Consider the following 245,259-nt stretch of genomic DNA (forward strand, 5'->3'; position numbering starts at 1 on the left):
GAGAGGGACCAATGTGCCTTTACATGGGAAAGGAGACAATGGACTTTTACTGTCTTGCCTCATGGTTAACCGCACAGTCCTACTATATGGGATGGTGGCCCAGGACTTTCTCCCTTTTTTGTTCTCTTATTACACTGATGATATCTTGATAACCTGTGGTGACTTGATGTCTTTCCCAAGCCACTGCATCTTTTTTTTTTTTTTTTTCAAGCCACTGCATCTTTTCAGGAACATTTAAAATCTTGAAGATGAGAGGTAAATGCTGACAAGTAAACGCAAAGCCCGGGACAGTTGGTCAAGTTCTTGGTTGTCCTCTGGTTTGGTGAGACCAAAGGGATGCCTGAGACTGTCTTTGATAAAAACACAGGCGTATCCACATCCTGCAGTGTAAGAGTTACCAGCCTTTATAGGGCTGAGAGGGTACTGGTGGCCTTTTATTCTCCTTCCCCACTTGCTCAGATATTAAGACACTGTATGCTTTAGTAAAAAAGTGACAATCTGGGACTGGAATATCCCACAACAAGAGTCTTTTGGAAAGACCAAATGGATTGTCAAACATGTCCAAGGACAGAGTGTGTTAATGTTGAACGCAAGGAGTGAATTGGATATAAGTGTACATCTGGAATGGTTTGAATGGGAACTGTTTGACAGCAACAAAATGGGAAAAGAGCCCTGCTGGGATTCTGGTCTCAGTTACAGAAAGGGGCAGAGAACTGCTCTCAGTTCAGCTCAGTTTAGTCGCTCAGTCATGTCCAACTCTTTGCGACCCCATGAACTGCAGCACGCCAGGCTTCCCTATCCACCAAGCCCGGAGCTTGATCAAACTTTTGTCCATCGAGTCAGTGATGCCTCAGTGGTGCCCAGAGAACTGGTTTAGTCCTATAAAAAAAACAATCCATAGCAGCGTTAACTAAAAGATATTGTCACAACCTGAAAGTAGAGAGTCATTTTATTTGGTGGGAATGTTTAGGACTCTGAACCCAGGAGACAGCATTTCAGTAGCTCTGAGAAAACTGCTCCAAGGAGGTGGGGGGCTGAGGGGTGGGGAGGCAGGCTATATACAAGTTTGCAACAAAGGGAGCAGGCAGTTTGAACAACAAAGATCAGGCATCAAGTTAAAGAATTTGGCATTCTACCTATGGGAAGATGCAAGTCTCTGGGCTCACTGAATTCATTCCTCATTCCTTTCATATGCACCTCAACTATCTGGGGCCAATCCTGTTTCCTTGTTCACCTAAAGGAATGGCAAATGGCTGTTTCTTGCATTCCCTCAGCTACCCAGCCATCACCGTAGAGGGTGGCAGCATCTGCTGGATGGCAGAAATCGCTGATGGCTGTGTCATTTCTTACTGATATGGCAACCCCATGGATTGTAGCCTGCCAGCCTCCTCTTGTCCATGGAATTCTCCAGGTCAGAATGCTGGAGTGGGTAGCTGTCCCCTTCTCCAGGGGATCTTCCCAATCCAGGAATTGAACCCAGGTCTCCTGCATTGTAGGAGGATTCTTTACCAACTGAGCCACCAGGGAAACCCAGATAAAGCAGGAGGTATTTTCAATTCATAGCAGCTTCCCTAGTTTACAACAAACCAAGGATCTGACCTCCAACTTACCCTTCAGCTTACTGACTCCTCTGCCTGTGGGCCGATGGCTTAAGGATCTGCTTTCGAAACCTAAGTGTGCCTGTGCACGGATGAGCACTTTACACAAGTGCATTCATACCTTCAACAGAGAAGCACCTTTTACACCGATCCCCTTTCTCAGGTGTTCAGGTTTCATTGGGCCCAGTGACCACCAGAACCGCTCTGCCGCTCATCTGTGGCACCCTCAGTAAAGCACAGGTATGAGAAGGTTTGGAACGCCCCCTGCTCATGCACGGAACATGGAAGGCAGCTGTAGGGCAACCCACCTCTGGACAACTCGTTTGGATTCTGATGTCATCTGGTTCAGGAAGGGACTAGACAAAGCAGTCAGGCAGAACTCAAGGTGGTGACTACTCACCAGTCCAACGCCCCTCAACCTTGCCACTGGCAATTGGGTAGCGTGGAAAGGCTTGGCAATATGGATGTCTCAGTGGCATCAAGATAACTGGAAAACATTCAATAAACCTCTGCGGGGATTGAATTACGGGCTGATATTTGGACTGCCTGCAGGCAACCAGGTGCCCATGTGCCTGTGTGGCTCATCTCAGCCCATTCACCCTTCACTCTACCTGGCAGTCATGCAGTTAGTGCATTAGCCAGATCAAGAGTCCTATTACTGGAGGAATTACAGACCCCCTCTGATGTGGCAGAATGGCTCCACTGAAAGAAAAAAGGCTCCGTTTACCCTCAAATAAATGGATTCCCGAGCTGTAGATCATTTGAAGTGCTGAACCTTGAGACACCGCTGCAGGTAACATCAGACGCTCTGGCCATCTGGTTCCCAGATGGCGAGCGGACTACTTAGGGTTTTGGTGGGTGTCAGAAGGGTATCCGAGTGCTTTAAACCCGTACCCACACAGCCACTGGATCAGCGGAGGCCTTTGCCAGTAAGAGCCAAACGGGCCATTACAGTCAAAGGCCTGTCAAATTTGGAAGTTAAGATAAGGAACACTGGCCCAAATTGATGGTGATCAAGGACCTCATTTCAGTGGGCTTGAAATACAAGAGTGGGCAGAAGCCTGGGGAAGTTTTTGGACTTTTCATTTTCTTTACAACCCCACTGCAACTGGACTAGTTAATTGGATTTTTTTTTTAAGTATTTACTTATTTGGCTGAACTGAGTCTTAGCTGTGGTATATGGGATCTAGCTGCTGCATGTGGGATCTAGTTCCCTGACCAGAGATGGAACCCAGGCCCCTGCATCACGAGTGCAGAGTCTTAGCCACTGGAACAGCAGGAAGTCCCTATCTTGCTCGTGCTCAGTCGTGTCCGATTCTTTGTGACCCCCCGGGACTGTAGCCTGCCAGGCTCCTCTGTCCACGGGATTTCCCAGGCAAGAATGCTGGAGTGGGTTGCCAAGCCTGCTAGGCTCTTCTGTTCTGAGTAATTTCATAGGCTAATAAGTAGGAGGGTTATTCCAAGTATTTTGGGGAAGGGGTAGAAATTTCCAGGAATTGGGCCTCCTCCCATTTTTTTATCTTTGATGGTTGGTCTTGGAACTGTCATGGAACCTCTGGGTGTGTGTGGCCAGTCGCTCAGTCATGTTTGTTTCTTTGTGACCCCATGGACTATAGGCTGCCAGGCTTTTCTGTCCATGGAGTTTTTCAGGCAAGAATACTGGAGTAGGTTGCCATTTCCTTTTGCAGAGGATCTTGGACTGCAAGGAGATCAAACACATCAATCTAAAGGAATTCAATCGTGAATATTCATTGAAAGGACTGATCCTGAAGCTGAAGCTCCAATACTTTGGCCACCTGATGTGAAGAACTGAGTCATTGGAAAAGACCCTGATGCTGGGAAAGATTAAAGGCGAAGGGGATAACAGAGGACGAGATGGTTGGATGGCATCACTGACTCAATCGACATGACTTTGAGCAATCTCTGGGAGATGGTGATGGACAGGAAAGTAAATCCACTTCTTGCCTATTGCTTTTTCTTTCACTGAATTCTTTCTGCAATGAGACACCAGGAACCTGAGCTTCATTAGGTCCTGAAAGCAGGTCTATGATCTCAGCTGGGAGACTGTGGGTTTTGGCAGGGTTTGAATCCTGGCACATGGGCTCAAGTCTCAGTGAGAAGGGAATGGTTTCACATATGCGTACAAAGGACCAACCATGTCCAAACAAATCACAGACGTATCATAGGTGGTTTCCTAATGACGTCTGCCAGGTGACCCACAGACATGAAATACTGAATAGGCAGGAAAAGAAGCAGCTTCCTACAGGGGGCCCCTTTATGACTCCCACACAGGGGATCTGGATATGTGGAGCCTATCTGTGCCTTATCTGCCCTGTGGGAGGACGAGGTGATGCTCCGTGGGGTTTCCTTCTCTCTCGGGCCATGTGTATATCCGCATATTCTTTACTGGAAGTTCCCCATAATTTCCTACTATGAAGTCCAGGTGGCACGTCCATCATAGTATGTCATGCTGGGAATGGCCAAATCTATATTCCTTCCCCAGTTCACAGATGTAAATGCCATTCTGGTAATCCAGGCATAAGCACAGTTCACCACATCAGCTTTGAATGACCCCTTCCAAAGTATCTCTTTATTAAACCAGGAAACTGCTCGAAAGAGAAAAGGGGTGATGCAGACTATACAGTTTTAGACATGTTTGAAAGCTGATCAGGGAGGAGCTTGTGCCTTTACTGGGCAGGAATGCTGTCCATTTATATAATTTCATCTGAATCCAACATAACTGATTCACTTTCTCATATGAAAACAGTCATTAATCAAAGTTTTCCTTTGCTGATGCTTTTACTCACTGGCTTACTTCTCTCCTGAGTAAATGGGGAACCATATGTCCTTAGTAAGTTTTTATGTTTAGTAGGAATCCTTTGTTCTTGCTGCCAATGAAAAATGAAAGCCACCTTCCAAGATCTGTCCCTAGTGTGGCTGCTGCGGAACAATGATGGATAAGGCTGGATGGCCATCAAGACATTGTCAAGATGTCAGGATTGGAGTGTATGGCTGCTGGCATAACTGACACCATCTTGTGCCCATTCAGCTCCTGCTGACCCTACACAGGACTGGACGGTGTAGTAAATAACTTCTCTGTCATCAAGGGCTTTGTAGTAATAGATACTGTTTAACAATCCTTAGCCTCATTAGAGCTAGATCCTGTTTGATGACCAGGTAGCCTCTATGGTCTATTAGTCTCCAAACAACAATGAGGACCTTTGATGATATGTTCCCAGTGCCCACCAGACCAGCTGCCCATTCATAATCTTGATTTGGGAAGGCACTTCCTGTTTCCAAGCACCTACCCCTACCCCTTGGGTTAACTATTAAATTGTCCAGTGTCCCCTCAGTGGTGCAGAGTGTAGCTTCCAGTGCTTCTGGATCACTGTCCACCAGATCCCACCCTGTGAGTAAGTTCCTCTCTAATAAACTGATATATTTATGGAGCTGCCTGCCTCAATTTTCAGTCTCCAGAAACTTCCTCAGTTGGTGGGCACTTTTCATTTCCTCCATCCTCCAACAGTCACCTCTTAATTACTTCTAAGGTTTTTTCTCTGGAAGAGTGAGTCAAAGCAGAAGACAATTGTTTGACAACTCCTTCTCTTCCTCGTGATATGTAATATCCATGAAATAAGAACAGGATGAATTGAAAGCAGAATTTTAAAGAAGTGTTACCAAACCAAACTTGGGTTCACACGCTGTGCGCAGTGAAGCCAATCTACTAATACTGGGTTATGGGGAAGGAAAGCGCAACGTTTATTGCAGGGCAGTGAGCAAGGAGTCCAAGGGGTTAGGGGTCAAAAAGCCCAAACTTCCTGATGACTTTCAGGGAAAGTATTTTAAAGACATGGGAGGGGAGTTGTGGGGTGCACAATCAGCATGTAGACTTTCTCTTAATTGGTCAGTGGTGAGAAAATCAGGAGTCTACATCAACTTCTGGTTCCAGCCTTTTGGGGATCTGTGTGCTTGTGGACATCATACTATTAACTTTTTTTTTTTTTTTTAATTTATTTTTTTATTTTTCAGTGGGTATTAACTTTTTCTAATAATGAATGTTTCAGTATTTGAAAAGTAGCTCAAAGAATATGGCTCAGCTTATTATCCCCAGCCCTTGAGGAACAACTAAATGTCCTTGAGTTTGCTTAATGGTTAAACTATTACTATTTTGTCTTGCTTGACTATTCTCCTTTGTTTCTGCGTTTTCTCACTTCTCTGATTAAATTTATCCTTTGGAACTCAAGGAAGGCCTGGGAGTCTGCAAACAAGTGGTAGGTGGAGGACTTGGATGGGGTGTTGTCTATCTCAAGAAGGCACCATAAGGTCCTTCCTGGAAATTAAAAATATATAAAAGCAGAAAATTTAAAAAGTGGTGGAGTGGCTAGAAGATGAAGTCTATGAAATCTGGAAAGTAGCACAGAAGCTCAAAGAGATGAGAACTGGTCCAGAAGCTACAATATATGACTAAAAGTCACTCCCAAAAGGGAGAAAAACAAAAAAACAGACAACAACAAAAAAACAAAATAAGAAAGTTTCTAGAACTGAGAATGAGAGTCTCCATATTAATGAGATTCACAAGTGCCCAGGAGCAAGAAGGAAAGCCCTGAAGAGGGTTGAACATGTGAAAAATCAGAGCACCAGGGACAGAGAGAAGGCTCTCAACCCTTAGACGCAAGGGGTCTGGGATGAGAGTGGCACTGGACTCCCAACAGCAAACATGTTACTCCAAGACTGGGAGCCATATTCCAAGATTGAGGGAATAGTGTTTACAACCTGAACCTCAAAACTTGTTTCTGAAGAATAAACAACGTTATACATTAGATTTAGGCTTAGAAACAGTCTGAGATAACTTTTTGTTTTTTATGAAGTAAGTTTTTTTAAAAGATCATAATAAAACACATATAACAAAATTTACCATTAAGGGCATAGTTCAGGAATGTTAAGTATATTCACATTGAACTTCCCTGGTGGTTCAGTGGTTAGGAATTTGCCTGCCAATGCAGGGGACATGGGTTCGATCCTGGGGTTGTGAAGATTCCACATGCCACAAGGCAACTAAGCCCACGGGCCACAACTACTGATCCCATGCGCTGCAACTACTGAAGCCCGCATGCCCTAGAGCCTGTGCTCTGCAACAGACGCCACCGTAGTGAGAAACCCGCAAGCCCCCCGCTCTCTGCAACTAGAGAAAGCCCGTGCGCAGCAATGCAGTCCCAGTGCAGCTAAAGAGACATATTTAATTTTTTAAAAATGTATGTTCATATTGTTGTAATACCAATCTTCAGAAATTTTTCATCTTACAAAACTGAAACTTGACCCCTACTAAGTAATAACTCCTCATGTTCCCTCTCTCCAGGCCCTGGCAACCACCCCTCTACTCTGCATCTCTCTGGTTTTGACTACTCTAGATACCTTGGTTTGGTTTTAGCTGCTGTGTCCGACTCTTGTGACTCCATGGACTGTGGCCCGCCAGGCTCCTCTGTCCATGGAATTCTTCAGGCAGGAATACTGGAATGGGTTACCATTCCCCTCTCCAGGGAATTTTCCCGACCCAGGAATTGAACCCAGGTCACCTGCATTGCAGGCAGATGATTTACTGACTGATCTATGAGGGAAGCCTCTAGAGAGCTTACATAAATGGAATCACAAGGTATTTGTCCTTTTGTCACTGGCTTATTTCACTGAGTATAATATCCTCAAGGTTCATCCATGTTGTAGCACGTGTCAGGATATCCTTCCTTTTTGACTGGATAATATTCCATTTTACATACATACCACGCTTTGTTTATTCATCGGTTGCTGGACACTTGGGTTCTTCGATGTTCTGGATATGGTGAACAACACTGCTATGAACACGTGGGTGTATGAATCTCTGTCTGAGTCTCTGCTTTCTGTTCTTTTGGGTTATACCTAGAAGTAGTATTGCTGGATTACATGATAACTGTATTTTTAGTATTTTGAGACAGAGAACTTCGTTTTATCTTTGCTGAGAGGAGACTGCAGACCCAGCTGTTTCCCCCAAACCCAGAAACTACATAGAGGTTTTCGTGGTGTTTGGAGCCCAAAGCCTGACCCCTGCTCCCAGAACTGAGCCCATTTCCTTCCCTCTGTTCGCCAGTCACGAAGGCGCTGCAGCCCCTTCTGGAACAGAAGTAAATGCCACAGAGAGCAGGGAGTTTCGGCTTCTATCCCCTCCCAGCTAGGACGTGTGGGGTAAACACTCTTGGGCTCACACCCACTTCCCCAGGCCCGAGGCCCCTGCTTCTACTTTCTCTGTTCCCGCTCTGCTCCACCCCAGCTTCCCCTTTTGGAACCTAACCTGTTCTGAGGCCTGAGAGCCTCCTACCCAGGCCTTCTCAGCTGCCACCCCTACTGATCTGGGTCCTGCCAGATGTCTTGGGACCCTCACTACCCCCACCTCCTGGGCCAGTATCCCCCATGCCTTCCCTGAGGTCCTGGGACTTGAAGAGGGCTTGCAGCTAACTTTCAGAGCTGCACAAAAGACGGAGCAGAATCAGGCCTTCGAAGCTTCACCACCAGACATGGCTCCTCCTCGACGCACACCTCTCACGACCATCAGGGCTGGTGCTCGAGGAAGAAGTCCCTAGGAGCCCGGGGAAGGCTTCAGGCTGCAGGACAGAAGCCTTCTAACCCAGCAGCCAGTGTGCAGAGGGCTTCCACCTCCGCCGGCTGGCTCACCCCTGAGAAGAGGTGTCCTCCTGCTCTCTCCACACCGGCCTGGACCCTCCTGACGGCCGGCGTGTTTTCCGTCCCCTTGGGCAAACTCGCCATGCTGGCGGCCACTGAAGCAGACAGCGAGACCCTGGACCCACCATGTCCAGCGCTGCCTCGGCATGCCCTTCCCTTCCTGGAACCACCCCGCCCCCCTTGAATGTGGCCCGATAACCCCAGGCCATGTGACATCACGTGTCAGAGCAGATGGTGCAAACGCAGCAGCAAGGGCCCCGGTCACCCCGAATCACCCTGACCATTGGCGGCCCACAGCAGGCCGTCACCTTCGGACTCCACAAACCTGACAGGGTGACCGTGGAGAAAACTCCAGCCCTGGTCCTGGGTGCCTGGCTGGCACCCTCCGTGAGGGCTCCTTCCCACAGAACCACCCCCGCCTCTCTGCGGGCCTGGGCTTCCCCCTCCACAACCCACTCAGCTCTTGAGGGACCAGGGGAGGTCCAGACGGGTGTTCCCTCTGGAAAGGGCTCGGGTGACGGCAACCACAGGCCTGGCTTCAAATTCCAGATCCTCCACTTGCATATTGTGTAACACCAAAGACCAGTTTTCCAGTCAGAATCTCGTTCTCAAAAATAGAAAGCAGGAGGCTGGGAGAAGGAAATAAGAGCTGAGGGCTCTGAGAAACGTCTCAGACACAAGACGCCCTTGGGAAGCAAGAGCGATAAGAGCGAGCACTTGGCGCGCGCCCAGAGGCTTGTGTTCCTCTATCATTTTCACCAGGACGCCCCTGGCCAGTCCCCACCGTACAGAAGGGACCGACTCCGAGAGGTTAGGAACTTGCCCAAGATCACACAGCTAAGTGATGGAGCTAGGATCCAAGCCCGCTCTATCTCCAAAGCCCATCTTTTTATTCACCGACCTCTACTGTAATCCTAGGCAAGACTGGGCTGTGCAGAAATCTGTCATACTTACATTACATCGTCTCCTGAACCAACGGCAGAGAGATGAATTGCCATTTTCGGGACTTCTCTGGTGGTTTAGTAGCTGAGATTCTGTGCTTCGAATGCAGGGGACCCAGGTTCAATCCCTGGTCAGGGAACTAGATCCCACATGCTGCAACTAAGACCCAGTGCTGTCAATTAGAAAAATAAATAATAAAATAAGCAAAAATATATATTAAAAAAAGAATTGCCATTTTCTCTGGCCTGCTGAAGGAGCAGCAGAGCTGGGCTAAAATCCAAGCAACTCCCCTTTTTCATTGCCCGATCTTAGGCCAGTCCTTTCACTTTTCTGAACCTCAGCTTGCTCATCTGTAAAGTGGGATCGTGTTTTGTCTTGCTTACTCTTGCTTACTAGTTCTGTCTTGTTTATGAAGAGGGAGGATTAACTGAGTGAACCGTTGTATAGGGCCTGCTTGGAATAGGTGCTCAGAGAACACCCTTGATGGTGTTTCTGGAAACACGTGGAAATGTCCCCTCCATCCCATCTCCTCTGCTTAGCAGACCTTCCTCCTGGGTCTGGAGCCCTCTTGGGTGCTTCAGCTCTTGAAAGTGTCTCTCTCCTTCATTGTCTTACTGCATCCAGCAGAGGTACGGCAGCCTGTCACCAGGACTAAAATACACCTTTGGAGGCTGTAAAAACAAGCACATCATTTGACCCAGAAATTCCACCTCAGGAATCTATCCTAAGAAAGCAGTTTCCACCCATCACTAATAATGCTGATCTTTGAGCACCTACTGTGTGCAGGCCCTGTTCAATATGCTGGAAGTACAATGGGAGAGGATAAAGCAGACTGGTACCCTGGTCTCTGCCCCCTCCGAAGCTACCTAATTGCTTAAGAGCAATTAAGCAAATAATGGGTTGGCCAAAAATTTCCTTCAGTTTCTAAGTAAAAACAAAAGACACAGTTTTCATTTTCATTAAGAACTTTATTCAACAAAATATTCACCATTTTGTTCCACTACATTCTGCCATTTCTTGGGCAACTTCATAATTCCATCTTCCCCAAATTTTGAATCTTTTTGAGCAACAAACTGTTCCAGGTACATTTCACAGTCTTTCAGAGACACAGTTTGGATCCCTGGGTTGGGAAAATCCCCTGGAGGAGGAATTGGGAACCCGCTCCAGTATTCTTGCCTGGAAATTTCCATGAACAGAGGAGCCTGGGGGGCTACAGTCCCTGAAGTCACAAAGAGTTGGACACGACTGAACGACTGAGCACACACATAGGGAACTGAAATTCTTTTCATTACGAGAATCTTGCAAAGACTGAAATAAATGGAAATCTGAAGGTGCAACGATGAATGAATTAGAACTTCCCAGCCATACTGTTAACAGTTTTTGCCTGGTCTTCAAGGAGATATGTGGTCTTGCATTACCCTGATGGAAGATTATGCATTTTCTGTTGACTAATTCTGGATGTGTTTCGTTGAGCACTGCTTTCAGATGTTCTAATCTGGAGCAGTACTTGTTGAAACTAATTGTTTGTTTTTCTGGAAGGAGCTCTGAATACAGGACTCCCTTCCAATCTCACCATATACGTAACATCACCATCTTTGGATGAAGACTGGCCTTTGGTGTGGTTGGCGGTGGTTCACTTCAGTTGCCCCATGATCTCCTCATTCCACATTATTTCAAATGAATAATACTGGAATTCAACATGAGGGTAGTGGGACGTACGTCCTTTTTATGCAAAAACTATCAGTATGTAAACATGTTGGGCTTCCCAGGTGGTGCTAATGGTAAAGAACCTGCCTTCCAATGCAGGAGACACAAGAGATGATGGTTCAAACTCTGGGTCAGGGAGATCCCCTGGAGGAGGGAATGGCAACCCACTCCAGTATTCTTGCCTGAAGAATCCCATGGACAGAGGAGACTCGAGGGCTACAGTCCATAGGGTCGCAGAGTCAGACACGACTGAAGTGAATTAGCACATCCACTTTTCATCACTTGTCACAATTTGTTTTAAAAAGGAAATGTTTTCGTTACACTTAAGTAGAGATGGCATACACAAATATGGTCAAGGGTTTTTTTTTCACTTAACTTCTGAGGAACCCAAACCTCAACATGATTAACGTAACCAAGATGGTGTAAATGATTTTCAATGCTTGATTGGAATATTTTGCGTATGTCAGCTATCTCCTGCATGGTATAACACTGATTGTTCTCAATTTCTGTCTTGATTTGATCACTATAACTTCAACCAGTCTACCTGACCTTGGAGCCTGGTCCAGCAAGAAAGCTCCAGCATGAAACTTTGCAAACCACTTTAGACACATTTGATTAGTCACAGCACCTTCTCCATACACTGCACAAATCTTTGTTTGCTTGTTTTTTTGCATTTTCACCTTTCTTGAAATAATAAAACATAATAGGCCAAAAATCGTTTTTTTTCTTCCATCTTTAATATTTAAACTGCACAAAAATTCACCAATTTTTAGGTTAAAAAAAACGCACGCTGATACGACAGCTATCACAATACAAACTAATGACAGTGCTTCAAATGAAGTTAAAGATAACTAAGCGCTACTAGAGCTGTCTTACAGAGAAAAACTAGACAAATTTTTTGGCCAACTCAACAATTACACAGATAGATACACAACTGCAAGTTGTACTGGCAAGGAGATGGTTTCTATATGTCAATACTAGTATGTTTTGCCTACTCAGTTTTGGTAATCCCACTTCTGTGCCCAGGAATCCAGGAAAATGCTCACAAGGTAAATACCAAATGAAAAGGCAGGATTTGCAAATTTCTGTTGAAAATGATTACTCAGGAACAACTTCTTCCCCTCCTCCTTTTTCCCCTTCAGCAGCTGTATTTATTTATCTACTTATTTATCTGTCTTCTAGTTTTATGGACATATATTAATAACTGATGTACAGTACTGTGTACATTTAAGGTGTCAGCATAATGGCTTGACTTACACACATCATGAAGACTAGTGAATATCCATCAGCTTATATAGATACAAAAGTAAAGGAACAGAAAAAATGTTTTACCTTGTGATGAGAACTCTACAATTTGTTCTTAACCACTTTCATATGTAACACATAGAATTGTTAATAGCATTTATCATGTTCTACATTATATCTCTAATACTTACTTATATTATAAGGAATTTGTACCTTTAGCCTGTCTTCATCCAATTTCCCCTCCCCCTACCCCTACTTCTGATAGCATAAATCTGATATCTTTTTCTATGAGTTTGTTTGCCTTTTGAGATATGGCACTGTGTTAGTTCCTGACCACAACACAGTGATTCAATATCTCTGTACACTTCAAGATGATCCCCTTGAAGATTCTAGTTATGATCGGTCACCATACTAAGATGTTACATAATTATTGACTATTCCCCACACTGTATACTTCTTTCCTATGACTCATTTATTTTGGAAGTGGAAGTTCGTACCAGAGGAGCTTCTTCTTGGAACTTAGGGCTGGACCTGACACCAGCTGGGTCATGGGGCAGGAGGTGGAGTCTGTAAATGTCTATGCAATAGAAAAGAAAGACAAAAAGAACAGGCAATGCAGTAGCAAGGAGACTGTCAGCAACCAGAGTGTGGTTTCTAAACACCATTCTCCGATAGAAGGAAATCCTGGCTTCTGGGAGAAATGGCTGATTGTATGGTGGGGGCAGGGAGAAGACAAGATGACCCGGGAGCGTCTGAGGACCAGGCAGAAAGGAAGGGCTCAGAGAAAGGAACAGTGAGGCCATGGCAAAGGGGCCCAGGAGCCAGATGAGGAGCTCTCAAAGCTGGAAGAATTTGAGCAACCAAATAATGTAGTATTAGATTATAATCAAAGTATAAAATAAGTATACATGAGTCCACACTGACATGCTGCTGCTGCTGCTGCTAAGTTGCTTCAGTCGTGTCCAACTCTGTGCGACCCCACAGACGGCAGCCCACCAGGCTCCCCTGTCCCTGGGATTCTCCAGGCAAGAACACTGGAGTGGGTTGCCACTGACTTCTCCAATACATGAAAGTGAAAAGTGAAAGTGAAGTCACTGTCATGTCCGACTCTTCACGACCCCATGGACTGCAGCCCACCAGGCTCCTCCATCCATGGGGTTTTCCAGGCAAGAGTACTGGAGTGGGGTGCCATTGCCTTCTCCACCATACTGACATAAATAATTGAATAAATAAATGGGGGAGGGACTTCCCTGGTGGTCCAGTGGTTAAGAATCTGCCCGCCAATGTAGATGACACAAGTTTGATCCCTGATCTGGGAAGACTCCACATGCTGGGGAGCAACTAAACCCAAGCGCCACACCTGCTGAGCCCACAGCCTACAGCCCGTGCTCCGCAACGAGAGAAGCCACTGCAATGAGGAGTCCACACACAACAAAGAGTCGCCACCACCCACTGCAACTAGAGAACGCCCTGGTGCAGCAACAAAGACTCAGTGCAACCAAAATAAATCAAGTCAAATAAATAAATGGGGGGGAGGAGAGATAAATTAAAAAAAACAACAACAACTTCATTTATTTATTGTTGGCTGCCCTGGGTCTCTCTTGCTGAGTCAGGGCTTTCTCTAGTTGCGGTGCACAGGCTTTTCACTGCAGTGGCTTCTCTGGTTGCAGATCAGGGGCTCTAGAGCTCAGGCTCAGTAGTTGTGGCATGTGGGCTCAATTGCTCTGCATCATGTGGAATCTTCCCGTACCAGGGACCGAACCCGTGTCCTCTGCATTGGCACAGGCAGATCCTTAACCACTGGACCACCAGGGAAGTCCAAGACAAATTTTTCTTATAGAAGAATTCCAAATAATTTATTTGGATGCTGCCTCCCAGTGGTTAAGGTTACCATCACACTGAGAAGTCATGTGGATATGTCATGTACGCCCCAGAGGATGTGATGAGAAGGGCACCTCACCTGGGAAGTAACCGCCCCTAAATTTCATAACCCAAGTCTAGCCATAGGAAGACATCAGAAAACAGCAACAGCAATAACAACAAATTGAGGGACAATATCTGACGAATACTCTTCAAGACAATCAAGGTTATAAAAACAAGGTCAGAGAAACGTTGAGAAAATGTCACAGACAGGACTCATTATGACTAAATGCAACATGGAATCTTTGTTGGGATCCTGGACCAGAAAAAGGACATTAGTGAGAAAACAGATAAAATTCAAATAATGTCTGTAGTTCAGTTTACAGCAATGCAGCAGTGTTGGTTTCTTAGTTTTGACAAATGCACCCTGGTAATGAGAGATGATACCAACAGGGGAATTTTAAATTAGCTGAGGGATATATGGGAAATCTCTACTATTTTTGCAACTTTACTGTAAATCAAAAATGAAAAACAAATAAACAAACCACCACGCACACTCCCAAGTAGGATAAAGAGTAGAAAGAACACTGCAAAATGTTAGTTATATTTGGGTGGTGAGAAAAGAATGTCCTCTTTTTATTTGTCAAATGTCTTTATTTTTATTTTAAACGTTGGTTGTGATTTCTGATTAGAAGTCTTCTGTTACTCTCATAGTGACAAAAACGGAAATAAAGCATTTTGCACAGTGTCTATATTATCTCACTTAATTCTCGCAACCAGCTCAGAAAGGTTCTTTCTTCCATTTTACATGTGAGGAAATGAAAACTCAAAATCAAAGTGATTTGCCTAAAATTATATAACAAGCAAGAGAGGGAGCTGGGATTTGAACCTTAGTTGGTCTAACTGCTGAGGGACAGGGACATGGAAAATCCTTATCCATCTCTCTGCAGTCATCGGAAATAGTTGGTCTCTGTCCTAAGCAGATTTCTCTTTAGCCCAAGGAAGAATTTTTCAGGAGAATTGTCCAGAGGGAAGGAGCATCCTGGAAAGTAAATGAGTTCCCTGTCGGTCGAGGACCATGAAGTGTCCCTGAGAGGGATTCAGGAGACCTGATGCTCTATCTTCCTCTTCAAACCCAAAGGGCAGGGCTGTGTCCCTCCTGTGAGACTCAGAACTGGACCAGGAGTTCTAATTGACCAGGGCAGGGGATGTGAGTGGGTGTGGTGGAATAACGAGGGCATGGGGGGCAGGGGGGAGTAGGGGATTTCTCCTTCATCTTCATCCTCTTCCCCCCTCCACGATGGAGTACATCACTGATGCCTAGGCATGTGGGGACCAGTTTTTATTTACTCAGCCTCCAGGGACAGAGGTTCATGACATTGTACAGGAGACAGTGATCAAGACCATCCCCAAGGAAAAGAAAGGCAAAAAGGCAAAATGGTTGTCTGACAAGGCCTTACAAATACCTGAGAAAAGAAGAGAAGTTAAAGGCAAAAGAGAAAAGGAAAGATATACCCATTTGAATGCAGAGTTCCAAAGAATAGCAAGGAGAAATAAGAAAGCTTTCCTCAGTGATCAATGCAAAGAAATAGAGGAAAATAATAGAATGGGAGAAACTAGAGATCTCTTCAAGAAAATCAGAGATACCAAGGGAGCATTTCATGCAAAGATGAGCACAATAAAGGACAGAAATGGTATGGACCTAACAGAAGCAGAAGATATTAAGAAGTGGTAAGAATACACAGAAAAACTATATAAAAAAGATCTTTGTGACCCAGATAACCATGATGGTGTGATCACTCACCTAGAGCCAGACATCCTGGAATGTGAAGTCAAGTGGGCCTTAGGAAGCATCATTGCGAATGAAGCTAGTGGAGGTGATGGAATTTCAGTTGAGCTATTTCAAATCCTAAAAGATGATGCTGTGAAAGTGCTCCACTTAATATGCCAGCAAATCTGGAAAACTCAGCAGTGGCCACAGAACTGGAAAAGGTCAGTTTCCATCCAGTCCCAAAGAAAGGCAATGCCAAAGAATGTTTAAACTACTGCACAATTGCACTCATCTCACACCCTAGCAAAGTAACGCTCAAAATTCTCCAAGCCAGGCTTCGACAAAGCATGAACCATAAACTTCCAGATGTTCAAGCTGGATTTAGAAAAGGCAGAGGAACCAGAGATCAAATTGCCAACATCTGCTGAATCATCGAAAAAGCAAGAGAGTTCCAGCAAAATATCTACTTCTGCTTTATTGACTATGCCAAAGCCTTTGTGTGGACCACAACAAACTCTGAAAAATTTTTAAAGAGATGGGAATACTAGACTACCTGCCCTGCCTCCTGAGAAATCTGTATGCAGGTCAAGAAGCAACAGTTAGAATTGGACATGGAACAAAAGACTAGTTCCAAATCGGGAAAGGAGTACATCAAGGCTGTATATTGTCACCCTACTTATTTAACTTATATGCAGAGTACATCATGAGAAATGCTGGACTGGATGAAGCAAAAACTGGAATCAAGATTGTCAGGAGAAATATCAATAACCTCGGATATGCAGATGACACCACCCTTATGGCAGAAAGTGACGAGCCTCTTGATGAAAGTGAAAGAGGAGAGTGAAAAAGTTGGCTTAAAGCTCCACATTCAGAAAACTAAGATCATGGCATCCAGTCCCATCACTTCATGGCAAATAGATGGGGAAACAATGGATACATGATAGACTTTATTTTTGGGTGCTCCAAAATCACTGCAGATGGTGACTGAAGCCATGAAACTAAAAGACTCTCCTTGGGAGAAAAGCTATGACCAACCTAGACAGCATATTAAAAAGCAGAGACATTACTTTACTGGCAAAAGCCCCTCTAGTCAAAGCTATCGTTTTTCCAGTAGTCATGTATGGATGTGAGAGTTGGACTATAAAGAAAGTTGAGCACGGAAGATTGATACTTTTGAACTGTGGCGTTGGAGAAGACTCTTGAGAGTCCCTTGGACTGCAAGGAGATCCAACCAGTGCATCCTAAAGCAAATCAGTCCTGAATATTCATCGGAAGGACTGATGTTGAAGCTGAAACTCCAATACTTTGGCCGCCTGATGGGAAGAACTGACTCATTTGCAAAGACCCTGATGCTGGGAAAGATTGAAGGTGGGAGGAGAAGGGGACGACAGAGGATGAGATGGTTGGATGGCATCACGGACGCGATGGACATGAGTTTGAGTAAGCTCGGGGGGTAGGTGATGGACAGGGAAGCCTGGCGTGCTGCAGTCCACGGGGTCGCAAAGAGACAAGACTGAGCTTCTGAACTGAAACTGAACTCCCCGGTGTCAGGTCCTGGTCTTGACTTTCTACAATAGCGCCACGAGTGTGAGAGGTGGGTACTGCAACCCCCGGGTAGAGACGCGGGAACTGGGGCTGGCAGGGGAGAGTGGGTGTCCTGGAACGCCCCTGGGCGGGGCCTCAGACCAACCCCGCCCCGCTGGGCCGGGCCGGGCTGGACCGCGCGCAGGCAGTTCAGTCCGCTTCCAGCGAGCCGAACGGGCCATGGAGCCGGTGTCGCTGCAGGACTTCGTGTGCGCCCTGGACCCCGCCTCCCTCCCGCGTGTGCTGCGGGTCTGCTCGGGGGTCTACTTCCAGGGTGAGTGAAGGGCCGAGACCCCTCCGACCCCACAGCCTCGCCGCGGACCGGCATCCCCCGACCCGGACGTTGGAAACCTGGGGTCTGCGCCCCGGGGTTCGAATCCGACGCTGCCGCTACCCAAGCTGTGTGATTGGGGCCACTCTCCAACTTCTCCGGGCCACGGCTTTGGCCTCCGTGGAATTGGCGGGGGTGGGGGGTGGGGTGGGGGGTCGCTGACTGCCCGGCAGGGTGGCGATGGGAAGTCACTGAGCTCGGATACTCAGGTGGGTGGAACCGAGCCAAGCTGGGCTGGAACCGTCGGGCGCATTGCAGGAGGTCCGACCGTGCGCGGTATCGGCACTCAGGCGCTCGCGGCGGGGAGCTGTTGCTTGATGATTCTGAAGGGCCAGGTCAACCCTCCCCTCCGTGTACCCTCCGCTGCCCCACCTTGACACCTGTCTACGTGTCCTATTCTTCGGTCCCTCCAATCCCGCCTTTGCCCCTCTGCTCGGCATTGGGCAGTACTTGATTCGACCAGCTCTTCGGTTCGCAGCGGAAATGACTCCTCCTCCGGGAAGCCCTCCTGGCTCCTTGCACGCCCGCACATCTGCCCACCTGCCCGCAGCCCGCCTGGTTCACAGGGGTGGCGCACAGCTGGGGCTTCGTCAGTAGTCATTGCCTGAAAGATCTAGAGGGGAGGAATTGACAGGCCGTGAAGGTGAAGGGAGAGGCGGCAGCTCTGAGCGGGGGCGGGCGGGAGGAACTGTGGGCGGCTGGGTGGGGAAGGAGGAGGCGGAGGAGAGAGGGAAGCGAGAGTCTGGGTGGGGTGGAGAAGGTTCCTTCCTTCGAGAGCAAACTCCGCCTGAGTGCCCTGACCCATCCTGTTCCCTCCACCTGCTCCCTTGCTCCGCACAGGAAAGCGTTCTGAGGCTCCAAGTGGGGTCACAGATCAAGGCTGAGACACCTGAAGGGCCACCGGAGGCGGGACCACCACCAGGCCATGGGGCCCTGCCAGGCCCGCTTGGGAATCCCATTTGAGGGATCTGGGTTCAAATCTCACTCTTCCTGTCGCTGGCAGCTTCCTGCAGGCATCTGTGCTGCTTGCTCTCCTCCTGATCCCCCCGCCCCCCCCTCCCCCCCCCCCCCCCCCCCGCACTGTGTCACAATATTTGTTTCCTCATTCTGCTCCCCACCCCCACCCCGGGAGAAGGGAAGTGGAGGAAGTAAGGAGAAGAGAACCTGACAAGGTGACCGCGTGGGGGTGGGGGTGAGCTGGAGAAGGGCCGATGGTGATCCCGGTGGGACAGGTGGCTCTGGTCGCTGCGTGGTTCGGAGCCCCAGGTTGGAGGCAGACATCCGGGCCGAGTCCTGGTAATGCCTTTTATTACCTGATCATCTTGGGCTGCCCGCCCATTCATCCTTGCCAAGTCCTTACATAGGAACAAAAAGTCCTTCCCTCCAAGGAGAGAACTGGGCACAGCGGTGGGCATCGAGTCCGTCCCCAGCACCAGGGCTGCTGTTCTTACCAGCCCCGAGGGTCTGGAGCCTAAACTGTGTGTTGGAGCCTGAGTGTATTTTCCTGGGGGTAAGGGATGGGGTTTTCATCAGTTTTTCGGGCCCTGCTGGGGCTGCCCTCGGTGTGAGGTAGAGTCAGGTGGCCTCGAGTTTTGCCCACCTGCAGTGTCTGTCCTTCGTTCCGCAGGATGGCGGGGTGGGGGCCTATGCACTGCCCGAGTGGAGAGATCTTTATCAAGCACCTTCCATGTTCTGGATGCTGCTTTAAGCTCTTGAAACCAGGAAACATGGGGCTACTGTGCTTGAAAGTGGGGGCCCGGAACCCTGCCTACAGGGCCCACCCGCTCAGTGGCCTGCCATTCTCTCCGGTGCTTCCTTTAAAAACAAGTCATTTGAAGAAGAAAGTGCCAGTGTGGGTGCTGGCTCTGTGTGATCTCAGAGCCTCTCTGGGCTTGACTTTGCAGCTGTCTAATAAGGGAATTGGGCATCTCTAGTGGCTCAGAGAGTAAAAATCCACCTGCAGTGCAGGAGACCTGAGCTCGATCCCTGGGTGGGGAAGATTCCCTGGAGGAGGGCATGGCAACCCACTCCTGGTTTCTTGCCTGGAGAATCTCATGGACAGAGGAGCCCGGCAGGCTGTAACAGTCCACAGGGTCCCAAAGGGTTGGACACAACTGAAGTGACTTAGCAATAAGGCAATTGGAATTTACTGGGTGGTTTATTCATTTGTGACTTAAAACACCCTCTTTGAGGCTGAGCCTGTGCTGGGTGAAATGGATCAGTCCTGTTGTGTGAGTTAAGTTCCGGAGGCAGGGGGTTGTGACCACAGATGGGTACAGTCAGTGCTAAAAGCAGGCAAAGTGGCATCGATGCTGCCTGAGGACAGATGAGCCAGTGGGTGCTGGGCAGGGAATACAGGGAAGGGCATTCCAGGTGGTGGGAACAGTGCGGGCAAAGGTGTGGTGAGCGGCGCCTTGGGGGAACAGAGCCCTGGCCCCTGGCATTCGCTGAATGGGCGAAACTGAGTCTGTGTCTCTGCAGGCTCCATCTACGAGATCTCTGGGAACGAGTGCTGCCTCTCCACCGGAGACTTGATCAAGGTCACCCACGTTCGCCTCCAAAAGGTGGTCTGTGAGAACCCGGGGACAGGCCAGACCACCGAGCTCACTCCCAACTTCCAGGGTAAGGCGGGCACTTCTGCCTCCCTGAGTGCCCCAGAACCCTCCAGGCACACTCTCAGACCCACTGGACCCCCCGCACAAACCCCCAGCCCTCTGGGTTGGCCCCCATGGCCCTGTCACATCCACCGCCACCCATCCCCGAGGTGCAGATGACCCCTGAGCGCTCTGACGGTGCCCCGAGCTGGCATGGCTGTGTGCTCTCCTTGTCCATCTCTGATGACGTCTGCCTCTTGGCAGAGACTTTTCCTGTTTTGTGTCTTTGTCCACGTGCCTGTTTTTGTCTTCATCCCCACATTCACTCACCAAACATTTATTGAGCCTTGCTGCGCACCAGGCCTTGTGCTGGGGGCTGGGGATGCGCTCAGGATGAATCAGATACAGCTTCCTCCGGTGGGGAGCTTCCAGGATGGCAGGAGGGCAGCAGAGGTAGGCACCCGTTTAGCGAGGGCTCTGGGCGCAAGGGGCCTGCCTCAGAGGTCTGTTTGGGCTTCCTGGGGGAGGTAGCACCTGAGTTGGAGGAAGGATCCCAGCTAGAGGGAGTGGCATGTGTACAAAGCATAGTCACTGCAGGAGGTGTGAGGCAGTCTGCAGGCCCAGACGCTAAAACCAGCAGCCTGGATGGGAATTCCCAGGTCTGCCGGCTATGAGCTGTGGCCGTGGTGAGTTCCCGTGGTCTCTTTGCCTCAGCGCCGTTTTCTGTAATGAGGCAGTCAGGCTTGATGGCATCACCTACTCAATGGACATGAGTTTGAGCAAACTCCGGGAGATAGTGAAGGACAGGGAAGCCTGGAGTGCTGCAGTCCCCGGGGCCGCAAAGGGTCAGACCCGGCGGAGCAATGAACAGCAGCAAGGTTTGATGTGAGCATTGAATGAGTTGCCACGTATGATGCGCTCAGAACAGGGCTGGACTCAGAGCAGGGGCCCTTGGAGGGCTTGTTTTCAGTATGGTTTCCTGACTTTAGTCACTTAAGTACAGTTTTGTGAGTGAATGTTTTTGTTTTTTAGGACATGCACCAAATATTAGGAGTAATATTTAGATATAACGGGGCATCAGGTCTGTAAGGGGCCTGCTGAGGGCATGGGTTCCAGGTGAGGAGCAAGAGGTGGGGAGGTGAGTGGAAGCCAGACCACCGAGGGGGGCTTGTGTGGGCACTGATCCATTTCAGTCTTTATTTTGAAGCTATTAAATAGCCAAAGAGGGTTTTAAAAAAGGGAAGTGATGTGTTTTGTTTTCTATTTTGAGGATTTTTAAAAAACTTGAAATAATTTCAGACTTACAGAAGACTTCTAGAATTCCTATATACTGTTTATCCAGATTCACCAATTATTAAGCATTTTGTTACATTTGTTTTCTCTCTCTGTATATTATATATACATACCTTTGAACATATATTACTATTATATGTGTGTATATTTGTAATCTTTTTATCTATCTGTGTGTGTGTATATCTTTTTCTGAACCATTTGAGAGTAAGTTACAGACATGATGTCCCATTACATCTAAATATTACTCCTAATATTGAGTGTATCTCTTAGAAAACAAAGGCGTTCACTCACAGAGCTATAGTTCAGTGATTAAATTCAGAAAATCTAGTATTGATACAATACTACTGTTTAACCCACAGTCTGTATTCAGATTTCACCAGCTGCCCTATAATATCCTTGATAGTCTGGTGTTTGTCTTGATTCAGAATCCAGCCCCAGATCACACATGACATTCAGTTTGGCCTTCTTTAGTCTCCTTCAGGCTGAAATATTTCCTCCGCCTGCCTTTGCCTTGATATCAGTGTTTTTTGAAGAGTCCAGATCAGTACTTTTGCAGAATATCCTTCAAACCAAGTTTGTGTGCTGTTTCCTTGAATAGATTTGTGTGGAGGGTTTGGGGCAGGAAAACGCAAGAAATGATATTACCTCCGGACATGGGGTATCTTGGGCCAGTCTGGTAGCAGAAGAATGGACAGGGCAGGGGGCGGGGGTGGAAGGGGAAAGGGGAGGTCAGGGGTCATTTGGCCAGTAGCTCTTGGGTTCCTAGTTTGGGAAGGACAGTTGTGCTCACCCACCCAGGACAGGGTGATGGGAGCTAGGGTATGGAAACAGAGCAGTGCCGAGGTATCTGGGGGCAAAGATGGAAAACGTCAGGGGCAGGAGGGGCTGGGAGGCGGGAGAATGTGGCAGTCAGCGTGTCTGTCCTGTTCTGTCTCTGGTGACAATCCCTCTGTGTCTGTGTGGGAAGGAGCCATCCCCAGTCCTGCCCCTCGCTGTCCGCTCGATATGGTCACTTGCTGCCTCTAGTCCCTCAGCCCTGCAGCCCGGATATGTCAACGCTGGCCCACCTTTGACCCCTGTCCTCGGGATTCTGCCTGGTTCTCTGCAGCCAGACCCGGGTGTGGGGTTCAAGACCCTAGGCTGAGCAAAAGCCTGCCCCACCCTGACACCCTCTGCTGTGCCCCCACAGGCCACTTCAGCTCCCTCACTGGCCCCCAGAGCTATGGAACCCTGGAGGAGCTGGTCTATGCTGCAACCCAGAGCTCCAAGCTACTGCCCATCCGCTTCATGTCGACCCACAGAATCACCACCAAGGCCAGGGTGGTGCCTGAAGAGCAGCCCCTCAAGCTGGAGGCTGTGGAGATGCACGACGGGACCTGCTGTGCCCGCTGCGTGCTGGACTCCGGGGCCCAGCAGGTCCTTCTGCACCTGCCCTTGTCCCAGCAGGGGCCCTTCTGGAAACTGGAGCCCGGGCCCCCGCGGACCCTGCTCCAGGTGCTGCAGGACCCCGCCCTGAGGGCCGCCCTCCTCACCTGCTCCGCCTTCCCCTGGCGCTCCCTGACCTTGATGCCCCAGTATGAGGTCGAAGCCATCATGCACTGTGAGTTCCCGGGGCAGGAGGATGGGGGTGGGAGGCGGGAGGGACAGAGAGGTCCCAGGGGAGCTGCTCCGATGGACGATGCCCCTCTCCCTGTGGATAGACCAGGGATTCTGGGTGGTTTACCTGGTATATACAATGTAATGGAGTAAAGATTCCCCAGCAGTGAAAGTTGGGTGCAAAAGGAGATAGGAAAACAGGGTAACTTAAGTAAGATCCCATATAGTTTATAAAATTGGGCAGAAGTTGGGTTGTGTGCTTGTCCACTGCTAGGACAAAGAAACGGAGTGTTACAAAGTGAAACCTTGAGCCTTTGCTCTGGAGAAATGTATTTTCCTGTTCCTGGAGAGGGCAGGATTGTTGGTGAAGGGTCTGCTGTCTGGGAAAAGGCACTGTCTGGCTGAGTCCCCCGGCTGTTTCTTAGGTCACTTCTCAGGTGGGCTGGTGGCCGCACACAGAGGATTGGTGAAGCAGAGGCAGAACCTGCCAGGTCTGGCCGGTCGGCGGTCACGCTGGAGCAGAGGTAGAAGGATTGGTGTAGATGTCGAGGTTCCCAGGATACCCCCACCCCATTCTTCTCCCTCCACTCAAGCTTGGCCTCCGACTGGCCAGACCTCTGCCTCATCAACCCTGCTTTGGATGCTACCAGAAGCCTCACTGAGGACTGTCTTAAAAAACCTATGCTTTGTTTACTAGTTTTTTTTTTTTTTTTTTTTTTAATAACAAGTTGGCTACCTTGGAGAATGAGGCAGCTCAGGTAATCTAGAAAACATTCTAAAGGAAAAACAAAACAAAACCAAAAACAATATAATGAGCCTGCATGTGCCCATCTCCCAGCTTCAACCAGTTATCAGCTCTTCTGGCACAGAGCAAAATTCCCAACCCTGTGACCTGAGGGAAGTCATCACCACTCCTCGGAGTCTCAGTGTTCTCATCTGCAAAATGGGAACGTTCCCTGTTCCAACTTCCATGTGGTGCGACTCACCCAGCACAGTGGGTAGGCCAGTTTTCCTCGTTCTCTTAGAGTTTAATGCACTTGGCACTTTCAACACCAGGGCAGGATGTTGCCCAAAGTCATGTAGTCAGTGTTTTTCTTGATTTGACTTTATCTGTTCAAATCCAGAAAGGATTTGGAAAGACAGTTTATACAATTATATTCAAAATTCAATTAAAATTTTGAAAGTAAACTGGATATTCAGTGATATTAAGGAATTACCAAATGATTATTTCAATGTGATCATTACCTAGTTGTTATTAAAATTTTAATTATTCCTTCTTTTAGCAATACACACTGAAATGATCACAGATGGCAAGATATGATTATTCTGATTCAAAGTAACCCAGTGGAGGGGGAATGGATAGATGGGGGTATAAATGAAAGAAGATGGTTTAAATGTTGAAGCTGGATGACAGGTGCATAAGGGTTCACAATACTTATTCTACTTTTGTAAACATTTAAAACTTTCTATAATAATTTTTATTAATTTTTAAAGAGATTTTTTAAAAATGTAGATCATTTTTAAAGTCTTTATTGAATTGGTTACAATATTGCTTCTGCTTTATGTTTTGTTTTTTTTGGCCACTAGGCACGCATGTAGGGGTCTTAGTTCCCCAACCAGGGGTTAAACAAACACCCCCCTGTATTGGAAGGCGAAGTCTTAACCACTGGACCACCAGGGAAGTCCCTATAATAACTTTTTAAAAAGAGGTAGAAGGAAAGGAGTGGGTGAGGAAGTTGGCACAATAGGAAAATGCTGGTAGGAAAGAAAAGATGGAGACAGGCAGGAGGTCAGCAGGCCCAGACCTCTGAGGGGAGGAGGGCGCGGGCCCGGGCTGACCTCTCCGCTCCACAGTGCGCAGGACCGTCGTCAAGATCCCCTCCACCCTGGAGGTCGACGTGGAGGACGTCACCGCCTCCTCGCAGCACATCCACTTCATACAGCCGCTGCTGCTGAGCGAGGCCCTGGCCCGGGGAGGCCCCTTCCCCCTGGCCACAGAGATCCTGGAAGTTCCGGAGGGGTCCCCCAGCTTCCTCAGCCCGTGGCTGAGCTCCTTACAGAAGGGCCAGAGGCTCTGCCTCCATGGCGTGGCTTCGCCGCCCTGGCGGTTCTTGGCCTCGACCAGGGGCCGGAAAGTGCCCCGACACTTCATGATCTCCAGCGCCTACCGGGGCAAGCTGCGGCGGCGGCCAAGGGAGTTCCCCACGGCCTATGACCTCCTGGGAGCTTTCCAGCCGGGCCAGCCACTCCGGGTCGTGACCACAAAGGACTGTGAGGGAGATGAGCTGGAGAACCTGGGGTTTGCGTCCCTGGCTGTGGGTGACAGGCTGGAGGTGCTGGGGTCTGGCCAGGCCCTTGGGCAACATGAGAAGGACACAGATGTCTTAGTGTGTCAGCGGCTAGGTGAGCAGACTGGGGAGGAAGAGGCTGGGGAGGATGAAGAGGTGGAGGACCAAGAACAGATTCTGCTGCCCCTCTACTTCTCTGGCGGCTTTGTGGAGGAGCTGAGCGATGCCCGGCGCTACAGCCTACAGGACCTGACTGCCCAGTTCTCACTGCCCTGTGAGGTCAAGGTGGTGGCCAAGGACCCCAGGCACCCCGCCGACCCTCTGCCCTCCTTCCCGGGCCTGCAGCTGGAAGAGAAGATCCTGGAACCCTTCTTGGTGGTCAGCCTGGACTCCGACCCCGAGATGTGCTTCGAGATCCCTCCTCGGTGGCTGGATCTGACTGTTGCAGAGGTTGAGGAGCTGCCGGGCCAGCCGTCTGGGCCTCTCCCCACGGCCACAGTGGAGGAGCTGACGGAGGCCTTCTACTATCGCCTGCGGAAGCTACCGGCCTTTGAGAGTCAAGCTCCCCCGCCCAGGCCTCCGAAGAGTAAGGGCCTCAGTGAGCAGAAGAAGCAGATGAGCAAGGAGAAAGGAGTCAAGGTACCAAGAGAACCCAGCGGGCAGGGAGGGGCCCTCTGTTGGGATCATTCAAGTCCTGCTGTTCTTTCTTTGTCTGGCATGGCACTTCTCTTCCAGTTGTAGGGAACCTGCGGTTTATAAACGTGCACACCTGGTCCCTACTATTCCATCCTGACCATCCTGATATCAGTGTGATTATCTGTATTTTACGGTTGAGAAAATGAGGTCTCAGAGACTCTGAGATGCGCCCCAAGTTACACAGTTCAGGGGCCCTGAACTGGAGCATAGCATTGTGACTCCAAGTTCACGGGGCTCTTCCTGTCTCTGCTAACCCTGCTGTCACTCCCCAGCTCACGCTACAGCATTTTTCACCCAAACCGCTTTAGCAGCCTTTTCAACCCCTCCCTACCGATATCAGAATGGCCTCCCACATCTCTCCTGGTCGCTGAGGGGCCTCAGCCCCATCTTTTGAACCTTTCAGTGGCTCCCGGTTGCTGGGGGTGATGGACTCCCTTAACATGGTATCCAGGGTCCTTTAGAGCTGACTTCAGCCCCGCCTTCCCAGGCCGGTTTTCCATGTCAGCAGCCCACGCTCCAACTCCTGACGCGCCCTCAATATGCCAAGATTCCCGCCTCAGCACTTCACGCAAGCCAGTCTTTTTGCCAGGAACGTTCTTCCTCCTTTCAGACTCCTGGGCAAGGCTCAGCTTAGATTTCTTCCAAGGCAGTGACAGTCCTTCCTCCTCTGTATGCACACTGCATGCTGTATGTAGCCTGGTGTTGGGGGGCCGTGTCGATTTTTCTTTTTCTGGTTGCGCTGGGTCTTCACTGCTATGCGCACTCACTCTAGTTGCAGTGAGCGGGGGCTACTTGAGTTGTGGTTTGTGGGTTTCTCTTGTTGCTGAGCATGGGCTCCAGGCGTGTGGGCTTAGCTGTCTCACAGTTTGTGGAATCTTCCTGGACCAGGGATTGAAGCCATGTCCCCTGCGTTGGAGGCTGATTCTTAACCATTGGACCATCAGGGACGTCCAGTCATGAAGTTTTAATCAGTTGTATTTGGTCTCTCGGGCTAGAACAAGAGTTCTGTGGGGCAGGCTCCACTGACTCCAAGGCAGGCGGAGAAGGTGAGAAAAACTCACTGCCAGTGAATCTGAACAGAACCAGATTGAATCACAAGGGGGAAAGAACCGCAGAGTCAGAAACACTAAGTTCACGTCCCAGCTTCCTCACTCTGTGGCCTGTACCCCTTCTCTGGGCACGTTTCCTCACCAGTGAGCCTGAGATAACATTGATAAATCTTAGTGCAGTTTTGTTAGCCTCAGTTGGTAAAGAACCCGCCTGCAATGCAGAAGACCCTGGTTCAATTTCTGGATCGGGAAGATCTGCTGGAGAAGGAATAGGCTACTCACTCCAGTATTCTGGCCTGGAGAATTCCATGGACTGTATAGTCCATGGGGTCACAAAGAGTCAGACACCATTGAGCAACTTTCACTTTCACTCGTTGGGTGCTTACTCTGGGGCAGGCACCTTATATGGAGCACCCCCAGCCCTCACGACCTCCCTCTGAGGTGGGCATTGGCAGTTCTTTTTACGGTTGAGAAAACAAGAGGCACAGAGTTTACCTGAGATCACAGTTAGAGCTTCTCCAATGACTCAGCAGGTAAGGAACCCACCTGCAATGCAGGAGACAGGACACTCTGGTTTGATCCCTGGGTTGGGGAGGTCCCCTGGAGGAGGGTATGGCAACTCACTTCAGCGCGTGCGTGCGTGCACACACACACACAGCTGGCGCGCGTGCACACACACACACACACACACACACACACACACAGCTGGTGCGCGCACACACACACAGAGCTGGTGCACACACACCCCCACACACACACAGCTGGCACACACCCACACCCACACACACACATCTGGCAAGTGGCAGGCTGGGGGTTGAAATTGGTTCTGACCACATATGGCAACTCACTTCAGCGCGCGCGTGCGCACGCACACACACACCCACACACACACACACAGCTGGCAAGTGGCAGGCTGGGGATTGAAATTGGATCTGACCACATATGGCAACTCACTTCAGCGCACGTGTGTGCACGCACACACACACACACACACACACACACACATAAACACACACACACCACCGCCCCACCCCAGCTGGCAAGTGGCAGGCTGGGGGTTGAAATTGGGTCTGACCACATGGTCTGAGCACCTTCCTGCCATGCTTAAGGCGTGTTGGGGCATAGGGGAGAATGATATATATAAAACACACTTTGTAAACTGTTAACAAGCCTATTGTTTTGGGATGTGGCGAGACTTGTATTTTGTACTATGTAGGGAGGTAGTGGGATGGTGGTGGAAGTTAAAAGGTGACCCCGATAACTCCATGGCTGATTCATGTCAATGTATGACAAAACCCACTGCAATGTTGTGAAGTAATTAGCCTCCAACTAATAAAAATAAATGAAAAAAATAAATAAAGACTTTGGGCAAAAAAAAAAAAAGTGACCCCGAGCCATCTCAGCCCCAGAAGGGGCTCATATCTGTGGGGCAGTGGGTAGGGTAGTTGTTTTCTGACAAGAGGCAAGAAGAGACTAGGACCTCTGAAACACAGGCCCGTGACAGTGTTGGAAAGAATGCGGTCCAGAGCTGAGACCTCCGCCCCAGCCTTGGTTTCTTTGGGCCCGTTTCCTGCTTGTTGTCCTAGAACCAGCAACTCTCCCTCCCTGGGCACGAGTGTTCTCTGCTGCTCACCAGGGAACTGTACTGTTTGCTCCTGAAAGCATGGCGGGAAAAGCAGTGGCTTTCGTTTTGTTCTATTTATTTCTGGCTGCGCTGGGTCTTCGTTGCCGGGCGCGGGCTTTCTCGAGTCGCGGTGTACTTGCTTCTCATTGTGGTTGCAGTGGCATCTCTTGTTGCGGCACGTGGGCTCTAGAGCAGACTCATTAGTTGTGGTACACAAGCACAGTTGCCCCGTGGCATGTGGGATCCTCCCAGGCCAGGGATCGAACCTGTGTCCCCTGCAGTAGCAGGCGGATTATTAACCACTGGACCACCAGGGATGTCCCGAGCAGCAGCTTTTTAGAGGTCACAGACCTGTTCTGGGTCCCAAGCTTGACCTGGCCAGGGATCCCGTGAGGAGTGAAGTGGCACATTTTTCACTGAGCCTGGTTCCTTACCTACAAACTGGGAACTCAAACAGCTCCTCAGAGGATGAAATGAGCCGACATGCATACAGTGTTTGGCACATTGTGTGTTTGGCACATGGTAGGAGTTCAGTAAAAGTCTTCTTCCTCTGGGACGCTTCTCAGCCCTGCACTCTTAATTCTGAGGCTTTGTGACTACATTTTATTCCTTTGGTGACAGATCTGAAGGACAATGACTAAATCCCTGAGGAAAAATGCAGGGACATTTTCCTGTCTGGCCCCCAGTCCCATTATCCCTCATCCTGATCCCCTTTTCCCCTGCCAAAGAACATTTCAAATGCTTGTAGCAAAAACTCCTGGTGTTCTGAGATGTGCTACTCTGAAAGGGAAGTTCAGAGGGGAGCAGAGGAAGTGACATTTGGAGGAAATTGTATTTCGTGGACTCTGCCACCCTGTTTTTTGAGACCCCACTGACTTCTGCTTTTTCTCCCACATAGTCCTCTCAAGTCTCCAAATTGCAGGAACCACCTCTGCTGCCTAAACTCAGGACAAAGTCCTTGCCAAAGGTCACCCAGGACAGCTCCAATTTATATAGTGAGATTCCTGGCCGCAAGAAGGGCCACAGGCCCGCTGTGCCCATCACTGAAGATTCAGGTGAGTTCCCTCAGCCCCTCTCCAATCCTCGCTTCTCCCCGCCCCCACACCATTCTGCTGCTGCTGTGCCTCTGATGGCACCAGCCAGACCCTTCTGCAGTCCTAGTTGGATGCACAGGCCTATATGGGGTGAGCTTAGGCTGAAGGATCCTTACTGTCCTTCTTCTAGGGGCTCCAGGGTCTTGGCAAGCAAAATGACTTCATCCCCCAACCACCCTCCCCGAGGCACACGGGAATGTTGGCAAAGTGTACAGACACAACCAATTGTGGCTTCTGGGCTAGCAAGGGCCTTAGAGCGTCCTGACCAAACCCTCCCCTGTCCAGGGGGTGGAGGTGTCCTAAAGAGGGGAAGCAATCTAAGGCTGAAGTCCTTACTTACGGGATTCTTTTGCAGATGATGAACATGATTACGAAGAAATACTTGAGCAGTTTTCGAAAACCCTCTAGGCGCTGAAGGAACCTTACGTCCCAACTGCTGCTTCTCAGGGAATCTGAGATACCAGCTGACAGTTAGAGGCTTGTAGAGGACCTTGGACAAGACCTCTCAGAAATCAGACTGTGGATGAGGAATGGCCGTCTGGGGACTGACTGGAAACCTGCACCTGCTCCCCTCAGGTCCAGGTTCCTGCCACCAGGGCTGGCTTCTCTGGGCCCAGCATCCTGCATTCGGCTGTCAGCCTCAGAGCTTTGGTATCAAGTAGCCAACTGGGTTCTACTTAATCCTGCATCTGCAATACCAGCTGTCCCACTAGTTAGTGCAGAAAGGAATCCAAGAGACTGCCCACCTTGATGCTGGCAGGACAGTGCCTCCTGCCTCTTGGTAAAGGGGACTCAATCCTGATCACACGCTGCAGTGGGACTTTTTTTAAAACATGTACCACCCCTTCTCCACTCTTGTCTCCCACTCCCCATCCCCAGCTCTGAGCCCGAGGGACTGGGACTGTCTTCCTCATCTTTGCAGCACCCAGCACATAAACAGCTAGAGGTGACTATCCAATATTATTTTATTTTAAAACCAGAGAATAAAAATTACATGAGCTTCCGGAAAAATGATAATCATGATCACGTATTAAGTTGCATCTGTGTGCCAGACTCTACAAGCCCTATCTAAATTCTCAACTCTCTGAGGTAGACAATGGCAGGATTGTCAGCAGAGGACAGGATAGACAAATAGATGGTAGGAGTCTCCAGCTGAGGTGGGAGCGGAATAGAGGGTCCAGTTTCCACTCCTGGATTCTAGCATTACACCCGAGTGCCCTTCCTTTGCCTACTGCCATCCCTTCGGCTCTCTGGACCCATGCCACACCCCAGCACGGAGCTCTCCAGGTGACCCCTGCGCGGTGACTATTGCTGCTGGGCCAGTCCCCAGGACCTAGCACTCACTCTTGTCTTCACAGCAGTTCCCACGCCCTCCTCCGCAGACACAGTCTTACTGCACAGCGGACGCTGAGGAACAGAGCGCTCTGGGAGAGCAGTAGGCAAAGAAGAGTTCCTCCCGGGCACAGGACCCCTAAGGGTCAGGACCACATGCAAAACGGCAGCAGCTTTTACCGTCAAGTCCGCACTGGGTTTTGGTACCAAACTGAGTGAGGTCACAGAAGGGAGGCAGAGAGGACCACCAGTTTCCTCAAAAGGGCATTTCTGAGTGGCCAAATGCTACCATGAGGAGAAGGCAGTGATTTCCCAGCAGGGAAAGCTGGGCTTAAATGGAAAACATGGTTGAAAACCACATTGTGAATGTCTTACCTGAGCAACGGGGGCAGGCAGGGCGTGGACCAAAGGCAGACACCGCCCTCGGTGCTCGTCTCCTCTCCCTCTGCGATAAACCACTGGGCGGGGGGAGGCTATTATAATGAGGTTCGAGTCCCCCCAGCCCCCAGCAGTGGTCTCCAAAGTGAGCACACATGGTGACTGACGGGGAAACAGAAGAATTACAGCTGGTCCTGGAACAAGGCGGTCAGCGCACTGATCCCCACACAGTCAAAAATCCACATGTAACTTTACAGTTGGCCCTCTGTATATGCAGATTCAGCCAACTGCAGATTGTGTAGTGGGTACTTATTGAAAAAATCTGTGTAAGTGGACCTGCGCGGTTCACACTGTGATGTTCAAGGGTTAACTGTATTAGTATCCCTTCATATTTATTTTTAATATCCTTTTTCATTTCTAATTTTTGAATGTTTTGTAATATACATAACAAACTAACATAGTAACAGATGTAAATAACTGTTAAATAAAGGAATGTAACTTGGGGATGCATGCTCAAAAATGTATCAAGAGTTTTGAGTTTCTCTCAACATTTCCTACCTGTACACCTAGAAAGATCTTCCTGAGAGGAGGCTGGACACACGGCTTGGCCGTGACATTGGGGATTTCTGAGAACTTGGGTCACAGTGCTGTTCTGCTGTCTCAACAGCATGCCAAGAGAACACTGCATACCCGACATCCCATGTAACCACAAACATCCAAAAGTGTACGCTCCCCCGGCCTGAGCAGGTAGAAGCTCTACAGAGGCTGGAGTTTCATTCTGCTGAGGAGTGGCCTGCCTCTGCTCCGTCCCAAGGGCCTCTGTAGTGCTCGGGAACCACAGAACTCCTGTAAGATCATGTCAGTGCCAAGATGGCAGGGAACTCTATCACCGGGCAGCTACTCTGTGTTACTGGGAATGTGAAGTCAGCAACACCTGGGACACCAGTCTCTTCTCTTGCTTTATACTCCTAGAAGTTGGCAAATGGGCTGACACAGTAGGTACTGAACTCGCTGAGTTAATGAGCAAAAAGTTCTTGACTGCGAAGTCAAATTCAAAGTCAAAAGAAGAAAAAAAAACCCGAACCACTGCTCTTGTCCCCTTGCCCATTTGAGGGTGTCAACATGGTAACTAGAAAGAGAAGTCGACTACCCATGAAAGTATCCTATCATGCATTCCATATTCAAATGAATACATTTTTTTAAACCTGTTTTTAACCATTGTTTTAGGAAACAAGAATGGACACGCTTGCAGATAAACACACTGCTTGACTGACTTGTAAGCATCTGCACAGTCCCCAGGTGGGAAGTATCCTGTAAGCGCAGACAGCGACCACATTGTTGTTCTCTGTCAGAAACCAAGGGGGGTGGGGCCTCCTTCACACAGCTGCTGGTGGACGTCATTTAGAAACACAGTTAAAGCAGTTATAGAACTTTTATTTGCATGTTACACCTCATTAACTTATCTAAGAATTAGTTGAGATGATAAAGTATTAATTATTGCAGCATAAAGAAATAACATTTTTACAAGTTACTTCAACAATAGAACTATTTTATTAAACATATGAACGTACTTATTGTGTACAACACGCATTTCTTTCTCTCCTCTGCCCCAGGAAGCCAGTACTCTAGAACCCCAGGTTTATAAAAACACACTTGGCAGCTACTATGACAAGGTGAAAAAAGTGCAATTCTGAAAGTAACACCACATAACCAAAGTGGGGAACCAAAAAGGCAGAGGTGAGTGGGCCCAGTGCTGCTCATCTTCTCTCTCAAGAGGAAACAATTTAAGAATAGAAACTCTTGAGCATTATTTAAGCAGTACTGCCCAACTCTTTTGGTAGCATCTCTCTTTCAATTCCATTTAGCTTGATGTTGTAACTAACTAATCTGTTACTTCTCTAAGAAATTCTGCCCTAGTTTATATCCTTTCCAGAGGCCCATATCCCTTTGAGCTTCAAAAACACAGAAGAGTAGTAGTAAGTTTCAAAAGGATGTCAGTTGAGATCTTTTACAGATGAAATCTACTTCCTAGAAGTCAACCTGCCAATTATATGCACAGCTGGTGACAAGAGGCTGCAAAAAAAAAGGTCCAACTGGAAAGTATCTCAGGTACCCAGTTAGATCCAGTTATTCTGCGTCTGTGGATTTAAAATGATCATCATCCACGGTGGAATAGATGTGTCCCTCGTTGCTTAGAAAATCCACAGCTAGCCTAGAAAGAAAGAAAACACCCTAATGCAGAAGATAGGAAACTGCCTTTTAGATATGGCTGAATATGTAAACTTCATTTCCCAACTTTCTATCTTGTTACTTTAGTCAGTAGGTCGTGTCCGACTCTCTCGTGACCCAATGGACTGGAGCCCACCAGGCTCCTCTGTTCATGGGATTTCCCAGGCAAGAATACAGGAGTGGGTTGCCATGCCCTTCTCCAGGGGATGTTCTTGACCCAGGGATCAAACGTGTGTCTCCTGCATTGGCAGGCAGATACCTTACCAATTCACAGCCATTTTGCTCATAGAAGGCTCTTGCAGAGAGAAACATCAGGTTCAATTGCAAAACTGAGGTAATCCATGGAGACAATGGTTTTAGGGCTGCCTTGGATCCCTCTCCCAGATTGTAGAAAGCAAAGAAAGTAGGACCTCACTTAAATACCAGTCTAAATGAGCATCTGAAACTAGGATCTAGTCGTTCAGCTTCCACATAATGTTTCCTAGTAGAAATAGCTATTAAAAACAAACAAAAAAAAGCTCCTCATCCATCCATGGGCCCTCCAATTTCCCTCTGGGAAATAAAGTTGCAGGAAGGAAAGAAAAGGTCTTCTAGAAATGGTTTTAAGGCCTTCAGAGTTAGTGTCAGTATCATATTTAATAATAGTAACAACTTAGAAAGCACTTGTAACCGCCTTTCTGCGCCTCATCATCACAGTAACTCTTAGGACAGGAATTATTACCCTCATCTTACAGGACAGGAAATGGAATGAGACATGAGCATTTTTCTCTACTGAGATCTAGAATTTCAACTGATTTATAGTAACAGCTATCACAAACACAATACTCTTTGACGAGTTCATTAGAATCAGGAAGCTGCTCATCTAACAGGTTATCAGGACAATGATGCTGGAAGGACTGTCTGAGGCATACTCTCCACATCTGGAACAGTAACACCAATGAGACTGTACACCAGAGGACCAAGAGCCAGGATCTCATTCCTTTAGACTAAATTCTATAAGAGCTATCAGGTCAATTTTTGCTCAAAATTACATGCTTCACACATAACTGGACTTACGATTTGTTGAATGAAAAAATGAATAACGGAAGTGACAGGCAGCACCATCTATATGAGTCCTTTTTCTATTTTTCCATGACTGAACAACTTCCCTCTTATTTCTTTTTTTTAACTCACTTCTCATTAAAGGAAACCTTGGTGAGGTGAAATGGGTACATTCTGGAACCGTAGCTAACAGAAACCAAATACTCACTTGACTGAGGCTACGGACATGTGTTGGAGTTGGTTCTTGAGATCCTGAAAGTTCAATCCTTCAGGTCTTGGACAAGCTTTGATCAAATTCAGCACCTGAAGATTCAAATCAGAAAGATTTCAATAACTACTATGAATCAGCTCCCTCCTATCAAGCGAGAATCTCTTTATAAGAAAGAAATGAGTCAGATACTTAGCACCATTAAGAAAGTAACAATTTACAGCTCTGCATCTTGCAAAGTCTGGAGCCACTCCATTGTTTACCTGGTTCTGGGCCACAGTGAGGCCATTTGCTGGTATGAAGTTATTCCCACCGAAGTTCCCAGCTTCACTCATTCCTGGATTGCTGATAGGTGCTCTCCCTGCTGGGGGCTGAATTAAGGAAGTTCACAACATTAGTAAGTTTACCAATTTAAACATAGTTCTTGCTCTTTTAAATAGCTTAATAAGTAGTTTACAAAAAACAATTTAAGCAAATTTTTTTTTGTTTTTCTGACCACAACGTATGGCTTATGAGATCTTAAGTTTTCCAACCAGAGACTGAATCCAGGCCACGGCAGTGAAAGTACTGAATCCTACCCACTGGATCGCCACAGAATGTTCTAAGCAGAATTTTCCAAGTAACAATTGCTTAGACTGGAAAGGACAGCTATTATCCAATGAGTATTTCATAAGATAAAGTCATCTCTGAAGTATATATATCATATCAAACAGAGAGAAAGGTACTTTCTGGCGTCCCCTTTTCTTTGCAATGTGAGAGGAACCAGAGGAAAAAGGGCACAAAGAAAATTAATGAGTTCTGCTGGAGTGGTATCTATCTTTGGTGCTCAATCATGCAAACACTTAGCAAGCGTCAGCTAGGCATTAAGCATTACAAGGAGAGAAAAGGAGACACAATTCTCATCACCCTCTTCTTTTTTTTAATCAAACTTTTAAAAAATAATAGACTATAGTCACTGTTTTCACTTCTCTACCCTATTTGGATTCTCCCTAAATATACCCCCTGAAACTGTTCCCACCAAAGTCACCAATGCTTTTCAACCAATACAGCCACTAATCCCTTTCAGTCCCTCATAACACTTGACCTCTCAGGAGACACTGCTGACCACACTCCTCTTGAAATGGACCCGTCCCTGGGCTTCCTAGCACCATATTTTTCTAGCTGTCCACTTAACTCTTGAACTCTGCCTTCTTAGTATCTCCTCTCAGTCTCCTCGTCTACCTATCTTTCAAAAGGCTGATAGTTCCCCCAGGATTTCATCCCAGACTTCCTCTGAGACCACAAATCCTTGTCCCCAACCATCAACTGAAGACCACCACTTAGATGTCCCATGTACTTCAAAATAAAGTTCACTACTTTCCTCTCCAAAATGGCCTGCCCTGCTATGTATTCCATCTCAGTTAGTAAGCTCAAGCCCAGTCCTGCAGAAGTCAGCCATCTGTATCTCCAGTCACTCATCTCCCATAGTCTGTCCCCACAGCCTATTAATACAATCTCAACAGCTCCAGTCCATCCTCATTACCCCTAGTCTCCTGACCAGTGTCTCAGCTGTAAGTCTCTCCTATGTCAATCAACCTTCCTTATTGCTCCAAGTAATAATTTCTGATCACGTCTCTCCTCCACCTAAAAGCTTTCAGCTGGCTCCCCCGCCTGTGAAAATAATATGAAACTCCTGGACATTCAAGACCTACCATAACTAGACATCAGAGTCTTTTTAAAATTCTTGACCACTAGCTTTTAACACAGGGACTTCTGGTCATTCACACATGCCTCTGACACTTTATTCCATGTCTGGAATGCTCCTTTCATTGTCTGCCTGGGAAACACTCTTCTTATCCTTCAAAGCCCAACTTAATTGCCACTGCCTTCAAGAAGCCGTCCCTGACACCCTCCCAGGCCAGGCTAGTTGTGCTCTTTCGTTCAGATCCCACAGCACTTGCCCCATTCCCTCTCACACCAGCCATCACAGTTTTGTCACTTTCTCCAAGTCCCTTCAGCTTTGCAGTGCCTGGTGGGCAGCAGGTGCTCAGTCAATGCTTAATTTATTGAACTGAATAAAGATGACAAAAGATCAAATATATTAAGTACTCATTACAAGTAAAAGAGCATTGTGTAAGCTCATCAGGGGAACTCCCATCCAGGCAGGAGACTCATTCCTTCAACATTTATCCATTAAATGCCAATGCTTTGAGGTCATAAAAAAAATAAACAACAAAAATCAGTCATGATCCTCTTGTTTTCAAGCTAGATGCCTTCACACTGCTGGTAAAACAGAAATCTCATGTTATGATAATATTGACCTGAATGCTATTTCTTCCCTGGATACCTCTGCTGATATGATCTGCTTCAGGTATCCCCCCTACCTCCCATGTAAATTTTATGACTTGGTTTAGGCATCATATCCTCCAGCAGGCCTTTCTTGATGTCTGGGTCAGGAGAGGCAACTCCTCTCTGTGGTTCCATGGTATACTGCACTTGCCACTCATCGCTGCTTTCACTGCTTAAGTGATCTGAACCACCCCCCCAATACTTGAGAAAAATCATTGAGGGAAAGGGTTATTTTATTTACTTCTCAATATAATTATCTATGCTCGCAACCTCCACCTATTCTCTTTAAAACCATTTTTATCATAGAACATTTGATACATATGTATATGTTATGAAGCACAGTCATAAGATAAACACCCTAAACTTTCTATTCAATCCCATTCTTTCTAACCCATGTTACTGAATCCACTCTTTTGGAGATCCACGTTTCCAAATTCGACAGACCCCTCTCATCATCTTACCTGACTTCTGGGCAGCATTCTCCAGGTGAACTCCATTCCGTCCTAAAAACACTCTTTTCAGAATATCCTATGGAATCACAGTCCCCAGTTTTCTTCCTGTCCAGCTGACAACTTCTTTGACTTTCCCTGGCTCCTGTGCCTCCACACTCCTAAAGGTTAGTGTTCCAGATCTCAGGTCTCTAAGAACTCACTAGTTATCTCATCTCATCTCATCTGAAGCTTTTATATACCATCCACACAATGACTCTCAAAGTGCTCTCTCTAGCCCTGACCCCTCCCTCGAGTTCCAGCCTTATTCAGTCAACCTTCCACTCCAGTCTCCATTTGGGTGTCTAACTGGCATGTCACATTTGTTAAGTCCAAAACAGAATTCTGGATTTTATCCTCAAAACCTGCTAGCTTCACCTAGTTACTCAAGCCCCAAACCTAGGAATTATATCTGAATCCTTTTTCTTTAGATCCTATTTCTAAACTATCAATAGGTCCTGCAGCTCTGCCTCCAAAACAGATTAGAATCCAACCTCTTCTCCCAGTTGCTGCTACCATTCCCCCAAATTATAGCTGTTGCTATTGCTGGAGTCTCAGTCTGCTCTCCATACAAGAGCTCAAAGGAGCTTTTGCAATGGTAAATCACACCACATCACTCCCTAGTCAAAATCTTCTAAAAGCTTACTATCAATGAGAAGAAAGTAATTCTTACTACAGCCTATGAAGCCCTACCTCATGTGGGTCCCGCTTCCTTGTCTACATCCCTCTACCATCTTCCTGTTATTTGCTTCACTGCAGACAGTGTGGCTTTCTTAATGGTCTCAGATATGCCAAGCTTGTTGCAATCTCATGGCTTCTGATTTTTTTATTTCCTCAGCTTGGAATGTTCTTTTCTCACCTAAAATTATACCATATGTTTTCCTCCATCACTGTCCTGTCCTACTCTGCCTTATTGCAGAGTATCTATAACAATATATAATTATATATTTATTTTCTTGTTTATGATCCATTTCTCTCAAGAATGTAAGTTTGAGTGCAGACACTTAATCCATCTTGTTCACTGCTGTATTCATAGGACCGTGACTAATGACAGGCATATGCTATGCTCAATAAATTGAATGAATTTCTCTTTGTATCCCCAATGCTTAGCAAAACGCTTGGCAAAGAACAGGATGCAAAAGCAAACCAGTTTTCCAGCCCCTCCTACTGTAACCAGTCCTCCACCTTGCTACCAGAATCATCTAAGGGCATTCTAATACTCGGATCAACAAACCTCTTGTGTGGTCCTACATGGACTTGTCAAACTAAATTCACACTACAGAAAAAAATGTTGAGAAATTTCAACATGAAACAAGAAATATAATTTCAGGGACAAAATAACGGTGAATAAATTTTCTCGTTTAGCCAATAGGTTGAAAGGGAAGCAGCAAAATGCTATCCTAGTTGGGGTTTTTCTCTGAATACGGACTGAAAATCCTTAAGCGAAGAGCTAAGCCTATCATGATGGGTCTACACTTGAAGTCTGTCTGGGCCTCAACCATTCAAGATAGTGGAGAGGTATTGTGAGAGGAATATGAGAGTTTCATCTGGAATAAAGTAACATGGCAAAGCTCACAGAGAAAATTTTTTAAGACTGAATGATGCATGTCTTCTGGCTCGATCTGAAAATGTTAAGGAAATCAAAGCCCAAACACAGAAGCAGTTCCTCCAGGGAAGAGAAAAACGATGAGCACGAAACTGCTCACCTGACTGTTCGGCTTGCTCAGCATCATGTGTGCGTTGACAACTTCCAGAATATGTGTGGTGAACTCATTCATATCCTCCAGGGGCATGATCTTAAAGGCTACCAGGCTTTTCTTGTTCTATTAAAATAAAGAGAAAAATGTGAACAAAGGCTAAGCACATTAGAGTCAATTTCAGGCCAAAAGATCATGGCTCTTTTCTTGGTTACAGTATTTTATTAAATGAGGAAAATGTGCTAGATATTGAAATTTTTCAGCTCAAAGTTAATTCAAATATAGTCAATGAAATATAGTGAAAAAAAACAAAACTAGCTCAGAGATATTCAATGATTTTCCCAAGGTTAAACAAAGAGTCCAGTCTCTAAATCCAGTGTCTACCCTTCCACACCTAATGAATGTCATAGCTGGCAACTGTAGGCTGAGATCTTGTTCTTTCTCTACCTTTCTGTTTTAAATTGAAAAAACTCATTATTTCCTTTTGAAGAAAATAATGAAATAATTTCAATATAATTCCCATTAAACAGAGAAACTTAGTTAAGTCTTAAGTATCCCAAACGTAGGCATGACTCCAGAAACTGCTTCATGCAAATACATTTTAACTGTTTTTGTTTTCTTCTGACTTTACCTGGAATGATCTCAGATGACCAGCCACTTTCACATATGTTTCTGGAGGGACCACAGTGTTTTCACTGCTGGCATCCTAACAGAAAAAATACAAACACACATTTAGGTTATAGTGATACTGGTGAAAGCCTCTTTAAAATTTATGAAGATAAAGTTACAATAAGAGCTAAAGGATTCTAATGTAGTACTAACTAGTTTTCCCTGCCTTTTAGAATTTAATATTTTAAAAAATAAAATCAGGAATTAGAATAATATTTCTAAAGGTAATTTCCAGTTCCAAGTTCTACATTAAAAAAAAAACAACAACAAAAAACCCAGCAAACAATTATGGCACTATTCATTCAGAGTTCTCAGGCACACAACTTTCCGGTAAGACATGCAACTCTACTTTTAGAAATTTAAGAAAATTACTAACAACATGTAATCAAGATTTAGCTTTAAGAGTAGTCATCTCAGCACAGCAACTCTACTTTTAGAAATTTAAGAAAATTACTAACAACATGTAATCAAGATTTAGCTTTAAGAGTAGTCATCTCAGCATAGTTATGAATACTACTAAAACATTTAAAGCAACCTATATATCCAACAAAAAGTACACATTCATATAATGGGATACTTTACACTGCTGCAAAGGATAATGGAGAATTCTATTTACTGTCTGTGAATATCAGTTGTGACTCATCAGTTGTGACTCAGCTTATTTCCCACGAGGTGAAACATACATGTCAAAACATTAACAAAAGTTAACTGGGATAACTACAAATGATTTTAATATTTCTTTATGGGTTTTCTAGGCTATGTACCTATTATTTATAAGAAAAATATATAAGCTGACTCAGTTCTTTTCTGGTTCTAGAATGCGTGTGTTTGCGTTAAATTGCTTCAACTGTGTCCAACTCCTTGTGACCCTATGGACTATAGCCCACCAGGCTTGTCTGTCTGCGGGATTCTCCAGGCAAGAATACTGGAATGGGTTGCCATGCCCTCCTGAGAGGATCTTCCCCACCCAGGGATCAAACCCTCTTATGTCTCCTGCATTGGTAGGCGAGTTCTTTACCACTAGCGCCATCTGGGAAGCCCACTTAGAGAATACATGAGTATAAAAAGTTAGAATAGAAAATTTGGATGTTTAAAAATAAAAAGCATTCCAATTCCCATCACCTGGAGGTTATCAACTATTTGCATTTCATTCTATTACTTTACATAGCTGAATCTATACCACAGATAAAACTCTGTATTCCCACAAAGAACATTTTAAAACCACTTGGAAAAAGTAAAGCTGGATCTATACTTCTTTCCTTCTACTAAAATATATCACTTAATTATAAAAAGGCTTAATCATATATAGAAATATGAAAAGAAACCATAGAAATTATAGAAGAAAATATGAACAATTAAAAAACAATAATTTGAAACAAGGAAAAGTTTTTCAAAGTCAAAAGACAAACTAGAGAAATAATATAATTATGATAAAAGATTACTACTTTTCAGGCTTTTGCAAACAAAAATAAACACTCCTAGGGAATCAAAGTACTCAGACAACTAAAAAATCTCCCCACAAATTTACATTTTGTTGTTGTTGTTCAGTCATGTCCGACTCTAGGCGATCCCATGGACTGCAGCACACCATGACTCCCTATTCTTCACTATCTCACAGTTTGCTCAAACTCATGTTCATTGAGTTGGTGATGCCATCCAACCATTTTGTCCTCTGTTGTCCCCTTCTCCTCCTGCTTTCAATCTTTCCCAGCATCAAGGTCTTTTCTAATGAGCTGGCTCTTCCCATCAGGTAGCCAAAGTACTGGAGTTTCAGTTTTAGCATCAGTCCTTTTAATGATTATTCAGGGTTGATATCCTTTAGGATTGACGGGTTTGATCTCCTTGCCATCCAAGGGACTCCCAAGAGCCTTCTCCAACACCACAGTTCAAAAGCATCAATTCTTTGGCACTTAGCTTTCTTTATGATCCAACTCTCACATCCATACATGACTACTGGAAAAACCATAGCCTTGACTAGATGGACCTTTGCTGGCAAAAGTAATGTCTCTGCTTTTTAATTCACTGTCTAGGTTTGTTATAGCTTTTCTTCCAAAGACCGAGTGTCTTTTAATTTCATGGCTGCAGTCACCATCTGCAGTGATTCTGGAGCCTAAGAAAACAAAGTCTCTCATGTGTCTATTGTTCCCCCATCTATTTGCCATGAAGTGATGGGACCAGATGCCATGGTCTTAAGTTCTTTGAATGTTGAGTTTTAAGCCAGCTTTTTCACTCTCCTCTTTCACCTTCATCAAGAGGCTCTTTAGTTCTTTGTTTTCTGCCATAGTTATGGTGTCATCTGCATATATAAGGTTATTGATATTTTTCCCATCAATCTTGATTCCACCTTGTGCTTCATCCCACCCAGCATTTCTCATGATGTACTTGGCATATAAATAAGCAGGGTGACAATATACAGCCTTAACATACTCCTTTCCCAATCTGGAACCAGTCCACTGTTCCAAGTCCTGTTGTAATTGTTGCTTCTTGACCTGCATACAGGTTGTGCAGGACACAGGTAAGGTGGTCTGGTATTCCCATCTCCCTAAGAATTTTCCAGTTTGTTGCGATCCATACAGTCAAAGACTTTAGCATAGTCAATGAAACATAAGTAGATGTTTTTCTGGAATTCTCTTGCTTTTTCTATGATCCAATGGATGTTGGCAATTTGATCTCTGGTTCCCCTGCCTTTTCTAAATCTAGCTTGAACATCTGGGAGTTCTCGGTTCACGTACTCTTGAAGCCTAGCTTGGAGAATTTTGAGCATTACTTTGCTAGCATGTGAGATGAATGCAACTATGCAGTAGTTTGAACATTATTTGGCATTGTCTTCTTTGGAACTGGTATGAAAACTGACCTTTTCCAGTTCTGTGGTCACTGCTGAGTTTTCCAAATTTGCTGGCATATTGAGTGCAGCACTTTCACAGCATCAACTTTTAGGATTTGAAATAGCTTAACTGGAATTCCATCACCTTCACTAGCTTTGTTTGTAGTGATGCTTCCTAAGGCCCACTTGACTTCACATTCTAGGATGTCTGGCTCTAGGTGGGTGATCATATCATCATGGTTATCTGGGTCATTAAGATCTTTTTTGTGCAGTTCTTCTGTGTATTCTTGCTGCCTCTGACTAATATCTTCTGCTTCTGTTATGCCCACACTGTTTCTGACCTTTACTGTGCCCATTTTTGCATCTCTAATTTTCTTGAAGAGATCTCTAGTCTTTCCCATTCTGATGTTTTCCTCTATTTCTTTGCATTGTTCACTTAGAAAGGCTTTCTTATCTCTCCTTGCTATCCTTTGGAACTCTGCATTTAGATGGGTATCTTTCCTTTTCCCCTTTGCCTTTTGCATCTCTTCTTTTCTCAGCTATTCTTACAAATAGCCTCCTCAGATAACCATTTTGCCTTTTTCATTTCTTCCTCTTGGGGATGGTTTTTATCATCACCTCCTGGACAATGTCATGAACCTCCGTCCAGAGATCTTCAGGCATTCTATCAGATCTAATCCCTTGAATCTATTTATCACTTCCACTGTATAATCATAAGGGATTTGCTTTAGATCATACCTGAATGGACTAATGGTTTTCCCTACTTTCTTCAAATTAAGTATCAATTTGGCAATAAGGAGTTCGTGTGTTCTGAGCCACAGTCAGCACCCAGTCTTATTTAAATATAGTTTAAAAAAATTCAATCTCACTAAAACTAAATTACGTATAAAAATACCATTGTCAATGACAAGATTGTATTTTTTAAACTATCATACAAAAATTTAAGACTCATAAAACCTACTATTAGGGTGTGGGGAACTAACTGGGCATTCTCATGCACTAATTAAATAAAAAAATGCAAAATTGTAAATGTAAGATTAACCAAAAAACAAAGTATTTTAAAATGTATATTTCCTCCAGAAAACCTAGTTTAATTCATCTTAAAGAGATTATCTCATAATCATGAAGAAATATACACACAGATACTCACTGGGGCCTATTCTATAATAACAAATGATGGAAATAAGTTAAATGTTCTAGAAGCAAGGGATGATGTAACCTTATGATGGAATAGGTGGTCCCCAGAAATGGGGGAGTTCTGAGTGAAAAGGGCAGATAATGAAGCAGCTGAATATCATATTATCCTTTATGTAAAACCGTAAGCATCCATCTCATAAATGTACAAATATGCAGAGAGAAATTTCTGAAAGGGTATTTATCAAAATGTACTGTAACAGGGCAACCCACTCCAGTACCCTTGCCTGGAAAATTCCATGAATGGAGGGGCCTAGTAGGCTATAGCCCATGGGGTCGCAAAGAGTCGGACACGACTGAGCGACTTCACTTTCACTGTAACAGTAATCATTTTGGGATGTGGGATTTCAGGTAATCTTTAAATGCTCACTTATTATAAAAGTGAGCAGCATAACTTCACATGAGTATGTAGTATTAGGCATCTCTAGTAATCACCACCCCACTTGATGGCAGGGACTGTGTGGTTACATTCTTCATCTACCTGGAATCAAGCAGTCTAGTTCAGAATCGGTATTCCAATTATAACTGTTCAATAAATTCTCCTATATTTTTCTGAGGTGCAAAAAATAAAGAACGCATAACTATCAAGTTAACTCTTCATAGATGATTGTGGTTTTTGAAGTGAAAATAGCATACAAAGTATCCAAATTTTCTAAAATGAATGCACTTTTAAAACAACATTAAAAAATGAAGAAGCTGGGAACTTCCTGGAGGTCCAATGGTTAGGACTCCATGCTTTCACTGCAGGGAGCATGGCTTGATTTCTGGTCAGGGAATGAAGATCCCAAAAGCTGCACAGTGCAGCAAAAACGAAAACCTAGAAGGCTTCTGCCCAATTAAAAAATAAAAGCGTAAGAAGCATATATTTTCCTTCGGTCTATTTTCTCCTTGTTTATACATACACTCAGATACATGTTGCTTTGCAAAAATGGGGCCACATCACACATACTATCTTTAACAAGCTCTTTTCCTCTCAACATTTATGGTAAACACTTCTTTGTGACAATACATACATTTCTACATCATTTGCAGTATTTTAAATATATGCCATGGTTTAATTAATAATATCCTATTGCTAACATCAAGATTCCTTTTAGTTTTCCATTATGATAAATAATGTGATGATCAACAATCTTACAACTGAAACTTCTCCTTAATGTAAATTTCCAGCAGTAGACTGCTAGGTCAAGTTTTCTGTGATGGGTGACCTTGATCATAGGCAGATTTTTGAGAAAGGTTATACTCATAACATCAAGGTAGGATGGTATCCTCTTTCCCAGACAAACACTGACAAACCATTCCCCAAATTAAGTGCCTCCTGCTCTCAACAGAAGTAGACATTGCCATTCTTTTTTCTTTGCCAATTTAATAAGTTAAAAGTGGTATCTTAATGTTCAGTAAACCTGCTTTTTTATTGTTGTTGCAATTTATATTTCACGTATTATGAATTACTTGTGCATTTCTTTCCCTGTTTCCTAAGGTGCAATTGCTTTTTCCTTTGCAAGAACTTTCATTAATTAAAAATTTTAAATGTTTGTAATATGTTGCAAAAAAATTTCCCACTCATTTGAATAATATTTACTCAGGGCCCACTATGTAACTGGCATTGTTCTAGGTGCTGGGATACAATGCCAACATAAAAAATCTTCGTACTCACAAAGTTTACATTCTAGTATGTCCTGTCACTTGCCCTTTAACTTTGTTTATAGTATTTGGGGAAGTTTCAAAGATTTTAAATTTTAAAGAAATAAAACGTATTGACCGTTCATGTTAGGGTTTCTGTGTTTGACGTCTTGCTAATGTTTTATTTTTATAACAAGACCCGCCTTTAAAAAGTAAAACTAAAAAAGTTCAACATCTCCAAAGTCCCAAAATAACCCCACCCTGATTCCAAAACAACTACTTACATCTGTGTCAACCCACTGGCGAACATCCATGGGCGCAGCTGTCATGTCATCTATCTTGTAAACAATGTTGGTTGCAGCCTTCTCTGCATTTCTGATTATCCCCACAATAGTGACCTAGACCAGAAGGAAAAAAAGTTTAGTTTTCTTGGAAACCAAGGTAACATTTATGTATTTTTAAATGATGCTAGTTTTATTTCATTCTTCATGTTAAGTGACTCTTGCACAAATTATTTTCCATACCTGTGAAATTTCAACATTTCCAATTCTGAATACTTCATCAACCAGAGTAGCAGAAAGCAGTTGAGATATGGTACAGGGTACAATGTGCTGAGCTCGAGCTCTCTGAAAAAGTATGCATAAATTCAATCAAGAAAATAATTAACTACTGTTCATTTAGCACCTGCTATGTGCCAAGCACTATACATATAACACTGAATCTTCAATATGATCCTATCTCTACTTCACACAGGTGAAAACCAAGGTTATATAGTTAACAAATGCCACACTTTAGATTTCAAACCCAGGTCTGTCAGACTCCAAAGTTCCTGATGAATGGATAAGTCTGTGCTGGACTAGGGATCACCAAAATGAGTAGACCATATTGTGGACAGCATAAGGACCTGCTTCTGGAACAGACTTTTAAGAAGAAACTTCACCTTTAGGATGAAGGCAAGCTGGAACTGGATATTCATCACTGATGAGAAGGGGTCTGAGAAATGGTCAGCACAGAGAGAACTTTGGAGTTGTTCTAAGTCTCATGATAAATGACAACAGAAATTGAGACGTATAGCTTTAGGACAGATGTTCTGACAATCAAACACGAGTATGGGGTAATTGGGATTAAGGCGTGGTCACACTGGACATCCTAAAGGAAAGGGACAGGAGGCAATGGGCAGAAGAGGACAGACACCCAACTCACATCCGGAAGCAACTAACAACAGCGTGAACTCTTATTTTGCCTACCACTGGTCAGAGGACATAAAGATGAGTATAATGGAATAGGATTTGCCCTCAACACACTCCTAGCTTAGAGGGGGTACAAATGTAAACAACTATCTTGATCTTTGTACACTACAGAATGAGAAACTCTATGTGGAATCTCAGGAAAGTTTACTGGAAATTTCAAGAAGAGGGAGCATTTAGGCTGGACCTTGAAGTGTAAAAATTTTGATGGTGAAAAAACAGTGGGTAAGGAACATGCATTACAGACTGAGAGCAAATATGTACTTTCATAGACTCTTTAGGAAGGACTCTATACAAAACAGAAAAAGCAAGGTGCATTAAAGATGAGGGTTCTTCCTGTTGGAAATCAGTAAAATGTAAACCCAGTAACTGTTCTATATGTAAAACTGATTTAGAAATCAAAGCTTATCTCTGAAGGTCCATGATACTAGCAACATTTCACTTTACTGAAGCATAATTTTGAATAGTGAGTACTGCCAGGATAGTAGAAAGTAAGCCCAGCCAACTACCAGCACATATGTCACAAAAGGTGGCAGCCAAGCTTGAGGGTAAAGATTATAGCTCCACCACTCAGGAGTAGTGTGCCCTTGACCACATTTCTCTATTCATCTGTTTACCTCTGTTTCCTCATCTATAAAACAAGGAATGATAAAATCACTAAAAATCATTATGAGAAGTAAATATATGGTGAAGTACCTAGACTATCTGGCACACTATAAACACTCAAGAAATATCAGCAATTATTAGGCCAGCTATTGTTCCGCTTTTAATAAGGATGTAAAGGAACCAACTATGTTTTCCAATTTTATGGTATTGGTAAATGAAGTTATACGCTATATTAGTATTTATACATTTAAAATCTGTGGAGGTTCTGTTTTCATCTATCACACTTGAGATTTTCACTGTATCTTTAGCATAAGAAAACTTAGGAGCCACTATGGTAAAAGCAGCAAGAACATGGCTTTGGAGCCAGACAGTCCTATAACCTGTGTTCAAACCCCCCTCCACAGCACTGGACACACTGCCACCTATTCTGTAAAATGAGGATATCAACCTGTGGAGCTGTAAACAAAACATATAACATATATAAAAGCACTAATATCAATCTCTATATATAGCCATATGTATTCAATAAAAATTATTATTCCTCAGGTAAAAATGTTATATATGGGTAATTACTGAGGTATTAGTAACACCTTCAAATTTGCCTCAAATCACAGAGGATTCTTGTGTTTTGTTAGTCAGTCAGTCGTGTCCGACTCTGTGACCCCAAGGACTGTAGCCCACCAGACTTCTCAGTCCATGGAATTCTCCAGGCAAGAATACTAGAGTGGGCAGTCATTCTTTCCTCCAGGGGATCTTCCCAACCCTGGTCCCCTGCATTGCAGGCAGATTCTTCACCATCTGAACCACTTGGGAAGCCCTCTTGTGTTTTAACGAGCACCTATTATGTGCCAGGAACTGATCACAAAGAGGTCCTGGTTTCTTCCAAAGCGTCTCAGAGAGAGTGCAAGCACAAGTATGTTTAATTTTGTAAAAAAATTATTTTTTAGTTGACTATGAACCACTGACTACTCTGACAATACTGTAAAAAATCCAAAAAACAAAAAACCCACCATTTTAAAAGGCAAAACATGATCAATTTTGGAAATTTCACATGAATTGATCAAATATAACAGGTTTATAGTCAACAGGAGACCTTTTAGATAGAGTGTTAACCTAATTTACTATGGAAAAGGCACTGGATTTAAACATAAAAGACCTGGGTTTGAGACTCCAGCTTACAATTATCACTTCTCTGAGAGGTGGTCTTAATATACAGCCCCAGTCAGGTGGAGATGCTGAGATAAAAATTCTAACAGCTGGAAATAAAGAAAAATATTAAGCTTAAGAAGAAAAGATGAGAACTAATGATCTATCTTTTATGTTTTCCTTTACAGCCTCAAAGAAGACAAATTTAGAGGACTTGGAGTTCCCTCTGGTCTTCCTGGGAAAAAGATACAACAGACAGAAGTTGCTCACCAGATTTTGGATTTGTGCAGCATCATATGTGCACTGTCTTACTAGCTATGCAAGTTCAGGTGTCCCTTAATCACCTTGAGCCTATGTTGTGCAATGGAGTAAATAATAACTCTTACAGGATTATATAAAATAATCATATGAAAAATATAAAGCAATGCCCAAATGTATGGGAATTATCAATGAATTCTTTCCTACTGATACACACCTGTGATTCAACAGCTCAGGTAAAAGCTTATCAACCTGGACAAAAAACACGGAACTGACTAATACTGAATCTTAACACCAAATTCTGTATTTTTAAAAAGATGAAATCAACAGCAGCTACTAAATGCAAACTTATTTCTGAAAGAGTGAATAACAAGCATTTGGGTAGCTTTTTACAGATCACTTTCCTATACATACTTTATTTATCAAGTCTCAGAATGACCCTGTGACATAAGTAGTACTAGTACTATTATCTGATGAGAAAAATCAAGGGCCACCAAAACTAAGGACATAAGTTGCTTCACTAAACTCACACCAACACTTAAAAGGCAAAGTTAATTCTGGACACCATGTATTCTGGCTCCAAAACTCAAGCTGTTTTCAATAATACTCTCTGGGACCACTTATTGAAATCAACTCTGGGATAGGCATAATTATATTACTATAATATTAAGTCTCACAACTTCGTAAAGTATGTATTATTAATCCCATTTAGCAGGTGCAAAACAGACTCCCAAAGTTAAGAAATTTGTCCGATGAGACTCTACAAGGAGTGGCAGAGCAACGGTTCAACATATAATGTACCCACTAGACTTCAAAGACCAAGCTCTTTCCACTGCGTTAGAATACCTCATTTGTCCGATTCTTTGCAACCCCATGGACTATACAGTCCATGGAATTCTCCAGGCCAGAATACTGGAGTAGGTAGCCTTTCCCTTCTCCAGGGGATCTTCCCAACCCAGGGATGGAACCCAGGTCTCCCACATGGCAGGCGAATTCTTTACCAGCTGACCTGCCAGGGAAGCCCAAGAACACTCGAGCAGGTAGCCTATCCCTTCTCCAGGGGATCTTCTGGACCCAGGAATCAAACAGGGTCCATTGCAGGTAGATTCTTTACCAACTGAGCCATCAGGGAAGCACCTCATTGCAGCTCCCCTAGAGGCTCAGCTGGTAAAGAATCTGCCTGCAATGTGGAGACCTGGGTTCAATCCCTGGGTTGGGAAGGTCCCCTGGAGAAGGAAAAGGCTACCCACTCCAATATTCTGGCCTGGAGAATTCCAAGCACTGTATAGTTCATGGGGTCACGAAGAGTCGGACACGACTGATAACTTCTCACTTTTCAGAGCACCTCATTACATTTCATTGAAAACTGACTTTCAATACATGAAGAATGCAAACTAGGCTATACAAGCAAGTTTTTTCCCACAAGACTGACTCATTACTTCTATTGGTAAATTTCAAAATAAAGTCAAGTTAACAGTGGATGCAAAATTAGGGAAAACATCACTTTTCAAAACTAACAGCATTCAATTATAAAATTCGATAATAACTGACAATTACAGCTCAGGTTTAACACCCTTCCTTCGTCTCATAGATTTTCTCTCACAGATGAGTTAAGAACTTCAGGAAAGGATAAAATAAAACGAAAACGCGTTCAACCTACGGATTTCTTTTCGGCCTGTGAAGCTGTCGGCGATCCAAAGCCCCCAGGGGACTGTGTGTAGCTGCTGGCTCCCCCGAAAGAGGAGGTGCTATAGCTTTCAAATCCACCTGGTTTTAAACAACAACAGTATAAACACCTGTGCTGCCCTCCAAGCCTCTGAAAAACCCACCGGACCCCCACCCCAGACTTCACCCTGGCCATCCCGTGCCTCCCTAACCGTCCCCCGCCCCATCCCACCACCCCCGGCCCACACGCCCCCTCAGCCGGCCCCCCGCTCCTCCCTGATCCTCGCCGCCACAGGCCTCTCCCACCCCGCGCCTTGCTAAATCTTTCCTGCGATTCTCATTACGCGCCCCGCCCATCATACTGTTCCACATCTTCGACACGATTCCCTCAGGAGAGAGTTCCAGAAGGTTCCCGTCTGGTGGGTTGGCCGACCCCCTCAACACCCCTGCAGCTCCCGCTGCGCTGTATCAACTTTTCGCTGGCGCCACAAACTCCTTCCCGCGAAGGACAGAGCCAATCAGCATCCAGAACGCTTAGGGCTTCAGCCAATCAGTGCCCACGAATCTACGCCTTTTCCTGTCTTCTCGGGCAAGGCTCCTGAAAACTCGCACTCTGCTCCGGTGAGGGCCAGAAGCTCCGGCGGCCATCATTACTAAGGGCAAAACAAACTGCGCAAGCGAAAGTAAGGCTGAGAACCACTGAGATAGGACGATGTCTCAAGAAAATAACCAATCAAGGCGATACTTCCGCATCTCAGCCCGTGTACTCTCACTCGCGTCAAGTGAGTGACACCTTACATCACTTCCTTTGTACAGCCTTCTCCTCTTCCCGCCAAACTCTCACTAATCAAACGAAGCCCTACTCTAAAGCGTTATGGTAGAATTCCTGCTTCTGCGTCTCCGGCTGGTGATCGCACTTCATTTGCGCCTCCGGGAAAGTCACAGTACTGGTTTCACGGTACCTAGTAGAGTTGGTTGCGTATTCTTTTCCGTAGCTCAGTCGTGTCCGACTCTTTGCGGCCCCATGGACTGTAGCCTGCCAGGCTCGTCTGTCCATGGAATTCTCAAGGCCAAATTACTGGAGTCGGCATCCTTTCCCTTCTCCAGGGGATCTTCCCAACCCAGGAATCGAACCGGGGTCTCCTGCATTGCAGGCGGATCCTTTACCAGAGCTGCTAGGGAAAACCTTTCCATAAAGAGCCAAGTTCATTTCTTATTGCTACCTCCTCGTCCTTACTTTCCCCAGTGAGACTGTGAGAAAATTACACTTTCCCAGAATGGCAAAAAATATGAGAATAACATCCCCCCAACCAGTCTTTCCTCACCCAGATCTAATTCAGCTCTGTGTCCTCGGTTGCTTCAAGTGCTCCGTATAACGTGGTTGTGTCCCTACCAAAGAGAGTGGACCCTGTCAGTCCTCTGCCTAAGTACTACTACATTGTTAGGACTCCTCCTCCCTCCTCCCCTGCCCCCAGTTACTTAAAAATATTTATTGACCTTCCATGCAGAAGGAAATGGCAACCCACTCCAGTATTCTTGCCTGGAGAATCCTAAGGACAGAGGAGCCTGGTGGGCTGCCATCTATGGGGTCGCACAGAATCAGACGCGACTGAATCAACTTAGCAGCAGCAGCAGCATTGACCTTCCAAGCTCTGTGCTGGCCACTGGTATTCAGTGGTAAATAAGATAGTCATAGTCCCTGGGCTTCTGGGCCATTGTATTTCCTTTTGATAAAACTGCTGGCACTGTCTTAAACATTTTACATTTATTAACTCAGTCCTGTGAGGTAGGTAAATATTGCTGCTGTCCTCACTTTACAGATGAAAACCTGAAACTCAATTGTGGGAGTCTACATTCAAGTCCAGGACGTCTGATTCCATCAACCAAAGTAGTTAGTGTACCTTCCTGGACATTCTAGAATTGGGGCACAAACTCAATTGGATAATAGGATCAGGCAGGAAAACTGTAAACATAATAGATTGGATAGTAGAGGAGAATTTGAAAAACTTTTCTTCACAGTAAGGAAAACAGCCACACAAGCATAATGATAAATATTGACTGACATAAAGAATATGGACTCAGTGGGACTTCCCTGGTGGTCGTGGTTGGGAATCCACCTGCCAAGGCAGGGGACACGGGTTGGATCCCTGGTCTGAGAAGATTCCATGTGCTGCAGAGCAGCTGCACCTGTGCACTACAACCACCGAGCGTATGCTCTAGAGCCGGGGAGCCACAACTACTGAGCCCGAACGCTTCAAATACTGAAGCTCGGGTGCTTAGAGCCCGTGCTCCACAAAAAGAGAAGCCCCCCCAAAAGCCCCTGCCCTGCAATTAGAGAAAGCCTTCAGGCAGCAACAAAGACTGAGGGCTCAGCGTTGCCAGGTCATTTAAGTTTTTTTTAGTAGGTGCCAGAAGCCTGTGATTTTATGTAAAAATTTGCAAATTTTGAGTGTTTGTAAGTAATTTAAAAATTGCAAAATGATACCCAGGTCAAAGAAAAGGTATCTGTGGGCCAGATGTTGCTTGTGTGCCATTCCTTTCCTATGTAAATTCCGTTAGCCTCAAAATCATTGGTGAGAAATAACACAAGATACAGCCAAGAACAAAAGTCAAGATAACATTATTATGTTAAGCTTCAGGTGACTGAAACTTATAGTGTAACAAGGAAGAATGTATTTATGATATGTAGGGTAAAATGTTTGCAGATAAGAGTATTTGGAAAAATTAAGATGTGGGTTCATTTGGGGTAGTCACCCTCATTTGGGGTGCAACTAGTTATGAATTCAGCTGAGAAGATCATACTTTTAAACAATCTTTTATTTATTTATATTTGGCTGTGCTGGGTCTTCACTGCTGCGAGGGCTTTTCTTTAGTTGCAGAGCACAGGTTTCTCATTGAGGTAGCTTCTCTTGTTGCAGAGTGCAGGCCGTAGCACGAGCAGGCTTCCGTAGTTGCAGCTCTTGGGCTCTACAGCACAGACTCAGTAGTTGTGGCTTATGAGTTTAGTTACTCCAAGGCATGTGGGATCTTCCTACACCAGGGATTGAACCTGGGTGCCCTGCATTGGCAGGAAGATTCTTTACCCCTGAACCACCAGGGAAGCCTAAGATCATATTTTTAAAATAAATAAAATGTTTTTAAATTCCATATATATGCTTTAGTATACTATATTGGTCTTTATCTTTCTGGCTTACTTCACTCTGTATAATGGGCTCCAGTTTCATCCATCTCATTAGAACTGATTCAAATGAATTCTTTTTAATGGCTGAGTAATATTCCATAGTGTATATGTACCACAACTTCCTTATCCATTCGTCTGCTGATGGGCATCTGGGCTGCTTCCATGTCCTGGTTATTAGCCTCCAACTAATAAAAATAAATGGAAAAAATAAATAAATAAAATGGTGGACTTCCCTGGTGGTACAGTGAATAAGAATCCACCTGCCAATGCTGGGGAATGTGTTTGATCACCGGCCCATGAAGATTCCACATGCTGCGGAGCAGCTGAATCGTGCACCACAACTCCCGAGCCTGTGTGCTGCAACTACTGAAGCCCAGGAGCCTAGAGCCTGTGCTCAGCAATGAGAAATCCCTGCAACAAGAAGCCCATTCAGCACAGCAAAGGGTCCTTTTTTGTGACAACTAGAGAAAGCCCATGCACAGCAACAAAAACCCAGAGCAGTCAAAATAATTAAATAAATAAAATGAAATATTACTGTTTTAAATATAAGAATGCAAAATGTCAAACTAAGATTTTTGCACCTCTTTTCAAGAGCTTGATGATCTGATAAATTGAGCAGAGGGCTCAGTTCTCAATTAATTGATAAAATGATTAGTATTTACTTTCTGTTTGTGCATGGGGGGCAGTGAATTCATCTGTCAAGGTTTTGTTTTATCAAGTTGAAGACTTCCTGTCACATAGAAGGGATTTCTGAGAAGTCTTTCATTTCCCTCTCCAGGTAGACTGCTATCAGGGAAATTTACAGCAAGGTTGAGAAAAGGAAAGCGAAGCGAACCGAAGTGAAGTCACTCAGTCGTGTCCGACTTTTTGCGATCCCATGGACTATATAGCCTACCAGGCTCCTCTGTCCATGGAATTCTCCAGGCAAGAATACTGGAGTGGGTTGCCATTTCCTTCTCCAGGGGATCTTTCCGACCCAGGAATCGAATCCAGGTCTCCTGCATTGCAGGCAAACGCTTTACCACCTGAACTACCAGGGAAGCCCTGAAAAGGAAAAGCTACACTTTAAAAACAATCCAGATTGTGCAGGGGTTAAGACTCCACCCTTCCAATGCAGAGGGCACAGGTTCAATCCCTGGTTGATCTGGCAGTTCCATTTCTGGATGTATACCCGAAAGAACTGAAATTAGGGACTCAAACAGATAATTCTACACCAATGTTCATAGTCAACAATTATTCACAAAAGTCAAAAGTGGAAGCAAACCAAGTCTCTATTGACAGATGAATTGATAAACAAAATGTGGTATGAATATACAATTGAATAGTATGAATATACAATTGAATATTATTTAGTATGAATATACAACTGAATATTATTTAGTATGAATATACAATTGAATATTATTTAGTCTTGAAGAAAATTCTGATACATGCATGCTACAGTATGAATGAATGTAGGAGACTATGCTAATGACAAAAATGGCATTATGTCTTTCATAAAAGACATGAAATAAGCCAGTCACAAAGGACAAGTATTGTATGATTCCACTTATATGAGGTACATAGAGTAATCAAATTCACAGGGACATGAACTGCTAAGTAAATAGTGGTTATCAGGGGCTGGAGAGAGAGAGAAATGGGAAGTTATCATTTAATGGGTATGGTTGCCATTTGGGAAGATTAAAAAGTTATGGAGATGGATAGTGGTGATGGTTGCACAATAACAGGAATATAACTAATGCCACTGAACTATACTTGAAAATGGTAAATTTTATGTTGTTTCCATTTTACCACAATTAAAAAAATTTAATCAACCCTACTATTTCTTGAGTATTTACCACATGCCAGATATGTGCATTATCTCTACTAAATGCTTCATATGCATTATCTCCCAAAGTTTTTGACCTGCCATTTTAACCTGCAAGTTCATTTTCCCTCCACATCATAAATAAACATGTTTTGATCAGAACTGTCTCAACATCAATGAACTTTCAGTTAGACCTGATTTCCTGTTCAATTTTTTATACAGTGAGTTTTAGCCATTTCTAATTTTTTTCCATTTTCAATTTCGCAGAAATCACTGTGAATCAGTTCTTTCCTGGGTAAACTTTACAATGAGGGTTAAATTCACCTTTCAAATTTGATCCATGCTAAATTTTAATTTTTTTTCACATCTGCCACTGTAGTTTCTTGGGTGCTCATTTCTATCGAATACAATTTGATTAAGGGGATTCCTGGTAGTTTTCAATGTTATATGCAAAATATGATTCTTTTTTTCTAAAATAATTTTACTGGATGGAGTAGTCATTTTCAGTTTTATATTGTATTGATCATTTCTACTAGTAATTGTCATTATGAATTGGTTGATACTGGTAGAATTCTTTTTGATAGGGATTGTTGTCATTCAGTCACTCAGTCATGTCTGACTCTTTGAGACCCCATGGATTGCAGCACACCAGGTTTACCTGTCCTTCAAGCATCTCCTGGAGTTTGCTCAAACTCATGTCCATTGAGTCAGTGATGCCATCAACCATCTTGTCCCCTGTTGTCCCCTTCTCCTCCTGCCTTCAGTTTTTCCCAGCATCAGGGTCTTTTCTAAAGAGTCAACTCTTCACATCAGGTGGCCAAAGTATTGGAGCTTCAGTTTCAGCATCAGTCCTTCTAATGAAAATTCAGAGTTGATTTCCTTTAGGATTGACTGGTTTTATCTCCTTGCAGTTCAAGGGATTCTCAAAAGTCTTCTCCAGCACCACAATTTGAAAGCATCAATTCTTTGGCACTCAGTGTTCTTTATGGTCCAACTCTCACATCCATACATGACTACTGGAAAAACCATAGCTTTGACTATATGGACCTTTTTGTTAGCAAAGCGATGTTTAGATTTTTAAAATGCTGTCTAGATTTGTTACAGCTTTCCTTCCAAGGAGCGAGTGTCTTTTAATTTCATGACTCCAGTCACCATCTGCCGTGATTTTGGAGCCCAAGGAAATAAAAAGTTTCCATTGTTTCCCCATCTATTTGCCATGAAGTGATGAGACTGGATGCCATGATCTTTGATTTTTGAATGTTGAGTTTTAAGCCAGCTTTTTCACTCTCCTCTTTCACCTTCATCAAGAGTCTCTTTAGTTACTCTTTGCTTTCTTCCATAAAGGTGGTGTCATCTGCATATCTGAGATTAATGATATTTCTCCTGGCAATCTTGATTCCAGCTAGTGCTTCATCCAGTCCAGCATTTTGCATGATGTACTCTGCATAAATAAGTGGGAATAGCATAGGATAATCAAATAGTTAGCCTAGAAACCCCATTAGGGAATTGTAGATAGACAGGGAACTTTGGGGGGTTGGGAGACCACAATAAGACTAACGATCACTCAAGAAAGTAATGAGAATATTCTGAAACAATGTGGGCTTGGTTGACTGATGAAACAAAACAAGTCATTTAGCATCAAAGCCAGATTGGCTGGCTTAACAATAAAATCAAACTAACTTTGCTTAGCGACAAAACCACGCAACAGAAGCATGGGACATGCCCCCAAACAATACAACAGTGGTAGCATGAGACCTACATCCTGCCCAGTAAGTTCAGTAAGTTAAGCTCCAAACATGCCCTTTGGCCCAAAGATGTGTTCTTTGCACAATGCCCCCCAAACAATAAAACTATAGTAGAGAATAAGGCGTACAACCTGCCCAGTGGTGTCGTCAAGTTAATGACTCCCAAAATATGCCCTGTGCCCACAAAAAACAAGCATTTATGGAAAGGTGAATTTTCAAAATGAAACACCTTCATTGTAATGAGACCTGAAAATATTTTTCCAAAATGTTATGACAGTCTTGGGCTGACCATATAGTGACAAGATAACTTCCTGGCCTTACTTGGGGGAGGAACTGATGAAGGAAACCTGATGTCTGCTTAAGAAAGACAAAGATTTTCTCCCCTTTCCCTCTCTTCCTTTGATTATAAAAATGTAACCCACTGAGTACTCTGGGCAGTGCAACACTTGTCTGCCTGCTCCTCTGTTCATGGGGATTCTCCAGGCAAGAATACTCGAGTGGGTAACCTTTCCCTTCTCCAGGGGATCTTCCCAACCCAGACATCGAACCCAGGTCCCCACATTGCAGGCAGATTCTTTACTGTCTAAGCCACCAGGGAAGCCCTTGTGAAACTTACAAGCATCCTAGTCTAACAAATCACTTCTTGTCTATCACTTTGCCTCTTGCAGAATTCCCTTCTGTGTTGAGACATAGAGGACTGTGGTACCAGAGCTCTTTGGAGCCCTGGAAATGACACTAACAGTTTCATTTTCATATTAAAGAGGCTTTTATAAGTGAAGCAGAACACTTGGAATCATTTGTTTAATGCTCAATTTATTAAACTCTTATAGGTCATAAACCTTGAAGTCAACTTTTTTGGTATTTAAACATTGTTTCAGTTCAGTTCAATCGTTCAGCCATGTCTGACTCTTTTCGACCCCATGGACTGCAGCATGCCAGGCCTCCCTGTCCATCACCAACTCTGGAGTTTGCTCAAACTCATGTCCATTGAGTCAGTAATGCCATCCAACCATCTCATCCTCCATTGTCTCCTCCTCCTGCCTTTAATCTTTCCCGGCATCAGGGTCTTTTCAAATGAGTCAGCTCTTCGAATCAGGTGGCCAAAGTATTGGAGTTTCAGCTTCAACATCAGTCCTTCCAATGAATATTCAGGGCTTATTTCCTCTAGGATGGACCGGTTGGATCTCCTTGCAGTCCAAGGTACTCTCAAGAGTCTTCTCCGACACCACAGTTCAAAAGCATCAATTCTTCTGCACTCAGCTTTCTTTATACTCCAACTCTCACATCCATACGTGACTACTGGAAAAACCATAGACTTGACTAGATGGACCTTTGTTGGCAAAGTAATGTCTCTGCTTTTTAATATGCTGTCTAGGTTGGTCATAACTTTCCTTCCAAGGAGTAAACGTCTTTTAATTTCATGGCTTCAGTCACCATCTGCAGTGATTTTTGGAGCCCCCCAAAATAAAGTCAGCCACTCTTTCCATTGTTTCCCCATCTATTTTCCATGAAGTGATGGGACCAGATGCCATGATCTTAGTTTTCTGAATGTTGAGCTTTAAGCCAACTTTTTCACTTTCTCTTTCACTTTCATCAAGAGGCTCTTTAGTTCTTCTTCACTTTCTGCCATAAGGGTGGTGTCATCTGCATATCTGAGGTTATTGATATTTCTCCTGGCAATCTCGGTTCCAGTTTGTGCTTCGTTCAACCTAGCATGGCTTACAGGGTAAAGCATCTGTCTGCAATATGGGAGACCCGGGTTTAATCCCTGGGTCGGGAAGATCCCCTGGAGAAGGAAATGGCAAACCACTCCAGTACTCTTGCCTGGAAAATCCCATGGACAGAGGAGCCTGGTAGGTTACGGTCCATGGGGTCACAAAGAGTCGGACACGACTGAGCGACTTCACTTTCTTTTCACCCTGCATATATGGAGAAGGGAATGGCAATCCACTCCAGTATTCTTGCCTAGAGAATTCTATGGACAGAGAAGCCTGGCAGGTTACAGTCCATGGGGTCGCAAAGAGTCAGACATGACTGAGCGACTAACACACACACACACCCTGCATATAAGTTAAATAAGCAGGGTGACAACATACAGCCTTGACGTACTCCTTTCCCTGTTTGGAACCAGTCTGTTGTTCCATGTCCAGTTCTAACTGTTGCTTCTTGACCTGCATACAGATTTCTCAAGAGGCAGGGCAGGTGGTCTGGTATTTCCATCTCTTTCAGAATTTTCCACAGTTTGTTGTGATCCACACAGTCAAAGGCTTTGGCATAGTCAATAAAGCAGAAATAGATATTTTCCTGGAACTCTCTTGCTTTTTCGATGATCTAGCGGATGTTGGCAATTTGATGTCTGGTTCCTCTGCCTTTCCTAAAACCAGCTTGAACATCTGGTAGTTCATGGTTCACGTATTGCTGAAGCCTGGCTTGGAGAATTTTGAGCATTACTTTACCAGTGTGTGAGATGAGTGCAATTGTGCGGTAGTTTGAGCATTCTTTGGCATTGCCTTTCTTTGGGATTGGAATGAAAACTGACCTTTTCCAGTTCTGTGGCCACTGCTGAGTTTTCCAAATTTGCTGGCATATTAAGTGTAGCACTTTCACAGCATCATCTTTTACAAACTTAGTTAACTATTCTTAAATTTTTAAGGTAGTTTTTTTGGTGGGCTGTGCCACTCAGCTTGCAGGATACTTTTTAAGAATTTATTTATTGATTTATTTTTGGTGGCACTGGGTCTTCATTGCTGCACATGGGCTTCCTCTAGCTGTGGTGAACCAGGGTCTACTGTTCATCAGGGTGCATGGGCTTCTGATTGCAATGGCTTCTCTTGTTAAGAGCACAGGCTCTAGGGCATGCAGGCTTCAGGAGTGTGGCTCTCGGGCTCTAGAGAGTGGGCTCAGTAGTCCAAGGCATGAGGAATCTTCCTGGACCAGGGATTGAACCTGTGTCACCTGCCTTGGCAGGCAAATTCCTGTCTACTCTGCCACCAGGGAAATACTCCTTAAAATTTTAAACTGCAATTAAAGTGCTGGTTTGGCTGATGCTTATGAATTCTTCAAGTATCTTCAAGAGTGGATCAGAAACAAAAATGATAACTGAAAGTAATGAAGTTTAAATTTCAGTGCTCTTTGCTTGCATGGCCTCTTCCAAGGCCATTCTTTTGCCTGTATGCCTTTTTAATAACTTATTATGCATTTTTTTTCTTAAGTAGGGCCACACAAATTGTTTCAGCTGCAGGCAATCTGGAGCTTCTTACCCCCTGCTTTCTTGGACCATTGCTTTCTTTTGTTATCATCCTATGGTTTCTGTAATATTATTTGTATTTCTTTCTGGGCTTTCAAAAATCCAGTCAGACTGGAAAGAAAAAGAAATGTCATCTTAGTCCAGTTGAGGTAATTAGATCTGGGTCTTCAATCAACTGATTCTTGGTCAGTCTTAAGATTTGCTTGTGTGGTCCAAGGGGATTGTCACAAGGCCACTGATGATCAAGCTGAGCTCCCTTTTTATAATGTCTATAAGAGTTTTAAAATCATAACTTTCTCTTAGGTTTTCATTATTTGTAATGTGATATTGTCCCTCAAAGTCATGAGTTTTCAGTCTCACTTGGGTGGCCTTATATAAACTGCTGTCCTGCCTCATGGGCTTCCCACGTGGCTCAGTGGTAAAGAATCTGCCTGCCAAAGCAGGAGATGCAGGGGACATGGGTTCAGTCCCTGGGTTGGGAAGATCCCCTGCAGGAGGAAATGGCAACCCACTCCAGTATTTTTGCCTGGAAAATCCCATGGATAGAGGAGTCTGGCAGGCTACAGTCCATAGGATTGCAAAGAGTTGGACACCGCTGAGCGAACATGCATGTACACATGTCCTGTTTGATACATTGATGGGTATTTTTGCAAGTCATGTATTCCTACTGATATATTATTTTGTGATATTAATAGGGCCACCTGAAGTCTTCACTTCCGAGAGGAGGAGGAATAGAGTCTTTGGGGTTAGCAGGACTCTTTAAGATGGTTGACTAATTAGCTCTTGGAGTCCCTTCTTTATTGTGTGTGAGCAATCCAGCCTGTCAGCCTATCTTGTTCTTCACACAATTCCCATTGTTTGGGGCTATTTGACTCTTCACAGGTCAGTGAATTTCTTCTGTACCCAAGTGGGAACGGTACTTATGTATATTTTATAAATAGGCATTTAGTTAATGCTTCTTTTAAGCAAAGTATCCATGTGTTAATTTTTCTTATGAAAGAAAAAAAATTAAACATATCCTGTACTAGTCACCATTCTTGTGTGTTTTAACTAATTTTTGAGCTCTTTTTCTCCTTGGAAAGAGGAACTAAAGAGCCTCTTGATGAGAATGAAAGACGAGAGTGAAAAAGCTTGCTTAAAAATTCAACATTCAAAAAACTAAGATTATGGCATCTAATTCCATCACATCACGGCAAATAGAAGGAGGGAACCTGGAAACAGTGATAGATTCTCTTTTCTTGGGCTCCAAAATCACTGCAGTGACTGCAGTCATGAAATTAAAAGACACTTACTCCTTGGAAGGAAAGCTGTAACAAATCTAGACAGCTATATTAAAAAGCAGAAACATCACTTTGCCTACAAAGATCCGTATAATCAAAGGTATGGTTTTTCCATTAGTCATGTATGGATGTGAGAGTTGGACCATAAAGAAGGCTGAACGCTGAAGAATTGATGCTTTCAAATTGTGGTGTTTGAGAAGACTTTTGAGAGTCCCTTTAACTGCAAGGAGATCAAACCAGTCAATCTTAAAGAAAATCAACCTTCTATTTTTTAGAAGGACTGATGCTGAAGCTGGAGCTCCAATACTTTGGCCACCTGATGGGAAGAGCTGACTCATTGGGAAAGACCCTGATGATGGGAAAGACAAAGGGCAGGAGGGGAAGGGGGCAACAGAGGATGAGATGGTTGGATGGCATCAGCGACTCAATGGACATGATTTTGAACAAACTCCGGAAGACAGTGAAGGGAAGCTTAGCGTGCAGCAGTCCATGGGGTTGTAAAGTTGTACAGGACTTAACGACTAAACAACAACAACGTGAACTCATGGCCTTTCACAGATGCAACTTGCTCTAATAATTGTGACAATAACAATAGGAAAATAATTGTCACGTTATTTTTTTTTCTTTCTTTTTTAAAAAATTTTATTTTATTAGTTGGAGGCTAATTATTTCACAACATTTCAGTGGGTTTTGTCATACATTGACATGAATCAGCCATAGAGTTACACGTATTCCCCATCCCAATCGCCCCTCCCACCTCCCTCTCCACCCAACTCCACTGGGTCCTCCCAGTGCACCAGGCCTGAGCACTTGTCTCATGCATCTCACCTGGGCTAGTGATCTGTTTCACCATAGATAATATACATGCTGTTCTTTCGAAACATCCCACCCTCACCTTCTCCCACAGAGTTCAAAAGTCTGTTCTGTACTTCTGTGTCTCTTTCTGTTTTGCATATAGGGTTATCGTTACCATCTTTCTAAATTCCATATATATGTGTTAGTATGCTGTAATGATCTTTATCTTTCTGGCTTACTTCACTCTGTATAATGGGCTCCAGTTTCATCCATCTCATTAGAACTGATTCAAATGAATTCTTTTTAACGGCTGAGTAATATTCCATGGTGTATATGTACTACAGCTTCCTTATCCATTCATCTGCTGATGGGCATCTAGGTTGCTTCCATGTCCTGGCTGTTATAAACAGTATCACGTTATTATTAACGCTGCAGTTGTCGCACCTTGGCCAGTTAGAGGTTGGTCCTGAGACAAACCAGTGCTGCTGATGCTCCTTAAAACCTTCTGGTGTTCTGGCAGCAGGAGGACATTCCACCTCATCCAGTCTGACTTTTCTCTTTTCCCAAGACACAGTTCTCCTCCTTTGCATGGAGAAGGATACAGAAGGACTCTACTGTTAGAGCCTTCTTAGTAGTCACTCATGAATGGAAACATTTCTCTCTTCAAATTAAGAGTTAACATTTATTTTTCCAGTTTAACAGAGCATGTTGCTGTACCTTACATTTATTATGCTGACAAATACATTGTGGATAGTTTTTTTAAATGCCTTGGCGCCCCAAAAGGCATTAGATTGGGAAAGGCATAAGACCTGGGTGTGCCTCTGGATTGGGAAGGCAGGATCAAATATTCTGCTTTAGTCACTTCATCTTCACAGCAACCAAGTGAGGTAAGTGCTGTTGTCATCCCCGTTTTACAGATGAGGAAACAGCTTCCCAACCTGCTTTTATGTTGTAGACATATGAAGAAAATAGGGCTTGTGTGGCATGCTGAGCTAAACACATGGGGCTGGCAGGCACCAGAGGTGCAGGAGCTAAAGGGGCACTCATCCCAGTTTGCCCGGGACTTTCTGTTTTTTTTGACTGCGCAGCATGTGGGATCTTAATTCCCCAACCAGGGATGAAACCCGTGTCCCCTACTTTGGGAGCATGGAGTCTTTTTTTTTCATTTATTTTTATTAGTTGGAGGCTAATTACTTTACAATATTGTAGTGGTTTTTGCCATACATTGACATGAATCAGTCATGGATTTATATGTGTTCCCCATCCCGATCCCCCCTCCCACCTCCCTCCCCATCCCATCCCTCTGGGTCATCCCGGTGCGCCAGCCCCGAGCACTTGTCTCATGCATCCAACCTGGACTGGCGATCTGTTTCACACTTGATAATACACATGTTTTGATGCTGTTCTCTCAGATCATCCCACCCTCGCCTTCTCCCATAGAATCCAAAAGTCTGTTCTATACATTTGTGTCTCTTTTTCTGTCTTGCATATAGGGTTATTGTTACCATCTTTCTAAATTCCATATATATGCGTTACTATACTGTATTGATGTTTATCTTTCTGGCTTACTTCACTCTGTATAATGGGCTCCATTTTCATCCATCTCATTAGAACTGATTCAAATGTATTATTTTTAATGGCTGAGTAATATTTCATTGTGTATATGTAGCACAGCAGGAGCATGGAGTCTTAACCACTGGACTGCCAGGGATGTCACAAGAATTTCCCATTTTTAAAACTAAAGGTCTCTTGTCTTGGAAAGCCCTCCGGTCTCAGTGAAACCAAGATGCTTAATCACGCTTCAGAGGTCTCTGATCAGCTTCTCTGTCTATACCAAACCCAGCCTGTCTGACTGACCTATGTGTGAATATCTCCTTGCTCCTGTGACCTGTTAGTGATGTACTGACGTACCTGGATATTCCATGTGAGGCTCAGTAATCAGCCTGAGGTTGCAGAGCTAGTAAAAAGAGAAACTGGATTGAACCCAGCTCTATGCAACTCCTGAGCCCAACTCTTAATCATGAAGCTTTGTCCTTATTGCCCAGTCCCTCACCCTTTCAGCTTTTCTTTACCCTAAGATGCTTAGTACTTTGATGGTCTATTCACATTGAACAAACAGTGGGGAAAGGAGCTTATTCTTATTTTTCTCAAACATAGTTGCAATTTTAAAGAGTACCCTGGGTTCATTGCAACGCTATTTACAATAGACAAGAAATGGAAGCAACCTACATATTCATAAACAGATAAATGGAGAAAGATGTCACACACACACACACACACACACACACACACACACACACACACAGTGGAATACTACTCAGCTGTAAAAAGAATGAAATAATGCCATTTGCAGCAACATGGATGGCCTAGAGGTTATCATACTAAGTGAAGTAAGTCAGACAGAGACAGACAAGTATCATGATATAGATTATATATGGACCCTTAAAAAAAAGATACAAATGAGCTAATTTATAAAACAGAAACAGACTCACATATCTAGAAAACTTATGGTTACCAAAGAGGAAAGGGCAGGGAAGGGCTAAATTAAGAGTTCCGATTAACATAAACACACTATTGTATATAAAATAGATAATCAACAAGGACCTCCTGCATAATGCAGGGAACTATGCTCAATATTTTGTGATAAGCTATAAGGGAAGAGAATCTGAAAAAGAATATATGTATGTATAACTTAATCACTGTGCTATATACCTAAAACTAACACAACATGGTAAACCAACACTACTTCAATTAAAAGAAGGAAAACATTGAAGAAGATCTAAATACATAAAGAAATAGATTACACTCATGGGCAGAAATATTCAATATAAAAATGTCAAGTTGAGAAGAATTGGCCTATAGATTTTATGCAGTTCTAATAAATATTCTCAATAAGGATAAAAAAAAAAGAGTTCCCTAAAAGAGGACACGTGGACAGATGGAAGGGAGAGATCTATAAAGGGCAAATAGTGCCCAGTCTGCATGCCTTGTAAGAACTTTGAATTTTTCTCCGCAGCCACGGGGAGCCACTGAAGGTTTTGGAACAGAGGAATTACAAGATCTTGCTGGCAGACTGGGGAAGTATGGATAGGCTGGGAACTACCCAGGACTAGAAAAAGGGTGATCAGTTAGGAGGCTGCAGAAAACAACCAAGGTAGAAGTGATGTGGGCCTGAATCATGGCAGAGGGAGTGAGAAAGAGAGACAGAGAAAACAGAAGTTAGAGGAAAGGTGAAGGTTTTAAATGTCTTTAATTTATTAAATTTTATTCATCCAATCAGTCTTATTTACTCCATGATTTATTCAACAAATATATATTTAGTGTCTATTAAGTGCCAAGAGGTATACTACTCCTGAACTGATGGTAGTTTTGAGGCTGGGTCACAAGGAGAAATAAATGAGGAACTCAACAGCCAGAGCAGGTTTCCTCAGTTCGTATTTGACTTTGTGAGTTTGTCAGTTGTGGCCAACTTCAGAATTTGCCTCTGGGATCTTTAAGCATCAACCATCATGCAAAACCCACTTTGAGAGGACACAAATCATAGTATAACTTGAGGCCTCTCAGGTTTCACCATTAGATATTCATTCTTTTGGATAATTCACTGCAGCTGCAAAGGGAAAAGTCAGTTAATTATTTTATGATCTTTTCACTCCCCTGCTCCAAAATCCTCAGTGGTCCCCCATGACCTATAGGACAAAGTTCAAGGTCCTTAGAATGGCATCCAAACTGGGCACCATCAGAGTTATAATTTTATGCTTATCTGTATGACTCTTGTTGTTATTGTTCATGTCTCTGCTTTAGAGTGACTGGGCTAGACATCTGCATTCATGGATTCTACTGGTTCCTTTCTTGAACTTCTTGGACTAAGCCTCTGTGGACTTGAACCCCAGGCCAACCACAGCTGCAGCCTGGGTTTCCAGGGGCCCGGAGGCCAAGAATGGACAAACATCCTGGTCACTGAAGGGCTGACCCCCTCATTCCTATCAGAGTATTTGTTTTATATGCATCACTGAAGTGATAGAACTAAAAGGCAATCACAAACACATGAAGGATGCCTGCCTTTTCAGTTTTCATAGCACACGGTTTTCTCTTAAGAGTGATAGGGATTTTCTGAAGATGACAGTTACCAAGAATCAAATAACCACTTTGGGCAGTTTGAAGTAGAGTGGCTGTTTTGTACTTAAGAAGGCAAGGTCCAAACGCTTCAAATTTCTCTGCCTCACTTACCTATTCCAGCAAACCCAAGTCCAGTGGGCCAGACTGAGCGCAAGGAGACACCATTATTATTTAGCCCTCTTGGCAGAGGGCTGAGAGGGGCCTGAAACCCTCTTGGCTTCGTTCTGAGCCCTATTGGGGTACCTTTTCCTTTTTTTCTCCCTGGCCATGCCACGTGGCTTGTGGGATCTCAGTTCCTCGACCAGGGATTGAGCCCAGGCCCCTGCAGTGGAAGCAAGGAGCCCTTATTACTGGACCACCGGGAAATTCCCAGGGTGCCTTTCTCTATTTGCAAAAAGAGACCTTATGGGTTTGTGGTGGTAATAGTGACCAAAAAGTTGAGATACTTAAAAGAAGCCCCTGTGGACTTCCCTGGTGGTCCACTGGTTGAGACTCCTCCTGCCAGTGCAGGGGACACGGGTTCGATCTCTGGTCCAGGAAGATCCACATGTTGCTGAGCATCTAAGCCTGTTTGCCACAACTACTGAGCCTGTGCTCTAGAGCCCGGGAGCCGCAACAACTCGAGTCCACAAGCAGCAACTACTGAAGCCTGAGTGCCTAGAGCCTGTGTTTGGAAACAAGAGAAGCCTGTGCTCTGAAACTAGAGAGTAGCCCCAGCTCGCTGCAACTAGAGAAAAGCCCGTGCACAGCAACGAATGCCCTCACAGCCAAAAGTAAATAAATAAACAGATAAACAACAAAAAAAGCCCCTGCCTCCAGCCAAAAGCTGAGTAAGGTTCTAGTAACCCTCAGAGGGATTTACAAGGAGCAGCTAGGCTCTCTCAGAGATCTCCCCATTTTTCCAATGTCAAGCCTGTGAAAGCAAAATTAAAAGTAATAGTCGCTCAGTTGTGTCCGACTCTGCGACCCCATGAACTGTAGCCTGCCAGGCTCCTCTCTCCATGGAATCCTCCAGGCAAGAATACTGGAGTGGGTAGCCATTCGCTTTTCCAGGGGACCTTCCTGACCCAGAGATCCAACCCAGGTCTCCAGCATCGCAGGCAGATTCTTTACTGTCTAAAGATTCTTTACTGTCTAAGCCACCAGCGACGCCCAATTTCAAGCCTAGTTGTTGCCAACTCCGTGCTCAGCCCGCAGTGAGCTGCCTGCCCTAGACTCCTCCTTCCATGACGTTCTTCCTCACTAGTCTCACGGGTTACCTTCCAAGCGTATCTGGATGTGCCCTAGATACTGTCCATGTGCGTGCGCTCAGCCACTCAGGCGTGTCCGACTCTGTGACCCTCTGGCCCGCAGTTCGCCAGGCTCCTCTGTCCGTGGGATTCTCCAGGCAAGAATACTGGAGTGAGTAACACTTCTCATTCCCTTCTCCAGAGGATTTTCTCAACCCAGGGATCAAACCCATGTCTCCTGGTCTCCTGAATTGGCAGACGGGTTCTGTACCACTGAGTCATCTGGGAAGCCCAGATACTGTTCAGTGGTTATGAATTAGGCCATAGGTTCAGGTGTAAGAAAAGTCATTCTGCCTTATTTGTGTTAAATCAAAAGTAGTTGGTCCCTGAGCCGCCTTCTCTCTGCACTGGCAGAAAATTCACCTTGGTGGTTATTTTGATACCCTTCTCTTCCCTGGGGCCACCCACAGCCTGAACACAAATGGGGCTTTAGTCTTTTTATTTTTTAATTAAACTACAGTTGATTTACAACATTGTGTTAGTTTCAGGAGTACAACACAATTATTTTATTTATTCATTTGCAGATTATATTCCATTATATGTTATTGTAAGATATTGGGTATAGTTCTCTGCACCAAACAGTAAATCCTTGCTGCTTATCTATTTTGTGCATAATAGTTTGCATCTGTTAATCCCATATTTCTAATTTGTCCTCCCCCTTCCCACTCCCCTTTGGTAACCATAAATTTGTTTTCTATGTCTGTGAGTCTGTTTCTGTTTTGCATATAGATTCATTTGTACTGTTTTTTAGACCCCACATATAAGTGATATCATAAAATATTTGTCTTTTTCTGTCTGACTACTTCACAGCGTAATATTTTCTAGGTCTACACATGTTGCTACAAATGGCAATGTTTCATTATTTTTATGGCTGAATAATACTCTATTGTAATATTCCATATATACACCATGTTTTCTTAAGCCAATCATCCATTTGATGGGCACTTGGCTAAAGTTTAGCAACGCTGAGCATCTTTTCATGTGCCTCCTGGCCATCTGTATGTCTTCTTTACAGAAATGCAACCAGACCTCATTTTATTGCACTTTACTTTATTGCACTTTGCAGATACTGAGTTTTTCACAAATTGGTCTTTGGCAGCTCTGTGTCAAGCAAGTCTACTGGTGCCATTTGTCCGACAGTATTTGTCACTTCGTGTCTCTGTTATATTTTGATAATTTTCACAATACTTCAAGCATTTTCATTATCATTATATTTGTTATAGTGATCTGTGATAATAAGTGATCTTTGATAATGTTACTACTGCAATTGTTTTGGGGTGGCATGAGCCATGCCGATGTAAGACAGAGAACTTACTCCATAAATGTTGTGTGTGTTCTGACTGCTCCACTGACCAGCTATTTCCCCAACTCTTTCCCTTTCCTCAGGCTTCCTCTTCCCTGAGACACAATATTGATATGGGGCCAATTAGTAACCCCACATAGCATCACTGACTCAATGGACCTGAGTTTGAGCAAACTCTGGGAGATAGTGAAGGACAGGGAAGTCTGGTGAGCTGTAGTCCATGGGGTTGCAAAGAGTTGGACACGAGAGCGACTGAACAACAATAATAACCCTACAATGGCCTCTAAGTGTTCAAGTGAAGAGTCAATTGATAAGGCAAAGTTCATTGTTATCTTATTTTAAGAAATTGCCACAGCCACCCCAAACTTCAGGAACCACTATCCTGATCAGTTAGCAGTCATCAACATGGAGGCAAGATCCTCTGCCAGCAAAAAAGATTACAACTCACTGAAGGCTCAAATGATGGTTAGTTTTTTATGTTTTTTAATTTTTAGCTATAATGTATTTTAAATTAAGATATGTACATTTTTAAGGGAGTTCCCTTGTGGTCCCGTGGTTAAGACTCTGAGCTCCCAGACTTCCCTGGCGGCACAGGGGATAAGAATCCGCCTTCCAGTGCAGGACACATGGGTTCAATCCCAGTCCAGGAAGATTCTTCACGCCTCAGAGCAACTAAGCCCATGTGCCATAACTACTGAGCCCATGCAACAAGAGAAGCCACCTCAGTGAGAAGCCGGAGCACCACAATGAAGGGTAGCCCCTGCTTGCCAAAACTCAAGAAAGCCCGAGCAAAGCAATAAAGACCCAGTGCAGTAAAAAAAAAAAAAGACTCTGAGCTCCCTATCCAGAGGGCATGGGTTCAACGGGAACTAAGATCCCAAGGCCAAAAAAAATTAAGGTCAGTACATTTTAAAAACATAATTCTATTGCACACTAGATAGACTACAGTATAGTGTAAATGTAACTTTTACATGCACTGGGAAACTAAAAATTTCATGTGACTGCCTTGTTTTGATATTCACTTTATTGTGGTGGTCTGAAACATAACCCTCAATATCCCTGGGGTATGCCTGTAGGTTGGCCTTCCTAGATGTCTCAGTGGTTAAAGAATCTGCCTGTCAATGCAGGAGCTGCAGAAGACCCGAGTCTGATCCATAGGTCAGGAATATCCCCTGGAGGGGTAAATGGCAACCCACTCCAATTTTCTTGCTGGATAATCCCATGAACAGAGGAGCCTGGCATGCCAAGATCCATGGCGTCTCAAAGAGTCAGATGTGCACGTGTACTTAGTTGCTTCAGTCATGTCCAACTCTTTGCGACCCTACGGACTGAGGCATGCCAGGTCCTCTGTCCATGGGATTAGCCCAGCAAGAATTCTGGAGAGGGTTGCAGTGCCCTCCTCCAGGGGATCTTCCTGGCAGGTGGGTTCTTTACCACTAGCGCCACCCGGGAAGCCCAGAGTCAGACTGTCTGAGCAACTGAGCATGCAGGCATGCCTGCACATTAAGATTAAGCTGATGGGACAACTATTCAGCTATGTGCCTTTTCTCTGCAGTGCAACGGGTAGGACACAAGACCACATGAGATGTCATCTTGCCAAAAAAATAAAATCTAAATGTCATCAAAACTTTAGATCTAACTACCAGTTTATAGGAAATATGGAGAATGGAAGAGCAACTTAAATGACACCACCAAGAAGCAATCAGCCAAATACTTCAGAATGTGGGAAATTTCACAAGACAAATGACCTAGTTCCTTAACAAGGAAAGACAAAAAGGCGAGGAGGAGGAAAAGTCTAAAATTAAGAGAGATTTAAAGACACATAAACTACATGCAACGTGTGGGCTTGGAGGAAAACCAATTGTATTTGGTTAGCCAAAAAGTTCGTTCCAGTTTACCATAAGATTAAAAAAAAATAAATTAAATTTAAAAAAAGTACTTTGAGAAGATCAGGAAAGTTTAAACACTGACCAAGTATCTCCCTGGGGGTATAGTTACTAGGAATTACTATTGAGATAGGCTGGGACCTGGGACCCTCTACTGGAGTACTTGCACTTTCACCTGGGTAAATGCCTCCTTGAGTAACAGAATACAAAGAAACTATAAGCGACTAAAAATAACTGCAAGCATGAGCAGTTGGGCCAGTTATGAACAATAAGATACAAACAGGCCACAAACTTCTGAGGCGCTGGGAGCAAAAGCTGGGTACTGTGCATGACCCCTGCACACAGCACCACTGAGGGGTGGGGAGACTGTCTAAGCTACCCCTCCCGTCCAACCATCTGCTTTATCCTCATCCCACTTAAAGAACCAGCCTGCCCTCCTAGGAGAGTGAGCCAGGGCACCGGTTTCTTGTTTTCATTCTGTCGTGATGCAGCACAAGTCCCATAAAGCCTTGCTTGAATCTCTCGTCAGGTCCCTTATAAATTTCTATTAAATTAAAAGACACTTGCTCCTTGGAGGAAAAGTTATGACAGACCTAGACAGTGTATTAAAAAGCAGAGACATCACTTTACTGACAAAGGTCCATATAGTCAAAGCTATAGTATTTCCAGTAGTCATGTAAGAATGTGAGAGTTGAACCATAAAGAAGGCTGAGTGCCGAAAGAATTGATGCTTTAAAATTGTGGTGCTGAAGAAGACCCTTGAGAGTCCCTTGGACTGCAGGGAGATCAAATCAGTCAATCCTAAAGGAAATCAACACTGAATATTCATTGGAAGGACTGATGCTAAAGCTGAAGCTCCAATGCTTTGGCCACCTGATGTGAAGAGCCGACTCAATGAAAAAGACCCTGATGCTGGGAAAGATTGAGGGTGGGAGGAGAAGGGGACGACAGAGGATAAGATGGTTGGATGGCGTCATCAACTCTATGGACGTGAGTCTGAGCAAACTCAGAGAGATAGTGAAGGACAGGGAAGCGTGGCGTGCTTTTACTCCATGGAGCTGCAAAGAGTCGGACACGGCTTAATGACTGAACAACGAACAACAAAGGGAAGAAGGTGGGAGCAGGATTCAGGAAGGAGGGGACACATGTTTGCCTATGGCCGATTCACACTGATGTATGGCAAAAACCATCACAATATTGTAAAGCAATTATCCTCCAAATAAAATAAGTAAATTTAAAAAAAAGAAAAATTAGTCCAAGGAGGAGGGTCAGTAACACTTTTGTTTTTAGATCCTCTATGCTGTTTTTAAAAAAATTCTTAAAAAAAAGTTCTTATCTTTTAGAGATATATACTAAAGTGTTTACGGGCAAAATGATATGCTCTCTGGAATTTAAGAAGAATCCTTTGGGGTTGGGGTGGGGGTACAGATGAAATAAGACTGGCTGTGAGTTCATAATTGCTCTTGTGGAAGGATGGGTACGGGGCTTCTTACATTGTTCTCTCTACTTCTGTTTCTGTTGGCAAATTTTCACAACCAAAGAGACGAAGCCGTGTCACCTCCTCCCAGAAGCCCTCTCACTTTCCTCAGAGGGTGAGCTCCCTCCTCTGGGCTTGTCAAGCCACCTGTCACGCAGAACCGCAGTCCAGTGGCTTGCTTCTTCCTCTTGAGGGCAGAGTGGTGGCCCTGCGTCCCTCTATCTCCCCAGGACAGGGTTTCCGGCATGAATGAGCAGCTGACTCTTGGTCTGGGTTCATTTGTGGTCAAGCAGCTCAATCTCCAACAAGCACTTAAGTTCCTTTGATGGCAAAGGCCGGACATTTTCTATGGTCTGTTTGTTCTCCTGGGGTGGGGCAGCGTGAAAACTCCGAAGTGGTTATTTGCCGGTCAGTGACCTCAGCTGAGTGAGTTTCGAGGGAACCCAGGTGCTGACTGGACCGCCCGACAGGCTCTGAGGAACTGGCAGGACTGGTGCTGCTTCTTACGTGAGAGTCCAAAGGCCTGGCAAGTTCAACTCCCGGGCAAACCCCGCTCACACCCCCCTGGGCACAGGAATAAAAGCCGGAGGAGCCAGACGCCCCCAGTGTCCGGGAATAGCCGGTGACTGGGCGGGAAGCGCTGCTCTGACACGCGGCCACCAGCGCCTCGCCGGGAAGTCTTTGCTCCCACAAAAGCTCGGGGAGACCCCGACGGCTCCATCAGGCGGAACCCCAGGATGAGGCTGCCGGAGGTGCTGATTTTCCTGGGCTCCTGGGGAGTCGCCAGGGCTCCACCAGGTAGGCAGTGAGGACACCAGGGATGGCTCTGTTCTGTACTGTGAACTCAGAGTTGAGGGCGGCTGGAAGCTGCTCCGGGAGAGCTGAAAATGTTGCTAAAGATAGCAAGACAGGGCGCTCAGCTGGGGAGGCCGGGTGAGAGAGTTAGTGGGTGGAGGGTGTGCTGTCTGAGCCTGGGATTGTTAAGTGGAGGTGACGGCTGGCCACGGGAGGAACATGCACATTGTTCAGAACTGTGGGTATCTAAGAGCCAGCCAGCTGGCAGAGGTAGAAGGTGACAGGCAGATTCATGAATTCATTCAACAAATACTGGTCGAGTAGCTCTCAAATCCAGTATTTTATTGGAACTCTGTTGAGGCATCATTCCTTTTTTGATCTGTAACACATTTTAGAATTTCTTAACAGAGTTTACTGTTGTTCAGAAATCTGCAACTGGAGAAGGGAATGGCAACCCACTCCAGTATTCTTGTCTGGAGAATCCCATAAACAGAGGAGCCTGATGGCTGTAGACCATGGGGTCACAAAGAGTTGGACACGACTTTGAGACTAAACCATAACCACAGAAATCTGCAAGGGTTTCTTTTCTGCAAATGCCACCAGCAGATTATATTTTTGTGAACAACAAGCACACATGCACTACTTGGAGCCGCATCACTCGTGGTATAAAATTTTACCCTGCTAGATTACTCCCATCTCTCTCTTAAAAGGACATTAGATAAGCAAATGATACAAAAGCTTTGTTGTTTTGTTTAAGACAGAGGCAAGCTTTCCTAAGCTTGAATTTGTAGTTCTTCAAAACAAAAACAAGACATAAGAGCTAAAATGTCCAGGGCAATAAAAAATTATTTTAAACCAAAAAATGTATCATGCACTATTCTAGGAACCAGGGATGTGGCAGAAAAGAAACAAAATCCCAGTGCTGGTGAAGCATCCCTTCACCTCAGGAGAAACAGACTAAAAGACACATGAACAAAGAAATAAACATTCCAGGAAATGAGAAGGGTTATGGAGAATAACAAAGCAGAATAAAGGAGTAGAGAGGATGGGGGAGGGAGATACTTAAGGGTGGCAGAGAAGAACTGTAGAGTGACATTTGACTAGAGACCCAAGGCAGCATGGGAGAGAGCTATGTGGATGTCCAGAACATTCCAGCAGCAGAGGACGGGAAGTTCACAGGCCCTGAGCTGGATACACAGGCCATGTGTGCCAGCAAAAGCATCAGGCCAGCATGGCTGGAGCCGAGAGGATGGGGGACGGCGGGGTAGAGGGATATGGATGTTGGGAGATCACGGGGGTGGGGTCAGGGGCTGGTGCCAGCGCATGTGTAAACTTGTAGACAATTTTAAGAATGCCAAGTGAGGGAATTCACGGGCTGTTTGGTGGTTAGAACTCCACGCTTTCACTGCACGGGTTCAATCTCTGGTCAGGGAACTAGGATCCCACAAGCTGTGAGGTGCAGCCAAAAAAAAAAAAAAAAGGTATATAAAAACGTGCAAACAAAGGAAAATAGTCAAGAAGAGCTAACGTTAGTTTTCTGAGTACTTACATTATACTGTGCTTATGCTCTGTGCTTGACATATGTTGTCCTTTTAAAACCTATTTGAAAAATGAAATGGAAACACCTCCTCTGATTTTAATAGTTCGTGTAGTGGTGGTTTAGTCGCTAAGTCGTGTCCGACTCTTGTGACCCCATGGACTGTAGCCTGCCAGGCTCCTCTGTCCATGGCATTCTCCAGGCAAGAATACTGGAGTGGGTTGCCACTTCCTTCTCCAGGGGATCTTCCCAACCCAGGAACTGAACCTGGGTCTGCTGCATTGCAGGCAGATTCTTTACCAACTGAGCTATGAGGGGAACCCATAGTCCCTGGTGGGTTATATCCATTTTGTGGATGAGGAAAATGAGACTCAGAGGGGATACAAAACCCCCCAAGATCTCATAGCTGGGAAGTGGCAAGACCAAGTTTGCACCCAGCCACCTTACCCACCACACTCTTTGATGGGTTCTCTTGGGATGGTGGGTACTACTTTTTCCCCCCTCTTTTCTTCAAACTTTTCTGGACTGTGAAGTGAAGTGAAGTCGCTCAGTCATGTCTGACTGTTTGTGACCCCATGGACTGTAGCCTACAAGGCTCCTCTGTCCATGGAGTTTTCCAGGCAAGAGTACTGGAGTGGGTTGCCATTTTCTTCTCCAGGGGATCTTCCCGCATTGCAGGCAGATGCTTTAAGGTCTGAGCCACCAGGGAAGCTCTGGACTGTATACATCTATAATCTAAAACTGGAGTTAAATTTAGGAAGAATTCCACAGCACCTGTCAGTTTTTTTTCAGAATCTGAGTCTTCCTGAAGTGTAAACCTTTGAGACACCCAGCCAGATAGCCATCACCCTTGCTTTGCATAAAGCTGTGGGATTTCTACCTGCACCATCCTTAGCCAAGAACTTGGGTGGGGTGCCAACTTGCTGGTTTCATCTCCTCCCACACAAACCGGAGGCTACACGGCATTTATCCCTCAGCTTCTAACTGCAGACAAGCCCACAGGTTCTATCCGTGGGAGGCAAACATTTCCCTGAAGAATGATGAGCCTGCCTCTTGGAGCTGCTGTGAGAAGACGGCAATCCACACAGCTAACACAAGTGAAGTGAAATGAAAGTCCCTCAGTCGTGTCTGACTCTTTGCAACCCCATGGACTGTATACTCCATGGAATTCTCCAGGCCAGAATACTGGAGTGGGTAGCCTTTCCCTTCTCCAGGGGATCTTCCCAACCCAGGGATCAAATCCAGGTCTCCCGCATTGCAGGCGGATTCTTTACCAGCTGAGCCACAAGGGAAGCCCAAGAATACGGGAGTGGGTAGCCTATCCTTTCTTCAGCGGATTTACCAGCTAACACAAGGGGTCGGTTTTAACAAGTTAACCCTTTGTGTTTTGGAGGCAGTGGTTTATAGAGGAGTTATAACTGAAGTGTTTGGGATCATTGCTTAGCATCAAAACTGATAGCTTATTATTTTTATTGTTATTTAGTCGCTCAGTCATGTCCAAGTCTTTATGACCCCCATGGACTGGGGCCTGCCAGGCTCCGCTGTCCATGGGATTCTCCAGGTGAGAATACTGGAGTGGGTTGCCATTTCCTTCTCCAACAGCTTATATGCAAATCTAAAAAAAAAAAAAAGTCCAAATGAACTTATTTACAAAACAAGAACAAACTCACAAACTTAGAGAATGGATTTATAGTTACCAGGGGAAAGGGTGGGGGATAGATTGGGAGGTTGGATTTGACATGTACACACTGCTGTTTTTAAAACAGATAACCAGGGAACTTCCTTGGCAGCCCAATGGTTTAGACTCTGTGCTTCCAATGCAGGGGTCATGAATTCGATTCGTGGTCAGAGAACAAATATCTTGCATGGTGTAGTCAAAAAAAAAAAAATATATATATATATATTTTATTTCTTATTTTTATTTTTTATATATATATATATATTATATATATAAAAAATAAAAATAAGAAATAAAATAGATAACCAGCAAGGACCTACTGTAAAATCAAAGCAGAAAAAAAAATCCCCACAAAGGACTGAAATTGGGACCAATATTGCTTTATGGTAGGTTGCACGCTTAACAGGCAAGTCATGGAATCACAGGCAGTTAAAACCGGCACGGCCCTCAGATAACCTTTGTGTAATACACAAATCTTATGCTTCAGAAGAAAGAGGCTCCAGAAGAGAAGAAAACCTGAGGCCCAAGGAGCAGAGCCCAGGGATTAGGCACGCAGCCTGGTTTGTCCACTGCGTGGCCATCCACCCCTTTTCTACTAGTATCGTTATCCCCATTTTACAGAAATGAGGACACTGAGGCTCAGCTGAGGAAACCTCTTGTTTAAGTTGCCATTGCCTGTGTAGCCAGGATTCAAAACAAGATTTCTCTGATTTCAAATTTCATGCATGTCCTTTCAAAAATAATCCACTGCCTTAAGCCAGAAAACCTAGGTACCACCTTTTAATATCTATGTGACCTTGAGCCTCTATTTCACTACCTGTAAAATAAGGATAATACTATAGGAGGAGAGATTAAATAAGGTGAGATCATGCACTTACACTGCAATGTGCTATAAAAGTTTGAGACCTTTTTTAAAAAAAAATATCTAAGGTCACATGGCTAGCTAGTGGCAAAGTGCACTGTGATCATTTCTTTTCAAGTACAGTATGAATCATAGGTCTGCCACTAACTAGTTCAGTTTCCTCATCTGTAAAATGGGTATAATAGAACGTATTTCATAATTTTGCTGTGAGGCTACATAAGCAGAGGGCTTGGCACAGCATCTGACCTTCAGTAGGTGCTAAATAAATGGCAGATGTTTTCCTGCCTTCCTCTTCTTGTCTCTGACCATAAACAAACTCATCTTTCAGACATTTTAAGACTATCTTAGACTCTAGGAATGATTTTTTCATCTCCTCCACCCCATCATGAATCAGTAAAAGGATCTCACATTATATATGATTTTAATGACTTTTAAAAATAATTTTTAAAAATATATTAAATATATTAATATTGTTTATTTATTTGGCTACCCAATGTCTTAGTTGCAGCACAAGGGATCTGCGATCTTTGTCATAGCATGCAGGATCTTTAGTTGTGGCAGGTGAACTCTTGGCTGTGGCACGTGGAGTCTCATTCCTTGACCAAGGATTGAACCTTGACCGCCTGCATTGGGAGCTCAGAGTCTTAGGAAATTTTTAATGACATTTTAAAATATTGCATTTGAAATAGATTGTTGGTTTTGATGGCACAGATTTTTTCCCCTGAATTTTGGAACCAATGCTTTTTTTTCCCCCAGTTCTCAGACATTTCCATGGGCCTTACAGAGGGATTAGGCTCTGGGTTCTGTATCTGTTGTTCCCAATGTACAAAGTTAGCCTGGTGACACCTTGGTGAAGAAGGAGGGCCAAGAGACTGTTTTGCCTGCTCAGGCACAGGGAGCAGAGTTGAACTCTCAGAATTAAAGCTAGAGGGTACGCTGTGTCCACCAGCCCTCTCCTCAGGTAGAACCAGCCAGGAGAGCACAGGATTTGTCTTCTCATTGTTCCTGGACCTGGACCTTTACCTGCAGAGGACAGCAGCTGAGGGGATGCTGGAGCAGGCAGGAGAAGGACACAGCCACCCCTCTCACCCCGTCTCCCTTCTGTGGTGAGAGCAGAACTGCAGGATCCCCAGTGATCAAATTCGGAGTAATTGCTGCTTTGCGCTGCTGAGGGCTTATGCATTCTCTCCTATTCTCTCGTTTTAAACCTTACAATAACTGTAAAAGGTAGGGGGCGCTGTTGCCCCCATTTTACAGACGAAGTCATTTTACAGATGGCAGTCAGTCCACCCAGCTTGTGAGCACTGGAGCTGGAATTCCAACCAGGTCTGTGCCCTCAATCACTCATTGTACTTGAGGCCAAATTTATTTATAATCTCAATGATTAATGAATAATAATGATAGCTAAGATTGGTGCCTTTTCTTAAAACTCAAGGATTTTGAGAATACTTTCTTACTGTAAAAGATTCAAGCAGTATAGATATAGAAAGTTTCTTAATTTTCATGCGATTTCCCCAGATGGGGTGTCTGAATGGTACGTAATGTTTGAAAATTTCTGGTCCAAAGGATAAAGTGTTAAAGTGCCCGCCTCCCCACGCCCTACCAGTCTTACTTCAGTTCATGGGGGTAATTGCTAGGGACAGTGGTGTGTGGAGAGTCTTCTGGACAAACCACCCCACCCCTTTTTTTTTTTTGGTGGAACACAGTGATTTATTTGAAAATATTATACATTTTTTTCAAATACAGTAATAGAGGGGGTTCAAGCAAGTCATATGGAGGGAGATGTTGAGGGGAGAGTGTAGGAGGAGAAGGAGGAAAAACATTATGGGAAGCCCACCAGAAATATCAGGAAAACATATTGTGTGTTGTCAGAATTGAAGGTGGATAGGGGCTTTCCCCAGGGGGCGCTAGTGGTAAAGAACCCACCTGCCTATGCAGGAGACATAAGAGACGGGCTGGATACCTGGGCTGGGAAGATGTGCTGGAGGAGGAAATGGCAACCCACACCAGTATTCTTGCCTGGAGAATCCCATGGTCAGAGGAACCTGGCAGGCTACAGTTCATAGAGGTGCAAAGAGTCGGACACGTTCTGAAGCAACTTAGCAGCACCCAGGGACTTCCCCAATTGTCCAGTGGTTAAAACTCTGCCTTCTAATGCAGAGGGTGTGGGTTCAATCCCTAGTCAGGGAACTAAGGTCTCACATGCAATGGAATGTGGCCGAAAATTAAAAAAAAAAACAACTGAAAGTAGATAAACAGGGCCTCTCCCTGGTGAATGGAGCACTTTGAGAAGTCCCCAGCTGCCTCTGAAAGTGTCTAGGCCTTGACTGACTCCACCTTTCTTTCTCACCACGCTATTCTTTTTTTGAGAGCTGACCAATAGTAATGTCAAGAAGCACTTTACTTTCTTCTTTTTAAAAAAATACTTAGTTTTTATCTATTTTGGCTGTGCTGGGTCTTTGTTGGCACACATGGGCTCAGTAGTTGCGCCACCTGGGCTTAATTATGGTATGTGGGATCTTAGTTCCCCGGCCAGGGATTGAACTCGGGCCCCCTCAGCATGGAGTCTCATCCACTGGACCACCAGGGGAGTCCCAAGGAGCACTTTTCTACCAGGGCCATAATCTGTTATTCAGGAGAGATGGCCCTTCCAGGCAAAGCCATACGCTAGTCTTCCGATGACTGGCTTTGCTGCCTAAAGCATGAAGGGCGCTGAACATCCAATAGCTCACTGTCCTCACTTGGAGCTTATCCTCAAAGAGCTTGACTTCTAACCCATTTTAATTTGAGGCAAAAACATTAGGAGAGTTGATCCTAATATGCTAGCAACTGTGAACCCCAACTTTATGAAATGAAATATCATTTCTCAGCTACTTTGCCATGTTACTCAACTGTTGCCTTTGCCCATTTGCGGGAAACTCAACTGAAACCATCCCTGACCACCCCCTGCAATAGCTCATTGTCTCCTCAGACAATGATGGGATGCTTTTGCTGCACTTGTACCAAGCCTAGGTACAAAACAATCCCAGAAATGCCCTTTTTACCCTGTATTGGAAACACCATGTAACAATGGGAAACCATGAGTGTGGTGTCAAGTGCCAATTTCTCCAGCTGCTGAGACCACAAATCTAAAGTCCTGTGTTTTTCCATCATTAGATCACTAGTGACTACAGGGATGTCTCTGAGACTGATTTTTTTTTTTTTTTTTTTTTGATTATTAAAAAGTAAAGAGACTTTCCTGGTAGTCCAGTGGTGAAGAATCCGCCTTGCTATGCAGAGAACATGGGTTTGATCCCTAGTCAGGGAACTAGGATCCCACATACCTCAGAGCAACTAAACCCATGTGCCACAACTAAGACCTGATGTGGTCAAATAAATATTTTTAAAAAGATCTCCTGGAAAAAAAATACGTAGAGAAGGAAGTTTTTATTTTAGTAGGATTTTTTCTAACAATGGGGTCTGAATGACACAATGACACAGGTGTACCTGTATCTGGCTGGTGTCAGTGGGTTTCTATATTTCATGAGCAAGACTCAGAGAGAGCTTGAGGGCCCAGGCAAGGAGGTTAACTGAAGATGTTAATTGACAGCTTCCAAGGTTGCTTCCTATAGCTATATATCCTGAGCACCACCCACTGCCTCTTCTAAAATTAGTCTCTTAAACAACTATTTAATTCCTCTGCTTCCCAGGGCAACCAACCAAGACCACAGTGAAAGTAACAAGAAAATACCTCTGAGAGTAAAGCTCTTACAGTCACATAAATAAAAAAGTTAATTCACCGTTGTATTTATTTGTCAGACAATTGTAAGTCACTGCAGGGGACAAGTGAAACATCTTTATCTCTGTCCCCTAGGAACTTAAAATATAACTGAGAGGAAAAGCACACACCAATTGTAATTTAAATATCTTCACTGATTTTTAAAAAAAGGAAAAATAGAAAAAAGTATAAAAAAGAAAATCATTAACTTTTTCATCGAGTTCCTTATAAATATTTCTCTTCATTTTTATGTGCTTTTAAAAATAAAATGACTGCCACACTACATATATAGTTTTGTATTCTGCTACTTTGACTTAATTTTACTTACCAGGAGAAGCAGAAAAGGAAGTCTTTATCCCCCCTTCCAACGTTACAGCATATATGATAGATAAAGGGTTAATATTATATAGACACAGGCTCTTACAAATGAAGAAAAATAATGGAACACCTCAATAGAAATAAAGAATCCACCGGCAATGCAGGAGACCCTGGGTTCACTCCCTGGGTTGGGAAGATCCCCTGGAGAAGGGAAAGGCTACCCACTCCAGTATTCTGGCCTGGAGAATTCCATGGATAGCCCAATGAGGTCGCAAAGAGTCAAACGTGACTGTCTGACATTCACTTTCTTTCTTTCAATAGAAATGGGCAAAGAACACACAAGTAGAGAAGTCACCAAAAAAGAAATACAAGTGGCCAATAAACAACAACAAAATACAAGTGGCCAATTTTAAATAAATATTTAAACTATTCAAATTCACTAGAAATTCAAGAAATGCAAAATAACTAATGAGGTCTCATTTTTCACCAACCAAATTGGCAAACATTTTATATAATATCCATTTCTTCAGTGGGATATCTAGTACATGAATAAAAGCCTTGAGATATTCACATCTTTCTCTACTGGAGTTTTTATCCTTAAGGAAAAAGGCATTATAACCTACAGGCTAGCACAGGGAACTCCCTTCAGCCCTCCGCAATGACCCACATGGGATAAGAATTCAAAAAAGTGGACACATGTATATGCACAACTGATTCACTTCGTTGTCTAGCAGAAACAAACACAACACTGTAAATCAACTTATACTCCAAAAAATGTTTTTAAAAAGTAAAGAAGTAAAAAAGCATTGTAATTTACAATAGGTAAAAAAAACAAAACTGAAAGCAATATAAATATTATGTAGCATTGATTCAGTTGAGTTCAGTCACTCGGTCGTGTCCGAATCTACGCAATCCCAAGGACTGCAGCACGCCAGGCTTCCCTATACATCACCAACACCTGGAACTTGCTCAAACTCATGTCCATCAAGTCGGTAATGCCATCCAACGATCTCATCCTCTGTTATCCCCTTCTCCTTCTGCCTTCAATCTTGCCCAGCATCAGGACCTTCCCCAATGAGTCAGTTCTTCAAATTAGGTGGCCAAAGTACTGGAGTTTCGGCTTCAGCATCAGTCCATCAGTAGCACTGATTAAATTACTGTATATTCATCAGTGGACTTCCCTGATAGCTCAGTTGGTAAAGAATCCACCTGCAATGTAGGAGACTCCAGTTAGAGTCCTGGTTTGGGAAGATTCGCTGGAGAAGGATAGGCTACCCAATCCAATATTCTTGAGATTACTTTGTGGTTCAGCTGGTAAAGAATCCTCCTGCAATGTGGGAGACCTGGGTTTGATTGCTGGGTTGGGAAGAACCCCTGGAGAAGGGAAAAGCTATCCACTGCAGTATTCTGGCGTGGAGAATTCCATGGACTGTATGATCCATGGGGTTACAAAGAGTGGACACCACTGACTTTCACATGAATAAAATATGTACAGAAATTAAACATCATATTTTCCTTTTTAAAAATTTTTATTGAAGTATGATCGATCTACAATGTTGTGCCAATCCCAGGTGTGAATCTGGGAAAAAGTGAAACTGCTATGCAAACACATAAATCCACTCCTTTTGAGATCTCCCTACCACACAGGCCATCACAGAGCGCTGAGTAGAGTTCCTTGTGCTACACAGTAGGTCCTTATTAGTATCTATTTTATATACGGTAGTGTGTGTGTCAATTCCCAATCTTCCAGTTTATCCCTCCCCCTCTCATTACCTCCCCCCAACCGTTAAGTTTATTTTCTACCTCTGTAAATCTATTTCTGTTTTGTAGATAAGTTCATTTGTACCCCCCCTTTTTTTTAGATTCCACATATAAGTGATATCATATGATATTTGTCTTTCTCTATCTGACTTCACTCAGTATGAGAATCTCTGTGTGTTAGTCCCTCGGTCGTGTCCCATTCTTAGCAGCCCCAAGGGGTTTAGCCAACCAGGTTCCTCCGTCCATAGGATTTTTCGGGCAAGAATACTGGAGTGGGTTGCCATTTCCTTCTCCAATGAGAATCTCTAGGTCCATCCATGTCGCTGCAAGTGGCATTGTTTTGTTCTTTTTAATGGCTGAGTAATATTCCATTGTATATATATACCACATCTTCTTTATCCAGTCCTCTGTCAGTGGACATTTAGGTTGTGTCTATGTCCTGGCCATTGTGAATAGTGCTGCAATAAACATGGGGTGCATGTATCTTTTCAAATTATCTTCTTTTCTGGGTATATGCCCAGGAGTGGGACTGCTGGATCATATAATAGTTCTATTTTCAGTTTTTTAAGGAACTTCCATACTCTGCTCCATAGTGGCTGTACCAGTTTGCATTCCCACCAACAGTGTATGAGCGTTTCATTTTCTCCACATCCTCTCCAGCATTTATTGTTTGTAGACTTTTTGATGATGGCCCTTCTGACTGGTGTGATGTTTTCATTTGCATTTCTCTAGTAATTAGTGATGCTGAGCATCTTTTTATGTGCTTCGGACAGGCCCTTTCTTGTTCACTGTCTTATTTGATGGTTACAGAGAAGTAGGCTGGATGTCAAACACCCTCAGTCCAACTGGCCTGCTCAGGGTCCTCAGCCTGGATTGTTGTTCAGTCACTCAGTCGTCTCCAACTCTTTGCAACCGCACGGGCTGCAGCACGCCAGGTTTGCCTGTCTTTCACCACACCTCGGAGCTTGCTCAGACTCATGTCCATTGAGTCAGTGATGCCATCCAACCATCTCATCCTTTGCCAACCCCTTCTCCTCCTGCCTTCTGTCTTTCCCAGAATCAGGGTCTTTCTAATGAGCCGGCTCTTTGCATCAAGTGGCCAAAGTATAGGAGCTTCAGCTTCAACATCAGTCCTTCTAATGAATATTCAGGATTGATTTCCTTTAGGATTGACTGGTTTGATCTACTTGCAGTTCAAGGGGCCCCGGATGAGAAACCCAGTAACCTGCCTCCCTCTTCAGGGGCCTTGTGCCCATCTTCTTTTCCATGACATGATAATTAGACCTCAATTCCTTATAGTCTGTGACTAATTCCATAGAAGCCTGTGGCTCCTGTCTCTTATGGGTAGCATAGATATATTGTGAAAGCATTCTGGGATCAAGCACTCTGACACTGTAGACAGGTTAGATGTCCAACAACCAAGTCAACAAGATAATTTCATGGTGAGAGTGCTCTGAAAAAATAAAATGTGAGAGTCATTTGGAGTCACCCAGCTAGAGACCAGATGGGTGCGAAGAAGTGGAACTTGAGCAAAGGCAGTCAGAGAAGTCTTATCTGAGGAGATGATTCTCCAGCTGAGACCTCAGTGAAGAAGAGAAGGCAGCGTGCGATGACCCGAGAGGACTGGGGAAAGCGGCAGAGGAGTCGGGAAAGGGGGCCCGTGAGGAGAGAAAGTGGGCTGGGTTGGCCAGGGAGAAGAGGAGGGGTCTATGGTTGGCCTCCACAGTGAGGAGACTGGAGCCTAAGGTGGAGCCCGTGTCTGAATCTCTGGCCCTCTCTGCCGTTCTTTCCACCCTCCTGACCTCTCCCAAAGTCAAGCCTTTGAGGCCGTGAGCATAAAGGCAAGCATCTACACACACACACACACACACACGCACATGCACACGCACACACACACGCACATGCACACGCACATTCACGTATGCATACAGCGGTCACAGGAAGCACAAAGGAGCCTGGAAGGAGTTCCAGTTCTACACTGACTAGTCCGGAGCTTGCCAAACCAACAGCTGACTCTTGAGCCACAGACAAGGAGTTTCTGAAGTGAAGAAACACTTGTTGAGAACTTTGAGGGCTGACATCAAAGGGGAAGAACTGCTCCGTGCTTGTGGTTAGCTGAGAAAGTGCCCACTTGAGGCAAAGGGATGACCTCTGTGTGGTCTGCAGAGGAAGCGAGGGGCCCGCGTGCCAGAGAGAAGGGAAAAGCTTCTCAAGCTTCTGGAGCCAGCCCGGCCAGCCTGACTGAAAGCAGGTGTGACCCACTTACTGCCGCCGGCAGGAAAGCCCCCCAACTCTGCCCACTTTCTTGATGAAATGAGGTGGTTGCTTTCTTTTCTCTGCCTTAGGATGTTGCCCCTGTAGGAGTAATTTCAAATATGTTAGTGATCACAATTCATGTGAAAAATTTTAATTTCCCCCGTTATAAACAAAGACTGTCAGTTAGAGTAAAATCTTAAAATGCAGGCATAGACGATCTACAAAAAGAGTTAAAATAAAAGACATTGGTTTTACGCCTTTAGCAATCACATTTTCCTGGGAGTGATTAGGGAGCCAGAGGACTTCCCCTGATCCCCAGCATTTACCTTGTGATCTCAAGTATGTTGACCTCTGAACCTTCTTTTGCTTACCACCAAAATGGAAAGGGGATAATGATCAATCCCTCCAGGGCTGTGAGGAGGATGATTATATAATGACTGTGGGAGGGACCATGGTGTGTTTAATCAGTCGTGTGCACTTTGGTATGAACAAGTTTCTGATTCTTTCCGGAGACCAGGTTTAGATCAGGAGGTGGGCCAAAGCTCAGAAGCATCCGGGAGTGAGATCAGGGTCCAGACTTTACCTTTGGCCTTAGAGTCACTGGGGGAGGGGGACGGGAGGGTGGAAAGAGTCGAGGACTGGCTAGCCAACCCTGAAAGCAATAGAAGGCAGACTCCCAGGCCCAGGCCCATTTTACCGGGATGGGTGGGTGTTGACTATTGGCGCTGAGTGACACAAGAAGTGGAGGAGGAAGTGAGAGCAACGGTGGAAAGTGAGGAAATTCTGGAAACAGGAATTAGGGGAGAGGCCAAACCTGTTCAACCTCTCCTTCAATAGGCATCATTGAAACCACTTACACCAAGCCCTGTGCTAGGTGCAGATGAGAAAGCCACTCCAAAGCCCATTTCTTTAGATTCCCTTCTTTGTGTTACACCTAGAGATTTTTGGCATTTCACCTCACATCCAGAGTCACTAACAAGTAGGCCTACAATGAGAAATTCAAGCCAGTCTGAAACGACATTCCACCTTTTCTGGTCTAGTACTCATAAACACCATTTCCACACATTTTTGTTGTTCAGTCGCTGAGTCGTGTCTGACTCTTTGTGACCCCATGGACTGCAGCACGCCAGGCTTCCCTGTCCATCACTATCTCTGGGAGCCTGCTCAAACTCATGTCCATTGAGTCGGTGATGCCATCCAACCATCTCATCCTCTGTTGTTCCCTTCTCCTCCTGCCTTCAATCTTTCCCAGCAGCAGGGTCTTTTCTAATAAGTCAGCTCTTTGTATCAGGTGGCCATAGTACTGAAGCTTCAGCTTCGGCATTAGTCCTTCCCATGAATATTCAGGGTTGATTTCCTTTAGGATTGACTGGTTTAATATCCTTGCAGTCCAAGAGTCTTCTCCAACACCACAGTTCAAACACATCAGTTCTTCGGTGCTCAGCCTTCTTTCTTTTTTTATTTCCACACATAGTCCCCAGCTTTTTGCTGGTATTAATTAGCAAGATCTTATGATACCTTTGGTATGTAAGCCTTCTCCCAGATTTTTGTATATATCTCCCTAGAGCATAACATTTAGCTCTAGTTATTGGCTCAGAGAGGTGAAGCATCTCACCCAGAGTCACACAGCTAGTATGTGGTTCCAGAGCCTGGATGCTTAACTCATCTTTGCTTTAAAACAAGCACTTTGCATATAACTCCTAAAGGATTCCTGAAGGTCACAGAGTCAAATCCCTGCTGCTGCTGCTGGGAACACTGAAGTGGGGAGATAGAAAGTGTCTTGTCAAAGGTCAGAGGTCAGGGACAGAACCAAGCCTATTTTCTGCTCTACTCAGCGCCAACCTGGGCAAAGCCTGGCCCTGGATTCGGAGAAAACTTCCTTTCACCTGCGTAAACTCCCCTCTCCTACCCCAGGGTTCCCCGATCCCTCCCCAGCCAGGCTCAGGGAGGAGCCCATGTTAGCGGGGTCTCCTTGCCCCTGCAGGGAAGTTCTGGCATATCTCTGACCTGCACCTGGACCCCGACTACAAGGTATCTGAAGACCCTCTCCAGGTGTGCCCTTCTGCGGGCTCCCAGCCGGTACCCAACGCAGGCCCCTGGGGAGACTACCTCTGCGATTCTCCCTGGATCCTCATCAACTCCTCCATCTACGCCATGAAGGAGATCGAGCCAGAGCCAGACTTCATCCTCTGGACCGGGTGAGAGCCATCACCACAGCTACCTTTCCCTGGCCACTGCGAGTGCCCCCTGCCCTCCTGGCACCTGCCCCAAACCATCTCCCTTAGTCCTCACACCAGCCCTGTTGCAGAGAGGATGAACCTGAAACTCAAAGCTTGTCCGTCGGAGCCTGGGCCTGGCTGATTTCAGGGTCTGTGCCCTTGACCTCGTGTCTCCCAGACTCAGCAGAACTTGGCACACACTGAGGCTGGGGACACGGTCATGGCATGTTTGGGCATGTGGGGAACCCTTGGATTTCAAGCCGGGGGATGAACCCTAGTACCACTCCCACCAGAGTTTAGGGGCTACAAGCCCCAGAGATCCAAATGCAGGGAGAAGAGACAGCTAGGAGGGGTGAAGGTGGGCCAGCACTGGGACCAAGTGTCCTGGCCAGCTGTGGGCCACCCCTGGCTGCCTGGCCTTGGGGGTCCTCCCTGGTCAGAGCTGGGCCTGCATAGAGAGAGCTTGAGGGGCAATTTCAGTTCAGCCATAGCGATGCCATTTCTGCTACTCCTCCAAGGATACTGCTGTAAGTCCTCCAACTTCCCTCAGCACTCGTGGTCCCCCCTTCACTCACTCGATCCTTCTCTCCCTCTCTTGGTAGATCAGCCTGCCCTGTGCTTACCCATGGGCAGATGTGGGGGAACAGAGATAATAGGGACCCCGACCCCCCTTCAGGGAGCTCAAGGTCTCCTGGGTGATACAGACGAGGTCACTGACTATGATATCCCAGCGAGGGGAGAGGAGCACTGAGCGGATGGGGGAGTTTCACAGGGCCCCTGACTTCCTCTGGTGAAACTGGGAGGACTTCCTGTAGGAAGTGGTGAGCCAGAGAGCGGGTAAGCAGGGTTGGCTGGAACTCTGGCTTCCTGGGCCCTCTTCTAGCCTCTATAGACACTTCCATAACGTGGAGCAAACCCACGACGGCCCTAGCTGTCTCTCACTGACATGGGAGTGACCGGAATGACCCTCACATGGACAGAAATTGGTGGAGTAAGGCTGGACCCTTAAGAAATGTGACTGTGTCTCAGAGAAGCCTGGGCAGCCCTGGTTTCCCGGGGCTCAGGAATCAATCCAAGGAGAAAGTGAATTTTAGGCCATGACTCTGGCCCCTGCTCCCTGAGAAGGGGCCCTTGGAGAAATGAGTAACATTCTAAAAGGCATGATCCCTCTGAGAAATTCACCATCCTTTAACAGAAAAGCATGATTTTTCTGGGAAATCTCTGGGACTTGCAGAGGTTATGACATTGGATGAGAGGACCTCTAGGGCCCCTTTTTAATTCTTCAGTTTCTAAGAAATTTGGCCTCTCCTGGGAGAATCGCAATCCCTTGGGGAATAACCTGTAGCAATTGGATATGTTTTCTGTCACACAGAATTAAATCTTCCAGACTAGGGGAAAATGGAATTTTGTTCCGATGTCTTTGGATTCCTGGCCTGTCCTCAGGGAGGACAGGGCTCCAAGGCCCCTCTTGCTGTCCTAATGAGGGTATCAGAGACACTGCAGGATGTAATGGATATGAGCATAGACTCTGGAGCCAGGCTGACTGGTTCAAACCCTGGCTCCACCACTGTCTGGCTGTATACTCTTAGGCAGGATTCTTCACTTTTCTGTGCCTTGGTTTCTTTATCTGTCAAATGGGGTAACAATAGAAGCTCCACTGTAGGGTTATTATGAAGAATAAATGAGTGGATACGGGTTCCACACACGGCAAGTACCCGGCACAAAGCGAGCCAGTGTGGACTGCCAGTAGTGGTCTCCGTGTGATTCAGCTAGTTAACTTCCCCAGGGAGTCTTGGGGCACAGCTATTTCACCCCGCAGTCCAACAGAGTCCTCAGGCTTTAGATTGTGGGGGCTCCTATCACCCCCCAAACCGCCCTTCCTCCTTCTTTCCCCAAGCGTCCCTTCCCTCTTCTTCTTCCTTCTTGCTGCACCTTTCTAAGATTGATCCAGGAATTTAGGCCTGTCAAATAGGGGGTGGGGTGGGGGCTAAATGGTCCTGGGGTAGGCCCTGGACCTGCCAGAGTACATCCGGATGCTTTATTATGAAGCCAGATCTAAACCTGCCAGAGTACATCCGGATGCTTTATTATGAAGGCAGATCCAAACTCCTTGGAACCCTTGGGTCAAGGAATGAACTCAGATCAGCTTTTCCACACCACCGAGTCGATGATGCCATCCAACCGTCTCATCCTCTGTTGCCTTCTTCTCCTTTGGCCTTCAATCTTTCCCAGCATGAGGATTTTTTCCAATGAGTCGGCTCTTCGCATCAGGTGGCCAAAGTACTGGAGCTTCAGCTGCAGCATCAGTCCTTCCAATGAATATTCAGGACTGATTTCCTTTAGGATGGACTGGTTTGATCTTGCTGTCCAAGGGACTCTCTCAAGAGTCTTCTCTAACACCATAGATCAAAAGTATCAATTCTTTGACACTCAGCCTTCTTTATGGTCCAACTCTTACATCAGTACATGACTAAACCATAGCTCTGAGTATATAGACCTTTGCCAGTAAAGTGAAGTCTCTGCTTTTTAATATTCCGTGTAGGTTTGTCATAGCTTTTCTTCATAGGAGCTGTCATCTTTTAACTTCGTGGCTGCAGCCAATCTGCGCAGTGATTTTGGAACCCTCTGCTGAAGTCCCACAGATACTCTGTTTGAAGTTCCATATTGTCCCTATTTTACAGATGAGCTCGTGGAAGCTCAGAGAGGTTAAACAACTAGCCCAGGGACCCACAGCAGGTTAATGGCAGAGCCAGGGCTTGAACTCGGGCCGGTGTGACTCCCAACACCAGCCCAGTGGCTCCCTCTCAGCAGCTGTCTGAGGCCCAGTCTGCAGCCGGGTCCGGGTAGAGCTGCTTTCTCATGGTGGAGCGGTCCCTTCTTTTCCTTGTGACCCTTCCCGAGCTGCTGGTGTTTTGCAGTGATGACACACCACACGTGCCCAACGAGAGGCTGAGTGAGGTGGCCGTGTTGCAAATTGTGAAGCAGCTGACTCAGCTCATCAGGGAGGCCTTTCCAGGTAAGACTGTGCCCTGGGTCCCCATAAAGCTCCCTGACACCCAGGCAGTGCCTGGCACAGTGGGAGGAAAACAGCACCCAAAGTGCAAAGGGATGACCTTCCCCCACGATGACGACGGCTGCCGGCCAGGTCCCGCAACAGGCACTGCACAGCAATCAGGTCTTACCTTCCAGGAACACTGTAAGGAACGTGAATGAGAGCTTGTCCGCTTGTGAATACACACAGAATCCTACTAATGGTGTTAAAGACCAAATTCAACTGAGTAAATCTGCAGATCTATTTGGCTTTATTCAAGGATTCATGACTCAGGCAGCATCCCACTTAGAAAATAGAAAGGCACTCCAGGGACTTCCCTGGCAGTCCAGTGGTTAAGACTCTGTGCTTCCAATGCAGGGGGTGCAGGTTCGATCCCTGGTTGGGGAAGTAAGATCCCACATGTCGTGTGGTACAGCCAAAAAGAGGAAAAAGATTTAAAAAAAAAAGGAAAGAGGCTCCAAGGAGCTGTACAAATGGAAGGTTTTACAGACAGAAGAGGGTGGAAAAAGGAAGATTCTAGCAAAAAGGGATTGTTTCGGGCAAGGTTACCTTCCTTTAGGGGAAAGGTGGGATCTGTCAAACAGATTTCCTCACTAATGCCCCCTATGTTAATTCCATATTGACTGTTTAAAGGTCACATTCTAGGGAGAGGCTGAAACTTCAGTTAGGTTAGGTATTAACTTGGTTAACACTTGGTTCATTGACCCAGGGTTTAGCACAAGTAACTCCATTTCGGACCTGTTTCTTTTTTATTAATGGAAATGCCTGACATTTCACTGGTTTCTGTCCTGCCTGTATAACACCAGACTTTTAACCCCTTCTCAAGGTGTCTACAGTTACTTTTAAGCATCGTCCCTGGGTAAGTCTCACATGGGCTTGCACACGGCCTTTGCGTCCTCCTATGGCCCTGGAATTGCCATCTACTCTTCTCAAACCATCTTGGCTGCTGGGACTTCTGGGAGATGCAGATTTCCAGCCAAAGTACTGTTTCGTGGTGCATCCAAGGCCTTCAGAGTCTGTGTGAGCAGCCAGGACTGTGAGTGATTATGGCTGCAGCCCCACAGGACATGATGGGGAGACGGTGGTGGGGGACCCCATCTAATGGTCCTTAAAAATGGCTTTAAGCAGGCTGTGCCAAACACAAGATCCTGGGATCTGAATCAGACTCTCAGCCTGCCAGCGGGAGACCTGTGAAAGCAGATCCCTAGGTCCCAACCCCCTCCCCTACCCCAATCGCCCTGGGGTTTTGGTACAGCTGTTTCCTCTGAAGGTCTTCATCGTGGGTCTCTCAGGACCCAGATACAGAATAGTGATAACAAAAATAGGTAATAGTAGCAAGAACGATTATATGTTTCTATGTGTGTGTGTGCTAAGTCGCTTTAGTCATGTCCGATTCTTTGCGACCCCATGGACTGTAGCCCCCCAGGCGCCTCTGTCCTCGGGATTCTCCAGCCAAGAGTACTGGAGTGGGTTGCCATGCTCTCCTCCAGGGGATCTTCCTGACGCAGGGATCAAGCCCACGTTTCTCAAAGCCGTGTTTCTCAAACCTGCGTTTCTCATAGTCTCCTGCATTGGCAGGCGGGTTCTTTACCACTAGCGCCACCTGGGAAGTCCTGTATCTATGTAGAAGTGAAGTGAAGTGAAGTCGCTCAGCCGTCAACTCTTTGCTACCCCATGGACTGTAGCCCACCAGGCTCCTCTGTCCATGGGATTCTCAGGCAAGAGTACTGAGTGGGTTGCCATTTCCTTCTCCTGTCTGACTCTAGGCGACCCCATGGGCTATACAGTCCATAGAATTCTCCAGGCCAGAATACTGGAGTGGGTAGCCTTTCCCTTCACCAGGGGATCTTCCCGACCCAGGGATCAAACCCAGATCTCCCGCATTGCAGGCGGATTCTTTACCAGCTGAGCCACCAGGGAAGCCCTGTATCTATGTATCAAGTGCTGAATGTCAGGCACTCCTCTGAGAATATTGTGTATATGCTTTAGCTTCTTCACTGTCAGGATAATCCTAGAGAGAGGCATTGTTAATGCCTCAGTTTTATTGAAGACAAATGTGATCCTTGTGGCCAAGGAAACAGGCAAGTTCTGGGATGCAAATCCTGGTTTGAGGACACCTCATACCTACCACTCCCACTGCCACTCCGGGGGGGACCCCCACCCCCACCCCAATTCCCACATCTGTCCTTGAGGCAACCTCCTTCCCTCAGTGTAAATCAATTTGTGCAGAGAAGCTGACTGGACACTTCCAGTCTACGTACCTCAACCCAACCAACTCAGACATGCTTGGGCTAGTTAATCTTCCAGCAGAAATCACTGGGGCTTCGGTGGCTCAGATGGTAAAAACAAAATCTGCATGCAATGCAGGAGACCCAGGTTCGATCCCTGGGTCAGGAAGATCCCCTGGAGAAGAGACCGGCAACCTACTGCAGTATTCTTGCCTGGAGAATTCCATGGACAGAGGATTCTGGTAGGCTGCAGTCCATGGGGTTGCAAAGAGTTGGACATGACTGAGCGACTAACACACGGCACACAGGCTCAAACCAGGGCACTCTCCACCATGGTAACTATAGGTATTATTCCCGGTGTATAGATAACAAATCTATGGGTCAAAGCTAGTCAGTTCCTAGGGAGGGGTTCAAATTCAGATCTTACTCTGAGTGCTCTTTTCTCTGCTCCACATGCGGCTTCAGGAATAAAAGTGAAATAATGGAGAAGAAAATGCTTTATTATTATGATTTAACATACAAGTGTAAATGATAAGATTTTATAGTTCATAACATGCTTGCACATGTATTGAATTTCCTAAATCCATTGACTGTAAGATGTTTCATGGTTTTATGTATCGCTAAGAAAAAAAAAAAAAAACGCTGTCCTAAAGTATGACACAGCGCTCTCTCTTGGCCTCAATGGTAAGACATGGCCCACTTGTAGAGATGTTAAAATGAGAACAAATTAGAAGAGGTGAAACAAGGCCTTATCTTATTTGAGAATGGTAGCAACATGGGTCAAGCAGAACACTCCCTGTTATAAAGATAAATAAGCTGAAGCAACCAGTAGGAGAGGAGGAAGAGGCTGAAATTTGAGATTTTGGTTCCATGTCGTGAGTTCTTCTTGTCACGTGCACCTGGGTTCCTCATCAGAGTTGCTGTGAACACTGGCCCCTGCCTCTCCACTGTGGCCGATGGTGAACATGGGTGTGCAAGGCAAGTGATTCGGGTCCCAATTCAGGCTCTGCCACGCTCCAGGTGGGCCAGCCCCTGGACAGTCAGTGTTCTCCCTGTGCAAAATGAGGAAGATAATGGTACCTGCCCTGAGGGCTGTTGTGAGGATTAAATAAGGTAACTCATTCATTCAGTCAGTCAACAAATGTGTCTACTATGGGTGAGACAGCATTCTAGGGATAGGGGACTTGGTCATGAACATGATGCCAGGTGGTGTCTGCATGGAGTTTATGCTTGTAAGGAGCTTCTAGAAGTGCCCAACACAGAGACACAGCAAAAAACCTATTACCCCAAAACTAGGTTTGACTCTTGGTAGGTGTCAAGCCTTCCCTGGTGGCTCAGAGGTTAAAGCATCTGCCTGCAATGCAGGAGACCTGGGTTCGATCCCTGAGTCGGGAAGATCCCCTGGAGAAGGAAATGGCAACCCACTCCAGTACTCTTGCCTGGAGAATTCCATGGAGGGAGGAGCCTGGTAGGCTACAGTCCATGGGGTCGCAAAGAGTCGGACACAACTGAGCGAATTCACTTCACTTCACTTCAGGTGTCAAGCCAAAAGACACAACCAAGCCAAGTATCAGGAGAAGGAAGGATTTAGTCCTTGCCGCAAATAGGGAGAACACCAGGCATCTTTCCCAAAGCAGTGGTTCCCTGAACAATAAACTGGGGCAGTTTTAAGCTAGGGAAGGATATATGCATATACTCATATATATGCATATATTCATGGAGCAACCTGAGCAGGAGAATTCAACATAGAATTAGGGCAAAGTTGACAGAGTCCATGCTTTGGTTGATTGAAGTCATGAGGGTCAGAAAAGGTCAACATCATCATCCCTTAGGTTTCAGTAGTTCTGGTGATCATTGCTGTGTTCAGTCACTAAGTCTGTCTTAGTGACAGGTAACTCTTTGTGACCTCATGACCTGGTGGTTGCAGGGGTTCAGTTTAGTACAGTTCAGTTGCTCAGTCATGTCTGACTCTTTGCGACCCCATGAACTGCAGCATGCCAGGCCTCCCTGTCCATCACCAACTCCCGGAGTCCACCCAAATCCATGTCCATTGTGTCAGTGATGCCATCCAACCCCTTCTCCTCCTGCCCTCCTCCTGCCCTCAATCTTTCCCAGCATTAGGGGCTTTTCAAATGAGTCAGCTCTTCCAATCAGGTGGCCAAAATACTGGAGTTTCAGCTTCAGCATCAGTCCTTCCAATGAACACCCAGGACTGATCTCCTTTAGGGTGGACTGGTTGGATCTCCTTGTAGTCCAAGGGACTCCCAAGAGCCTTCTCCAACACCACATTTTGAAAGCATCAATTCTTCTGCACTCAGCTTTCTTTATAGTCCAACTCTCACATCCATACATGACTACTGGAAAAACCATAGCCTTGACTAGATGGACCTTTGTTGAAAAAGTAATGTCTCTGCTTTTTAATATGATGTCTAGGTTGGTCATAACTTTCCTACCAAGGAGTAAGCCTCTTTTCATTTCATGGCTGTAATTATCATCGGCAGTGATTTTGGAGCCCAGAAAAATAGTCAGCCACTCTTTCCACTGTTTCCCTATCTATTTGCCATGAAGTGATGGGACTGGATGCTATGATCTTAGTTTTCTGAATGTTGAGCTTTAAGCCAAGTTTTTCACTCTCCTCTTTCACTTTCATCAAGAGGCTCTTTAGTTCTTAACTTTCCGCCATAAGGGTGGTGTCATTTGCATATCTGAGGTTATTGATATTTCTCCTGGCAATCTTGATTCCAGCTTGTGCTTCTTCCAGTCCAGCGTTTCTTATGATGTACTCTGCATATAAGTTAAATAAGCAGGGTGACAATATACAGCCTTGACATACTCCTTTTCCTATTTGGAACCAGTCTGTTGTTTCATGACCAGTTCTAACTGTTGCTTCCTGACCTGCATACAGGTTTCTCAAGAAGCAGGTCAGGTGGTCTGGAATTCCCATCTCTGGAAGAATTTTCCAGTTTGTGGCGATCCACACAGTCAAAGGCTTTGGCATAGTCAATAAAGCAGAATGTTTTTCTGAAACTCTTGCTTTTTCAATGATCCAGTGGATGTTGGCAATTTGATCTCTGGTTCCTCTGCCTTTTCCAAAACCAGCTTGAGCATCTGGAAGTTCACAGTTCACGTATTGCTGAAGCCTGACTTGAGAATTTTGAGCATTACTTTACTAGCCTGTGAGATGAGTGCAATTGTGCAGTAGTTTAAACATTCTTTGGCATTGCCTTTCTTTGGGATTGGAATGAAAACTGACCTTTTCCAGTCCTGTGGACACTGCTGAGTTTTCCAAATTTTTTGACATATTGAGTGCAGCACTTTCACAGCATCATCTTTTAGGATTTGAAATAGCTCAACTGGAATTCCATCACCTCCACTAGCTTTATTCGTAGTGATGCTTCCTAAGGCCCACTTGACTTCATATTCCAGGATGTCTGGCTCTAGGTGAGTGATCACACCATCTTGATTATCTGGATGAAGATCTTTTTTGTACAGTTCTTCTGTGTATTTTTGCCACCTCTTCTTAATCTCTTCTGCTTCTGTTAGGTCCATACCATTTCTGTCCTTTAGTGAGTCCATCTTTGCATGAAATGTTCCCTTGGTTCTCTAATTATCTTGAAGAGATCTCTAGTCTTTCCCATTCTATTGTCTTCCTCTATATCTTTGCATTGATCTCTTAGAAAGGCTTTCTTATCTCTCCTTTCTATCCTTTGGAATGCTGCATTCAAATAGGTATATCTTTCCTTTTCTCCTTTGCTTTTCACTTCTCTTCTTTTCACAGTCATTTGTAAGGCCTCCTCAGACAGCCATTTTGCTTTTTTGCATTTCTTTTTCTTGGGGATGCTCTTGATCCCTGTCTCCTATACAATGTCATGAACCTGAGTCCATAGTTCATCAGGCACTCTATCAGATCTAGTCCCTTAAATCTATTTCTCACTTCCACTATATAATCATAAAGGATTTGATTTAGGTCATACCTGTATGGTCTAGTGGTTTTCCCTACTTTCTTCAATTTAAATCTGAATTTGGCAATAAGGAGTTCATGATCTGAGCCACAGCCAGCTCCTGGTCTTGTTTTTGCTGACTGTATAGAGGTTCTCCATCTTTGGCTGCAAAGAATATAATCAATCTGATTTCAGTGTTGATCATCTGGTGATGTCCATGTGTAGAGTCTTCTCTTGTGGTGTTGGAAGAGGGTGTTTGCAATGACCGGTGCGTTCTCTTGGCAAAACTCTATTAGCCTTTGCCCTACTTCATTCTGTACTCCAAGGCCAAACTTGTCTGTTACTCCAGGTGTTTCTTGACTTCCTACTTTTGCATTCTAGTTCCCTGTAATGAAAAGGAGATCTTTTTTGGTGTTAGTTCTAAAAGGTCTTGTAGGTCTTCATAGAACTGTTCAACTTCAGCTTCTTCAGGGTTACTGGTCGGGGCATAGACTTGGATAACCGTGATATTGAATGGTTTGCCTTGGAAAGGAATAGAGATCATTCTGTGGTTTTTGAGATGGCAGGGGTTAAATTCTGTAAAACAGCTCAAGAAAGTGCTTCAGGCTAGTCTTTAACTTTGCAACAGAACTAAAAGTCTTTACAACTGATTCATTATCTTGCTCTTGTTTCTTCTCTTCTTGCTCTTGTTTCTTCTTCTCATTCTCTAGAATGAAAGGTTCTAGACCAGAATGTTCCTTTGTAGAAGATATCTTTAGGTATAACCACTGTTACATGTGTGTAGTTTATTCAACACTATTGTGTATATAGTGGACAAACTTAAGTCCTTATTTGAAACATCTAGTCTTTCTAGATGTTTAGAAGTGCACAAAGTATGTTAAAAGTAGAGGTAATGAAATAACATTTTGTAGATATATCCTTTTGTTAAGTTTCATATGAAATACTCATTTAGAAATAGAATGATCAGAATGATCAAACCACCTCTCAGAGCAGTACGTATTACTTTATTTGTGCTGGTTCAGGGAGAAAGAGCAAGGGGGGTTATACCAGTATGTTTATGTTAGGCAAGGTTAACCATTGTCCTGTATGTGTCTGCATTTGGTTTACTTATTTGTGTATATAGTGTACATAAGGGACAAATGTCCAAATTTACAACATCTAGTCTTCCTAGATGTTAAAGAGGTTGCCAGTGTATGACAAAAATAACCAATAAATACATTGTGTACACTTGATGTTAAAATTCATAGGCAAGACTTCTGAGAACAACTAGCAGAAGTGAAATTGTTAAAATCCCCTCTAAGCATTATAGATGCTTATTAGACTTGTCCACTGGGTTGATAGAGAAGAGGAAGAGTGTTCCTGTTTAGACAATACTTTGAGACTATAGCCATTGTACGCAGTGGGTTCAGTGCTACTATGTGTATGTATAGTCGACAAACTTAAATCCTTATTTGAAACATCTAGCCCTTTAGATGCGTAAAAGTATACAACCTATTTTGAAAGTAGAGAGTTAAACACCTTTTAAGTATTTTTTTTTTCTGTTAATAGGAATGGTTTTATTTGGAGAAGGAAATGGTAACCCACTCCAGTACTCTTGCCTGGAGAATCCCATGGACGGAGGAGCCTGGTGGGCTACAGTCCATGGGGTCGCAAAGAGTCGGACACGACTGAGCGACTTCACTTTCACTTTTTTCTTCTCTTCCCTGATAACAGTGTCCGTCCTTTTGTTCTCTTAAGATCTTTATTACTGAGATCTCTTCAAGGGCAAGTCTTGTGGCCAAACTTAGATCCCAAAATGGCTTAGGGCAAAAAGAGCTTCTCTTAGGTCAAGAAAACCAAGTTCGGTCCTGTTTCTCTGGAGACCCCCACCTAATCTGATTATAAACTGGGAGAGGGTCTCTCTCTTCTCATCTGTCTTTGGGATTCCAGGGATCTGTTTTCTCTTAAATGAATTCTCATATCTGCTTGCATCTATATTACAGAGGAGGTTTTCTCCCCAGGCAATTATAGTCATGACTTCTGGCTTTGTGCACAATTCCTCATGGGAATTTTATGACCTCCTCCTTTGGCAAAGCTCAGTGTTTCCAGATTTTATTTGTCTGTGTTAGGTCTTAGTTGCAGTATGTAGGATCTTTGATCTTCATCGCAGAATGTGGGAACTTAAGTTGCAGCATGAAGGATTTTTTTAGTTGCGGTATGTGAAATCTAGGTCCCTGACCAAAGATCGAACCTCAGCCTTCTGCATTGGGAGCGTGGAATCTTAACCACTGGACCACCAGGAAAGTCCCCCATATATTTTTATATTTCTTTTTTTCCTCCCAGATACTAAAGTCTACGCTGCTTTGGGAAATCATGACTTTCACCCCAAAAACCAATTACCCGCAGGGAGCAACAATATCTACAACCAGGTAGCAGAGCTGTGGCGACCCTGGCTCAGTAACGAATCCATCACTTTCTTCAAAGAAGGTACTAACATCATTTGCTACTATAAGGAGCCCTTTATACCAAAGTCTGGTCTAATTTCATTTTCACAACATCCCCATGAAATAGGAACTGATTTTATCTCCAGTTTATAGATTAGGAGACTGAGGCTTGAATATACCAAGAGTCTTGGCCAAGGTCACCTAGCTGAGAGGATGTAGTGGGAATTCCTAACAATGTGCTCTCTCAGCCTTGAGAAATTTCACAGAAATAGCACCTGGAAAAATAGCATACATTAAGAAACTATATTGATGATTATTTTTCATGTCTTTCTTAGAATTATAGCCTTGTTAAAAACCCTAGGGCCAGACCCAGAAGGGATTGTGACTGGGATCATAAAAGCATGGACCTTGGAACGCTGGGTCACCATCAGGCATGAACGCTGCCTATGCACTTGCTAATTGTTCCCAAGACTAGCCCAGAAGGGAATGAATGGCCCAGGGTAAACACAAGGAGATCTGGACTATGTCAGTGTAGTCCATGATATTTAGGAGTATGTAACTGATATTGGAGAAGGAAATGGCAACCCACTCCACTACTCTTGCCTGGAAAATCCCATGGACAGATGGAGAAGCCTGGTAGGCTACAGTTCATGGGGTCACAAAGAATTGGACACGACTGAGTGACTTCACTTTCTTTCACTTTCAACTGATATGGCATAAGTCTTGAGAAAGATAAGATCTGAGAAAATCTTGTAGTCTGCAGTTAGGAATAAAAGCTGGACTCAGAGTGGACTCTGCACCTCAGTCCAATAGAGGCTGCAGGTCCCCTGACCCATTGCCCCAGATTTCGTGTTCTGTCTTCATTCTTGTCGCTCCCGGACCATTAGGGCAACAAGAGGAGGCAACCTCAGGAGCAGGATCCAGGGCTGATCCCAATGCCCATCTTCTTAACCACAGAGCACTAATCAGAATCAGAAGTGAATATTCCTCGAGCATTTTCTGTGTGCCTGGCACTGCCCTCAGTCCACTGCTAGATTCCTCACAACAACCTTTGGAGGGGCAGTGACCTTCAGTTCAAGCCAGGCTTCTGAACCTTGCCACTGTTGACATATGGGGCAGGGTAATTCTTTGTGGTGGTGGTGGGGGGGGTGTCCTGTACATTGTAGGGTGTTCAGCAGCATTGCTGGCCTTTATCCACTAGTTGCAAGTAACATCTCCCATTGTGAAAACCAAAAATGTCTCCAGACATTGCCAAGTGTTCCCTTGGGGACAAAATCACCAGTTTGAGAATCACTGATATGGGGGACACAGCATCCCAAGGGGACCCGACCTCCTCTCATTCCTTCCTTAAGTAGCACAGAAGCCCATTGATTTAATCAACTGCTCCTGGGGCAGAGAGCTAAGTGCAGAAGGGCTGACAGTGAATCCAGAGGGGTAAACACACCTCCATGTTATTCCCATTCTATGGAGGATAAACTTGAGGCATCGAGACCTTAAGGAACTTTCCCCAAGTGGCACAGGTAGTAAGGGATAGAACCAGGACTTGAACCCAGGCAGCCTGGCTCCAGAGCCTTTGGTCCTACCCACGATGCTCATCCTGTGGGAAAGATGGGAAGGGGGGATGCCAAGGAAGGAGAAGATGAGCAAGTGAAGTAACAGGGGACAGAGGTGTGTCTGCTTGGAGGCAAGAGACCCCTTCAGATCCCCCATGGCTGTGATGTCCTAGGTGCCTTCTATTCTGAGAAACTGCCGGGGCCGAGCAGGGCTGGGCGAATCGTGGTCCTCAACACCAACCTGTACTATAGCAACAATGAGCAGACGGCCGGCATGGCTGACCCCAGCCAGCAGTTCCAGTGGCTGGACGACGTGCTGACCAGTGCATCCCAGGCTGGGGAAATGGTAAGGGCTCCCTGCTCCTTCTCCTCCCTCCCGGGGGTCTCTTCCTGAATGAGTCCCCCACTTCGGCACAGACTCACACCCACTCACTCAAGATGCTCATGTCACAGAGGGTCCTTCATCAGCTTGGCACCTGAGAGGGCTTCTTCCATCCTCACAACAGCCTGTGAGGCTGGGACCCACTGTGCGGTGAGGCTCCCGGTGGGGCAGTGACGGTCTCAAGTCTCACAGTGAGTGGTGGGGCTGAGATCCCCTGGAGTAGGAAATGGCTCCCCACTCCAGTATTCCTGCCTGGAGAATTCCATGGACAGAGGAGCCTGGCGGGCTACAGTCCATGGGGTGGCAAAGAGCTGGACACGCCTGAGAGACTGTAACTCACTGAGACTGGAACCCGAGGCTCCAGAAGCCAAGTCCAGCATAGCTGCCACCACAGTGCGGGCTAGACCTCAGAGATATGCCTTGCCTTTGAGGTGTGTCCATCTCATCCGCTGTGAGGTGTGTCCCTCTAGTCTGCTGGGCTGGCAGCCCCCGACGACTGGCCTTCTGTCTCATTTGCCTGAGTCCCTACTCTGGCCAGTGCATCCCGGCAGGATCTCATGGCTGGTGCTTCTGAGTCCTCACTGTACATCAGATAAGTTGCTAGGTGCTTTATATGGATATATGAACTCTCAAAACCGCACCAGTTAGGTAGCTCTCCTGGTGAGAAAACTGAAGCTCAGAGAGGTGATACACATCTGGTATCCAACGGTGGTTTGTCTCCAAAGCTCACACTCTTCACTGCCCTCCTTACCAGCCACCACTGCCCCACCCCACCATTCTGCCTCTCGCAGTGGGGCCAAGGGCCCAGGCACTGTCATTACAGCTGAGTGACTCAATGGATGTAAGATGTGAACACATATTACCACTACACAGCAGAGGTTATAAACCACGTAAGGAAGTTTTGGTTAGAGTGCCTGAGCTCTCCAACAGGAGAAGACTCAACTGAAGGATCAGGAAGATTTCATGAGAAGGGTTTTGAAGCATGGGTAGGATTTACAGAGGGCTTCCCAGACGGCTCCTGGAGAAGGAAATGGCAACCCACTCCAGTATTCTGCCCTGAAGAATTCCATGGACTGTATAGTTGATGGCATTGCAAAGAGTCAGACATGACTAAGCAACTTTCACTTTCACTTTCCCAGATGGCTTAATGGTAAAGAACCTGCCTGCCAATGCAGGAGATCCAGGTTGGATCCCTGGGTCGGGAAGGTCCCCTAGAGGAGGAAATAGCAATCCACTCCAGTATTCTTGCCTGGGCAATCCCACGGACAGAGAAGCCTGGCGGACTGCACAGTCTATGGGGTCACAAAGAGCCGGACACGACTGAGCGACTAAACAGTAACAACAGAATTTACAGAAGTGAGCAGGAGAAGGGTGGTCTGGGTGGCAGGCATAGTATGGACAAAGGCACAGAGGTGGGAAGCCTGCGGCACCTTCACTGCTGTGTGCAGAGAGATGCTGGGATCACCTGGGAGAGGGAAAGGGGAGGAGGTACCTTGGGGCCTGTTGTTTGCTTTTGGGGAGATGGGCAGACTGTGAGAGGTGGAGATGAGCTCGGGAAAGCAGCTCTGAGCCCCCACTGGGTTCCCCTTCTTCATAGGTGTACATCATCGGCCACGTGCCCCCGGGCTTCTTTGAGAAGACACGGAACAAAGCGTGGTTTCGGGAGGGCTTCAATGAGGAGTACCTGAAGGTGGTCCGGAGGCATCACCGAGTCATTGCGGGGCAGTTCTTCGGGCACCACCACACCGACAGCTTTCGGATGTTCTATGACAGTGCAGGTACCCACCGTGGGGGGCAATGGCCAGCCCACTTCCCTCCCTCTGTCACCAAACTCTCAGTCCCGCTGTCTCTCTCCTGGAAGGTGCCCCCATCAATGTCATGTTCCTTACACCTGGCGTCACCCCGTGGAAAACCACGTTACCTGGAGTGGTCAACGGCGCCAACAATCCAGGCATCCGGGTGTTTGAATATGACCGAGCTACGCTGAGCCTGCAGGTCAGGAGCCTTGGGTCTGCTTGGGCCACAGAAGGAGGGGGAGGGACCTGAATGAATCACCACCTTCCCCAGCTAATCCACCCGAGCCTCAGGAAGGTCAAGTTACTTCCACCTTTTGAGAGCTCAGCATTAGAACCCTGGAGCTACAGCCAAATCTTGCCACCAGCTGAGGTCAATTCTCCCCCAAATCTCCCTTTGCCCCAGTCATGGTCGGGGCCTCCTGCTTGGTCTCCCTGCCTCCCGTCAGCCCTGCTGGAGCGCATCTGGTACAGCTGAGCAGAAGGGATTCATCTTTCTTAAGCACTTCTTGTCTCTCTCCTGCTCAAAAACCTTCAGTGCTCCGCAGCGCCCCCCAGACAAGTTGGATCTCTTTGGCCTGGCAGTTGCAGTCGCACAGTGTGACCGCAGGCCCGCTGTCCATGTCTTCCCTACCCTGACTGGGCTGCAGCCAAGCAGGCCCCTACCCATCGAGCGATCACACACCTCCTGGGATGTGCTGGGGACTACAGAGACGACAAAGGAGCACGATTCCTTAATGTCGCCAGCAAAATGTGTTAGCACCTGCAACGTGCCAGGCCCTGTGCTAAGCTCAGGGGACGCAGAAGGGAACAAAAGGCACTGCTCTCCTGGAGCCGACATCCTTACCGGAGGGAGGCAGGCTATAAACAAACACAGTAAAGTTAAGTGCGGCGCGAAATCAGTGCTAAGGAGAAAAGAGAGGGGAGGCGGTAGGTGACAGTTCCGGGGCACGTGCATACATGTGGGGTGTCAGATAGACGGGGTGAGGAAGTGTCACTGATAGGGTGACATCTGAACTTTGAGTCAAATCAGGGAGTGAGCCACGTGAGTGTCTGCGGAATGAGGAGGAAGGAACATACTGGGTGTGTTGGGCGAGGAGGGGCAAGAAGGCCTGCGGGGTCACAGTGGAGGTCATGTCACAAAGGCTGTGAGTAAGACTCTGGAATTTTAAAAAAATCACTACTCAGGGTGAAGAACAGGCTGTAGGGGGCAAGGGTGGAAACAGGGGGATCAGTGAGGAGGTGACTACAACCACTGAGAGGTGACAGTGCTATAAGCCAGGGTGGCTGCAGCAGGTCATGAGGAGAGCTAGATCCTGGATGGATTTATTATTAAAAGTATTAATTTTATTATTTGGCTATGTCAGGTCTTAGTTGTGGCATGCAGGATCTCTAGTTGGGGCATGGAAGAAACTCTCAGCTGCAGCATGTAGGATCTAGTTCCCTGACCAGGGATCGAACCCAGGGACCCTTAATTGGGAGCACGGAGTCTTAGCCGCTGGACCACCAAGGAAGTCCTGAGTGTATTTTGAAGGCAGAGTGGACAGGATTTGCTGGTGGACTGGATGAGGGGTGGAAGAGAAAGTGAGGAGGCAACAAGGGCTCCAAGGCTTTGGCTGGAGCACCTAGAAGGATGAGGTTGCCACTTACTGAAACGGGATCACTGCGGGAGGAGCAGGTTTTGGAGGGAAGATCAGAAACTTGGTTTTTCTGTTAACTTTGGGATGTCTATACGGCATCCAAGTGAAAATGCCAAGGGAGGAGGCAGCTGAATGTTCAAATAGGAGTTCCAGAAAGAGGTGGGTGCAGAGATTTAACCTTGGTGTTGAGAAAGACCATTTAAAACCAGGGCTGCCTGAGATACTAGGTCCTTCACTCTAGAGGAGAAGCAGGCTGAGGATTTTTAAGAGTATGGTCTGTTGTCTACATGGGCACTAGGCCCGCAGGTGGGTGTGAAATGAAATAATGTAGATGCCTAGCAGAAAGCTGCCATCCATACATGGCAGCCCCTCTTACCCTACCTCTCCTGACCTGAAGCAGATCCTCAAACTTAGGTGGAAAGTATTGGACAGATAACCCTTCCACATTCTAGTCCAGAAAATGCACCTGAGTTCTAGATGTCTTGGGTGCATCCCAAGCCCCCATCAAAACACAATTCTACAACCTCTCTCAGCAGGCATTTCATTTCATTACTTTTAGATTGCATTTTATCTGTTCTTTCTGCAAATACTTACTGAGAATCTTCTGTGCACCCGGGAATTTGCTTGAACAGAAAATACACAGGCCATGAAGTAAACAACCTGGGTTCCAATCCTGCTCAGGGACCTGTGAGACCCTGGCCAAATGAATTAACCTCTTTAGGACTCAGTTTCCTCATCTGTGAAATGGGGATGATAATGCAGTTACCTCAGGAGTCTGGACCAGCTGATGTCAGCCAAGCTGACTAAGAGTGGTCCTGATTACGGCGGTTAGAATCCGGGATCAAATGCAAGATGGAGGGTTGGGGGCAGAAGCGGACAGCTGCTCACGGCCCGCCCGCCTCGCGCCCCCTCTGCAGGACATGGTGACCTACTTCTTGAACCTGAGCCAGGCGAACGCGCTGGGCGCGCCAAGCTGGGAGCTCGAGTACCGGGTGACCGAGGCCTACGGGGTGCCGGACGCAGGTGCCCGCTCCATGCACGAGGCGCTGGGCCGCATCGCCAGCGACCAGGGTGCGTTGCAGCGTTACTATGTCTACAACTCGGTCAGTTACGACACGCGGGCCTGCGACGAAGCGTGCCGCGCCGAGCACGTGTGCGCGCTGCGCGAGGTGGCCTTCGACGGGTACGCGGCCTGCCTGCGCGCCCCCGGCGTCGCGCCCGCGCCCTGCCTTGCGCTCCTGCCCGCGGCGCTGCTGGGCATGCGCGCGCTGCTCGTGTCCTGACCTTGGAACCAACGGCCGACGCGCTTGGTAAAATGGACGCAGCATCACCCCTGAGAGCTGGACTCTTCCAGCCTTTCCCCTCCCCGCGACAGCAGAATGAACTGGGACTGGGCAGCCGATCAGGAAATGAAGCCCCGAGGGTCCCACCAGCAGCACATTTCTTTCACGTTTCATGTTTTATCCAAAACACTCTGCTCGTCGTGCGTGTTATTAATTTATAAATCATGTTTATAAAAGTAACTCCCTTGCCCCGTTATTGAACATCCTCCCCTCCTCCTATTCGGATAATCCGAGTAAAATGAGATGCCAGGAAGGTGCGCCTGGTTGACCCTCGGTCTCCTCTGACACAGGGCCCGGCCTCGAGGTGTACAGTGAGGGATCGGATCGGGCTTTGGCGTTTGGTTTTGCAACAGTGCGGACGTGAGACAGCGCAGTTCTAACCCGGGCGCTCGTCTGCGGGCCATATTCTCCGCCTTGGGCCTCCAGGGTAAAACAAGCCTGCTACATTGCACCTCGGACGGTGCCTCTTCGGGCCTAGCGGTCCTTGGGGCCCTCTGGGTTCAGCGGGGCCTGGCGGGGCGGGGGGATCCCTAGGCAGGATGCCTGGCCAGAGAGCACTGAGCCGCGGGGTCTGCGGGCCTCGCTCCTCCCCGGACGGGGCGGGACGGGGAAGTCCCGCCCAGCGGTCCGGTCCTGGGAGGCCCCGAGGGCTGTGCACGCCTCCTTCCTGCCAGTGCGCCTCTGGGCCGGGAGCGACTCTGGGCCGGGAGCGACTCTGGGCCGGGAGGGCGGGCCTGAGCCCAGACGAATAGAGGAGGGGGAGGCTCGCGGGTCATGCCCTGGTCGCCCCGCGCCGTGCTCTTAAGGGACCTAGTCCTTGGAATATTGGGCACCCTCGCCTTCCTGATCGACCTGGGCGCCGATGTGTGGGCCGCGAGCCAGTATGTGCTCAGCGGTCGCTACCTGTGGGCCGCGCTGGTGCTGGCGCTGTTGGGCCTCGCCTCGGTCGCGCTGCAGCTCTTCAGCTGGGTCTGGCTGCGCTCCGACGTCTCCATCCCGCTCGCGCCGAAGCCCCCTGGCCGGTACCTGGCGCTGTTGCATCTCCTCCAGCTGGGCTACCTGTACAGGTGAGCGCCCCGCCCCTGGGGAGAGAGAGGGGGGAACGGAGGTCACGTCACCTCCTGCTGCTGGGCTGACTCTGGGACACGGGGGGAGGAGAGGAAAGGACTGCGACCCAGGAGAGGAAACTAAGCCCCTCCTAGTTTAGAGGGCGCCTCTCCCACCAGGTGAACTCCTGGCCCCTGATGAAGGATCAATCCGGCTGACGGCCCTCAGAGCTCATCACTCGAGCTTCCTGGCACAAGTGAAGAAACGGGGACCCAGAGAGGAAACTGAGGCACACGACCTGGAGTCAGGCCCTTTGGGGTCCACTCCTGGCTTTACCACCTGTGGCCTCCTTCCAGGCTTTTTCTGAGCCTCAGTTCCCTCCTATGTTAAAAGGAGGCTGTCATCCGGAGGTGGGTGTGGCGGGCAAGCCCCGCTGTGAAGGGCGCAGCGCCTGGTCGGGGCGGACTCTGTTCTATTGGCAACGGGTCCCCGCAGTTCTTTTTAGCTGTGGGCGGAGCCCCTAGTTTCCCCTCCAGATGTCAGTTTACTCAGTGTACCAGAGGCTCCCAGTGTAAGGACTAAGTGGAACGAGACCTGTGAATTGCGCCCGTGCAGGCTGAGCAGCAGCGTCAGCTCACCTCCTGATCAGCTAGCTGGGTCACCTTGCAGCCCGAGCAGCCCTGACCCCAGGGCAGCGCTTGGTCCCTCACGGCCAGTGTCCCTGCCTTATCTTCCCCAGCTGCCTTCTCCACGAGCACTTGCTCCCCACCCCACCCCCTCACCCCCAGGACCCAGCAAGAGGGCAGAGATGGGGTCTGACTCATGCATGTTCCTGGAGCCAGACAGGGCTGGATGCGGGGGTTGTGGGGGGGGTGCGGGGAAGCCTGCAAAATCTGTGTGGGCTGTGCTTCTTTTCAGAAGTGGCAGGACCATCCGGAGATGGGGAAAGTGAAACGAAGGGGTCAGAGTCATGCGACAAAGTCAGGACACCATGTGATCTGGGTTGGGATGGGCGGGACAGAGCCAGGACCCACTCTGGAATCCATGGTTACAGATTCTTTCCAGATCTTGCCTTGAGTCTCCAGGAGTGGGCGGGAGGAGCTTTGAATGTTGCAGTTTCGCCTGAGGGACTGGCCAGTCATCAATAACACCCCTGATGAACACGAAGGGGCACAGATATTATAGTCCTGGCAGCCTGCAATGAGCCCTGAATCGATAACTGCATCATGTATCTTCTGTTTTTGCTGAGTATGAGTTGGACAGACTGTATTGAGCTTTGCTTGAGAAAACAGGGTCTCTGTGCCAGCCTGTGACTAGGCCTCTGCCTCTGCCAGGGCACTGGGGAACAACCCCCAACCTGGGTGTGCCTGTCTGTTCTCTTAGCATGTTGTCAAGACCATCCAGGGGAAGCGAGGGTAAATGTCTAATGAATGAAGTCGAGATGAGTGAGTGGGTTCACCTCCCGAGAGCCAACTGAGATCGGTTCTGGGCAGGCGAGATCCTGGTGCATCCTCCACTCTTCCCTTAGGCCAACGGGTCACTCAGGTCTGTCTGTCCAACCTCTGGACCGTCTCTCTCATTTAAAAATTTTTTATTTATTTTTGGCTGTGCTGGGCCTTCCTTGCTGTGTGGGTTTTCTCTAGTTGCAGCGAGCAGGGACTGATCTTTGTTGTGGTGCAGTCTTCTCATTATAGTCTTCTCAAGGCTTCTCTTGTGAGGCATGGGCTCTAGGCAAACAGGCTTCAGTAACTGCAGGGCATGGGCTTAGTTGCCCCCAAGGCATGTGGCATCTTCCCTGGGACCAGGTATGGAACCTGTATCCCCTGCATTGGCAGGCAGATTCTTAGCCCCTGGACCACCAGGGAAGACCTCTCTGAACCCTCTTAACTCCGCCCCATCTCTGCTTCCATCACTCTGGGCAGGCCTCTCCCATGGATTCCTGGGTGCTCTTTCTATAGCACAGTAGGACCTGTCTTGTCTGTGCTCAGAAAGTCTCCATGGCTCCCCTTCCCCACAGAATCCTAAGAAATTCTTAGGCTTGCTGAAATTTGAGAAGGATCACTTTAGGCACTTTCATAGTACATCTTTCAAATTCAGACAGTTTGGAGTCCAAATCCTGTTTCCACTGTTCATTCGCTCTTTGGTCCTGTTTCCCCATCTGTAAAACGGGGATGTTGTAAAGGAGGAAGTGGGACAAGGTTAGTGATGAGCTTGGAATGGTGGCTACTGCAGGAGCAGGAGCAGTAATCTATCCCCATTTCACAGATGAAGAAACAAGTTCAGTGAGGTTGTCACTTGCCCAAGGTCCCATTGTGTGTACGTGACAAGCCAGGATTGGAGCCCATCCGCATCTGCTCAGTGGGGAGGGAAGGGAGAATGCCACTGGATGCTAACCGGGTGCCTTGGGGCATCACGTGTGCTGCCCAGATGCGTGCAGGGGCTGCAGCAGGGGCTGCTGGTGTGGCGGCAGGAGGTCCCCTCCGAGTTCGATCTGGCCTACGCTGACTTCCTGTCCCTGGACATCAGCATGCTGCGACTCTTCGAGACCTTCCTGGAGACGACGCCGCAGCTCACCCTGGTGCTGGCCATCATACTGCAGAGCGGCAGCGCCGAGTACTACCAGTGTGAGTGTCAGGCCCAAGGCCAGCCACCCCCGCGCCGCACCTTCATGACTTGGGAAAGTTGCCCACGAATGTCAGAAAGGTTTTCTCTTTTTCATAAATGCTGTTTAGAAAACAGAGGAATGTCCTTTAGCGAGGCAGGTCTGGGGTCCAATCCAAAGTCATGCTCCAGCCTTGAGTTTGGACAAAGAGGACTCTACCTCTCTGAGCTATTGTTCTCATCTGTAAAATGGACATAGTCGATGATCCTTCCTCATAAAGCGAATGAAAAGTTTTTAAGTGAAGTGATGCATATAGGGCCTAGTGCCTATTAAGTCTACAATATAAGTTTTACTAGTTTGAACATAACAGATAAAGTATGCTGGGTGCCTAATGTCTAATAGGGAATCTGTTAATCAACAGAGAAATTATTGAGCACCTTTGTACACTTAAGTCTCTATGGAGCACCTCTGTGCCTGTCCCTGTGATAGGGACACCACAGTGAATAAGCAGACAGACAAAGCCCCTGGCCTGCCAGGACCACAGACTGTGAAGCATGCAGTTACATTAAAGCCAGTGGAGTGATCTGAGAAGGAGGAAGGCAGGTGGCTTCATAAACCACAGGAGAGGTTTGTGCAATGAGCAACTTTGAGCGGGCTTTAGGGAAGTGAGTTGCCCAAGGTCACATGCCAGCTGGCAGCCAAGTTGGGACTCCAGCTCACATCTGATTCAGGATCTCCGCTTTCCTGTCTCCACCCTCACACACCTGCTGCTGTACCTGGCACAGCCTCCCGGGGAACCAGTCCCAGCTCTGCCACCCCTCGCTGCGGGACTGGAGAGTCTTTCCCTCTCTGGCCTCAGTTCCCACGGTCATACAAGTTGGGGAGTTGGACTCCATCTTCAAGGGTCCTTTCCGTTTGCTCATCTGGTTCTGCAGTATTAATTGGGGGAAAACAAAACAGTAGTAGCAGCTGTCACGATTGAGCCCCTGCTGCTAGTAGCACCGTGCAAAGTGCTATGTCATCATTGTTACAGTCCACGGCACCCTCTAGGTGGGTGCTGCATTTATCTCCATTTTACATGAGAGCAAAGAGGTGCCAAAAGGTGAAGTGATTCACCCTGGGACACACAGCATTCATTGGGCACATACCGTCAGCCCTCTCTGTGGGTTCTGCACCCTTAGATTCAGAGGGCCGACCCTATAACCCCATTTTATATTAGGGACTTGAGCACCCATGGATTTTGGGAACCAATCCCCTGTGGATTCTGAGGGGTGGCTGTGTTTTTGTCTATTTGAGGCCAGTGGGTATCCAGGACCAGGGCTAAGTGGAGACCATCTGCCCTGTGTGTATGGGCCAGTGGGGATGGGAAACTGAGGGAAGAAATGGATTTTCCCAACTTCTGTTTAGCAAACATTTCTTCAGCTGCTGCTATATGCCAGCTACTAGGCTGCTGAGGGATCCCGGGGGGAGGGGGGGGGCAGACTCTGTTTTCTACTCTGAAGGAGCTCAGAGATAAGGAAATAAGACTCCAGACAGAGTCTGGAGGGGGTATTATAGGACCTGCACGGTGGAGTAGGGTGGGATGGCGTCAGGATGGGTGACTCTAGGGGATATTCAAGCCGGAAGTTGCCGGGTAAGGAGGAGTAGGCCAGAGGAAACAGGGTGGGTCTACCTAATAACCAAGGGCACAGCTTGTCAGGTCAGAGAATGCAGCACGTGGGGCAGCTGGAGGAACATCAGGCCTGCAGAGACCTTGAGTGTGAGGTACTTAGGCCACAGAGCTCATTCCAGGCTGGGAGTGGGTTCCTGACCCACAGCAGGTTCCCAGAGAACATCTGTTGACCAAATGAGGTAGGAAGGGGGCAGGGAGGAAGCTGTCTAGAGATGCTTCCAGCCTTCCTTGGAGGGCCTGGTGCTTCTAGTCTAGGACGGGCAACCAGGAGGTGGGAGGTGGATGTCTTGGAAAATCAAAACCAGGGCCCAACCCGAGGGTGGAACGGAGGGGAGTAGGGGCTGTTCCAACCTCACAGCAGGGACATCCCTCCTGGCCCCCAGGAGGCGGCTTCAGCTAGAGGCTGGTCGTCACCCTGTGGGATTTCCCGCTTCCCTTTCTGAGGTTAAGGAAAGGGGAACTGGACTGCTGGGGTTCAAATTCAAGAAAGGCATGGACTCTTCAAGGAAAGGAAGGATTTCAAAATGTGCTCAGGGTGGGGCCAAGGCCCAGGGGGTACCCGATGCTGGGCGATGGGTGCTGATGAGAGTGTTAAGTCACACAGTCTCATCCTTGAAAAATGTAACAGGGGTAGCACTTGAAAGGTCTGTGGTGAAGGACAGCCTCCATATGGATGGAAGCTCTGGTAGGGTTGTGTGAACTAACTGTGCTCCAGCTGTACTTTTCAACAAACTGGGAGCTCTGATACCCACCGCAGCGTGGCTACAATGCCCCCGCAGTACCACTGCCTCGGGGGAGCGCCTGTGGGCTGCCCGCAGGGCTCACCTGTCTACTCTTCTTTACAGGGGTCAGCATCTGTACGTCCTTTGTGGGTATCTCATGGGCACTGCTCGACTACCACCAGGCCCTGCGCACCTGCCTCCCCTCCAAGCCTCTCCTGGGACTGGGCGCCTCCGTGATCTACTTCCTGTGGAACCTGCTGCTGCTGTGGCCCCGGGTGCTGGTCGTGGCCCTCTTCTCAGCCCTCTTCCCCCGCTACGTGGCCCTGCACTTCTTGGGTCTGTGGCTGGTGTTCCTCTTCTGGGTCTGGCTGCAGGGCACGGACTTCATGCCAGGTCCCCACTCTGAGTGGCTGTACCGGGCAACTGTGGCCACCATCCTGTATTTCTCCTGGTTCAACGTGGCGGAGGGCCACACCCGAGGCCGTGCCACCATCCACCTGGTGTTCCTGCTTCACGACAGCCTCCTCCTGGTGGTGGCCTGGGCGACTCAGAGCGCCTGGCTGCCCAGCGGGCACCTGCTGCAGAGCCTGCTGCCCGCAGCCGGGGTCTGCTTCCTTCTGGGGCTGGCTCTGCGGCTGGCCTACTACTGCTGGCTGCACCCTAGCCGCCGCTGGGAGCCCGACCAGGTGGACGGGACCAGGGGTCTCCGCTCCCTTGAGGAGCGTCAGCTCCCACAGAACAGACGCATGGCCCAGCTGGCTAAGAACTTTTTCCCCAAGGCGAGGGATGAAGCTGTTTTGCCATGGAAGGGAGAGGTGAATGGTGTCCTTTGAGGCAGGGTCAGACCCAGCCAGGGGGACTCGAGACCAGATGGAATTGGTAGGATGAAGATAAGCTACTAATGCTGCTATGGGCCTTGATTCACTCAATGAGCCCTGGATGCCTGATCTGTGCCAGGTACTGGAGACCAGAGTTGAGTTAAGACAGAGGCCCACCATCAAGGAGGAGAACTAGATGAGAAGGGCTGGGCCCTGCTGGGTCGAGGGCCCGTTATCTATGAAACACTTTGGGAGGAAAGAAGAGCCTCCACTGCACTCTTCCTCCACCCACATATGCCAAAGCATCCCAGTGCTGGCACTTTTACCTCCTCGGCTACCTCTGAAATAACTGGTGGAGGTGCTGTTTCACCCTTGGTTGCCCTGCCCGGGGCTGAAAGGCCCCAGAACCTCCAGGATGTATTCTTTGGAATTGTCCCCCTCCAGTCATTCAATTCATTCAGCAGATGCTTACCAAAGGCCTTCTATGTGCCAGGAGCATCATTCTGTTCTTGGCAGATCAGCTGCCATTCCAGTTTCAGCTCTTAGCCTCTCCAGCTGCCCCAGAGCAGGCTTTCATGCTAGAAGCCAGGGGTGCACAGTTGCCTGGGGTGCAGCTGGCCCAGCCTCTGCCCTGCTCTCAAGGGGCAACCTTTCAGCCAAGTGCCTTGTGAACCTGCGGTCTGGGCCATGGCTCAGCCTGTTGAGTATTTTTTTATACTTCAGGCAGTGTTCTTTTCTACCTCAGGGTCTGTGCGGGAGGAAGAGGTGTGTGTTTCTATGTCTCTGTGAGACACATGTATGGTGTTTTTGTTAAAACAGTGTTATTAGATTATTATTAAAACCTCATGGTATCTTCCAGCCTTATTGTGTCATTGAATCTACTGCCAAGTTCAAAGCTGCCTGGAAAAAAGGGGTCAGGGACACATAATCCACCTCTCAAAGTTGGCAAAGCCCCTGGGACCAGAGAAGTGGGCTGGCTGAGCTAAGACTTCTCCACCTTGTTTTCTGAGCATCAAGAGCTGGTAAGCCAGTGTGGGGATGACCGCTCAGGTGAGCGTCAGAACCCAGATCTGGGCTGACTCTAGTGTGCTCTTAACGAGCTCTGCTGCTGGGCCTGGGGGAGTAGCCACAATACTTGGTACTAGGAAGTGAATACAGGAGCACAGATGAAGAAAGGCCTTTTTGCTGGGAGCTCAGTGGGAGCGTGGTAGTGGTGACAGGGGATGTGGACATGGGCTATAGTGTTGGGGAGGTGGAACTTTTTGCTATTCTGGGAGGTCTGTGGTTTGGAGAAACAAGGAGCAGGAAAAGGGCGCTGGAGACAGAAGGAAAGGTTCATCACCACGGGGAGGGGACCCAGGAGAGTATTCATCAGAGTGGAGTCATTCATCTGGTGGAGACACACTAAACAGAGCAAGTGTGTATCAGATAGTGTAAAGTGCTGAAAGAAAAATATGGTCGGGGAAGTGTGTGTTAGGGGTGGGAGTTACTGATATAATTCTATATAGAATGGCTGGGAAGGCCTCCCTGAGAAATTGGTGAGCCCGAAAGGATGTGAGGGTGGGCGCCATGCACATGTGCTCCATCCTGGACGCCAAGTCAGCAGTGCCTGGATGAAGGAGGGCTTGTAGCAGTCATGCTGGCCTAGGGCCAAGGCTGACAGAGACGAGGGCTAGAAGCCGAGGGGCTCTGGGAAGATGCTGCTGGTGCTTTCCACATACACAGAATGGCAGAGGCAGAAAGCATCTCCAGGGTCACTTAGTTCAATGATTTCCAGACATTTGAATTTCATGAGCCAGTAAAATGGCCAACATGTTTGCCAAGTTAATTTGATAAAAAAGCGTAGTAAGGACTTCTCTGGTGGTCCTGTGGCTAAGACTCCGTGCTCCCAAAGCAGAGGGCCTGCCTGGGTTCCATCTGTGGTCAGGGATCTAGACCCCACATGCCGCCATGAAAATCAAAGATCCCTCACGCTGCAACTAAGACCTGGCACAGCCAAATAAATAAGAAATAATAAAATATTTTAAAAATACCATGTATTATGTATATATGAACATATATACACATATATAAAAGGGCAGTAAAAACTACCACCATCTATTATCTGTATCATCTTATGAAATGATACGTAACTTCAAAAAAAAGATCATTCTTTTAATTGAATATATTTAAACACACACACAAAAGCAAAATTACTTTTCTTCTCAATTCATAGGGAACATCAAGGGTTGAGACCTCAAGAGGGCAGACTTGACCTTTAGAAATCCCTGGTCTTAGTGGCCAGCCTAGCCACAAACATAAGAGGTTCTTAAGGAGTCCACTCAAATGAATACCTGCTATCAATTATACGTCAGTAAAATAGAAATACTTGCTACATTTATTTTCTCTGCTTCGTCCTGTGATATGTGGAAAAGACTAGGCTCGGGGAGATCGTCTCGGCTAAGCTCTCATCTACATAGACTCCCTTCAGATGAAACTGTCAAATGAAGGTAATAGGTCTGTAGCTTAAAAAGCTGTGGACTCAAGTAGTTTCATTTGTAACTAAGTTTACAGAATCAAGAATTTTTAAAAAATGACACTCATATTACTTGCAATTAAAAATTTCTTTTGAAGACTATTTTTTTTAATGTTAAGAAACTTATTTTTGAATAAAGAAGCTCTTGATTTGCTCATTTTAACTTGCCACAGGAAAGGTTCTTGAGAATGCAGATATTATACCTTTTGGAAGAGGAGGAGATGTGTTGCTCTTTGGGCTCAAAAGGTAATTGATACTCTGATGTACTTCTGACCAATGAACCAGTTTGCTTCAACTACACAATGTGGCTCAAATATGCACCTTCTCAGCAAAAGATGTAATGCCCCAGTATATGAGGCAACCTCCTCTTCTCTGGGGGAATTTATTTGGGGAAAAATATATCTTACAGTCTGACATAGATGGTATTTGGAAGCTAGAATCCAATTCTAATCTTATTTGGAATAAAAGGCAAAACGACTAGTTTTCCAGACCAATGAAAAGTCAGACTCAAATCTAAAAAAATGAAAAGAGAAAAAGTAGCTAATGTAACATGAAAACAAGCCAATCAAACAGTTTGATATCAATCTGTCAGCTTTATTGCTTTTGCATTTTAAGCTCAGCACAGCAAGGTATTGATTTCTTAGTAATTAAATTTCAGCACATTTGACAGCAAATGAAATCTCTTGGCATTCCAGTTCTAAACTTTGAAAAGCAGTATTTTTAGAAACAATTGAGAGAAACTTTCTCTTGAAAATTATTTTAAAATATTTATTTTCTCATTTATCTGTATTGAATGGCTAGTTTTGGTTTTTTTTTTGGTGAAAATAATGATGAAATTATTGAGAGGGTGCCATCTTTGCAGATTTTTTTTGAAGCCCAACTCGGGAGCCTACTCAGCTAGGCAACTGGGCTGATCCTACTCAGAAAAGACACGGGAGCAAACCATGTAGAAAATAAAAACTTTATTTTTTCAAGTTTATAAGATAGTTCCCATTACATATAACATTATGGTCAAGGACTCGACAGCCACAAATGCCCGCAGTCACATAAATATATCCAATCAACGCCTTTACCTGATAAATGAGGCACCTGAAGTCCAGAGGGTCATGTTTCGAGTAGAAGTCGTCCTTAATGGGATGGCTCCCATCAGTGCATTAGGAACTAGCCAAGTAACCTTGTGTGTTAGAGCTGTCTGACTCAGGAGAGGAAAGGACAGGGCCTGCTGATCAGAGGTGAGCCAGAATTAGACGTTCTCTCGTGGTTAAGATATTTCAAAATCTAAGAATTTCGATTTGGCTTCTACAGCTTGAATATTTGGGGAGTTTCAACTTTTGAATGAAAAAGGAAACTGATTTAGTGGTGAGAAATAGAAGCTTGGCTAAAGAGGGGTCCTAATGCCCCCTTCTGCAGGAGCAAGGAGAGGAAGGCCTGAAGCTCACCACCCCATGGCTTCAACCATCGCTCCCCTAGGAAGAGGGAGTGTGTGGCTCCACCTCTTAGCCCCTTCTCCTCGTTGGTTCAGTGGCACGGACACCCATTCAAGGTAGTCAACATTCAGAAGCTCCAGATGCTGCAGCTAGAGTTAGCCCATCAGATTCTGCTTGGAGCTTTAACACGAACAAGTCTGTGTAAACTGCGAACAAGCTGTGGCACGAAGTCTCCTGGGACACTAGCTTTGCTCCCCCCAGTTGCAGAGCAGAAGACAGAAATACCCCAAACCAAATAGAAGCCCCACTAGGCATCTAGATCTGGAGCAGGCATCCACTCTCCTGGCCACCACCTGCTGCCCCAGGGGCACCGGATTGGGTGATGCTAAGGCACATCAGTTTTACATTCGAAAGGAAAACCACCTCTTAGACCCGGGACACGGCTGACAATTCCAGATCCCTTACTAGAGATGGCCCAGCTCTCACCATGGAACGTGCAGACCTATCTTATAGAACCCCCAGTGCCCAGGTGGGAAAAGGACTCATCGGGTGGGTGGAGACTCTTTCTAGTAAAGAGGGCTTCCCCCTTGACGAAAAGGACCCATAGTATGCTTTGGACCTCAGCCTCCAAGAGTTTGCTGTGCTGCCCGCTTGTTCTCCTCCGGATCTCTGTGCCCTGGAGGAGGAAAGCAGACTCACTGAAGGGCACTGGATTCCCTGGACGATTCATTTTGGCAAAGAGGAGCCAGGAAGCTCCCGTTTTCTGTCTGCCCTCTGAACTACCAGAAAAGAGCAAAGACGGCACTGCCCAGGGAGCGTCCTCACCTCTCTGAGCCAACTTCAAGTTGCTTTTGCAACTTGAAAAAAAAAAACCTAAGCTGTGCAGTCAGAGCAGGAGGGAAAAGGCCATCGAAAAAGGAGTCCCAAGTCATACTCTAGGAATAAAGAGCTCCCAGCAGGCAAGGAGAGGAAAGTGTGTGAGTGTGTGAGTGTGTGTACTTGTGTGCATGATGTGTGGACCGCTCTGCAGTCTCACCAGCCTGAAGCGCAGCACCAACCAGGTGGCCTATGTGCAGGACAGGAAGTTGACAGCTCTCCTGCCAGGATGGGGTGGGCGTGGAGGGGCCTGGAAGTAAAGATCCACCATGCAGCCTAGAGCACGCTAAGATCAATTATCAAGCAAGACAGAACAGCATCTGGGCAACTATGGTGAACTCGGACCAAGAAGATCCACCTCAGACGATATATCCTCCCCCATCCAAAGGAAACAGGCTGAAAAGGCAGCTCTGTGACGAGCACTGATTTGAGCTCCTCTCCAAACACTTCTTCCCTGCAACTGAGTTATGAAACACTTTCTCAGTCTGTTCTGAAGGAATGTGTACACCAGCCTTTCTCTGAGTGATCTGGCATTAGAGGGAATCTGGCCCCTTTTGTGCTGGGAGCATCACCAAGTGGATACGCTGAACCTCTGCGTGTAAGCAGTGATGGCTGTGGTTGGTCAAGGACGCCGCCTGCTCAGGACCCAGAATGCATCTCTCTGAGGTGCTTATAAAATCACCTCTCTCCGTGCAACCCGGGAGAGGCTGAACTTCCTTGGCTCTAAGGAAGTTTATGCGGCCTGAGCACGTGCCCCGGCTGCTCGTGGAGGCTGGGGCATCCACACACATAGCCGGACTGAAGGTTGCGACTCCTGCCTGGGCACCCACCCAACTTCCCAGAGTTCAGGTTGGGAGATGTTCCTGCATTTGGCCCACGGTTGAGTCTTCAGGCATGGCATAGGGGATCTACAACCTCATTTAAATCAGGTGAGTCTTTCTGGCTTTCGAGTTTCCCATTTTAGAAAGGGACTTGAGAAGTGGGAAGCGGATCTCATGGGAAAATTGGCCTTTGATCACAGCCATCTCGTCTTCAGTTTCAGGCCGAGATCTGGGTAAATACACGCCCAGAACACCACTCATAGGGCTTAAAGGATTCAGAGCATGAAGTCAAATCCCTTGGTAGTTTTGGCCAAAATGTGGTCATGAGCCTTTTCTCAGACTTGATTTGGCTACTTGGGTCCAAAGCCTGGGGACTGACCAGAGCTGTGTGGGGGTGGACATGAGGTGCAGAGGGTGGAAGAGCCCGGCACTGATGACTAAGAAGGGGGAGGGGCGGTGGGGTGGCCTCTGTTGGGGAAGGGCACCTCTCTGCAGGAGGAAAAGGTGGAATCTTCCTGTTTCAAGGGCCAAAGAAGTGGGAATTCCTAAGAAGCCTTAGGTCTTCTCTCCAGTTTGAAGGTAAGCCCCTGTTAGCTTTGACTAAGAGTCAAGCTGAAGGCTTAAAATTTACTAAGAAGAGTTTCTAGGGTTGTGCCGTTTGGTCAAACAGGGAGAGGGACTGGGAAGGGGACTCAGGCTTCTAGGATGGGAAACAGCAAAGTCTAAAATTAATCAGCGTCCCAGGCCCCACAGTTCAGCCAACTAGGAAGTGGAAGAGTGAGAAGGAGCCCACCCTCGAGAGCAGACCACTGGAGCAGCTGAGGAGGTGCTACTGTCACAGAGAGGTATCTCAGATATCTCAGTTACGATTTTCCAAGGAAACTTTATACACCCCTTTCTTGCTAGAAAAAGAAAGGGGGAGGGGAATCTGCTTCAGAGAGACCAGACCCTTACCTATAAAAATAACATATACATTCACTGGGGGTACGTTCTACAGCTAAGGAGATTACAAAGACTGCAAGAGATGTTACTGTAAAAGTCTGCTGCGTTTATCCTATCACCACATGTTAGTAGCAGTTCTCAATCTGGTCACGGATGCAGAGTGCAACTCTGCCCCAAGGATTTCCTTTTCTTCATTTTTTTTTTGAATCAAAATAAAACAAAAACCAGAAGAATTAAAAGCACTGTAGCTGCGGTGAGTCTATTGTTCTCTCAATCCAACTATCTCCCGCTCCTGTGCGAGGATGAACACGGGGCTGCAGCTCACGCATAGCAAAAATCAGCTTCATCTCTTGCAGCTGTTGGTTTTGATTGTGTTCTCGCCAGCAATCCAAGGAGAAAGAGAGAGAGTTCCCAGTTGGTTCCGGTCTCCAGCTCCCTTCAAGGAGTGAAAAGGAGCTCAAGGGGAAGGCTCTTCATTCCAGTTTTTAGAGAAAATCAAGCTCCAAAGCCTGGTGGAGGGACACCAGGTCTCCGTGGTTTGTGATCCTCCAGAAGGGCATGTTGTGCTGGAAGAGGGAGTAGGGGTAACTGGTTAACCCAACTTCTTCTGGGAGCTCATACTCATCCACACCCCTTCCTCCACAGACCTCTCCCCAAAGTACCTGGAACCCTCTCTACTGCTACCCACATTGAAGATCATTATATTGATCAAATATGTATAGGGACTTTGTACTCCCCACATGGCAGAGTGGTCAAGAATCCACCTGCCAGTGTAGGAGACATAGGTCTGATCCCTGTGTTGGGAAGATCCTCTGGAGTAGGAAATGGCAACCCACTCCAGTATACTTACCTGGAAAATTCCATGGACAGAGGAGTCTGGTGGGCTGCAGTCCATGGGTTGCAAAGAGTTGGACATGAGTGAGTGACTGAGCATGCACATAGGGACTTTGTATACACTTACATATGTGAGAGATTTTGATTAGGTTTCAGTGGTAACTCTGTGCTTTGAGATATACTTGTTCTAGCTACTATGTAGGATACTCAGGATCAAATATGATGACCCCCGTAAGAAATCAGTATTAATATAATTTTTTTAACAAATAGTCTATTTTCTATTAGGTGCAGAGCTGCAGGCCCAAATCTTGCTCATGACCAAGACGCAGAACAGAGAGATCTAGGAAATAATCATCCCACTATCTCAGGTGATCAGTCGTGTCCAGAATACCGTGTGTCACTCTGGAAGCCATATTTGAAAGAAAGGCTTTGAAAAACTTGAGTGCTGGAAAACGTTCTATAAAGCTGATGGAGATAAGCTTTACTAATCATCTTGTTCAGACTGGTTGCAAGTTCCCTGGAAAGTTGAAAGTCGGAGAACACAGTTCTTTTGGCATGGAGCTCAGTGCTTTTTCAAGCCTGCTGCTCACATATAATATTTAAAAGGTCTTTAATACACAGAAGAGGAGGGCTTCCCTGGTGTCCAGTGGTTAAGAATCCACCTTCCAATGCGATCCCTGGTGAGGGAACTAAGATCCCAAATGCTGTAATTACTGAAGCCTGCGCCCTCTGGAGCCTGGGCTCAGCAATTAAGAGAAGCCTGAGTATCACAACTAGAGAGAAGCCCCTGCACACTTCAACAAAAATACCCACGGCAGCCAAAAAGAAGAAAAAAAAGATGAAAAAGACTTGTGCTCAGCAGTACGAGATTAACACCAGGATGCAAAGGAGAAATGTTAAGTTCAATGGAAGGAGGAACATTCTAAGAACATGAATGACTCCATAGTGGAACAGGATACCTGAGAAGCAGTTTCCTCATCCTTAGGTATACTCAAGTAAGGACTTGACAGAAAGTCTTCTGGCAAAGAGGCTGTAGAAAAGATCCCTCACAGGGAGGAGACTGACCTGGATGGAGCTCTAAGACATTTTCCAGTGGCTATAGTCTATGGCACCTACTTGGAGACATGAAGTCTGATAATACTTGAGTTGTTATCTCCCCCACTCCCTTCTTCAGATCAAGAAGCAGCAGCACCTACATCCACTAGTGACTTCTCCAGAGGGCAACAAGCATTTTAAAATGAAAGTTTTGGAGATAACATATGAAAAAAAAAAGAAGACCTTGAAGAAAGTCCTCAAATTGCTACCTAAAGTGGCAAATGAAAACATACTTAGGTCATAACACCACTTAGGTCATAACTATGAACTCATAGTTCATTAACAGCTGCTGAAAGTTTGTGTGTTAACTAGATGGAAAAAAACCAGGGTAGATGGTTCTAGCTGGCAACCCAGTGTCTCCATGTCTAAGAAACTGCTGGAAGAAAACTGAGGTGGAGAGGAAAAGAACTTCTGTAGGTCCATTTAGCAGATGAAGACTCTCAAAGAGAGTAAGTAAACTGTCCAAAGTCACATAGTTAATAAATAGATGCAACGAGACGTGAACTTGTCTTCATAGCCAAGACTTTTTCATCTGCTGTTTCCTGTATTAAAAAGGGATGACCTGGAGTTGGGACTGCTTAGCAAGGAGGTTAACATCGGGATAATTTTTCCAGGGCTCAGGAGCAGGCAGGACTTTCTCTAAACAATTCCCAGTTGACTGCACTGGTTTTTTGAGAATCCGAAGCCTAAAAAGTCTGAATGATCGGTTTTTTTGGTAGTGGAGTCTCACCCTCTTGAGAAAGCGCTGCCCTCTATGACGAAGATGAGGCCCACATCAGGTTTAATCATGTGGGCTCCTTGTAGGATTTTAAGATTTTTAGCATGGCAGGGAGGAGAGAGAAGGGGAGGATTTAATAACTCACAGGGAAAACTGCATGGGGGGAAAAAACGACCTTTTAGCTTTTTCTGATAAAAGAAAAATGGGGACTTCCCTGTGGTTCAGTGGCTAAAACTCCATGCTCCCAATGCAGGGGCCTGGGTTCAATCCCTGGTCGGGGAACTAAATCCCACAAGCCACAAGTAGGAGTCTGCATGCCACAACTAAAAAACCCTGTATGCTGCAACTAAGACCTGGCGCAGCCAAACAAATTTTTAAAAAAAGAAAGAAAAAATGGGAGAGGAAGGGAAAACACTGTAAATACACAACAGATTGCCACAATTTCTGAGTTTTATGATTCTTCTAATTGCTCAATGTATTCACATACAGACTATGCTTTTTGCCATGGTTACCTGTTTGGCTGCAATTTCTTCATCTCGTCCATCTCCAATCACTACGTATGTGACTTTTTTTCCAAACCTCGACACAATTCTCTCGAAGCAGCTCTCCTTACCTAATAAGAAAAAGACATTTCCTCTTAAGACATTCCTTCCTTCCTTTTGTTCAATGTCAAAGAAAAGGGGTGCTGCTCAGTTCACCTGCCTATGCAAAATCAGGGTGGCAGCCAGAGATCCAGCAGGCCCTCTGCCCAAAGAATGTGAAATCGTTCCATTCACACCACAGACTTTTTAGGCACTGGCTCTCTAGGTTCTTACTTTAGCAGCGAGGGTGAAGTCCAGAGGATCTTAGCGTGGGGGTTTCTATAGGCACAGTGTGAGAGCTGTACACACTTCCTCCCTCTTCCACAGCTCCTGGACTTCATGGCGTACAGAGCAGCTTTCAAGTAATTCCTCCATTTAAGATAATCTGGGTGAGATGAGATCCATCCTCTATTTTAATAGATGGAAATAGACCCAAACTTGCCCCAGATTACAAACAAGCTAGTAGCTAGACTCTGAGCCTCTGCCTCTAAATCTAGGCTCTGGTTACTGTGCCATGAAGAAAGGATGATTTTTGAGGGGAAACTATAAGTGAAAGAAAAAGATGAGGAAGTTCCTGATTCCTGGTGAGTAATTTGGAACAAACAGGCATTTCCTTCTAACTCTACATTTCCAAGAGAAATAGTTCTAGGCGTGGGCCTTATGTCTCTCAGGAGGGGAGGAGTCCCAGAGTACCGATGAATATGGCAGCAATATCTGTCAGAGCTGCAATTTCCTCCCTCATACTGTGTAACTATAACTAAGATCCTGTACCGCTTTCAGCGACCTGGGGAAACGGGTGATTTAAAACCACTGCCGACAGCCCTTGGAAACACAGTAATGAATCAGAGTTCAAATCCCACCTGGAACCAACATCTAAAAACTCACACATGACACTGCTGTGGCAAAGACACTATTTGCACAAGTAAATAAAATTATTTCTCTTGCTCTTCCTTCACCATCTCTTATGCTTTATTTCTGTTTCTGCCATATTCTTCAGTTAAGCAAGGCCCTAACTTGGCTTCCTTTTTTCATTCTGCTCCATTAACCTTCTCGTCCTTACTTCTTGTCAGATTCAAGTGCCTTAACACCAGGGCTCCTGTGTGAATAAGAAAAAGGTGCCTCTTCCTCAAGGCACTTGAATGCCATCTGCTGGAAAACTGTTGTAATAAAATATACAACTATAGGAAATACACAAATCTCAGATGACTACAACGCAAGTAACAAGAACCTCACACCCATACTCAGAAGTCCTGGGGGGTACAGCTGACCAACTGCAAGTCTGTGACGTGCCTAGCTCAGGGGGCACCTCAAACCTGGACCAGACTCCAGTGTACCCTTAGTACAAGGGGCTTCAATCTCCCACTCGTAATGCAAGGCTTGGTTTAGATGCACTCAGGTCCTTTTCAACGCTCCCACTTTACAACACCATTGTCACGCCTTACACTGACATCAAGCATTCAAACCATGTTTGCTGAGTAAATACATATTAATTTCACAATGATTCAGGGGATGACAACAGTCCAGACCTTCAGCCCCAATTTAAACATTAAATAATTCAATAATGAGTTAACAGATGTTCTTATTAAGTGTTAAAAGATTTGTGCATCTAATCCCACTCTAACCATTATGCCCTTACCACCTAATCTGCTAGAGCCACAGTCAAATTTATGATTCAGAGAAAAAACTTTTAGTAGGATCCCTAAATCAGTAGGATTTTAGGCATTTCTCCTAAGACCTAACAAAGGGAAAGTCTCATATTTAGAAGACAGAGACACTGAGATGTTTTCATTGTCCTGGCCTGCAATGGTCAAGGAAGAAATACAATTAGGAATGTCTCCCCTAAAAGGATTAAGAGTGTTGTATTAAGAGTGAGTTATTAACAGCTCAGAGTAAAGTAGTAGCCATTTGAAAAAATAATTCCAACATAGTTGGTAAATACACTTTAATTTTATACTTTCAAAACAATCCTAGAGATGAGCTTGCCTGTTCGGGAGGATGAGACCAATGAGTGGTGAGCTTACCAAATGTCAAGCAATAGAAGCTGTAACTGCAAGACGCCCAGGACTGTGGAGAAGATTAAGTTCCTGGGTTTCCTCTATTAGAAACACTGTTGACATTTTCAGAAATGATCTTGGGAATTCTCTTTAATGTCCAGATCACAGAGTGGCCATGCAGAGAACTGCAATTCTGAAATAATTTCAGAGGAACTGAACAAACATTTCCTCTGCCCACTCTCATCTTACAGCTCTGTGAAGGAAAGCGTCAAGCCTCTCACTGTGGTTACCATGGTGCCAGGTACCACTGGAGCTCAGCTAATGAGCTCTGGACGAAATGAGAAAATCACCAAATAAGCACACTTATTGTCAGAAGGAATAAAGTCACGTCCATTAGTCTGATGAGCCTCTGGGCGCCTGGACGCAGAATCAAGCACCACAGAAATCTGCCTTTCGGGTGTGGGAAACTAAGTGAACGAGCAGAGTTCTCACAAAATGCACAATAGAGCAGGGCAGGAGGAGCAAAATCTGAGGGAGGTTTCAGCTCCGTCTCCTCTGTCAGGGCCCTGGTAGATGGAATAATTCAACCACACACAAAAGGAACAATAAAAACAAACGCCTGTGTATCTACCACCAACCCAGCTGTGTCAAATCTTGACACTGTAGAGTTGCTTTAGATTAAAAAAATGTAAGAATGAGGGTTTCCCTGGTGGATCAGTGGGAAAGAATCTGCCTGCCAATAAATTTTTGATGTATGCCTACTTGATGCTTTTCTTCCTCCTCCTTTCTCCCCATGAGTCTATATATCTATAAACAATGTATGGTTATTGTTTTGAATATTTTTTTTTTACTTTTATGTAAATTTTGCATACTGTACATACTATTTGCAATGTGGTTTTATTGTGTTCAACACTTTTTAATACTAATTTTTAGGGATATATATATAGCTTTAGTTCACTTACTTATAAGTGCTTTATAGTATTCCATTGTTTCATGTCTATTTTCTGTTCACAGGTTTACCTGCTGTTTCTCATTATCTTTTAGTATGAATAAGAATGCATAAAAGAAAGTCCTTAAATGTACCTCCTTTTGCAAATGAGAATTACTCAAGGGAAGGAGGTGGCATATTTTAGGCTTTGCAGGTCATACGATCTCTGTTGCAACCATTCAAGTCCGCTGTCATGTGAAAGCAGCTGCAGAAATGATCAGGCATGGCTTCTGTTTCAATAAAACTATACAAAAAACAGGCAGTGGGCGGAATTCGGTATGTCGTTGTAGTCTGATTCCCTCAAAGTCGTTTTTGTCAACCTAATAAATGGGCTATGTATCACATTTTAATTTGCAGATCCTTAATCGATGAGGTCAAAAAACTTCTCATATGCGTTTACTAACAATTTGGGTTTCCCTTTCTGCAAATTGGCCATTCCAAGGTTTGTGCCTACTTTTTTTAATATTATGTTGCTTATCGATTTGCAGGAGCTCTGTACTAATGAACAAGTGCATGTATTACAAATACCTTCTCTCAGTCTGTGACTTGGCTTGTCACTTTATGTCATCTTTCACTGTATATAAAAGTTTCATGCAACCAAATGATTGGTTTTTTCTGTTGTTTTTTTAAAAAAACATTATTTTTGGGGTCTCTTAAATGAAATCCCTCCCTACCTCAAGGTCATACAGATACTTTTACATATTCTCTTCAAAATTTCAAGTTTTGCTTTTCATGTTACATTTTTTATCCACCTGGAATTTTAGTTTTGCAAACAGCATAAAGAAGAAATTCAATTCTGCCTCCCCCCCCACACACACAGAAAACTAATTATTCTAGCACCACTGACTGAGGGTAAGTCCCATGAGGACAGAGGATTCTGTCACGGCTATATTCCGAGTGCCCTGGCAATGCCTGACCCCTTTTAATCTAGTGGATACCTAGAGTTCACCTTCACACTAGAGCTGTCTCCTCTGCTGCGACAGGGAAGCAGGAAAGTAGATACAGACTCAAGTGTCTGGAGGGGGCAGGGGACAGTTGTCAGCGGACCTTGTACAGCACATGCGATTAGAGTGACACAGTCTGCTGCCTTCTCAGCGGAACAAGTTGGTTTTATACAAACCTGGTGCCAATTAGTTTATCAATTCAGCACACACTTATCAAGTACTATTTCACATACTTAGTACTGAATACAGTTTCGGCGGATAAAGAATATCTTTTCATACACAGTCTCATTTGATTTTCAAAACCTCTCTGGGTAGTTTCTCATCTTACACGAGAAAACTGAGGCTCAGGAGATACAGTAATTTCCTGAAGAGCTAATAAGCAGGGGAATTAGGACTTGGTCCTCAGTTGTGGTTTTTTTTTGTCCCCCTTTTCTCTAACCATTTAAAATTGTATTTTTCAGTAATAATAAGTGTAACTCACATTGTTGAGCAACAGTTCTCCAGAACTTTTCATTTTACAAAATTAAAATTCGATACCCACCAAGCAACAACTCCTTATTTCCCCTTTCCCCAAGCTTCTGTTAACCACCATTCTCCTTTCTGTTTCTACGAACTGAACTACTCTAGGAACCTTATATTTAAGTGGAAATATACAGTATTTATCTTTCTGTGATTGAACTTATTAGCATAATATCTTCAAGGTTCATACATGTAGTACCCATGTGACAAGATTTCCTTCCCTTTTGAGACTGGCTACTATCCCACTGTATGTATATACCACCTTTCATTTATCCATTCATTTGTTGGATATTTGGGGTTGCTTCCACCTTATGGCTTTTGAGAATAATGCCGCTATGAATGTAGGCTTGCAAATATTTCTTTGGGATCCACTTTGGATTCTTTGGCTATATACCCAGAAGTGGGACAGCTGGATCACCTGACAGTTCTATTTTCAATTTTTCTGTGCAACAGCCATGCTGTTTTCCACAGCAGATGCACCATTTTACAACCCCACCACAAGTGCACATGAGTTCCAAATTTTCCACATTCTTGCCAACACTTGTTATTTTCTGTTTGTTTTTTTGATAGCAACCATCCTAACAGGTGTGAGGGATTTAATCATTTTAAAGTACATAGCTTAGTCCTTGATTTTTAATCTAGTGTTTTTGATTATGCTATACTGCAGCACTCTATGAAGGAGAAATCTGAAATGAGGCAAAAGTAGATTTCTAAACTAGGTATTATGTTCTTTCAAATAGAAAAGAAAAGAGCACGATACACTTTAAGTCTGACAGACCTGGATTTGAATCCTGTGAAGCTGTGAAGTTCTGAGTCAGCCTGAACTGCCTCATCAGTAATGCCAGGAGAAGAATGGAGAGTGGATTGTAGATATACCTATATATAAAGTGTCTAACAGCAGGACTGGTAAATAATAAGAGCATCTTAAGCAGCAGTCACAAGAAACAGAACTGAAGCCGTACCAATTTTGGTAGCACTGTAGATGTTTTCAATAGGAAATATTTCTCCTAGCCCATATAGGAGAACCTTGGCCAGAGCTGGAACCAGTTGGGTTGTAGTGATCAGAACATTCACACAATTCTTTCTGGAAGGGAGAGAAAGACAATAAAAAAGTGAAATCAAACCAACCTGGGAACAAGAACGCAAACGAGTCTTCTCTGTAGGATCTACCTGTGAAATATTAACCTCAAAGCTCCTGGTACATTAGTTCAGTGCCAGCGTTCAGTTCCTGCTCCGTCTCAGGTTTACTTATTTTCCAAAGTAAAGGGCAGAGACTCTGTGGTGGACACAGAGCAGCACCCTGATCCTCCCTCATTTCCACTCTAGCTCACCGCACTGCTGGCAAACTCCATGAACCCACGGTACCGACACCACACTCCAGAAAACACGATGAGGCTTTCAGCTGCAGGGGCACGTCACCTCAGTGCAACTTAGCCCTTCCACGAGACACGATGTCAGTCCTCTGCTCGTCACACAGCTCAGAATATACACTATTTTCACAAGTCTCTTCCCTTCACAGACATTCACTCCTGGGTGTCAGTTTCTGTTTACAAGGCTCTAAGTCTGGAATTCTAGCTTTGAAGGAGGGACGAATAAGGCTATGTTTTCATTTCCCATTCTAAGCTTTGGGCTCAAATCTCCTTAATCTGCTTAATGTACCCTTTTTCTTTTGAATCCTGCCTTCCTGAGTAGGCTGTGCTACATTTCTTTGGAGCTTCCTGTATTCAGGGTATTTGTGAAGTCTCCTCCATGTATTCTTCGATGTTATCAGGCCCACCCACCTCCGGTGCTGGAGATTCTGGGTTACTGAGTATAATTTTGTGAACAAAAAGTAAGAGAAAAGAAAAAGATGTTCAAAACTCTAAGGTGTGCTGTTAGAGTAAAATGGCCTTGCCTCCCACTATGAATCCTTGCCTGCATCACTGAACTCCTCTCGCCCTTCCCCACAGCCTGTTTTTGGGAATGACCTATCCTGGACCAGGGTGGGAGAAAGAATCTTTCTGAGAGGATGAGACCTAGAAAAAGCACTTCCATACCTGGACTGGATAAGAAGTAAAGACTTCAAGGCAGTTCCTAACCAGGAATCTGTTAAAACTTCAATTTCTGCTCTTAGTCTCTGCAGTGCTTCCTTTCTCTGGGGACTGAGGAGCCCTTTGGGAATAAAAAAAGACACATTCATCATTTGACAAGATCCATGCTGGCATCAAGAAAGCAACTTCTCAATTCAATCTGGAAAAAGTGTGTTACTGAAATATCTACTAAGATAACACATCTCTCTCCTTGATAAGGCCCTGCAGTAGCCTACTCAGCAAGCCTTTTTGACTCTTTCCACCAGTGTCTTTTGCTAGGTGGGGCATAACCACAACAAGATCAGCTGAGAGAAACACTGTGATTAGGATCTGGCTCAAGCTCATTCTTTCATCAACCAGCCAGTACATCATTTGCAGACTGGTGGATCATACTTTGAGTAGCACCGCTATAGATGTGACATCAAGAATCAAACAAAGGGGAACAATTATAGATGGAAAAGCCCACAGCATTTCCCGTCTCTTTCTAGAGAAAACAACGCCTCAGGTAGGAAAGGAGGCTGCCTAAGAATACAGAGCAATTAGCGTCTTTTGGTCTCAGAAATCTCCCCACTGCCATACACTGCTCCCAAGGTGACGGTGCTTTCACCCCCTTCAGAACACGCCAACCTGAGATTTCAGGGTGAATCACCATGTTCTGAACATCATCTGTACTGTCCTTAGTTCTGAAACAACTCCAGCTGATGAGAGACTGAAGCACTGCCTTAAGATCAGATAACTAAGCACAAAACAAAAAAGAGTTCATCTGATGGGAGCATGTTATCAGATACTTGAATTAGAATATTCAAATAATAAATCTGGCTCTAATTTTTCTATAGTGAAGGTAAAGAAATTCTACTACCAGTACTCCATAAAAACAGAAATCATTTCAAGTATTACAATTTATAATTTATTTTCAGACTGATGGTTTCACAATGCAAGCCTACAATTATATGACTCTCAACTTTTCTGATAAAACAAAAACCAAACAAGTATTTATATGTCATGTATGACATACACAGGCATGCCTATATCATAGATTTAACTACTATGATGTAGCACTTTTGTTAATTCACTTAAAAAAAAGATACAGGTGGATATTACTTTTAATATGTTTCCCAGGATAGGCTCCAGGGATTCTCAAAGAGGGTTATAAAGCACTTTCTTCAGGAAACCAGGTCGAGACACTCACTGGGCAGAAAATGGACCAGACACATAAGTTGTATATGAAAACTAACAAAAGAAAGGCTAATATCTGTGAGAGAGAAAAAACAAAATGACCTGATTGCCAAAATAAAAAGTACTGGCTCTGAGGCCTCTCTTGACGCAGCAGGATACTTCTAGGCGGTCAATGGAATCCCTGAAACTTCACGCAACGTTCTGTGTCGATGTAGGCATTTGAGGGTGATGGGTCAGAGTTTTCAATATTTTCTCACAAGGGCACGTCACTGAAGAAAGGTCTATATGAATGTAAAGTGCACTGGACTAAGGATCCAGCTGTGGTATGGTCACTAACTTGCTATGTGACCTGTCCTTGTGATCCTCATGATGGACTATCAGTTTTCTCAAATCCAAAATGAAGGATTTAGATTAGCTGTCTAATGTCTCTTCTCATTTGAACAATCTATGGCTAATTAATTCCAAATATATGAATTTCAGGCACAATGGCACCTGACGTGTGAGACGTATCTGGGCAGAAAGAACGGCCAAGGTCCTTCAGGTTACAGGGCATGGATACTGCCAGCCTATCAAGCTGGACCTAGTTTTTCCATCCACTATAAACCCGGTCGCTAGTTCTACCTGACTTGGCCTGATGGCTAGATAAATCTGTCCAAAAATATGGGAACCTCTTAAATATTACTGACAGTAGTTGTGAGTCTGGAAAAAACACATGCCATCAAACATAATCTATGGAACACATTTCCTTTAAAAAGGAAAGCTGTCTAAAAAGAACAAGAGAACTTGGTGAAGTTATGCTAAGAAGAGTCCATGAGGAATGCAGAGGTTCCTCCCCACAGGGTTTCAATCAGACCCCGTTGTTTAAATACAGAGTTAAAATGTCACTGTGTCACAAATTCATAATCCGGGAGCTCTAAGGTAAACCCTGGAAAGGAAAACAGGGAAATCAGAACAAAAGAGAAAATTAGCTGGTTATATGCCACACTTACCACCCACGTTGCTTTTATGCTTATCATAGATTTCTCTCACTTTTCGGTAACGGAAAGCCAATTTCCTCATCCAGTCCACACCTCCCTGGACACCCACAGAGGAACCATGGCTGCCACTGCCTCCAGAGCCGCTGAAACCATCTGTGGAGAAACTGTAGTTGCTGCAGAGAAAGAGGGTGATGAAAATGAAAACCTATGCCGCACAGAGTTTTAGGCTGAAGGCCACCTGAGATTCTCTGTCCTATTCCATAGGTATCTGACATCAAAGCCGTGAGACTCTTCTTCCTTAATCTCTGTATGTCAGAGGCTATCCTCCATCGGTCTGCCATCTCACCCCTGTTACTTCTATCAAAGAAAGGATGGAGAGGGAGAGCAAGAGAGGTAGAACAATTCGAGCATCAGCATCCCCTAGAGGCTGGCTTCAGACAGACCATCCTTTCAGTAATGATACACAATATCTTACAGTGAAAAAAAGCCTTCAGAATATAAATTTTTTTGTACATACCCACAATATGATTGCAACTACATAAAAAGGAGAAACGTGAAAAAATAATGGGAGGAATGAACCCCAAGTTCTAACAGTAAGAAAATGGGAATGTTTTTCTTCAGAGATCTGTTAACTCATTTATTAAGTTCATGGGCCACTACTCCTCTCTTCTAACTCTGCTCCCTTCAAGTATGGACTGTATTTGAATGCAAACACAATGTGGTGGGAGTGATGGTGTCAGGCTTTAGAGACCAGACTTCTCTTACAGGGCTTGCTCTAAGTGTCAGCAGTCACGTGAGAACACTCAAGCTGCCGTGTTGAAGGGGCACAGTGAGGCCTGAGGCCTCCTGCTATCAGCCACACATGATAGGTTGGAAGCAGGTCCTTGGCTCCACACAAGCTTTCAGATGATTTTAGCTCCAGCTATCTTGATTTTAATCTCAAAGACCCTAATTCAGAACTACCCAGCTAAGTTACTTTTAAGCTCCTGACCTACAGAAACAATGAGATGATAAATGGTAATTGCTTTAAGCTACTAGGCTTTGGAGTAATTTGTTATATAGCAATAGACAACTGTTACAGTTAAACAGCTGGGAGGGAGGACTACTTCCTAAGTCAAGATTTAAAAATGACTGACGGAATTAGGGACAACTTGGTTCAAAAGTCAGAACAGAATTCCACAAGTGTGAGATTCTATATTTAAGAAAAAGTTGCCAATAAAAATATAGGCCATTACTAGTTAGCCGTATGTATGTGTTGGGCTTAGTTGCTCAGTCGTTATCTGACTCTTTGTGACCCCCATGGACTGTAGCCCACCAGGCTCCTCTGTCTATAGCATTCTCCAGGCAAGAATACGGGAGTGGGTTACCATTTCCTTCTCCAGGGGATCTTCCCCAACCAGGGATTGAACCAAGGTCTCTCACATTGCGGGTAGATTCTTTACCGTCTGAGCCACCAGGGAAGCCCAGCTACATGTATATGAGAAATAAAAGAGCACTAGAGCTCAGAGTGGATCGTAAACTGCTTCAGACCAAGCTTTGTCCTAAGGTGAGTAAAACCTCTTAAGAATGGTGCCCTCCACAGCTGTGCAAGACACAACATGCACGGCGGATGCTGCTCCTGAAGGGAACCCTCTCCCCCTCCTCGGCACCGCAGGGCTGTGTCCTTACTAACTCATGTGTCCAGATCTGCTCTAGAGTTGAGAATTCACAGAGGAAACAATTTTAGGGTAGACACATGGAAAAACTTTTTGCCTATGGAAAGGGATAAACATTAATAAAACAAATTAACATGAAAAGATGTGACAATTTTTTTTTCTAAAAGTCTTTAAATATAACAGAGACAAATTTTTTGGATTATTCTTGGCTAAGACTACTGGGCTAGAAGACCGTAGCCAAGAGAGACAGGAGGAGACTGAGCAAGCATTTTGCCACTGAGACCTCCCTGGTTTAGCATTCACTATGATATTAATGTTTAAGATTGTCTTCCATAGGGTCATTTGACACCACCAGACCCCCACCATTCAACTTCCTTGGTGAAATTACCTGATGCTTATCTGTATCTAAGACTAACCAATCTGGAAGCACACTTTTCTTGACTGAAAATCTGGCCAAGGAGAAACTAGTATATCTTTAACTTCGAAATGCCTTTGTCTCATTCCATCATGCTACCCAATCTCCAAGATTATACTCAAATTATACTGTGTTGAGAAGGTCACTCCAGTGTTGGCACCACTGGCTCCCCACAACCATCAGAATTACTTTCCTTTTTTTTTTTTTTTAGAATTACTTTCTACTCTATATCCCATCACATTTTCTACTGTCACGTGACTTCTCACACTGCATGCCATCATCACCTGTCTTTGTTTCTATCTTCTCTAACAGACTGGGGGCTCTTTTAGGGCCATGTCTTAATCATCTGTGTTTTCCTCTGAACCTAGTCAGTGTCTTGTGCCTAATAGGTGTACTGATATTTAAGATACCACTGTTTTTATTACCTCAAGTCTTGGCCATTATCATCAGAAGCCACATCTTCCACATGCACCTGGTCACACTCCTGTTAAAAGACAAAACCACCCATTATTCATCCCAGAGAGCAGTTCTATTATCACCATGACATATTGTAAAAATACCACAAACAATGGCAGGATGATGAAATACCTTATGGTTTCTCATGTGTGGGGGATCAATCTCACCCCCATTGCTGTCCAACTTCTTTAAAGGCCTAATTTACGTTCCTCAGTCTTCATGAAATCTTCCTTAACCATACTAACCCTCAGTTATGCTCTGATCTCAACAGTTCACTTTTGCCACAGCCCATGGGTATAAGGAGAAGCTCCCTTATGGTGTCAGGTGTGCCTATGTCCTACATTAGACTGCAAGTTCTATCACAGTGTAGGCCTCTTATGGCACAACCACATCTTACATCTTTAGAACCCTCTAGTCTAGTCCAGGGCCCTTACGTAGCATGCACTCAGTAAGTTTTTGCAGACAAAAACGATGCTGGTAGAGTGTGTGCAGTATCAAAACTGAGAATGACTGAAATGGAAATTTGTAAATTCAAACTTACGAATTAGAAGAGGTTACCTAAGTCAGTCTCCTCATATTCTAAAAGCGAGATAAAATGATTGGCCCAAGGTCATAAAACTAGTGAGTGGCAGAAAGAAACTAGAAGGAGCTTAGGTCTTTCAATTTAGATCCACGGGTTCTTTCCTCTAAGCCCACACTACTACTGAGGTAAAATGCCACCCACTGCCTAACAGATTTATTCCTTTGACACTACCTAGGGCAGTGCCATGGTGTCGACTTGCATCAGAATCCGCTGGGGAAGATGTTTTAAAATACATATTTTTGAATAGAATTTCTGTGAGTGAAGTCCTAGAGTCTTCATTTTTAACACGCTCCCCAGGTGATTCTTATGCCCCCTAAAGTTGAGAACCACTGACCTGGGGGGCAGGAACACATTCAGGTCAAATTCTTCACAGAACTTTCAGTCCTGAGTGAGGACTATGTCTAGAAAATCATTACAAATACAATTTGGCAATAATTACTGGCACATAGTAGGTTTTCAATAAATGTTTGCTGAATAAAAACTATAATGTTCCAATATATCAACATGTGAAGTTGATGGAAGATTAAAGCATTATGGAGCTTACATAAAAGTACTGGAGTGCAAAGCCCTACTAATTTAATTTGTTGGAGAATTGCCTGTTGAGTAGAACTAGACTGTGTTTGAAAAGAAAGAGGATTACTTTGTGATTATTTTGCTTTAAAATTTTCACTATTTAAAAAAGTAGGTAATATACGTTGTGCAGAGTTCAAAATTCAAAAGGACATTAAGTGACAAATCTGGTCCTTCCTACCTCAGTGTCTTGGGAACGCATTCCCATCTTCAGACAGAACAACTGTGACTAGTTACTTGTGTAGGATAACTGCTTAACTGAGGCTCAGAATGGGGAGATCACTTTTCTAACTTGGTACTCGAAGTTTGGTCCTGACTCCCAGCCCTGTGCTCTCTCCACTACACCGTTTACCTCAAAGATGAACTGGAATGTCAAAGCTAGAACAATTAACCAAGAAGCTCTCAGTGTTTTCAGGTTTCCCTCCACCTAAACAGAAAATGATCTGGACTTCATGGCTTACCTATACATGGACAATAAGCAGGTACAAAACACAACAAGTTAAGACTAGCCCTCTACAGATCTGACAAATCAAGAGGCTATCTTTTAAGAAGGTAAAACTGAAGAACAGTCGAAATATAATTAAGAGTACAACCAATGCCACCTTCTATATATTATTTAATGTAGGTGAATAAATCAGAATGTTGGTTTATGTATCAGTGCTTTACCTGGTGGGATGGTACTGCCCCTAGAGCTAGATTACTTCCAAATACGCTAACAAAATCAAATTTTTGAGCCAATAAAACTGAAGCCCAGAAACAAGACTGTGCTGACCTAACCAAGGAACTATTTCTTCAAGACTATGTACACCTAAGTGCCCAGCTGGCCTCCCTATACCAACCCTGTTTAACCACACTTCCTCTAAACACAAAAATCACAGTCTCAATAAACAAGTTATGGAACAAAGTGTTTCACTTAAGCACAGGAACAATTTAAAATGCATACCTCTAGGTCATTGAAAAATAGATGTGTGTCAGCCACTTCAAATATCATTTCTTCCATTGTTAAACCTGAGCCAATCACTACTGTTGGGTCCTGAAAGGCAATAAGAGAACTTGTTTGACTTGGCACTCACAGCATCAGTTCTTACCTCTAAATGTTTCAAAATTATTTGAGGTCAAGGCCAAAAAAACACTGGTCCACAATAGTGCTTCTCACTATTACTGATGCAATTTCATTCACAGTTATAAGAAGCTTAGATTGTGCAAAGTTAAAAATTTCAGGACTTTAACCCACTTTAAAAAAAAACAAAAAACAATTTTTTGAAAAATTCCCTGCTTCAGCAGAAATTCTAACTATTGCTAAAATATTGCTATTGTAACACTCATTATCTTATACACATACACAAATACATACACACACAGTATAACACCGGAAGTCAGTAATCTGACAATCTAAACAACCAGGAAATCAGTAAAGAAATATTTGTAGGAAAACCAATGCACATAGCTTTAAAAGGAATTATCAGACCTTCACTTAGAGGTGGTATGATCTTATTTTATATACTTTCATAACCAGTCCTGTTATAGAGTATATAAGTTTATGTCAGTTTACCAGCCTAGATACTAAAAGCCTATGGAAAATACTTCTAATAGAAACAAATAGTGACAATAAGAAAGAGTAGATAAAGTAGGATGGTAAATGAGGCAGACATTTTTATAAAATTTATTCACAGAAACTAAAAAAAAAAAAGGAACCTGGAGGTAATTTAGTATAGAATATACAGACAATACCTCAAAAACAGCTCATCCCTCTGTCAAAACTGATGACTAAACTTAAATTCTGCTTGGTACATTTTCATTTAAGAAGCTGTACAATCTATTTTAGAAAGTTATTTAATATTTTAAATGTACAGATCTCGCAGATTCTCAGCTAAATGAAATGCTCAGTTTGGACTGCCACATGTGATGTAAGGGATAACAGGTCAGTCTTTGGAGCAGGTAATCCTGAGACTCCACTCTGTTTTGAGTTCAGTCCCATACTTGTTACCACCCTCCACCAACTTCAGCTTTCAGTACTAGTCCGAGGTCTAGTTCCCGGCTTTATCAACTCTGCCTGACCATGTAGTCTGTCTGGTATATATAAGCCACCAGGTGAAGTTTTATGTGAAAAGTGAAAGGTCGATACATAAGATGGAGATAACAGAGACAGTGATCTTGATTACCTGCACACATAAAGAGGGACAGTTATAACAAAGGAAGAAAGACTCAAATTACCTTTCCATACTTCTGGGCATAGGATCCAGTAAGAAGGGAGTGGAAGATGATGATGGTTTCATCTAAGTCCCACAGAAATACCCGCTGAATGAGGGAAATATTTTAAAAAATGAGTGAGCATCTTTTTAAATCATAGTAGAATGAAACAAGTAATCAATAACAGAAGAAAAACTGGGAAATTCACACATATGTGAAAATTAATATAATCTTAAACAAACAATGGATATAAAAGAAATAACAAGTGAAATTAGGAAATACCTTGGAATGAAGACCAAAAAACAACATACCAAAATTTATGGGATGCTGTGGAAACAGTTAAGAAGGCATTTTTTTTTTTTCTTTTCTTTTTAAGGCCACACCGCACAGCACGTGGAATCTTAGTTCCCCAACGAACCAGGGATTGAACCTGTGCCCCCTGCATTGGAAGTAGGGAGTTTTAACCACTGGACCACCAGGGAAGTCCCAAAGGAAATTTATAGTTCCAAATGTGTACCTTAAAAAATATCTCAATCAATAACCAAAGTGCACAATTTACGCTACTAGACAAAGCCAGCAGAAGGAAGGAAAAAATAAAGGTTAGAAAAGGGTAGGAAAAAGCAGAAGGTAGGAAAAAATAGAGAAAATCAACAAAACCAAAAGTTGGTTCTTTGAAGAGATCTATATAATTGACAACTTCTAGTTAGACTAGCTAGGAAAAAAGAAGACATAAATTAATAAAATCAGAAATGAAAGTGGGGATATTAATACTAATTTTAAATAAATAAAAAGGATTTTATAATCCTTTATACTATGAAGAGTTATACACCAATAAATAATCTAGATAAAACAACAAATTCTTAGAAATACACAATGTGCCAAAACTGATTCAAAAAGAAGAAAATCTGAATAGACCTTTAACTGGTAGGAGGTTAAATCAATAATAAAAAACATCTCAAGAAAAAGGCCAGGATCAGATGGCTTCACTGGTGAACTCTACCAAACAAAATCCTTCAGACCTTCCAAACAACTGAAGAGGCAGGCATACTTCCTAACTCACTCTATGAAGCCAGTATTACCCTGACACTGAAGTCAGATAAAGACAAGACAAGAAAACTACAGACCAATCTCTCATCTGAACACTGATGCAAAAACCTCAACAAAACAGTGGCAAGCAAAGTTCGGCAGCATACTGAATTACACATCAAGGCCAAGTGGGGTTTGCTCCCAGAATGCAAGAATGGCTCAATGTAGGGAAAAAAATCAGTGTATTATACCGCATTAGCTGAACAGAGGAAAAAACCCACATGATCATCTCAACTGATGTAAAAAAAGCATTTGACAAAATTAAGCACACTTTCATGATAAGAACACTCAATATACTAGCACCTTCCTTATCATGATAAAGGTCATATTAAAAAACCTATAGCTAATGTCATACTCAATGGTGGAAAACTGAAAGTATTACCCCTGAGATTAGGAATAACAGAAATGTGTCTGTGTTCATCACTTCTATTCAAATATGGTACTGGAAATTCTAGCCAGAATAAGGGTAAAAAAAAGTATCCAAACTGGAAAGAAAGAAGTAAAACTACCTCTGTTCACAGATGATGTGTTCTCACACAGAGAAAACCTTTAAGAACCCACAAAAAATTACTGAGAGCTACTAAAATGAATTCAGAAATCAGCTGTTTCTATAAGCTTGAACTGAATAATCCTAAAAGGAATTAAACAAAAGCATAAAAAATAATAAAATACTTAGGAATAAATTTAACTGATAGTTCAGGACTTGTATACTAAATCCCTATCAAAATCCCAACACTGTTATTTTTGCTGTTGTTGTTGTTTTCCAACACTATTTTTTTAAAGAGATAGAAAAACTAACCTAAAGTTTGTACGAAATCTCAAGGGCCCCTGAAGAACCAAAATAGTCTTGAAAAAGAACAAAGTTGGATGACTCACGTTTCCTGATATTAAACTTACTACAAAGCAACAGTAATCAAAATAGTGTGGTACTAGCATAAAGATAGACACACAGAACAGAGGAGAGGGCCCAGAAATAAACCCATATATATATATATATACACACACACATATACATATACATACACACATATATATATAGGAAGAGACAGAGTCAGTTTATTATTATTATTTTCTGCAAGGATACCATGAACAAAGGGGAAAGGAAAGCGTTTCCAAAACAAGGTCCTAGGGGGACTGAATATCCATGTGCAAAAGAATAAAATTAGATCCTTACTTCACACTATGTACAAATTAACTCAATATGGATCAAAGACCTAAACTTAAGAGCTGAAATAATAAAATGCTTAGAAGAAACATAGGTGTTTTCATAATCTTAAATACTTAAGTATAATACCAAAAGCACAAGTAATAAAAACAGAACTTCAAAATTTAAAACTGTTAACCATCAAAGGATACCAAACAAGAGAGTGAAAAGACAATGCACAGAAAATATTTGTACATCATATATCTGCCAAGGGATTAAAATCTAGAATAAAGAATTCCTAAGATTCAAAAACAAACAAAGCCCCCTAATTTAAAGAATGGGCAAAGGATTTAGACCTTACTTCCAATAAAACAGACAAATGACCAATTCACACATGAAAAGATGCTCAATATTATTAGTCACTAAGGAAACGCAAATCAAAACCACGAGACACCATTTCATACCCATTAGGATGGAAAACGCAAAGAAGGGAAGCAACTGGAACCCTAGTATAGAGCTGGTAGGAAGGTAAAATGGGGTAGTCATTTGGAAAACATGTTGGTGGTTCCTCAAAAAGCTGAACACAGAACTACTATGTGGTCTAGCAATTCTACTCCTAGGTCTATACCCAAAATAATTGAAAAGGGGCTCAAAGTGATACTTTTGAGCATAGCAGTTTTCATAGCAGCTTTATTCACAATAGCTCAAAGGTGGAAAAACCCCAAGTGTCCATCACAGATGAATGGATAAACAAAATGTGCTATACATACACAAAGGAGTTATTCAGCCATAAAAAGGAATGAAGTTCTGAAACATGCTACAGAATAGATGAACCTTGAAAATATTATGCGAGGTGAAGTAATAAGCCTGACACAGAAGGAAAGATTTTGTATGATTCCACTTATGTGAAATACCTAGAACAGGTAAATTTATAGCGACAGAAAGTAGAACAAAGGTTACCAAGGACTAACAGAAGGGGAGAATAGGAAATTACTGCTTAATGAGTACACAGTTTGTAATCATGAAAAACTTCTGAACAACACTATGAATGTACTTAAAACTGCACACTTATAAAATGGTAAATTTTATATATACTTTACCACAATTAAAAAAAACGAGTGAATTCTCAGTTTTTCCATGAAATACATCAGGTCTTTAGATTTTCTTTCTTTCTCTCCCTGCCCATTCCCACCCTGCTCGTAACAACAGGGAAGAGAGGTTCCAAACATAGCCTCAATTTACCAATGTCTTATGAACAACTGTCAATGGACTCATTTTTAAATATGGCTTTTTCTTCTCATTAAACGATCACATTATAGAAAAATTAAAGAAAGAAAACAAAAAGATTAGTATCAAAACTCCATTATTATTAGAATTTTGTATGGCTTTCTAGTCTTTTTAATAATGAAGCCAAATGTACATCCATAATAAATGTCTATAGGGTTTAGAGAGTAAGTGAGAGTCAACCTCATTTACAACACCAGATCTGGTTGCAGGTTTCACAGAAACTTGGCCTAAAGTACTTTAGTTCTCTCATTTTACTTTAAGATTTTGAAATGGAGAACAGTATGACATTACTTGTGCTACCCTCTGCTTTTTGAATATGATGCATTATTATTCCTATTCTCCTCTGGAATATAGAACTGATTGTTCTTTCCCTTAAAAAGTTACCTGGCAAAAAAAAAAAAAAGTTACCTGGCTACCTAAATTTGAAAAAGCTTTTTCAATGCTGTTGGTAAAAAGGATCTGAAAGTGATATGGTAAAATGTGGGCACAGAGAAATGTGTTTTTACACTTCTCTTTTCACACTTGGCCAATTCATTTTCTACTGCTCAGGAATTAAACGGTACACAGCATAGAACCACATAATCTCCATGAGTTTCAGAAATATATTTGATAAACTTAAAGAAACGAGAAAAGAAAAAAGCAGGTGGTAACTCAAATGAGTTTCTTCCCATACTTCCAATTCACTGTCCTGGGAAGAGCTGGCGTCAGCTTTCCTCTTGCCCCGGTTCTTGCCGGTCATGTTTTTCCTGGACTGGTCATCAGCGTCTTTACTTGGTGTGGTCTGGGTCAAAGATGGGCTTGGAGAAGGGTCTCCTGAAAAGGAAAAGAAAGACATTGGTATTGCCAGTGTAGTCACAGGCTATAACAACCAGAGCGGGCTCTCTGCCTTTAAGAATCATGTTGCAGGTATAAAGGCTGCGAAATCAAACTTTACTTAAGCAATTTGGAAATTTAGACCTAACAGCATGAAGAGTCATAACTAGAATTTGTATGCCTGCCTCCACAATGAAAAAACTTACCTATAAAGTCATTTTGCCCCCACCCAAAAAATTAAGCCTGCAATCAGTTTCTCAACTTGGTACAACTGATGTTTTGGTCCAGACAATTTTTGTTGTGAGGGGACATCCTACATGTTTTAGGATGTTTGGTTAAGCAGCATCCGTGGCCTCTACCCATTAGATGCCAGGAGCACCCCGTTCCCAGTGTGACAACCAAAAATGCTTCCACACATTGCCAAATACCCCTGGGGGTGGGGGCCTTGGGATGGAAGCAGGAGGCACAAAATCATCTCCAGTTGAAAACCACCACCCTAGATCTATTTATCAATTTAAATAAAATACAGAAAGCAGTAGGTTGCAGCAAGCTACCCTCTAAGCTTATAACTGGTGAAATTTATACTGACTTTATTTTTATGGGCTCCAAAATCACTGCAGATGGTGATTGCAACCATGAAATTAAAAGATGCTTGCTCCTTGGAAGGAAAGTTATGACCAACACAGACAGCATATTAAAAAGCAGAGACATTACTTTGCCAACAAAGGTCCGTCTAGTCAAGGCTATGGTTTCTTCAGTAGTCATGTATGGATGTGAGAGTTGGACTATAAAGAAGCTGAGCACCGAAGCATTGATGCTTTTGAACTGTGGTGTTGGAGAAGACTCTTGAGAGTCCCTTGGACTGCAAGGAGATCCAACCAGTCCACCCTAAAGGAGATCAGTCCTGGGTGTTCATTGGAAGGACTGATGTTGAAGCTGAAACTCCAACACTTTGGCCACCTGATACACAGAGCTGACTCATTTGAAAAGACCCTGATGCTGGGAAAGATTGAGGGCAGGAGGAGAAGGGGACGATAGAGGATGAGATGGTTGGATGGCATCACCGACACAATGGACATGGGTTTGGGTGGACTCCAGGAGTTGGTGATGGACAGGGAGGCCTGGCGTGCTGTAGTTCATGGGGTCGCAAAGAGTTGGGATTGAGCGACTGAACTGAACTGAACTGATACTGAGAAAACAATCTACTTTCTTTAACAAATAAATTACACGGGAAAGAAAAAGAGATGGGGGAATTTATAGGTTAGAACAAAATATATATCCACCAATCAATGTATGGACCTTGAAAGTGAAAGTCACTCAGTCGTGTCTGACTCTTTGTGACCCCATGGACTGTACAGTCCATGGAATTCTCCAGGCCAGAATACTGGAGGAGGTAGGGAATCTTTCCAACCCAGGGATCGAACCCAGGTCTCCCGCATTGCAGGTGGATTCTTTACTAGCTGAGCCACAACGGAAGCCCTTATTTGGATTTAAACAAAAACAAGACTCTTAACGTTTATGAGAAAACTAGAAATATGAATACCCTTAGGCATTAAGGAATTATTGTTGAATGGGATATTGTTAATGGTATAATGGCACTGTGGTTATGTTATCAAGCATTTATCTTTTAGAGGCATGAGACCTGGAATTTGAGGAAGGAATTAGATGAAGTATAGTTGAAACATACTAGGTCACCAGGTAATGCTAGTGGTAAAGAACCCGCCTGCCAATGAAGGAAATATAAGAGATGCAGGTTCGATCCGTGGGTCGGGAAGACCTCTAGAGAAGGGAATGGCAACCTACTCCAGTATTCTTGCCTGGAGAGTCCCATGGACAGAGGAGCCTGGCGGGTTACAGTTCACAGGGTCACAAAGAGTCAGACACGACTGAAGCGACTTAGTACACACGCAGCTGAAACAAGATTGCCTATGAGTTGTTAACTGTTGAAGTTGAATGACAGATATATAAGGGTTCACTATACTATTCTGACAACTTCTGCCTATGTTTGACATTCTCCATTATTAAAAAGTTAAAACTGTTGTGAAGAACAAAGATATTTAGAGAAATGAATTAAAAACTAAGGTATTAACGCATGTAATGATTTCAATGTTATGCAGGCTTGAAGCAGTGACCATCTGTATGTCCATCTATTTAGAAGACTAGTAGAGGCAAGAGGCACAGAAAACTGCTTTAGTTGATGCAGACCACTGTTTTTTTCTTATTTTTATTATTATTATTTTTTCATTTATTTTTATTAGTTGGAGGCTAACTACTTTACAATATTGTAGTGGTTTTTGCCATACCCTGACATGAATCAGCCCTGGGATTTACATGTGTTCCCCATCCCGATCCCCCCACATGTGTTCTCCATCCTGATCCCCCCTCCTACCTCCCTCCCCATCCCATCCCTCTGGGTCTTCCCAGTGCACCAGCCCTGAGCACTTGTCTCATGCATCCAACCTGGGCTGGTGATCTGTTTCACACTTGATAATATACATGTTTCAATGCTGTTCTCTCAGATCATCCCACCCTTGCCTTCTCCCACAGAGTCCAAAAGTCTGTTTTATACATCTGTGTCTCTTTTTCTGTCATGCATATAGGGTTATCGTTACCATCTTTTAAAATTCCATATATATGCATTAGTATACTGTATTGGTGTTTATCTTTCTGGCTTACTTCACTCTGTATAGACCACTGTTTTTAAAAATGCATCAGTATTAACGATAAACAGTCCTCCTTCAAGTTATAGGATGTAACAGCAAACCACCAAATTCTTATGATAAATAGAGATGAATAAAAAGTATGTGCATATGTTTACTGGAAGTGTAAGTCTTTATGTCAGGATATTAAAATCTGGACATCATAATCCACTGATTCACTGCCAAGGTAGAGGTTTAAATCTGTAGGTGAAATTCTATGTATTTCTTTGGGGAAAAAGGACCATAGCTTTTCTCAAAATCTTAAAGGGATCTATGACACAGAAAAAATTAAGAACTACCACCCTGAGGTGTAACCAGAAGTCCAAATGATGCACAGACTAAAACTGGACTTTTTTAACTACTACAAAATGTGCTAAGATTCTGAAGTTCTCTGTGACAAGCTATTAGGGCAGGTAGAGTGGGAGTCAGAAATAAAGTCTTTTCATTCTTTGTCTTTTTTCGTTCACAACATCAAGTTTTACATTCAGTCTGCCAATGACTCATCACAGTCTGGATAGTGTTAAAAATACCCCTCACCTGAGAGGGAAAGCCAAGAGCACAGAAGAGTGACTTAGATGTCTAAGAACAAAATAGTCTTCAACATCACCGGCTGGATGAAATGCCCTTAAGCCAGATTTAGAGCTGCAGAGCTTACCAGAGGAAAGTCTGGGAGCTGCAGCTGCAGGTCCCATGACACTGGGCTTCTCCGTCTGGTATGTGGCTGCGGCTAAGGTGGTACTCTCAGGATCACTGTTAGTCTGGCCTGGGACTCCAAAGCTGGAGCTGGGGTAGCAAGTTTGGTACTGACTCTGACCAAGGATGGTATAGGTGGGATAGTCCTGTAGGTCAAAGGGAATAAGGGAGGAAAACAAGACTCAGAAAGAGCAAAACACGAATTTCAACACCAAAGACTTTCATGTCCCTTTCTCATAATTATTTCCTTAAAACATTAATTTGACTTTTCATTTACCTACCTATACAGTTTTCCACCTAAGCCAATGATTTCTGTGGAAACCCAAGAGTCAAGAGGAGATGCTGAGGGTAAGGCTGAGAGGGAAGTGTCCCATGCATTGTACACACAAAGTTCATCTTCTACTATAATATTCTTTTTCTCCTACTTTATGTACAGAATTTCTGCATAGAATTTTTGAAGGAAAGATTCTACACTTTAAGAAGTTTATATACCACTGCACTAGATGGTAGTGCTTTTAAAGATAGATAAACATGAACAAAAAAAGCACATATCCTGCTTAGTTTCCCAGCTTAAAAACTGAGTATATCTCTTTTTTAAAAAAAAATCATATTTTCTTTAAAAATAAAGTTATTTCAAAATATTTGAAGGGAACTTTTGGCAGTTTCATAGGCATACACATGACAAAATTTATCAGGTCATAAAGTGGAATCTGTGTGGTTTACTGTATGTCAATTAAACCTTACAAGAGCTGTAAAAAATGGGTATGATGCACAGCTCAAACACATCTTAAAAAAATTCCACTGATATTGATACTGGTGACAAGTAGGAAGACGCTAATTGATCAGATCAATTATTTATAAAGAGTACTGAGCATCTAGCCTAAGCCAAATATAATTCAGTGTGTGTGTGTGTGTGTTGGTGCATGGACAGGAAAAACAAATATTAAAGAAAAGAGTAAGTCAAACTAGCTGACTCAGGGAGTTAAAAATCTAGCAGGATATAAGGCAAAAGTATTTCCAACAAGTTAGTGATAAAAAATGAAAAAAGCAGAGACTTCCCTGGCAGTCCAGTGGTTAAAACTCCGAGCTTCCACTGCAGGGGGTACAGTTCAATCCCTATTCGGAGATCCATATGCCGTGTGGTGTGGCCAAAAAGAAAATGGAAAAGCAAGAAAGAATTCCAGGAATGGTTGGATCAGGGCTGAGTAACGGGAAAAAAATTGAAGATGACTGCTCTGGTTTTATGTGTAGGTATACTAAAAAATAGTGTGCGTTCTAAGTCACTTCAGTCATTTCTGACTCTTTGTGACCCTGTGGACTGTAGCCTGACAGGCTCCTCTGTCCATGGGGTTCTCCAGACAAGAATACTGGAGTGGACTGCCATGCCCTCCTCCAAGGGGATCTTCCCAAGCCAGGGATTGAACCTGCGTCTCTTATGTCTCCTGGTGGATAACTGACAAGAATTGAGACACTGTAGGAAAAGCGGCATTACTTTGGAGGATAATGAATAGCAGAAAGGGTGGAAAGAAAAGTTGGTTTTAGATATGGTTAACTTAGGGAAACAACAGGATATTAAAGGAAAAAAGCCAATCAATCAGCAGGAAGCCTGTAGATATCATGAGGTCAGGACTAGACTCTTCCTTCTGGAAGTAGTAAATGGACACTGTGAATGTGTAAACATTCCTGGGGATGAAATAATAAACATGTGGAAAACTAAATACAGACTGTCCATGACTGAAGCCAGGATATGAAAGGGAGAGAGGTGCTGCCCTGAAGAGTTCCAGGTACACAGCAGGAACTCAATAAATACTTGGGGACTAGAAGAACAAACAAATACAAAAGCAGTCAAACATAAAATGTGAACCAGAACAGTAATATTAACTGTAGCCAGGAGAAAAGATCCATGGAGACTGTGGTTGATAATACTAATTGCTACAGAGAAAACAACAAATAAAAACATAACAACAAAACCAAAAGACTCCTAAAACACTGAAGATGTTACCAGTGATCTAAACAAAAAGTTAGCACAACAGTGATCAAGACCAGACCACAAGGAATTCACAGTCAAATGAGTGGCTAAATAGGGAGCAGATAAACTCATATCATTCAGTCTTAGCAGAGGAATGAGAGAGACTGGATAGTAGCCTGAGAAACCATCCTAGGTCCTAGCTCTGGGAGCATCCAGAAAAAGGTCTCTCCACAGCCCATACTGGTTGTTTCTTAGAACTGGCAAACCGATAATGAAAAGAAGGGAGGAAGAGCTAGTTAGATGAACCGTATCAAGTAGGATGAACAAAAGGAGCACCATACCTGGTTTGAGATGCTGGAAACTGCTGCTGTTGGAATATTGGCAATAGCAGATGAAGTGGGTATCAGGCTGGCATTTGTGCTTGAAGCTATAAGATGCAAAGTGTTAAAAGATATTATGCAAAAAGCTCAAAGAAATTGAAAATATATTCTGTCCTAAGTAAACAGATTGACAAGGAGATAAGAAACACTGGCAAAGGAAATAGATACTAGATACCAGTTTTGCTCTTTTGCATGCCATACCTTAATTGAGATTTACTTAGAAATAAAGCAATTCACACATTTCTCCTGTTTCAACTTGAGTCTTCAACTATTTCTACTAAAGTCCTAGAAGGACACAAAACAATGTACTGGTTCATGCTAATGATACTAAGGAAATCAGAAGATAAACCAGATTATTTCAGTCCATCGTCTCTGTCAGCTGCAAAATGACCCACCTGCAGTGTGACCTACTGACACCAGTAAAAACAACAAAAGCTCTGGCAAATCCACATGTAATTCCTATACTGTGATATTTACTGTCACTTGCCCCAAATTATGCTTTTTCTGGTGCAACACAATTACTCTGAGCAACTGAGGTAGCTCTCCAAATTCTAGAGTGTTTGGGGTTGCTTCAACAAACACCATGTTCTGGCATTTAATGGTTTCACCGATGAGCTTGGAAACACTCGAAAAGTATTCAATACTATTCTGGTCAGGTAAAAAAAATTTAAGCTACTTAGGCTGTCTGTGTCAGGACAAGGAATTTGGGTTAAGTTTTTCACACCTTTCTATCACAAATTTCACCTGCGTTTTAATCAAATCCTCAGTGACTAGCATTTGCCACACTGATTTTTTTTCCCCAGGAGGACAATATAAGTGATATTGTGAGGTACTTACTGCTCCTGAACTTCTCCTTCACGCATCATAAACATGCTTACCCTGGGTTCCCACTGCAGTCACACACACAGTGAACGTTCACCATCAGGTAGATGAGACCATCTGACTACCTATCCCATTGGTGACAAAGTCCTCAGAGGGCAAGTTACTGGGAAAATCTCTGTTAACAGCAGTGCAGGTGAACAAATGTGGCAGAAACTTGAGAGTCCTGGTCAAAATCAAGAGGGAATTTTTATCCCTTTCCCCAAGGCTACTCTGCTTAAAGTCTAGAAGAGACTGAAGCAAGTTGGACATAAGGAACAGCTACTGAGGCAACAGTAGCTTCAGAAGACTTGGGACAAAGAAGAGTTCATTTGTCCACAGTCACAAAGTTAAAGGTAAATAGTCAAACGATAATTGGGATCTCCCAATTCTTCATTCGGTGCCTTTTCTTTCCCGAATTAGGGATCAGATTTCCTCACTACTCAGGGAGATTTTCTTCTCTATAGTACTCCCTCCCACACTAAATGAAACAGACTTTATACTCTTATAGATAATATTTTCTTCCCATCAATATTTTTCTCCCTAAGGGGAAGTCCTAAGAAATTACTGTATATAAGCTAGATGATTCTGTAAGTAGCTTTTAAATTATTCTTGAAGGAAAAGAATTTTGGGTACATTCCAGATTCCATTACCAGTGCATTATGCTAGGCAGGCCTGCTGATTGAACATAGGTGATTTAATGTCGGAAAGATGAAGAATTTACTTAATCTCTCAAGGTTATCTCTTCCAGCAAAGTTTGTTTCTAGATCAATTTTTCTTTAGCTCTAGTCCTAGCACATACTCCTCTGTTTCTCCTGCTGCTGCTGCTAAGTCGCTTCAGTCGTGTCCGACTCTGTGCAACCCTAACCCTGGCAGCCCACCAGGCTCCTCCGTCCCTGGGATTCTCCAGGCAAGAATACTGGAGTGGGTTGCCATTTCCTTCTCTAATGTGTGAAAGTGAAGTCACTCAGTCATGTCCGACTCTTGGTGACCCCATGGACTGTGGCCTACCAGGCTCCTCCATCCATGGGATTTTCCAGGCAAGAGTATTGAAGTAGGTTGCCATTTCCTTCTCCATCTGTTCCTCCTATTTACCTTTAACTCTGTTCCACCTTCTTAATAATTTATAAATGGTTAGAGGTTCAACTTATTCATATCTGATCTCTACACACACACAGGGAAAAAGGTATTCTGACAAAGTAGTTTTATAAATTTAACAATTCTCAATTTTACTAGAGGTAAAAAGGTAGACCTAAAAAACAACTGGCCACATACTCTAATTATCCATGACAGGAAGTTTAATGTCTTGATTAGCTAGTTGCTGATATGAAGTTTTTAACAAGTACAGTACTAAACATCACAAATTCCTCTCAGCAATAGTGGCTTCCATTACAGAAAATGTTGGTCTGCCAACCTAGAAAGTTTAAGGGCTTAATAACAGTTCTTTCCTCAACTCAATCAAATCATTCCTAAAGTGTCATTCATTTACTCATCTGCTCATCAAACCAGGCTGTACTACGTGCCCAGAAACTGTCCCAGTCACTGGGGAACAGAGAAGTGAAGACAATGCCTGCCCTCAAGTTATTTAAATTCTAGTGATATAAGTCAGATGACAAGTAATATTTATTTAGGTTCTTGTAACCATCATTGAAGCTAAACTCACCTTAAAATACACACAATCATTACATGCCCTACCTCCTGCACTAGGACAAAAAGTCAGGCACCTCAAAAAAAAAAAAAAACAAAAAAAAAACCACTGATCATCCCACAGAAATATATATGTAGGTCTCAACGACAACAAATTTAACTGCTGACTTAAAAAACAGAAGCAGCAGCAACAAAATATGCAACAAAAAGAATAAATTTCAAGGATCATTTAAAACTCAAGTGGTAACTCCTATTGATCTAAAGACTATTAGCTCCCCAAGTGCCAATGGGATGGCCAACTGTTTTTGGATAGTTTCTACTCCTGTTTTGGCAATGAAACTGTGAAATCATAGGAAGATAAGCTTCTGAGAACAATGCCCCACTCAAGATCCACCTGAAGCAGTCAGGATACACAGACAGCTTTAATGAGAAGGCTGTGGTTACAGAACTGTGAGAGGCAAAGTTATGCGACATTACGCCACAGCTGGAGGGTAACCCAAGGGTTAATGGCACATAGAAGTTGGTGCAAGATTTAGTTCCTACCCACCTCACTAATTTTATATATGTCTTTCCACCACCCTTGCTCACCCCAGCTTTAGAGTTACTGAAAACAAGACCCTCTTTCTCACTTGAGGACCTTTGAAATGTCGCTCTCACTGCCTGGATTGTTCTCCCAGGCCTGTCCCTCTTGCCCTCCAGCTTGATGGGTCCTGGTCAGCATGTCTATATCCTAAGACTCTGATTCCTCTATTAAAACGAACTCCTTTCTTGTCTCCCCAGTCACAACAACCAGTTCTTTTCCCCTTTCAGAGCACTTTCTCAAAATTTATTTCTTCCTCTACTTTTTTGTTCTCTGCCTCCCCTCCTAGTCCGTAAACTACATGAAGGCAGAATCTTGCTATTTTATTCATTACCTTCAACATCTAACAAAATGCCTGGCCTGTAATAAGTGATGCTCAATAAATACTCATGGGATTTATGAATAACAGCATGTCAAGGTTATCAAAAACAAGTGAAGTGTGAAAAACTGCAGTCAAGAGAAGCCTAAAAAAAACATGACAATCAAATTTAATGTGGTGTCTTGGATGAGATCCTGGAATAGAAAAAGGACATCAGGTAAACACTAAGGCAATCTAAATAAACCTATGATTTAATTAATAATAATGTACCAATATTAGTTCATTAATCATAACAAATGTTCCATTCTAATGTGAGATATTAATAGTAAGGAAAACTGTGTGTAGGGAAGGGCATATATAACTCTATCATCTGCTCAGTTTTTCTACAGGTTTAAATACAATAAAAAAGAGCCTATTAAAATACAAAACAAATCTCCTAGTCAACGAAAGACTATTATGTGTCACCAACACTATTAGAGCCCAAAGACATTCACTGAACATCAAGGCTGGGTTAAAATTAATTTTGAAAATTCTAAAACTAATCTTAATTATTTTAACCATTTCAACTCAAGAAAATAACCAGTGATTTGGCCACATAGTCACAGACACTCTAGGAAAAGGTTAATATAAACAACCCAAATCTATTTAATCAAAGGGTTTTCATGAGCATTGAAGCAGAAACTAAAGAAAAGATTTTGATCAGAATTGATCAAGCCAGAAGTGGAATTTGCTATAATTTCTCTAATTTCTCCAAGGAAGATGGGCTATTGACAACTGTTGAAAGCTTTTGGAGGGGATGAGGGGACATTGCCATTTTGATTACTTAAAAAATAAAAAAAATCAGTACAATGCTCCTTGCTTTTATTCCATGCTGTGACTGGGGAGTTACATGGGAGTGGGTGGGAAGCGGGGGGAGATGAAGCCCTGGAGAGCTAAATAACATTCATCAGCCAAGCTAATGGAAATGAAAAGTAGGGGTGAGAAGAGTGACACTGATAGTGGAGAATTCAGGTACTCAAATGTGCCAAAAACATCCATATTTCATTTCAGCCAATTGTTACTACCTTCTTTCTACCAACTTTTTCTCAGAATAAATGGCAAAAATTGACAACTTGATGGTTAATTTCTGCCTTAATTTCTGCCCTGTGCCAAAGCTCTAATGAAGAATATAAAGGGCCAATAGATTAACCAGAAAAGGGAAGGGAAATGAATTTAAATATTTGCTACTATAGGTTATCAGTTTGGGGAGCTGATATTAATACCATGACTTCAACACTGAAAATCATAAACATTACACTCATACGCTGGGGCCAGACTGCCCAGCTTACATCTTTGACTTATCCACTGTGTCTTATGTGCCAAATCTGTAAAATGAGATTAATGACAGTACTTCCATCATAGGTGTGTTATGATTACATGAGTAACACTTATCTGCTGCTAAAACAATGCTAAACATATAATACAAACTTATAAATACCAACAATAATCATTAGCACAATGGAGGAAACTGGGTTAATTGATCTAAAGGGAGAAAATGTACTAAAAGGTAAAGAAATTAGGATAGTGGCAAATTAAGTCACAGAATGGCTTTGTGACTTTTTTAAAGCAATGGGTCTTAAAAGACCCCCACAAGGTGGTGGTTCTTGTTTTACAAGGAGGGAGAAGTAAGCTCAGCTACCAGGTTCCACAAACTCAAGATACAACTACAGAGGAGTGGTGGTTCTACATCTTGGAAGAGGATTATTAATATAAAAGAACTTGCTTTTCTTTCATGACCAAGGTGTAGTCATCAGAGATATAAATGTTGAGGAGGGACCTGTCTACCAGACTTGCCTGTAGTTGGACCCCAAAGCCTACCAACCTAGAGAAACACTTTATAAAAATGAAGAGGGTTAGAGGAGAAGATAAAGTCATGCTCTTAAGTTTTTCCCCTCCTGGCTTGCTCCTATTTTAGAAAGAAAGAATGGGGGTGGGGGGGGGGGGCGGGGAAGGAAAATAAGAAAAGAGGAGACTTGCTAAACAATAAGAGATAGAGGTAGCTCAGAGTAAGGTCTTAGGAATGTAACCAGTTCTGTTCCCAATAGACCAAGAAAAGGTAGTTCTTCATCATTTTATTGAAAACAGTTAACACCAAAAATAAAAACATTTTGTTTAATATAATCTAAATAAGAACATTTTTTTATCCTCAACGTTTGTATCTTAAGAATACCTCAGACCAGTTTTCACTGTCCTAACTTCATCTTTCTAGCACCACCATTTTATAAAGAGTAATATTTAAAAGCTGGGAGAAAGGAGGCAGATGAGAAGCCAAGTTGATGGACATTAATTTCCCATTTGGAGCAATGACAAATTCCCTGCATGAGACTTGAAAGGATAGGGAATTAACTCAGTAGTGCCTTACGAGTTTCTTTGTCTTCATTCCTAATAGTCCTGTTTTAATTCTAACCTTTCAGAAGAAAAATCTGGGAAGGCAGAGAGGTTTAGAGTTCAAGCTTTAATGCTATGCTTTTCATCACAAAATAGAAACAAGACTGAATTTTTTGGCAAGAAAAATGCTTACCAAGAAGTACAAAACGGGGGAGGCGGTATGACAAAAACCACAGCAGAAAAGCAGCACGCACGTTATAAAGGAGCGCTCATCTCACCTTCCATTCTATTTGCGCGTCACAGAAAAGTCAGCAGAGCTCTAACCTACAGTCTTCGCTCATTTACAGGACAAAATGTCACTGAAAACAGACTAGAACAAAATCAGACAGGTTTTCTGGACACCAACATGCAAAAGAGGAGTCTTCAATTCTATTAAGCAGTTCACGAAGGCTTAAACTACTTATGAACCTCACTCCTAAGTTCTGGTTTGTCTAACACAAAAAGCATGCACAAATGCAAATATCCTGTATTACCCAATATGTTTGGAGATACAGGTAGATTAAAAACAAAAAAAACAGTAATAATTAAAAAAAAATGAAACACACACAACCATGCCTGTTTACCTTGAATGGGGTAAGAATAATGTGCTGGGCTTGGCTGGCTTGTGGTTAACCCTGTAGTGCAGGTAAGAACACTGTGTTGACTTGGAGATGGAGTCTGAATTAAACCACTTTCAGGTTTCATACCTGGCCACAATGCACCTGAATCAGATAAATTGGACCAATTACAAACAATACACTGGGACTGAGGAGCATGGTTATGCTTTCAAATATCAGCCAGTAGGTTTAAAATCTAAATCTTAAAACAAAAATAAATTTGCTTGTAAGAGAAAATAACTGAATCTCCCACTTGTAATATACCACAAGCAAATACAATTTCAAAGAACTGGGAGTGGGGCCATAGAAATAAAAATCCTGTCAAAAACCCCAATAGTAATATATGTATATAAGTTCACGTCAATGGTTGGGGGAAATTGATCAGGAGTCAGAAAAAGAGCTACTGACACCCAAGTGTTGTTGTAAAGAGTATCTGACATTCAAATCATTTGTGTGCATTGTCAAGGTGGGAGATATTCCACATACATTTAAAATTCACTTACCCATTAAATAAGAACCAGATTTTTCTAAAATGTATATATACTTCTCTGCCTCCTTAAGCTGGTTATTTTGTTACCTTTGTTTCTTGTGATTAGGAAAGACATACCTGCTTACTTTCATAAATTAATAACATTAACAGAAATATGTAATACCTAATTTTTAGAAAAAATAAAGTCACATATAATCCCACCATCCAGACTTAACCACTATTCAGTTTGTATAATAAGAGCCACTAAGATTTCTTCTGTTTACAATCTTGTTTTTCCTTTTTAATCAAAATGGGATGTTACCTGCTGTTCATAATTTGCCCTTCCACATAATATCTGAGAGACATCTTTCCCTGTCAGAACATAAAAATCCACCTCACACTGACAGATATCACAGCTATTCACTTTTTAATTTAATCACAATGCTCCTAGGTGGCAATCTTTTAAAAATATATTCATACTCTTTCCTATCTTCTTAGCAGGGGGAACATACCTTTTTTCAGAATTAATATTTTCAAGAGCACTTCTGTGCTGTGCCATGTACATTATAGAAACATCCTCAGAGACTACTGCAAAATGTCAAGACATCTGCTTAGTACTAAGTAGAACTCAATTACAGTTCTATGATTTGAAGGTTCTTGTATCTCTTTGCTTTTTCTCTGTGATCTGTCACTTCTTGACAATCTTCTGTTTCTGGTTGTATCTCTTTTTTCATCTGCAGTAAACTAGGAAACCGTAAGAAAAGCATGCTTCTACATGAGAGTCTAAGGATATCCTTTGTGAATGAATTGTTTCTGTCATAATTTTGGCTATGCAAAAGTCTATTAAAAGTCTCACTGTGCTCTGAATCGTTATGGCTACTGGATCAAGATAGTTGAAGCTGATAACTGGGTCCAAGAAGATTCATCGATGAAACACATTCCAGGAAGGAAATCAGTATGAAGGTCAGCCACAGCTTCAAATTCAGTATTACCTCATTTCACATGCTCTTAATCTGGTAAGAAATTTGTAAATATATAATGCTTTGATAGTAAAGACCTCTGCTTCACCAGGGCATTCAGATATCTTAGTGTAGCTCAGATCTATAAAATCTGTTGATAAGTAAATATAAGAACAGTAAAAGGAGATGTGAAAATCTTAAAAGGTTGACAATGGAATACAGTAACTGCCTTGTCTCAAACTATTTTTTTAAACTGAAGTACAGTTAAAATGTTGTGCTAGTTTCTGCTGTATGACAAAGTGATTCATATATACATGTATATATACATATATGTACACACACACACAGATTCTTTTCCATTACAGGCTATTATAAAATACTAAGTATAGTTTCCTGTGCTATACAGTATAGGTTCTTGTTGTTTACCTATTTTATATATTGTAGTGTGTATATGTTAATCCAAAACTCCTAATTTAACAAACCCTTAAAGCTATTTAACTAACCCTTAAAATATTAAAAAGTCATAGTCTTTTCTCACCTATTAAACACATGAAATAACTTATTGGAAGAGATTAAGAAACACCAACATCTTAGCATGAATTAGAAGGGCTGTCCCCCTCCTTACTTAGTTCATGGTGATTTTTAGTCTTGTCCAGGTAAGTCACAGCTAAAGTCCTTGCTATGGTTGACACTTCACAATAAAAAATATTTGAGAATATAGTTTTTTAAATGTTTATGATGTGAAATTTGAATATCAGTGCTAAGATTCTTGGTAACTGACTATCATATTTTTTAGAAACAACTTGCCATTTCAGTGTCACAATAACTTTGATTTATTGTCATCAATTTTTTTTTTTCTAAATAGGTTCTGAACCTGGGGTGCTGGATTTGTGAACATGTTTATTATTACACTGTACTAAAATACGATCTTACTAATAAGAATAATATTAACGGAGAGGGTTTTGCTAGTCTCATTATTCAGTATATATTCTTAAAAGTTTCAAAATGTATAATTTTTATTAATTGGTCTTTCTTATAAGATCAAATATTAGTGCAAAATGTCCAAGACAAGTTTGATGAAATAGCTACTTTGAATGTTTCTGGCCAGAAACATGAAGTATAAACATGAAGTATATTTAATACTGTTTTATAAAGAATAAAGGAATAAAAGACAACATGGACACTGCTTCCGGCATCACTGTAGCCCTGCTCTTTAAGCCCTTCCTTTAAAAGTGCTCTTCCTAGAATTTCAAGTAACAAGTAGCATGACCACCAAATAGTCTGACTGAAGAGCACTACTGCCAACATCAAAGAAATAAAATCCTGGCTTCCTGACTCCTAGTCCACTGTTCTCTGCCCGTAAGTTCAGACTTTCTCAAGTCATTTAAGCACCAGGAGCCTGATGAAGAGCAACAGATGATCACAAAATGGCAAAGGAATTTTTGTCTCCGAGTGCTATGCTCCTGTGGCCCCGCAGTGGGGTCTCATCACCAACTCTACCCATGTTTCTCAGCCCAAGTACTTCTCTATGCGTTAGTTACTAACCAAACTAATCTGAGCACCTCACTTTGCAGTAATGTGTATCAGAGTAGTGGAACTTTAGAGAAGACTATGCATGCTCAGTCACTAAGCTGTGTCTGACTCTTTGCAACCTGATGGACTAGAGCCTACCAGGCTCCTCTGTCCACTGGATTTGCCAGTCAAGAATACTGGAATGGGCTACCATTTCCTTCTCCAGGTTAGAGAAGATTAGTTTGGTTAAGAACTGAAGTACATGTAAATGCTAGGAAAAAACATGAAGAAATATCTTGTTGATATAATAGCTCACTGGGATGAGCTATTATAAATACTAAATAATCTGAGTACTTTTGTTAATAATAAAATAAGTAGATGTGTATTATAGATAATTGGTAAACTATAGAAAATGAAAAGAAAAATATTGCATAGTATCATCATATAGAAAAAAATATAGCCAGTTCTTGCTTTTGCAAGGGACTGTGTTAACTGAAACCTGTACACAGTGGAACTGTGTCCTCATTTTGCATGCTTCTTCAGTAACTGAGATCAAACCTGTACTGTTAACATTCTTTATGTAGTATTTTAAAAAATACTTAGTATATTATATTTTCAGTTTCATATACTGCTTTTTTCAATTAATAATGAGCCGTGTTTTCAAGACACTAAGTATTCTTTAAGAATATGTTTATAATGGCTACACAGTTTTCCATTCTATGAATCCACTGCAGTTTAACACACATCTTTCCATTCAATATGTTGCCTGTTTCCAATCTTTTGCTATTGTAAATAATGCTGTGATGAGTATCTTGGTAGTAAATTTTTGTGGTTATCGCTAACTAATTTCCTAGGATAAATCCCTAGGAGGGATTACTAAGGGAAATGACATGAACATCCTTAAGACTCTTAATACTACTGTCAAATCTCCATCTCATATTAAACCTCTTTTAAAAGAAGGCAGAACAATGGAGGTTAAGCCAATCTTTTGTGAGCTCCTAAAAACAAGTAAGCACCCTTTCCCTCACACACATTCAATCAGATCACTGGAAGTTAAACCTCAAATCCTTATTCTGCCATCTCATCCTTTCTATAGAGCTCTGAAAAGATGACCACTATTCCTTTACTTTTAAAGATCTGTCATAATATGGGCTTCCAAGATTTCCTGTGCCTTCTCTCACTTCTTTAAAAGGAGGAAACTTTAATTTCATCTCAACTCTAACATTAACTTTTTCATACACACCTAAATTTATGAGCACCTCTGGATTTAAACAGATTGGGGTGCAATTCTAATCCAAGGCATTTACTAACTGTATGACCTCAGGTTAGTCACTTAATGCTTCTAAACCTGCTTCTTCATCTGTAAGCAGGAATAATGCAACCACTTACTGACTGTTGGTTTGGAATAAACAAGAAAATAATGTAAAATGTGAAGTACTTATTCTCAGCATACTTCTTGGCACAGTAAGCACTCATTATTATTTCAATGGCAAAGCCAAAGAAAGCTCAAACTACCGCACAATCGCACTCATCTCACACACTAGCAAAGTAATGCTCAAAATTCTCCAAGCCAGGCTTTAACAGTATGTGAATCGAGAACTTCCAGATGTTCAAGCTGGCTTTCGAGGAACCAGACATCAAACTGCCAACATCCACCCGATCACCGAAAAAGCAAGAGAGCCAGAAAAACATCTACTTCTGCTTTATCGACTATGCCAAAGCCTTTGACTGTGTGGATCACAACAAACTGTGGAAAATTCTTAAAGAGATGGGAATACCAGAACACCTGACCTGCCTCCTGAGAAATCTGTATGCAGGTCAAGAAGCAACAGTTAGAACTGGACAAGGAACAACAGACTGGTTCCAAATAGGAAAAGGAATACATCAAGGCTGTATATTGTCATCTTGCTTATTTAATAACTTATATGCAGAGTACATCATGAGAAACACTAGGCGGGATGAAGCACAAGCTGGAATTAAGATTGTCGGGAGAAACATCAATAACCTCAGATATACAGATGACACCACCCTTATGACAGAAAGCGAAGAACTAAAGAGCTTCTTGATGAAAGTGAAAGAGGAGAGTGAAAAAGTTGGCTTAAAATTCAACATTCAGAAAATTAAGATCATGGCATCTGGTCCAATCATTTCATGGCAAACAGATGGGGAAACAATGGAAACAGTGACAAGACTTTATTTTCTTGGGGCTCCAAAATCATTGCAGATGGTGACTGCAGCCATGATTATAAGACACTTGCTCCTTGGAAGAAAAGTTATGACCAACCTAGACAGCATACTAAAAAGCAGAGACATTACTTTGTCAGCAAAGGTCCATCTAATCAAAGCTACAGTTTTTCCAGTAGTCATGTATGGATGTGTACCCACGGGGGAGCCTGGTGGGCTGCTGTCTTTGGGGTTGCACAGAGTCGGACACGACTGAAGTGACTTAGCAGCAGTAGCAGCATGTATGGATGTGAAAGATGGACCATAAAGAAAGCTGAGTGCCGAAGAATTGATGTTTTTGAACTGTGTGTGGTGTTGGAGAAGAATCTTGAGAGTCCCGTGGAAATCAAGGAGATTCAACCAGTCCATCCTAAAGGAGATCAGTCCTGAGTATTCATTGGAAGGACTGATGCTGAAGCTGAAACTCCAATACTTTGGCCACATGATGTGAAGAACTGACTTACTGGAAAAGACCCTGATGCTGTGAAAGATTGAAGGCGGGAGAAGAAGGGGACGACAGAAGATGAGATGGTTGGATAGCATCACCAACTCAATGGACATAAGTTTGAGTAAATTCTGGGAGTTGGTGATGGACAGGGAGGCCTGGTGTGCTGTAGTCCATGGGGTTGCAAAGGGTTGGACACGACTGAGCGACTGACCTAAACTGACTGCTATTGTATAAATATATTAATATAAAGTCATATTATTACAGTAAGATTTTCTAAAGCTCTGTTTACATCTGAAATAAAAAACAGACAAGCTAATTCAGTGTTAGTGCTAAAAGTAAGATAATAAAATTACTGACACCTTCATAAGAAGAAGGTCTTCCCTGATAGCTCAGTTGGTAAAGAATACGCCTGCAATGCAGGAGACCCTGGTTTGATTCCTGGGTTAGGAAGATCCACTGGAGAAAAGATGGGCTACCTACTCCCCAGTATTCTTGGGCTTCCCTTGTGGTTCAGCTGGCAAAGAATCATCCTGCAATGTGAGACCTGGGTTCGGTCCCTGGGTTGGGAAAATCCCCTGGAGAAGGGAAAGGCTATCCACTCCAGTATTCTGGCCTGGAGAATTCCATGTACTGTACTGTCCATGGGGTCGCAAAGAGTCAGACACACTGAGCAACTTGCACTTCACTTTTTCACAAGAAAAGGAATGGAGAGGTTTTTCTTTTCTTTTCTTTTTTTAACTGAAGGGTAGCTCATTTACTATATGTGTTAGTTTCAAGTGTATAGCATAGTGATTCAGTTTTTTTGCTTCCCTCGTGGCTCAGTCAGTAAAGAATCCGCCTGCAATGCAGGAAATCTGGGTTCAATTCCTGGGCTGGAAAAATCCCCTGGAGAAGGAAATGGCAACCCACTCCAATATTCTTGCCTGGTGAATCCCACGGACAGAGGAGCCTGGCAGGCTACAGACCATGTGGTCGTGAGCTGGACACAACTTAGCAATGACACCACCACCACAGGTTATTATAAGATACTGGACATAATGCCCTCTGCTATACAGGAAGAAATGGGGTGTTTTATATCTTTACATAAAACAAAAAAAGCCATGCAGTGAAACATAAAACTTATCACACACATACACACAAAAAGTATTACAAGTATTTCTTTGAAATTTCCTTTACGAAATTTGGGGATATGCTGTAACTATCATTCAAAGACAAATTAAGCTAAAAACAGTTCTCTCTGAACTACTGAAAAGAATTTAAGAAACAAGTTTCCTTCACCCTAATTATTAAACAGAAACAGATTAATAAAAGAGCCTATTATAAGCAATATTTCTTTATAAAATATTGTCTCCAAGTTTTTAACAGGGATCTACTTTACAGAATTTTCTTTCCTTAATATGAGGGAAATGCAGTGATTATAAAAGATACCATAATATCTAGGACCTACATCCACATGGCACTGTGCTATGTATTCCATAATCTGAGTTTAGAGATATAACAAGAGTTTTACTTAACAATGAACAGCAGGAATAAACAGCTGTGCAACAATGTCATAAAGGGCTTTTGGTTTTCCAATAAAGAATTTAAATCAAAACAGAGTAAAAAACAAAAACAAAAACATGAAATACTTTATACTCACTAGCCTATTGTTGATATTAGCCAGCTGCTAGTAAATTAATTTTAATATATACAAAAAGAAATAAACACAAACATATTCACAGAGAGTTCTGCATCTGAAAGGACTGCTCAGCTTTGGCTGGTTAAATATATCAGCAACATAATATTTTAGTATACCTGCTGATACTGACAGGCACTGAGGTGTGGGTGTACAAACAGGAAAATAAGAACATTTCTGTTTCTTTTCTTTCATGAAATTATCAGCTACCACTACCATTAAATATAACTCCCAATTTTTCTTTCTAGTAGTTATCAAAAGCCAAGGAATGCTAATAAGTCTCAAAGTAAGAAAGTTGTAACTACCATAACAGAGTAGCCAAACAGGCCAGGAAAAGCAGGAATGTCAAAACCCAAAGCAAACAACACCCACAATCTGTGACAATCTGTTAGAAAGATTTTCTAACTCCTAGCTGGTTGCAATAAAGCTACCAAGTTATAATTTTATTAACACACTGAATATTTTTTTAAAAATACAGTGTTCTTTCAATTTCCTGACATCAGTTCTAGGAAAGCAGCAATAAACCACACTGAACATGTCCATACACACTGAAAAATCAGCAGATATTAAGTGCTCTACGAACTTCAAACTAACTTCCAGTAAATCATTCTAATCTATAGTTCAGTCCAAGATACCTAAAACCAAAGAACAAAACTCTCTATGCACATGACAAGGTTGTACAAAATCAGGGATTTCCCCCTAAGATGACTTTTTGGTTCAGCAGAGCAACAAGTGATCACTTTGTGGTATGGGATAAGAAGGAAAGGGAGAAACTGACAGAGAGAGAGAGAACTATAAAGGTGTATTCTATCTGGATATGTAGATTACTTAGCTTTAGTAAGAAATTAGCCACCACAAAATATACTTGTCATGGTACCATGTTTTCCATGAAGTAAGTCAAATCAGTAGCAATTCCTCAAAGAGTTTCCAAACACTTGAAGATTCCAAGTTTTCCAGTCAAGACTTAGCATCTTGGAAATAGCTAAACTATGGCAGATAAACAAGTGAGTATTGAAAAGTTATGATTTTATATTACATGCATCAAATACACTGTGGAAAAGTTGCACACCCAACTTCTATCACACCTGTAACAAGCAGATGCTGTGAAGAGCAACTGGCTTTCTCTCAGCTTCCTGATTAGCCATGCTTGCTTTTGGGGGAAAGATGGAAATTTCTGCGGGATAAAATCAATATTCTTAGAAACTGCTTACAACAGGATGCCTTACCGAAAGGAGGTAGTCCGTACGTCTGGGTTGCCTGAGGGTAGACAGCATAGGGTTGAGACTGCTGCAAGGTCTGGTACTGAGTCTGCCCAGGGTAAGCAGTTTCCGAAACAGGAACTGAGAGGATATGTGCATAAGGTCTAGAAAAGTTCAAGAAAACAAAAACTTTTACATAAGTAAAACAAAAACCAGCTACTATCACTAACAGCAAAGAATCAATAATGAGTAGACTAACCTGTCACATAAAATATCTTTTACTATGGTCAGAAAGTAGAATTATTTTTTCCTTTTCAGGTCTATTTATCATCTACCTAACAAACAATTTTATAGAAAAATTAACAGTTTCAAATATCCTCCAAAAGTCCAATCACACCACAAACATTTGCTGTGTGCTACGTGCAAGGCCCTATGCGAGATACAAGTACTGACTAAACTCATTCATGCCCTTATGTCTAAATATAGAATAAAACCCTAAAAGGACAGACAACTGGACAGAATAGATTGGCAACTGACTCTATTCCCCATTGAGCCCTCCAGGCCAAACTAAATTTCCGAGAGGGAAAGTAGGACTTGGAAAAGAGGGTGAGGCCTGCAGAGAAAAAGCAGGCGACCGCCACATTAGAAAACCAGGATCAGAAGTGTGGCCCAATGTCCCTAGATCGAGCCTATAATATCAGAGTCAAGTGACTAACAAAATCCGGGAAGTCCTAGACAGGGCACTGACTTGCCCTGCTGATATTTAAGCCAGAGTACATTGACACTAGTTGGTGCCAACCACATCAGGTTTAGCTAGAGATGAATTCAACACTGAAACTTCAGGGATTTTAAACCAGCTAGCTGACCCGCTCATTTCATCCATGGAATAAGATGGCGCCACATTTTATGTACCGAATTTTTAGACACGAGTTATTTTATTTGGTGAGTTATGCTGTACTTATAAAGTAACAAAGCAAGTGTCATATGTACCATGTAGGTCGTAACAATAAAATAATGGGGGGAGGTAGTTTCAGAGGGGAAAGATTTTTTTTGTTGTTGCAGTTTTTGGGGAGGAGAAAATGAAGGAAGGCTATAAAGAAGTGGTCTGTGAGCAGACAGAATGTGCAAAAATGAGAGAAAGAAAAGGTGTTCTAGAAAAAGGGAAAACCTCTGCCAAGGGTAAAGACAGGGCTTCAGACAACAAGGAGCAGAGGTTATACTAAGGGGAAGTGTAAGACAGACAGCAAAGACCTTGAATACCAGGCTAAAAGTGTTCAGACAAATCTGAAACAATGAGGAGTCACTGAAATTGTTGAGCAAAGGATAACAAGATCAAAGCTGTTCTTTAATAAAGATTAATTTGACATTTCTTTGTAAAATGGATTGGGGGAAGGGGACTTGAAACAGAGGCAGTTAAAAAATGCCATGGTTTAGATAAGTGGTAAAGAAGTCTACATTAAGGTAGAAAGCTAACAAGGTGTCCTGAGTGCAACAGGTATACAATACTTTTTTGAATAAATGAATGAATTTGGAATTTGCTATATTCACATCTCAGGAGACTCTAAAAGACTGAATTTGAAAATTTGTAGTCTTTTTAGCCATACCTGAGACCAGAAAAGAGCTCAGGCTGTAGCTGTTAATCAAATCATGTGAGAATGACTTAAAATCTTAGTAACTTCAAATGGATTAATCTCCAGATATGATAAAGATCATAAAATCTTTTAAATTTAGTGTCTTTATAGCTCAAATTATTTTATCACCTTCATAATGATCTCAGAGAACAGGTTCAGTCATTTCGCAGAAGAAGAAAAACACGGAAAATGACTGGCCCAAGGATGTTATTAACGTTAATGATAATACCAGGTTAGAATTTGGAGAATTCATTGAGATGATTTTTCAATCAGCTCATTTTTTTTTAAACTGATGCAAAATTCAAAAGGCACTTAATACAAATGACACAAAAAGGAAAAGTTTTCTTTTTACAAGAGACCCATACATATTACTCACCTTTGTCACCAATTTCTTTATGTAACTTCCCTATGTAAGCACGTAAGAATTTATCCTAGGTTAATAAAGCATGCTTGTATGCATCTATGTATGCAGGCTCAACCTTTATCAAGGTACAATTGGTAGCTTGATATACACACCTTTCTGCAACTACTCATCTTGGAGATGATTAACTTAGTGGATCTTAAATGCTGATCTTATCTCATGAGGCCCAAAATATTGCCTCTCAGTGATTTAAACTCACTAAACCTATCTAACCTCAAGCCTACTTCTACTTGAGGACACTTCTAAAAGAATAAGCTTCTAAAGCAATAAGATGAACACAGATTAGACCCAGAAGTCCCAGTCTGAGGCTGGCTTTAGCTTTTTTAATGGATCTCTCTCTCTCTCTTTTTTTTTTTATTAAGAAGTGGTTCGTATCTTTTATTTTGTTCCCAACAGGTCACTAACTTTGTGACCTCTGTCATCTTTGTCACCTATGCACACCTGTCATGAAAATCTCTTAAAGTTTTCTTAGCCAACTGCAGTTTCCCTTCTAAGGTTGTATTGATTTCATAGCATTTTGTAGTTGGCACATCTTGACATGAACCATAGATGCTATTTTGTTGTTTTTTTTTTTTTAATTTTTTTTTATTAGTTGGAGGTTAATTACTTCACAACATTTCAGTGGGTTTTGTCATACATTGATATGAATCACCCATAGAGCCAGAGGAATCGGGTGGAGAGGGAGGTGGGAGAGGGGATCGGGATGGGGAATACGTGTAACTCTATGGATCTCTCTTTTAAAGTGGAGCAAAGAGAGAATAATGAGAAGTTAAGCAGTGATATATTTTCATCACTAATGGTATTTTACACTTTTCAGTGCCTATTCACTTTGAGAAAGCTCCTGGGTAACAGTGATCTATTTCAGACAATCATTAACTTTTTAAAAGGACAATACCTAGACTATATTTACATGGAATTAAAAAACTAGAGTAGGGTCAGAGAGAACAAGAGAGGTGAAAATAAGTTTAATGTCAACTTAATAGCTTAAATATCAAGTTACATTTTGCAATGAATCTAGAGAAAAAGCATACAGATTTTTGAAATAATTGCTCAACTTACTTTGCAGAATACATTTGTGAGGTATAATCATTGGATGAGCGAGTGATGTAATCGGTGCATGTCATAACTGAAAGAAAGATATAACCAGGTAAAAAGTTAGAACATTTCAAAAATGATAGGGGGAAATTTCATGTCTCACTGTATAGTCTTTCAAACTAAGGAACAGAATAAAGCTTGGACACCAGACATTTATAAAGACTACACAGCAGAAATACCTCACTCTTCTAATAATGAGTTTATCGAGACTTTTAGAGACAGTAAAAGATACTAGAATGAAGGCGGTACAGAAAAGAGCTGAAGGTCAATACCAACTGATCTCTATTTTTGGCTGTGCTGTGTGGCATGTGGGATCTTAATTTTTCAACCAAGTATCAAACCTGGGCCCTTAGCAGTGAAAGCGTGGAATCCTAACCACTGGACCGTCAGGGAACTCCTGACCGACTGATCTTTACCATCACCACCATTGTTCTAAAACCCATAAGTGAAGCAACTTCCTAAGCTCAGAGGTGAAGTTAAAATGCAAGATCCATGTCTAGGAAGCCACATTATACTTCTTCAGCTTATTCATTCTCTGGATGCTTACCCTATTCTGGGTAAGAGGTCATAAGGATGACCTGCAGGAAGACAGACTGGGAAGAAGTATCCAATAACTGTTGCTGCTGCTATATATGATCGGCAGCAGAAAGACGCAAGCACGCTTTTACACTCTTATTTTTTCAGCTTAGTAACAAAGCTTTAAGTTTGGTAAGGCAGAGGCAGACCTGAGGAACTGATGTAACGCCGATATACCATCAAGTAAAGGGGCCTTCCCAGCGCCTGCCCTCCTGGCCACCAGGATGATGTCATCCTGGCCATCTAGATGATGTCATCTAGAATAGACAGTCAGGAGGCCCGATCCTCAGGGTTTCGTGCGGGATGAGTACTGTAAATGAATTCAACTCAAGTTTGACAGTAGCAGAATCCTTTTCATTAGCAGTATTTCAGTCCATATTGTACACAGAGCTACAACACATAGAGCTTGTACCAGATTTCCTAAATTGTTCAAGAACATCCCCCAATACCTATTATAAGGGAGGTTGCTCTATTGTGAACAGGGACTCAGGGTGAACCAACTATTTTACGTCTAGCTGGGTTCTCTGAGTGTCTTACCCCAAAAGGGAACACTGACCAAGATGAGATGTGCAGTCGATTTATGCCCAACAGTAACACAAATCATCTGTGAATGAGCTTATTATCATGGATCTTGCCTATAGCCACTGTTTACAGTCTCTGAAAATAATTCATGCCAATTTGCAGATTATACTAATCATTAATCACTTTGACAAAAATGAAGGGAATCTCAGTTAGATCTAAGGTTCTTATTGTCCATTACATAGAACAGCAGTTCATTTGATTTCTACATAATGGTTCCTTCTCTGCTGACAAGTATTTTCAAAAACCCAAATCCTCCTCCTTCTCCCATTTAATTCTAGAAGAGATTCACAAAACATTCTAGGAGATCTAGGTCAATTTTTACTTCTGTAGAGACTGAATGAGACTTAATCTTTGTGGTACTTGGGAACTATGAAAAGATTAAAAAGAGTCAAGGCATAATCTGCTTAATTATAACTTCTCTGCCTGCCCTTCTTCCCCCTCAAGTTGTGGGACAGCTGCCTTCCTACTAAATTATAAAGCAGTATTAAGATCATTATTGTATGTGCATTAAAAACCTAAGTTTTCTGTTCCCCTGAGACAGAAAATTGCATGTGAGGTGGGATAATCAAGTTTCAATGACCTACGTCAGTTAACACAACAAAGCCGGATCCCAGAATAAAATTCCACAAAATGGAAATAGAACTCAAATTTCTTTAGCACTGTGTAAATAAATCTGGATGTGTTCAACTCTGCACTGGTTTTAAAAAAAAAAAAGGTAATAGCAGTGGAAACAAGGCAAAAACCTAGAAAATACACTCTGAAAGTAAAACTAACAGGACATCCTGATGAATTTGAATTAAAGAATAAGGAAAACAGGGAATACAGGATAATTTCTAGGTTTTCAGCTTGAGAAATCGGAGGGGCAGTGAAAATACTTCCAAAGATGAAGAAGTTGGGGAAGAGAACAGCTTTGGTGGTGGACACGGAGGCCTGGCGTGCTGCGATTCATGGGGTCGCAAGGAGTCGGACACGACTGAGCAACTGAACTGAACTGAACTGAACTGAAGGGCAGAAAAAGCTTTCACATATTTAAAGTATGACTTTCCTTTTAGATATCTAAGTGGAGGTATCAGGTAGGCAATAGGATACACAAACGAAATTAGAGTAAGAAGTCAGACTAGGAATACAAATTTGGAATTCATTAACTACATATCAAATATTTAAAGTAACAAAATGGGTGAGAGAATACAGAAAGAACAAAGATGGTGCACGAGAACCAAACCCAGAGGCCCACTAACACTCAGAGACTAGACAGCAGAAGAACGGCCAGCAAAGAAGGTGGGAGAAAGAGCGGTAAGAGGCAGGATACAAGCAGACAGAAATACCCACTGGAACTAGTACTGTCAGTTAGTGAAAGGAACTAATGACTTTGACAAAAGCAGTTTCACTGGAAGAATGGTGACAAAGTTAAATTTGAGAGGGATGAAGAGCGAATGGGAGGAGACAAAGCAAGTGAGGGCAACTCTTTCCAGAGGTTCCAAAGGGGGTCATGGGACAAATAGAAGGTCTGTAGCTGGTGGGGAATATGGACTTCAAGGAGGGTTTTGTTTGTGCTTTAAGATGAAGATACTGGATCATGTCTCACAGACAGGATGGATTAAGAAGAGAAGAATAAGACAATGCAAGAATGGTATTAGGATAATCACAGTACCAAAGTACTTGGGGTAGGTGAGAACAGACAGGATATGAAGCACAAATAAAGGGTCTTACCTTTCACAGGAACAAGAATACTGTTTATTCTGACAAGAATAAAACAAGGTAACATGGGTACAAACACAAGTAGGGCTGAAGACTTGGTGGTGGTAGGTTAATAAGGGAACCTCCTGTCAGACAGCTTCTATTCGAGAAGAAATTATCAGTCATATGAAGAAAGGTGAGTAGTATGCGTGGCTCTGAGAGGAAAGAAATGGTGTGAAGTAGTAAAAGGTGAAACTCATGAGTGAAGTGTAGTAGGGTGCCCACTTAAGGCCCTGTGAGTAAACAGTCAGCTAAGTGTATAAACTACAGTAATGTTCAGCTATTTAATGTAATACTTACAGAGAAGGTGGACAGTTGGATTAAATCAGGATTGGGGTTTAGCAAGGACAGTACAAGAGGCAAAATTATTGAAGGTATTAGTAAGGGAGTAACTATAATAAAGAACTACAGAACCCATGTGGAGTAAAAAGGGATAGGAAAAGAAGAGGGACATTATGGGTGTTGGACAGGTCATCTACATGGACGCTCAAATTACCCAGAACAATAAAGGTCTGGAGGGAGAAGAAAACAAAGATCTAGCCTTTAAAGAGCAAAATGACTAGGAGTTCAGTCTGAGGTAAAAAGAAAGCTGGAGGAAGGGGCATAAATGTAGACTTCAAAGGAACTAGAGTTTTTGAAGGAAAAAAAGAAATAATTTTTAAGAAGCAAGAAGACTCAACTTACTTCTGGGCCCTGAAGTATATAAGGAGCAGACCTTATTCTTGGGGATGTGAAGTGGAAGTCGCTTAGTCGTGTCTGACTCTTTGTGACCCCATGGACTATTCAGTCCATGGAATTCTCCAGGCCAGAATACTGGAGTGGGTAGCCTTGCCCTTCTCCAGGGGATCTTCCCAACCCAGGGATCGAACCCTGGTCTCCAGTATTGTGGGCAGATTCTTTACCCCTGAGTCACAAGGGACGCCCAAGAATACTGGAGTGAGATATTTTAAAAATTAGAGAGACACCTTTCATTGATTAGAGCAGTTCCCATATGTATCAGAGTTACCTAGCTATCTTCTTGAAAACGCAGACTCTCATCCACAACAGGTGTTCTGATTGATAATCACTGAAGATGAGGCTAGAATGCTACATTACAAAGCAGCACTCCAGGTAACTCTCAGGTATGCTAAAAGTTTGAGAACTACTGGAACAGCATCTTTGAGGAAGTAACATATACAACTTAAGACATAATCATTTTTTTTTAAAGGCATACCATCTTTTATTACATGGGAATTATATAAGGTTAAGGTTAAGCATCTTAAGATCTATCTCCTAAACACGTCTTTTTATAAAGCAACGTACACAAACTTACTCTTCTGAAGTGTGTGGTATAACATGAAAGGGCATAGCTATTTAATGTGGAGCATACCACCGCGATATTCCAAAGAAAGCTTAGATCTCCACAAGGAAAAAAAAGGAACATTCTACAAATTTTTGGCTAAGGTTTGGTAAGCAGAGGGTATATCCTATTTGAGATGTGTCTCCCTCAGGGCCCAGTATCAATCTTGGGCTCTCGGGGGACTACCTTTCTTTTTTTTTGGCCTAGATGGATAGGTAGAATCATTTGGTTATTAGAAAGGTGGAAACACATCAAGCCATCCAGAGAAGCAGTCAGAGGTTGGCCCACAGAGTTTTCTGATTTTGAGTAAAGCACTACTTATTACCTTTAGAAGAACATTCAATCTCAAAACAAAAACACAATCACCAGTCCCTAGGGGCGGATCCCATGTGATTTTGCTCCTTAGCTGGTATGTCAATAAGGTTTATAGGAGGCCGTAAGGATGAACACACATACAAGGCAATGAAAGGATTCTGGATATTCTGAGAAAAGTGAGGCAATCAGTGAAAACCAATTATAAAAGGTCAGCATCAGCTGGTCATAGGAATATGTCCATGATGCACAGAATACGGTACTTACTTTCCTCTGACATGGTAAGGTTTGAAGCAAGGCTTGAAGTTTCAGGTTTCTGATCACTGACTTCGGGGTTGCTTACTTGACTGGGAAAACCAAAATGAATACATTAGCCTCTGGTTGACCTGCTGCATTGCTAAAAGTGATTAAATCAAACCAATTTCTTGCTAGGTAAGTGGCAAGTTAAGTCTACTTCATGAAGTCCTTATTCTTGGTTTTTATCAGCCACGTAACAGCTAAGGCCAGGCCTAGTACCTTCAGCATTCCAGTTCTTTGTCACATCCCTAGACCATGACTGTTTTTATGCCATGTGGAAATTTCATATAAGCAACAGGCAACTCAGATTTTCTCTAAAGACCACATGGTAAAAGAAAAACTCTACAGCACCTAAAACTGCTCTCACTTTATTTCCAAAGTACCAAAGGAATGTAGGGAGATGACTAACTTCAGACAATGGTCCTCACAATCACTTGAAAAGCTTTTTCAAACTACATATGCTTACACAAGAAGGGGTTCTGAACCTTAAGATGGTGCATTACACTACACTTGTTTTCTCCCAATTAAAAACAAACAGATTTTTGTTATTATACCCCAAACTTAGCAAAATCTTTTTTAAAAAAACTTCTAACACAAATTAAGAGAAGTTGAAAAAGACTAAGTCATATAAACTAGGAGGATAAATCATTATGTTAGATACTTTAATGTTGGGAAGATCCTGAGATTCTGAAATGGAGACTACCCTTTGATCTTTCACAACATCCTCCCTCTTCCTCCTACCTTACTTTCCAACTCTCCCCTTATTCCCTCAACCACTAGTATAGTACAGTGCTTAAGGGTGCAGACTCTGGAACCAGACTGCTTGAGTTCATATCGCACTTTGCCAAAACTAGCTTTATGGCTTTAGGCAAGTCACTGAACCTCTCTGTACTCCAGTTTTTTCAACCGTCACTGAGGGATAATTATAGAACCTACCTTCAGGGCTGTTATTGGGACTAATGAGTCAATATGTGAAAAGTATTTAGAGCAAAGACTAGAAGAGAGTAAGCACAATATAACTGTAGCCAGTACTATTATAATACAACTTCTCACCAGCCCAGGTATGCTTCCCACATTCATGTTCCCTCAGCAAGAAATTTGCTTTGCTGTTCTACACTCTAGGAAGAAGTAGAGGACACTGTCGCAGATACTCCACATACTGGGAAAGACGTGACTTTTTTTAAGACTAAAATAAAACTTTTTTCCCACTTATTAAGTTAGCAAAGACAAAAAGTTTGTGACACTGTCAGAGAAGTATGAAAAGAACTATGGTTACATATTAATGGTGGGTGAGTAACTGGAACTGGTGTATATAAAGTAAACTAATGAAGAAGTATTTTCATTGCAACATGATTTGTTATATGAAATTTTGGAAACCAATGTCCAACTAGTTAAAGAACTGGGTAAAAAATATGTAATGTATCCTCATACAAGGGAACATTACGCCATCAACAAAAATTTTTTTTTCCAGTTTTTCTTTTTTGGAAAGATAAGACTAATAAACAGTAAGAATAGTTTCTACATAGAAAAATTTTAAAAGAAATGCTACTTATAAAAAAAGTACAAAGCACCAAAATTCTTAAAGCTCTTGTATCTTTTCTGAATGAACCTCTAATATTCAAGCATAGTATCAATAAAGGTTGTTTCCCTGGTATATTCTGAATGTTCAAACAATTTTTCCTCAGATGTAATTAATTTTAAAAAGTAAATCCCCAGATGAAGTTTACCTTAATCTATTCACTCAAATGTCTGTACTTTCAAAATAGCACTTAATATACTAACCAAGATATGACTATGGGAATTGAAAAGCATGGGTAGGAAATCATACTAAGTAGTTGTATCATTGTTTCCCAAAATGGCTTATTTCTTATAATTACCTGAATGATTGGTAAAAATACAGACTTCTGAGCCCCATCTTATGCCTAATTAAATCTGATTCCAAGGAGAACGGTATAAACCCAGATAAGAACTTCACATTTCTGACTATAATGACTGGTCTTCTATGTGTAAGACTGGTCTAGTAAGTCTGGGATCACTGTTATACCAACTATTGAAAGACTATTTCTAGATCTTGTATTGTAGAAGGTATACTTGTATGGTCTGGTGTATAATGGACAAGTTTCTAAAATCCTATGGTCCTGGATTCTTAAAGCAAAATCTCCTACGTATTCAACTAAGTATCTAGAGATTAAACAGAAACAAAAGCATCAAGACAGTGAATTAACTCTAGCACTTTGTTGAATATTTGAAATTATATCTAGAAAAATTATTACTATCTCAAAATATGATCATCCTGTTATATAAAATTTACTTAACAACGTGTGTATGATTGAAAAAAAAAAAAATGCTCCAAAATAAAATTTCCCTCCTCCAAAAAAAAAGCAGAAACACCCAAACTCCAAAAGTAAGCATCACAAATACCTCCTTTTCATTCAATGAAACTCTTGACAATAATCAACACAATTAACCGGTGAATGGATAAACAAAACGTGGTATGGGCTACTATGGAGTATTATTCAGCTTTAAAAAGGAAGGAAACTCTAACACACACTACAAATGGATACGTCATTAAGACATCAGGCTAAATGAAACAAACAAGTCACAGAAAGACAAATAATTTAAGACTGTGCTAAAGAGTAGTCAAACTCATAGAGACAGAGCAGAATGATGGTTGCCACGAGCTAGAAGAAGGGGGAAATGGAGAGTCTGATGAATACAGAGTTTCAGTTTGGGAAGATAAAAAAAGTCCTTGAGATAGATGATGGTAACGGTTGCATATCAATGTGAATGTACTTAGTACCACTGGATTATACACTTAAAAATGACTGAAATGGTGAATTGTAGGCTGTATTTTATCCCAATAAAGCAGTTGCTGAAGGAGACAGAAGGAATAGCAGCAAGAAAAGATGAAGCTGAGAGGCTCCACTGTACAACTGGAGAGAGATGAGCAAGGGAGTTAACTTCAGAGAAAAGGGAAGCAGAGACTACTACAGAGAAGCAGTGGAGCAGTTAAGGGGTAGATTCAGTGATGAGACAAGTAAGGCAGTCCCTATCCACTTCTGATTTCTCTTTACATCAGGGAGCCAGATCCCCAGCTGAGTAAACGGAAGGGCAGGGGGAGGAGAGGCGGAGGCAGGAGGGAAGAAGGGGGGAGGGAGGCAGGAAGAAAGGAAGGCAAGCTGACAGGCAGGGAGGAAAGGAGAGAAGGAGTGAAGGAAAGTACAGAGGAAAGAGAAATGATTTTACGACTGTGTAATAAACCAGGAAGAGTGACTGGACCACCAAAAATGTTTAAGTGCCCGCTGAGATGTACTCATGACTAGAAATTGAGGCCAGTGAGCACAGTTTTGTGTTTTCCTATCACAAGTGTTCAGATGATTGGAATAAGTATGAAACAGGTGAATAGGAGGGTTTAACTAGGGTGTTTAAACAGCAGGTTAGGCTAGGGAAGGATGACAGGGAAAAGGGAGAGGAAGTTAAGAATGTTTGTAAGAAATTTATTCAAGTAATAGATCTTATCTTTTGAGCAGCATGGGAAGATACTGAAGTCTGTTTTGAGGGAAGGGTCAACGCCTGACAGTGAAAATACGATAGATCACTGTCATTATAAGTGGAAGTGTAAAGTAAGACACAGGGCTAGTGTGACAATAGAATAAATGAGCTGGAATGCTAGTGTGTGAAGTGTAAGATTAGGATTCTTGAAATTAAGATGTTAGAGGGGATGCAGTTATTGGTTCATCTGGCTGGTAGACAAAAAACAGGAGGTAAGAACTGTGGACAACTGAAAATCATGGTGTGTGGAAGCCAGAGTATGACATGCAAAGAAGCTGCCTCTTTCCTGTAAGGGGAGCAGAGCTAATGATTAAGATGTCCCATATCCATCTGGTAATTAAGGATTAACTCCTTGGATTTTTTAAAATTTCTATTTTTTCTATTATGTATACTGTACACCTAACTGAAGAATATTCACTACTGTGTCTCCTTCATGTATCACAGGCTCTGAGTAATAACATGAGATTGGTACATTCCGCTGAATAAATGAATAAACAAGGAGAAAAATTCAGCACTTATATGTTTTAAGGACAAACTTTACTTTAAGGACAAAGTTTTAGAGGATAATTTTCACCTTAAATCAAATAATTTCGAAACAAAAAAACTGATGCTAAAAACCAAAATGAGAGTAAGTCAATCCAAATCATGTCCATATACTGATCAGGAGGTAAAAACAAATTATAAGTAGGCCATTAAAAAGAAATTCAACTTTGTATACCTTAAAGTTTGCTCTCCCGATTCCTGCATCTTGGCTTTCTTCACCTGTAAAATAAATATACAAAAGCATCAATGTCATGATCTGTTTTTAAAATCATCTAGCTACTCAAATGGCAGCCTCAGATTAACTAATAAATTACAGGGTAACTGTTTCCTTTTGTCTTGCTTAGACTTATATTTATTTCATTAACCTCTGATATATTTGAGAGTTAAAGAAAGATGGGCTTGTTTTTCACATGGGGCTCTTTTTTCTTTTTAATGAAAACAGTGTTTTCTAAACTCAAGGCAAAATAAAAGGTTTACCAGGATTTTTACTCAACACAGAATGTTTACCAGGATAAGGTATCCAAACTTGAAATCAAATTGGGTTACTTTTAAATTTTAAGAGACACATAAATATATTTTCAAACAGTAAGTATGGCAATTGTGCAAACATCTAACCATTTATTTAATAGAAATATCTTTTACTTACATGCCAAAAATAAAAATAAATTCCTATCAGGTTACCAGTAATTTAAAAAATATGCTTCACACTATTCTGTTTTTTCCCATATTTTCATCTTCTCTAAATCCTTCTAAGGTAAAAAAGCATTTCCATTGAAACAGTTTAAGAAGTCACAAATGGAAGATCTATGGTTAACATTACTAATGATTTTCCCTGTAGTTGTTATTGTTTTAAATATTACAAAGAATCTGATTGTAGGGTTTTTGAATTAGAATAACTAGTTACAGAAGTTTAGTGTGCTTAGCCATACAAATTATGAATACTTAAAAAGTATCTCAAGCTCGCAAAGTACAAAGAGTACCGCCAACCCATTTCAAGGAGTTAGGTATGCAGAGGGGCAAAAACTCTGCTGAACAATGTTTTTTAGGCCATGCTGCGCAACATGAGGGATCTTAGTTTCCCCATGGAGGACTGAACTGTGCCCCCTGCACTGGGAGTCTTAACCACCGGACCGCCAGGGAAGTCCCTGCTAAAAAACAATTTCAAACAAACATATTCGGTGGGAATATAGCTATTAAATATGATTAAATTTAAAATTTAAAAATAAATAATAAATACAACATAAATCCCAGGTCCATTCAATTTCTCATGGACATCTATTCCTCATGAGAAAACATGACAAAATAAATAGAACCAAACACTCTTGCATCCTTGCTTATGGCATATCAACTGACATTATATAATGCTGCCTTAACTTTCATAGGTGCCAAAAAAGATAAAATTAATAAGAGGTATTAAAATATCCTCTAAGTTTACAAACAAAATTACAAAAGTATATGAAAACAAAAGAAAACAAAAACAAAACCCTTGAGGTAGGTAAACCCTTAGTAAATATGGTATTAAATTCAAAAGTCATAAAGGAGAAAATAAGTTTGATTTTACAAAAATTCGAAACTTCCATATGATAAAAGATACCATAAACCAACCAGGAGGTAAAGGGATTACAAGACGATATATACACCATGACAAAAGAATTTAACTGTATTACCAATACATGACAAAACCTCAATGAAAGGTATGGGAGAAAAATACACTCATGTAATAATGCTGGAAAACTGTTTTGACTGGAAACTGCAAGGCTTAAGACAAGAAAAATTCAACTTAATACAGGCTATTAGAAAATGTGCTGTCCTTCCCACCTGAAGATGACATTATTTACATAATGCCAGATAATAAAGTAATTTTCCAATAGTGGTGATGAATTTATGCTTAGTTCACCCAAAGACTCTCTTTGCAATCAAAGAAATGAATTTAAAACAGTCTATAGTTTACAACAGTAACCCATACAAAGAAAACCAGAGCAATGAAGAAACTAACTTATCACAGTCTTCATTTTATTAGAGCGAAAGAATAACAAATTTAGCTAGAAAACGCAAAAAAAAAAAAGCCCTGGAGCAAAATTTTAAAATATATTCATAATGGCCTCTCAAGGAAGAACTATGCTTTTTCATTTGTTATCTACTACAGTGCCAACTCAGTAGAGTATATACACACAAACAGAAACAGAGAAAACGAACCTAAAGACACGTTTACCAAACAAAGAAGTCAGGGGGTGGAAAATGTGCTCCCAGCTAATTCTGTACCTTTCATGACCCACTGCTTCCCTTGATTTGGGCAATTCCGTCCTCCTGTAAGTCAGGGATGGGAAACATGGTATCTTGGTATAGAGGCATTAAACTAACTTAAAGGATACGGGTTTCATTGGATTACAAAAGGATGGGTTCAAATAATACAATCCAGAAATGGACAAAAAGTAAAACAGTGCAGCTACTTTGGAAAACAGTCTAGCAGTTTCTCAAACAGTTAAACATAAAGCTGCCATATAATCCAGCCATTCCATTCCTGACTATTTAACCAAAGAGAAATGAAAACATATATCCACACAAAGGCCTGGACATGAATGTTCATATCAGCATTATTCAAAATAGCAAAAAAGGGGGAACCCCGTGTCATGAATAGATGAATGGATAAACACAATAATGACAAATAAAATGATGAATGATAAAATAAATCCACATAACGAAACATTCCGCAATAAAAGGGAATGAAGTATCAATACTTGTGCATGCTAACACAGGTAAACTTTGAAAAGATTATACTAAGTGAAACGAGCCAGTCACAAAGGACCACATACTATATAACTCCATTTATATGAAATACTCACAAAAGGTCAATAGGAAAGTAAATCAGTAGTTTCCTAGGATTGGGGCGAGGGTAGAATTGAGGGGTGACTGCTAATGGGTACAGTTTCTTTTTGGAGTGATGAAAATGTTCTAAGATCAACTCTGGTGACAGCAGCAAAACTGTGAATATCCTAAAAACCATCCAATTGGATACTTTAAAATGGATGTGAATTATATCTCAATAAATAGAGCTGTCATTTAAAAAATGACATAATCTTATGGGCATGTTATAACTAAAGGTCACTAAAGGAAGATCTACTGACAAATTCACGAATCAGAGTTCTATTTGTGCCTTTGCTTAAAAACATAACAACAAAAAAATGAAGCTTTAAATATAGCAGAGCAAAGGAATACAAATAACACAACATATGAATTCAGAATATACAGGTTCAAGGCCCAGTTCTGAGAGTTAATTCACTGTGTGTCTACCTCTCTGAAAATAAAACATGACTATCTACTTCAAAGACCTGCCCTGAAAATGAAATTGGTGAAGGGGAGTGGATAGGGAGAGAACAAATGAGAGCGAGCAGTTTATGAAAGAAAGTGATATACAACTGTTATATTAAGAAATACCACTTTCTAGATAAGAAAATTACATTACGCATCTCAAATGTCACTCCAGAATTATTCTGAGATGACTTACAAGTACATAATTATTATGCTTCTTAAGTTTTAAGAAAAGGCTAAGTCATACTACAGCTTGGTAAACTGTAATCTTGAGAATAATAAATCCAACAGAAGTCTGCATGAAGTCTTAAAAGGGAAGACATTTAAGTCAGAATTTATCCACCACTGTCCAACAAAGCATATCATTCTCTTTAGTAGAAAGTTATACTGTCATGTTCTAGTTGGGGAAAGAGTGTGATCATAACCTAATGAAATTACACACATAAAAAAATTTTAATACTATTTTCTTTGATCACACTTACCAACAGGTAGTGGCAATCTTAGTCGCTCAGTTGTGTTTGACTCTGTGCAGTCCATGGACTGCAGCCCGCCAGGGCTCTCTATCCATTGAATTCTCCAGGAGAGAATACTGGAGTGGGTTGCGATTCCCTTCTCCAGGGGATCTTCCCAACCCAGGGTTCAAACCTAGGTCTCCTACACTGCAGGCAGATTTTTTACCATCTAAGCCATCAGGGAAGCCCTTACCAATAGTCACCTAATTATTAATTTGACTTCCAGAACTTGACATAAGGAAATCAGCATATAGAGAGTGAGAATAAGCATTCCAAATTACTAGAAAGGTAAATACCCATGGCAGAGACAACTGCCTATTCCATCACTGCATATGGAACATGACTTGCAATGGAAGGCTAGACATGTGTCTTAAGTTCACAGGCTACCAGTTCAAAAGAGGTCACATCTGGATCTAGTAGAAACTAGTGAGTTTCAGATCCTGGACTTGATCTGGATGCAGCAATGGATGGAATTTGGGGTTGTTTCTCTTTAGAGAAATGTATAGGGAAAGGAGTTACATATTGGTTTTTAAATCAGAGAAAATGAAACAGGTGAACCAAAGAAAAGATTATGGTAGATTCACTTATAAATATCCACTAGTCTTTTTCCTCTCCCTGGGTACACAGGATGCTATAGATTGAATGTCTGTATTCCAACCCCCCCCCCCACCAATTCATATTTTGAAATTTTATCCCCAGTATGAGAAAATGTGCAAGTGGGGCTTTGGGGATGGTAAGATTATGAGGGTGGAGCCCTCATGAATGCGATTAGTGCCCTTATAAAGGAGACTTCCTTTGCCCTTTCCACCATGTGCAACACAGCAAAAATATAGCAGTCTATGAGCCAGGAAGCAGGCCCTTACCAGATACCAAATCACTTATGTGTTTGGAATCTAAAACATGATACAAATGAATTTATCTATGAAACAGAAACAGACCCACAAACATAGAGAACAGACTTGTGGTTGCCAAGGGAGCGGGCAGTGGAAGAGGGGTGAACTGGGAGTTTGGGATGAGCAGACGCAATGTATTATATATATGTACAACTGAATCACTTTGCAGTGCACCAGAAACTAATACATTATACACCAACCACACCACAATAAAATAAAATTTTAAAAAATCATGACTTTATCAACTTGGGACAGGACCACTTTTTCCACTGAAGCTTCAGATCTCTAATACAGTCTGTGAAAATTCTCCTCAACATCTGACATTAACTCTTCTTATCCCAGTTAATGTTAACAGTTAATACATGTTCCACATTTTCTCTATTTGTCTATTTCACACCCATTAATCACAGGGCCAAACTAAGAGCCAAAGTTGCTTACATCTTCCCCTGCAATCAATCCACAGTCTACATTTTGAACCATATTCTGAACTATATTCCCCCGCTCTAAATAAACCCAGGGCCAGATACCTAGTGATAGTTTCTGTACTTCAAACCTCCAATCCTAAATAAACAATTACCCTGCCTTACCTTCCCTAAAGAAACCTCAATAAAGGCAGTGGCCTATGCATTCCCCTACACTACATTCCAGGATTGCTCTGCATGTCTCTGCCTCCTGAATGACACTGGTGCTCTCCCTGTGGCCCTGTGTGGCATGCTATGTCTCTTGTTTCTAAGAGAATTGTAACAGAAAACTTCTCTTTCAACGGCACTGACCTCTTTGTGTTGTCACTCAGTCACCTTTACAAATTAAGACCCAGGTTCAGTTCAGTTCAGTTCAGTCACTCAGCCGTGTCCAGCTCTTTGCGACCCCATGAATCACAGCACGCCAGGCCTCCCTATCCGTCACCAGCTCCCGGAGTCTACCCAAACCCATGTTCACCGAGTCGGTGATGCCATCCAGCCATCTCATCCTCTGTCATGCCCTTCGCCTCCTGTCCTCAATCCCTCCCAGCATCAGGGTCTTTTCCAATGAGTCAACTCTTTGCATGAGGTGGCCAAAGTATTGGAGTTTCAGTTTAAACATCAGTTCTTTCAATGAACACCCAGGACTGATCTCCTTTAGGATGGACTGGCTGGATCTTCTTGCAGTCCAAGGGACTCTTAAGAGTCTTCTCCAACACCACAGTTCAAAAGTTCAAAAAGACCCAGGTACAAACCAATTAAAAAAAAAAAAAAAAGATGTCTCATGACAATCATCATTTACAGTCAGCAGAATTTTTACTTTTTTTAATTAAAAAAAAATTTTTGGCCACGCCATATGGCTTGTGAGATCTTAGTCACCCACCAGGTATCACACCCATGTCCCTGTTAGTGGAAGTGGAGATTCCCAGCCACTGGACCACCAGGAAATCCCAGAAAATCTGCTTTTAAACCACTTTAATTTCTCACCTCTCTCTGAAATAACAATCAGGTTTTGCATGTCATGTTATGGAAACTGAGTAGAATGACAAGGAAATGAAGCAGAGGGGGGAAAAGGACTCACCAACAGGTCAGCTTCACAATTCTCACTACCTTAAATAGGTAAGGAGCAACTGATAACACTCATTTCATCAGCATGTCAACATTTACACAAGCCTTTTGAAACTATGACTAGACGTTTGTCTTACAACATCAAACACTCAATGACACAATCTTCCTTGGTACATTCAGTGTCTCTAATTCAGCTATTTGTTCTTATAGTGTGTATCTTTGATACATCGCTGAGGATGATTTTTAACCCTACCATTTCCCTGATTATTAATGTTCTACCAGGGATAGGGGAATGATATTTTAAATGTCTCAAAAGGTCATTTGACCAACTGCTTAGGTCTTCCTAGCTTTATACTTAAATGAGGGGACTAAAAGAGTTAATAGCAAAGGAATCACTGATATGCATGTCTCAATATAAAGTAGAATACTTAAAATATATTAGAGGACTTTATCATTTAAATGGAAGCAGATGACCATGTTTCATTGATGTAGAGAATACATCTAGAACACTAAAAACATACTCTGTTATCTGCTTTCAAAATTCAAAGTTTTTTAGGCTGGATTTTTACTGAGAGGTAAAAATGTACCACTCACTATTCTCTTAATATAAAATGCAAGAGGCTTATTCAGGAGAGCAAACTGAATCAGTATTTATCTTATTTCAGAAAAAGAAGCTCAAGTAAAAGAAAAAGATTCTTTAGCAGAAAAGTATTTTAAGAGAATGATTACTATTGTCTTCCTTTTTTAAATGCTATGGGTTTAAAAAAAAAAAACACAACACTTAAAAAGACCAAAAGAAAAAAAAAAAGAAACCATGGTAAGGCAATAAATCTGTAGCACCCAAGTACATTTAAAATTATTTTATTTATGTTAAATATTTAAAAGAAATTAAGAATTCAACTTATTCTCGAGGGTCTTATCTATTTTAAAGAATTAGCCAAAGACATACAGATGGCTAACAAACACATGAAAAGATGCTCAACATCACTCATTATCAGAGAAATGCATATCAAAACCTCAATGAGGTACCATTACATGCCAGTCAGAATGGCTGCTATCCAAAAGTCTACAAGTAATAAATGCTGGAGAGAGTGTGGAGAAAAGGGAACCCTCTTACACTGTTGGTGGGAATGCAAACTAGTACAGCCGCTATGGAGAACAGTGTGGAGATCCCTTAAAAAACTGGAAATAGAACTGCCATATGACCCAGCAATCCCACTCCTGGGCATACACACCAAGGAAACCAGATCTGAAAGAGACACGTGTACCCCAATATTCATCACAGCACTGTTTATAATAGCCAGGACATGGAAGCAACCTAGATGCCCATCAACAGACGAATGGATAAGGAAGTTGTGGTACATATACACTATGGAATATTGCTCAGTCATTAAAAAGAATTCATTTGAATCAGTTCTAATGAGATGGATGAAACTGGAGCCCATTACACAGAGTGAAGTAAGCCAGAAAGATAAACATCAATACAGTATACTAATGCATATATATGGAATTTAAAAAGATGGTAACGATAACCCTATATGCAAAAACAGGAAAAGAGACACAGATGTACAGAACAGACTTTTAGATTCTGTGGGAGAAGGCGAGGGTGGGATGTTCTGAGAGAACAGCATTGAAACAAGTATACTATCAAGAGTGAAACAGATCACCAGCCCAGGTTGGATGCATGAGACAAGTGCTCAGGGCTGGTGCACTGGGAAGACCCAGAGGGATGGGATAGAGAGGGAGGCGGGAGGGGGGTTCGGGATGGGGAACACATGTAAATTCAGGGCTGATTCATGTCAATGTATGGCAAAAACCACTACAATACTGTAAAGTAATTAGCCTCCAACTAATAGAAATAAATGGGAAAAAAAAAAAGAATTAGCCAGTGGTCAAATTATGTTTTCTTCAACTATTACTACTTTAATATATCCATTCTTCTCCAAACTCCCCTCCCATCTAACATTGAGCACAGTTCCCTGAGTTATACAGTAGAACTTGTTGGTTATCCATTTTAAATATAACAGTGTACACATGTCCATCCCAAACTCCCTAACTATCCCTTCACATCCTTCCCTACAGGCAACCGTTAAGTTCCTTTTCTAAGACTGTGAGTCTGTTTTGTTTTATAAATAAGTTCATTTGTATTATTTCTTTTTAGATTTTACATATAAGGGATGTCGGGGCTTCCCCGGTGGTGCTAGTGGTAAAGAATTCGCTTGCCAAAGCAGGAGACATAAGAGATGTGAGTTCGATCTCTGGGTCGGGAGGATCCCCTGGAGGACATGACAACTCCACTCCAGTATTCTTGCCTGGAGAATCCCATGGACAGAGGAGCCTGACAGGCTACAGTCTGCAGAGTCCCAGAGAGTCAGACATGACTGAAGCGACAGTCATGTTTTAGCAGCAGCAGCACAAAGGATGTCATACGATACTTCTCCTTTGTCCGACTCACTTCACTCAACTTGACAATTTCTAGGTCCATCCACGTTGTTGCAAATTAGCCACTGCTTTTTGAAAATGGCATTTCTAAATACAAGACTTCTTTTTTTTTTCTTCAATACTTATTCTGTAAAGCTGAATTTTCTAATCAGACTCTTTGGCATTAAGTCAGCAAAATATAAATTTAAGAACACTGTTTTCTTAGAAGAATATTATTAAGGAGTCCTTTCCTCAATTTTATTTCTAACTTAGAATCTGCAGTATAACTGAATAACAGTTAAAGTCTCTTAAAATTAGCCTTTCTATAATCAACTTTAAATTGTTAAAGGAAATACTTACTGGCTGCTCTGGCAAATCTTGCTCTTCTTCCATCAGGACCAGTATTTCTTTATCAGGCTTTTGTGACTGGATTGCAAGTGTCCCCCAGCAGTCTTCACAATCTGTTTAAAAAAGAACGGGGAGTCAACACTTTATGTACTCTTAGAGCATTATCACTGAGGTCATCGGAGAATAATTTTTAAAATATTTTGCTACCTCAATCTTTCTACGTGAGCTCTAATCTCAAAATCTCAAATCTGCACGTGGCTTTTCAAACTTGACATGCTGCACCAAGTCAGGTAGGTTTACCTGACTTTATAATACCTTGCAAAAGCCAACACGTGGAACCACATCTGCTGTACTTAAAACATGGTTACTATAGTGCCCAAGGCATTAAACGCTTTACAACAGCCATGTAAATGAACTAAGACACAATTTTTTTAAAATTTGGGTTATATTAAAAAATTTAAACATTAGCCGAGCCAGTCAATAACTTATGATAACATCCAGCCTGCTTTAACATGGAATATTTACATAACTGCTCACACACACAGAATCACTTTAAATAGGAGGTAAACTGAAACATCAAGTAAATACTTTCACGACCAACTATCTGTATATATGTAATTAACATAAAGGAAAATTCAATTCTTTTGGATCTATTTTAATAATGCAAATAAATAAAGTGAAATATTGAATCACAGAATTAAGGAAAATAAAAATGAAAGCTAGGGTCCATTTTATCCTGAAATAACGAGCTCCACTAAATGTACTGCTTAGCTAATTATTAAAGCAAAATCTCTCCTTTCTTAGCCCCTGTTCCTCCTGTTCTGATTTTCAAACTAAAGAAGAAAAACAGGACTCTAAGCCCCACATTTACTGGTGGGGAAAAAAAAGGAAAGTGAAAGTGGCTCAGTCGTGTCCGACTCTTTGCAACCCCATGGACAGTACTGTCTACGGAATTCTCCAGGCCAGAATACTGGAGAGGGTAGCCTTTCCCTTCTCCAGGGGATCTTCCCAACCCAGGAATCAAACGGGGTCTCCTGAATTGCAGGCGGATTCTTTACCAACTGAGCTATCAGGGAAGCCCACACTTACTGGTAAGAACACCTTATTGGGTCCTGCTGCCAGGAGACACAGAAAGATGTTAGAAAACTAAATAATTACAAAAACTAAAAATTCCCCATTTCTATTTAGCAAAAATGAAAATAGTACTTCTCCAAAATACGTGATTGTTTTTGCTTTTAATTAAGGTCACACCTGTTTTCAATTTTTACCAACCACTTTAACCAACTTAACATACAAAGCTAAATAAAGCGAGTTGAGAATCTTGTTGCAGATGTAATGAATAAAAAGGGAATTGAAAAACTTCAATCGTGCCAGTTTACCACCATTCCACTTCTACTGCTCTCTCCTGGTACAACATACTTTAGGGGCACACTCCAGGATGGGGAGAGAAAACACGTGTAAGGGATACAATCAGATGCACAACTATCCGACTCAGACACAGCTTTCCTCGCTGCCCTGATCTAAAATGTCGAAAGAAAAAAAAGTTTGAAGGTCAGAAGCACTTGATGCTCAATGCACTCACGTGTAGCCCATCCACAGAGCCTCAGAAGCTAAGTGCTCAAACTACATGACGTAGATACCAGTGCTGCAGAATTACATCGCGCAATAACTAAAGCTCACAGGAGCCACCTCCCCTGCACTTGTTTTGCTCTACTCAGGAGAGCATAACCAATGTGACGTGAAACTGATTCACAATTATGAAAGATGAAACGTGTTAATGTTTTACCAGCTTATATCTGTTTTAGTTTTAAAATGAAATGTCTTGTCTCTATGGGATTTTTACAGAGCCAATGTACATAATGTACATATATGACTTTATCCCCAAACAGGAAAATAGGACCAAATCATTAGAGAAATGTAATGCCTTAAATACCTCATCTGTTAAAATTTTGTGTGACCAGCTCTTACCTAAACAAAAAGTAATAATATTCTATGTTTTACTTAATTGAAGGCTGTAACTGTAATGACTGAATTTCTAATCAGTAGATTCTCAGCAAAGGAGAGGAAAGGGATATTCTTTCTCTTGGAGGAAGGGTTATAAATTTACTCCTGAGCAAGAGGAAGGGAAGAAAAATTGTGTTAAAAAAAAAAAAAAGAGGGTACTCAATAACATTTGCTTTCCTTATTTTATTTTAAAAATATGAACAATATTAAAGGAGAACACAGATCTCTCTTATAGATCAAAGGGCTCATGGATTTTAAAAGAGACTACTCTTAATAGCAGGGAAATAGATTCTTAAGCCATACAAAACTAAATGGTAAAATCTTGAATTTTGTTTTTTAGAAACATAGTAACACTGCAGTGATTTTACAATAGAAAGGGAACAGCTTTCTAGTTTTCTTGAGACAAATCTATGGCAGTTACAAGAAAACTTTCGTTAAGAGTACAACTGGAAGACAATCCTTTCTACCTCTACTTTTTTCTTTGAAAAGAAGTGCCCTTGGTTGTTTCCATTTTAAAAATTACCTTTATCTTTTTCATTTTTCAACTGAGAAAAATAAAAGGGTCATAATTTTTACATTTGAAAAAAACTTTAAAAATCAAGTAATCAATGAACACCAGTAATTTTTATAATTTTACAATTAGCAAAAAAAGCAAGCTACAAGGATGCATATGACTTAGTGCTGCAGAATTTCTGGGATTCTGCCGGCATGTGATATATGCGAAGTCTGTACACATACACTCTGGTCACTTGTACACAGAATGTACTAATAATGACTATAACACATGTGATCCCATCACAGCATGCATGTAAGATACTGAGATGTGCTGTGGTTAGTCGCTCAGGCGTGTCCAGCTCTTTGTGACCCCATGGACTGCTGCCCGCCAGGCTCCTCTGTCCATGGGGATTCTCCAGGCAAGAACACTGGAGTGGGTAGCCTATCCCTTCTCCAGGGGATCGTCCCGACCCAGGAATTGAAGCGGGGTCTCCTGCATTGCAGGCGGATTCTTTACCAGCTGAGCTACCAGAGAAGCCCCATGTAAGATACCTTCCATCAATATAGTATTCTTCTTTCTTTCCAATAATTTGTTAAATACCTGAATTATACTAAATAAAAGAACACAAGTATTTATCATGTTCCTAGCATTTATCAATGTGCTAATAAAACGTTTAATATTAAGACCTTACATCATTTTCTACAAGTGGCACATGCTTAAAATAGAAAGTCACATTTACTAACCACCAAACGAAAGGGTTGTATAACACAGACAAGGTGCTCCAGTACTTGATGATAATAAAAGTACAGAATTACCATACAAATTTTAGTTTTCTTACTTTCGTGTACTGGATCTGAAGTTTAACTGCATATTTTGCTTGTCTTTTTGTTTTGGTGTGTTTCTTTTAACCATTAATATAACCTGATATTATTTTACATTCAATGAGATTCATCTTTTTTTTTTTTAAGATTCATCTTTTTAAATTCAGTTCAGAGTATTTGCTCAGTTGTGTCCGACTCTTTCCAAACCATGGAAGACTACAGCATGCCAGGCTTCCCTGTTCAACACCAACTCCCAGAGCTTGCTCAAATTCATATCCATTGAGTGAGTGATGCCATCCAACCATCTCATCTTCTGAAATATCCAATATCTTCTGAATTAAAATATCCAATAATATACAACAGCTTGACACAGAAGTGGAAAGCAGTTCCTTAACAGAGTGTAAATGAATGTAACTACAGCTTACTCAAACAGCCAAACAAAACACACCCTGAGTGCATTTTTTGTTTTAAACACTTTCAAGGCATTTGGATAGTAACAACTTTTCATAATTTTCCAGTTTCAATTCTTACTACTGACTTTTAATTAAACCCCTTTACCATCATTTTTGGAGAGAGTTTATATCCACATGCCTTCATGGGCAGAAATCTGGAAAAACTAAAACTAAAGATGGTGCCAGTGGTAAAAAGCCTGGCTGCAAATTCAGGAGATGTAAGAGACATAGGTTTGACCCCTGGGTTGGGTAGACCCCCTGGAGGAGAAAAGGCTACCAAAGTTTCCCCAGAGAAAATGAACAGCCTGCTTCCCAAAATTAAATAAATCTCAGCAATAATAGTTATAAGCAGCAGTAACCTGAAGAAGTTATCAAGCAGCTGGTATCAAGAAGTAGGTAATCGGCAAATGTTTACCATGCTGTCCTCAAACATAGTTACACATATACACTGAAGAATGAAAACAACTAGCACAATACCCTCTACTATGTGGCCTGAAGAAAACTGCTTCAAGTACTATTATTCAACAGTAACTGAAATCTTCTAAAGGGATCTATCAATTAATTTAGAAACAAGTGTCCTAACACCCAAAGTACCAACATAAAGCCTAAAGATATCTCTTCAAATTAAATTCTAATTTATAAACTAGGAGGCCTCATAAAACAAAATCAGAAAAGATGTAACAAAATGGCTCAAAACAAGAAAACATATCAACAGTCTCTTGCAGAACAATACTTAGTAGTAAGTATCGGGGAGATGATACTAAATGCTAATTTGGGTATCATAATCTACAGAATCTATACAGGATGTTTCAAATAAGTAAACAAAGGTTTATTCTAATATGTGCAAACTTCTTACTGAAAATTAGACAAAAATAATGATGAGTACCTTGGAGGAGAATAACAAAGGCAATTAAGGAAGGTCAGTCCTACACCAGTCTTGAAAACCAACTATAGTGGAAAGAATAAGAGACCTATCGATTACCGAGCATGTAAATCCCACTACATATTTTTACAATTGTTGTCTTACTTAATTTTATCTCCACAACCATCTTAAAACACAATTGGTATCATCTTCATATCCCCTATGGACAGGGCAAATGGAATTCAGAAATTTAAACAATCTACTTGAGGTTAATAGCAATCATGTTTCAGCTTAAAGTAGAACTATATCAAATAAGGATAGTAGAGGATAGTGGTGAGGGATGGCTGTGCAACATTGTAAATGTACCTAATGCTATGGAATGATACACAGAAAATGGTCAAAATTATTAATTTTGTTATGTATACTTACCACAATTAAAAAAAAAATATAAGAAGATCCACAAGACTAGAAAGACCAAAATAATTATCAAATCTCAAAAGTGCTTAAAGTGCAGAAAATGCTTATTTAAATATTGTCAGAAAAACTGAAGATAATGTGGAGAAAAACATATCCACACCATACATTATGAGAACTAAGCATTCAAATAATACTGGAGAAAACAGAATAGCCTATTTATCTCATCTGTGGGAAAGATATTAAATTTGGGCCAATAAAAGAAAGCATAAGCAACAAATCAACAGATCTGGTTTTGTAAAAATAACAACTGTAAGAGTAAAAGGATATAAACAAATGGAAGCAATACCTGCAATAATTATGACAGATAAAATTTAAATGTCTACAACATTTACCCATCTTCTATTATGGGGCAAAAGGATACAGACAGTTTTAAGTAACAACAAAGATCAAATCAGCACTCAGGGAAAAAAGACTCTCACTACTAACTGAATAAATTTTAGTATTTTAAAAATACCACTTCACACATACTAAACTACAAAAAATAATCTAAACAACAAAACCTAAAGTTATCTGAGACATAAGAAGAAAAGAAATATTCAGGCCCTTGCTGTAAAACTGTATGTATCTTCAGACTGTTCTCTGTCATAAAATTGCCCACGGCCTGATTAATTTTTCTTGGATTTTCCCCCCAAAATTAAATACAGGGGTAAAAAGCTAAATCTATTTTAAAACTTGAGTGTTTCTTGCTCACAGAAATGAAAAATTAGAAACAATCAACATGTGGAGAGATTTACCTAAGCTGTAATTCTACATTCTGTATTCAATGACATTGTAAATTTTTCTTTAAGCTGTGCCAAGCGGCATGTGGATCAAACACATCCCCCTGCAGTGGAAGGGTAGGGTCTTAACCAATGGACCACCAAGGATTTTGCTGTAACCTATTTCAATACATGTCCGTTTAAAAGGTGAAAAAAAAAGGGTAAGATTTTACACTGATTATAGCTTCTAATAATAGTTTAATAAGACTCAAAAGCAGATACAAAGGGATACAATTTGGATGTCTTAAGGTTTGTACGTGCGTGCATGCCTGCTTAGTTACTCAGTCGTGTCTGACTCTGCAACCCCATGAACTGTATGTAGCCCGCCAGGCTCCTCTGTCCATGGAATTTTCCAGGCAAGAATACTGGAGCCGGTTGTCATTTACTACTCCAGGGGATCTTCCCGACCCGGGGATTGAACCCATATCTCTTGCATCTCTTGCACTGGCAGGTGGACTTTTTACCATTGTGCTACCTGGGAAGCCCAGAGAGTAGCATGCTTCTTCATAAAAGCACTTACTAAACATTTAATTTAAAATTTTGTAACACTGTGCTAAGCACTGTATCAAGAAGATTAATAAATAGATTATACAGAATGATACTAGATAATCAGAAATTTTTATCATTAGAAAAATGTGACTTTTCTAACTTAGTAAATACCTTTTCGGGTTTTTTGCATGTATTTCTTTCTTTGGAACTCCTTTTTTTTCTATTTCCTGGATACAGCCTTAGAATTCTTTCTCAACATAAAATATTCATTGAATATCTGAAACCAGTAGAAAAATACTGACGTAGAATACAGGATAGAATATGCTGGTATTTAAGACATATTCTGAAAGAAATCATAATTACTTAGGCTGTTTTGCCTGCTTTCAAAAATTCATGTCAGTGTTGAAAATGCCATTTAACTAAACACTAAAATGTATATATCAAACAGAGTAAAAATATAAATTAACTGAACCAGTAAAAGCTGTTAATGTTAACTTCAAGCAACAAAGTAAACGAGTAAATTTTAGGAATTTACTCTTTTCCTGGATAAAGACTCTTAACTGAAATAATTTTCCCAGAGGCTATTATATTCTGGTTGTTCTAAAATGAATCTAAAGAGGCCAGCAGTCTCAAACTCTGGAATCTTTTCTGAATGCAATTTGAAAAGGATGATACACAAATTAAACTTAAATCACTAAAAGAAAAGTATATGCTTACCAAACAAACTTCAAGGTAACATTATGAAAGTTTTGTTTAAAAAAAATGTAATTTAAATTGCATTAAACCACAAATTAATTTAAGGATGAGTTTACAATATTGAGTTCTATCTAAGAACAGAGTATATATTTCCAGTTACTTAATATTTTTTTAGTCTCTTAGCAGATCCTCTACATTTCTTTGTGCTGGCATTTTATCTTTTTGCTTTGTTATATTTTTCATTATACTTTCTAAAGAAATTACTTTTTATATATAGGGAAATTGTTAATATTGGTACATTAATTTTGTAATCTCCCATGTTACCAAGGTCTCTTATTGTTTCAAACAATGAGAATAATAAGATGGTTGATTCTTGAGTTTCATGTATATATTTTCCCCATCTGCATAAAAATAGTTCTTCCTCTTTCCCCAATATTTCCCTCTTTACTTCTTCTGCCTGCCTAATAATATTCTTACACCTCCACTATAATATTGAGTAACAGTGCTAACTGTTGAGCATTCTTTTTCTGTTCCTCAACTTAATAAGAACACATCTTGCATACCACTACTAAGCATGACACTGGTGAAGTGATTTTCTGCCATCCACAAACATGACCATGTGGTTTTTCTCTTTACTATTAATATAGTGTGTTACTAGATTTCTGAATATTTAACTGCATAATGCACTTAGTTCAGAGATGAACCTCTTGCATTGTAGAGTATTATTTTAAAGTACTGTTGAATCTGTTTTCTGGTACTGAATCCATGATGTTCAATAACTATCTCTAATTTGAGAGGGGAAAGGCTGTTTGCACAGGGTGAGTTCCCATTCAGGTCAAATACAGTCTTGCAAATGAGGTCTTTCAAGGAACCACCAGAAGGTCAAATAATAATGTTTCTCTGGGAACAGGGCTTTGAAGGAGCTCCATTCTTGTTCTGCCCCTTCCAGTGGCTTCCAGGATGCTAGTTTTCACCATGACTGTGGGCTGTAGATTTCTAAGGTTGGAGCTAGAGAGAGGAGAATGGGAACAATGCAAGCTAAAATGCTACAAAGTTCACTGCTTTTGCTGAGATTCAGCCATTTTTCTTGACTAAACATTCAGATTGCTGCAAGCCTGTAGTTAATTTTCAGAATCCTGAAAGAGTTGACTATTTTTGCCAGTATCCTCATTGCTTTTATGGAAAATTTTCAGAGGTTCTTACTCTGCCATTATTGTTGATATCCTCTGCACTTGAACTCCACTCAATCTTTATATTTATTAATGTGCTATTCACCCTTTATGATTCTTAAAATTTCAATATTTCCTTATTTCCTCTGAAATTATGAGAATTCTTACCTTTAAAATCTATATTACATTATACTAAATTTAGTATTTTATATTAATTAATATTACATTATACTAAATTCATACTGTTCACTATTTTCTTTAGTGCTGGATGCATTTGGTAACTCTCTTTCACAGTATTAATTTTCCTTAAGTGGTTGATAAATGTAGGTTATTATTAGTTCATATTTGTAGTTAGGAGTTTCAACTAAGCAGTTTTTTCTGAGTGGCCGAGAACCTTTGTTCATCTATTATCATATACAGGCTCTAGTTATGTACATTGACTTCTAGTGACTATGAAAGAGGCAGGTAGGTAGTGTCTGCAGGTCACTTGCTTTCTGGATATGAATTTCTGCCTCTTCTGAATGTCATGTAAGTTACCACGGATATATCTGGTCTCCCATGCCAGGACTCTAGAGAATACCTATCATAGTTTTATCTGGGCAAGAAACACTGGAATTAGCTACTCACTTTGCTTTTTGCTTCTACAGCTTTGGTTGTGGAAATCTACAGTTGCTTCAGACTGCTTGCTTCTTTCTAACCTCAAAATTCATTCATTCGTTTATAAAATAATTACTGAGTGTCTACTATAGTGCCAGGCACTAGTGTAGATGCCAGGAATTCAGTGATAGACACAAAGTCCACAGCCTCAAGGAATTTGTATTCTCACAGGAAGATAAACAAATGCATGAGGTAATATAATTTCACAAAGTAATAACTCTTTGGAAAATAAAGTATAGAGCATGACTACAGAGGAGCTATTTCAGATTAAGTGTTAATTTCTCTGAAGTGGTAACATTTAAGCAAAGCAGGGAATAATGCAAAGCAGAAAGCTATAAAAAGACTAAAGGAGGGCTTTCAGAAGGCAACAAATGTGAAGAAAGTAAAAGGGTAACAACCCAGCACTTTTGAGAAACAGCAAGAAGGCTGACTTTTGCAAGTTGTAGGTGACAGGAAATGAGTCCTGAGAAGCAGGCAACTGGGCAGATGACACACAGCCTTGTTACACATGATAAGCAGTTTGGGGAGGTAATGGGTGCTTCAAGCAAGAGAATGATGTGATTTGATTTATATTTGCCAAATGCCATGGGGAGAAGAGAGACTATAAAGTAAGCCCTCCCTGGGCAGATTGTTTTATATGTTTCGAAAGCATTTCTCTGGGTTTTATCCAGGAGACAAACACCAGATGCTCAAAATCAAGAGTAAGAGCCAGGAAACTGATGAACCTCCAGGCCCCCTTCCATTCTCCATATTCTTTTACTTGAAGTCTGGTATATTTCTGAAACTTCTGCATATACTTTATGGCATGATTTCTTCTCCTATCAATCCAATTAGAAATTCACTAAAGTCTCACCAGCTGATGGCAACCTTTCTCAAGTACTACCTCGTAAAAAAAAAACTTATCTAACTTACCCATTAACACAATCATTCAAGAGTCCTCTGTACCCTGGAGTCCTGCTGAAGCAGACACAAATACCCAGCAGACCTATACTCACCTGCCCTTAAGGTTCCCTTTAAAGTAACCATAAGAGAGCCCTTCAGCTCTCACAATTTAGGCATCAGCACAAATCACATTTCTGTGGCCAAAAAAACTGGCAACAACACATTCCCCGTGGCCTTTATGTGGACGTACAAAAGCCATCATCACGTTGGTTAACTCCTTCTGTCAATAAACAGCCCAGTCAACTGACTGTGGTAAAGCTGGTGAATTCTTCTGGCTACTTTATCGGGAGGCATGACTGACTAATGTATCATAGTATTGTCAGCTGAAGGAATATTTACAGTAACTTTACACTAAATACACTAATCAGAACTGAGAATTAAAAAAAAAAAAAAAAACCACACACATTTAGGTTGTACCAAATTCTTAATAGGAAAAATATTTATCAGGAATAGATTCTCTAAGAAAAGTTGTTTTTATAATTTCTAACCTTACTTCTTGGAAAATCATCCTTTGAAGTTGTCTGTAAAATAATCTTTAATAAAAATTAACACAAACTTTTCCCTACAAGCTTCTAATAAAATTGGGAGATAGTATTCCACAGGAAAAATTCCAAAACCACAGCAGAAAGTATTGAGAAGGGATAAGATAATCTGAATTAGAGTCAAAGTGACCTTAATAATAATCCAACAGGTCTACTACATTCCATCCAACCCTCTTTGAATCTCTCTTCAGTAACATGTCATGTCATTCACAAAGCATGAGTTTCTCTATGTGTGGAGATCCAGACACCACAGAACTCTCAGCCCCAACACTTTATTTCTACCCTCCTTTAATCTAAAGCTAACATTTCTAAAAGAATCACATATTTTTCTATAGGTGCTATGGCCTGATCCATGGTATTCTCCAACATGAATGTTCTATAAATGTGTTGCTTCCAGGTATACAGAAAAATTTATACCTTACACTATCCATTTTCTAAACTCAAAATCCTATATAGCATTCTATATATCTACCCATCAAATCTATTAATCAGCTCTCCAGTATTCAAACAAAATTTACTACATATTGTATTAACAGAACTGAGTCTTTTGAAACATAAGCCAGAACTATAAAACCTAGGTTCAGATCTTTTATTAATATTTTACTTCAAATTTATTTGCTCCTTCAAAAATCCATCAGCCCAAACATCATCACCCATAATGCCAGTGTATCATCACCCAATCATTCAGTGTAGAGAGTAAAGCATAGTGAAGTAAGTTTTAACACTTGTTATTTTACCTCTTTCAACATAATTCACCTCTTTAAGAGGCAGATTTGGCAAGCTTGGAGCATGAACTCTGGAGTCTGACTGTGCGTGCTTAGTCACTTCAGTTGTGTCCGACTCTCTGCAACCCTATGGACCATGGCCTGCCAGGCTCCACTGTCCATGGGATTCTCCAGGCAAGAACACTGGAGTGGGCTGCCATTTCCTTCTCCATGGAGTCTGACTACTTATCTTCAAATCCCAGTTCTGGCACTGATGAGTGGTGTGGGAGCTTAGACAAGGTATTTAACTTTCCTGAGCCTCATTTACTTCATCTGTAAAATGGGAAAAACACTAATGTGTCTTTCTCAAAAGCTTGCAATGGGTTCAAATGAGTTAATATCTGTAAAACTCTTAGAATAGTGTCTGGCACACAGTTAGCATAACATAACTATTAAAGAAAAACAGTTGTTGTTTTTTTTTTTTTAACAGACTCAGGACAGAAAACTGGTCTTGAGTGAAAGTCAATTCATTACTAGTTCCTCTTAGTTTTTCAAAGGGAAAAATATTAATATTATTAAAGGTAAGGTCCATGTAACAAGTGATTCCTGTCAGACAGGGAACAGAATGGGTCTGCAGCTCATAACCTTTGTCACTGGCTTTGATTCCAACACCATACAAGAACTTCCAAGTCCTCAAGGAGAGCTACTGTCAAGTTCCTGGGCAAGAGAACACTGAGTCAAACATGTCCTGTTACTTAATGATATGAACATGGTCACAAATACTTTCAGGAGATTCAACTGTGCATTATTAATAGCTAACATTCACGTAATTTGTTTTATGGGTCAGGCGCTGTTCTAAGTACTTTATGTATATCAACTCATTTAATTCTCTCAATAAGTCTCTAAGATATGCATTATTTATTATTATTACCATTTAATAGATGAGAAAACTATAGCACAGATAGTAACTCATCAACCTGGAATTCTAGCCCAGGCAGCCTAGCTTCAAAGTCTGAGGTTTTAAACCACAGCTTTGTGCCTCAGTTTGGAACACTGAAGACAGGATTAATGATTTTAAAAAGCTGATCAAGCTGAAAATGTATGCTATGCCCTGCTATAGTCATAAACGGCCAGAATTCACAAGTTAGGTAATAAGAAGATACTAAAAAGGCCAGTTTTCTTCTTTATCGTTTCTCACTCTTGTTCTTCTCCAAGGCCTCCTTGGGAAATATGAGTTAATACAAGTGAAGTGCTTTAAATAGTGCCTGGCACATAGTAAGTGCTCATTACCAGCTAAGAGGAGATAATGGTAAAAACAGTAGAGTCTGCATGCTGACCCTGCCTCATTCTAATAGCTGTGATATGCTAGGAACTGTTGCTATCTCTACCATATTTCCCCTTTATGATTACAGGAAATGAACAGGGATAATAAATAAATCCACTATAACAAACCCTAAAGGCTTTTTAGTCGTGTTGCTTTCACATGACTATATACACAGGAGCAAACTGCTTCACTCCTCCTTTCTCTGTTCTTGGTTTACAAAGACTGGATGGGGGCCAGAAAAAAGCAGAATAAAGCAGCTTTGTAACCTTTTGACCAGTTGCCAAGAGCAGAAGTAAAGTTTGTAAAAGCAATTTAATCAAACTAAACTTTGGCTGTTAGATGGAAACTAGAAAAAGAGTCTAATGATAGAACCTCTACATACTACCAAAGCAGTGTCAACATCATGATATTACTGCAGTTTTTTTAAATGATGTGCCTAAGACAGAGGCGACAGAAACAATAAGCAAGGTCTCCTTCTAGCAACTGCTCTGCACAATTATTTCAATTAAAAGCTTAAGAGAATCAAGATACATTTCGGTGAAAAAACCTAACAAATCCAAGCATCTTTAATTCCAAAAAAATTTTGTACTGGTAAAAAAAATCTAGTAGTCACTAGAACTTTTCAAACTGTAGGTTCAATGCATTATTAGATTATCATATCCATTTAGTGGATATTAATAGTTTGTTTTGAGTGAAATGCAACTTGTGGTGGTTTAGTCGCTAAGTTGTGTCTGACTCTTGCGGCCCGATCTCATAGACGGTAACCTGCCAGGTTCCTCTGTCCTTAGGATTCTCCAGGCAAGAATACTGGAGTAGGTTGCCATTTCCTTCTCCAGAGGATCTTCCCGACCCAGGAATCAAATTTCTGTCTCCTGTGACTCTTGCATTGCAGATGAATTCTTCACCATTGAGCCACTAGGAAAGCCCAATGCAATTAAACAAAACTAAAAATTAAATTAAACATTATAATGCATTACCAACATTAAAGATAAATATTGTTTCATGAAACTTCTTTCAATTTTAAATATCAGTATGTACATATATGTGTATAAGTACTGGATAACAATGAAAAGTGCATATTATAGTGGGTTGTGATCAAAAAAGTTTGAATGCCATTTACCCAAAGATTAAGGGGAAAAAAAAAAGACTAATCAAAAAGGAGAAAAATATCCACTTCAAGGTACACATGATAAAACATTCAAAATTTTAATGATTCTCTAAATTAGTTTTTTTTAAAGGCAAGCCTCTGAAAATGAACATAAAGGGGAAAAGGAACCATCTGGGTAAGAATCAATAGTTTATCACAATTATTCCAAATAAACAACAATTTCACAGAATGAGAGGTACCAACACTGAATGAATATATACGAACAGGAGGTACACAGAAATGAGATAAATAGTTTCAGTTTGTCTAGCTATTAAACACCACACCAATACAACAGATGGTACATAAGCAAAAGCTATAGAACTCACTCTCAAGAACATTTATTTTTCAGTGTTATCTAAGGGGACAACAGAGGATGAGATGGTTGGATGCTATCACCGATTCAATGGACATCAGTTTGAGTAAACTCCGGGAGTTGGGGATGGTCAGGGAGGCCTGGCATGCTGCAGTCCATGGGGTCGCAAAGTCGGACACAACTGAGCGACTGAACTGAACTGAATCTGTAGCAAAGTTAAGAACTGGTGAAAAGGAAAAACAGATTTGAAAAATTCAGTAAAGTAATACATTGATCACTAGGGTACGTTTTTTAATAAGATATACATGTACTATTTTGTATCCTAAGTCGTTGTTCAGTCTCTAAGTTGTGTCTGACTCTTGCAATCCCATGGACTGCAGCATGCCAGGCTCCCCTTTCCTTCACTACCTCCTAGAGTTTGCTCAAATTCAAGTCCATTGTGTCGGCGATACTATCTAACCATCTTATCCTCTGCTACCCACTTCTCCTTTTGCCTTTTGTTCTCTAAATTCTGAAATATTTCAAGAAAAAAAAATCACACACACACTTTGGATTATGCTGTCAGTAAAGAGAGTATGATTATCATAAATATCATCAATCTAGTAGGAAAAAATTAACATCATTGTACTCAATTAAAATGCCCTCTTATTTTGAAAAAAGGAACAACAGGTGAATCTGACCTAAATCTTCTTCAACTACTATGGAAACTAAAGAACAAATTCAATTTCACCTAAGAGCTAACCATTCTAATTTATTCCCATAGTAACAGTGCTGACAGCAACAAACTGCCAATTTTCCTAAATTCAGTAATCGCTACATTATTAAATTTCAGGTGAAAGAAAATTGTTGAAATTAGAAAACAAACTGATTATAAAACCCACATATAAAAGAGAGCCCCTTTTGAAATAAAAATCAAACGTTTAAATCAAAGTAAAGAACATTCTAAATACCATAAGTAAATCACCATAGCAATGCTTATATTTTTCACTTCAATAATAATACTTTTCTGACAAAGAGAAAAAAAAAATCAAGACAAAAGCTACCATTAAAAAACAGTGTACTTAATTAACATGTCTGTATTAATAAGGGGGGGTTAATATAGAAGAGTTAAAATAAGCAGTGTCTCTAACCAAGTGTCACTTCTGACCAGAAACAAGGTAGTTTTTTTGTTAACCAGATCCCATGATTCTCAATTATATTCAAAATACTCAGAAATAACTTCTCATCACATATAAGTTTCAGGCTCTGGCATTCAGATTACCTCAACTAATATTAAATCATCTCCTTCCCTTAGAGAGCAACAAAATTTTTAAATTTGGAAATAATAAAAGCACACAAAAGAGTAGCAGTAATATGATTAACAATATTCTAAATAACTATTTGCATTTTTAATTAAAAAAGGAACTGTTTTATGAAACAGTTCTCTTTTCTAAAGTAAAAATAAAAACACTAATTTAAATGTATTACTCTAAATACGGTAGTCCTGAAGAGATGGGTGCACTTAATTTTGCACAAATTTCCAAATCTGGAAATGAGACTAGAGGTAAGTCGGAAATTTCAGTTTTAGTTTTCTGTTTTATACTTCAAAGTTGTTAAGTTCATATTGTGGTCAGTAAGATTTCAAAGTTCAAGACTATTACATGAATTTATTTAATATTCTGCAGATCAGAGAACGTGAAAAAATTAATGTCAAGAGGTAAACATTTTAGTAATAGAGAATACATTTTGTTAAACTCCCTTTTCTCCAAATACCTCAAAAGTAATTAACTTCCATATGATAATTTTTTAAGAGAGAAGGATATGGATATGATTTGCTTTAATTTGTGGTTTTTGTCATCTAAAAAACCTAGGTAGTAAATGGTCTGCAATTTACCTTAAGCCAGCATTTATAAAACGACCAGGTAAAATCACCCTTAAAGTTCCCAACCAAAAGCAGTATTCTTCTGTGTTTCAGAAAAATTGGATTTTTTTAACTGTTATGAAGGAAGAACGCATTAAACCAGTAGAACTCTGTACAAAAAGGTTATGAACTCTGGAGCTACAAAATCTAAATTCAAATCCAGCTCTCCTGCCAACTAGCTGTGTTACTTTGGGCAAATTATGTAACTTCTGTGTCTTGGTTTTCTCATTTGTAAGTGGAGATAAATATAGTACTTACTTTACAGTGTTGTAAGGATAAAAGAGTTAATATTATAAGTAAACTACTTGGTAATCCCTGGCACAGAGTAAGTGCTACATAAAATGTGCTTAAAAAAAAAAATTACTGTTTTAACACTACAGATTTTCACAGTTCAGTTGTGAGAAAGTTTTCCAAATGAAAATTATTTAATTATATGTATAAAAAACATGACTTTATATTAAGCTGTAATAAAGATTAATGCAAGAACCTTAAATAGTGAAATCAAATATCATAAAACCCCTGATTTAAAAAATCAGGGGCTTCCCTGGTGGCTCAGTGGTAAAGAATCTGCCTGCCAACGCGGAGACCGGATCGATCCCAGGTCCTGGAAGATAACACGTGCCGTAGAGCAACTAAGCCCATGGACCACAGCTGCCGAGCCTGTGCTTTAGAGCCTTGGAACCCCAACTACTAAAGCCCACTTGCCCTTGAGCCGGGGCTCCTCAACAAGGAAAGCCACTGCGATAAGAAGCTCAGGCACCCCAACTAGAGAGTAGCCCCCGCTCACCACAACTGAAGAAAAGTCCTCACAGCAATGAAGACCCAGCACAGCCAATAAATAAATAAAAATACTTAAAAAAAAAATCATATGCCATTGCACTAATAAGAAGTGACACTTTCCTACGATGGATTAAAGCTTATTTTAATATTTTCCCCCCTACACCCTGGTGATATAAATTATGTTTACTCTTGTATTTTAATTCAGATATATACAAATAAAGCAACAATCAGAATCTAAGTGTAAATGTCAGCCTTGTATGTCACCTACTTCACATGAACTGTCTATATATGTGATATAACTGTACTACACAGTAGGTATCAAAAGTTTTTGCTGAATGTCTTACAAAGATTGTTACTATTTTCCAGGGTGAATAAAGACATATCTACCTAGTACAATATTAACCAAGCTAATAAGTTAAAGTGCATCCAACAACACAATCTGTAGCAAGATCTCTAAGATATTAAGCATGGACTGCCTTGAGCCAATCTGTTAACTTACAACAGGTCAGCACTAACTACTATTCCTCTTCTGATTTAAAACACTACCGCATATTTAAAAGGGGAAAAACAGCAAAGATAAACTTGATGAAGCCCATAATTCAAATATCTTTTTAATATATTATAAATAATAGAGAAAATATCCTTATTATTTCTACATTTAATAATTAGATACTCTAAAACTTGGGTTAATGTGATCAAGTAAAAATGTCAAGATAATGATGTTGCTGCTGTTCCACTGTTTGCTATGTTCTCTGCAAATAAAACATATCAAAAAGACAATTTATAGGTTAAGCCATATATTCTGTACGAGAACATAAACCTGTATTAAGTTAATCAGCAGACAGAAAGTCCACCTATTTTTTCACTTTACTATAAATAGAACAATTTGGTCCCTTGGTATAAACCAATTTAACGAATATATGGGGAGAAAAAGGCTATTCCTAATAACCTTAAATACATTTTGAACTATTTCTATGTTGAACTATTTTTATTCTTCCTCCATTTAAATCACACATAAGTTAAAATACTTTGCTATTATATGCAGAACACAAAAATCTTTTAGACAATCACCAAAAAAGATGCTCTATGAGCCTTTTGTCTGTAAGCAAAACAAAAAGATTGAAGTCATGGAGTGGCTTAAGCAGATCACAGGAACCATCATACTGCAAGGTACAAATCACCAGGACATTGTAAAAATTTTTAAAACTGTTGTTTTCCCTAAAACATATCCTAGGATTCAAGGATAAAAGTTAAAGTATGTAAAACAAAGTGCAGTAGCAGGTAAAATGACAGAATATCAAAATCAAAAAAGTCAAACAAAATCAAAACAGAAAAACCCTGCAGGCAAAAAACTAATATGCAGAAATGTTACCTTAAATTGAGCGAACAGGCTTACAAACTAAGACTCTACCAAACTAAAGCAGAAATTTTTATGGAAAACCAACAGTGACTCCTCTGCTCAACTTTAAAAACACATACACTAAGTTGTCTCTAGTGGTATTTTTTTCCTTTGGCAGGTTAAGAGGTGCAGGCTTTTCAGTAAATGGAAAGTCTATCACTATTCTGTGCAAAGAACAGGACCATGAACACAACTGCTCCAATGAGATCACAGGATATTCGTTTCATGTAAGGGCTTTCATGCAGAATTTATATCATAATAAGCCAAAGTGATTTTAGAAGAAAAGAGAGAAAGAGACTCCCTAAGACTTTTCAACCTCTACTTCCACACAACACAGTTTCTTTCTGAAGTCTCTCTTTGAAGGCAAAATGACTTCAGTCTTGAATTTTGTGGCTCAGCTGGTAAAGAATCCACCTGAGATGTGGGAGACCTGGGTTTGGTCCCTGTGTTGGGAAGATCTCCTGGAGAAGGGAAAGGCTACCTACTCCAGTATTCTGGCCTGGAAAATTCCCTGGACTATATAGTCCAGGGGGTCGCAAAAAGTTGGAGATAACTGAGCGAGTTTCACTTTGAATTTTAAATTCCGCATCGTAGATTTCTTATCCCAAAACTTCTATTCCTATGACATAACTTTATTGAAATGAACCACTAAATACAATATTGTGCTCTCCAGCTTACAGCTTTGATAGAACTAAAACCCATTTCTCTAGTTGCATGAAGAGGACTTCTTTTGTGAAAAATGACCTTGGAAAAAACATCACCAATAAACCCTAATTTCCTTATTTTGTAAAGTGAAGGGTAAGTTTGAACTCTATGGTTCCCTCCAGCTGTAAACTATAGTAACCAGGTTTTAAACTTAAGACATGCTGAAGATGTAAAAGTTCAGAAATGAAAAAGGTTGAAAGACAGTCCTGCATCAATCCAAATATGGGTATATGTATGTACAAAAAAAAAAAAAGAGCCCACCAACCTGGAGATAAAGAAACACAGAATGTCAAACCAGACTCATTGGGGTTAGATTTTAAGGACTGGGAAATGATGAGGTCAGACTGATCAGAAGCTAGAGTTTCCAGTGTTAGGTGCTGGGGAGGAGGTAGTAGTAAGAAGCTTTCAAAAGAGGTTTCCTCAGTATTTAAAAAAAGTCCTGCAAGCCAACCAGAAGGGTCCTTCTCTGTGGCTTCTAGGACTAATATGGCCAAGCTCCAAAGTCTTTTGCTAAAAATAGCTTAAGGGATCAGCCCAATTTTGGAATAAGCCAAGGTCTATGCTATGCTTGCATATGTCTCATATTATAATGAGGGACACTTTTCTACAACTTATTAGTCAAAAGAAAAAGCAGATGCTAAATGTTGTATTTATTCTGTTTACTGAAGCACTAAATTTGACAGCACAATTTATATCAGTACAAAAACTGATCACACAAAAACATTTACAATCAGGTGTGAGACATACAACATAAACATAGGAAAGACAAAAATAAAATTATCCAACTCTCTCAAAACATACCTCAGATAACAAATTTTGGAAAACACAACACTAATTATTATTAAAACCAATCCCTTCAATTCAGAGATGACTAAGAGCCTACAAAGTCATTTAAGAAATCTACAAGAAACTTTAGCCTCAAAAATGAGAAAAAGATGGTTCTAAGGCTGAAACCGTTTAGTAAATAAGAAGGTGAAAACAGTAAAGAAAAAACAGAAGAACATGCTAAGTAATCAAATACTATAATGTCTGGTTTATGAAGAAACAAGAAAAACAGAAAACTTGTCAATACGGCAAAAATGAAGAGACAATATACAATAGACAAAGATATATGCACGCTGAGTTCAACAAAAGAAAAGGTACTCTGAAATTACTATAATTAACTCTCAAGAGGAAAATTTTTCAGTAACAGCACACTAAAATTTTTGGCAATAAACTTATAAATCTGGGGCTAATAATCTCCCAAGAAACTCTGTCCTCCGTCACAGCAACTGTTCTATAAATTTGTACAGAAAACAGAGCCGATCGTCTCAAAACATCCGCATTTTTGCCTCAGCTGTACGTATCCATTCTCATGGGATAGAGAACACGAAAATGACAGAACGTCCTGACGACCTGTCAATTAACAAGATTATACAAGCCCCACTCCCAGCAGTTCCGCGTGCTTGCCACCTGTTAGCCTGCTTTAGCGAAGCCCCCTAAACTGTGCTCCAGCGAAGAACCGGGAACGCCTTTGTTGTTTCCTAACTACGGAAGCGACCAGAGTTCAATCCGACCTAGCGCCTTAAGGAAAACTTCCCACGGGCCGGGTAAATCTGCCCAGATGGGGGCTTGGGCAAAGACCTTCTCTAGCTAAGAAAAGGCGGGAGAACCCCAGGCGAAACACAAATGTCACCTGCTCGTCCCGAGAGGAGGTAGGCGTCAAGGGTGAAGAAAGTTGGGGAACTAGACCCAGGACCTTTGAGAGAGGGGCAGTTGGAGCAGGGTGAGCACAACGAGGGGGCGGGCCGTCCTGAGGGGTGAAAACACAGCAAGATCCTGAGACCACAGGTCGGCGAGGAGAGGTGCGAAAGTGAATACGGGCAAAACCGATAGGCAGTGGCTTAGGGAAGCGCTGAAGCAAAAGGCAAGAAAACCAAGGTTTTTAAAAGGCGGATGAGGCGGAGGAAAAACAGCGAGGCGAGAAGTGAGCAGCGACGACACAGGCTCAAACTGAGGTGAAAGAGGCGAGGTCGGCGTGGGAGAAAGGAACGAAATGAGCTGAGGAGGCTCTGCAGGGACAAGGGACAGGCAAAGAGAATCCCCACCCACAGGGACCGGGACACAAGTCTTGACCGTCCCTCTACAGGCTGTTACTCGACCGGCTGCACTCAAACCCTGTCGGCAGCGGAGACTCACCCAAAGGCTGCAGAGGCCCCACAGTTGGACATGGGGACTGGTCCAAACACACAGGAGTACCAAGCGGCTGGAGGAAACGGCGGCGTTAGTGTGACCCGGATGCGCATCCCTAGGAACCGGAAGTCGGCGGTCAGGGTCATCACACAATCCACACCTCGTTCCACCAGAAGCTTTCGGGCGCATGTGTCAGGCCTCAGGGGGCGGGGCGGGGAAAGCGCCTAGACTCCGCCCACCCGGCCGTCCTGGGAGCCCCGCCCCCCGGTTACGCCCCGCCCTGTGTCTAGGTGGTGCTTGGTGCGTGGATAGGCTGGTTCATGCAACGCCCAGGCCGAGGTACCGCTGAGGCACAAGCTGCCCGCTTAAAAAAAATACTCAGCACTCAGGTTTCAAGAAGATCTTTTTAAAATGCGTGCAATCCCTCTCTCTCTAAAACGAACGTGAAATATTGGATATATTTGGTAGATTTAGAAAAATTGTGAAGGAAGAATGGCTGCGAAGTTCTGGAAGGCACTTGGGAGGCTAGACCAAGGGGCATGGTTTTATTCCCAGTATCAGTTTATTCATAATATTGTATTGAGGTTACAGTTCATTTCTATTTTTTTTTTTGCACAATATTTTATGTAATAATTTCATCAGAAACAAAATTTTTACATGCTTTGTTAACTTTAAATTACTACCCCATCATGGGCAAGGAGCCCATGATGATTTCAGGTTTTGTTGGGGCCTGAAGTTTATTCAATTGGAGGACTCTCTTTAAGCAAATCCACAATTACAAATAACAATGTTAGGTATAAAAAATGAATGTCTAATGTGAGAAAAGAAATCGCAAATTACAAGTTTTTAAAATTTCAAAAATAACGCAAAGTCCAGAAGAATGAAGTACTACAGGTACTATTACATGCACATCTGAAGTACTTTTTTTCCTACGTTTTTTGGCTGTATCTTCTTTGATCTCCCAGACTTCCCTGGTGGCTCAGACAGTAAAGCATCTGCCTATAATGCGGGAGACCCAGGTTCAATCCCTGGGTTGGGAAGATCTCCTGGAGAAGGAAATGGCAACCCACTCCAGTATTCTTGCCTAGAAAATCTCATGGATGAAGGAACCTGGTAGGCTACAGTCCATGGGTTCGCAAAGAGTCAGACATGACTGAGTGACTTCACTTTCTTTCCTATGGCAATTTACTAAGGAATGTCATTTACCGAGATCCTTGACTCCTGTCTGTCACACCCCACACCTTATTCATCTGTAAATTCTGCAGAATTTGTCTTAAAAATCTGTCCAGATTCAGACTATTTCTTGCCTCTGTTGGTACAAGCTACAGTCAATGTGTGACCATTTGCTGTTTTTATACCCTTGCCCTTCCAGGATCTATTAACACAGCAGTAGTGGGCTTCTGTTATAGCCTTAATCATATCAGGTCCCTCCACCAGTGGATCCCTATTTTAAAGTGAAAACCGAAATCCTTATATAGGCTGAGAGGACCCTCAAGATTTGACACTGCCCAGTACAAGTAACCTTATCTCCAACTTTCTCCATTATCCCTCCTCTCAAGACACACTGGCCTCTTTGCCATTTTTCTAATCTGCTCATACACTCTGGGTCTTTGTGCTTGCTGATCGCTCTGCCTAGAATGCTCTTCCTCCAGATAACAGCATCATTCACACTATTGCTTCCTTTACATCTTTGTTCAGATGTCACTTTCTAAATGAAAACTTTCCCAGACACTGTAATTAAAATTGAAGCATTATCATACTTCCTGAACTTCCTAGTCCAGTTCCCTCATTTAATTATTCTATAATAACAGTTATCCTGTCCAACAATTTGCTAGTGAATTTGGTTTAACATCTCTACTCCCACCCCTCAGACTTCCCCTCCCCATTCTCCTCTTACCAGAATGTGAGCTCCTGTTTTGTTCACAGATGTATTTCAGAAGAAACGCCAGCACCAGAAGAGAATTTGGCATGTTGGGGGCACCCAGTAAATGTTTGTTGTCTTAAAGGATAGATTGCTCATTTACTTTGGGATCAGTTGCTCATTTACTTTGCTTTTGCTCATCCCAAACCATACAAGCTGAGCTACCAACTGCACCAGGGGGAGCCCATGAGTAGCCAATGTGGTATTCTCAGAGAAGTTCTTCCTAAAGCATGTATTTACACATAACTCCAGAACGTGGGGCTTCCCAGGTGGCTCAGTAGTAAAGAGTCCACCTGCCAGTGCAAGGAGACGCAGGAGATTTGAGTTCAGTACTTGGGTTGGGAGGATCCCCTGGAGGAGGAGATGGCAACCACTCCAGTATCCTTGCCTGGAGAATGCCATGGACAGAGGAACCTGGGGAGCTATGACCCATAGGGTTGTGAAGAGTCAGACACGACTAAGCATATATGCACCATGTAACTCTAAAACAACAGCTACCGGAAAGCACACCAACTCCTCCCCAGAGCAAAGAATTCTGGACCTTCTATCAATAAAAACCCTCCGATGTCTTCATAGTCCCCTAAGAATAAGGCCCAAGCTCTTTACTGTGGTCTACAAGGCCCTATTGGCCTTTCCTTCCTAACTCTCAGATGTCATTTCCAGCCTCCCTTACCCTCGAATTTCCACTTCCGAACTCTGGGAGATAGTGGAGGGCAGAGGAGAGGACAGAGGACTCTGCAGCCCATGGGGTCGCAGAGTCGAACCTGACTTAGCAACTGCACGACAGCAACAACCCTCACGTACAGCCATCCTGTTCTTTCTGCTTCTTGTACAAAACTAGCCTTCTTGGCTCAGGGTCTAAACAAATACTATTCCTGCTCTCTCCAGCTCTCCTCTCCAAACCTTCCATGAATGGTTTCTTCTGCTACTCTCAGTGAAATATCACCTCTGAAAGCTTCATACAGTGCCCCCACCCCATGACCCCTGCTTCCTGTCTGAAGCAGCTCCTGCACTCCCTTCCCATACCTTATCTTTTCTCCTGGGTCCCTATTGCAATTTATTGTCTGTCACTAGAAAGTAATCTTCTCAGGGGTCTTTTTCTCTCTTGTTCACTGCTGAATTCTCGGCACAGCACTAGAAGTGTGATTTGTTGTTCAGTCGCTAAGTTGTGTCTGACTCTTCCGACTTCATAGACTGCAGCATGCCAGGTTCCTCTGTCCTCCATTATCTCCAAGAGTTTGCTCAAATTCATGTCCGTTGAGTCGGTGATGCTATCTGGCCATCTCATCCTCTACCACCCCCTTCTTTTGCCAAGAGCTGACTCATTGGAAAAGACCCTGAAGCTGGGAAAGATTGATGGCATATAGTAGGTGCTCAATAAACAAAACAAATATTTACTAATATTTGTTGAAGCTTTACTATGTGTTACTTACCATACACAGTAAATATAAGTACTCATGTTTCTCTTTTAAATCCTGCTGGCAATCTTGTGAAGTACTATGATTATCTCCATTTTATAGATGAGGAAACTGAGGCAGGGGTAGGTTAAACAACTTGCTCAAGGCCACCCAACTGGCAAGAATCAAATCCAGGAGCAGTCTATAGTTGATGGGATTGTAAAATGGTGCAACTGCTTTGAAAACAGTAGAGCAATTCCTCAAAAAATTAAATATCAAGCTACTATATGATCCAGCAATCTTACGTCTGAGTATATAGCCAAAAGAACTGAAAGCACAGTCTCAAAGTGATATTGGCACACTCGTGTTTATAGCATCACTATTCACAATAGCCAAGAGGTGGAAGCACCCCAAATATCCATTGACAGATGAATGGATAAGCAAAATATGGTATGTGCATACTTTAGAATACTATGCAACCTTAAAAAGGAAGGAAACTGTCACATGCTACAATATGGCTGAACTTTGAGGCCATTATGCTTAGCGAAATGTTAGTCACAACAGGAACAAATAACATGATTCCACATATCTAAGGTATCTAAAGTAGTCAAATTCCTAAATATACCAGTGACTGGAGGGAGGGGACAAAGTGGAATTATTTAATGGGTTTAGAGTTTCAAATCTGTAAGATAAAAAGATTTAGGAGTCCTGTTCACAAAAACATCAATATACTTAAAACAACTGTTAAGTGTACACTCAACAGCACGCTTAAAATGGTTTTGTGTGTGTGTGTGTCAGTTGTGTCCTACTCTTTGTGACCCCATGGACTGGAGCCCACCAGACTCCTCTGTCCATGGAATTTTCCAGGCAAGAATACTGGAGTGGGTTGCCACTTCCTACTCCCATCTTCCCGTCCCAGGGACTGAATTCACATCTCTTTGGTCTCCTGCATGGGCAGGCAGATTCTTTCCCACTGAGCCACTGGCGAAGCCCTTAAAATGGCTTAGATGGTAAATTTTATGTTTTTACCACAATAATTAATTTTTAAAAAGAAATCTACAGTAGTCTAGTCATTACCGTAAGAACGATGTAGGTCACTTTATGCCTACTTGGCCCTGAGTAGACATTATTACAGTCATTTTCACCGTTTTGTCCAAATTTACACAGGTAAGAAGGCTTTGGAGTGGAATAAATTCACATTTCCAAGATATGCAGTAACCTTTGCTATCTTTTAGAGTAAAGCATTTCCAGCCTTCTGAGCATATTATCTTCAGTTTAACCACAGACATCTTTTCCACATGGTTACTATTATTGTTCAGATTTTTCCTCAATAAATCATTATCATTTGGAAACACTCAAGATCTGTTGTTCTATAGAGAATGATTTTTGAAACAAAACTCAGGTGTTTTAGGACACCTCACCAGGCAGAATTAAAACTATAGCCCTAGAAATCTACATGAAATTTTGAAGTAGGAGATAGATGTGCCCCAGGCCAGGCAACTGGTGTTTGTTAAATGGAATAAAACTGACTCTTTGTCCTCAACCAGATGAGAACAATGCTTGATTCCCTTTCTCCATTGAAATGGAGGGAATGAACTAGCAGTGGGGAATGTGCTGCAGCAGAAATGGAAATGAGACTTTTCTAATAAACAAAGAAAATAAGGAAACAATGAACATGCTAGGGAAACAGCATAAACAAGCCTGAAAGAGTTAAGTAAATCTTGGTTATTCTTCAGCTGTTGCCACTAAAATCCACTTGTAGCCAGACTTGTCCTTCATAAAACTAATTACTCTCTGACTCCTTATGAATTATACTCTGCACCTGGCATTCTCCTCCCCCTACTCTCCTTTGTGGGAAATCCCTGGTGTCTCAGTGGTAAAGAATTCAACTGCCAAGGCAGGAAACACGGGTTTGATCCCTGGGTTGAGAAGACTCCCTGCAGAAGGAAATGGCAACCCACTCCAATATTCTTGCCTGAGAAATTCCATGGACAGAGGAGCCTGACAGGCTACAGTCAATGGGGTCACAAAGAGCCGGACACGACTTAGCAACTAAACCACCACCACTCTCCCTTGCAGCATTCTTCATTTCAGAAAGAAGGTCATAGGCTGAGAACCTCGGGGACACAAGACCAGGTTGCTGAGCCACTTGATGCCAGCTTTGATGCCAGCTTTGGCTGTAAATTTGCAGGATGAAAGAAATGCAAGACCTTCATTACTTTGAGACTTATCACCTGCCCCAGAGCTCTAGTACCAGCTTTGAAACCTCTCCCAGGGAAGGGGGTAGGGGACAGTTCTTGAGGTGCTAGCTTGCTGTGTTCCCCGTTCGCCTGGCAAAGAAATATAGCTACTCCTTCTCTTTCCTCTAGAACTCTGCGTTTCTATTTGTCATTAGTGCACAGGGAGCCAAGATTTTGGCAGCAATGTAAGTGAAGCATTTTCTTCATCCTTACTGCAGGCAGCTTTGTATTCATTAAGATCACACTTGAAGTGTACTCTGGTTTTCTATTTCTATGTAACAAACTATCCCAAAACTCAGTGGTTTAAAACAACCACTGTATCATATCTCACAAGTTTTGAGTCAGGAATTTGGGTAGGCCTGAGTTGGATGATTCCTTTCTTTTATATGGCATCAGTCAGAGTTAGCTGATGACATTGTAACTGGTAGGTTGGTCTAGAGGGTCCAACACAGCCTTACTCAGATGCCTGGCACTTGGTGGGAATGCCTGAAAGGCTGGGTATAGCTGTCCTCCATGTAGTGTCAGAGCTCCTCCACATGGTCTCTCCATCAGGGTAGTTGAACTTTTTACATGGCAGAGACAGGTCTTGAAAGCTGCTAGTCCTCTAAGGCCAACCTGGTAACTGATGCAGCATCACTTGTACCCATTGATCAAAGCAATCATAAAGCTCATCTAGATTCAAGGAACGCAACCGAGCTGCTAGACATTGTCACAGTAACTTGGACCTCTTGCTACTATGATTATCTTTCTGATGTTCACTCAAAGAGCTCCTGAGGAAACATTCATTTTGATGTGTATCTACCTGTTGATTTAGTAACTACTCTGTAAATTCTAGACTCTAAGGACACAGCAGAAAAAAACTGAGAGAAAAATCTCTCCCTTCATGGAGCTCACATTCCAAGCAAGTCATAGTCAGAAAATCTTGTGTTTGTAGAATACGTTCAGTTGGGGTTCAGCATCCATTCCCACTTTCTTCTAGTGAGACTTCCCATATTGCAGAAGTGGGAATGTTAAGATGACATTTCTCAGACTCCTTTACAACTCAGATTTTGGATGAAGATTTGGTATTGCCAATTAGATGCACTTGGGTAAGATTTATAAGGTGGAAATGAGGAAGAGACAATTTTCCTGCACTTGGGCCGTTTCTACTGGCCAGTAGGGTCATCACTGGAGAACTGGACTTCTCCTCCAGCAGTCTTTCTGCTTCCAGTCTCCAGATCCATGAACTAGAAAGGCAATGGCAGCCACAGTGGCCACTAAGGCAGAGTGGCAGAGTTACTCAATTCTAACTTTCTGACCCCTGACCCCTGAGTCTTAGTTGTAGAGATATGTTCTTAAAATTAATCATCCCTGAGTTGACCTCTGATTCTCTCTTCTCCAGATTTTCAATGATTTACAATGATCTTGTTAGCATTCAATTTCCTGAAACTAATTGGTGCTAGTGGTAAAGAATCTGCCTGCAATGCAGGAGACCCAGGTTTGATCCCTGGGTTGAGAAGATCCCCTGGAGAAGTGAATGGCTACTCACTCCAGTATTCCTGCCTGGAGAATCCCATGGACAGAGGAGCCTAGTGGGCTACAGTCCATGGGGTCGCAAAGAGTAAGACACAACTCAGTGGTAAACACTTTCACTTTCACTGCCCTAAACACCAGGAAAGATTTCTGTTGCCTATGCTGAAAACTGACTGGCAAGGTATGATATTAAAATTGAAATACTCAGTTCCCACTGTCTCTGCCTTCTAGGTAGACCCCCCATATTTATCTGATTGTTACATTAGTATCCACGTGGAAATCTGAGCATCTGATGTTCTTGTCTTTGACTCATCCCAGAAAATTCTACAGCTTCCCAGGCACAGGGTGAACCTGATCTGGCCCATGTCAGAGAGAAAGCTAAAAGCAGAATGCCAAGTGTTAGAGCAGAGAGCAAGTCCCAGGCATCACTTGAAGCTTGGGGAGTGCAATCACAGAAGCGAAGGATCCCAGAGTGTCATCTCAGCATTTCATCTTGAGAGACAGACCAGCCTAGTGTGCTTTAAAGCTATAAAATGAGAATGAAAATACTTTTCCTGATTCAAGGCACTTCATAAACTACACAGTACTACACAAATATAAGATGCTATCTAGCATCAAGACTAGCTGTCCTTAAAGTGTGGAGGTTTCTGAAACCCTATCAAGGAGTAGCAGTTGTGTTAGTCACGCGGTCGTGTCGGACTCTTTGCAACCCCGTGGACTGTAGCCCGCCAGGCTCCTTTGTCCATTGGATCCAGGCAAGAGTACTGGAGTGGGTTGCCATTCCCTTCTCCAGGGGGTCTTCCTGACCCAGGAATCAAACCCCGGTCTCCTGCATTACAGACAGATTCTTTACCATCTGAGCTATAGGGAAGCCCCTATCATGGAGTAAGTAAAATCAAACTACTGTTCAAGGGCAGGTTGGGGGGAAAGGGCGGGTAAGATGAATTGGCAGAGCAAGTTGGACATAAATATGCTAATATAGATACGTAATATAGAGAGCTAGAGGGAAACTGCAGGATAGCACCAGGAGCTCAGCTCAGGGCTCTGTGATGACCGAGTTGGGCAGGATGGGAGGGAGGTCCAAGAGGAAGGGGATATATGCATAAACACAGCTGATTCACTTCGTCGTAAGCAGAAACTAACACATCATTGAAAAGCAATTATAATCCATTTAAACAATAATGATGATAGTATGAATGCAGCATTTTACTTTTTCACCCTTATTCTCTCAAAAACGTGTTTTCCAGAGACTCTGTGATGCCATCATTGTCCTGATGGCTAATGGAATATGTGCTAGTATATTCTTTGTTTTTAAAATGATAGCATTTTAAAATTCTGTTTTAATCTCTATAAAAGAATATATTAATAGCTATAACCCAAATAGACAAACGCTCTTTGGGGTCCTCAATGATTTTTAGGAGTGCTAAGCACTGAAGCAAAAACATTTGAGAACTGTTGTGTACACCCATTCTGGAACTATCTATAATGGCTCCCACCCTAACAATTTCCAGATGCCTAATTCCCCCTCATTGTCACACCCCTGTCGTGTCCAACACTCTTCTATGAGGATGCCTTTCTATTTTGACTAACATGCTTGAGACAGTATCTTCTGGAACAGATGTCCGGTAGCAGCTGTCTTGGCACAGCTTCGGGACTCCACATAACTATGAACTGTCTTCATGGGCAACAACTAGACCTGCCCAGTCCCTTGCTTTATTGCTGCTGGGTCATTCTTTCTGGCTGGACTTGTCTGGGATACCTGGTTTCTGCCCCTGCTTTCACCCTATTTAACATTAATCTCACCCAGTTTGGCCCCCTGTTTGCACTTGTGGTTCCCCTCCTGTTCAGGTGGCCACCTGCTGTGAGGATCATTTCCAGCTGCCCACAACCAAGCTGAGTCATCCCCACCCCTTAGCCCTGTCCGGTTGGAGAGCTGGAGCTGGATCAGACTGAAGCCTCTTGGGAGCTAACCAGAAAATGGATTAATTTTTTGCTTTTAATTATGGCTATCCCTTCCCCCAAGAATGTTGTTAGTTATGTTACTTGTACTCTAGATTTGAAACTAAAACACAAACTAGCAATGAATATTTCTTGTGAGTAGGATTAAGGAGACCATGCGTTTCTATGTTATATGTATCTGTAAACTTTGCTTTTTTTTTCACTCTAGTGAGACTGGGTAGAGGTTAAGAACAAAGGCTCTGGAAGGAGATTGTGTCTGCTCTCTCTGAACTCCCTGGCTCTCCCCCTGTCGTGTGACTTTGGGCAGGTCAAGTACCAATCCTTTTTCTCAGTGTCTTACTTTTCTCATCTGGTAAAATGGAAACTTCAAAGAATACTTATCGAAGAAGAAGGAGGAGGAGGGGAAAACAGAGAGAGAAGAAGAAAGCCGTTAGAGGGTTGTATGAGGATTAAATACATAAAGTGGCTTAGAATTATTATAGATACATATCTATATAAGTGATTAAAAATCGGAATAGAACGAAGATATAAAAGGTACATTATGAAGCTTTCAGGAGTTTAGAGATACAGAAACAAAAATGATAATAAACACTAAAGTCCTGATCTTTATCAGGAAACTTGAGAAGATGAGAAGCTATTAATCCAAGTGCATTAGAGGATGCCAAGCGCCGGATTATCCATCTTCCTTTGTTTAGAAAGATAAGGAAGAAGGCTAATGAATTTTTACATAGGGGTTACCATAAAATTTAACAGATCCATATGACTTCTGAATCATGTAATTATAAAAATAGACTGTCTACATCTTTTAATTAAAAAGACAAACAGCTTTTGTGTAATATTGGAATGTTTATTTAATAATTTCAGTAAGTGCTTATGCCCCTGAAGCTAATAAATCTTATTATAGAAAACTACATTTTAAAAACTGTTTGTTGTAGAAAACAAGTGATTATTAATCTAAGCTGTAAATTATGTTTGTTATAGAAGGTTTAATTTTATTCCAGTTTGGTGATAAACTAACCACCTGACTATGACCCCACTAATCTAGATCTAAATTAACTTGACCAGTATAAAAACTTAGGCAGATTCTCTTAAATTTGATAATGCATCTAAAAATATTCCTTCATGTGAAAAAGTTATAAAAAGTTATCTTATAAAAAAATTAAATATAAAATTCTAACAGATTAAGTTTAAAAAACAATACAAAGAATGAAATTCGGATACACGGAGGAACTTTGAAAGCATTACGTCAAGTAATAAGCCAAACACAAGAGGACAAATAATTTGTGATTCCACTTGGTGAGGCACCTAGAATAGGCAAATTCATAGAGACAGAAAGTAGAATAGAGGTTACCAAGGTTACCAGGAGCTGGGGTAAGGAGAGTGGAGAGTTACGTTTATTGGTACAGAGTTTCTGTTTGGGATGATGAAAAAGTTCTGGAAATAGTGGTGATGGTGTACACCTTGCCAATATACTTAATGCCACTGAACTGTACACTGAAACACAGTTAAAATGACAACTTTTGTGTTATGTATATTTTACCACATTCAAAAATACTATACAAAAGAAAGCAGAAGAAACAATATAAAATTTTCTGTAACTCAACTAGCCTGGATTAAATGTCAATGATACGAAAAAAAATCCAAAAATGTAGAGGAATTGCTCTAAATTAAAAGAGAATAAAGAGATCCTAAAACCAAGTGTAATGAGTGACATTTGATTCAATCCTGATCTGAAAAAAAACTATAAGATGTATTCTTGTATCAACTGAGGGAATTTGAACATGAACTTGCAATGAGATGATGTCATGGAATATTTATTAACTTTCTTAGGTGTGGTAATGAGACAGAGCAGGACCCTATGGTCTTTGCCCCTTAGGTCCCCTGCCTGCCTTTTGTAGGTAGAAAAACTTTAGCCAAAGAATAAGGGTAATCAGAAAAGTGAGGAGATGTAGAAACAAAGGAAAACAGTCAAAGGAGACCAAATAATATGAATGTACTTGCTATACAAATAATAATAATGTACAAATAATACAAATAATAATAGTATAAATAATAATCATGTACTTGTTGGGCATAGTCAAGGATCTTTAGTTCCTTCTCAAGGATAATGGATAATGTTCTGAGCCATATCCAGTGAACTGTCTCATAGACAGAAGCCCCCACCAGGTGGAAGAAGTGAACTATATGATGACCAGACTGAGTCATGATATAAGCAGCCACAATTCCAAGAACTGGCCTCAAGGAAATGAGAACAAGCAACCACGGAACTGAAGTTTAACTGTACTTAAAACAATCAAGATGATGCTGGTCAGATCACTGATGACCAATTTCGAGATGACTGGTCAAAGCTGACTATACTGTTTTTACATATAGACCCTCCCTCCATCTGTAAAAGCTTCCCAGGGTTGCCAGCATTCAAAATAAAGCAAACTTTCCTTTCCACCAACCTGCCCTCTATAGGGGCTATTTTGAGTGGCGAGCAGCAGCACTCCACTTTTGGTTACAGTAATAGTATTGCATTTATGTGTACCGGTGTTGCTATCTTCAGGAGATACAGGAAATATTTAAAGCCTAAAGGGCCATGATGTCTGAGACTTTTAAATAGTTCACAAAATTTTTAAAATGCAGAGAGAAATGTAAGCAAATGTAGCAAAATGAAAGCAGGTGTTGAATTTAAAGTGTATATAAGTGCTCATTGTTTTATTCTTTCAACTATCCTGCCTATTTGAAAATATTTGAAAAATCCAGAATCTTGATATTTCATCACAGGGAGAATGGCCCTTATAGGGAACACTTGCTGTTTGCACTCACCCAGCATCCAAACCCCTCTTCCTGTAATAGTGCCTACATTTGCTTTTGGGGCATTACCCTCCCCTGGTGTATACTCACTTATTCTAAAGTTCAATCTGTTAATAAGGGTCCTCTCCCTCCCAGAACAAGGGGGTAGGTGCACAAGCCAAATCAATCAAATGCTCCCTTGTAAGAATTTCATCTTGGGTAGATTAACACAAGGCACCTCTGATGGCACCTGGAGGTACTGCTCATCACTTCCTACTTCCCAACTCCCTAGAGCTAGCCTGTGTGCCTTTTCTGAGGCTTGACATTTAGCTTTTGCCTCAGTGAGCTATTCCATTCTTTTAAATAAAACATTGTTATTGTTGTTGTTATCATGAAAATCAGAACTGATCACTGTTTTTGACCAGTGAACCATTTTAACACTGATCCAATGTTTTGTCTACAAAATAAGAAAGAAAAAAATCTCACAGAAAAACAGCAAAGAGAAAATTCCTAGCATGAAAAAGCTACTGCTTTTATATGATGGTTAGTATCTTCCAGGCCAGAGACAAGTTGCAATTATGAATGAGATGAGCTGTGAATCATAAAAACAAGTTAAAAAATTCAGTAAGCAATGGGAGTGAAAGCAGAAAAATGATGATTCCATCAGCCAAGGATGGAATCTTGGGATATTATGGCTGCCATTTACCAACCACCCACAGCCCCAGGCACTGTGCTAGTCTTTCGTATCCATCACCTCACTGGATTCTCCCAACAGCAAAATTATTATATGTTACTTGACTATATATACTCTGATTATCCGCACTCTACAGAAACCTGGGGCTCAAGATTGTTAAATCTCTAAGTTGAAGACTCAGGGAAAGGGGCTGGATCCAAACTCAGACATGTGACTGCAGCACGGGGCAGTAACACCGGAAGGGCAAGGGAGCCCCAGCTTCCTGGTTCAGATCTGCATCCCACAGGCCTAAGCCCCGCCCCTTCAAGTTCCCGAGCCAATCCGGAGAGCGGTCAATGGATACCGAGACTTCACTCCTCTCTACCCACTCTGGACCCAGGAGCCTCCTCTGCGCACACGTTCCACAGCACTCAATTCCTGGCTCTTAAGGGTCTCCTGAGTCACCTCTGCTACCCACAAGAACTGGGTGCCACACCCTCCCAAGTTATGGCACCTACTAACCCCTGATTTAGGGTGTTAACTTCATCCACAGAAAGTAGATTCCTCCTGCTCCCATTCACCTTGACCTTATAAAGCTGAATGGATAAAAGCAATGGCTTTGGAGCCAGATATAGCAGCGTTCAAGTCCCTGCGTCACAGCTGCCTACCCGTCTGTAAATTTCTTCATCTTCAGGTTTCCAAACTAAAGTTAGGAATGATAACCCTACCTTTAAAGTAGAGCTGTTGTGAGGATAAGAAGCACTAACCTATAAAAAGCACCTAGCTGTAAAGTAATTAATTAGCCTCCAACTAATAAAAATAATTGGGGGGGGCGGGGAGAAAAGCACCTAGCACAGTGCAATGCACTTTGTAAGCACTTATAAACAATAATTGTTATTTTCTTACTTTCACTGGTATCTGTCCAGCCCTTCAACCCTGACTTTTGGGGGCCTAAATCTCTTGCCTTCTCTTGTCAATTGTTTTTTCTCTCTCTGGAATTGAATACAAACCCGGGTTTGTCCCATTTCACTGGTGGGTGTTCTTCAGGAACAAGAATTTAGCCTGCCTGACATTTTTATTTATAAAACTTATTTCCAGGTAGAGTTTGTGCTTCCCCGGTGGCTCAGATGATAAAGAATCTGCTTGCAATGCAGAAGACCCGAGTTCAATCCCTGGGTGAGGAAGATTCCCTGGAGCAGAGAATGGATACCCACTCCAGTATACTTGCCTGGAGAATTCCATGCACAGAGAAGCCTGATGGGCTACAGTCCATGGGGTCGGGGTCAGACACGACTGAGGACTCACACACACAGGTAGAGTTTTGCTGCAATGTCGAACAGTTTTTATCTAAAACTTGAATGTAGATGATTATGCCCCTAAGAGTACTAGTAAAGGATGGAGGGGTCACGAGGTGGGGCTGGAGCCTAGACCTCAAGTCAGCGGGGCCTGACCCTGCACTTGCTGACCATGAGGTGTGCACACTACTTCTCATCTCTGAACCTTGATCTCCTCAGTTATAAAATGAAGGGATGTAATGAGGAATCCATAACCTGTAGGGATGTAATGAGGAATCCATAAGACAGCAACAGTAACACCCATGTGCCTGGCATAGAGTAAGCAAGGATAAGGCTAGTTTCCTTTCCTCTAGCAGACCATCATTGTATTTTTTAAACTTAATTTAATTGGCTGTGCTGGGCTTCAGCAGTTGAGGCACACAGGCTTAGTTGCCCCGCAGTATGTGGAATCTTCCCAGACTAGGGATCAAACCCATGTCTCCATGTCAGGCAGATTCTCAGGCACCGGACCATACATAGGGAAGTCCCCATCACCATCTTAAGATACTCCCATCAGGATGCTAACAGAGAGATCCCACCCCTAAGAAAATAGCAAGGCCCCCCCTCTCCTCTTGCATCTTCTACCTCTTCCTTACACCTTTTGTTTCTCTGAAACTCAGTCATTCTGCAGTTGGGGGTGGGGCAACACAGGAAAGAGAGGTGGTCCTGGGACTCAGCCAGCCCCAGAGTGGCCCTGCTCAGATGCCATCTGGTCAGGAGCTAGACTTGCTGCTTAGAAAAACACACCTGTTCTGGGTACCACTACCTAATGGAAAACTCTGAGCGACTTAAAAAACAGCAGTAAAGATGGTTAAAGAGTTAGAGCAAAGGGCCTGTGAGGAAAGACTACAGACCTGGCTTAATGCAGGGAGCAGGAGGGGAAGGCAGGGCTGCTGAAAAACAGTTTCCAAAGAGATGAAGCCAAACAAAATTTAAAAAAACTATATAGTGGAAGGTTAATGATACAGATTGGGAGGGATGAATCTGGGAGAGGGCAATGGATGGGTCTTGGCAGGTCTACTGAGGCAGTAACCTGAAGTCGGGGAATTTCTTTAAGAAAAAGGATACAAGGAACTTCCTTGGCAGTCCGATGGTTAACACTCTGCCTTCCAATGCAGGGGGTGTGGTTTTGATCCCTGGTTCCGGAGCTAAGATCCCACATGCCATGTGGTACAGCCAAAAAAAGATAAATAAAGTTAAATTAAAAAGAATGCAAAATTATTCCCACAAAACTAGTAGGGCCCTTTCTGGACTTCAGGTGAGGCGCCCTGAAGCTCTGTTGATTTCACCTCTAGTCAAGTAAATTTACCTCTAGTGGATGGTGTGACTGGCAAGCTGTTAACAGATTTGGGAAATGGTCCCAAAGCTTGATTGTTCTGCAAACTCTGCCTGGCAACGCCTTCTTCACCTAACGAATGCCTTTTCAGCCTGCAGAACACAACACCAGCGTGCTCTCTTCTCAGACATCTCACCAGATACAGCTTTTCCCTGCCCCAGTGGTTCCCGTGTGCACCTGTCACCTGTCACATTTCACGCACGCACCGTGCTTATACGGCCCACTCCACCTGTGCATTAGTTGTCTAATGCTGCATGATACATATCTCCAAATATAGTGGCTTAAAACCATACTCATTATCTCACTGTAGATCAGGCATTCGGGCATGGTTTCGTCTTGTCTCAGCTGGAAGAGCTCGGCTTCCCAGCCCACACAATTTTTGGCAGGATTCAGTTCCTCACAGGCTGTTGGACTGAGGCCTCAGTTCCTCAAGAGCTGCTGGCCGGAGGCCTCCCTCAGTTCCTTGCCATGCAGACCTCTCCACCAGCAAGCATGGCAGCTGGCTTCATCAGAGCAAGCAGGTGAGAGGGCAAAAGAGAGAGTGGCAGCAAAGCAGAGGTCATAGTCCTTTGCAACTTAATCAGAGGTGACATCCCATCGCTTTGATCATATTCCATTCATTAGAAGCAACTGACTAGGTCCAGCTCATACTCATAGGTAGGGAGTCACAGAAGGTCATAAATACCAGGAAGTGGGGGTCATTTGGAAGCCTGTCAGAGGCTGCCAACTACAAATATCACTCCTACTCCTTGTCACGCCCTGTCATCCTGCATGTCTCTGCCAGACCCTTATCAGTGCCTTGAAGATGAGGAGCACAATTTATTCACACCTTAGTACTCCTCAGTGACTAGTCCAGGCCTCCTGGACTTGTTAAGTGAATGGATAGTGAATAAATGAATGACTGGTTACCTGCTGTAGCAGAAATGGAACCAAAGTCAAGAGTATCATATTTCTTAAGAGAGAGTGCTATTTGTTACCCTTTCACCCTATCACTTCGTTTCTAGAAAATTAAGGAAATAATCAGAAAAATAATAATAAGGATATATTCAGAAGTTTGTAATTAGTTGCAAGGATATTCTATGGAATTTTTTATAATAGCAACAATTCATTTATAGCAGCAATATTCATTCAATTTATAATAGCAACCTCCCCCTCAAAAACAAAAACAGCTAACCTGTAAACTACCTGAATATCCAGTGATAAATAAAGGTTGATTACGTGCATTATGCCACGGTTTTGCAGTGGATAATTTGTTGTCATAAAAGTGAAAACTATGGAACAATAGTAAATGACAGGAAAAGATGCTTGCAATGTTGAACATTATACATATACACATATCCACTCTTTTTTAGATTCTTTTCCCATATAGTCATTACAGAGTATTGAGTAGAGTTCCCTGTGCTATACAGTAGGTTCTTACTAATTATCTATTTTATATACAGTAGTGTGTATATGTCAATTACAATCTCCCAGTTTATTCCTTCCCCCCATTTCTCTCTTGGTAATCATATGTTTGTTTTCTCCATCTGTGACTCTATTTCTGTTTTATAAGTTTTTAAGCTTATTTGTACATTTTTTTAGGTTCCACATACAAGTGATATCACATATTTGTCTGTCTGACTTACTTCACTCAGTATGACAACCTCTAGGGCCATCCATGTTGCTACAAATGGCATTATTTCATTTTTATGGCTGAGTAATATTCCATTGTATATATATACAACATCTTCTTTATCCATTCCTCTGTTGATGGACATTAGGTTGCTTCCATGTCTTGGCTATTGTAAATAGTGCTGCAATGCACATTGGGGTGCATGAATCCTTTCGAATTATGGTTTTCTCTGGATATATGCCCAGGAGTAGGATTGCTGGATCACATGGTGGCCCTATTTTAAGTTTTTTAAGGAACCTCCATACTGTTCTCCATAATGGTTGTGCTAATTTACATTCAACAGTGTAGGAGGATTCTCTTTTCTCCATACCCTCTCTAGCATTTATTACTTGTAGATTTTTTTTTTCTTTTGATGATGGCCATTCTGACCAGTGTGAGGTGATAACTCATTATAGTTTTAATTTGTGAAGCTTCTCAATCATGTCTGACTCTTTGTGACTCCCATGGACTGGGGCCTGCCAGGCTCCTCCATCCATGGGATTTTCCAGACAAGAATACTGGAGTGGGTTGCCATTTCCTTCTCCAGGGGATCTTCCTAACCCAGGAATCGAATCCAGGTCTCCTGCATTGCAGGTGGATTCTTTACTGTATGGACCACCAGGAAAGTCCATTTGATTTGCAGTCCTCTAAAAATTGAGCATATTTTCATGTGGTTTTTGGTCATTTGTATGTCTCCTTAGGAGAAATGTCTTTTTAGATCTTCCACCTATTTTTTATTGGGCAGCTTGTTTTTTTGATATTGAGCTACAAGAGCAGTTTCTGTATTTTGGAGATTAATCCCTGGTCAGTTGTTTCATTTGCAAATATTTTTTTCCCATTCTGTGGATTGTCTTTTCATTTTGGTTATGGTTTCTTTTGCTATGTAAAACCTTCTAAGTTTAACTGGGTCACACTTCTTTATTTTGTTTTTATTTTAGTTACTCTAGGAAGTGGATCAAAAGAGATGTGAAAAGAACATTTTGAATTGTTTAAACAAGCAGATATGTGTTTCTGGGGTTTTTGTTTGCTTGCTTTCACATAACAAGATCCTAAGGCAAGCTCTGGCCTTGGTTCTCTCTGGCTCAGTACCACCACAGTAATTTTTTTTTTTTTTTTAATTTTTTATTTTTTTAATTATTTTATTAGTTGGAGGCCAATCACTTTACAACATTTCAGTGGGTTTTGACATACATTGACATGAATCAGCCATATAGTTACACGTATTCCCCATCCCGATCCCCCCTCCCACCTCCCTCCCCACCACCACAGTAATTTTGTCCTTCCCCTCATGCTTGCTACCCTGTAGTCATAGATGATTGCCCCAGCTCCAGGCATCACATGCACTTTCAAAGAAGGAAGAACAGCTAAGGGGAAGCTCCAGCATGGCTAACTCTTTACTGGGAAAGCAAAAGCTTTCCCAGAAGTCCCTCAGTATACTACTCTAACTCTCTCATTGGCTGAGTTACACGGACATTCACAGCTATGAGGGAGGTTGGGGACACTACAAGCAGAAATTGCATGATTGGCTTTGAAAATCATGATGTATGCCCTAGTCACACAACTACCCAGACAAACTTGGAGGTCTACTAGCAAAGAAGGGAGCAGAGACATTGAGTAGACAACTAGCTCTTGCCCCCTTTAGACAGGACATGGTGGTACTGTCCACTTTGTCACAGTCACTGTCACCCCACTCCTTCCAGTCTTATACATGGATTGCTCTCTCAGTTAATCATCTGCTAGTCCATGAGGACATCTGAGCATTTAACACATGAATATAAAACTCGGGGTTAGAAAATGTGAGAAAATTACCAGTTGTCCTTCATTATCCATAATTTCCTTCTTTCTTCTGGTAGCAAAGCGATTTTCATCCCAAGAACTAGCAGGGAATATGGTTGCCCAGCTCAAGAGCATATTTCCCAGCCTCCCTTGCAGCTAGATGGATGTGGCCATGCAAGTGTTCATCATTGGAAAGTGACTAGAATGGATATGAGCACCACTTCTTCTACATCATGTCCTAAAAGGAAATTGTTAGCCATCTACTTCCTTTTTGCCCCCTTTCCCACAGGTTGGGAATGTAGATGTAGCAATAGAGAGCTTCTTTCAGCAATGTCCTAGGAAAAATATATATAACAAACAGAGAAAAACAGAAATAACAATGTCCTAGGAAAAGGCAGATCAACAAGATAGAGGGAACTGGTGTCCTTCAATGATACCTGGAGCAGAGCCACTTACTCACCTCTGAAGTCACTTTGATCCACTCAGAGGCTTGAAGAGATAAAACAGCAACAACTATTAAACAAGATATGTATTTTTATAAAGTATTCTGTATTTTAATCTCTTTATTAAAACAGCTATTCTCTTCCCCAACTAATATAGAAAACAAACTGCATTATACTAATGGTTGTATTAATAGTTAGAAAGGGAGTTAGGAGCTAAGATGAAAGAAGAGAGGGGTCAAATAAGTGCAGGAATGGGAGAAGAGGTTTTTTATAAAGAGTTCTTGAAAAATACAAAAGCCTGTGTTACTGGGGGAGGCAACTAAAGTATAACAGGCAGGGCATTGATGGAGCTCGGTCAGAAGCCCTGCTTGGCTCTGTTTTGGCCTAGAATGGAGTTAATATGGTTGGGGCTGCAGCGAAACACAAATACCAAGGTGAAGCTGAACAGTGCAAACTTGTGTATGACACAAAAACCCATGGTTGAAGGAGGGTCTGTGCAGCTATGAATCAGGTGAGACGGCCATCAGTCAGAGTCTTTAGGTTGCAAGCAGGCAATATGGACAGAAGGCAACTCTGGCTCTCTCAAACCAAAAAGAAATTTATTAGAAGGACACCGAGAATATAAAAGCATTCATGGAAGATCTTACAGTCAAGTTCTAGGAAAGGACAAGATCCAAGTCAGCTCTGGGAATCCCACTAGCAGAAATCTCTACTCTCTCTAGGTCAGAATCACCTGGAGGACTTGTTAAAACACAGATTGCTGGGGCCTCCACCCAGAATTTCTGATTCAGAAGATGTGGAGTGGGGTCTGGGAATTTGTATTTCTGACAAGTTCCCAGATGCTGATGCTGGTGGTCCAGGGACCACATATAAGAACTACTTCTCCAGGTAAACACATCAAATGATTCAGCACCAACTACCTTCCATCCCCTAGTGTTTCCTTTCAAGGTTGCAAAGTCCTGAAAAAGTCTAGTTGACTCAGAGTTGAGTCACTCCTGTGGTCAGAGAGGTAGTCCTATGATTGGCAGCCCTGTGATTGTCACATAGGGTGGGGGTGGGAGGGAAGTTCCCCAAAGGAAAGAACAATGGACCAACAAAAATAGATGTCCTCAATGTGGTAACTGGCCAAGCTGAATGCGCCGCTCTCTCCATCTGCTCCAAGATCTGCTATAACAACTTCTCTCAGCACAGAAAGTTCCAGAAGATAATTTTTAAATTATTTATTTATTTGACTGTGTCAGATCTTAGTTGCAGTGTGCAGGCTAAGTAGTTGTGATGCATGAGCTTAATCACCCCTTGGCTTGTGGGATTAGTTTCCCCAAACAAGGATCAAACCCATGTCCCCTGCATTGAAAGGCAGATTCTTAACCACTGGACTGCCAAGGAAGTCCCAGAAGAGAGAATTTTTTAAAAGGGAAAGACAGAATGTGGACTCTTGAACTGTTATCTTTATTCAAGCCTCATTCTATTTTCTAGCCCAAGAGAGGAGACTCCTGCCCCCTGGAGGCCAGCAATATATTCCACAGATGCCTTGGTGACTTACAGAAGCCCCATGGAGGCAGTGGACTTTGCACTGGGGACCATTTTGCCCAGGACAACCTGTCATCATGCATCTGTAGCTTTTCTCAGCCACAGAGAGACTGACATCAATAGATAGTGATAGCATGGTGATAGTGAAAGTCGCTCAGTCGTGTCTGACTCTTTGCGACCCCATAGACTATACAGTCCATGGAATTCTCCAGGCTAGAATCCCTGAATAGGCAACCTTTCCCTTCTCCAGTGGATCTTCCTGACCCAGGAATCAAACCGGGGTCTCCTGCATTGCAGGTGGATTCTTTACCAACTGAGATATCAGAGAAGCCCAAAACAGATAGTTTGTAAGAAGACTAAACACATGTTTTTGCAGTATACTTTATATGCTTTCACAGTGAACATTTTCCTTCAGAAAAACTGTGGAGAAAAAAGAATATTAACCTAAGTACCAAAGCATATAATTGTGTATGTAACTCTGTATTGTTATCTATCAAATTTTCTTTAAATTAGGTTCAACTGCCTGAGCTTATAAGCCAATATGATGATCTAACATAGCAATATGGACTGTGTTAAAAACATGCTCATACTTACATAAAAGTCAATGTAATATGCCATATTAACAGGATAAAGGACAAAAACATATGGTTATCTCAACAGATGCATAAAAATTTTGACAAAATCCAACACTCAACAAACTAGGAATAGAAGGGGCTCTTTCTTAGCCTGATGAACGTCATCTACAAAAGCCCCACAGACAGCACAATACTACTTAATAGTAAAAAATTGAATGTTTTACCTTAAGATCAATTGTTAAGAATACTGTTTGCCAGGAGCTGGGGGAGAGAGAAATAGGAATTTTCTAATGAGTACAGGGTTTTTTTTGGGGGGGGTGATAAAAATATTCTAAAGTTAGTAACAATAGTTGCCCAACCTTTGCCTGAATGTACTAAAAGCCACAGAATTAGTCACTTTAAAATGGTAAGTTTTGTGATACATGAATTTTATCTCAAATAAAATTGTTACTAGAAAATATCTAACTTCCCTGGTTGTCCAGTGGTTAGGATTCTGCGCTTCCCCTGCAAGGAACTCAGGTTCAATCCCTGGTTGGAGAACTAAGATCTTGTGTGTGTCGTGGCATGGCCTATGTGGGTATGTGTATATATACATACAAACACACGGGGGCAACTAGTGATTGTGTAGCTAGAAGTGGTGGGAGGGATCCCATAATCCCTGGAATTATGTTTGGAACAGAATTATTTATTGTGATAATTTAACTTCCCCAAAACTGGTGGAAAAGGAGCCCAATTGAAGAATTTAATTTTGCTAAATAAAAACAACACAAAAAAAGAATATAATTGTCAAGCACCCTTTGTTTTGAACGGCCTTTTTTTTTTTTTTTTTTTTTTTTTTGCCATGCCACGGGATTTGTGGAATCTCAGCTCCCCAGCCAAGGATTCAACCTAGGCCCATGGCGGTAAAAGCACATAATCTTAACTACTGGACAACCAGGGTTTTCTTTCAAAGAGCTCTTTAATGAGTATTCAGTGGGTCAGTTTCACCCTGAGGCTTAATCTAGAGCAGAGAAGAAAATACTTCGAGTTATAAAGTAAACAAAGTTTTGGAACAGACTGCTGGAGACTAGAATGCAGCTAGAGAGAGAGCCAGAAAGAAATTCCTCTTGGCAGTAATGGTCCATGAACTTGTAGGACAGTGGTGTCTTCTAAATAACTTTAAGTTGGTGTGCTACTGTGCTGAACTTTTCCTTTTGTTTCACTAAAGCCTCAGTAAAACCTAAGTGTTAGGACTACTTGGAGAATTGAAGGAATCACTAATTTGAGAGCCTGTGAGAAAAAATAACACCAAAGAAATGAGAGTAACAGTGAAAAATGGACTATTTCTTGGTGTAGCCTGGGGGTTGTTTTTGTTCAGTTACTCAGTCATGTCCGACTCTTTGTGACCCCATGGACTGCAGCATGCTAGACCTCCCTGTCCAAAACCAACTCCCAGTACTCAAACTCACGTCCACTGAGTCGGTGATGCCATCCAACCATCTCATCCTCTGTCATCCCCTTCTCCTCCTGCCTTCAATCTTTCCCATCATCAGGGTTTCTTCCAATGAGTCAGCTCTTTGCATCAGGAGGCCAACGTATTGAAGCTTCAGTTTCTGCATCAGTCCTTCCAGTGAATATTCAAGGTTGATTTCCTTTAGGATGGATTGGTTGGACTCCTCTCTCAAGAGTCTTCTCCAACACCACAGTTCAAAAACATCAATTCTTCAGTGCTCAGCTTTCTTTATGGTCCAACTCTTACATCCATACATGACCACTGGAAAAACCATAACTTTGACTAGACAGACCTTTGTCAGCAAAGTAATGTCTCTGCTTTTTAATATGCTGTCTATGTTTGTCAGAGCTTTTCTTCCAAGGAATAAGCATCTTTTAATTTCATGGCTGCAGTCACCATCTGCAGTGATTTGGGAGCCCCAAAATAAAGTCTGTCGCTGTTTCCAGTTTCCTCATCTACTTGCCATGAAGTGATGGGACCAGATGCCATGATCGCTGGGATTCTAAGGCAAACTAAAGCTTAATAGGCACCCTCTGAGAAACCAGAAGGGAAGGGTAAAAGGACCCGAGAATTGTAGAGGGCCTACTATGTGCTTTCCCGAGGTTGCTTAGGTAGGACATGGCAGAGCATGGATTTAAATCCGTGCCTTTTTAGTTCCAAAGTCGTTGCACTTAGGACCAGGGGAAGAGAGCAGAGGGGCCAAGACAGAGAAGAGCTATACTACTGAGACAGATGCCTGTCCAGCAGGCATCGTGGCAGAGCACTTGGCCCAGCCTGGAATTTGAATCAGGGGAGTCCTTCTGGAGGAGGAAATATTTGAACCAAGGCTTTTAAGACTGTAGGTATCTGTCAGAGGAATAAAGAAGACAAGCAAGACAAGAGGTTGTCTGGCAAGGCAGGGGAGGTTACAGAGGCCAGAGTTTAGGCTCTGCACAGTCACTGTCTCCATGGGAGGGGCTTTCTTGTCCTATCTCCTCCCAGCTCTGCTGTCCATGTCATCACACCACAATGAGCCATCATTTTTCTGACACTGTTATTCACGTGGGGGTTTCCAGAAACATTGTCATAATGGTTTTGACAGTAGTCTGGGTTCTGCCATCTACACACTGTGGCTAGTCACTTCCCCTCTCAGGGACAGAGTTACCTGATGCAGAAAGTTATAGTGGGCAAATTGACTTTGGTGATGGTTGTACATATCTGTGACTATACTAGAAACCATGGAATTGTACACCTTAAATAGGTCAGTGTGAATTATATCTCAATAAAGCTGGGGTTTTTTTCTACTGTATAGGCAAGATGATGGAGGAAGTATGGCCTAAGAGTTGTAGCTGTGTTGCAATCAAGGGTTTGTTTCTTTAGAGCCAGGTGGCTTTATATACATTTTTAAACTTTATCTCTCTGAACCTCATTTTCCTCATTGTAAGAAGGGAATTATGTCTTTGTATTGTTCAGCTGGTGAAGTAACAGGTGCAGTTGGTGGTTGGAAGGCTTATAATTCTGGTTCCATCACTGACAATCTCTCTGCACCTCCATTTCCTCATCTGTTTAATGGGGATAAAAGTACCTTTTTCATAATGTTCTAGGGAAGATAATATGTTTTGATACCTAGAAGTGATACTTATAAAGTTCTTAGAACTATGCCTGGCATGTGGTTCAATTGTTCATAAAGATTATAGCTAGTTTATTATATGTATTTCATATCCTGGATTGTATTAATATTTGGGATCTTCTTGACAAGGTGTAACTGTGAACCCAAACTTAGTACTAGACTCCCTGAGGACTGGGGATTCCCCAGTCCTGAGCCTTGCCCTAAAGGTAGAACATAATTTTGAGGGTGGTCTGCCAGCCCATGTTCCTCTTTTCTAAAAACACCTTTCCAATAGGAGTGGGCTTCAGCGGTCCCTGGCCATAACTGAAGGGATAGGGTGGATCCCCTCAGCTAAGTTGCACCAACTTCTCTCTTCCAGAAATTTGGACTCTGGGATATGTTAACAGATGATGCTGAAGCTGAGAGGTGACATAGCTGCAGGCTGGATAGTCATTTTGTATCATGTGAATGGGAATGGTGAGAACTCAAGAGAATCATGAAGACTCACAAACAGTGACAAGAAACTCTGTTGCCTCAGAGGGAGGAGAGAGGAGTTCTGCCTTGAATCCTGGTGCCTTTCCATTCAGTCAACACATTTGTTGAAAGTGAAAGTGAAGTCGTTCAGTTGTGTCCGACTCTTTGCGGCCCCATGGACTGTGGCCTTCCAGGCTCCTCTGTCCATGGGATTTTCCAGGCAAGAACATTGGAGTGGGTTGCCATTTCCTTCTCCAGGGGATCTTCCCAACCCAGGGATCGAACCCGGGTCTCCTGCCTTGCAGACAGGCGCTTTACCGTCTGAGCACCAGGGAAGCCCTCAGCATTTGTTGAGCCCCTATCACATATCCCTAGCAAGGGATACAGCAGAGGGGTACATGCCTGCCCTCGGGTGTAAAGGGACACCACTGAAAGTCTTTGTACTGGGAAACAGTGCAATCTTATTCCACTTTTAAAAGATCACTCTGGCTGCTGTGTGAGGAATGAGTCATGGGAGGATGAAGAGAGAATGTCGCAACCATCCAGGCGAGAGCTGATCATGGCTCGGCTAGGGTGGCGTGGAAGGAGTGGTGAGCAAGAGTGGGAGTCTGGATCTATTTAGAACTTTCCAGTTCCTGTTTCTAGTTCCTCATGGGACCTGTCTACTTCCTACCCCTAAGTGTTCACCCAGATTCCCCCCTTTTGACCACCCCCCTGAAGTTTTTCTTGCTTCAGCTAGTGTATGAGAAGGTTTCTGTTATTTGCAACTGAACTGTTCCTAACTAAGACACCTTGGCTCTTCAGACTGGTCTAATTCACCACTATCTAGAACATGACCAGTTACATTTTCCCTGTGTTAAGGATAGTGTTTTCCCTTGTGAGTAATATACATAGGAATTAATTAACAACCTCCCGAGGGAAATTTTTCTTCCAGAGAACTTTCAAAGGAAGCAGAGATTTATTTTCTGATGTGAGAAAAATGCTTATATCATAGGCCACCTCCAGCTATGCCCACAACATCGGATAAGGGCACAGTATAATAGTAACAGTTGCTAAAGTGCAGAGCTGATTCTATTCCAGGCCTTGCCCTAAAAGCTTTGTACATATTAACTCCTTTAAACTTCAGGTCAACCCTATAAAGTAAGCTGTCAGTTTTCTCATTTTACAAATCATAGTTTGCTCCCATTTTACAGATTAAAAAACTGAGGCACAGAAGGTTGAATAAGTGTCTGAGATCAAAAACTAGTAAATGGTAGATCTGTGAGTCAACCTAAGAATTCAAATTCCATGCTCTTATCCAGGGTTTCTCAAGTAGCAAAATGCACTGCTGGCATTTTAGGTGGTGTGGAGCCCTAAACCAAGATCACAGGTGTGGAGCCCTGTACCAAGGTCACAGGACAAAAATCTCTGAAACTGACCGAGCCCCATAGCAACTGTTGCCATGAGCCTCAGGATCTAAACCTTCCCATTCCCTGACCCCGTATTAGGTTAAATACCCACCCTATAGCATCCTAACCAATAACCTAATGCCACCCTTCCTGTAGGAATTTTCTCTGTCTCACGGCTATAAAATTTGGTTACTAGCTTGCCAAGTTTACTAACTAGTAACTAGCTAGTAACTAGTAGCTAGTAACTTGGTTACTAGCTTCCCTTGAGCTGGCCCACTGTTCTAACAGTGTCTTCCACCCTAATAAACTTCATTCTCCTCTCATTCTGCCTCTTGTCTAGGAATTCTTTTCTAACCTGCCCACAAGCCATGACAGGTGGGGTGGTTCTTTGTTGTCCATCTTACTCTTGTAGTTAGTTTTCTGTCCCTGGCTCTATACACATGAACTCAGTTTAACCCTATTGACGATCCTATGAGTTAGGTGCTGTTATTCTCATCCCCATTCTGCAGAAAGGAAAACTGAGACCCGGGGAGGTTCATAGCTTGCCCTGAGTTACCCAGCTCCTAACACGGGGACTTTGAACCCAAGCAGTCTAAGTCCAGGTCCTGGGCTTTTTAACCGTCTCGCTATTCTGCCTCCCTAACAGCTAAGAGACTAGACTAGCCGTGGGATGCCTGGCCAGACAGTACCATCGAGGAGAGTCCAGCAGGCCTGTTACAGTGGACTCAGCAGCTCAAAGGAGCCACTTCCGACTGGCAAGGCAAAGACGGGCAAGAACCAGTGAACTTTCCTCATGGAGTACTGGCCAGCGGGTAAGGTGGAAAGCCTTATGTGATTAGGAAGAAATCTAACCTGTTCAGGACACAAGCCAGCAACTGGGCATAATCAGAGTAGGAATCAGGGATCCACAGCAGAGGGAAGCCAAAGTAATGTCAGCAGTGCCGGGCTGCGGGGTGAGCGCCTTGTCTCCCTCCGCTTGTTTCTTCTCCAGCTCCTCCGCCAGCAGCAGGTCCTTCCCTTAAAGCTGTAAAGGTGGGACTTCCCTGGTGGTCCAGTGGTTAAGACTCCATGGTTAAGACTGCAAGGGGGCGTGGGTTCGATCCCTGGTGAGGGAACTAAGATCTCACATGCTGTCTGGTGTGTCCAAAGAAGTAAGAAAAACATGGTATAAACTTGCTGGGGTATCCTGGGCCGTCCTTTGCCTATAACTCTGCCCTTTCATACTCCCAGATACACTCACATGTGGCTCATGGCGGGACTAATTAGCACTGTTTTGGATAAAGTCACTGGTGGCTGATACCAAAAGTCAAACCTTATGCCTCCATAATCCCACTCCAAAATAATTTGACAAAAACCAACAGTCATAGGCCTAGAGATACTCGTGACTGCTGTCTCTGTCCTTGTATCTTTAAGCCAAGTACACATCACAGACTACAGAACCCAAAAAGCAAAATTGAAAAGCAGGAGTGGGCCATTGCCCAGGACACCACCGCACTTCCAGTTCAACCTCCTGCTCTCTAACTGCAGTTCACCTCTGGGCTCCTGGCCCTGACCCTGTACGCTGACTTCCATGTTCTGCCCAATTTCAGGCCTCTGAACTTGTGGGGGATTTTGACTCAGACTCTCTGCTCTGGTTCTTCTTATTCCTGCCCACTTTAGGAGGAATACCCGATCCAAGATCAGTTCTTTCTGATCTATCCCTTGGTGAACAATTACTTGTTTGCAAGTATTAATAGAAGGAACCCACTCAAACTAAAAGGGAAGAATTTATAATGAGAACTCAGGGGTCTCCCAGAACCCAAGGGCATAATTGCAGTCATGTAACAGGATGTTGACATGGGGCTTTTCCTCTCCTTTGTACAGAGGTGTCAGTGCATGTTTTTCCTATCCCAAACTGAACATGAGGCCACCTCCTATGTAGAAATTACAGCAGAAAAGTATTGAACCAGCTTTCCCATTTTTAGACCTCTCAGCCAGATCAAAGATATTAAAAGATTGTAAGAATGCAGAAAGGGGAGAAGATTTGATGAAGAGATATTGTTGGAGAGGATGGGCAGAGAAGAGAGTGGCAGAGGATGAGATGGGTAGATAGCATCACCAACTCAATGGACATGAATCTGAGCAAACTCTGGAAGATAGTGAAGGACAGGGGAGCCTGGCATGCTGCAGTCCATGGGGTCACAAAGAGCCGGACACAACTTAGCGGCTGAACAACAACATCCTTGGAGAGAGTTGCTGTCTGTACTGTTGTTTCCCCCATCTTACCAGCCTGGAGTGGAAGGGAGAGAGGTGCAGAGCGACAGCAGGCATTATTTCAAGCCTAGGGAGGCAGTCTGACAGCAGGGTGCTTCATTCTGTAGCCTGGGGCCTGATTTCTTGTTAAGAGACCGTGAAGATGAGAGATGGCTCACCAACTACTTGGGCAACATGTATCAAGAACTTGCCATATGCTAGACACTGTCTTCTTCCTTTTATTTAGTACCTGTTTATTTGACTTTGCTGCATCTTAGTTGTAGCATGCGGGATCTAGTTCCCTGACCAGGGATCAAACCCAGACCCCCTGTATTGGGAGCACAGAGTCTTAGCCACTTGACCACCAGGAAGTCCCAAGACACTGTTTTCTGTGCTTCACACCTCTTAACTCATTTAACACTCCCAATCACCCTGGAAGGTTCATGCTGTATCTTGAAACCTGAGGCTCTCATTCACCAGCGTATTGTTAATATTTTTCCAAGTCAATAGATATTCCTCTGCCACGTGGATTTAATGGCTGCATGGTCTTCCTTTGCATAGCTGCGAGGTCCCATGGTTAAGCACATGGATTCCGGAATCAATTACATATGATAGAGGGCCATTTTTAGACAGGAAATGAATGTACATAACCAGAGGCATGGCAGCCCATATCTCCAGCCCACTAGGGTCACCTTTTACTCCATTAATATTTCTTGAACATCTAGCATCTTCCAAAACCTGAAGATACAGCAATGAATGAGACAGATGTATTCCTTGCCTTCATATAATTTATATTCTAGTAAGGGAGACATATAGTAACAAGTAAAAATGCCAAAGAAGAATGCAAAATAATGTAAATGATAAATTCAATGAAGGAGAAAACAACAACAACAAGGGATTGTTGAAATGGAGCAAACAATTAATTCTTGGGAGGTTAAGTAAGATTGACTTGAACTCCCAGATTCTGGAGAGTGGGCGACTCAGAGTTCCTCTCAGTATCTCTAAGGATGTGATTGGTGTGGAGGACAGATGACCTATGACTTCTGGTCTACTCTAGTTCCACTTCCCTTCTCTTGGTTACTTAACTCCTTGTTATCCAAAAATTTCCTGGGACAAACAAGCAGGACATTAAGAATCACAATACTGTTTTGTTCTTGAATTAAATCTTCCTCCTCTCAAGATGTGTTTTCCAACCAAATCCTTGCAGGTCTTTGCAAACCTGTGACGTTGCTCTTTGAAGACAACCTTATTCCAACTGCCCTTTTCCATTTTACAGATGGAGAAACTGAGTCTCATCAACTTCAAGAATTTTCCAGAGAAATTTAAGCTTCTCCTCCGAATTGGAAAGTTGTCATATGAGAAAATGCATATTCAAAGAGACATAGAAGTTGATGTGACACTTCATCAAAAGTTTATCTCAAGCTGTTCAATCATCATCATCATTCAGGGTACTTCCACATTCCAGATCTACAAGTGTCAAAGCCTAGGGAACTGAACAAGCTATATAGAAATGGATGTCTCAGAATAAAGAAGTAGCTGCGATGGACAGGAAGAACAACATCCTCAATTTTCAAGATGTCTACAAAGTGTGTGTTTGCTTTCTTCTTTCGAAATTCCCTCTTCCAAGAAACGATCCCTCCTCTATTCTGATGAACTTTTACTTATTGGCACACCCTGTTCACCTGTGCTGTGAAAGGAAAAAAATCTGTCAACTATGAGACACCTTAAGTACCAGTAAAAACTTAAAAGTAGTTATAATGGTTACTGCCGGCAAAGGTGTGACAAAACTAGTATTTACACAATTTGCTGGTGACGTAACTGACTTAGTCCTTTTAAAAGCATTTTTTTTTTAATGGAGAACACAATTTTATTCTAAAAATAGATCTCAGTAACAATGAAATACCAAAAGCTGGTCATAATAAAAAAGGTAACAAGAATTTGCCTTAATTTTTTTCCTTAAAAATACAAAATTATCATTGTAATATACGGCCAACTCTCATTTATCTGAGTTATTAATTTTATAGATTATCTAGGACATTCTAAAATCATAGATTGGATTCTGCCTAATATTTAGACATACAGCTAGATTGTTTTCATCTTCAAGTAAACACATTCTCAAAGAATGCAAACAGAATAGAACGTTTGCCTAAATAAACATAATTAGGAAGATAAAGTGCTTAGGGAATGTGCTCTGAAGTGAAATTCTAGTTTGCATCTCCGTTTTCCCCAATTTTTGCAGATAACCAAAAAAAAGTATTTGAAAGTTACAAATTATACAATCTATATGCAGAGAAAAAAGATTATTTCAAACCCAAATCACAGAAAGTTTAAAAGGAAATAAGGACATTTAGCATTAAAAAGTGGTCTTATATCTTTAAAATGCTAAAGAAACAAGCATTCAAGAAAACTGCAGCCCTATCCACGAAGTTCTAACTGACTTGAAATACTAAAATATCAAGAATGCAGGAGACAAAACAAGTTAAATTTAAAAGACCCACATTTGTTGTTGTTTAGTCACTCAGCTGTGTCCGACTCTTTGCGACTCCATGGACTGCAGCACTCCAGGTTTCCCTGTCCTTCACAATCTCCTGGAGTTTGCTCAAACTCACGTCCATTGAATCAGTGATACCATCCAATCATCTCATCCTCTGTCGTCCCCTTCTCCTCCTGCCTTCAATTTTACCCAGCATCAGGGTCTTTTCCATTGAGTTGGTTCTTCCCATCAGGTGGCCAAAGTATTGGAGCTTCAGCTTCAGCATCAGTTCTTCCAATGAATATTCAGGATTGATTTCCTTTAGAATTGATTGGTTTGATCTCCTTGCCGTCCAGGGGACTCTCAAGAGTCTTCTCCAGCACTACAGTTTGAAAGCATCAATTCTTTGGCGTTCAGTCTTCCTTATGGTCCAACTCTCACAACCATACAGGATTACTGGAAAAACCATAGCTTTAGACTAGACAGACCTCAGTCAGCAAAGTGATGTCTCTGCTTTTTAACATGCCGTCTAGGTTTGTCATAGCTTTTCTTCCAAGGAGCCTTTTAATTTCATGGCTACAGTCACCGTCCACAGTGATTTTGGAGGCCCACATTACTCTTCGATGTTTTTAAACTATATTTTGCAAATATGTGAAAGCAGAGGTTGAAAGATCAGTTTGGGCAACTTATCAGTCACATTTCCTTTCAAACCAATAAAACCATGTGGGTTGCATATTATTTCCTCCACACTACATGTGTCATATGCATTCTATCATACCCATATTTTGAATAATTTTTATCACTTATATTCATCACCACAATCAGCCATAATGCACAGTGAGTAGAAATCGTCCTTTTATATAAAAATTCTTGATACATGGCATTCTGTGAAAAGTAAAAGGTGATCACAGGTCACATTTAATTCCTGTTAAACATAGGTGAAGGTTCATTAGGATTCTTAGCTCATTGTTAAGCTATCAGAAATTAGTGTGATTGACTTTAACCATGGGACTTTGCTGGTGGCTGAAACAATAAAGAATCTGCCTGCAATGCAGGAGACCCAGGTTCAAACCCTGGGTTGGAAAGATCCCCTGAAGAAGGAAATGGCAACCTACTCCAGTATTTTTGCCTGGAGAATTACATGGATAGAGAAGCCTGTCAGGTTATACAGTCCATGGGGTCGCAAAAGAGCTGGACATGACCCAAGATAGAAGATACACTAGCTTATTATTTAGTGTGAATAAATACCTCTTTTGTTAAAATTTGACCCTGAGTTTTGAATGCTCCAAAATAAACTATAAAACTGAAAACACTGCAAAATACTTTGGCTGGTACCAGTGTCCCTACAATACTGTACTTTTTCTCCCCATTAACATGATACACCTGAAAGTCCCTTCTCTTCAGCAAGGGAAGAACAAGAGCAGTCTGAAGACCCAAAGAAGGAAGTAGAATGCTTCCTGTCTTAAAATTTTCTGCTTTAAAACATCATAAGAGTTTATTCCAAAATACATTGGTGTTTTAGTATAAAAATGTTGTCTCCCCAAATCTTTGAGTAAAATGGACCATGAATGAAAATGCAGTACTTTCATCCTGTAGGTGTAGTAGTCTAAGGAAAGAAAGTGAAAGTGAAGTCACTCAGTCATGTCCCACTCTTTGAGACCCCATAGACTGTAACCTACCATAGACTGTAGCCTACAGGCTTCTCCATCCATGGGATTTTCCAGGCAAAAGTAACAAAATGGGTTGCCATTTCCTTCTCCAGGGTATCTTCCCAACCCAGGGATCAAACCTGGGTCTCCCACATTGCAGGCAGACACTTCACCCTCCGAAGCCCAGTAGCCTAAGGGGAGCCCCACAAACCCTGGTTTGATAAACACAGCATTCATCTATGGCTCGGAGTTCTAAATGTTGTTTTGGAAATGATATAATGGGCTTTTTTTTTTTTTTCTTTAAGTGTGTTGGCTCTGCTCAGTTGCTAAGTCGTGTCTGACTCTTTGAAACCCCATGAACTGTAGCCTACCAGGCTCCAAAGAGTTCTCCAAGTAAGAAAACCAGAGTGAGTTGCCATTTCCTACTCCAGGGAATCTTCCTGACCCAGAGATTGAACCCACGTCTCCTGCATTGGCAGGCACTGGCAGTCGGATTCTTTACCTCTGAGCCATCAGGGAGTTGTATCAATGTGTTTACATTATATCATTTGTAACATTTCCATATATAGAAAGCAACTGTACATGTCTTAAAAATATTTGCCAAATATAAAATTAACAGCTAAATATGAAATGAAGCAAGAGCCAGTGGTGACAATATTCTCACAGTAATAGATAATCCAACTTGCTATTCAAAACTGATAACTAAGTCTTTAAAACATTAGCAAGTTAAACATTGCAATTTACTGAAATTACACAGAGAAATAAGATAATTGTATTAACTGCCATTGAACGCTCCAAAGAAGTTATTAATAAAAAGACAGCCTCTCCGACAGCTTTCAAACAGAGTCAAGCCCAGGTATAGTTTCTGGGTTTAATTGTTTTGTTTGCGTGTGTGTGGGGGGGGTTGTTTTTGTTTTGGGGATATGTGTTTTGTTCCTAAACAAAACACGTATATTACTAAGCTTCAGGAATTCCTTGGCCAAGCTATGGTAGTGAAGACTCTGTACTTCCACTGCAGAGGGCAAGAGTTCCATCCCTGGTCAAAAATTTGGGGAATTGAGATCCCACATGCTGAGCAGCCAAAAAAAAAAAAAAAAAATCCTATAATGCATTGTTTATATGCAGTGACCTGTTGATACTATTTTCAAGAAGAGAATATTAAATTAACTGACTGGGCTGCATAATCTTTCTTCTTTCCATTGTTTCTTGGATTTTCTTAAATGATGGCAACACATTCACAGATGGATCTGTAACAAATGCCTCTTCTTGAAGAGTATGGTTTGTATCCAGTGTAAAGCACAGATTAAATTCCATATTTTAATAGAATACCACCAACAAAGCTGCCAGTATCAAATTTTAATCCTTTTTTCTTGAAGGGGGTTGCCCATCACATGGCTTCTAGGATCTTAGTTCTGCTACCATGGATTGAATCCAGGCCAAGTCCTAACCACTGGACCACCAGAGAATTTCCAATCCTTTATTTTCATTAAAATTAATAGTTGCTGTAATTGTTACTAATGAAGAAAGAAATGTCATCTAACTATTGTGGGTTGCAGTCATTGTGGATGTTGATTGACATTTGGATGTTTTACTCATTGGAAAAGACCGTGATGCTGGGAAGGATTGAAGGCACAAGGAGAAGGGGATGACAGAGGATGAGATGGTTGGATGGCATCACCGACTCAATGGACACGCGTTTGAGCAAACTCAAAGAGATAGTGAAGGACAGGAAAGCCTGGCATGCTGCAATCCATGGGGAAGAAAAGTCAGACACGACTTAGCCACTGCACAACAACAATGAAACACTTGTTATTTTGGGTTGTAGACTCTTAAGGTGACAGAAGTATCTACTGAGACCCCGGATGTTGTCATTTTAAGGGCTGCTATAGGTTTCAAGGTGGTGAGTGTCCCATTCTTTGAAACGGAGGAGGACACTGGAGTTGTTGGTTTCATAGCCATTTGGAAGATCCACGTGCATCGTGGGGTCTTCCCTGTTGGATTAGCACTGGCGTTTTCTAGAGACAGCCTTCCTTATGTTGGAAATCCACTGTGCCTGCGGTCTACACCGGCCTTCCACAGGGCTAACTAACCTGCAGCGCCCCCAGGATCAGCGGCGCCCAGACACCTAGCGCCAGTCCTGCTGTTCGCAGCGGAGGAAGCGCGGTCCTACTGAGGTTGTGCTGTGATGGTGGCCGCTTTGCTCAACCGAATCCGCTGCGCATTTCCTCTCACCACCTGTTCCCTCCCTCCCAGCCCAGCTACTCGCCAACTTCCCCATCCCCTCACCCCTCATCCACTCACCCCTGCCCCATCACCTCTCACTCTCCAACGCCTGTCTTCCTGCCCTCCCCACCTCCCCGCCTCACCACATGACCACATAGGGCTGGGGAGCTTTTTTGAAAGAGCTCGGCCCTTTTAAAAGCAATTTGACGATCTGTTTTAGGAGGCTGTAATTCCTCTCCTGGAACTTTATCCTAATTCAATCATATAAAGAGACAAAAAATAAAGAAACAAAACCTTGAAAATGACTTACCAGTCAAAGAAAGGTGTTTAGAGCGCTCACTTTGGGGCAGGTCCCATGTTATATCCACCACACAGATTACCTCATTTAATTCTCGAAACAATTCTCGGGGCTTCCCTGGTGGTCCAGGGATTAAGAATCTGCCTTCCAGCGCAGGGGACTCAGGTTTGATCCCTGACCCAGGAACTAAGGTCCTACGTGCCATGGGGCAGCTAGGCCCGCACGCTGCAACAAAGACCCAGCATAGCCAGAATTTAAAAAGAAAAAATTCTAGGTGAGTGTGAAGTCACTCAGTCGTGTCCAACTCTTTGTGACCCCGTGGACTGTAGCCCACCAGGCTCCTCTGTCCATGGAATTTTTTAGGCAAGAGTACTGGAGTGGGTTGCCATTTCCTTCTCCAGGGGATCTTCCTGACCCAGGTATTAAACCTCCGTCTCCCGCATTGCAGGCAGACGCTTTACCACCTGATCCACCGGGGAAGCCCAATGTGGTATGTACTATTTTACCACTCATATACCAAATAGGGAAACTGAGGCTGGAAGAAATACTGTGGCTGGTGCCGAGCTCAACAGTTAAAGCTGGGGTTCAACCCAGGCCATAGCCCCCCCCCCCCGCCCCGGAATCACATGATTTACCAGCTGCTTCTGCCAGGTCTCTGACTTAGTGACCCTTTGCTCCACGGTAGCTTCCTGTTCCCAAACCCAACCCTCAGCACCATGCTGCTGTATTGATCTGATAAGAGGCTTAAGAAATGCTTGTGCAAGGGATGACTTAGCTGAAGGGTAACAATGATACAGCTCCTTTCTTCTCTGCAGAGCTGTGTGGAGAAGGGGCTGCAGGCAACCATTTCTGAAGCCTCCACGTTATGCTACTGTGTATAGATAGGTCATCTCATTAGAACCTGCCAGCTCCAAGTTAGGGCGTCATTAGGCTCTTTAACAGATATGGACACTGAAGCTCAGAGGGGAGGTGACCAGCCCAAGGTTACACAGCAAATAAGTGATAATGGGCCCAGAATCCTAGCCCAAGATGTCTGATTCTAAGACCCGCACTTCCTCCCCAGGCTATCTCTTTGACAGAAACTCAGAATATAACCACCGTGGTGGACTCGGGCTTGTGAAATGTTGGGCTGATGCCAGTGGGGAGGATGTTTGGCAGATGGGCCTAGGGAACATGGATCCAGCTCCAGTGACAGATTCAGCAGCAGAAGTCAGGCAGTTCCAGGTCTGGGAACCAAGGAGGGGTGGGGAATTTGGTGTGGCCTTGCCAGATGCTTGACTGGTGCAACTAAGGAGAAGGTAATATGCAGAGTCTGAAGCCATGTTCATGTGCAAATGAAGAACTATGTAGGGAATTGGAGGCGGAATCCCAGTCAAGGACTGGGGCCAGTGAGCAGGAGGAGAAGCCCGCGGCACCACGGATTTACGGATCCCCAGCAGCATCTACCAACCTTATGGCCTTTTCCACATCCACAACTTTTCCCCCTACAGGAGAGAAGGGGTAGGATCAGGGATGATGACAACTGCTGACTCATCTCAGGGGAATCACCCTCCTGCTGCTCTCCTCCCCCACCCCCCAACCCAGAGGCAAATGGATGCAGAAGACCACCTTATGTACTGCTGTTGGGAATGTAAATTAGTGCAGCCACTTTAAAGCAGTATGGAGGATCCTCAAAAAATTAAAAATGTATGGTCCAGCAATTCTACTTCTGCGTATTTACCCAAAGAAAATAAAAACAGTATCCTGAAAAGATGTATGCACCCTAGGTTCTTCGCAACATTATTTATAATAGCCAAGATATGGAAGCAACCTAAATGTTCATCAGTAGAAGAATGGATAATAAAAGATGTAGTATATATATATATATGTGCAATGGAATATTCTGCTAAGTTGCTTCAGTCATGTCCAAGTCTGTTTGACCCTATGGACTATAGCCCGCCAGGCTCCTCTGTCCATGGAGTTCTCTAGGCAAGAATACTGGAGTTGCCATGCTTTCCTCCAGTGGAATATTACACAGCCATAAAAAGAATGAAATTCTACCATTAACAACAACAGGGGCAGACCTAGAGGATATTATGCTAAGTGAAATGTCAGAGAAAAACAATTATTGTATGATTTCACTTATACAGTAACAAACACAACAGAACAGAAACAGAGTTGCTGACACAGAGGGCAAACTGATGGTTGCCAGAAAGGAGTGGGAGGTTGGGCAAAATAAATGAAAGGAATTAAGAGATACAAACCTCCAATTATATTAAGAAAATAAATAAGCCACAAGGAAGTAATATGCAGCCTAAGAAACATAGTCGAAATATTGTAATAATTTTGCTTGGTAACAGATGGTTACTGAGCTTGTGGTGATCATTTTGTAGTGGATTTAACTGTTGGATTACTCTTTTGCTGACCTAAAGCTAACATAATATTGTGAAGCAACTACACAACAATTTTGGGGGAAAAAAAATGTTCCTAGAACCTCCCACCACACTTCCCCATAACTCTGCCTTTGCTGGCCTTGGCGCAGGTGCTGAGCTGGGTGGTCATAGAGTAGGGGCCTCAAAAGGTGGAGCTGGGAAGGCTGAGGAAGCCGGCCGAAAGGAAGAAAACCCTCCTGTCATGGACTTGTTCACCCTGGAATACCATCACATGAATCAAGAAGCTTTTTCTAGGGATTTCCCCGGCAGTCCAGTGGCTCAGACACGACTTAGCAACTAAACAGCAACATGTAGCTCCCAAAGACCAGGAAAGAGATGGTATCAGCAGAGGACAAATAGCAAGGTAAGTTTCCCATCTGTCTACTCATGCTCCCCACACCAGCCCTGCCTCCACCAAGAGCTGCTGTGCCCTGGGTCACTTCCTCAGCAGGAAAAAAAATCTAGAATGCATCGGAGATGAAGTCTTCTGGGGGGAGGCACCTCAGGATCAGTGATTCATGCATCTGAGTGCAGAATGAGGTATCGAGATCAGTGGTTCCAAGAATCTTGTAAGAACAGATCTGGCTCACCTGGAAAGGAACCAAATCAAGCTATGGCCAAGACCATCCATACGAGAAGCACCGTCTCCCATGCTTGGCCCCAGCTGGAGCCTGAGGAAAGCAGAGTAGGAAGGATGAGAAGCTTGCAAATAGTGAGTTCCTACAGTGTGCAAAGAGTTGTACTCATCTCATTGAATCCTCTCTAAGAACTTGAAGATTCTTAACTTCCCCCATTTCACATGTGAAAGTGGTATTCGTTCAGATTCTTTGCACTGGAATCAGCAATCCACTGAAGTGAGTGCTTCCTGAAAGGGCGTGGGTTGGGTTGGGAAAGGGGTATTAATTTTAAGAATCAGAAACTATGATCTGGAATACATGCACGTGGATTAGTGCTCTCCATGTATTAGATATTTTTCTATGCACTTTTATTTAATCATTATGGCAACCTCATGAAGTAGGTATTGATATCATTCTCATTTTACAGATGAGAATCAGGGCACAGAGAAGTGAAATGGCTCAGTTAGTAAGTGATAGAGCCAGAATCTGAACCAAGGTTCAGTCTGGCACCAGAGACTACGCCCTTAACTATTATACCAGGGGTTACCTAGCTGCCTAGCCAGCTGTTTTATAACTGACTGGGCCTGAGAAATAATCTTGAATGAGGGCTTTATTCCTCTCTGCTGCTGTAGACCAACTGTCTCTGGTGTGAAATGACCATAGCCAGCTCCTGCGTGCCTGTCTCCTCCATTTAAGAAGCCAATCAGACTAAGACTGAAATTCCAAATTCCTGATAGATTCTGATTGGCCCATTTTAGTTCAGATCCATTCCCTTGGTCCAATCAGCTGAGATAGGGTTGGAGGAGGGGTACAGGGTCACAAAATATAGCAACCCCAGCACAAGAAATATATGAAGATGAGAGGGACAATTACCAGAAAATGGGGAAGTTGCACTGAAAAGCCACCCAAATGGTTTCTGCTGGAGGGAAATAAGGCTCAGGAAGACTGACTAATTTGTCCAAGATCACTGATAGGAAAGGATGAAGCCCAGATATAAACTCAGGTTGATTTGTCTCCAAATCTAAGCCTTTTACTCCATACTGCACAGCCTCCTCACAAAACTAAAAACCTTGGTTAGACGCATAAGGTAAGCTTACAAGGTAATTTTCATTTGGCCAGTATTTGTTAAGCACCAGCTACGCATCAGGAACTCTTCTAGACAGTGGAGTTACAGGAGAATAAAATAGACAGAAGACCCTGTTCTCATGAAACAGATGTTCAAAGTAATACAATTGAATAAGGACAGAGGCCCATCTTGGAGAAAAACACCTTTGGTTGGTGCCCCAGGTGGTGTGGAACATGGAGAGAATGTGGACTTTGATGTCTGTCACAGACATCGGCTCCTTTTAGACATTTCAAAGTGGGCTGCAAAAAGGCACCAATTCTTCACCTTCCCATATACAGTCTTCGCTCAGTATCTGCTGGGGACTGGTTCTAGGACAACCACGACTCTGCACCCCCAATTCAGATACCAAAATCTGCATGGTATTTGTACATAACCTATGCATATCCTCCGCTATACTTTAAATCATCTCTAGATTACTTGTCATCTCTAATACATTGTAAATGCTGTTTAAATACTTGTAAATACAATGCACATGCTATGTAAGTAGTTTTGCTTTTTGGAACTTTCTGGAATTCTTTTTTTCAAACATTTTTGATCTATGGTCTGTTGAATCAGTGAGCGTGGAACATGCAGATGTGGAGAGAGGGCCAACTGTATTGATGGCCTTTGCAATGAAATTTCAGTGCTCTCATTCAAATCCTGGTCTTAGTCATGTGTCTTGCTCTGGCCACTAGGATATTAGCAAACGTGATGTAAGGTGGGCCTTAAAAAACACTTTCGTGATAGGATTTGCGTCCTCTCCTGCCTCTGCCATTACCCAGGAGAAGATATCAGAAGTAACCCACTAGGAGAATAGAACCAGAGAGCCTAGTTCTCCCAGACAATGTCAGACTAAATCAGCCAATAGCCAGGCAACCTCCAGACATGTAGTGAAAGTGAAAGTCGCTCAGTTGTGTCCGACTCTTTTCGACCCGATGGACCATACAGTCCATGGAATTCTCTAGGCCAGAATCCTGGAGTGGGTAGCCTTTCCGTTCTCCAGGGGATCTTCCCAACCCAGGAAGCGAACCGGGGTCTCCTGCACTGCAGGTGGATTCTGTACGAGCTGAGTCACAAGGGAAGCCCCAAAATACTGGAGTGAGTAGCCTATCCCTTCTCCAGGGGATCTTCCCGACCCAGGAAGCGAACCGGGGTCTCCTGCACTGCAGGTGGATTCTTTACGAGCTGAGTCACAAGGGAAGCCCCAAAATACTGGAGTAAGTAGCCTATCCCTTCTCCAGGGGATCTTCCCGACCCAGGAAGTGAACAGGGGTCTCCTGCATTGCAGGCAGATTCTTTACCAACTGAGCTATCAGGGAAGCCCCCAGACATGTAAGTCCAACTGAAATCAGTGGAGTTGTCTAGCTGACCACCAGATGTATTAGCTTATTGTTGCTTGCTTTGGAAACATGTGATTCTTTGCTATGCACTATCATTTCAGTAATAGATAACTGATATACCCCTCAACAATGTATCAATTTTCTTTGTGACCTTGCTGGAAAAGTAACTCCA

General features: G+C 42.7%; 5 protein-coding genes across 8 annotated transcripts; 3 read left to right on the forward strand and 2 right to left on the reverse strand.

Annotated features, from left to right (window-relative positions):
* The first annotated feature begins 17,564 nt into the window (after positions 1–17,564).
* THEMIS2 (thymocyte selection associated family member 2) lies at positions 17,565–32,197 on the forward strand. The gene is made up of 6 exons (XM_065927564.1): positions 17,565–17,689; positions 20,228–20,368; positions 22,823–23,233; positions 25,084–26,156; positions 29,785–29,941; positions 30,336–32,197. Exons 1-6 carry the CDS (start codon positions 17,596–17,598, stop codon positions 30,386–30,388), a joined length of 1,929 nt encoding a protein of 642 aa, XP_065783636.1. The 5' UTR covers positions 17,565–17,595; the 3' UTR covers positions 30,389–32,197.
* A 906-nt stretch (positions 32,198–33,103) lies between these two features.
* Positions 33,104–51,496, reverse strand: RPA2 (replication protein A2). Of its 2 annotated transcripts, none has more exons than XM_065927566.1 (9): positions 51,276–51,496; positions 50,909–51,015; positions 46,516–46,617; positions 46,276–46,389; positions 40,313–40,387; positions 39,691–39,807; positions 35,432–35,539; positions 35,169–35,263; positions 33,104–33,922 (listed from the first exon to the last, which is right to left on the reverse strand). In XM_065927566.1, the coding sequence occupies exons 1-9, from the start codon at positions 51,283–51,285 to the stop codon at positions 33,898–33,900; spliced, it is 753 nt and encodes a 250-aa protein (XP_065783638.1). In that variant the 5' UTR covers positions 51,286–51,496; the 3' UTR covers positions 33,104–33,897. The 2 variants fall into 2 exon arrangements, with proteins under 2 accessions (XP_065783638.1, XP_065783637.1); XM_065927565.1 differs by having other exon boundaries at positions 33,104–33,902; positions 51,276–51,488.
* Positions 51,497–73,339: 21,843 nt separating this feature from the next.
* On the forward strand, positions 73,340–106,716 carry SMPDL3B (sphingomyelin phosphodiesterase acid like 3B). Its single transcript, XM_065927568.1, has 8 exons — positions 73,340–73,837; positions 87,988–88,201; positions 91,141–91,238; positions 99,766–99,909; positions 101,593–101,765; positions 103,399–103,579; positions 103,663–103,796; positions 106,152–106,716. The coding sequence occupies exons 1-8, from the start codon at positions 73,777–73,779 to the stop codon at positions 106,515–106,517; spliced, it is 1,371 nt and encodes a 456-aa protein (XP_065783640.1). The 5' UTR covers positions 73,340–73,776; the 3' UTR covers positions 106,518–106,716.
* A 560-nt stretch (positions 106,717–107,276) lies between these two features.
* XKR8 (XK related 8) lies at positions 107,277–114,457 on the forward strand. The gene is made up of 3 exons (XM_065927569.1): positions 107,277–107,644; positions 110,052–110,248; positions 112,744–114,457. Exons 1-3 carry the CDS (start codon positions 107,352–107,354, stop codon positions 113,451–113,453), a joined length of 1,200 nt encoding a protein of 399 aa, XP_065783641.1. The 5' UTR covers positions 107,277–107,351; the 3' UTR covers positions 113,454–114,457.
* Positions 114,458–116,900: 2,443 nt separating this feature from the next.
* On the reverse strand, positions 116,901–204,801 carry EYA3 (EYA transcriptional coactivator and phosphatase 3). 3 transcript variants are annotated; one of them, XM_065930183.1, is made up of 18 exons: positions 204,679–204,801; positions 183,876–183,976; positions 175,027–175,070; positions 170,727–170,806; positions 165,878–165,944; positions 162,794–162,930; positions 154,249–154,386; positions 147,816–147,901; positions 145,468–145,651; positions 141,974–142,113; positions 137,808–137,891; positions 136,537–136,626; positions 134,410–134,468; positions 131,927–132,087; positions 129,729–129,843; positions 128,655–128,776; positions 123,179–123,279; positions 116,901–120,585 (listed from the first exon to the last, which is right to left on the reverse strand). In XM_065930183.1, the coding sequence occupies exons 2-18, from the start codon at positions 183,906–183,908 to the stop codon at positions 120,505–120,507; spliced, it is 1,722 nt and encodes a 573-aa protein (XP_065786255.1). In that variant the 5' UTR covers positions 183,909–183,976; positions 204,679–204,801; the 3' UTR covers positions 116,901–120,504. The 3 variants fall into 3 exon arrangements, with proteins under 3 accessions (XP_065786255.1, XP_065786256.1, XP_065786257.1); XM_065930184.1 differs by lacking the exon at positions 154,249–154,386; XM_065930185.1 differs by lacking the exons at positions 145,468–145,651; positions 147,816–147,901; positions 154,249–154,386.
* Between the last annotated feature and the right edge of the window lie 40,458 nt (positions 204,802–245,259).

The sequence above is a fragment of the Muntiacus reevesi genome, chromosome 3 (genome assembly GCF_963930625.1).
Source record: "Muntiacus reevesi chromosome 3, mMunRee1.1, whole genome shotgun sequence".
Classification (NCBI taxonomy): Eukaryota; Metazoa; Chordata; class Mammalia; order Artiodactyla; family Cervidae; genus Muntiacus; species Muntiacus reevesi.

Excerpts from the sequence above, each read along its gene's own strand:
- SMPDL3B (XM_065927568.1), top strand. The coding sequence starts at position 73,777 with ATGAGGCTGCCGGAGGTGCTGATTTTCCTGGGCTCCTGGGGAGTCGCC. Across the intron at positions 73,838-87,987 it reads AGTCGCCAGGGCTCCACCAG|GGAAGTTCTGGCATATCTCT; the intron begins GTAGGCAGTGAG and ends TTGCCCCTGCAG. Across the intron at positions 88,202-91,140 it reads GACTTCATCCTCTGGACCGG|TGATGACACACCACACGTGC; the intron begins GTGAGAGCCATC and ends GGTGTTTTGCAG.
- XKR8 (XM_065927569.1), top strand. The coding sequence starts at position 107,352 with ATGCCCTGGTCGCCCCGCGCCGTGCTCTTAAGGGACCTAGTCCTTGGA. Across the intron at positions 107,645-110,051 it reads CAGCTGGGCTACCTGTACAG|ATGCGTGCAGGGGCTGCAGC; the intron begins GTGAGCGCCCCG and ends TGTGCTGCCCAG. Across the intron at positions 110,249-112,743 it reads CAGCGCCGAGTACTACCAGT|GGGTCAGCATCTGTACGTCC; the intron begins GTGAGTGTCAGG and ends TCTTCTTTACAG.
- RPA2 (XM_065927565.1), bottom strand. Across the intron at positions 46,390-46,515 it reads GAAATGTTGAAATTTCACAG|GTCACTATTGTGGGGATAAT; the intron begins GTATGGAAAATA and ends CTTCTGGTCTAG. Across the intron at positions 33,903-35,168 it reads ATGTCCGTAGCCTCAGTCAA|GCTAGCTGTGGATTTTCTAA; the intron begins GTGAGTATTTGG and ends CTTTCTTTCTAG.
- THEMIS2 (XM_065927564.1), top strand. The coding sequence starts at position 17,596 with ATGGAGCCGGTGTCGCTGCAGGACTTCGTGTGCGCCCTGGACCCCGCC. Across the intron at positions 20,369-22,822 it reads GCTCACTCCCAACTTCCAGG|GCCACTTCAGCTCCCTCACT; the intron begins GTAAGGCGGGCA and ends GTGCCCCCACAG. Across the intron at positions 29,942-30,335 it reads GCCCATCACTGAAGATTCAG|ATGATGAACATGATTACGAA; the intron begins GTGAGTTCCCTC and ends ATTCTTTTGCAG.
- EYA3 (XM_065930183.1), bottom strand. The coding sequence starts at position 183,908 with ATGGAAGAAGAGCAAGATTTGCCAGAGCAGCCA. Across the intron at positions 170,807-175,026 it reads TCGGGAGAGCAAACTTTAAG|TCAAGTAAGCAACCCCGAAG; the intron begins GTATACAAAGTT and ends TGGTTTTCCCAG. Across the intron at positions 132,088-134,409 it reads GATAATGGCCAAGACTTGAG|CAACTACAGTTTCTCCACAG; the intron begins GTAATAAAAACA and ends CTTTCTCTGCAG.